The sequence below is a fragment of the Acartia tonsa genome, chromosome 10, assembly GCF_053477335.1.
Source record: "Acartia tonsa isolate MP-2025a chromosome 10, ASM5347733v1, whole genome shotgun sequence".
In the NCBI taxonomy this organism is placed as follows: domain Eukaryota; kingdom Metazoa; phylum Arthropoda; class Copepoda; order Calanoida; family Acartiidae; genus Acartia; species Acartia tonsa.
This window is the reverse complement of record NC_137269.1, coordinates 17,165,130-17,411,405: the sequence shown is the minus strand read 5'-3', so window position 1 is coordinate 17,411,405 and position 246,276 is coordinate 17,165,130. Positions and strand designations below refer to the sequence as shown.

The following is a 246,276-nucleotide window of genomic DNA, read 5'->3' as shown; positions in this document are numbered from 1 at the left end:
AACTAGTGCAGACTATAGTTATACCGACTTTACTCAACCCGCGAAGCTATTCAGTAACCAATATAACCAACACTCCCGTGACATAAACAAACAAATGAAAGCCCCTCCAACATAAACGTCCAAGGGGGGGGGGGTAAAGGGGTGATTACCCCCCCCCAAACTTATGTGGGGGTGCCGTAGGCACCTCCAAAATATTTTTCATTTTACCCCTCCCATTCTGTCTTAACCTCTTTTCGAGGAAGCTTTGTGTTTATCAAGATCGAAATTAATTCCTTATCATTATCCCAAATTAAGCGCAAATGTCGTCTTGTTTGACTTTCCTTTTCTAAAGAGACGCGGCATGGATTGTTTATATTTTGATGCGTCCACGTTCGTTACTTTTGAATGATATGTGAGTGTGTGAAGATTTCGGAGAACAAAGTTGGGCCTATCATTGGTCTCATAGTGCGTGAACGACCCTAGTATACCAGGGGCTTGAAACCATAAGAACTTCAGGTAGAATTTGTTAAATTTATTTAAATAGAGTGGCGTATAGGACGATTTATTTAGTTTAAAAGGCTTTAGCCAGCTAAACATGAAACTTTATTATGATTAATTATTATGTTTTAGTAATTTTTTATGTGCTTTTATTTTTGCATTTAACAATGATTTATTAAACCAAATAATTTTCCTTTAAAGCCAAAGTTTCCAAAGATTCTTAACCGTAGAAAAAAAATGATTTTAAAAAGCAATTAAGATTACGTGGTTATAAAAACTGGAATTTTGTATTAATTGATTTTGTAATTTCAGGACTTTGAAATAGTTGCCTCAATAAATCTATAATCAAACCTGCTGTTGAAACTTGATGGTTCCTGGTATTGGGGGTTTGTGTGTACGTCAACAAGATCTCTAGAACTTCCCGCTAATTCGGAAGTCACACTCAACCAAAGTGTCATGGTTGCAACAATTTCAAAGAAGTGAAGTTTGAAGTTTAGGCATTAGCAAATTTCAAATAACCTGATGTTTGAAGGAGCTGCACAAGCAATTTCAAATGGTTCTGAAGAATAGGCATTAGCATTCTTCAAAGAATCTGAAGAATAGGCGTTAGCATTCTTCAAGAGATCAATAGCATATAGTGATTATTGATGCAAAAAACATTGACAATTTTTCTGTGAAATAGTACCTAGTGAATCAATATGGTGCTCACTAAAAAGCAGAAAATTGAGCGAGCTATCGCTATTGGCAGTGAAAGGCTAGAAGTGTTTGATGAACAGATAAAAGTGTTTTATGAAAATCTAAAAGCCTGCCAAAGTTTTAGTTCATGTGAAAATGTGAATTTAAAATCGATTCGTGACATTTTTAGTGAGGTCAAGGACCAATCTGACCTAATAAAAAGTCTAAAATCTGCCGTGGAGACTAGTGAGATGCGCGAGTTCAAGCGTGATTTGGATGAAGCTAGTGAACAGAAAACTGTTGCAGATAAAGTTTATGCGTCGTTGGAGCAGTGTACGAAAATTCTGCACTGGCTTGACAATGATTCAGACGACGCGAGGTCGAGCACTGTCGCCAGGAACCTCGACGTCATTGAGAAGGTGAGGATGGATATGGGAGTGCTCAAGATTTCCATGGAGTTGCGCCAAGAAGTACGTGATATGTACCGAAGGCTTAGAGAGATGGAACGTCGTTCATCTAACTTGGATGAGAGTGGGACACCTGCCATACTCTCCAGAAGTATGTCTGCCGTGGATATTCGGAGTTCCAACCCGCAGTATGGGCGCTGGGACAACAGTTTGTTGCCGTCCTTTGACGGTACTGACACGGATTACTCCAACTTTAAACAGGTCTTTAAAGATCTATGCGCTGGTTACGGATTTTCTGACCAGAGGTTAAGTCTGATGTTGTGTATGGAGAAGGTGATAACCAACCCGGAGCTACGCAAGCAAGTGTCAGCGATTAGAGATCATAATGAACAATGGTTGTTTTTGGATCAGATGTTTTTATCAAACACCCGCCGGTTCATGAAGATTTTAACTAAGCTGAACAAGATGAAACCTGTGGATAAACCTGTGGACGTGGTTAGTGCAATTGCTACCTTCAAAAGCACTATGCAGGAAGTAGAAGCCATCGTTGGTTCTGAAGCTAAGGATTACCACCACCTAACTCTTATTCATATTTTCAAAGACAAATGTCCAGATGCCCTGAGAGAGAAAATTATGATGGAGCTAGGTAGCATGAACCAACCAGACATCAAGAAGATTGTGGAACTGCTGGAGAGGACAAGGGGAGCAATGTTGGCTGGTGATATGTCCTACGACACTGGTGCCGGCAAGAGGAACCGTGACAGAGCTGCCGCCGCGCAAGTATCTGGCCGCAGTGACAATGAGAATGGATGGGCTGGAAAGGACAAAACTTCCAAGTGGAATAGTGCATGTCCTATTGAAAGTTGCAATGATAAACATCCTATTTTCCGTTGTCTCACATTTAAGAAGATGGATGTTGTTGACCGAAAAAAAGTTGTCCAGCAGAATAAGTTGTGTGAACTCTGCCTGTGTGATGGTCATGCTGCTGACAATTGTAATAAATCGGATAAGCTTGGTGTCTGTGGCACCAATAATTGCGACAGTTATCATAGTCGTATGTTGCATGAGGCTAGTGCTAGTGTGAATACAGTCTACAAATCAAGTTCTGCGCCTAGCACATGTACCTTCCTGCTGCAAATAGTTCCAGTTGTAGCACCTGGCGGCGGCGCCTGCCATGCCGCCGTCATGTTTGATTCTGGTGCAAATCTACCACTTGTGTCTGAGAAGTTGTCCAGCAAGTTGAAGCTGAAATCTACCGGCAGATATACAAACATTTCTGTAGCTGACGGCAGTGAATCATCCTGCCGCAATGTGGTGTTCTATCTGAAGGACAGGGATGGTAATTTGAGAGAATTTGAGGCAGCTGTTATGCCTAACCTCGGAGGTGGCAACGAGATGCGCTCGGTCCATCCGGAAACCGCCGCCGAAATATTTAAGATGCCGCCAGAAAGATTCACATATATTAGTGGAGGCTTGGATATTATCATTGGAAATACCCATCCTGACATGTTTCCGTCAACCTACCAGAAAGTGGGGCAGTCTATGTTGTGGAGAACCATTTTTGGAAGTGGTTTTATCTGTACAAGTGCTGATTGTGGAGCTGGTCAGCAGAAATCTGCGTATAAAGCTGTCAGTGTTAGTGGAGGCGCCTTGCCTGAATTTTTGTCCTCAGAGTCATCCAGGTACAGATTGGGTCCAGAATGGTTGCGCCAGGATGAGAGTGCGTGGCCGGTTGGTTCTGCCGTAGCTGTTGATAATGAACCGGTTGGTACTGCCGTAGCTGTTGATAATGAACCGGTTGGTACTGCCGTAGCTGTTGATAATGAACCGGTTGGTACTGCCGTAGCTGTTGATAATGAACCGGTTGGTACTGCCGTAGCTGTTGATAATGAACCGGTTGGTACTGCCGTAGCTGTTGATAATGAACCGGTTGGTACTGCCGTAGCTGTTGATAATGAACCGGTTGGTACTGCCGTAGCTGTTGATAATGAACCGGTTGGTACTGCCGTAGCTGTTGATAATGAACCGATTGGTTCTGCCGTAGCTGTTAATGATGAACCTGTTGGTTCTGCTTGTGATGCTGTTGTTGAGAAACCTGTTATTTCTGCAGTTGATGCTGTTGTTTGTATTGCCGTCAATTCTGATGTTAAAGATACTGCCGCAGCCGTTGACAACACTGCTAGGGCGAGCACTGCCGTAGCTGTTGATGATGAACCTGTTGGTTCTGCTTGTGATGCTGTTGTTGATAAACCTGTTATTTCTGCAGTTGACGCTGTTGTTTGTGTTGCAGTCAATTCTGATGTTAAAGATACTGCCGCAGCTGTTGATAACATTGCTACGGCGGGTGAGGCTGTAGCCGTTCACAATGATGATGCTGAAATTGGTTGTGTTGCAGCCGGTGCTGATAATGAAGTTGGTGCTGTTGTGAATCAAGAATCGACCTGGCTGCTGCCAAGCTGGCCGCCCGACACAGGGTAAAGGGCCTGCAATATGGCGGGTGTTGCCGCCAGAAAGTTATTGAAAGTCTACCAACCCCACAAATCTAATTTACAACATAAACTATTTATGTGTGAAAATGATCTTTTAAAGAAAAAATAATACAAGTTATATATTAAGCTTGTGAAGGGAACCTATAAAGGTTCTGTAAAGAATAAGTATTCATTATTCAACTAATTTTATTGTTCATATTTAAGCACAAAAATTCTACAAAATTGTTTAGACTTTTAAAGCAGATTTTAAAAGATTTCGTTTCTTTAAGTATGATTTTGAAAAGCAAAAGTCTGTGTGTATTAACTACCAAATGATTTTTGCAGATTTTTTAGATTGAGAAAAATAGATTTTTTTAAAATTATTTTTCGAGGTATTTTTTTCATGGTTCACGGTTGCTTAAAAATGTTATTCTCAGATTCTCATATGAGATAATGCATTAAAGTAAAGAACACAACATGTAAAATTATTATGATAATGTTTAAAATATTTCTTATTATTATTTTAAAAGATTATCGCAAAATCAAGATATTGTTTAAATTTGTAAGCAAATAAAAGTTTTTCTTTCACTCCGGAGGCAAGGATTCCAAATAATCCACGCGTAAAGATTTTTTTTCTTCTTCATTCCGAGAGCAGAGATTCGTAGTAATATACGTACCTAGCGATTTCGGGCAATTTTAAACCTTGAGAAAGTATTTTATAGCAATTATTTCCTAGGTACATATATTTTCGTTCATGTTTAAAATGTAAACTCTATTTTCTATGAGATAAGCATTTATAATAATGAACACGATGTATGATATTATTAAAATATTGATTATTATTTATATGAATATCACAGAATTAATTTAAGATAAACTATGCATATTTTAAATTAACCTTTCCTTCATTTTTATCGCAGATATTAAAATAAAAGCGGTTAAAAAAATTATGATTAATAATTGATTCTTATTTTATGAAAACTAAGAACATTTTTTTTAGTAAAAAGCTACATTTTCATATGCCTATTTTTATGCCTAAAATAAGAATCAAGCGAAATGCGATTAATTTTTATTCTATTTCATATGCTCAAATTTAATTTTATTGAGTTTAATTTCTTTTCAAAAGTACAATTCATTATAAAACTTACCTGAAAAGTTTACCAAAAAGGAATAAATGCGTCGAGGTTGCGTGATTCGATATTTATTCTAAGAAAAAAATCAAGTATTTTTTTAGCAGATTTTTTTAAAATTACATATGAATTTCAATCAAGTAAAACATTTTTATTCAGATCAAGGAATGATTGAAAATTCATATTTAAAGTCTCATATTTCTTTTACAAAGAAAAATTGGTATTTTTTTTTCATAATTTTGATGAAAATTCTAACAAAAATATTATTATTATTTTGCTATTATCTAAGTATTGAAAAGTTTTATTGTTGATTAAGATAGTTACAGTTCTTATTCATTAAGTTTGAAAAACTTTCTGCCCAAGGATTTTGAAATATTTTTTCTTACTACTCTTTTTGATGCTTAACAAATTTAGTTTTAAGTACCTATAAATCTTAATTTTCTTGTCTAAGACTTATTTCGTTTTATATTTTACCATTATTTGTTTACATTTCAACCTGATTTCGTAGGTACTTATTGATTTATTAATAATGATTTATTACCTATTGATTATGAAATGATTATTATTTAGTATAAGTTGTTATATTTACAACATCATGATTAATAGGATTATCCATTTTAGGATTTGTGTATGTGATCTTGTGAGTGTCATGTGCCTGGAATATTGTATGGTACAAACCAATCCCCATCCTTCTATCCTAAAATGTGAGGTATTATGAGTCCTAGTGAGGAGTATAATATTGTGTATGCATTTCACGGGGTTTCATTTAGTTAGGAGCAAAAATTGTCATGTTTTTCGGGATGTGGCCATTCTCATGTGATTATGGTGAGTTGAGTTTAGTGAGAAATGTTGCTAGTGCTCAGCGCAAAAAACCTTGAATCTCGTTAAGGAAGTTAATTTGACTTTCAAACGGGGGGTGTGTCTTAACCTCTTTGTGTTTATCAAGATCGAAATTAATTCCTTATCATTATCCCAAATTAAGCGCAAATGTCGTCTTGTTTGACTTTCCTTTTCTAAAGAGACGCGGCATGGATTGTTTATATTTTGATGCATCCACGTTCGTTACTTTTGAATGATATGTGAGTGTGTGAAGATTTCGGAGAACAAAGTTGGGCCTATCATTGGTCTCATAGTGCGTGAACGACCCTAGTATACCAGGGGCTTGAAACCATAAGAACTTCAGGTAGAATTTGTTAAATTTATTTAAATAGAGTGGCGTATAGGACGATTTATTTAGTTTAAAAGGCTTTAGCCAGCTAAACATGAAACTTTATTATGATTAATTATTATGTTTTAGTAATTTTTTATGTGCTTTTATTTTTGCATTTAACAATGATTTATTAAACCAAATAATTTTCCTTTAAAGCCAAAGTTTCCAAAGATTCTTAACCGTAGAAAAAAAATGATTTTAAAAAGCAATTAAGATTACGTGGTTATAAAAACTGGAATTTTGTATTAATTGATTTTGTAATTTCAGGACTTTGAAATAGTTGCCTCAATAAATCTATAATCAAACCTGCTGTTGAAACTTGATGGTTCCTGGTATTGGGGGTTTGTGTGTACGTCAACAAGATCTCTAGAACTTCCCGCTAATTCGGAAGTCACACTCAACCAAAGTGTCATGGTTGAGACACATTCAAAATTTACCCCTATCTTGGGGGTGCCGTAGGCACCTCCAACCATTTAGGAGGGGGTATTTACCCCCCCCAAACAATTTTACCAAAATAAAAATCCCTAACAAATAAAAATTTTGGCGCGCTTCGCGCGCATTTTTACTACTAAATATTAATACATTATCAAATTACCCCCCCCAAAAATTTTACCCCGGGGGTAAATTTTGGGAGGGTAAACAAAATTTACCCCTGCCAACAGATTTCACGGGGGGTAATTACCCCCCCCCCCAAGCAAATTTTACCCCCGGGGTAAAAATTTTTTTTTGGGGGGGGGTAAAAAAAATTACCCCCCCCCGAAATAAAAAAGCTTGGACGCCCCTGCCCTCCAAGCCCTTTATTTTCAATGTTCTGAACATAACTAGAAACTAGAAACCGTCGAATATCTTTTTACAATTTGTTAATTCTTATTGCTGCGCTTCATAAAAATCTGATTGTTCTTGTTTATTTAGAAATACACAAATGAATGGACCTGATAAGTGAAAGAAAACATCATTATTCTACAAATTATTATTCTGAGGCTGAATTTTTTAGTATTTTAAAAGCTTATATTTATAATAGAATGTAATATAATCCCACTTAATATGCATAATTCTTTTAAATGAATTGTACCTTTAACAAGGATGACAACATCCATAAGTAGCGAAGCTCAAAAATTATGATTGTATATCAGGAAAAAAAAATTATAAAGCAGTGTAATATAATAAATATTAATATTTTATTAATATATTAATAAAATAGGGAAATCATCACACCTTTAAAATCACGCAACCTTATAAACATGAAAACTTAAAAATCTAGAAATCGATCTAGCACCGCAATTAATAGACAAATCTTAATGAAACTTGATGAAAAAATGTGGAACATGAGCATACTCAATCCCTGATAATCTCAACCGTCAATCCTGAATAGGAATTGAGAAAACCACGAAAACCTAAAAAATCTAGGAATCGATCTAGCACCCCAGTTAATAAAAAAATATTAATAATATCATGACCTGGCACACCTGATTTCTATCAGCCATCTCTACCATTCCCTTCAAGGGGAATTCCTAGGTAAGGGACCAGTCGAGAATGATTTGTCATTTGTCCTCTGGCGACCCTTGTACCAAACAGGCCTTGAGTTATCAGTCTCTAAAATTCCAGTACCTGCCCCACCAATATTTATTGAGTCAGCCAATCACATGTTAAAATGCGACTCTTTGTTTTATGGGGGATTTGAAGAGAATTGGACTGATGGTATGCCTCAGAACATTCAAGCTATATTCTTCTGTAACCTCACAGAAACACTTGTCAGCATGGATTTAATCGACAGACATTCTACACCTTCTAAAGATGATATCCATGCAGGCTTACTGGACAGCCCCCACCATGGAAAAAAAATCTTCCTAGCTGGATCTTCCATCCTCAGAGATGCTGCTCCGTCATTAATTAACATAACCAAGAACCAGGGTGTGGAAGTGTTTACTGCATTTAAAAGCAATGACTTCCTTAATTTCCTAAGGAGATGTGATAAGTCATTATTTAAGTCAGCAGACAAGAATGATATTTGCATTCTTAGTTTCTTAGGAAACTTAATGTTATACAAAGCAAGTCACAAAACTGCAGGCGGGGTAGTCCATCTTGAAAGTCCTGCTCTTCCAACAGATGAGGATATGGGCCTACTCATCCTTGACCTCGGACGAGTCCTAAGATCACTTCTGGACTGCTTCCCTGGCCGGATCTTTCTGCTGGGGCCTACCCCAAGACATGTCACCCCATGCTGTGACGCCACTGACCATGCTATCAACAGCCTGGACGGTTCACCGCTGGACATGGTCGCCTACACCAGTACATTCACAAGCTACATACAGGCAAGTCCAGGCGTGGTCCAGAACCGTGTTCACTTTGTGACTTATCAGGAAATTTTTAAAGGCAAATTTCCAGCCAGCTACCTAACTGATGGCGTTCACCTGAACGATGCTGCCAACACAAATTTGGCAGAATTCCTACTGTCTCTTTTAGACTCAAGAAGGATCTCTGCGCCTGCAAAGCTGACCAACCTATTGTTCAGCGACTTCCTTGTTGAGCAGGGCATCTCCAGCCCTGCAACCTCAGCCATGGAGGAGATGGAGGAGGGAGATATTGAATGTCTCAAGATTGCTCTTCAAGAACCATCCTTCTAATCTTCTCGGATCCTCGAATTTTGAATTGATTTTATCTTAATGCTTGTTTTAATAATATAGATTTTATAGTATCTTTCTATTAATAATAATTTAAATATGTGCTACTTTTATTTATAAAACCTGTGATCTTTTACCTCGCTTTTTTTTACATATCATAATAAAGTTTAAATAATAATAATAATTAATAAAACTTGGTGAAAATGTGTAGAATATAAAATTAATTAATCCCTGAAAATTACATCCCTTTATCTTGAAAAGGAGTTGAGAAAATCACGAAAACGTAAAAATCTAGGAATCGATCTAGCACCCCAAATAACAAACAGACGGACAAAACACTGTATATTTTAGATGGGCATATATAGTGAGAATCTTCACAAAAAATTTCAGCTATCTATCTTGAATAGGAGCCGAGAAAATCACGTTTCCCCCAATTCATTAATTACGGACAGACGGACGGACGGACGGACAGACGGACGGACAGACGGACGGACGGACATTGTGAATTATAGAGTAGCTTCGCTACTAAAAAACTCTTAATATTATTTTCAAAATGTAAAGTATTATCCGGTTGTGAAGCTACTCCTCATTTAGGCATAAGCAATAGAATAATTATATTATAAACAATTTCTATGAACAGATATCAAAATAAAATATTATAAAATTAAAACTAGTTTTATTGGCCCCGAAGGGCCTTCGGTGTTGACTGGTAATAATTTTATTATTTTTATTTTAATATTTGTAGAAATTGTCTGTAATATGATGCTATGCATGATTTTTCAGTATGGCTGAAAACCTGTTTTAATCCAGTGGATATTTTTTGGTTTAGAAGCCACACTAGAAAAAACTAGTTAATACAAAGTAGTTTGGAAATTCTTATATGTAAGAGGAGGTCTGATGTCTGTCTCTCTTTAAAACCGCCTGAACGATCCTTTTTTTAAAGTGGGAGCTATACCCAGGAATAAGGTATAACAAACAAGCGAAATAAATCTAAAATATTGTTCGGGGGGCAGATTAAAGATCGTCAATTCTACGATGTGTTGCTCCCCAACTACAACTGAAATCATGTATTGGTTTCGTGATTTTTTTCCAAATTATTTTTGTTGTTGCCATAAGCTGAGCCATACCTCTCGAGAAAATAACACCTCAAATCTTGGAAGAATTTTTAAGGTTGTGAAATTTTGTCACACCCCGTATTAACTCCTCATTTTCAAGCTTTCCTTAGAGACCACTAGAGGCACAGCCGCTAGTGCATTTAAACGAGAAGGAAATTTCCAGTATGGTTTCGAAACCGATTAATATAAGGTGGATTAGAGCCTGAAAAATTATGTATAACATCGTATTACATCCAGTTTTCTACGAATATACAACTGTAAAATCATAATATTAAAACCAGTTTTGTTAGACCGTGCCTTCGGCATCTCAGGGCTAACCTTATCATTAAACATTTTTATATCAGCATGGAAAGCTGTTTATAATACGATGCGATTAATAAATATCAATAAATCTGTTTCTTTGGATATATTTCTACTTTAGGAATTCTTTATGCTTTTTAAAAATAATATACACGCAAAAAGTAGGGTTTTTACTATAATTATTTTTGTATTATATCCGTAAGCAAATAATCTGATATTTTCTATATTAAGTAGGCTGAAAAGAACAATTAAAAAAGGATAATCATTATTAAACATTTATTTATGTTATGTATAATGCAATATTTAAAGTAAAAAATGTAAAATCTTTGAATGTCTAATATATATAATACTAGAGTTGGCTCGATATAACTATCTCCCTCTTGGCTAGTTTTCTATATGCATATCTATTTCTCAATAAATCTATTTTCCTCACCCGGCATTACTATTTAAACGGAAGTAAATATTTAATAATTTAAATGATCTTAAAAAGATTTTTTAAATTATATTTTTTTCTTTACATTACCATCACCAAAGGGTTTATTATATGATTACAATTTTAGTTTAATATTTGAACACACAAAGTGTCGCCACAATCGAATTCTTTTAAAACAGAGTTTTCTTAAATTAGTTATATTATAAATTTAAATTTTCTTTTTTATGATTAGAAATTAAATACTTCATTATAATGTAAATAGCAACATGGAATGAAAAAAATGAATTTATTTTTAATAAAGTAAAATAATGGGTCTTATCGTTCTGGGCAATGAGAGTTTATTATGGATTATTGGAGCACTATGAGTTTTCAACGAATATTCCTTGGAGAACTTGAGCTCATTTATAGACATTTATTTCCTATATAGATCTGACATGGATCTTGAAGCAATTAAGCAGGCCGTTTTGAACATGTTAAAAATTGGAAGATTTCATTAAATAAAAGTTATCGCAAATATACATAGTAAACTAGCGGCTACGCCCCTAGAGGCCTCTAGTGGCACTTTGAATGCTTTTTTTATTTCAAATATCTAATTAGAGAAATAATTAGTTTATGTTTCGTTGAAGTCTCTTTTTTGGAAAGGGTAATTTTTTTTCTGAGGCGATTTCTCTTGGGAGGGTGGTGGTACCCTCCCCCAAAATAGTTATAAACCTTCCCGGGACCTATGAGAAGCTACCCTGTTTAGGAGAACCCGATCGGTTCAGCGGTTAACGAGATTCTTTGGTACAAACACACAGACAAACAGACATCCTGTTACTTTAGTATAAGGATTAAGATATATAAGTTTTCCGGAATTTTAATGTTAGGGGGAGATTTGAAATCTGCATCAAATTTTAAGGATTTTTTATAAAATTCGTTTTTTCTATAATTCTTTATCTAAAAGCGGAAATGCATTTTAAGTTAATTAATTTTGACCAATAGGATAGGTGGATTTTAAACTACCTGCGCTCTAATTGGTCGAATGATGTACGCCATCCAATCAGAGCGCAGATTTTTTAAATCCACCAATCACAGATGCCAAAATTAATTATCTTAAATTGCATCTCCGCTTTTAGATAAAGAATTATAGAAAAAACGAATTTTATAAAAAAAATCCTCAAAATTTGAAGCAGATTTCAAATCTCCCCCTAACTTTAAAATTCCGGAAAACTTATATAAGGATATCTTCAAATAACTGAAGAAAATATTTTCAATAATGAAGCTACTTTACAAAGAAGGTGTATTAACTTTTTTGCTTTTTATTTAAGATAGCTAGCCGGTTCTGTTAGTAAGTAGTAGATGTAAAATTTTTCATAGAATTCAGATATGCAATCGGTTTTTTTTGTAGACCTCTTATTTTTGAAGTAATTTAAGTTTTTTAAAAAAATAATTAAGTCGGTTTTAAGGTACTAAAACGCAACAAAATAAAAGAAGAAAATTGCCAGTATGAACAAAAATAGTAAGATCTTTAATTTGACACCTTACTTTTAAAATTCTGTTGAGTAATTATTGAAAAAATCTATTTTTTTAACTTCGGTTTAATAAAAACTTTAAACCTAAATATTTTCTCAAACAGACATAAAAAATATGGGTTCATATATACCTTTAGAATCAGAAAAATATTACGAATCCATTCTAAGCAAAATTTAAAAAGTTTTATAAAACTATAATAAAAAATATAAGTTTGTTTTAAGAATCATAATTTTCGGCTTTAAAGGGTTGACTTGAACAAAACCTGAACAAAACCTAAACAAATGTACATACACTGTAACAGATATTTTTTAAAGACAAGAAACAATAATGCATTTTTAACTGCATTGTTTTGAAGTTTATAAACAGACTGAAGCAAATTTGTTCATACTTTTTCATTCTTTACATGTTATGTAAGTATCACTATTTTTATTGTAGTATCTATTGTATGAACATTATCCCTTTTTTTTGTCTATTCTATTGGTTAAGTTTTGAGGTGAAGCTTCATGGTTCGTCAATTTGTGAGATTTTTGATTGGCTAGTTTAATAGTTAAAATTAAGTGTTGCCTGTAAAAATATAATATTTTAGGCCATTTTTATTTTTTAAAGTTTTTACTTTTTTCAATTTTGCTTAGAATGGATTCGTAATATTTTTCTGATTCTAAAGGTATATATGAACCCATATTGTTTTTGTCTGTTTGAGAAAATATTTAGGTTTAAAGTTTTTATTAAACCGAGGTTAAAAAGATAGATTTTTTCAATAATTACTTAACAGAATTTTAAGAGTAAAGTGTCAAATTAAAGATCTTACTATTTTTGTTCATACTGGCAATTTTCTTCTTTTATTTTGTTGCGTTTTAGTACCTTAAAACCGACTTAATTATTTTTAAAAAAAACTTAAATTACTTCAAAAATAAGAGGTCTACAAAAAAAACCGATTGCATATCTGAATTCTATGAAAAATTTTACATCTACTACTTACTAAAAGAACCGGCTAGCTATCTTAAATAAAAAGCAAAAAAGTTAATACACCTTCTTTTCAAAATTCTAGATTATAAATAGTTTAAAAGACAAATCATATATTTACTGCCTTTTTATGTGTGCTTTAGATAGTAAATTTTTCTACAACTAGTGTTTGTCGTACAATCTATTTGTACTGGATCAGAGGCATGTATCTTAAAGCATAAGATGATAAATTTATATAAATCTCCAATGATGAAAATAAATACCTACCCTTATCTGTAGATTAAAACAAGGATGACAACATCCATAGAAGTGAAGCTCTGAAACGGTAGGACAAGCGAACATTAACACTTGTAAAGTGTTAGAACTTAAAGGGCGAATATAGGTTGAATATAATATGGGCTCAAAAAAACCGTGCAATTCCATAGATTATAAGTAACTTTAAGATATTGACATATCCAAATGTATAAGTCTGTTATAGCTTAAAACCTGAACATTCTCAGGATAAATTTATGTAATAAGTGTGATTCCCTAAGAACTCCAAACACCCTAGCATCACACAAGGCTTCGGTTTAAGGTTGAATTAAAAAGATTTCGTTAAATGATAGTCGTAATAAAAGTGGAAACCAGTTATCAATCTATTTTTTTGTATTGTAGATTGTTTCTTTCTTGACAATATTCCCCAACAAAGTATATGAATTTTATTTAAAAAAAAAACCTTTACAGGAGAAATTTTATTTCATGTAAGTATGAAAATTATATGGTAATTGTTATAATTAATTTAAAGAGGACAAAAATAATAGGTGAATAGTGTTTTTTTTCTTATATTTTTTTCTGGAGAAAATCTGGCGATCGGTGCGTTTGTGTGTGTGTTGAAAAATGCGTACTAGGGTAATTATATCATCAAGAATTAATAATTGATCTTTATACAGAAAAAAAAACTTTAAAACGTATTATTTACCCTAGTAATTACTCCGGACGCAAATTGACGCAAATTATTTTATGCTTTTTAAAAAATCAATAAAATAGTATATAATATAAAAAAAATAAACACTTTAACTATCAATTAAGATGCATGCCAATGTAATAATCAATTAAACTTAAGAAAACTAGTCAAAAAAAGTCTTGTAAAGGGGTAAAATAAACGATTTTGTTGACTTTCTCATTTATCATATGTTGAAGTAAAAGCAAAAATTGCAAAATCTACTTAAGGATTTTTTTGATTTTTTAAATTTAACATTTTAAAAGTATGTAATGTCACCTTTCATATAAGCTCATATCATATTGAAACTATATTCGCCCTTTAATACCTAATCAGAACATAAATGTATAAAAGTCGAAACAAAATTGTAAGTAAGTTTGTAGAAAAACGGAATTAACAGTATTAGGTTTATTGACATACTTACATACTTAAGACTTGATTATAGAGATGATTCGCTCACAAACATTGTACTTTGTTTTCTAGGAATCAGTAATTCAAAAATCAGATAAATCGGATAATTTTATCATGTAAAATCTTGTTGTTAAAAAAAGTTAAAGATCGACATGTTTAAAATGGACGTACGATCATTCTTGTAATGATTATAGAATTGCGGCGCTTTCTAAATCGTACCTAACTACTACATGAATCACCATGCAAAGTTTGAAATCGATAGGACAATTCTTACATGCCAAAATTAAAGAAAAAATCCATTCTGGACGGACGGACCGACTCTAATTATAGAAAAGCTTTGCTCTTAATTATTGGTAACTTTCCTGGTATTTGAAAATATAATTTTATTCTCCAGGCTGGAGATCGGTAAAGATGTCATTACATAACAGGTATTGGGGGCACTGATACTGTTTTGTTCTACAAGTATATATTCTAGGCCTAACAACAGAATGCTAAAGTTTGGTACGGCAGTTGCGTTAATGGGGTACAATGTGAAACAGACATTCATCTCGTAAAGCGTCGAACATTTGGATCGTAGTTTCCATGTTATCTGTTCTATGGATGATCAAATGGGTACATTTTCTGTGTTTTGATGATAGGTGGGATTCAGTGATTTTTGGATATTAAAATTTTCACACATATCTAAATATTCACACAACTAGCTTTCTGGTGATTATAGAGTTGCTATGCTTCCTAAATCGTTCATGAAATCATCATGCAAAGTTTAAAATCGATAGTACAATTCTTACCTTTTTAAATTATCTATAAAAGCTAACTGTCGATGACAGAAGGACGAATCGACCCTTAATATAGATGCTTCTCTTTTAAAAAGCATTTAACTTTAAACTACAGTGTTTTTTTTATGAGAACTTTTTTGAAATTTTACCCCACTTATAGTTATCAGAATTTAATGATTAATGGCTTATTTTCTTCGTTTTTTAATGCAATTAATAGAACAACAAAGAAATATTTCAGTTTTTATTTATAAAGTACAGTAAAATCTAAAATTCAAAACTTAGGTGTCAACATCTAAAAATGGTTTGAGCGCATTTTTCTTATGCTCAAATATTCAACCTTTTGCAAGAATGGCTGCTAAACACTTCAAAGTTGAGATATAGAGCTAAAAATGTATACAGATACTATTAGGGACATGTACTAGAACATATCAAAGTTTGAAGGTCATATCTCAACCAAGAAGGGAGTACTGTCCCCCAAAAGTCGACTACAGATTTAGGCATAAGAAAAATGCGCTAAAACCATTTTTAGATGTTGACACCCAAGTTTTGAATTTTAGATTTTACTGTACTTTTTAAATAAAAACTGAAATATTTTTTTGGTGTTCTATTAATTGCATTAAAAAACGAAGAAAATAAGCCATTAATCATTAAATTCTGATAACTATAAGTGGGGTAATATTGCTTTCAAAAAAGTTCTCATAAAAAAAAAGACTGTATAATCATTTTTGTTCTTAGATAACAAAACTTTGTTAAAAGTAAAAGGTTTAATTTTCTCATATTTATTTAACATACAAAAACAAATAAAATGCAGAAAAAATAAACTATATAATAATAATAAATAGATAAAACATATTATAGTGTCAAAATTTAAAACAGAAAACTAATTGTATCCTATATTAATTAGTTAAATTCGAGTTTTACCCAGACGTGGATTTAAATTTTATTTTAAATATTTGTAGGAATAACCTAAAATTATTGCTATCATAATTATTGTAAATTTCCGTTTAAGTGAGAAAAACTATTATAAGATCACATTAGTATGAGAAAAGGACTAAAAGACAGTTAAAAGTATTATAACGTTTGACAGTAAAAATCATGGTTAAAGTAGTAAAGACGAAACAACCTATTATACCAAATTACAATTAGCATCTTTAGAAGAGAAGCTTCTATGCACTAGCCTATTAAACAAATTAATAAAAAGCTTAAAATAATCAATTTATAATTTTTTTCATGGTTTAATTGTTTCAAACTAACAATAGATAAATAGTACAAGAATAGCAAGAGCAACGGTGGTTTCCCTACAAGTGCCTAGTCCAGCATAGAACCCCCACCCCCCTCCACCTTATATTCAATTAAGGGGGAGTTAGTTTTTTCTTTCCTTTAGGTTAGGTTAGAATAGGTATCATTTGGTAAAGGGCAGCCCCGCAGGGTAGGAAAAAGAAATATACTACCCCTCCCCACTATCCTTCATTTCAATTTATTTAAAAAATATTAGGAGGGGATTTCTGTGCTCGCTAGGCTTGTTGAGAGAAATCGCCAGAGCAATTAATGAATTAGTTGTTATATAATGGATCAATATATTTCTAAAACTAAAATTTTCGTATTAATTTCTAATTTCTTTTGAATCAATAAAATAAAAACTTCTAAGTTAGCAACTCATGAAAAAAGCTATTAGGTATTAGACCTGACCACATACCCTTGCTAATTGTTTTGATTGAAAAATATTAGAGTCAAACACTCTAATTAAGTCTAAACAACTATAAAAACCTTTTATATCCGTTTAGGTTTCAACTAATTATATATTTAAATTAAACAAATTTACATACAATATCACCTCTTACCAATATCACATAATGTTCAACAAATTTACTCAATAATTTTCAAAGAGATAGTTTCATGAAGATTTAGTTATAATGACTTCTCAAGGGTTAAGAAGATGTATAGGGAATAATGATTCCAAAATTTCAGAAATTTCAGTGATCTCAATTTTTAAAAATCATGACTGCTGTAAATTAGAAAGAATTGGTATTATAATTTAGTTTTAAAATAATAAAATCTAGTCAAAAATCATATATATTCTATTCTTCATTTACGACTTTAAAGCCGGCTGTGAAAGGTGAAATAAGATTATATATATCATTATTTTAAGTCGACTTTCTTGTCAAAAACTTACACGAAACTATAAATTTTTAAAAGCGAAGCTTTTCTATAATTAGGGTCGGTCCGTCCGTACGTCCGTCCGTAACGGATAGCTTTTTTCGTTAATTTAGGCATGTTAGGATTGTCTTATCGATTTCAAATTTTGCATGGTGATTCCTTTAATAGTTAGGTACGATTTAGAATTCGTAGCAACTCTATAATCATTACCAAAATGTCCGTACGTCCGTTTTAAACATGTTGATTTTTTTACTTTTTTAACAACAAATTTTTATGTGATCAAATCATCCGATTGATCTGATTTTTGGTATATTGATTCCTGGGAGAACAAAGTATAATGTTATAAGCGAAGCAACTCTATAATCAAGTCCTAAAAATGTAGGTATGTCCATAAACATTATCCTGTATAAAGCATTTTTTTAAACAAATTTACTTAGAATTTTGCTTCGACTCTTATATATTTATATTCTGATTATTTAGTTCTGACAATATATAAGTGTTAATGTCCGTTTGTCCTACCGTTTCAGTGCTTCGCTTTTATGGATGTTGTCATCCTTGTTGGTGTTACAAACATTAGAAATAATTCTATTTGAAATTTTTAGTATAATCTAAACATAACTAATCTGTAAAGAAATAAAACTATTAAAATATCATATAAAGAAACGATACATTGCTAATAACATGCTTTTAATCAAGCCTTTCAATAAAATATTTAAAATAAAATTAGGTATTTTAAATTTTTAAAAAAATCTAAGTAAATTGATTAATATTTGTAAACATAAAGTACATTTAGTTTCTACACTGTAAAATCTTTATATTAAAATTTTTTAAATTCACAACTTTCAAGTTTTCATTGCTCTACAATGTTCTGTAGTAGAAATTATACAGATACAGACATCAGCTGATCAATCTGAGTTTTATACTTCTCCTAAACATATAAAAAAAATATTATCATCAGTGATTAAATACACCCTCCCCCCCCCCCCCTCCCCCCGTCACTCCAATTTGTTCATTTGTGGTTTAGCCCCCATGTCTTTGCCAAACAGAGATTGTACTTCTTTAGAGCCCACCCCCCTCCACCCAGAGCAAGGAGAAAGAGAACCCCCAAATCATGAACTCACCCTTGCCTTCTATGTATTAAATTAATGAAGTGCACTTGACCCATAATTCTATTTTAGAAAAAAAGTTTTTAAAACTTCAATTTCATTTCTCCATAAATATACAAAGTAGAACGATGTCTGTCTGTCCGTCTGTCCGTCTGACCGTCTGTCCGTCCGTCTGTCTGTCTGTCCCTTAAGATCTCGGTAACCACTGAACCGATCGGATTCTACTCTTCAGGGTATCTACCTATTGGTCCTGTGGTGGTTTTAAGCTATTTTCTCGGGGGGTGGGACACCCCCAACCCCCCCAAAAACCAAAAAATCCCCCCCCATTTTTTTTTTTTTTTTTTTTTTTTTTTTTTTTGAAGGAGTTTCCATGGTCCTTTATGGTCTCTCGCAATAATTTTTTTTTATCACCTCTTGGGCAAAGCCCCTAGAGGCTAGGGGCGAAGCCGCTAGTATAATATAAAGTAGTAAGCGTTTTTTAGTTTGTCCCGAAGGATCTCGCTAACCACTGAACCGATATTATTTTCCTTTACAGTGAAGCTACTTATAGGTCCTGGGAAGGTTTTAAACTATTTTTGGGGAAGGTGTCTTCAACTCCCCACCACCTCCCCTAAAAAATATTTTTTTTACTCTTTTGAAACTCAAATTTAAAATGGGATGAGGTTGACTTTTACGCCTCCTACCTTAAGTGCCCCTAGAGGCTTCTAGGGGGCGTAGCCGCTAGTAAATATATAATTTACAGAAATTTTTCAGGGATAATAAACATTGAGGTTACAAATTAGCAGTAGCAGGTAATAATAAACATGCAATGATACTTATTTGTTTTACTGGTGTTTCCACCTAGCTGTATAGTAAATATGTATGAACGCGTTTCACAGTTATTTGGCAGCAATGACACAGATTCTATCTAAATCTAAACAGTATGTGCCCGCGACCGTGGCTAAACACGTAGCGGATCCACTTATTGTTAGGGAGGCGATAAGTTCAAATCTCGGGGCGACACCGCGTCATAACTAAAGACGTTAAAATGGTTCCTACTGCTGCTATGTCAGGTGCGCGATATAAATAGTTAAGAATCTTGCCCCAATAACCTAGGTAATAAAAAAAACACTTTAAGTTCTATTACAAATTATAATATACTAGCGGCTATGCCCAAAGAATCTAGGGGCTTGAAAAATAGCATAAAACCAACCCAAGACTTAAGTCTGAAAATTTAAGTGTATATTGAGCTGTGTTTTATGTTGATTAGCATATACGGAAAAATAACCCTATTTTTCAAACATATCTATTAGTTTACTTATATATATCTTCACAATATATTTTTTTAATATTGATAAATTTTGTGTTCTAGCTATTTTTCAACTAATAGATAGATATTCTACAGTTGTTCCTTTTGGCCCCATTTACAGTTTTTATAAAACTCATGGAGGTAGGGGACATTGCAATGGTAAAATTTGCAAAATTGCAAAGGTTTTACTAAATCTTAATTGGTTGGTTCAAATTGGCAGCGTTCAAACTTTTTAATTATTGGGAATGTACAGCACAAAGATTAAACATTTATTGTATTATCTTCTTTATCCCTGTGAAAACTTAAACAAACTTTTGTTTTCTTTCCCAGATAGTTATTTATTTTAGTACTTTCAGTTTTGATGACGACTGACTAAAACGTAGGGAGTGGGGGTTAAAATAATCGAGTAGCTTCCAAGCGAATTGCGGGTCAGCTTGTCATGTAACATTGAATACACTTAGCTGGACTAAGCTTGGCCAAAGGATTATAACTTTCAGTCTTCGTGTGGATTTGAATCCTCACTTCAGATAATTAAAGCTACATACAGTGACAATAAAGGATTGATTAATCAACATCCCTTTTTCCAGAGAAAAAATCTACAAATAGGTAAATAATTTCTCAAGAAGTTAAATTTACAATCTTAATGTAAAAGTATTAGGATAACTTTGTTTAAATGTGTAGCAAAGGATCTCGTTAACCACTGAACCAAAATGGTTCTTTTTTACAGTTAAGCTTCTTATAGGTCCAGAGAAGGCTTTATATGAGGGTTCCTTCACCCAACAAAAGAAACATCCCATAGATATTATTAAATAAATTGAAAGTGAATAGTCGACTCCCGCCCCCCCCCCCCTCCTTCCCTCTAGTGACGTATCCGCTTGTAAATTATTAGTCAAAAAAATTCCTATTATAAATTTCCGAACTGTATAATTAATCACAGATTGATTTCCGATTACAAATTATTAAGGTATTGTTTCCAAACCTTTCCAAATGTGACGTTGTAGTAATTAAGTTAAGACAAGGATGACAACATCCATAAAATTAAACATTCTCGCACAGCAAAATAGAATAATAAGAAATTTACTTTATTATTTTAGTCGAAAAAGGGGGAAGTAGGTTGTGCTAAAAATCCGTTAAGGTTGTAAGTTTTTAAGTTAAAAACAGTAGTAGAATGATAAAAATTTATGTTAACTTTAAAAAAAATAAATTTGTCTATAGTTCTTTGGGGTATAGTATATATTTATTAATTTAGTTCTCAAACGTTTGATAATATTCTCTTAGAAATCCCCCCCCCCCCTCCCCCCCGACAGCGAACTATGAACTCTGGCCGCAGCGCTCGGCTCCCTAGCCCATAACATAACCTAACCTAAAATAGTTGTTCGCTCGGGGGGGGGGGATGGGGGGGGGGCATACCCAAATTTTCAAAATTGAAAAAAAAATTCTAAGAGGTAACGCCAAACGTTTTGTTGAGTTCCAACTGGCATAAATACATTGGGTGGAAGGACAGAAATATATTTATTTTTTTCCTGTATTCGCGGACAACTGTCCATGATACGATGCGACTCATAATCGTTCTGCTATATGTTAAAAATTGTGTAGAATAAAAATATTATACAGTTAAATAAAGCTATTATAATAGGTATCTAATAACCATTCTAGAAAACTCTGACGCATGAAAACATATCAAAATAAAAATAATTCGCATTATAAATAACAATTATAATATTTGCTTTTAGTTACTTATAAATAAGAATATGTGTTCTTATAAGGAAACAAAAATTATCTTCTCATCAAAATTTAAATAATGGATTTGTATCAGACTGAGACTTTCGTTTATTATTAGTCTTATATATTACAATATTATAATTCGAGGGCCACAATTTGTAGATAGTATATTTTGTCAAGCAAAGCTTTATCTTATATCTATGAATATAATAATGAATGTAATGATTTTTTTCTTTTTTTTAACCAATAATGTGGTCGGATTGTTTCAACGCTGTGTCCAATTATTGTATTGATTAGGTATCTAGACTTTCTGAATATATTTGATGAACTGACATTAAAGTAAAAGAATAGAGGGAGCATGCCATGAGCTGTTTGTAACTCTCCCCACAGGGCAGAGACCCTATCACGATTTTATACTTGAGTCATTGAAATCAGCAATAAACATTAAACATTAAAAAGCCCAGTCCCTACAAGAAAACAAAAAGATCTTTAATAGCAGACGAAGAATGTCTCTACCATTTGGGGCAGGTAGTTGTCTAGATTTTACAATACTTATTTATTTGTTGAATAGACAATATTTTATATAAATAACTTACCTTTACATATGCAAGGTCTTGTCTCATATCATTCAACTCCTCCTCCTTCTCGCGTAATGACTGAATAGGCAAGACATAAAAACAGCTGTGACAATAGTTCAGTGATTGCAATACGAATTCGCACCCGCTTCGGATTAATCCGCCAATATGTTTGGATCAAAACTCAAAAACAAAAATCTGTGAAAACTTGGATATTTAACGGAATCCGCATATGTTTCGTATAAATCCGCCAATGTTTTGAAATCCCAATTCGATTGGCATCCATGGGAAATATTTGGGGAACCGTGCAATTGATCGGGTTTCTAACAGTATTCGGATTCATATTCTGACTATTTGAAGATAACCTAAAGCTTACGCTAATCACTGAACCCATATGGTTCTCCTTTTCCTTTCTCAATTTCAGGGAAAGTTTACAACTATTTTGGGGAGTGTATCTGTACTCACTACCCATAATTAAAGATGTAAAAGCTAAAAGTGTTACAATTTTCATCTTTTTGCAAACACGTATTTTTCATACAAATATAAAAAAATAATTAATTTGTAAATACCATCTCTCATATTCGTTAGAAACATTTTTATACAGCGCTGTACTCATGTTCAATTTTAATAGTCCAAAGCAATATATATATATATATATTTATATGTATATATTAAGAACTTCAATTGATAAAAATTTTCTTTGTTAAACCCAGTTTGTGTTATATTTAAAATAATAATAAAAAGGTTTCTAATGTACAAATTACAAAATTTAAAATTTGGTTCTGACAAAATCAAATATTTATCATTGCTTGTCATTGAAACTTATTTTAGTGCTAAAATCTTTATTTTGCAGAAAATTGTCAGAATTAATTAATTTAATAATATTAGATTTAATCCTTGTATAAAAGTAACATGATGAAAGTGAGTTTGCCTGTCTGTCTGTGTGTACCCAAGGACCTTACTAACCGCTAAACCTATATGGTTCTTATTTACAGTAAAGCTTATCATAGGTCCTGGCAAGCTTTATAACTATTTTGGGAAATGGTACCTACTTATATTTTCTATGAAATTGTTTATGGTTGCTAGATTCAATTTAACATTTGCATTTAAACAGCATAATATTATGATAATTACTTTAACCTGATGATCTATTATTAAAGTAAAAGAATAGATGGATCCCAACCTATATGTAACTCTATCCACAGTATGAGGACCTTGTGCCGACTTTTAATTGGGTCTTTGAAATCAAATATAAATATTAAAATATAAACACAGCCGGGTCAAATGACAGAAAGCAATACGTCCCTACATAACAAGGGCAAGGCCATTTGATTTTAATTGAAGAGTAATTTTGGATCCTGAGTATTGGCAGATCTCCATATAAACTCATATTATACTTTTTAATTCAAAGGCTCTGACTGACGGGATCACGTACATTACCAAATTATAGAAAAGTCATGCTCCCAAAAATTATGGAACAATTTAATACCTTTTCTAGTGTGGAATATTTTTGTTTGAAATCTTTAAATTCTGATTCCAAAGAGTCCATTTGATTTAACCTAAAACAGAAATATATGTTGTGGTATTTGTTGGAGAAAAGAAACCTTAGACTGAAAATTACACTGATACCGAAATTATAATCAATATGTTCTCTCATTTAAAAGTAGCTACATTATAATTAGGACATGTTTAAATTATATAAAAACTATCTTTTTTTATCATTATTTTTTTAGTCTCCAAAAACGCGGCGGTATAGAGCTAAACTACACAAAAAATAACAGGCTTTTCCAGTAGAATAAATATTTCACTCTATTCAAGCCTTCTTAATTGTATAAAATTATAACCATGTTTGCAAATTATGCATTAATCAACAAGCTTTAATCAAGTTTAAATTGATAATTTCTACAAAAATGAGGTTGAAAATATTAAATACGTTTCAATAGAAAAAATAAAATTCAAAATGAAAACATTTTACCTACTTAGAAATATTGTGTACCTAGTCGTTTAAGAGTAACTACTGCACATTTTAATCATTTGCAGTGTTAAAGGATTATTTAACTACCTACCTTTCTATCTATTATCCTTGTTTTTTAATTCTTCTATGTATCAACAGTTGCTTAACACGTAGCGCATCCGCCATTTTACAGGGAGGTGATGAGTTTGACCGCGTCATAATTCAAGACATCAAAAATTTCTACTGTTGTTATGTAAGATGTGCGACATTAATAGGCAGAGAGGGGGAATGTCTTTGCCCAAGACAGGCGCAACTCATTACCATGCACAGTTAGGACTTCCAGACAATGTTCGTGCAATCAAAGAATTGGTTGTCTGTTGGGTGTAACTTAACCTAATTCCCCAGGTGTTTGGACAGAATAGGAGAGAATTGGCTCCCCTTAGTTATCCTGGGTTGTTGGACCTGACGTTAAATTGTCATGGACAGCAGCCTAGGTAATGACAAGTATTTGATCAAATATATCTATCTATTGTAATAAATCTACCTGTAATGTAATCTATCTATCTATCTACCTGGCATCCTTCTGTTCCAAAATGGCGGACGTGTCTGCTAGTTCAGCCGCCAAACTTTGCTTTAATCTGTCCAGCTGTTGAATTTGATGGTGCAGGCTGGTAACCTCACCTGAATAATTTGCCAACTAATAATATTTTCATGGACCTCTCCATCCTGGGAGGTTACCCTCAAATCAGAAAACTGGACCAATCTATATTTTGAAAAAAAATTGAAATTAAGGCAGGGTTGAGTTTTTCGTAATTTTATCGGGGAAGGTAATAAACTACCTCCTTATTTTTAATTATTCAGGGGGAGGGAATTGTGTGCTTGCTAGGCACTTTGAATAAAAGCACAAAATCATATCTTCATTAGTTATTGTATATTTTGCAAAAAAACATAAAAATTTAGCTTTGAAGTATTAATTTCCAATTAGATATGTTTTAACCTTGTTCTTAATTTTTAAACAAAACTTTCAATTTAAAAAGTTTGTGGGACAAATTCTATATTTATCCAACAGACATTACGATATGACGCAATGATTCCGTAACTCAAAAGTTGTGTTTCTTATTTGTATACTAGCCTTTCCGAATATTCAGCTATTCTAATCATTGCAGAAGCGCACAGTCTCTTGACATAACATACCAGCAACTTTTTTATCTTTACATTTCTCTCGAGAAAATTACACGATTTTCAGTTATAGTCCCTTTCGTGACATCGCCTCTTAAGGTGCGTTTTGTCGTATTTTCACAGTAGGTTTTGATGGGTTTGGTAATCGCCCCACAGGGTTAGGCAATTGGCCCCGCAGGGACTATAAATAGGAGAAAAGCTACTTTGAAGATACGAATAAACACCCCTTAAGAGGGTTGTCACAAAAGGGACTGTACCCCAATTTTCTCTAAAACTAAGAACCTAAAATACAACTGCTGCCACATGTCATGTTAAAAGACATCCCTTCCTCTTCGCCAAAGTAAATCTTATCTTTGAACTTACTTTCAAAAGTTTGTCTCTAGTGATACCAAATTGTCTGATTAGGCGAGAAATTACATAAAAAATTGCCGGGAAACAGCGGTTTCTTCACAGTTCCACATTGTATCCCAACTGCCTTGCAAAATCTCAGTGCTATAACTTTTTTTTTTGGTTGAGTTAATATGTGTTTAAGTTTAACAAAATTGGCACACTCTCCTCCCCCCAATATTTACCTTCTTTCATTTTAAGTTGGCTCTCCATGTTTTCCAGATATGCCGCGCTATTGCCATGTTTCATAGTGTCATACAGGGAGGGGGCCTGACTAGAACCCGACATCCCCAGACCCGGGGACAACAGCTCCTCGGTCCAACAGGATTCCCTGATTATAAAAGATTATTGTAGAAATCTCAAAAGATAAACGGCCACGGGAAGTGCATTTTGGGAGGCAATGCATAGCTGTATCAATAGACATACAATATGTATGTAAAGCGCAGTTCGGGGTTAAGGCAGGTAAAATCGAAATACTCCAGCCAATCGAAACAGAATATTCATTAATTCCTCTGTAGGTTTTTATAGTTACAAATAGAACAAGGATGACACAATCTATAAAAGCAAATAAATCAATGACAGAAAATGGTAGAACAAACAAACAGGAACACTTGTAGAGTGTCAAACCTTGAGAGGCAGAGTTAATATGATAATTACATCCAGTGGCGTGATATAGTGGGATTAAAATTTTGAAAATGTCTGCCTTCCAATTTTTCACCCCCAAATAGTTCCACGAATCCACAAAACCGTTGCGAACGCCGATCTTACTAAACATTTTTGTCAGAAAAGTTAAAAATTAGAATATTTATAATGGACATACGGTCATTTTGGTAACATTCATAGAGTTGCTAAATCGTATCTAAATGTTACAGGAATCATCATCAAAGTTTGAAATCGACAAGACGCTTCTAACATGCCTAACATTCAATTGATTTAAAAATAAAAGAGAGGTTGTTTCTGTGCTCGACTACGCACTTCAAGGGAAAGCGCCGCATTTCTCGTGAATATAATGATTACAGTTAACATTCTCTCCAAGAAGCCACTGGACCATAATAACCCCCTCTCTTTTTTTAAAAATGATTTCTTTTGGGGATTGGTAGTATTTGTGAAAAGCTAGTTTGTTTAGATTAAGTTGAGTAGCATTAAAGCGTTCAAAATGTATTTTGCCACTAGAAGATTTTTAAAACATTAGATTATCCCCCTTAAACCTTTAAAAACCCATTAATTTAACCCCCCCTCAAAATAAAAAGCTTGGACGTCCCTGACCTCCTAGTTTACCATTCTTAACCCTGCGGTCAGTAAGTACACCATCGCCGTATCCTTTACTTATATACTTAAACCATGGGATAGAAAGGGATAGGACAATAGCCGATTAATTAAGTGTACATCCCTAAGGATTATATTATACACAAAATTACCCCTTCTGTAGATTACAATTAGTGGTTGAAACGTTTGAAACTTAATAAACCAATCAATCAATTAAATGTCCCCAAAGTTGTTGAGCCAACAAATAAGAAAACAATAATAAAAGATTTTGGGGACTAATAAACAGCTCATTGTCCCCTCTTTCTCTGACTTACGCCGGTTGGGGTATTAAATGGTCAAATACCGTTTTGATCTAGTGTTTCAACTTTTTTCAACCAAACTGTTTATTTTTATATTTTTTATGAAATCAAATTATTGATTTTAAAACGAAACAATGCTATACGGTACAAGTTTAATTTTGTAAAATCTATAATATTATATTATTTAGATTTAAAGAAATAACACATGAATGTATATCTTATTTTATGTTTTTAAAATAATATCAGATTGGGTTATAAAAACTCCCTAAACATATATAGAAATACAAAAATGCCTAGCTTGGTATAAATATTAGGATTTATAGGAAGGTTAAGTTCAGTCGTAGTTTACCTAGGTAACTGTTACAGAGCTATTTTAACAAATAAAATTTCGTTTTCTTTCCATGATTCAAATTAGGTTATCAGAATGGGTGGAAGTAAACATTTCCCCCCTATAAGCACTTACATAGCCAAGGCAGAATTAACTATTTCGTCCTTTCCCAGCTATATATATTTTAGAATCGTGGAAAGAAAACGAAGTAGGGGGATTCGCTGTAGTATCACAGTAGCATTTCTCCTATTTCCTGCAGATGGCTCTAACCCTGCAATCATTATTATTTACCTACCTAAAATAACCTATCAAAAGCTACTGTGAAATATGCTACATTGATTTCTTTCCTTGATCCTCCAGTTTATATTTACCTATCAGGAGGATTAAGACTGTTGCTGGGACTCGGAGTGGAGTAGCTGCTTGCTGGCCGCATATTTGGACTGGGGCGCAGTCCAGAGGTTGGACGCAGGGATGCCCCCCGCACCTCTACATCTGCCTGCAGGTCTCGCATACGCTCCTCTTGATCCTAGATATTACAAAGTCAAGTAGTATAATCAAAATTTTATTTGCAGGGACCAGCAGCTGCAGTCCAAGTTGACATCAGACGCGCTTCCTAACCTCCTTGAGGAACAAAAACAAGAAAAATATGTGGGAGGAGGAAAATATGAATAAAATAAAGAGTACTGAAAACATTTTTCCTCTTTATTGGGGGAAAAGTAAAAGGGGGGGGGGTAAATAAAATATTTTTCAGCCGGGGGAAAAAAATATATGTTGTGCAGAATATACACTCCTGCCCAACCTGCTTATACTTATACATCAATTAACTTTTTTGTTAAATGCCATCGTTCTTAATTTTAACAGCCGTGTAATGTTTGCCGCCTGTAGTGGGTACTGGGTACGGCAACTAGCTACAGCTGAATACAATAATAAAATCTAAGTAATTTAAAAAATAAAATGACTACCTTTAGTTGAGCAGCTAAATCTTTACAAGTTCTGTTTCTAACTTGAAATTCAGCATTTAAATTTTCTAATTGTAGCTCTAATAGCTCTTTCTCTTTCCTAAAATACATAAATTATCATTTTCATGAAGATTTATAATAACCAAACAAATATATAATTGTAGGGTATTAGTCTGTTTTTCTGGTCAAAGCAAACGATATTGCATTTTATAAATTAAATAGAATTGTAACTTATAAATGCTGTACTTTAATTAATGATTTGCGCTATCAAAATTACCCCCATGAGTAGTAGCACTGATAAATTGAAAATGCCAAACTCAAAACAGGCAAAAGGTGAGGTAATAACGAGGAGCTCTCATGAGACAGCGTGTCAAGTCATACTTGAACGTGGAGCTTAAGCTGGCCCTGGTGGCTATACAAAAGTGTCTCAACATACTCCAGGAGTCTTAGGCCCAAACTCTAAGAAACTATGGCTAATCAAACAAAAAATAAATGAAAATAGGAGTGGGGGTAGTTTTTTTGTTTGCTTATTACTTTAGGTTAGTTTAGATTAGGTTAAATTGGATTTTCGCTAACCTCGCAGGGGTTATGGCACCGCCCATGGGGCCTAGAATCTAGGCCCAAAGGTGCAGGGCAGGGTCTCGGAGCCGTATAATTTTGATGCTGCTCCGGCTTCGCGGAGCAGTATCTGGAAATATGGCCCCGGCTCCGGCTCCTACCTTAAAATTAATATATCAATTTTTGTTCATTATTGAATTTGATAAAATAAAATAAATAATATAAAATATTTTGCTTTTATTTGATTAAAGCTATATAAAAGTAGAAGGATGTGTGTATATTTGTTAAGTAACAATATTTTTTCAGTTTATTATATGGAAATAGACCGTTGCTAAATTATAATACTACTTAAAAAAAATATTTTTAGCTTATCTGGAGCTGGAGCCGTTTTTAACGAAAAATACGGCTCCGGATCCGGCTCCGGCTCCACCAAAAATGTTGCTGCTCCCGGCTCCCGGCTCCGGCTCCGAAACACTGGTGCAGGGGTTAGGTATTGGGGGAAAATAAGTGAGGGGTTAGAGGCGAAGTGATTTTTTTAGTGCTTAGAAGGAAATTTTGTGAGAAAGCGCCCAATGATTTTGACATTTTCAGACAAAAAAGGTTTTTGAATCTTACTTGTAATTATGTAACTGTTGTTCCTGATCCTGTTTAAACCTTCCGCTGGACTCTTTCTCCATTTCCAGCTCTTTCCTGGCGGTCTCCAGGTCTTTGGACAAGGCCGCACATTTTGATTCAAGTTCGGATCTAAAATAAAAAAGATCAACAATTGCTTGTAGGTATATAAATTCAAAACCTTGTTCCAGTCATTTCAGAGATCTTTTGCTGTATATTTAAAAAGCATTTCTACTTCATATTATAGAATATTCCGTAAATAATCGAGGGTTGTTAAATAACTTAGAATGTGTTGGAATACAGGAAGGAAGGGGACATTGGGCTATTTATTACATTAGTCCCCAAAGTGTTATATTAACGTTTTCTCACATGTTTGCTTAAAAACTTTGGGGACTTCTACTGAATTTTGATTGGTTGGTTAATTAAGTTGGTTGTCGATTTATTTCAACCCCTAATTGTGATCTAAAGAAGGGGTAAATTTGTGCATCATCATTGGGGTTGTACATCAATCCATCAGCCATTGTCTTGTCCCTTTAGATCCCTGGTTTTAATAGGTCATCTGCCAAGTAAAACTACTCACCTGTTACCACTAGAAATATTGACACTAGCTTCAAGGGAGGCCAGTTTTCCAGCCACTGCTTCATAGGACTCGCTCACTTTTCTTTCCTTTTCCTATAAAAATACTTAAATGTACATTCTAAGGATAACCAACCAATCCCCCGCTTCAACAAAGTACAGTTTAATTACTCCTAACGCCATCCCTACCATGTCAATAATATCCCAGACGTTATTTTACAACCCACCCCCTCCCTCCCTAATCTACATTAAATCCCCCCCCCCCAAAACCTAAAAAAAATATCTTACTTTAGAAACACTAAGATGTTGTGTAAGTGTTTTAACTCTGTCAGCCAGGTTACTTTCAGTTTCATCACTACTCTTTCTCAGCTTACTTAATTCCGTCTGTAGGCTTTGGATCTAAAAGTTATTAAGAAATATTAGAAAAATGAAAATGAAGTATTTAGGGGGTCGTTTTATTTTGCGTATTTTCCGTAAAGTTGTGTGTAAGCTTCAAATGCGCTTATTAAGAACAGTTTGACTAAATATGCGCATTTGACTACAAGCTAACACACAACTTTACGGAAAATGACCCTCTTATTGAGAATAATCCTTCTTGAATAATGGCAGACAACACGTGTATTGTACATGTGGATTGCAAAGAATTCATTGAATAAGTTGTTATTTCTAAATATTGTACTGTATGATCAAAATTAAGATTATAAAAAAGGAAGAGTTTGTTCAATGATAGTAAAGATTTTAAAGAATGTATATATTTGCCAGGGCGATTTAATTTTTTAATTGGCGGCTAGGTAACTGATAACTCGTAGAGTAGTTTTGCTATTAAAGAAATAAAAGTAACTCGTAGAGAATTAAAATCTAAAACTTTGAGTTTGTTAATTAGGCAAGATTAACCCAAATGTCAAATTGATAAACAACATAAATTTTTTTTTTTTAAATGCTTACTTTTTACTAAAAATGTATAAGTGCGATTAATGTACGAATTTTGAATAATCATTTTAATCTAAGTATGGTTATCAGAAAGCATTTAATCACTAAAAAAAATACAAAATTAAACTTTTACCTGTTTTAATAGAGGTCGTGTAGCAGACTCTAGTTCAAAATTAAGATCCTCATATCTTTTCTCTGTCATTTCTACATTTTTCCTAAATATTAAAAGCAATGACAATTATCACAAATGAAGCTTTTCTATCTAATTTATTCAAAACTAGCGGCTACGCCCCTAGAGGCCTCTAGTGGCGCTTGAAATGATTTTTTTTGTGATTTCTCTTGGGAGGGTGGTGGTACCCTTCCCCAAAATAGTATTAAACCTTCCCAGGACCTATGAAAAGCTACCCTGTAAAGGAGAACTTGATTGGTTCAGTTTTTAGCGAGATCCTTCGGTACAAACATATAAACACACAGACATTCTGTTTCTTTATTATAAGGATGTCCTAATAAAATAGTGAAGATATACCTAATTAAGTTTAATAAATGAAGAGGCTGTAAATAACACAACACTGGCACCCAAACTTTTAAAACCATTATATCTTCTTGATTGGCTCGACTTTTCTTACTCATATTAAATTCTGATTGTTTGATTCCAAACTTTTCAACCAATAATTCTATTTGCAGAAGATGTAATCCTTAGGTGTATACAATATACATTCATTAATCGTCTATTATATTAACTCTTTATTTTCTTAAACAATTTGTGCCGTATGATAACATTTACTTGCTTGTTTTTGTAATTTAAATGTATATTTCTATAGCCACACAAATGTACGGTTTATTGAGTATATTATACAAATAATAAAGTGGGTGTAAACACAGAATAATTTCTACAATTTAATAATAACACATTCATTCAAAAGATAACTTATTATTATTGTAAGAAAGAATTGCATAAAGGAAACCGCCATTTAATGTTTACATTAAATATTTGGTGTAACATTAACTGAATGGATAAATCAAAATGCAGTATTTTTAATTAAAAGATATTTGTTGAAAGATAGTTGATAACTTTGACATATAACCAAGATCTTTGGGGTCTAATGATCTAATGGCTATTTTTAACCTTCTATTCACAGACAACCAACCATTATGTTTAGATAAAATAATCTTACCTAGCTTCTTCTAATTCTCTTCTTAATTGATTTTCAGTTTGGTTGGCACTTTTCTGTCCAGAGACAAGAGCCTCCTGATAAATATAATGTTTAAAATAAAATAACAGTGTATTACAGAAGAACAGACATAATAAAACACAATAATAGGAGATAATAAAGTAGCAGCTACGCACCGAGAGCCCTCTACGGACATTTAAGGTAGGATATGTAGTAAGCCTCCCACTTTTGATATTAGTTACAGTATTCAGAAAAAGGAAAAAATTGGCGGTAAGGGGAGATATTATCCTAGGAGCGATTTCTCTTTGGAGGTTGTTAGTACCCTCCCTCCAATTCCAAATACTTACAAACCTTCCCAGAACCTATGAGAAGCTTGCAAGTTTAGAAGAACCATATCGGATCAGCGGTTAGCGTAATCCTTTGTTGCACACAAACAGACACTCATCCGGTTACTTTCATATGAGGATTTACCTGACAGCTGGCCATTCTAGCTTCATACTCCAACCTATCACTTTCTCGAGCTTCCTCTAGCTCAGCTAGTCTGCAGTACACATATCATTAATTAATAGTAATAAAGGTACTAAGAAAGAGAGGTAATGTCTGATTGAGCCAATATGAGAATCGCATCGGAGCATACATGAAATCTCATTGTTTGAAATTGTGTACACATTTTGAGCTTACCAAAACATTTCGAATCAAGTCCATCACGTGAAGTACTGCCTTCATATTGTAGTTTCACATCTATGTTTTATCTGTGCATTAATAATAAATATGCTTTATCTATTGCAATCGTAATAAAATAATAAAAATCCCTTTGTGAATTTAAGTTAATAAAATCATATTTTTTTCTTGAGTTTCTATTAAAACAAAAAAAAATAATACCTCGGACTTATAAAGGGTCAGCTGTAAATAGTCTCATTTCTTAAGATAAAGCTTTTCTCACCTAAATTATATCGTGTAAAAAGGGGGGGGGGGGGGGGGTTTAATGCAACCATCTCGTAATCAGTGAGCAAATGACACTTAGAATTCGAATTTCGATCTTAACTTTTGCATGAGTAATCCTTGGTAGGTCTATTTTCCCTAAATCGAACAAAAAGTTGGAAAAGTAACGGCTAGCGGCTCAGCCGTTCAGCCGTTTTTTGCCTATTTTCAGGGTAAATCCATCATCAATTACGTAGGAATCGACTTTTTAAAACATATTTTTGGTTTGATTCATGTTAAATGATAGCAATAACCAATTTTAAAACTTCTAGTACCAACAGCTACCGTCTAGAACAGTTTGATAGCGTTTTGGAGTAGAAAAGAGTATTATGTTGAGAGAGGTTTCGTGACTAATATGCAGTATAAATATCAAAAAAATGGCAAAATAGCTGAGCCGCCAGCCGTTAGCCGTTACTTTTCCAACTTTTTGTTCGATTTAGGGAAAATAGACCTACCAAGGATTACTCATGCAAAATTATAGATAGAAATTCGAATTCTAAGTGCCATTTGCTCACTGATTACGAGATGGTTGCATTAAAAACCCCCCCCCTTTATTTTCAAGTATAGCGTAATGCATATTGCAAATCCTTTAATAAGTCAGCTATGAATGGTTGAATTCCTTAATATAAAGTTAGCTTTCTAGAAATTGTATACTCGAAAAATTTTAAGGCGTTTTGTCAGCTGGAGGAGTTCCTTTGTCAGATTTACGAAAAAAGGGTTCAGACTATGCTTCTTCTCTTTATTTTAATAGTACATTACAAACAAGGATGGCAATATCCATAAAAGCGAAGCTCTGAAATAGTTGGACAAACAAACATCAACACTTGTAGACTGTCAGAACTAAATAAGCAGTATATAAATATTACGTTTAAACAAAATTTAAGTAAATTCGTTGCTAAACTGTATAAATACAGGATACTTTTATTGAACAAACTTACGTTTTTAGGACTGAATTATAGAGAAGCTTCGCTTATAACATTGTACTAAGTTGTCCTATGAATCAGACGAATAGGATAATTATATCATATGAAATATTGTTGTAAGAACAGTAAAAAAAAATCAGCATACTTTAAATGGGCGTACAGGCTTTCTGGTAACGATTATAGAGTGGCTACGCTTTCTAAATTATACCTAACTATTATAGAAATTATCATGCAAAGTTTGAAATCGATAGGACATTTCTTACATGTCTGAATTAACAAAAACATTGATTTAGTTTATTTTTGTAATACCATTTACGTGATACCATTTATTTTTGATTATGCTTAAGATATATCCAGAAATCCAACGACAAAGTAATGTCCTTCTTATTTGAAAAGTGAATTTCTTACCATCTACAGACTGGCCAGCCAATTTTGAAAATAAAAAACGTACAAAACGTACACAAAAAAAATACGTTACGTACATAAAAAAAAGTAAAAAAACGTACAAAACGTACATTCCTAATAAAAATGATGTTTATATTTTCCTAGTTACCTATTATCAAAACATTTAAGTCTACTAGCGGAGAAACACCATAACGGACCATAGCGGACTGACAGACACAAGATATCCTATTACTTTATTAAAGAGAACTAGCGCCTACGCTCCTAAAGACCTCTAGGGGCACTTGAGAAGGGGAGGGTTGAATTCAATAACCCAATTTTTTTTATTTTAGATTTAAAAAGAAAAAGTAAAAAACATGGATAACAACATACATAAGTAGCGGAGCTCTAAAGTTTTATATAGACATCTGGAAAAATTTAACTATAAAAAATCAGTGAGCAATTAAAGTTCTTTTTGGGGGGGGAGGAGGTAATTTTTTTCTAAAGTCGATTTCTCTTGGAAGGGTGGATGGTGATACTCTTCCCCAAAATAGTTATAAAACTTCCAAGAACCTATGAGAAGCTATCCTGTTAAGGAGAACCATATCGGTTCAGCGGTTAGCGAGATCCTTTGGTACAAATAAACAGACATCCTGTTATCTTCTATAATACAAAGTAGAACGATGTCTGTCCGTCTGTCCCTTAAGATCTCGGTAACCACTGAACCGATTGGATTCTACTCTTTAGGGTATATACCTATTGGTCCTGTGGTGGTTTTAAGCTATTTTTTGGGGCCACCCCCCCAAAAAACAAAAAAAATCAACCCCCCATTTTTTTTTTTTTTTTTTTTTTTTTTAGGAGATATCCTTGGTCCTTTTTTTGTAGGAGATATCCTTAGTCCTTTGTAGAAGATTTCCTTTGTAGAAGATTTCCTTTGTGGAAGATTTCCTTTGTAAAAGATTTCCTTGGTCCTTATTTTTTTTTTTTTTTACGAATTTCACCTTACACTTTACACCTTACACTTTACACCTTTTGGGGCAAAGCCCCTAGAGGCTAGGGGCGAAGCCGCTAGTTATGTACAAAGTATATCCTATTATAAGGACCAGCGACTACGCCCTTAGAGGCCTCTAGAGAAACTTGATTAAGGGGGAGTTGAATTCAAACACCCAATTTTATATTTTTTTATTTAAAAATAAAAAGTAAAACACAAGGATGACAACATCCTTAAGTAGCTAAGCTCAAAAGTTATGGATGGAAATCTGGGAAAATAAATAAACTAGGCATAGAGTAGTGTCATAAAAAAAAAACATTTAACTTATTCAAATAAATCACAAAACCTTTTTTAAAATATATAATAACGTGAAAATCTAGGAATAAATTCAGCCCCCCAACCAAAAATCAAATCTCAATGAAACAAAGTGGAAGTATTGAGAATAAAAACTTATACAATCCCTGAAAATTACAACCATCCATCAAGAAAATGAGTAGAGAAAATCATAAAAACCTATACATCTAGGAATCGATCTAGCACTGCAACAAATAGACAAACCTTAAAGAAACTTTTTGAAAATATGTAGAATGTGAATTTATCTTTTTCCTGAAAATTTTAGCCATCTATCTTGAATAGGAGTCGAGAAAATCACAAAAACTTGAAAATCTAGGAATAGATCTGGCACCCCAACCAAAAGGTAAATCTCAATGAAAATATGTAGGATGTGAACTTATTTAATCAAAAAACAAGAGCCAAGAAAATCACGTTTCTCCGATGGCATAACGGACTGAGAAAGTATTTATAGAGTAGCTTCGCTAATAATTTTTCTTGTGAGAAGGGGGGGGGGGGTGGATTAGACCACCCCCATTTCTGTTTTCAATTTTAAAAAGAAAGAAAAAATAGGGGAAGGGTGGTTATTTTTTTCTAAGAGTGATTTCTCTTGGGAGGGTGGTTGTACCCTCTCCCAGAACCTATAAGAAGCTACCCTGTAAAGGAGAACCATATCGGTTGAGAGAGAGCCTTCGGTACAAACAAACAATTAGACAGACATACATCCTGTTATTACGTACTAAGTATATCCTATTATATAAAGTAGTAAGTTTTTTGTTTGATGCTTAAGATTTTCATTACTTCTGAACCGATTGATTTCAATTTCAGGGAAACTTCACTCAGTTACCGAGATGGTTTTAGGCTATTTTTCTACCATTTTGAATACAGGTTCTCGAAGGGATATGGAAGGACAGAGAAAATAGCCTACAACCTCTCCCAGATCATGTCGGTTCAGCAGTTAACAAGATTCTTCGCTACAGAAAAAAAAAGGATTTAGAGGATTATACATATCCTAATATATAAAGTGTTTTATGCTTTTTTGTCTGTAACGAAAGATCTAGCTAACCGCTGAACCGATATGGTTCTCCTTTACAGTAAAGCTTCTTACATACCCTGAGATGGTTTTAGGCTATTCGTTTTTAGAAATAAGTCTGGGTATGGTTTTAGGCTATTTTTCTGACATTTCATATTCCTTCGAATATATAGTCCCTAGATGCTAGGGGCGCAGCCGCTAGTAATAGGATATAGGGTTATTTTGTCTAATGCTAAAGATCTCAGAAAATACTAGTCTTTAATACAAAGTAAAACAATGTCTTTCTGTCTGAAGCTTAAGATCTTGGTAATAGCTGAACAGATTCGGTTCTACTCTTCAGGGAATATATCTACTGGTCCTGTGGTGGCTTTAGGCTATTTTCTTGGAGTGTGGAAAACCCAACCCCCCAAGAAAACAACCACCCCTTAATTTATTTTTGTAAACTAATGCAAATAAGCTGGGTGGGGCCTAAATGAAAAAAAATCATCACAATATCTTTTTTTCGTTTTTTTTACTAATTATGAACAAACGATCCTATGAAGGAGGGAACGAATCCTCTAGAGGATAGGGGCGAAGCCGCTAATCCTAGTAGTAAGTAAAAAGCTTTAAGTGTACCACCCCCCAAGAAAATAGCTTTAAAATATTCCCTGAAGAGTAGAACCTAATAGGTTCAGTGGTTACTGAGATCTGAAGCTTCTAAAAGACAGACGGACAAACTTTGTATTATAGATAATATACTATTTTCGTAATACTTTTTATACAAATACAAATACATATACAAATACTTTTATACTTGTACTTGATTCTTATTCTTTAAAAACTGAAGATACCAAAGAATAAGACTTCTTAATCCTAAACTGAACACCATATGATATCTCGGAAAATTTACCTAAGTAGATATATAAAGAATTTGAAAAAAATTATTGTAAAATCTATTACAGGTGAGTTGCACAAAGTGCATTTAGACTTGAAATTAGTCAACTGCATATCATTTTCTGTTCAATTCTTTAAAGTATATCTATAAAACATATATTTCAAATCCATAAATTTAAACTATAAGTTCTAAAAACATACATATATCACATATTTTACCTACATATTTTTGTTCTATGAAAATTTAAGATATTATTGAATTTATTTTTTATAATACACCTATAGTTTTTGTTAAAATTTTCGTACAAAACATACAAATTACTTTTCTGCTAATATTTGATTCTTATTATTTTTAAAAAAACGTAAAACGTACAAAAATACAAATTTCAAAATACGTTACGCACACATATCAAAATAACGTCCAAAACGTACACAGATTCGATGCGTAACGTACAAAACGTACAAAACGTACACTCTGGCCAGTCTGCATCTATTAGCGTTCCTCTTATAAATAAAGAGAAAACTTAAGCAGTAAACATCTAAGGAGAAAATTAAATCTATAAATAATGATATTTTCCTGTTTTCGAGTCTCTCTCTGTGCTGACTTTCAGACTGCAAAGCTTCTGTGCTTGCCTGTGATTTGGCCTACGAATAAAAAGGGCCTTTTCAAAAGTTTTATAATTTCATGATACAATAAGCCTAGATTAGTACAGAGATTATCTTTTAAGGTTGAGAAACAATAAGATTTTCATCACTGTACCAAGGTTGTTTTTTGCCTGTTCTTATAGATCCTTTGAATTACTGAACCAATGAGTTCTCCTTAGCGGGGAAGCTTTACGTAGTTCCTTGACAATTTTTATTTCTAATTAGGCTACCCCTCTCAATCCTTTCACCTTTGATTAAAGAACCTTTTTATGAAAGCGACGAAATTTTCTCAAAAACTACTTGTTGTTGAATTAGTTAAGGGGGGGGGGGGGGGTTCATGCAACCATCTCGTAATTAGTGAGCAAATGGCACTTAGAATTCGAATTTTCATTTGAAATTTTGCATGAGTAATCCTTGGTGGGTTTATATTCCCTAAATCGAACAAAAAGTTGGAAAATTAACGGCTCAGCCGTTTTGCCATTTTTTGGATATCTACAATATTGCAAATTAGTCATGAAACCTATCTCCACATAATACTCTTTTCCACTCCAAAACGCTATCAAACGGTTCTAGACGGTAGCTGTTGGTACTAGAAGTTTTAAAAATGGTTATTGCTATCATTTAACATTAATTAAACCCAAAATATGTTTTAAAAAGTTGATTCCGACGTAATTGATGATGGATTTACCCTGAAAATAGGCAAAAAAACGTCTTTTCCAACTTTTTGTTCAAATTAGGGAAAATAGACCTACCAAGGATTACTCATGCAAAAGTTCAGATCGAAATTCGAATTCTAAGTGCCATTTGCTCACTGATTACGAGATGGTTGCATTGACCCCCCCCCCCCTTAATTAAAATATGTTTCAAATAGGAGGTACTTGTAATTTTTATGATTAAATGCAACCATCTCGTAATCAATGCCGTCAGACGTTACTTTTCCAACTTTTTCTCTAACTTAGGGAAAATATACCTACCAAGGATTACACTTGCAAAGTTTCATAACAAAATTCGGATTCTAAGTACCATCTGCGCATTGACTCCGAGATGGTTGCATTAACCACCCCCCCCCCCCTCCTCCTCCCCCTAAATTTGGATAATTATAATCAACAAAGCGCAGAAATATTGAACAAACCAAGAAAGAAATACAAAATTACTAACGTTTCACAAGAGTGTATAATTATGGTGAAATTATATCAACTCATTAAAAAAAAATTCTCAATTCCTCGAAAAAAAGATTTATGATTGTAATAAGCCTAATATTTATTCCTAAAATCATTATTTACATTATACGTAAGAAGCAATTAATTGATATTTAATCAAAAGATAAATAACAGATCATACTATTTCTTAATTAAACAAGATTTTTTACGACTAAATGCTTTGTCAAAGTCAAAAAGACATTAAATCATACATAACAATTAAACTAAGCATTTGACAGAAAAGAAAATTTAAAACAACCCCAAAAAATAACTTCAACTAACCAATTGTCAGGGAGGTAGGGGACAAAAATGATTAAATCAGTCTGTTGTATTCTGCTTAATTTTTTGAGAAATGTTAGGGTATATTTCCTTACGTGGCAACGCACCTTTAGGGGCGATTCTTCGTATTTTTCACAGTAGCTTTTCTCCTATTTCTAGCCCCTGCGGAGGCGCTAACCCTGCGGGGCCAATTGCCTAACCCTGTGGGGCAATCACTTAACCCAATAAAACCTAACCCAACCTAAAATAACCTATAAAAATCCATTTTAAAAATACGACGAATCACCCCTTAAGGGGCGTTGCCACGAAAGGGACTATTCCCAAATGTTGAATAAAATTTTGAGTCTTCCTAATGACAGATATTAAAAATACTTTGGTTCAGTTACTGAGTATTGTGTCAAAATCTATTCTAGTATCTGTTGATGCAGTATTTTCTGCTTACGCATTTGCCGACTAAATCAAGATTAATCTGTAGGGCTGTCTATATTCTAAAATTTACACTTTAATCATTCTTATTAAGTAAATAAATATCTTCTGAAAAAAAATTGGTCAGCCTAACATATCTCAAACATTAATTTAATACAAAATAATTAGTAAAAATATTTAACCCTGTTAACTTTCTAAGTTTTCCTTAACACTTTCAAAAGGCTTTTAGTGTGAAAAAAATATTCCATAGTTTTAACAACTTAATCCATGAAAAAAGTCTCTCCCATAATATTAATTTTATTTGATAATTTATTTAGTTAAGATGTTGTGAATAGAACGATTTATTCCAATTTATATGTAAAAATGTGACTTTTCATGTTATGACGGCCTTTAGTATTATTGAAATTTGGCAAAAAAATATTTTCTCCATATTTTACCTTAAAACGGGCACCTTTATGCGACACCTTCAATCGTGAACCTATTACCAACAAAAAACTCAAAAAAAAAAGATTTCTTTGGTACCATAGTTCAAACCTAGGAATAAGGTATAACCAACAAACAAAATAAATCTAAAATGATATTCGGGGGGGGGGGGCAGATGTAGAGGACGTAAATTCTACTATGTGTCGACCCCCCAACGTCAGCTGAAATTACGTATAGATTTTGTGATTATTTTTCGAATAAATTTCGTTATTGGCATAAGCTGGTTCAAACCGTTTAACTAGTCAGGTTAATTTGGGATGAAATAATACCGGTTTTTAACCCTAAAAATTCAGGGAGGATATTTACTTGAATTATCAACTGCCATGAGATTATCCCCAACAAGAGTTTGTACTCTGTTAGTTATGAACCAATCAAAATTCAATAAAAATACCTAAAGTTATGAGCCAAGGAATAATATAACGTTTTCTCGGAACTTTTAGTCTAATCCGAAACACACAAAGTTCCTATAAATAATGTTGAAAATTAAATACGTTGATGTTTTACTTTGTTTGACCGTCTTCTGACTTGTTGAACTACGCATTTATGAATATGGCAACCTTTTTTATTATAAAATAAAAATATTTTATCTGTACCTTGATCACTGTCCTAGATAATAAGTTTTTATTTTTTTTTATTTCAGACTTGTATTCAAAATTTTGGTGGTATTAAGAACATAAAGATTAAAAGAGGCCTTATGTACAAAATTAGGCATTTTAAGGTTTCAATAAATGATTTAGAGAAAAAACTCTAAAAAAATTAATTTATTGAAATTAAAATATTATATCAACGCTTTATCATCTTATTCAAGTAGTAATCAGATTAAATTTTTTTTAATTATTCTTCTCATAATTTTTTACATAAGTAAATATTTTTTTCATTATTACAGTATTTTTCTGTAATTTAAAGTAAATATAAAAAACAGATAATCACATGTTTATCCACGTAGAAATTATTCAATTTATCATGAATAAACAAAATCTTGTATTTTCCATTTACCTGGTTTTTGCAGGGTTACAGTAGCAGGACAATGGAGTATCAATAATACAACCCCAAATTAAGTGTTAAGTTCTGACTTTGTTAGTCAGTTATTGTTAGGGACAAGAAGCAGTTAAAGGTTGATTGATATTATTGCAAAAAGCCCATAAGTTATATTTTTCTTTTTTAAGAGATGTCTCTGTAAGACTCTAGACTAGATCTTAATAATAATAATACCTGGGATAGTTCTTGTTTTAGTTGAGAGATGTCTCTGTAGGCCACCTCTAGACTTGACCTAAATATACAATTTTATGAGAAACTTCTTATTGGTCCTGAGAACATTTCAAGCTAATTTCGGGAAAGTGAAAAAGTAGTTTAACCCCGAGGAACTAGCTCAGCAAGGTATGAGTACAACTACAAATATATATATCAACCTCAATCCTGTTTTAAACAAAAATAAAGATTTCTTGAAAATTGCCCAGAGTGGCCTCAGAGGGCTTTCTACACACACATAACAGCCACACACTTTGGATTACAGTATTTCTTTTAACATAAGTATTAGAATAGCTTCACATCCAATTTCTTAATCTCTTAATATTAAAATAGAAATTATAGAATCATACATAAGATATCTAAAATCAGTGATAATAGCCATGATGCCAACAAATAATTCTGAGAATGGTTGACCTCTCAGGGTTATCATCTAGTTATGAATGGACTGATTTTTATTGGAAATTGGTCAGCATAACAAGAATTTAGATTATTTAAGGAGTTTGGTATTCATAAAATACTACAAATAAAATACATATAAATTGGCTTTTTTGTCAACAGTGTAACAGAAATAAGGTTCTGTCTGAAGCAGGTTTTAGGCTATTTGTCTGATTTAAGTAGGGTACTTTGTTCTAAGTCTCCTAAAAAAAATATGATTGTTCTGCCAAAACTCATAAAATTAGCTAAATTTTTTTATTCTTTTTAAGCATGAACGTCAATAGAAGGTCTCAATGTCATCACTAAAAACAAGAATTTCATAAATTGTCCATTCTTAGTAAATAAAAATATAGATAGAAACCTATGATTTTGGTTCATGTACTTATATTTCTTTACTTTTTTATTTTAATAAAAACTCTTCAAAATGTAAGGTTTAAGTATAATTTTTCTCACATGACGTAAAATTGAAATTGATGGACATATACAGACTGTGAGACTGTGCAAAATATTGATGGATTTTAAGATCTTGAAATTATCCTTTCGAAAGTATATTATTTTGATAGTTTTTGCTTTAATATTTTTTCATTTTTTGACATATTTCAGAAAATTGTTAACATAAAACATTGCAATTGAAAACAAAATTATGTTCATGTTTTTTTGCTGGCTTTCTAAGATTTTAGCTCAGAAGGTGTAAAAGCGTCCACTCGTTGTAGGCATAACGGTTATTTCTGCTGTTATGTCAGAAGCGTGGCAATAATAGAAAGAGTATAGAAAATGCATTAGCACCATAAACAGTAAGAATTTTAAGACCAAGCTTAGACCGTGCAGTCAAATTCAAAGTGCAATAAGTTTTAATAAAATTCAATTCAATTGTGCACTGTGAGCTTATACAAACAACGAAATTAATTCGGAAAAATCATGAAATCTATGAGATTTTCAGCTGTAGGGGGGGGGGGGGGAGATAAATAGTACAATTGACGACCTTTTTATTTGCTCCCTAAATATTATTTTAGATTTATTTCGCTTGGTGGCTATATCTTATTCCTGTTGCACTGTGGTCTTTGGACGAACACGTATAGTTAAAGAGTACCTAACTCTTACGAGATGAATAAATAAAGTCGACCCACAAGTAGATTTGATAACAATTTCAGTATTTTCTTAAAGCTTACCTGAGTCCTTTAACTTTATCCTTGTGTTCCTCAAGTTCAACAGTTAGGCTCTTCTTTTCATTTCCAAGGGTCTAAATTATATTATATTTGGTTTTTTTTTAAAATAAAGGATGACAAACATCATAAGCACCAAAGCAAAGAAAATACTGAGAAACCTTATAAGGAAGAGGAATTAAAAAGCTAATAGCATTATATATCAGTACGGTATTGGCATACAGAAAAACAAAAAAAAAACAAAAAAAAACATTATATAAGCATAAGGCATATGCTTGATGATAAGGAGAATCTTCAAAATAAAAATTTAGGAGTCTATCTCAAAACTCATTAAAACAACAAATGAATTTATTTGACAAGAAACAACAGACTACGTTAGTTATAGAATAGATTCTGGAGAATCTTCACATAAAATATTTCAATATTTAAAGACTTACCTTGTTTCCCTCAGCTAAAGATTTCAAGGACTTGCTTATAGCGTTCTCATTCTCATTCTTGTCACCCAATATCTAGTAAAAGTATAATTATATGGTTGCTACTCTTTAAAGATGATACAAAATTGGTACTGTCATCAGGAACGAGAGCTTAAAAATAATACCATGAACATCTTAATTATGTTTTAATAAAAATACCAAGTAACGGGTTTTTGTAGTATTCTTTTCTCAGTAGCTTTTCTCCTAGTCCTAACCCTGCGGGGCAACCATTAACATTTACCTAATCTAACCTAGCCTAAAATAACCTATCAAAAACTACTGTGAAAACACGACTAAACCCGCTACTTCATTTTATTTTCGTGATCCAAATTACTTTTGACTTTTTATAGTTAATATTGACAGTTGACACCCATCTTACATAAAAATGCACTTTAAAGTAGCTGCTAGAAAGTAGTATAATTCTGAAGGTAAAAGAAGGGCATTTTAAAAAATCTAGTTTCTGCACAAGCAGAAAGGAATTCAGTGGGAAATACAACTTTAAGGATAGTTTCAGTGACTCCAACCGTTTTAGGTCTCTTAATTTTCACATATAAATCAGGACTAAGGTATTACCAACAAGAAATAAATCTAAAATAATATTTGGGGATGGGGAAAATAAAAAGGTAGACTTTATTACTATTAAGCATTGTCCCTCCCCCCTTCCAAACAATCAATATAAATTAGCTGAAATTATGTAATATATTTTCGAATTAATTAAGTTGTTGGTTACAGCTGCATATGATATAAATACTACGTTATCATTCATCAAATAACTAATTCTTACCTTTGTCAAGCTTTCATTTTCAGTTTTTAGTCTGGTAGATTCTTCAGATAAAAGGTTTCTCTCAGATTCCAGACTTTTTTCTTTGGCTCTAGTTATTTATCAGGCTTTTAGTTTATGTTGAATATCAATAGCGAAGCTAACTTAAGAATACAGCTTATGTATGTCTGCAATTTGAAGGAAATATGTACAAATACAGGGATCTAAAGGTATAACACAATGATAATACACAAAACTACCCCTTTTGTAGTTTACTACAGTTAGTGGTTAAAACGTTTGGACACTCAACTTCATGAATGGACCAATCAAAATCGATAAAAATTTCCCAAAGTATGAAAAAGTATAATGTATCTTTAATCTTGAAAGAGAATCAGGAATTAATATAACAAAAACATTATTCATGAAAAAAGAGAATAAAAATCGATTTCATCGATAATAATTTTAATAATAAAATAAAATATTAATATTACTCTATACAAAGACAAGGAAGAAATATAAAAATTCTAATATTAGATATAATAAGGTTTTAAAATTGTCAGCAAAAACTGATAAAGTTATATTGATTCATTTTAAATACACAAGGATGACAACACAGAGAAATATAAAAAGTTTTGTTGAAATTTGGCTTTCAAAAGGAACTATGAAATTTAATATCTACTACCTAAGCATTATAAATCAGGGAATTCATGTCAAGAAAATTCGGCTTTCTATCTCATATAGAAGTCGAGTAAAATAACCACATCTCAAAATTAAATTCTCCATAGCATTACCAACGGACCAAAATAGTTTAATAGACTGTTTGCTCATTGGTATTTCAGCCATCAATCTTAAATGGCAGCCAAGAAAGAGGACTATCCACGAACAAGAGCACGTGATTCTAAGTACCTTCCAGCATTGATCCTAAGTATTTTCTTTCAGAATATAATAGGTCACCACTAATAATTAATATATTGACGAGAAAATTTATGTTTCACCACTTCAAGTTGAAGAAAAGTAAAAAAATGTTCAGGTTTTTTAGTCAAAATTCTATCAAACATTTTGTTGAGTTCGGGGTGTCTTTAATTGTCCATGTTGTCAAATGATAAAAATTAAAAAAAAAGTTAAAAGCACATTTACTATATATCATATGTATGTTTAAATTAATGCTAGTATGGATTAATTTAAATCTATATAACACGAGCATTCGCATATGTATCATCAAATATCCATTCCCATATAAACAACCCCTTAAATAGTGGATGTAAATATTCATTTATTTCCCTGGTATCTCATTTATATCCCTGGTATGATTTTAGAAGATTTTAAATTTTTGAATAAATGATGACCTATCGGTCCATCATTTATTCCCTCGGGTAAGAAATATTCATTCCTAAACAAAAAACTGGACAGGAATATCATTCTCATTTAAACAAAAACTCATTTTTATGCTAGTAAAATGTGGTTTAATTTTGGTTTTTAAATTTCATTTATTTCCCTGGTATAATTTTTCTTTCTTTTAGTAATTAATAAAAATTCTAAAATCTTCCAAAAAAAATTTAAAATCTTCTAAAATCATACCAGGGATATAAATGAGATACCAGGGAAATAAATGAATATTTACATCCACTATTTAAGGGGTTGTTTATATGGGAATGGATATTTGATGATACATATGCGAATGCAAAATGATAATGAATAAATGATGACCTATCGGTCCATCATTTATTCCCTCGGGTAAGAAATATTCATTCCTAAACAAAAAACTGGACAGGAATACCCCATTTAATTAAAAGAATTAGCTTCATAAAAGTTTTCAAAATCAATTAAAATACCTAAAAAAAATATGGTGAAACATAAATTTTCTCGTCAATACATTAATGATATATGGTGACCAATTATATTCTGAAAGAAAATACTTAAGATCAATGCTAGAAGGTACTTAGAATCATGTGCTCTCGTTCGTGGATAGTCCTCTTTACTAAAAATGGAGGGGAGCTATAAATAATTTTGACTCGACTCTTTTTTTAAACACTGGGGGCAAGGACATCCAAAATGAATTTGGGGGTGCCGTAGGAACCCCCCAAAATTTTTTTCATTTTACCCCGCTCCCCAAGCAAATTTTACTCCCGGGATACAAATTTTAGAGAAGAGGTAATTTAAAAAACAATAAAAAAAAATTAGGTAAGTATTTCTGGTGCTGCCATTTATTTTTAAATAACTGCCTAAAACAATTTTTTAAGGGGGGGGGGAGAATTTTCATTTTTGGGGGGTTAGGGGTGTCGCACCCCCCCCCCCCAAGAAAATAGCTTAAAACCACCATAGGACCAATAGGTATATACCCTGAAGAGTAGAATCCGATCAGTGGTTACTCATTCATTCATTTAGCCCGTGTCCTTCTCATGTAGATTCATCATCAGCTGTTGCCAGGTCTAGGAATCTGGCCGTAGCAACAGGATTTATCCAGAGGTCTCTGACTGTGAGGTTCGTTGGTTTATTTGGACAGTTAAACAGATGAGTGGTGGTGTGGGAACTGTCACAGTTAGGGCATTTATCTGTCACAGTTCTGTCAATGCGGGCCTTGTAACTGTTCAAATAGACACTATAACCAGATCTCAGCTGTGCTAGTGTTGATCTGGTTGACCTGGGCAGCTTCATCTCAGTCTTGCTGATGTCTGGAGGTTTAGTTTTCAGTACTTTATTGTTATCGAGGTTTTTGATAACTTCTTGTACTGATTTGGTGTGGATTTGTTTCAACCTTGACTTGTATTCCTTCTCTGGCAGATTAGGACGAGAAATTTTCTTAATTTCTTTACCAAACTTAGATGTGAGAGTTTGTTTCATCTGCCGTGGAGGGGGACGTCTGTTCAGGTTGATTCTGTTGGGATGATTTTCCCTTTGTGTGCCGAGTAAAAATTGCTTACTAAGCATTTCACAGTGGGGCCGCACAGGCATGACTTTAGTTTCAGAGTGCAGATGGTCTATGTTCGTCATTCTGTGGCAACCAGTGGCGACTCTGAGTGCTGCATTTTGGGCAGTTTGAAGGTGTTTCCAATTTGTGTCGCTTAGTGTTGGTGTCCAGATGGGGGCGCAGTAATTGAGGGTGGACTGTCCAATAGCTTTGTAAGTATTGACAATTACCTCTTTTTCCTTGCCCCAACTGCTACCTGCCAATGCCTTGAGGATGTTGTTCTTGGACTGTACAGATGTTTTCATATTGGCAGCGTGTTCTTTGAAAGTAAGCAAACCATCAAAAGTAACACCAAGAATCTTGGGTTTCTTAACCGTGGGTACACTTTCTCCTGCTATTTCAACACCAAGTTCAATGTTGATTTCATTGGAACTTGTTGTGAACAGGGTTGCCGAAGATTTAGAGGGAGAGATGTTCAGATTTCGACTTTTGAACCATGTGTCAAGGGTGGATAGGTAGATGTTGATTTCCTTGACTATGGGTTCGATAGTAGGGCCAGAGTTTAGGATATTTCCATCATCTGCATATGATACAAGATTAATGGAGCCAGGTGGTGAGGGCATGGAAGACATATATAAGTTGAAAAGTACAGGGGACAGGACACCTCCTTGTGGGACACCCTGTTTGACTTTCCTGTATTTGCTCTTGGAATTACGGAACATTACATATGTTTGCCTACCTCTGAGATATGAACAAAGAAATTTCTTGATGTAATCGTTCAGGTTGAGTTGGTTTATGTCGTCCAGCAGGATCTGGTGGTCAACCGTGTCGAAGGCACGGGACAGGTTGATTGCCACGGAGACAGTTCTGTGTACTGGCTTTTTCCTATTTAGACCATTGTTGATGTGGTCTAAAATACTCTGGAGTGCAGTTGTGGTTGATCTGCCCTTCCTAAAACCATGTTGGTGATCGGCAAGTTGAACAGCTTCATTTACATAGGGAAGAAGGAGAGCTTCAAGGATCTTTATTGCAGGAGAGAGGAGCGAAACAGGTCTGTAGCTTGGTCCAAGGTCTGAAGATTTGCCGGGCTTTAGGAGGGGGATGATCTTGGCAGTTTTCCACAGGCTGGGGATGTCAGAGTCCTTCATGCATTTGTTGAAGATGTTGGTGAGAAATTTGATTGCATGTGGTCCGAGATGTTTAAGCATGAGAGGTGAAATGTCATCAGGTCCAAGAGCTTTGGAGTTTTTGGCCTTCTTGATAGCTGCGCTGGTCTGTTCTGGTGTGAAAATGATTGGTTGGTTCTTGGCTTTCCTCTTCATGGCTCTCAGAGTTTTCCTAAGTGCTTGGAGAGGTTTTTTGTCAGAAGGTGGAGTGTACTGCTTGTTGAACTGTGTTGCTATATCCTTTGCATTCAGGTAGGTTTTGCCATTGAATGCAATGCCTTGGTTCTCTGGTTGTTGTGGATGGTTATTTAAACTTTTTATCGTTTTCCAGAGTTTCTTGGAACCCGCCTGACAGCTGGCAAGGTGTTCCTGCCACTTGTTTTTGCGATGGTTGTTGATGACATTGTTGATCTCTTTGTTTAGATCAGGTATTCTATTGTCAGCTGGGTCGGTGTTCTTGATGTTGTCTCTGTTCTCTATCAGTCTTACAGCTTCAGTAGGAAGAGCATTTAAGATTTTTGGGATGCGGCCAGCAGGAATAAATCTTTTGGAGGCTTTTTGGAGGGTTTTCCTAAAATGTTTTTCAGCTTGGTGGACATTTGTGACTTCTCTGGCATTAGCAAAAATATTTTCAGTGAAGGATTGGAACTTTGGCCAGTCAGCTTTTGAGAAGTTCATGAAGGTAGATGGACGGGAATTAAACTTTTTAAGTTCAGCTGTAATACTGATAATGATAGGCAGATGGTCTGAGCTTAGCCTGTTTTCTACCTGCCATTTGGAGGTGGCTAAGAGGCTAGCAGAGGCGATGGATATGTCTGGTGATGTTGATGAAGTGCTGGTTACTCTGGTAGGGAGGTCTTCATTCAGAAAACCACAGTCCTGCCCTGTAACGATGTCGGCAAGGGCATTACCTCTGGCATCAGGTGTTGAGCCAGTTAACCATAGTTCATTGTGGGCATTTAGGTCGCCACAGACAAAGTAGTTTTCACCAAGATTGTCGAAGAGATTATCTAGTGATGGAATATATCCCTGGCTGCAACTACTCTGTGGTGGTATATACACATTGCGTATAAACAGGGGTGAGTCTTCTCCTGGAATGCTGATGGTCATTGACTCAATGTGTGGATCCTGTTCCAGGCTCTGAGGAGTTTTCTCGAGTGTGAAACAAACTTCCTTATGAATAAGGAAAGCAAGTCCGCCACCTTTGTTGACACCTCTGTCCTGTCTGATAAATGTGTATTCAGGGGCTTTAGGATGTTTAGATTTAGCTGTAAGTTTAGTTTCTTGAACAGCCGCCACAAGAACCTTGCGTTTCTCCATGTAATCTAATAGTTCATCAATTTTACTACTAATTCCATTGATGTTCCATTGTAGTATTCTGCAGTTATAGCTTGAGTTGTTGATGATAGGGGGGGCAGGGGTAGCACGATGGGGGGGAGGGGGTGCACGACGGGGGGGCGGGGGGTCACGTTGCGAGGGCTGGGGGGCTCGTTGCGGGGGCGGGGGGGCTCGTTGCGGGGGTGTTAGGGGTGAGGGGGCACAGCATGGTCCAGTCCAGTGTGTAAAGTTTCTCCTTTCTTTAGATGTTTTAAAACCGGAGCATTTGACGTGGAGCCAATTTTCACAGGTGGAGCACTGAACCGAGATGGTTGATACTCTTTTGGAGCAGAGTGGACATAACCATATGTCACTGGGACCAGGATTTTGTTCGATTCCAGCAATAAGTAGAAGTAGCCGAATTAGACAGGCTGGAGTTGTCTTATTCTTTGTCAACCAATTTAAAAACACAGTTTAGCTGAGGTGGAGTCCTCATTGTCAGAGATGATGAAATACCTCTGGGAGTTGATGATGAATCTCTCGGAAGGACGGGAGATTGTAGTTGTTGGTTCTTGGCTCTGCTCCTGCTGCTGATGGTGTTGCTGCTGTAGTAGAGGTGGATGCACGGCGTAGACATGACCAACATAGCATCCATCAGTGGTTACCGAGATCTTAAGGGACGGACGGACAGACATCTTTCTACTTTGTATTATAGATTCTTTATTTTTGGACAAAAAAAAAAATCTATCGAAGTCGCTCGTTCTTCAAAAATAGTAAAAGCCTTTCACTTACTACTACCAATGATAATAAACAAAATTTTCCCTTCTGTAGACTAAAATTATTGTATGAAACTTTGGACACTACTAGTTTGGAACCAACGAACTAGATGTTAATAAAAGTACCCAAAGTTTTGAGTCAACGAATAATATAGCGTGGTTACAAAAATTTAAGTACCAGTATAATTTACAGTCCACTGTCTTCTCCCTGCTTAAAAATGACACATTCCTGAAAAGTAAATGATGCAAAGCTAAAAGCCTGCCTGAGTTTTCTGATAATATCTGCTTGTTTACCATTCTGTTTGGCCAAGGCTTCTCCCTCGCTACGAAGATCTAGAATAAGGGGGGGGGAAGTTCTGCCACTTTCGCGTAAACAGTGTGCAGTGGACTAGGTATTGATTTTAGATTATAGGTTATTTAGGATAAAAGTTTACTTTTGGGTATTAGTTCACGTATATTTAATCATTTTTTGAATAGGTCTCCAGGTTCAGGTGCTGCAGGCTGGAAGGTCGTTTCTGGACAGGTAAAAAAATTAAAAATTTTTTGTTTGAAGAGTTAGAGAGCAACTTATAAAACAAAATATGCTTCTTTTTGAATGTTATTAACATATCTGCAGAAAAAATTAAATTCGGCCTCCAGGTTCAGGTGCTGCAGGCCTCCAGGTACACTCTGGACAGGTAAAAATTAAGTTTTCTTATTTGAAGAGTTAGAGGTACACTTATTTAACAAAATATGCTTCTTTTTGAATGTTATTAACATATCTGCAGAAAAAATTAAATTCGGCCTCCAGGTTCAGGTGCTGCAGGCCTCCAGGTACACTCTGGACAGGTAAAAATTAAGTTTTCTTATTTGAAGAGTAAGAGGTACACTTATTTAACAAAATATGCTTCTTTTTGAATGTTATTAACATATCTGCAGAAAAAATTAAATTCGGCCTCCAGGTTCAGGTGCTGCAGGCCTCCAGGTACACTCTGGACAGGTAAAAATTAAGTTTTCTTATTTGAAGAGTTAGAGGTACACTTATTTAACCAAATATGCATCTTTATGGATGTTATCATCATATTTGCAGAAAAATTTAAAATCGGCCTCCAGGTTCAGGTGCTGCAGGCCTCCAGGTACACTCTGGACAGGTAAAAATTAAAATTTCTTATTTGAAGAGTTTGATGTACACTTATTTAACCAAATATGCATCTTATTGGATGTTATTACCATATTTGAAGAAAAAATGACAATCGGCCTCCAGGTTCAGGTGCTGCAGGCCTCCAGGTACACTCTGGACAGGTAAAAATTAAAAACATTTATTTTAAGAGTTAGAGGTACACTTATTTAACCAAATATGCATCTTTTTGGATGTTATTACCATATTTGAAGAAAAAATGACAATCGGCCTCCAGGTTCAGGTGCTGCAGGCCTCCAGGTACACTCTGGACAGGTAGAAATTAAAATTTCGTATTTGAAGAGTTAGAGGTACACTTATAAAACAAAATATGCATCTTTTTGGATGTTATTACCATATTTGAAGGTAAATTGACAATCGGCCTCCAGGTTTAGGTGCTGCAGGCCTCCAGGTACACTCTGGACAGGTAAAAATTTAAATTTCTTATTTAAAGAGTTAGAGATACACTTATTAAACCAAATATGCAACTTATTGGATGTTATTACCATATTTGAAGGTAAATTGACAATCGGCCTCCAGGTTCAGGTGCTGCAGGCCTCCAGGTACACTCTGGACAGGCAGTTATAATATTTTTTGATACTTTTTGATTTGGACACCTTACCTGGATCCTGGTGACCACTGGTGACTGTATGTATTTTATGTAAATAATGATAGTCGTCCAATCTATGAGGTAGATGTTGATTATATTGAAAAACATGTAGTTTTACTTGTTGTTGAAAAAAATGAAGTACTTTTTGAAATAGATGATTTGTTAGAGATAGTGAATCAGGATTGAATTGCTCTTCCCTATATACTAACTTTACATTCTCTTGGTAATGAATAAGTATGATTTGACAATTTTTATTCTTATATCTATAATACAAAGTAGAACGATGTCTGTCTGTCCGTCTGTCCGTCTGTCCGTCTGTCTGTCCGTCTGAAGCTTAAGATCTCGGTAACCACTGAACCGAATGGGCTCTACTCTTCAGGGAATATACCTACTGGTCCTGTGGTGGTTTTAAGATATTTTCTTGAGGGGTGGGACACCCCTAACCCCCCCAAAAATAAAAAAATCCCCTCCTTAGGGGAGACTTCAACGTCAAATAAGGTGATATCGTACATAAAAAATTAAATTTAACAAACAAAAACATTTAAAGTGCCACTAGAGGCCTCTAGGGGCGTAGCCGCTAGTTCTAAATATAAAGTATTAAGATAAATAAATCTAGTCTGTTGATTAAGCAGTATTTTGTTATATAATGTATTTGTATGATTTGACAAGTTTTTTTTATATTCTAAATACAAAGTATTAAGATACAAAAATCTAGTCTTCTAGTTAAGCAGTATTTTATTAAATAATGTATTTCTTTTTGATAATGTAAGTTGTACATATTTTAAAAAAGATAATTTGATCTGTAAAATATTTTTTTCGGAGTTCTAAAATGAAGAAAAATTTATTGTTCACTGGAAATAAGTAAATGACGAAAGTTATGTGAATATTATTTAGGATAACATTGCAAATTTTATGCTCTAATTTTTTATATAAAGTTTCTTTTCTATTTCTACATAGTATACCTTTTAAATAAAAGATTACACATTTGATTTACCTGTCCAGCAGGCTCTTGGAGGCCGCCTACAGCCTGTCTGGAGCCTTAAATGCTATATTATACTGAATTATTATAATTTAGCCATTTTCTTTTTAGAAACCATTCCTATAAATTCAAAAATAACCATTTAGGATTTTTTAACTGGCTACCAACAACCAGCAGTCAACAGGATCCAGGTAAGGTTTCCAAATTAAAAGTATTAAAAAATATTTTATCTGCCTGTCCAGAGTTGACCTGAAGACCTCCAGTACCTGAACCTGGAGGCTGTAATTATCTTTAAATATGATAATAACATCCAAAAACACGCATATTTGGATTAATAAGTGTACCTCTAACTCTTCAAATAAGAAATTTTAATTTTTACCTGTCCAGAGTGTACCTGGAGGCATGCAGCACCTGAAACTAGAGTCCAATTTGAATTTTTTCTGTAAATATGATAATAACATCCAAAAAGATGCATATTTGGTTTTATAAGTGTACCTGTAACCCTTTAAATAATTTTTTTAAATTTTTACCTGTCTAGAATGGATCTGGAGGCCTGCAGCACCTGTACCTGGAGGCCGAATATCAATTTACCTTCAAATATGATAATAACATCCAAAAATACGCATATTTGGTTTAATAAGTTTACCTCTAACTCTTTAAATAATTTTTTTAAAAATTTTTACCTGTCCAGAATGTACCTGGAGGCCTGCAGCACCTGAACCTGGAGGCCGATTGTCAATTTACCTTCAAATATGGTAATAACATCCAAAAAGATGCATATTTTGTTTTATAAGTGTACCTCTAACTCTTCAAATAAGAAATTTTGATTTTTACCTGTCCAGAGTGTACCTGGAGGCCTGCAGCACCTGAACCTGGAGGCCGATTGTCATTTTTTCTTCAAATATGGTAATAACATCCAAAAAGATGCATATTTGGTTAAATAAGTGTACATCAAACTCTTCAAATAAGAAATTTTAATTTTCACCTGTCCAGAGTGTACCTGGAGGCCTGCAGCACCTGAACCTGGAGGCCGATTTTAAATTTTTCTGCAAATATGATGATAACATCCATAAAGATGCATATTTGGTTAAATAAGTGTACCTCTAACTCTTCAAATAAGAAAACTTAATTTTTACCTGTCCAGAGTGTACCTGGAGTCCTGCAGCACCTGAACCCGGAGGCCGATTTTAAATTTTTCTGCAAATATGATGATAACATCCATAAAGATGCATATTTGGTTAAATAAGTGTACCTTAGGTAATTTCACAAAAAAAAATTTTTGGTCGCGGTTCAAATACCTGTTCTATACATAAAAATAAGCAATAATATGAATTTTTTTGGTTCTATCTTGATTCTAAGTGGTAGAAGGTGAAATCAAGATTTTTCGAAAATACGCGAAGTATGAATCTCTAAACCTGAACATTGAGGTTATTGGTTACTGATCTTTAGGCTGTCCAAAGGGCACTCTTATGTCATTTTAGACTATAAATTCAAACGGTAACTGCCTTTCATTTGCCTTGCAATTTCTAAAATGAAAAAGAACGTCTTTCTGGTCCATCTGTGGGCTGAGATCTGAAAAAGTAAAACCAAGGATCCCTTTGTACTCTAAAATCATATATAGAGAACGGAAAAATATCGACCTTTCAACCTAGTTTTTAAGACAATAACTCTAAAATTGGCCACAGATGAGCTAGAAAAATGTTTTTTAGTAGTGATGGGAATCCGGATCCGGAATCCGGAATCCACCCAATTTTCGGCCAATTTTGGAATCCGGATCCGGAATCCGTTTTTTATAGCGGATTCCGGATTCTAAATTGGTAGGCTAAAATTACCGTCTTTTTTCTTACAACTCCCTCTGTTTGAAGGCAAAGATCAAAAAAAAAATTTCTACATAACAAATTTTAATAATTACTAACGTGATGTAAATGTTTTAGTTATGCTGGAAGTCAACACTTTAAACAAATCAAGGCTTCAACCAAGTAACATAGTGATAAATTAACGAAAAAAGCTATCTCTCTGTGACGGACGGCCTTTTAAAATACTGCTAGAATCTGGAATCCGAATCCGGAATCCGCCAAAAGTAAGAATCCGGAATCCGCAAGAATCCGTCACTTTTTTTGACGGATTCCTTCAGAATCCGGAATCCGAATCCGGCCCAAAAATTCGACGGATTCCCATCCCTATTTTTTAGCATTTTAGAAATGGCATTGGATTCTACTAGTAGGTACCATTTGAACATGTATTCTGAAACGACATCAAGGTGACATTAAAGTCGAGAACTGAGAAAATTTTAAGATTCTTGGATTTTGGTAATTATTGGGTTAGTATATTGGCCATAGAATCAGTTCTAGGTGTCCAAATCACTTACAAAGGTGTTTTTGTTGTCAGGGTAATATGCTGGGTCAGATATTTTACCTAAGACCACTAAAACTGAACCTCTAATGACTTGACTTGGCGACATGGTATGACCTCCCTGTAAGAGATGGAATATGACAGTTAGTGTGTGCTAAGACATTTATCCATTAGCATATGTATTCCTTTTTTAAAGATATTTCAATTTTGAAGAGTTTTACAGCAATTCAAAAGACCCGAAAATGGACTATTATGGCAAATTTTCATCAAACAAGGATTACAACAACTATAAAAGCGAAGCTCCAAACTGGTAGGACAAACAAACATTAACACTTGTTGAGTGTCAGAATTGAATAAGCAGAATACAAATGTACAAGTTGAAAAAAAATAGTAAGTAAATTGTTGCAAAACTGCTTAAATACAGGATACTGTTTAAGGACATACTTACATTTTTAGAACTTGGTTATAGACATGTTTTACTTATATAATTTTACCTTGTTGTAATAGGAATCAGTATTCCAAAAATCAGATAAAAAAGAATATTTACATCACATAAAAATGGATATACAGACATTCTGGTAACATTTATAGAGTTGCTATGCTTTCTAAATCATACTTTACTGTTATATGAATAATTATGTCTAAATTAACTGTCTTGGAAAGATGATAATAGCTCTCTATAGACACATTAACATCAAAGATTGGTCTACTTTAGCTCCCCTGGCAGACCTGGCAAAGTCAAAACTTGGATTTTGAAGGCGAAGGTGAAACATTGAATTTTTTTGGTTACCTGTCTTGAGGGTGCGAACTCTAAAGTCTTTTTTATACTAGGCATCCTTTAATGTTATCTCCTACTCACAATAAGAACTTTCTCAGACACCTTGAACACCATTCTAGCCAAACTGTAGCGGGATTAAGAGCTCCTGTGCCAGCAGGCAGGTTGAAAGATGGACTATTCAAGCTCTCTATACATAGTTTCAGATCTCAACTCAGAGAAGGGCTAGATGGAAGCTCTTTAGCTTTTTAGAAATGGCAAGAAAAATGAAAGGCCATTTGAACTTTTAGTCTATAATGACATAAAAGTGCCTTTAGGGCAGTTTAAAGACGGGTAACCAAGAACCTCGATTTTTTAGATAATTCGCGTATTGGCACAAAAATGCAAAATCACCTTCTACCACTAAGAATGCTTCTAGAAAGCTAAAATTGCATATTTAAGCTTATATTTATGCATAGAACAGGTATTTGTACCGCGACCTTTGATTTTCTTCATTTGGTTACATTATGAAATTACCTAGACTGTACCTCTAACTCTTCAAATAAGAAAACTTAATTTTTACCTGTCCAGAGTGTACCTGGAGGCCTGCAGCACCTGAACCTGGAGGCCGAATTTAATTTTTTCTGCAGATATGTTAATAACATTCAAAAAGAAGCATATTTTGTTAAATAAGTGTACCTCTAACTCTTAAAATAAGAAAACTTAATTTTTACCTGTCCAGAGTGTACCTGGAGGCCTGCAGCACCTGAACCTGGAGGCCGAATTTAATTTTTTCTGCAGATATGTTAATAACATTCAAAAAGAAGCATATTTTGTTTTATATGTTGCTCTCTAACTCTTCAAACAAAAAATTTTTAATTTTTTTACCTGTCCAGAAACGACCTTCCAGCCTGCAGCACCTGAACCTGGAGACCTATTCAAAAAATGATTAAATATACGTGAACTAATACCCAAAAGTAAACTTTTATCCTAAATAACCTATAATCTAAAATCAATACCTAGTCCACTGCACACTGTTTACGCGAAAGTGGCAGAACTTCCCCCCCCCCCTTATTTATCGCATCGTGTTATAAACAGCTTTCTGAGGATATCAAAATAAAAAAATATAAGTTAAAAACCAGCTTTGTTAGCCCCGAAGGCACGGACGAACAATTTTAATTTTATAATTTAATATTCGTGGAAAATGGTCTGTGAGACGATGCTATACTGACATGATTTTTCAGTATGGCTGAGAACCGGTCCTAATCCAGCGGATATAGATCGGTTTCTAAGCCGGGAATAGTTTTAATTATTGTCTGAACCAAATAAATTTTTAATCCAAAATCTCTTTTCTTATATATATAACCAATGAAAACTTTATTTTGAAAACTCTTTTATTACAAAATTTCTATTTGTGCAATATTGATAGGATAATGAATGTTGAAGCAATAAAAATTTTCTTAAAAGTATCAAACATTGTGACATATTATATAATGTTATTTTAAAATTTTTAATTCTTTAATGAATAAGATATTTCTGCAAAGGGTATTTGAGAAGCTCAGCAAGTTCAGTATATTAAGTTTAATCTAGATTATATAATATTAGCGACTACGCCCGGAGAGGCCTCTAGGGACCCTTGATGTTTGGAGAAGGGAGTTGGGGAGGGGAAGTCACCTCCTCCAGTTTGAATTAAGAAAAAGATTCAGCGCTCTTGTAGGAAGGGAAAAACAGTAAGTCATACACTGGCGCCGCCAGAAATATTATTTGGTATTTTTGGCGATTTTTCTTGAGAGGGTGATGGCACCCTACCCCAAAATAATTATTAACCTTACCAGGACCTATGAGAAGCTACATAGTAAGGAGGCTTAGCGGTTAGCAAGATCCTTCAGTACAAACTAAGAGGCAGAGATCCTGTTACTTTTATAAAGGGTTGTGCGTAATAGTATTATATTAAGTATTAAGTTTAACCACTAATATATCGGTTACTACTGAAATGAATACATTTTCAATTTTAGTAAATCCTCACAGAGATCCCGAATTTATTTTTAATATAAGTTTTTAATTGGTCTCATGCTATTTTACTGCCCAACCTCCCCGGCCCTAGATCATTGGGGCTGAGCAACAACTCCTTAAAATTGTCAAAAATCACAAACAATCAGGCATCAATAAAAATTTGTTATAGTTTAATGAATTAAATAATATATTTATTATGCCCCTAGCCTCTAGGGGAGGGCGAGAGTTCTGAAAAAACGGATAAGCATGAATAAGTCTTGAAAACTGCATAGAAAAAATTCTTTTAAAAAATGTATGTTTGATAAGTAGTTTTTATCATCGAACAGGATCATCAATTCAAGATATATTTTAAGCACTTCGTAACACTCTCTCTTTCACCTTTGTTGAAATAATAGATAAATTCGTAACACTCTCTCTTTCACCTTTGTTGAGATAATAGATAAATAGTGATATTAATTTACCCTTATATATTAAATTTATACAATTTCACATGTACACTAATAAAGTTTAATTATATAAACAGCGTTGGCGCTTCATTAACAGATTTAAGTTAGACCATCCAAGGGCGTCCAAGCTTTTTCATTTTGAGGGGGTTGGGGGGGGGGGGGGGTAATCTTTATATCATATAGGCAAGGACGTCCAAGCTTTTTAAATTTTTTTGGGGGGTGGGGTAAAAATTCAATCTTTAAAATTGGGAGGGGGGTAATCGTCCCTCTACCCCCCCCCATTGGACTTCCTTGAGACCATCCTTAAAAAATATACTAAAAACATCCCCGAAATATCATTAAAAATATTCTTAGAGTAATGCAACAAAATTAGTTTAAAACCTCCAAGGGGTTGGGGGGGTTAAAGGAGGTAATACCCTTCCATCCCCACCAAAAAAAAAAAAAATTTTACCCACAATTTAAGGGTGCTCTAAGCTCTGAAAGCTCGAACCACTTTAAATATAGTTAAACCCATTCCAAAAGGTGGGTAGACAGTTTAACATAACATTATTTTTTTTAATTTGTTGGAAAAGGACAATCATTGGTAAATTCAGCTGCTGACTTTTCCTTCCTATGTTTTTATCAAGAATATTTCTAAAATGAAAATTGGGATAAAATTTTACTAGACAGTGGACATAATGAAGATGCATTTACATTCCCTAGGTGTCGGGTAGCTGCCCTATAAAAGTTCTTCTTTACAACTATTACCTGAAATTAAAGAATCTTTTTTATCGTCACCAGCTTTTCTTGTATCGCTGTCTGCCTGCACTTTCTTCAGCTCTTTCTCCAATTTCTTTCTACTTGACTTTTCTACTTTTAGATCATTTTCCAGCCTAAAATTGTTAGTTTCAATTAAAAATGATCGAATTACAGGCGTTTTCCATAAAAATGCCTCCTACCCTTAATTTAAAAATTAATTTAAGGGAAGTGGTTTGTCGTTTCGTTCCTTTGCTCATTACTTTAGGTCAGGTTATATTAAAATAGGTACTAAGTATCCCGCTGGGTTAGAGCCCCCATGTGTCAGTCTAAGGAAAAGAATTTTTATTTAGGAAAAAATAAAAGGGGTGGGGATTCAGTGCTCGACTGTCACTTTGAGGGAAAGGAACGAATTTTGAATGAATTATCAAAATTTTGATTAACATAAATTTTGAAAAATTTGTTATATTTATGAGAAGTCAAGTAAGAATTATTTTATTAAAACTATTTACATTAGAATCTATGTAATTTCTCAAATAATCTAAATATTTTTTTTTTAAAATAAGATGCTTTAGTGAATACTAAAACATAAGAAACAGACAAGAGATTTAAAAGGATGAAAATGTCAAAAAAAAGAAAACAAGAATTGTTATTTCTCGCATCGTATTATAAACAGCTTTCCGCGGTTATAAAATTTACAATTATAAGATTAAAACCAGATATAATACGATGCTAGACATAGTTTTTCGTATTGTTGAGAACTGGTTCTAATCCACCTGTTTTGAATGAATACGAGAATAGTTATTTCTCGTATCGTATTATAAACGGCTTTCCGCGGATATAGAATGTACAATTATAAGATTTAAACTAGTTTTTTTAGCCCCGTGGTGCCGAAGGCACCGGCTAAAAAAACTGGTTTTAATCTTATGATTATACATTTCTATATTCGTAGAAAACTGGATATAATACGATGCTAGACATAGTTTTTTCGTATGGATGAGAACCGGTTCCTATCCACCGGATTCGAATGAATACGAGAAAAAAATTTATAAACATATTTTGGAAATCATAATTTTTTGCTTTTACAAAGGGGCTCTAATCTCGGAGATATAAATCAGTTTCTAAGTCATACTGGTAAATTACCTACCTTTCATTTTCAATTGTTTTAGCTTCTAAATCTTCTCTAAGTCTATCAATTTTCTTGAAAGCTGCTTCTAATTTAGCGGTCAGAGCGGCCAGACCGTCACAAGACTCAGTCATCTCTCTAAAATAATAAAAAATAAATAATAAAAGGATGAAGATAAACTCATAATTTATGGAAAGCTACGCTAAACCATATGATATCTATATAACAATCTAAGAAATGAGAAAGGAGTTACATTAATACATATCCTGTTATATAAAGTAGTAAGGTTTTTTTTTGTCTGAAGCTTAAGTTCACAATAACTACCTACTGAATTGGATTCTCTATTCAAGGTTAGCTTACAATACATTGTTTTTATTTGTTAAAGCAACACGTATGATAAAAGAAAAAGATTCTTTTAAAAGTAAAATGCTTATATATGAATCAAAATCTATATTTTTGATTTTTTACTGATCCACTTCATGATGCAAATCAAAAAAAAATCAATGGGAAAACGTTTGTTTTGCACTTTCCTCCACTTTTAAAAATTGATTCTGATAAAATAACAAGGGGGGGGGGGGAAGTTTTGACACATTTGCGTAAACAGTGAGTATAGGCTTTATCTTTGGACTGAGAGGATAGGTTATTAGGGATAAAATCATTCTTATATGATAAATTTTCCAAAGTTTTAAGATTTTTTGGATAGGCCTCCAGATTCAGGAGCTGCAGGCCTCCAGGTCCTCTCTGTACAGGTTAAAATTAAAAATTTTTTTTTTGAAGAGTTAAAAATCAACTTATGAAACAAAATATGCATTTTTTTCTTCAAATATGTGAATAACATTAAAAAATATGCATATTTTGTTTCATAGGTTGACTTCTAACTCTTCAAAAAAAAATAATTTTTTTAATTTTTACCTGTACAGAGAGGACCTGGAGGCCTGCAGCTCCTGAACTTGGAGGCCTATCCAAAAAATCTTAAAAATTCATCATATAAGAATGATTTTATCCCAAATAACCTATCCTCTCAGTCCAAAGATAAAGCCTATACTCACTGTTTACGCAAATGTGTCAAAACTTCCCCTCCCCTTTTATTACAACAACTTGTCTATTAACCTATGTACCATTTTTTGTAGTCATAGCAGCCTCCAATGGAGCCTCTCGACATGAAATATAACCATTATCTAAAAACTACATTATTTACTTTATGAATTTTAGTAATTAAAATTGCAATTCTTTTCTTTTTTAATATTGCTTGGCTGGAGGCTGCTATGACTACAAAATTGGACCATAGTTCAATATATAAGTTTTCATCATGGGCATGCACTTTGATAACATTTAGCTCACCATCACCACCAGTAAGAGCATCTTAAAGGCCATCATCCTCAAAATCAAGATTTTAAAATGTATTTTTTTAACACATCAAAAAACATTTTTGTATACTTTTCAGGGTAATTTTTATCTTTAACATGAATTTAGGTTCATCCATAAGACTGGGGGTCAGCAGCTGTCCTCTAAAGTGATAGAGGTAGAATTTCTTATTTTCAATTATTTCTTGTTTAAAAAAGTCATTAAAATCTAGGTACCTTAAACTGTTTTTCATTATAATTAATGCATAAATCCCTTAAAAAATTGTTATTTTATCAGATCAATTTTGAAAAGTGGAAAACAAACGTTTTCCCATTGATTTTCTTTTGATTTGCATCATGAAGTGGATCAGTACAAAATATAGATTTTACTTGATATATAAGCATTTTAGTTTTAAAAAAATCTTTTTCTTTTATTGTACGTATTGCTTTAACAAATAGAAACAATGTACTGTAAAGCTGTACACTTTTGGACTACCATTGACAAAATATCCAGGAAATTGTAGATTGCATAATGAAGTGGTTCAGGGTATATAAGTATATTGCTTAGTTTCGTCACTAGCCTAAAGGTAAAGATCGTTCGAGTTGATTATGACATCTAACTGGACATATATGCTATTTTTAAAATCGAAGCTTTTCTATAATTAGGGTCGGTCCGTCCGTCCGTAACGGATAGCTTTTTTTTTGTTAATTAAGGCATGTTAGAATTGTCCTATCGATTTCAAATTTTGCATGGTGATTCCTTTAATAGTTAGGTACGATTTAGAAAGCGTAGCAACTCTATAATCAATACCAAAATTTCCGTACGTCCATTTCAAACATGTTGATTTTTTTACTTTTTTAACAACAAATTTTTATGTGATCTAATCATCCGATTGATCTTATTTTTGGTATATTGAATCCTGGGACAACAAAGTATAATGTTATGAGCGAAGCAACTCTATAATCAAGTCCTAAATATGTAAGTATGTCCATAAACATTATCCTGTATAAAGCAGTTTTTCATCAAATTTACTTACAATTTTGCTTCGACTCTTATACATTTATATTCTGATTATTCAGTTTTGACACTATATAAGTGTTCATGTCCGTTTGTCCTCCTGTTTCAGTGCTTCACTTTTATGGATGTTGTCATCCTTGTTTAATAAAGAATCTAAATTTCACCTATTGCTGTTTAAAATTTTAGCCTCTCTCGCCTTCAGTATTTCAGACAATTCTTCGTTTTTTCTCCTAAAATTGACAAAACTTAAATAAGTGCCACAAAATATATTTGTTTTTAAAACAAGAAAGAGAAAAATTTATTGTTGATTTGGGGGAGGGGGGGGGGGAGGGAATCCACAATCATATAATATTATAATATCATTACTAAACGTAAACAATATCAAACCTTAATTGAAAATTTTCTTTTCTACTTTCTTCTAATTTTGCTATTAATTCTTCATTTCTATCGTCTTTGGAGTGGCTTGAACTACTATAGCGCCTGAAAATTAAAAAAGTGTACCTAGCTCAGAAAGTTTCAACCATTTTTACAGTTATATATTTTAAAAATTCAATTATATCATTGCATAGTACTTTAAAATTATGAAATTTTGATGCTGCAATTCAAAATTGTAATAAATATTAATATCCATGAACATTAAAAATTTGCGAAAAATGCTTTGCTACAGTTTAGGTCATTTAATTTTTTTGTTAGTACCAGCATATTCAATAAACTTAACAAATTGTTATTGCCTTACTAAGATACAGGTGGTAAGTGTTACAGCAGTTTTTAATCATGGTAGGCAAATTAAATTAATTCATTTATATACCTGTCAGAATTTGACAATACTTCTACATCACTAGGTGAGGCTGTTCCACTGACACTATCCAGCTTCACTATGTCTGAACTTCTACTAGACATACTACTTCCAGTTACCTGTACACATGGCATGTGCTAATAAAGTTACAATTTGGTTAAAGAGATTTTAATCACTAATCACAAGACTTTCCTGTAATAAAAGAAAGAAAGAAAATAGACAACTCATAGAATTATGTGTAAAAGCCATTATAATAAAATGAAAAAAATAGCCTTTTAAAACAATTTAGAAAAACAGATTTTAAAAAATTCTAAAATAATTCTGACTATCTAACGATTTATAAAAAATATATGGGTATAGTCCCTTTCGTGACATCGCTTCTTATGGGGCGATTTGTCGTATTTTTCACAGTAGATTTTCTCCTACTTCTAGCCCCTGCGGGGGGCTCTAACCCTGCGGGGCCAATTACCTAACCCTGTGGGGCAATCACCTAACCCAATATAACCTAACCTAACCTAAAATAACCTAAAAAAAGCCATTTTAAAAATACGACAAATCGCCCCATAAGAAGCGATGTCACGAAAAGGACTATTCCCAAATATATATATCTTGTTATAGATGTGCTAACATTAATGTCCTTGTTGTAAAAAAAAGGTTGAATAAAATAATCCCTTGAATAGTCCCTTTCGTGGCCACGCCTCTTAAGAAGCGATTCGTCGTATTTTCACAGTAGCTTTTCCCATATTTCTAGCCACTGCGTGGGGGCTCTAACCATGAGGGCAATCACCTAACCCAACTTAACATAACCTAACCTAAAATATCTTTTTTAAAGCTATTGTGAAAATACGACGAATTACCCCTTAAGAGGCGTTGCCACGAAATGGAATGTATATACCCAAATTATCTACTTACAGATTTTTTCTCGTGTTCTATAAGAGCATCAGTGAGCATATTCTCTACTTCATTATCTTCCAAACTAAAAGTTTGTTTTGATTATATTTTCATTCAAGTTAAATTATACTGTTATTACTATCTTGTCCATTAGAAAATAACATAAAACCACCCCAAGAATGAAATATTAAAGTGAATATCTGAAATCACCTCGAAACCTATATAAAGCTCCCATTGAATTAGTTTATTGGATAACCACGTAAGATTTAATAAAAGATAATAAAGCTTGAAAGCCAATGGTTGATAATTTTTTTTTTGTAAATTTTGTGTGCCAGGAGTATTTACTTACAGTCCAAACACTCAACAAATAAAAATAAATTATCTGCCATTACCATCTTCTTACTTAGCTTTTTTCTGAATATTAAAAATATAATTTACTTGCCTAACAACTATTGTGGTGTCACTTCCAACAGAAACATTCAGGGCGGAATTATCGCCACCCAAATTAACCAGCTGTTTACTTGGATTGTTACCGACATCTTGCGGCAAATTCTGAATTAAATTCAATTAGATTTTAATAAGGGTTAAATTAAAAATCAAGATCAAGATTTTTTCTTTAATAGGTTGGCTAAAAGCTTGTATGTTCTTTCTTAACAGTAAATCATTGAATATGATTAAAATTTTTGTCTTCGTGTTAAAACATAAACATTACCAACATTCTTAACTGTTTAGTCAAGTGCGATTATAAAGTGAAACTGTACTTAAATATGACCAAATGTGTAGGTATATAATATATATGTGAAATATCTTAATTAATAAGGCTATACTCAAAAAAAAGCCTATCTCAGAAAACGCATTTGACAAAGCGAAAAAATTATCCCTTTTGGCGTCATTACTACATATTTTTGACATATTTACTTTTGTGCAGAATTTTAAAAAGTCCTACCTTTAAAGGTTTATCACTGTCCGGACTGCTGATAACATCAATACTTGAGCAAGATATAGGCTCAATACTTGAGGGGGATATTATGTCAATACTTGAGGGGGAGATTATATCAACACTAGACCCACTTGAGGTTCCATTTCCAACAACTGTGATGACAATTTTATAATTAAAATAATATGAAACATTGAGTAAAATATATTAAAATTACTACTCCGAATTATACTAAAGCAAACTCAAAGCAAATTTTCTTATGGTGTTTTAGAACTTGAATTTGTCTATATCAACACATTTTAGAGGAGCTAAGAAGATTCAAATAAATTATCATTCCTTGGTGTGTTAGATTGAGAGCACTATTATCTGATGAACAAGGGGTTTCTCTGTTTAGAGAATCTGTAGATCCTAAAAATTTTATGTTGGCATTTTGATAAACAATATTTATTAAGAGTTAAAAGGTGAAGGGGATTAGAAAGTTCTGATTAGTTAGTTTTTTTGGAGTGTGGTATGACCCACATACCCCTAAGAATATGGCTTAAAACCATGTCATGACCATGCCAACATTCCTGGAGGGTTTGTCCCGTCTTTCTGCTGGTAACTGGTGCTTGAGCCGGATACTAAAACTGAAAAAAGGGAATATTGTTGGTCACAAACTACTATCTCATTCAAAAGAATTATCCAAAATTGATTTAATCAAAACAAATACAAATGTCAGGTATCAATAAGTCAACATATTGCATTGGATAGGTGTTTCTTATTCTTTTTCAAAATGACTGTTTCCGATGAAATTTCCGCTGGATTTAGCGGTTCTCATTTATACTGAATATTCTATGTATCGAATTATCCACAATTTTCTACTAAAAAAATATCACAACATTGGCCTGAGAATGAACCTTTGATTAAAAAATAAAGTAATGAAAAGAGAAGATAAAAACAAAGCTACTATTATAGAATATAGCTGCGCTGCTAGTGACTGAAAGAGATTTATTGACAATGTCAATACCTATGGAAGAAGTTTGAGCACCAGAAGAATCCGACTGTTCATCACTGATAAAAAATACATTCTAATTTCTTTTTCGTTCCAAATATTCAGATAGTAACCAGGGAGGGAGGGGACATTGGCAGGAATAAGGAACAAGCAAAATAAATCTAAAATAATATTTGGGGCGCAGATGAAAGTCTTTAATTCTACTATGTGTTGACCCCCAATGTCATATGAGTTTCGTAATTTTTACTCGAATTAATTTCGTTGTTTGTATAAGCTGGGACATTGGGCTGTTTATTACATAGTCCCCTAAATCTTTTAATCGTTTTCTCATTCGTTGGCTTAACAAACCTTGGGGACTTTAATTTAATTTTGATTGATTGGTTCATTCAGTCGAGTGTCCAAACGTTTTACCAACTAATCTACAGAAGGGGTAATTTTATGTATCGTCATTGGGGATGTACATAAATTTATCGGCAATTATGAATTATCTTATCCCTTGAGATCCCTGGATAGTTCCAGCATTACCATGAAAAAAAAAGTTTGAAAGCTTAAATAGCACAGCTATCTTCAAGCCTGTAAAAACTACTTGGTAGAAATTATTAACTTACCAAGAGTTGATTAACATGCATGATTCTAACCTAAGTTTATCCAAGTCTCTATTCATTTTTAAAAGCGAAGATTTTCTATAATTTAAGTCGGTCCGTCCGTTTTTTCGTTCATTTAGACATGTTAAAGTTGTCTTATTGATTTTTGCATGATGATTCCGGTTTTGCAACAAACTTACTTTCAGACTTTTACATTTATATTTTGCTTGAACAGTTCTGACACTCTACAAGTGTTAACGTTCGTTTGTCCTACCGTTCGAGAGCTTAGCTTTTATAGATGTTGTCATCCTTGTTTTTATAACAATTTGAGGAGGAAATTAGAAGTAAATAAACAAAATATTTAGTCCAATTATTTTTTTTCTGTTTACGAATATTATTTGAAAAACAAACAAAAACTGAAATAAAGATAGTTTAAACCTTATTATTCATCATGAAATTAATAAATTTTACTAGGACAATATTTTTAATCCATGAGGTTTAACATCTTAATAAGTTAATCCTTTATTTTTATCTGTATTTTCCTTAATTAGCAAAATCATAAATTTTTTCAATCTTTGATATAACAAGTTTTTTCATGAATCAACTCTTCAACAAGAGGGTGGGGGGGAGTTGTGACACATTTGCGTAAACAGTGAGTACAGGCTTTATCTTTGGACTAAGAGGATAGGTTATAAAAGAAAAAATCATTCTTATATGATAAATTTTCCTAAGTTTAAAGATGTTTTGGATAGGCCTCCAGGTTCAGGAGCTCCAGGCCTCCAGGTTCAGAAGCTGCAGGCCTCTAATAAGTCTTTGGACAGGTAAAAAAAAAATTTTTTTTTGAAGAGATAGAGGTCAACTTATTTAACAAAATATGCATCTTTTTTCTTCAAATATGTAAATAACATTTAAAAATATGCAAATTTTTTTTATATAAATGACCTCTAACTCTTAAAATTTTTTTTATTTTATTTTGATGTTTACCTGTCCAGAAACCACCTGGAGGCTTGCAGCTCCTGAATCTGGAGGCCTATCCAAAAAATCTTAAACTTTGGAAAATTTATCATATAAGAATGATTTTATCCCTAATAACCTATCCTCTCAGTCCAAAGACAAAGCCTATACTCACTGTTTACGCAAATGTGTCAAAACTTCCCCCCCTCTTAACTACAAATTTAATTCTTTTGAAACATCAAGATCTTATGTTTACTTTGTTTTAAAAATCTATAATGACAGCAAGAGGTTAATATTTATTAGAATATTGTATCATATAGTAAGGTTTATATGTTTATTAAGATCTAACTAACCATTAAACCGATTGAGTTCTCCATTAAGGAAAACTTTAAATAGGTCTAATGTTTTTGTACTGCACCATCCACCCCCCTTTACATTGAAGCTAGAGGTGCAGCCGCTATGTTAATATATAAGAGAAAGAAACATGATCAGCTTTAGATGAAATAGAAATAATCACACTCGAAATATTTCATTCATAACACGTTTCAACAAACAAAATGTGTCAAGTGTAAACTTCAAATATAATGGAAATATTTGGTGAATAACAGGTAGTAAGGGAGGGGACAATGGGCGATTAATTCAATTTAAGAGTTTTCGCTGAAAGGCAATGAAAACCAGATTTATTCAGAAAATTTGAAGAAAATAGTGACGTGTTCATGGTAATCTAATTTAGAAAAAATACCTAGTTGTAAGAAGAAAAAAAAACATTTACTTGAAAATTAGGTTACCAGTACGTCATAATGTAGTAAATATTCTGTAATTAATCACTAGAAAAATCGCCCTTAGAAATTCTTAATTCCTTCTCATATATTATTAACTGCCACCTAAATTCAAGATAACACATTAGGGCTATTAGATTGTTTATTACACAAATATCACAGTAGAGTTTCTACACATTAAATAACATTTTCTTGAAAAAAAAAATATTTGTTAGAACCAGCCGTAATAATTTTATCAAAATAATTTTTTTGTCTGCTAGAAATTGTGTTATTTTTATTGATTTTGTCTGCTAGAATCATAACATATTCAGCGGCAAATGCGCGCTAGTACCCAAAGTCCCCAAAATCTTGCTAAATCCTTCACGAACACTTTGAGCAGGTACACAAGGTTTGAGACCCCTAATAATTGAATATTCGATCCATTGTCCCCTCCTTGACTTCCTGGGAGAATTTGTTCTCAAAAGATTAAAATAGTTAAGCTTAAATTGCCAAGAAATACCGCAGTGGTAAGTTATACCGCAATTTCATCTAAATTGCATTATATTTTGTGTAAAAGGGGGGAGGCGGATGTGCCACTTTTTGAAACCAAAACTAAAAGTCAACAAAGGAACTCAACTAAAAAAAGAGTTACAGGTCTGAGATTTTGCATGGCAGTTGCTTTATAGAGGTACAATATGGAACTGTGAAGAAACGGCGGCGCAACCGCCGAAAACAGCCGTTTCCCGCCGATTTTTTTTGCAATTTCTCGGCGGTTTACGGCGGATGCGCCGTCGTTTCTTCACTGTTCCATATTGTAACCCTATAAAGCAACTGCCATGCAAAATCTCAGACCTGTAACTCTTTTTTTAGTTGAGTTCCTTTGACTTATAGTTTTGGTTTCAAAAAGTGGCACATCCGCCTCCCCCCTTTGATCCTGGTGTGCACGATTAAATTAAGAAATAGAATTCCTGTAGTTGGAACCAACATCAGAACTAGACTTTTGGTGGCCGCTGGACTTTCCAGGTTCATTGGCTATCACAGAGCTGTTGTTAGCAGGTGCAGCTAAAATTAATTGGGATGTTAAAAAATTAAACAGACAACGTTGTGCTTTTTAAAGAACATACATAATTGTCCTACGATGGCCGGGTATGACTTCCCCCCCCCCCTAAAAAAAAACTCAAGCAAATTAGGATTTTTGTAATAAAACAAAACTCCCACCACATCTTGAGGAGAAGCCACCCTGAGATTACTCTCCCCTGAATATTTTTTTTACTTAGTAAATCATAATAATGTCTATCTGTCTGTGTGTGGCAAAGGATCTTGGTAACCGCTGCACCGATATGGTTATTCTTTACTGTAAGGTCCCAGGGGAAATTTATAACTATCTTTAGGAACTATCAAACATTCTCATAGAAATCATCCCTGGAAAAAACGCATCCAAAATATTTGTTTACCCTTTTATATGAATTCTTTGTGAGTAGGAGAAACCTAACTTTAATGAGTATGAGAAAAAGACAAAATAACCTGTATAAGAGTTGAAATAAGGATGTTGGCTATCATCACCGCCTAAATCAGCTGTAACAACCAAGCGAGACGAAGAAAATCCATCTTCTATTGATTCTCTAAATAGAAGGACATTTAAATTAAAATACACAATGCACGTTTGAACGAGTCAAAATAACAAAATGCTAAAATAATTACAATCATCAGACTCACCTAAGAAGTTCATTATCTAAATCTTGTCCATCATAAGCACTTTCACTTCCATGCAAAATACTGCTTCCAGTCTCTGATTGACTATCATAATGTACACTACTCTTCTCTGATTGGCTATTTGCATTACTACTATCCTCCGATTGGTAGTTTGTTCTTCCACTACTGTAATCGGATTGGCTGCTTGGTTGAAGGCTGGTTGGCTCTGATTGGCTAGGCTGACTACTATCAATTGATTGTAAGCTACTTGGTTGGCTAAAAACAGGCTGGGAGCCATCTGGGTGGTGAATTTCATCTGGTGTTGTGTCTTCACTCCCTGGTGAGGATATTAAGGAAGCAGCACCGGATAGGCTGTTCCAAATTGAAGATCTTTTTCTATCAAATGCTCATTGTTATCTAAAAGTTGTATTAAATTAATAAGAACTCTTTGATCTATTCTAGCAATTCTAAATGTACAAAATTGTGTAGTTTTATTTTCGTTTATAAAATTTAAGTTTATGAGCAAATTCCTTGGCTTTTTGATTTGTTCTTCTAAAATCTCGTCATCTTGTTGTAAAGTAGATTCTGTTTTCAACATTTTGTTCCAGCCTGATGACCAGCTTGTGTTTGCTTCTGTTGGAGCAGCATCAACCTCCTTAAGTAATTGAACCATTATTGCTGCATATGAACATCATTGTCAGTAACTCAATCTTTATACCTATTGGATCCGTTTGATATTAATGAAATTATTAAATCATTTGGCTTCTCAAATTAAAAAATTACTTGTAAAGAAATGACAACGAATTTAGTTAATTGAATTAGTATCGAAAATAAATTACAAGGGGATAAATATAAGATGAAGCTGTTTTAGTGCCTGTAAAAAATGACGGCATACAATAGAAATGACCAATGATAGGCAAAAACTCAGACTAAATTACCAATGACAGGCCAGTATACATTTGCATTGACCAATGGTAGGCCAGTATGACTTTAATTTTATAGGCACTATAAAAAGCTAAAATTAAGATATTATATGAGGGGAAGCTGATAAAAACTACTACCTAAGCATTTTCCCCCAAAATTGTTCAAATCACGAAAATATTTGAACTATTTAGGTATCACAATTTAATTCAGTTATTGGTTAAAGCTGGATTATTTAGGAATAACAATAAGTAATACCCAACAAGCGAAATAAATCTAAAATAATATTTGGGGGCAGATGGAAGGATCGTCAATTCTACTATGTGTTGCCCCCAAACAACAGCTGAAAAACACGTATAGATTTCGTGATTTTTTACCAAATCAATTTCATTGTTGATGTAAGCAGTGGATTATCATATATACTAGCATTACCTCTTCTTCTATATCCTCTTCTTCAATATCAAGAGCTTTATCCAAAGTTTTCTGGGCCTCCTGCACGTGTTGTATTTAATATATGCAATTTTAACTGTAGGTATAAACTTTTCTCGTATTCATTCGAATCCGGTGGATAGGAACCGGTTCTCATCCATACGAAAAAACTATGTCTAGCATCGTATTATATCCAGTTTTCTACGAATATAGAAATGTACAATCATAAGATTAAAACCAGTTTTTTTAGTCGGTGCCTCCGGCACCTCGGGGCTAAAAAAACTAGTTTTAATCTTATAATTGTACATTCTATATCCGCGGAAAGCCGTTTATAATACGATACGAGAAATAACTATTATATATCATAATTAAAAGTTTTTATCAGCCACTTAATTTGGAAAAGATTGAAGATATAAAAAGGTAGTTTTACACTTAAAAAGGTTAAATGGTATCTTTTTAACATATCAGGGAGGGAGGTTACAATAAAATGTAAATTATACTGGTATCCAATAGTTAATAATCAGTTTCTCTCTCATTCGATGGCTTAAAATCTTTTATCCAACCTTAATTAAGCTAGCAGTGTCTGAAAATTTTTAAAATGTAATCTTAATCCACAATAGGGGTAATTATGTTTATCGCCAAAGGAGTTATACATTTTTTTGTCGTCATTTGACTTTTCTCTTAAGATACTTGGGTTTTATGTGCGCTTAAGCCTATAATATTACTGTGATTTATTTACACGAGATTTTTTACCAATGAATGGCAATATTAAATTTTCCTTCATGGCCTTGGAGGCCAAGGAGGCTATTTGTGTTGTGTCCCACCAACTCATTCTAGACAGGTTACAATATTGTTCATACAAAGTATCGATTTTGTTTGTCTTGACAGTAGTGAAAATATTAACACTTTTACATAAGCTAGAACATTTTTGCAAATTCCATGAACATGGACGTCCAATTCCAGGGCTACTACCCCATTCAAACTTTGAAACCACACATTAAACCCCGCTCAATAATGAACGTTTATGAATAAAATTTTTAAATTTTTTAAACATATTTTATTGTTCTAGAAAACTGATCGAACAAAAAAGATAAATACTCGAATGGTTCAAGATATTTTTTCTGTAAATGATAATCATTCTAGTGCTCAGTGTAAAAATGTATGTTTGTGTGTGTAAAGCTACTCCACACTAGTTTGATGGGTTGGTAGGTCTATATTTAGTTACCTCATATAATCCAGCTTAAATCTTTTCTCTACCTTATTAATTTGTGTCAAAATACATGTCTAAATAAGACGCGGCGGAAAGTGTGCAAATTTAGTAAGCAGATTTCTACAAGAGGGGGAGAAGTATTGAAAAGATTATTTTCGAGGATTTCATAAAGATTAGTAGGTAAAAAAGCCAAATAATAACAAAATTGCAAAATAAAAGATTAAAACTTTATGCATAGCTATTCTTGAATTTTTACTTTCTCGTTTCTAATGAATTTATCTTATATAAATTAATGTCATAAAGCTAGAGTCTGTATTACATTTAGTAAACAACGAAATTGGATGTTCGTCTGTCCAAAAAGTTTTATTTATTGTATCATTGTTTCAAGCTATTTCCCATTGAATGAAACTAGTATGCTGTTTGTATGAAACCTGAATTTATTAAGTCTCTAGGCACCCAAACACATTTTAATTCTGAAATACAACATCAAATTTATTAGATGGAGGGGTTTAATACATACATTCTCATTAATGCTCAATTAATCCAATTAAAACTGAAATCTTTTTCAATATATCTTAAATATCTTAGATAAATATCTGTAAATTTTACAAGTAGGTGGATTTTTGAAGATTTTAGACCAAAATTAAATGAGGGATAGTTCAATGGAAAACATCTAAAGAGTTAATGATCCTTCATATTTTCAATTCAATTGTATATGCATTAATTAATTGTGTATATAAGCAGATATAATAATAAAACAGGAAAAAAATAAAGGACCCACTATCATAATACAAATGCATTTCGTTGAACTATGCCCTATGAATGTATTGTACATGTTTAAAATGTTTAGGTTATGATTAATAAATATTATATGCTTATGTATTTGTATTTTATTATTGTTACTATTATGCATTGAAACAGGTTTGAATTTCAAACATTGAGGGATAAACAAAACAGTAAATTTGATAAATTTCGAACAAATACAAAATTGCTTTGTTTAGTTTTGTGTATTTCTCTTGTAAAAGTCGACCAAATATAGATTCTATGAAATTGAAATTGAGTGAAATTGTCTTGTCATGTTTCGAAAATTGCTGTGTTGGTGTCTTTACTATAAAGAATCGTGTTGAAATGTTTAATCTAGAAATCGCCCCACCCATGAGTAGAACATGGAAAAAAATTCCCTGAAGAAAGTTTGTCTTGGAAATGACTTGTCTATTTATCGGTTAAAAGGGAATATGATTCTGACAAACAATTCTAAGTGAAAATTTCCCCTCAACACCCCCCCCCCCTTCTTACCCACTTCCCTTTCAGTTACACCAGAAAACAAGTTTTACTCCAACAAAATATTTAATTTTCATCAATTTCAAATGGAACTAATAGGCTGAATAGCAGCCCCTGCTATCTTATGCCTGAAATATCTTGTCAAATGTAGAAATTTTTCTAATTTAAGGATCAGTTTGCTCATCCTTAAATTCCTTCATAACCAGATTTCATTTTACAGTTTGTTTTTTATATGAGAACTTTTTTGAAAGCAATTTTACCCCACTTATAGTTATCAGAATTTAATGATTAATGGCTTATTTTCTTCGTTTTTTATAACCATTTATAGAACATCAAAAAACTATTTCAGTTTTTATTAAAAAAGTACAGTAAAATCAAAAATTCAAAACTTAGGTGTCAACATCTAAAAATGGTTTTAGCGCATTTTTCTCATGCTCAAATCTTCTACCTTTTGCAAGAATGGCTGCAAAACGATTCAAAGTTGAGATACATACTTAAAAATTGATACAGATACTTTTGGGGACATGTACAAGAACATATCAAAGTTTGAAGGCCATATCTCAACCAGGGAGGGAGTACTGGCCCCCCCCAAAAAAACTACTGAAAATCCAATTTTTTCTTGCAAAGGGTAGAAGATTTGAGCTTAAGAAAAATGCGCTAAAACCTTTTTTAGATGTTGACACCTAAGTTTTGAATTTTTGATTTTACTGTACTTTTTAAATTAAAACTGAAATATTTTTTTGATGTTCTATAAATGGTTATAAAAAACGAAGAAAATAAGCCGTTAATCATTAAATTCTGATAACTATAAGTGGGGTAAAATTGCTTTCAAAAAAGTTCTCATAAAAAAAACACACACTGTATTTATTGATGATAAAAGATTCAACTAAAATCATAATCAAATATAATTGTTAATGATGATCTTAAATATTGAATATTTCTTTGGTTTACAATGTTATTTAAATAAATTAATGAAATGAATTTGAGTAAAAAAATATATATTCTTTTTTGTCAGAAAGTTCTAAAATAATCTAAGTGTATATTGTAAAATCATTGATACAAATAATTGATTTAATTAAATTTTAGATTGATTCATTCATCAGTTTTATCAAAGTTTTAATTACACTTTATAAATTAATTACAAAAATGAAATTAAATCCAGACATAGGAGAAAAATAATTAACATTTTTTAATTGAATAATTTTTATATAAACGAGGCCCATTCTCATCATCTTAGTCTATTATAACACACATTTAAGAGAGTTTTGGATAAAAAATAATGAGAAATTCCCCAATCTTAATGATTGACTTAATTATGTGCATGAATAAAAGTGCCTGCATAATGAATAATAATTGCATAAATCTACAATGTCACACATGACTAAAATACCTACTAAGCTAAACTTAAAATGTAAAAAAGCTCATAATTTAAATTTATATGATATTACATTATTAAAATTTGAGTTTTATATGGTTTTCTCTTTGTATTTGTAAGATAGATATATTGTACATATATTATATAAATAAGAAGAGAAATAAATGATCACTTAATTGGGCAAGATTTGTATACATTATTAATTTTTTAAATTTTGTTATTATGAAAAAAAAACTTAATATAAAGTTCTTATGATTCAGTAAAATAAACTTAAAATTTAAACTTATTTCTAATCAAATATTATACTTGAATTTATATCAGCCCTGTCTTGAGTGTTGCTGTAAATGATAAAAAGGAAGTTTATGAAATATTAATAAGTTAAAATAAAGTTAAAGAAACACATCTATTGTACTTATCATTTGGCGTGGGAGGGTAATTTTAATTGTAAAATATTAACACTTTTAATTTTAAATATATGCAATTAAAATTATTTCATTATATATTTGACAACAATGGTTACAACATCCACTGAATGCTTATTAGTATTACGAATGATATTTAATTTGCTCAGTAATTAATTAAATACAAATAAATTTTAGGAACAAAGATATGTCACCTGAAAATATATTTTTTAAATTGAATTATTTAAAAGAAGAATATTAGGACAAAAAAGGGACATTTTGTATTAACAAAGATTATATTTCTAATGATCTTTGTTTGAATAATTTGAGAAATAAGACAAAGTAAATTTTACAGTAGTTGCACTACTAACAATCACTAACTAAACTACACAATATAATTAAGGACCATTAGATAATCACAACGCTTATTAAATATTTCAGTGGAGATGGACGGAAAATATAAAATATGATTTTATACACCCAATCAAAAAAATACACCTTTTATAGGGTTCAAAATTAACAAATTTATGCTTTTTTTGCAACAAATATAATATGATTAACATAAAGTTAGTAGTTTATGATTATTACGTTGTTGGTGCTATTACGTAAAAAGTCTCCTATAAAATATACAATTTGAAAAAATCGTAACAGAATTTTGTTGTTTATGTTATACCTAAGTAAATATACATTTTAAGACGGATTATGAAAAAACTATATAATCCAGAGCTGTAGTATTTTATTATATAGTTTAAGTTAAGAAATAATCTTTGAAACTTAACAACAAAAACATAAGGTAAAACTTTTTAAAAATGACTAAATATTGGCAAATTATTTGTACATGGAGTTGTTAAATAATAAAATATGTTTATTGTATTTATGATTAGTGTCTATTAGTTTAGGGAATGTATTTTTAATATATTATATCATACCATTATTTTTAGGCTGTTTTAATTAAAGATACAATTTAGCAACCAGCAAAATGTGTCATTTCTTTTTTTCCAATTATTCTATTTTTCCTTGTAATTAAGTGATTTACTCATCTTTATATTTTAAACAGTATTTCATCAAAATGCTGTCAAAATATCTTGATGGTTGGCAAAAGTACAATAATTTTACATTTTGCTAGTTGTATGACTGCTGGATGTTCTGTTAAGTACATTTTCCTGGAATGAGTTTATTAAAGATTAGCACTGACTTTTAGAAAAATATTGCTAATAGCAACTTTCATTAAATTTAAAAATTTTCTAAGAGCCATAGCAATCTTTAAAAACTCAGCATTAGTAAATAATGATTTTCTCCTTTTTTTCTTAATTCATATGCTGCTACATGATTGATTGCTGTCAGCTAATTCAATTATGGCCGGAGTGGGATCTTTGGAACGACAATGTTACTGTCTTTGGAAGCTGCTAGCCTGTTTCGAACAATAAAATTTGCAATTGCTTCAGCCACCTAAAATACAATATATTGAGGAAAAAGATTTTTCAGCTTTCACTTTAAACCCCAGTTTTAACTACCCTGACCTTAACAAACAAACAAAAAAACGTAAGATTAATCCCTCTTTCTGAACAATATATTTCAAATAAGTGGAAATGGGGGGAGGGGGGGGCGGGGTTCTATATTCGACCGACCAGACGTTTAGAGGGAAACCGCTAATCATGTTTAGGTACAAAGATCCCAATCAAATTGATCTGACAGTCGAGTTATTTCAAATAAATAACATTCAAACATTTCCTTTTATCAAAATAAATATCAGGCATTTTTAGTTTATATTTGTTATAGTTCATAATAAAACCGCAAGATGACATTAAAGTTGTAACTGACCTTATCTGGCGAATCTTCTTGAATGGCGTGGCCAACTTGAGGCAATACAAGCATCTGGAACTTTCCCTAAATTTGTTTATTCAATAATCATGAATCTTAAGGGATAAGACAATGATCAATAAAATAATATACAATGATAATAGACAAAATTATCATTCTATTAAAATTATTGATTTAAAACTAATCAAAACCAATCAAAAAGTACAAAAAGGTTTTGAGCCAACGAATAAGGTAAGGTGGTTAAAAAAAACTTGAATACCTCTTAAATTTAGTTTACTGTTCCTACCCTCCCTGTCTGATTTCAAATTCAATTGTGAAATGAAATACCTATCAATATTTTACAAGTTAAAAATTAAAACTTTAAACTATTTGAGAAAACTTGTTATTTAAAAATATTTTCACCTGCATTTGTCCGACCATCATATCCTTATCCAATCTGTCAACACCAGCCAACATCAACAGCTTGGCAGAGGGAGCCGCCAAGAAGTTGGCGGTCAAGTCGGCAAACCAACCAGACCAATACGGCTCTGTAATGTAGTAACGGGATGTAGTTTTTTTCCACTTGATATTAATCTTAAAAGAACGTCAATACTCATGTTATTTTGTTAAAACTACAGAAAATCTCTATCTTTTTTTATGAAATGACTTATGACATTTCTTCTTCTTTCTCTTTTATTAACTCTTTTTTCATGTCTTTACAATATTTAAAAACTAGCGGCTACGCCCCTAGAGGCCTCTTGAGGAGGGGAGAGTCGAATTTGATAACCCAATTTCTTATTTTAGATTTAAAAGAAAAAGTAAAAAAGTAAATTTTTTGGGGGGCGAAAAAAAAATTTCGAGGGGGGGGGGGGTGCTCCCCCCCTCCCTAATTATTAATTTTAGTTAAAAAATTTTAATTTTTTTTTTTTTTTTTTTGGGGGGGGGGGGGTGGTTGGGGTGTCCCACCCCCCAAGAAAACAAGTTATAAACCTTCCCGGGACCTATGAGAAGCTACCCTGTTAAGGAGAACCCGATCGGTTCAGCGGTTAGCGAGATCCTTCGGTACAAACAAACACACAAACATCCTGTTACTTTAGTATAAGGAAATGACATTGTTAGCTTAATAAGCTTGAACATAAAAATTGTACATCCCTGTAGTTGACAGATCAATGGCCCATGTGAATGGTCCATTACCAGCAGGTGCGCTCTCGCTGATGGTGATACAATATTGACAACTGGCGGCGACTACCTCCCTCCCTAGAGGCACTTGGGGGTGGGGAGAAGGCGTTAAATTCGACTCCCTCCTCCTCATTTTTTTTTAGTTTTAAAAAGAAAAAGAGTATCTATTAAGAGGCGGGGCAGTCGACCACTCCTTTTTATGTGTAAAAGAGAATCAAATCGGTTGAGCGGATGGCGATATTCTTCGGTACAGACAAAATTAAGAAAGGTGCTAATGTACTATTGCTTCTTTATGGGACAATCAAATAAAAACAACTATTACAAATGTCATGAATGAAAAGGCAACGATGGAGGTGCTTTAAGTAGCGCAGCAATATTGTTTATTTTCCTATTATTTTGTTCTTCCGTTTCTCTTGGTTTTTCTGTCCCAGTTTCTTCATCTTCCTCTTTAATACTGACAAACAAGTTTAATTCAGAACAGTTTATTTTTTTACAGAGAAAGGATCAGAGCTCGATCTTTAAATCGTTTATAGGTGATTTAAACCGGGGCGATTCATTTGGCGCACCATCAAATTATTAATATCAATCTTTAAATCGAATTTGCATGGGTGATTTGAATCGGGCAGTGGCGCGGGCCCGGCGCGCCAATGCCACTCACCAAGTGGCATTGGCGGTTTAAATCAGGGTGATTTATTTAATAAATAAATATTTTTTTTTAATTACTTTAATATTTTATTGCAAAACTATCGTGAAAACATTTTTATAGTTATTTTTAAAATAAATTATATATTAATGTTTTATATAAAATACTATACTGACACGGTATTTTATATAAAATACCTTACTGACACTGCTTAAGTAATAAAGTTGTACTGGCGCGGATCGATATTTTAGTGAGTGCGCAAGCGATTTAACAACACCGCACCAAAAATCTTTTAAAAATCAGGTGCGCTGTGGCTTACCACCAGCGCGCCTACGGTTCACCTCTGAATCGCCCCGATTCAGCGCGGCATAACAATTTAAAGATCAAGCTCAGGTAATTGATCTCGTAATACTGATATTACATAAAGAAACATTACATAAAGACAAAATAAATTTGTAATTAGTAGTACTGAAAACTTGGGGGGGGGGGGGTATTTTTTTTTGGGGGGGTGGGGTAAATAACCCCCAGGGTAGGGGTAAATTTTAAATGAGGGGGGGGGGAAATGAAAAATAATTTGGGGGGTAATCTCCACTTTACCCCCCCCCCCCCCCCCTTGGACGTCTATGGTTATCTTATTTATCCTAATTAGAGATGTAAATCAATTTATCGTCCATTGTGTCATCTCTTAAGATCACTGAGAGAATTTTCTCTTTGCATGGGTTACAAAATCGGAATGTAAAAATAACAATGATGACAACATCTGTAAGTAGCAGTAGCGAAGCAAAATTAATCATGGATAGGATTACGGACAAGAAGTTTTAAAGAGCATTTGTTTAAATCTAGAATTATTATAACTTTCTCACGTATTTTAGATTTTTTACTTTTTTTACATGAGTGACAGACCGATGGACAAAGTAAAATACATACTTTATGTTCAATGTTCATTAATATGGGGAATCTTCAGACACACAAAAATAAGTCGTCTGTCCATATTTTCCATAGCGTTAAGTACTGACTGACTGACCAAGTGAATTATAGAGAAGCTTCACTAATACGTTTAAAAAGGTTATTATCTAACATTGTCCTCAATTGAGACAATAAGTAAAGGTAGATATTCCTCTAAAATTACATATACATATTTTAAAAATTATTCGAATTAATTCCTGTCTGGAGGGGGCTCTGGAGTTAGTCTGGTGGCTGACTCAATTATCTAGATAATAAAGTTTTATCCAATTATAATTCATCCAGTACATCGTCCTGCTACTAAAGAACAAAAGGACACAAAATGTTTTTACTCTTTTTAATCATATTAATTTTGTTATGTGTTAATGAAGGTCAGTCAGATTAATGACCAATCCATTCAAGAGATAACAACCAACATGTATGAAAGTAGTTAACCAGGGGTGTATATTCTGCATGGGAACCCGGAGGGGTCTTACCTACTTCAATCATTTTTTCATCCTAGTTTTTTCCCCGCCTTGGGGAAAAAACTAGGGAGGGGGGGAGGAGGGAAGGAACGAAATATTTTTCGAAGCAGAGAAAAAAATGAATCTTATGCTGAATATACATCCCTGTTAAGGTACTAAAAGCACGATTTTACCTGGTCCTTTTGAGGAGAGGAAATGAGATCATCAATACAGCTGGACACCAACCGTCCATGCTTGTCCTTTATTTGACCTTAACAAAGCATTAAATTCAATAAAAATATCAGTTGTACTAAAAATAGTTTAAGTGCATAAAAATATTCAAATTTTTAAAGTATTGATTAATCACTTTTTTAATTTATCTTATCTAATTCATCATCATTATCATCTTCATTAAACTTTGCATCTACATACTTTTAGTAGTGTACGTCTTGATGTACATCAGCGACTATTTTTATTTCAGCGAAATTTAAAACACTTTAATGCTAATTTGCTGAAACTTAATCCGCTCAAACTTGATACCAAGTTTCAGCAGATTATAATTCCGAAGGGATCCGGGCTAAAAATATAAATTTCCACAGATTTATGGTTTGGACTGCTAGTTCAGCGGATTACTCCTGAATGGATTCAGAATTCAGATGACCATTATAGCTGTCCTATAAGATCATCAAACTATTACCTGGCATGCTCACTTTAGCTGACTCAATATTCCTTGCTTGTCCAGACCTGACACACCATTCAATGGCATGAGACACGGATCTGAACTGCTGAGGACGGGAGCGAAGAAATCCCTAAAGAAAAAAAAATATTAAAAACAGGGGCTGTGATTCAGCCAATTAATTCATTTGAAATCGCCGAAAACTAAATATTTAGTTGGCTAGAGTTGGCGTAAAACTTTGATGTAACTGAAGGGAAGTGGATATAAAAAGGGGGGGGGGTAAGGGAAGATGGTTGTGGGAAAATTTTCACCTAGAATTGTTTGTTAGAATCACTTTCCCTTGTCCCTTATTAAAAATAAGAAGAACGGACGGAAGGACTGGCGAAATGACAATTCTTTTAAAGACCATCTTTTTTGATGTCTTTGGGGACATACAAATGACGAAAATTTTTTCTTAATTGGTGTATGAAGTGAAAGCTATACCAATGCCTTTTTCTCCAAAAGGATTAATAAGATATCAGCAGGTTCGTCTTATAATGTTTTTGGCAAAAGTTGGGGGTATGGATAAGATATGATAAGTTATCAATCTAAGGCAGGTAACAAAAGTTATTTTTCTAAATATCAATTATATAAAAAACGTAGGTAGAAAGGGTTTCATTCTTTAAAAAGTACAAATAATATTTTTCAGTAAAAAAAGATAGGAATTTGATTTTTATGAAATAAACTCTGCTGAATAAACATTTTGAATAACTGGATCAATAGATACTAACTAATAAATCAGGGATAAGCAATAAGCATAAGCAATAATTCTTAAATTGAATAGCATAGCCACTCCACAAGTCACGACATAAAAAACACCATAGATTTTGCTCCTATATCAGCATATTTTCAATAAAATATACGAAAACTTAATTTATTGCAATCAAAAAACTTCAATTAATTAAAAAAAAAACTTACTTATCTTTCCTACATTGTACTTTATCTAGCTACATCTTTATAAAGCTTTTTCCCTATCAGGCTGAATTAGTCTTATTCCATTTTTGATGTTTAGCCATTTCCCTATCTCCGAGTATCAAATTTGGTTGAAAAAATACATGTCAATTCAACGTGAGAGTTAAATCAAGTGAATACAATTTTTTTCGTTTTTTTTAACTTACCCTATTCTTTGTTCATTTGATTTAGTACTACAAGCATAAAAAATAATACCTATGCTTTTTATTGTCCTTTTTGACTAATTTTTATAAGCAAAGCTTTTCTATAATTAGGGTCGATACGTACGTCCGTCCGTCCGTACGTCAGAGACAGTTAGCTCTTTTAGTTAATTTAACTGATTCCTAGGACAACAAAGTACAATGTCAAAGGCGAAGCATCTCTATAATCAAGTCCTAAAATGTAAGTATGTCCTTAAACAATATCCTGTATTTTTTCAACAAATTTTCTTATAATTTTGTTTCTACTATTATACGTTTATATTCTGATTATTCAGTTCTGACACTCTACAAGTGTTAATGTTCATTTGTCCTACCGTTTCAGAACTTCGCTTTTATGGATGTTGTCATCCTTGTTTAGGTAAAGGTATAGATAAAATATTTTAGGCTGTAGGCTATAAAAAAACAAGGATAAATAACACACATAAAAGCATAGCTCAACAAACCTGATAGTCAGACATACGGACATAATTGACATACATAGGTATAAAATGTAACATTTATAATTGAATATCAATTGAAAGGCTAAACGAAATATGAAATTTCAGGCAATGATTTCAAAGTTGCTATGCTTTCTTAATTGTACCAAACTTTTACAACAAACTGACATTCCCAATTGACGATATTATCTGTTCGTACAATTACCTGTAGAAAAGCTTTGCTTTTAAAATATTCATATTTTATAGTACAAATCCGTCGAAATAATTCTAAAAGTCCAGGAATACCTAACCAACAAGCAAAATAAACCTAAAATTATTTTTGGGGCGGATGGAAAGGTCGTTAATTTTACTACGTGTTGCCCCCCAACGACAGCTGAAAATACGTATAGGTTTCGTAATTTTTTTCAAATTTATTTCGTTGTTGGTATAAGCAGCTAAAAGTCTTATCCCTCTGTCTGCTTAATTCATGCTTTAATATAAGTCGAGTTACAAGGAGCATGGGATTTATATGGTGTGCTCGAGAGAAAAATTGTCCCATACCAATAATAATCAAATTCCAAAAAACAGCAAATAAGATAAACTTACATCCACTTTTGACCATCATAAGAAATTCAAATAATTTTCAAAACAGATCTTTAAAAAACATTAAAATTTCCTACTACACAAGTCATCTTATGTTAAATGAACCCCTATACTGAATTAAAATCAGATTTCTTAGATTTCAACTTCTTTTCAATATTTCATGTTATATAAAAGATGAGATAAGATATGAAACCCAATAAAAAAAGTATTTAATAAACTTTAGTTTTCCATAAAAAAAAATAATTTCTAATGAACGCATTCAATAAAACGTCTTATATAAATTTTAGACCGGGATGTTATGAAATTATTGCATTTATTTTTCCTACTTCTAGTATTCAAAATATTATAGCGAAGCTACTCTGCAAGTATATTTTGAATAATAATTAAGAATTTACCCTGTGAACCTTTCTTTTCCTATTTTTAACCATTGATTTCCACACGCTAATCTTTCCTACTTCAAATTCGATCACCTTTGTATGTATGGACAAAAAAATCTATTCTAATACATAAAAGGAGGGACAAACGTCAGACGGGACACTTAACCTAACCTTTTTTAGACCATCTTACAGGTTTTATAATGCATGACCCCTACGGGGAGCTTATATATTATATATATTCATAACTTAACCTAACCTAACCTGTACAGAAATACCTAGCTAACTTGATATTTTAGACACTACTGCATTTGTCCACTTTGACGTTTGTCACTCCTGCGTTTGTGCTGGAAGCCTGTAACTCTGTGAACTTGCCTGCATATGATTCAAGGATTCTAAAGCAGTTCCTTCCACAACATCAATTACAACCAAACCTAAAAAAAAGATAAAAATCAGGGAAGCTCTTCTCATTGGGAGTGGTTCTAAGCTATTTTCCAAGAATCTAAAATCTCCATTTTCAAACATTTTTGTCTATACTTTGTGTGGGAGAAATATTGATCAGTAATTGAGAATATAAAAAGAATTGATGCTGGTTTTTGAACCTCCTATGCCTACATGCGCCTATATAAATAATTCAAGTAAAATCCAAAGAATCAAAACGAAAACTTGAAACAATAAATAAGTAAATTTAGTTCATCTAAAAAAGAGGGGGGGGGGGGAAGGTTTCAATGTTGTAATCAGACCAATACTATAGAGGAGCAATTGCCATGTCAAATATTAGCAGGGTGGGGAAAAACCCAGGGTTTTTCAAAAAAGCCCAACCCAACCCATAAAAACCCTTAAAACCCTGGGTTTTTATGGGTTTTTTAGGGTTTTATTGGGTTTTTTCATTTAGGAGTCAAATACATTTGATATATTGATGAAATATTAATGTTTATGTTGTTGTAGGTAAAAGGTAAGCAAGATTTCACAATAAACTAGATAGTTAATGAAGAAAGCTGGCATTCCGATCAATTATAAACCCTTATTTGCAATGGTGCACAAAATATTTTATTAAGGGGGAGGGTAGGTTAAAAGCTTCAAAACATTGAACCTACTACTCGATTCTTAAGCTGTCAAACCCCCCCCCCCCCCTCCCAGAAATTATTAGGTCTTTTCCTTTTTACATCCCCTTAATAAAACCCTCTGCACGCCACTGTAACTATTTCCTTTCATAAATTGTTATGTTTTAGTTTTAAAAAATAAATTATGATTATGTAATTTACACAATTTATATATCATCAATTTAGTAGCAAAGCGTTTTCTGAAATTAAGCTTTGAGAGAAAGTAATTTCAGAAACATTTGAACAATAAGTAGAGCATCATTTATATAATTACTTCATATTTTTTTATGTTTTTTTAGGTAAAATTTGCTTTAAAATGTTATTAGGTCCTAGTCTTTGAGTAAATAGAGGTTTAATTTGTAAATTTTAACGTGAAATTTCAATGTTTTTTCAAAAACCCAAAAAACCTTGGGTTTTTTTTCAATGGGTTTTTTAAAAAACCCTGGGTGGGTTTTTTTGGGTGGGTTTTTTGTATGCCCACCCTGAATATTAGTGATGTAACATTTTATGGTTTATTCCTTTCTGTTTTAAGTCTTTAAGTCGAGTTTTAAAAAAACATATCTGTGAACCCCCCCCTTCCTCTCTCATTATTTAGGAATATTTTTATTAAAAAGCAGGGTTGGCATTAAAAAAACCCCTTGGTTTAAAAAAAGTGGTTTAAACCATAAAAAAAAAACTTTAAAAACCAAGGTGGGGATGGTTTCCAAAAAAATGTATACAGAGGCCTATCTTTCCAGTTATATCTTTTTATTTAATTATTTTTTTTTAAAAACCTGTTTTTTACCAACCCTGTTAAAAAGCGTGAAAAATACGTACCTGCAACGCCTCCCTCTTTGGCTACAGAAACAGCAACAGCACCCCCAAGGGAGTGACCAACTAATACAAGGCTCTGAATAAAATAACGATTATTACTTTTTCTATAATTGAATTAGGATAGGTCTGTACTTAGAGTTAAAGTTGAACTGTCGATTTCAAACTTGGCATCATTATTCCTGTAACAGTTAGGTAAGATTTAGAAAGCGCAGCAACGGTATAATCGTTATCAGAAAGTACGAAAGTACAGAATAATAAGCGAAATAATAGAAGTATGTCCTTAAAGGGAGTGTGAACGTAAAAATTTCTCATCTGATTATCAAATCTTAACATTTACTAAGCACTTTTCACTACACTGATCAACCAAAAATATCCTATTCACAAAAATATCCAGAAATAATGCCTTGATTTTATAGTATTTTGAGAGGGAAAAAGGAAAAAACAGGGAAAATCTGAACGTTTTTGTTTCTTATAATGTTTGTAGGGATATTTAACTTGTCATATATAGTTGAAACAATTTACTTACTGTTAAGGATTTATTTTATGCTATAAAATTGCCAATTCGTTTTTTTATAACGTAGTAATTAGGTAATAAAGACATATTTTAAATTCGTATTATTGACAAAAAAAAATACCTCACTGTCTACAAATGGTTGAATCTCATAGGTTATATAAAATAATAATATCCTTTTTTATTGTGTTGAACAATAAATAACCCACTTTGGAGAATTAGTTTACACTTTTATCAGACTGTTTATAAAGAAATATTGCGTCTTTATTATTTACAAATTTGTAATTAAAGGTGGGCGAGAGATGGGCCATTTAAAGTTAATTGGATACTAATAAAAAAACTGTTTCTGGCTTTGTTGTTGTATTTAGTTTTCAATAAAAAAATATTGCTTATTTTATCAATTTCTAAGTAACTATACATTGGATTAAAGCAAGGATTATGTTAAAAGTCAGCTTAACTGATAGGAAAAATCTAGAACTATGTGAAAAAGTTTAATTTTAGCTATAATGGGAGAAAAAAGCAATTTAATGCACATTTTATATAATACGGAAAATTTCTTCCTTTCCCCGTACCTTATAAAAATCGTCGGAAAAAGCCGTTTTTTAAGCAAACAAAAGCGCGTTTTGCTCTATCTGTGAGATATTATGAATGAGATAATGTTAAGATTTGATATTAAGATGAGAAAAATTTACGTTCACAGTCCCTTTAAACACTAAAAAACAGTATTCTGTATCTAAGCAATTTTGCAACAAGTTTACATACATTTTTGTTTTGAAATTCCACTTATAAGCTCTGACACTATACACGTGATAATGTTTGTTTGTCTTACCGTATAATTTTAGAGCTTTGCTTTTATGGATGTTGTGATCCTTGTTTTTTTAAAGTCATACATATGTATTTATAAAAGTTTACCTTATGATTACCAGAATCTACCAACTGATCAGCCACACACCTTGAAAAATCATCCAAAACCTTCTAATAGGTTAATGTAATTTTATCACTATAGAAATAGGATTTGATTTTATAGTTTGACAAAATTTATTAAGAATTTGCTTATACTTTTAAAATTGCACTTTCATGATCACATTCGAATTCCAAAGTCTTAAATGAAAATTATGACCAACGTCCAACAAATATCACAATGGACTGAAAAATATGGTTGTAAGTTTATTTGATAATAAATGGAAAAGGGTGATAATAAAAGTTTAAAATTTGGAAGATATTATATTTTGATTTGATGTTTATTTTCCTGACATCTTTGCTGAGTGTTTGAAGGCTCATATCATCCACTGATGCACTTGTTTCACCATGCCCTCTGACCACCAAAATTGCATTTATTTAATATTTAAATCTAGATCATTGTATCATAGCACTGTAGCTGATATCCTAGCCTCTATGGGCTCTGTCCCAGGATGACAAAGTGTGACAACCAACTTTATTTTTTTTAATGTGAAATGTGGTTTTATGTTTTTTCTTAACATTAAAGGTTCCTTAGGCTTCTCCCCCCACAAACTCACAACTAAACCAAAAGAGAAAAAAAAATCCTTTAAAGCTTTAAACCTTTAACACCTACAGTCCCCCCTCCCCCCCCCCCCACTATGACATTCAATAAGGACGTTTTAAGTGTTCCAAAAATATTCTAAAATATGCCAAAAATAAATAAAATATAAATTTCCTGAGATCAATGGCAGCTATCCTACATTCTGCCATACGGAAAAGCTCATCACCAACTTGAAAAAAAAACATTAATGAACGAAAATCCATACTTCTCCATAGCTTTATACATGGGCGCAAGGACGCTGTGAGTTTTAAAATATACTTATAATCAGCTCGTTGTCGAAGAATTTTCACAAAAAAAAACGGAATCTAATTGAAGTCTATACAGACGCCTAGTATTTTTCCATGATGCGTCACGGACTGCCTGACAGACAGACTAAGAATTATAGTGTAGCGTCGCTGGTTAGAAAATTTTTAAGATTTTTGTATTACATTTTGAGAAACATTTAACCGTAAAAGTGAAATTATAAACTAAACTAAAATTTCACACTTTCTAGATAACACCTGTTCATTATTTAAAGTTGTTCAATCTATCATTAGCAGTAATATTGTAAATATATGTAACACTAACAAGTAAACCAGATAAGTCTGACTCACTATTTATTATCTATTGGTCTTATTAATCTCTATGTATAATTAATTTTAAAGATTATTCACTGAAATAAAAAGTTTTCCATGGAGTATAAATATAAGAGTCTTAATCTATCTCTTATATAAGCCCAAAGTAAGCCCGCTATATCCTTCTCCAAGGAGTAATGAAATAAGCTTTTCTATCTATCTCTTACCTAAGCTCCAAGTAAGCCCGCTATATCCTCCTCCATGGAGTAACAATACAAGAGTATCACCAGAACCACGCGAGTAAACTGTAAAAACTCCATCTTCTAAAAAAATGTCATGAAAGTAATGTATTTTATAAAAAAACACCTGCTTTTTGGCGGAAAGGTAATGGGTTTAATTACCACTTTTGAAATTTCAAACACGTTATAAATTTAGTACGAGAACTTAGAAGGGAGAACAACAGCTACATCCCATTACCATAAACAGTTAGGACTACCAGATAAAGGTTGTGATACAAAGAGAGTTGTCTGACATTTGGACATGCAACAATACACTTAAAGTACACTAAAATATGATTTGGGGGCGGCTAGTCTTTTATAAGTTGCCTGTTGTCCAGTTTACTAATTTTAATTGGTTTGCAGTAAATGTGCCCTATAACATTTTTATTGACGTAAATTATTATTTTGACAACGCTAATAAGGACCTACGTAAATATCTTTAAGAAAGGAGACTTCTTCAATTGTATAAATGAAAATTTACACCGAAGCCATAAAATATATAATGATACCTATCCTCTAAAAGGAAAAATTCAGTTTGATCTTGATATTTAAGTATGTGTTGTAACCTAAAAGTTTCAATATAAAAAAAGAAAATTAATTTTCTTTTTAACCTAGGTACCTAAACAAATTAACTCTTTTTGTGCAACAAATATTTTATTTTAATTAATTTCGCATCATACGTCAAATATGCAATGTTTGCCACAAAGTTAAATAGTTTGACGTACATCTTAAAGCTTTTAAATGTCGTTCAAAATCTTTTTCAATTATCACTTGTGTTGACGATAACCTTATCTTTGTCAGAAACTTAGATTGCCTGTAACTGATTACATTTTTACAATAAAAACACCACATTTCATAGTCAAAATCTATGAAATGTGGTGTTCGATTTAAATTGCATTTTTCAACGAAAATCATAGCGGAAACAAAGGGGTAAACTAATACAAGCTTAGCTGTGATTGGTTGTTAAGCTGATTCAGCCTTCTGATTGGATACAGTACATTCGGTACTACGCAAGTAAAACTTAATTTTTTTTAATGATTTTGACTTTAAAAATGGGTATTTTTATTGTAAAAATATAATTAGTTACTGGAAACCTAAATTTATGACAAAAATAAGCTTATAATTTTTTTTCTAGGCCACGTAGATTAATTTTAAAGTTTTCAACATGAGCATTGCAATTCTTTCAAAATTTTCATTGTACATAAAATGTCATTTTAAAATGCCTAGAACTTTTTTGTTATAGAAGCTGAAGGATTCAAATTTGGGGTATTTGGTCTACTTGTGGCAGTCTTTCTCAAAGCGTGGTATTTCTTGCAGGCTTCCTTTAAAGAGGGCCAGTAAAAGGGGACTATCCACAAACGAGAGCTAGTGATTCTAAGCACCTTCCAGCATTGATATATAGTATTTTTTTAGTGAATATACTAGGTTTAAAATTAGGTGTACAAACCAGCCCTGGGGTAAATTCAAAAAATTTGACGAGATTTATTTTTTTATAGGTTTTTTGGAAGTGTAATACCCCCTACAAAAAATGCTGGGCTGCCTATGGCAATAGTTATACTAACATAAAGTCCAACCAATAGGAATGTCAATATTTATCCAGGTTAGGTAAGCATACTATTTCTTCACCCATAGATTTTTATCAACCATGAACAATTAAGTTTTGTTTTGTATAGGTATTAATAAAACAAAGGAATAAATGTATAAAGACAATAAAGAAACTTCTGCAAGGGTAATTTTCCATCAGTATTTTGAACAATAAGTTGACGTAGGTATACAGCATAATATGTTTTTATTAATTTCTATACATATACATCAGAGACACAAAAGGATTAAAACAATAACATTATTTCAATAGGGACAATAAACATTTAAAAGGCATTGTTTAAAATTACAAAATTGATTTGTTTTAAACGCTTTAAAACACAAGGCATTTTTTCTTAAAGCGTCTTGTTGATTACTGAAAACTCCCCCTTCACTCCCCCCCAAGGAGGTAATTTTTAATTGTTTGTTATACTTTAAATCTGATTAGGCCAGGTTATATTGGGTACTAGATAACACCTCAGGATAAGAGTCCCAACTTTATGCATAGAAAAATTAACCCCTTAGTTTTTTAATTATTTTAAAAAATTGGGGGGGGGGGGGGGGGGTTCAGTGCTTGACAAGCACCATGTGGAAAAACACCAAAAATACAAAAAAATTGTTTTACGTTTTAATTTTTTACCTGAACCTGACCATACGAATTATCCCACTAAAGAACATAAATACGGAGGACAAAATTATAAAATAATGATATCAAAAATTCACTGCAGATTCTTATTACTTATATTATCCTAATTACTTTATATGAATCTATGGACATGGAATAAATACATAAAATAGTCAAGTAACAGTCAAGACTACTAAAGTTTAACAGTAGCTTGATTTATAAAAAAATGATAATTTCGCGTTAAAAAAATCACATATTAATATATATGTACATTAGGTCAGAGGAAAGTCTTCCTTTTCACCAGGAAATCTACGCAAAAAAAATGATAATTGTTTGATATTTTTATGCATGAAGTGGTTGTACTAAGCTAATATTAGTAAATCTGACCCTTGGAATAGATTTGGTCCCCTAAGGTGAAAGGGTTTATTAATAATATCTTTACCTCCTTTGAGTTGTTCTTTGGTTTCCCAGTATTTTTTCCACGACACAGGACTGTATGACCGCCGCCTGAAGCTGCCGGGCCGCCGTCTACCGGTCGGGGGAGCTGTTGGCGGCAAAACACCCGGCGCCGAAAGGCGGGGAGCCGCCATTGGCAAGGCAGCGCCGGCGGCTCCGCCACCCAGCACTTTGCGCTGAAGGTTAGACATTGCCTGTCTGAAATAGTAAACAATCTTTATTAAATATTATAGATATTACATAATACCTGTTCATTTTTTTATAATTACATCCAACTAATTTTTGGCAAATAAGAATATTATGAGCATCATTTTAATAAACAAATGATATTAACAAAAGTCAATTAAATGTATACTTTTGTTTTAGATAAAGTTTCAGAATTTTAAATCTAAAAATTTTAGAGGAGTATCTTTTTTTTATCTATAATTTGCATTCCATAATATAAACATAAACAAAATAAAGGTACATAAGAACTTCTCTATATTCTATCTTTAGAATCAATTATTGAATAATTTTAGGATTCTTCTAACAAATTAAATATTTATAAAAAATAATTTACGTATATTACTCACGCCAGGCTTCAATTGAATCAAGACAAAAGTAAGTGCCGAGCTCTTGGACCTATGTATGGTGAAATTAGACACAAAACTATGATGATTCCAGGTAAAACCAAAATATTTCAGCGGGGTCTTTTTGAGAAAATTAAATTTAAAAATTTCAAGTTCAATTTTCATTCCCGCATAATCAGAACTTTATAAAAGCAAACTTGTTCAAAATTTTAAATAAATAATCTTTGTTTTTCTTGTCATGATTATGTGGTAATTCCTAGGGGATGAAAATTGAACTTGAAATTTTCAAATCTAATTTTCTCAAAAAGAACCCGCTGAAATATTTTGGTTTTACCTGTAATCATGGTTTTATGTCTAATTTCACCATACACAGAGCTCGGCACTTACTTTTGTATTGATTAAATTTCAGCCTGGCGTGTACTAGCTCGCTTTCTAATAGTTTATCTACATTTTTAATTTTTATAAATGTATCTTGCTTGTTGGTTGAAAAGAAATGGAAATAACTTTAATTATTTGATTTTTTGCTTTGTTATTATTTTTCATTTAACATTTTCTACTCTATGATGGTGGAAATTTGCTATTTTCTTCTGATCTTTTTGTTTACTCCATGACAACTTTATCAATGGTGGCTGGTTTAAGCATCTTTCCTTCTACCACATAGCATCGACCTCCACTGAACCTAAAAACAAAACAAAACGAATTAATTTTCAGCCATAATTTGTATAGGTAACAAGGATAATTTTTTCCAACATTCATGGTGCTACAAAAGCTTTTAATTTTCAGGGATCTAAGGGGATAAGACAATGGCCGTTAAATTGATGTACATCCCCAATGAAAATAAACAAAATTATCGATTCTGTAGATTAAAATTAGTGGTTGAACGTTTGAATGAGCCAACCAATCAAAATTCACTAAAGTCCCCAAAGTTATTGAGCCAACAAATAAGAAAAAGTTATTGTAAAACTTTGGGGACTAGTGTAATAAACAGCCAATTGTCCCCACTCTTTGGTTAATTTTAAGAAAAAAAACATGTATTCATTTTTATGAACCAACCCTGGTGAATCAATACCATTGGCCAATTTGAATATTCCTTGAAAAGCAGAAACTGATAGGTTTAGTGATTAATCTAAAAGGTCTTAAGTATAAAACGCGATGGTGTAAATCTAAAACAGCTATAATGAAATTTCTTTATTTATAAAAGTGATAAAAATAGATATAAAAGAACATACCTACTAGAAAGAAAATTAAATATAGCTTTTATATTATCAGGTTTTTAAGAAGTATAAGGTAGAGTTAGACGATATTTAGTATGTGAAAAGTCAGCAAAATATCTTCTTTGGTGTCATATTTCTAGAGGGAAAGAGGCAAATATTCAGTCAATCTAATACATTGAAATAAAGTAACATTTCAAAGCTTTTTTTTGTGGATTTTGATGAATCGCGCCTGTTTTTTAACCAAGGCATTAACTTTACTCCTACTAATATGATTAAGCATGTTAAGATGTTAGTTACACTTTTCAACGAGTCTAATGAAGACCTATGCAATCAAGATTCGAACCCATACCCTCCAACACCAAGACGAGCATATGCGCTATGTTTAATGATCAAGTATCTAAACAATACTTTATCTAATTGAATAAAATCACTGAATATGTGTTCCCATATATGATTAATGATTATACTTGTATTTTTAAAAGCGAAGCTTTTCTATATTTAGGGTCTGTACGTTCTGACATCACGGTTAGCTCTTTTCGTTAGTTTATGCATATTAAAATTGTCCTATCGATTTCAACCTTTGAATGATGATTCCTGTAGCAACTTTATAATAGTTTTCAGCAAGTCCGTACATCCCTTAAATACATGCTGATTTTTTAAACAATGAATCCTAGAACAACTAAATAAAATAGTTCAGGCGAAGTATGTCATTCAATTAATGTCCTTGAATTAATATTTGACACAAGTTTTCATGTTTGTTTGTTTTTAGAGCTTCGCTTTTATGGATGTCGTCATCTTTGTTTCCTTTTGATACCGGAACTGTTTTATAACATTATAATTTGGAAAAATCTAAGTTTCAATAATTTAATTTCTCGTATTCATTCGAATCCGGTGGATAGGAACCGGTTCTCATCCATACGAAAAAACTATGTCTAGCATCGTATTATATCCAGCTTTCTACGAATATAGAAATGTACAATCATAAGATTAAAACTAGTTTTTTTAGCCGGTGACTTCGTCACCTCGGGGCTAAAAAAACTAGTTTTAATCTCATAATTGTACATTCTATATCCGCGGAAAGCCGTTTATAATACGATGCGAGAAATAACTATTACAAAAGGAGCTAAGACTTTCAAGCTTTTATTTTGGGGATTAGAGATCAGGGAGTAAGGGAGGGGACAATGGGCAATTAATTCAATATAAGAGTTATCAAAGAAAGGGCATGAAATCCAGTTTAATCCAATAAATTTGTAGGAAATTATAAAGAGATTGTTAATTGAATAATAGATTTCCATAGCGTCATGTAAAGTGAAATCACAACTTGTTTTTGATGAAATATATTGATGTTTTTTGGTGTGATTTTTATATTAAAAGATTATTGGACCCGGCCAGCTGCTAGCAAGAATATGACTGCCCCTTTTTATTCTGTTTATTTTCCTTGCCCCCACCTCCCTTCTCTCTTCTCCCCGTCTGCTACATTCCAAACTAACACAACGAGTGTTTATTTCCCTTCCCCCACTTCCCTTATCCCTTCTCCCCGTCTGCAATATTCAAAACATACATAACGAGTAGCGGCATTTTATGCGCAAGTCCCCAAACTCAGTCAGAAACTGCTAAATTCATGCACATTCCCTTTAAGCCAGTGCCCAAAGACTGAGACTCCTAAAAATTGAATATTCGATCCATTGTCCCCTCCCTTACTCCCTGGTTAGAGATAATGTGTAAAGGCAACGGATTCACCAAAAATCCCCCCCACCACCATCAAAAAAAATTCTACATGCACGCCCCCAAGAGTAAAAAAAAACATTTAATTATATTTTATGTAGATTTCAATTTTAAAGGAAACCTTTTCTTAATCCAAAGAATCTTGAATAACTTTTTAACAACTATTTTCAGGTTCGAAAAATACATCACGTTTTCTTATATAGCAATAATTCATTTCGTATATCAAAATTACAAAAGGATGTGAATTATTAGATTTGAAAGGTTTTAACATCATATAAACTGAATCTTATCACAGGGATAGCAACATCCTTATCAAAAAAATGTAAAAAGAAGACAATACTTTCTATAATCAAATGTACCAAAAACAAAACCGTTTTAGCACTGGAGTTTAAAATGGCAGTTGCTTTGATAGGTAAAATGTGGAACTGATAAACGATAAAGACATGACTAAAATATTTCAATGTGAAATTTAAAAATAAAAGATTTTTGTTTGGGTCTCAAATGAAAAATAATTTGGTTGTGCTATTGTCGATTTTTCACAATTTTTTGTCAAGTCACTTTATTTTTTTAATTTTGTTACGGGTGTAGTGCGTTACTTACAGTTTATATGTACACTAAGTTTTCTATTTTGGAAAACAGCCTAGATAACACCATAGATTTACGAAATAACAACCAAATATCTCAAATAGAAACCAATTTAAACACAAATTTTCCAGAGCATGTATGACCGATAATTTAATTTGACATTTTCCCCAAAGTGATTTGTAGGGTATCTTTGCTACCAATTGACGTGCAGTGGTGGTTAGTAATCATTAGGCTATTTTTATGTAAGTTAATTCCCATATCAATACTTTACTAAGGTCAAAAAAACATTTTATTTTCTGTTCTTACATTCATTTTCAACGCCATATAAATATAAAATGCATGAAAATAATTTTTAACCAAATTTTGTTTTGGCCTTATAAAAATTAATAGGATCTGTGTCTGTCTGTCTGTCCCGAAGAATCTCGCTAACAGCTAAACCGAAGTGGTTCTCCTTTACAGTGCAACTTCTCCTATGTCATGGTGAGTTTTAAAACTATTTTTGTGGAGGGTGCGACCACCCTACGAATAAAGATTACCCCTAGAAAAAAAACCTCCCACAAAAATTTTATCTTTTTACAACTAAAATTGAAAGTGGTTGTCGACTAGCCCCTAGGGGCCTCTAGGGGCGTAGCAATATTCTATATTTCAGCAAGACACTGCTGCTATAGTTTAGTACATTTTCACATAAAAATGTAAAATAATTACCTTATATTACCCATATTATTGTCTGTGTTGGTATCAGGGCTCCGTGGAACATGGATATATTCATCACCATCTTCAATGCCGCCTTCCCCCTCACTCCCTGCCTCATCATCAAGGTCCAACATCTCAGGGCTTGGTAACATTGACTAAATACCAAATATAGGAGTCATTCGCATAAAAATACTTAATTCTTACATAAAGTAAGGTGTCTGTAAATCTTTTTGTACCGAACGATTTTAACAAAAAAGCTCCTCATGGATCACAGGAAGATTTTTGTTTTATTTTTAGTTTCAATTCAGAAATTCAGGGTATCCATAGAGGCCTCACCTCTTAGTGCAAATCTTAGTTTTTAAGAAAAAGCAGAATTAATCAAAGATAAAACTTGAAAGAATATGTTCGTCTTCCATCATGTCAAGTTTAAAAAATATTACTAACTCTGTAATATTATAACTTTTATTTGTTGAAAGATCACAATATTTTGCCAAGAATGCGTTTTACCTGTGGCGGAGGTATGCCAGGAATGAGCATTTGAAATTCTTCCATTAAATGTTGATTATTTCTGGATATATATTATATTTTACATTTATTGCATTATCTTAATTGAAGAAAAAATGAAACAGCGGGGGGAAAGGGGAGAAGGCGGTGGTCTCGTCGCCGTTTAAAAAAAGAAAAGAAAATAGCAAATGCTGGGGTAATTATTTACTCAACAAAGATTTTACTCAAGTATCTCTAAAGCTAAGGGAGTAGCAGCCAGAATACATTTGAAGTAGGGTTGGCAATTCGAATCCGGAATCCGCCCAATTTTCAGCCAAATTTTGGAATCCGAATCCGGAATCCGTCTTTTAATAGCGGATTCGGATTCTTAATTGGTAGGCTAAAATTAGCGCCATGAGTTTTTTCTTTCAACTCTGCCTTTTTGAAAGCAAAGATTTTATTAAATTATATATTAAAATCTGGTTCGATTCTCGGAAGTGAATTAGGTATAGAGAACACCAAGAACATTAATTTTTAGGACATATGTAGCACTTCAATTTTTTAATTAAAAAAAGCCTTTTAAAATATTGCTAGAATCCAGAATCCAAATCCGCGGGAATACGCCTTTTTTGGACGGATTCTTTTAAGAATCCGAATCCGGTCCAAAAATTTGACGAATTGCCATCTCTAGTTTGAAGGCATGTCATTCTCTCCTCCCCAACCCCCCACTTTAACTTTTGTTAGTAGAATGCACAAAAATATATAAAGTTTTCTATACACTTTACTGAACTAAATGTAATTTTAATAAATCATTTTTGACATACAAATTTAAAGGTTAAGATTTTATAGATATACTACCTAATTCAATATGGACTATTGTTACCTACTGCGTTTTAAAATTAAGCTATTAATAGGGAATCTTGTTTTTTTAAATATTCTAATTTTAGTTTTTAATTCTGTAGAAATATATGTTAATTCCGCTTTGATAAAGAAATAAGGAACTTCTAGGGCTTAGGGTGAGTATATACACCTAGACTTAAAGAAAGTGTTTGACAATATTTTTCATACCTATGGAACAAGCTTAATTTTTTTCAATAAAATAGAGCCATTTTCCTTCAAAACAAACGTACTTTTACAAAAATTTGCCGGCACCTGTATTTGTCAAAAGAAGTGTATTTATTGAGGGAGAAAATGTAAAAATAGACTAAAACCTGCTAAAAGCAGTCCAACCGCCATGGATGTTTTATAGTTAATTATGCTCCATAACGATGGGAATGTTGACAAGAAGTTTCAGCCTTCTATCTTAAATAGCAGCCGAGAAAATCACATTTTCCCCATAGCGTTAGGGATTGGCTGACAGACACGGTCAGACATAGTGAATTAAAGAATAGTTTCATTTCTAAAAAGGAACAATTGATACACAAACAAGTTATAGGGTAATGTATAATATTCCTGAATAGCTGACAAGAAACATCCTTCAGTCTTTCACTTGTTAAAGTTGGATCCTTGGACAATGTTTCCAGTTCTTTTAATACCTGAACAAAGATAACGAGACTGATGTAATATTAGAAACTTGATCAAGTTAGTATATTTCAAATGTCCCATAATATTGTAAAGTAGAATCATATTATCTCTCAAATATGGCATGTCTAATTTGGTTGTTGTTTTCCAGAAAGATAAAAAAAAATATATTATTAACATTATTGTGATGGCTTCAAACTATAACACTTTTATTTCAAAGTGTATCTGTGAAATTCTGCTCTTAATATCTTGTAAATATTTGGGGGGAGGGGGGGGGGGGGAGGTGAGGAAAATAGTTAACTAAGCGTGATTTTAAAGAGAAGTATTTGAGGGGATGGGCCTTTCAGGAATTTTTAGGAGTCTGACAACATGCTAAAGGAAGGTGATCTAAGTTTTTCAGCTCCCCTGAAGATTCAGAAGGAAAACGCAGAAAATTGTGCCTAAAATCGCGATTATAATTAATGATTTCTTATGATTAAATGAATAAAATGTACAGTTAATGATGTAATTAATCAGTGAATCTCTCGTTTTCATGTTTTTCTTTAATCTGAAACCTAACATGTTGTTAATACACAGTAACCCTTCATTAAATTTACATAAGGAGTTAAAAAATATATACCAGTTTATTTATCATTTTCTTTTCAAACGAATTAAATAAGCTTTAAATGAAAACATGAATAAATAAATAAAATGAAGATATATAAAATAGAGTTGGCAATCCGGATCCGGTTCCGTAATCCGAGATCCGCCCAATTTTTTGACCAATTTCGAAATCCGAATCCGGAATCCGTTTTTAATAGCGGATTCCGGATTCTTAATTGGTAGGCTAAAATTACAAATACAAATACCAGCTTTTTTTTAGACAAAACTTATTTAAAATGTGGCAGACATATACCTAAAAAGTATTTTATTGTTTTTTCTTAACTACAGGTATAGTGGTAGCTACATCTAAAGTTGCGTTTTTTTGTAAGTATTTATTTTCATTTCACAGCTTATCATGCTTCATTTATTTTTTAAAAAAAGCCTTTTAAAATACTGCTAGATTCCGAAATCCGCAAAATTAAGAATCCGGAATCCGCCACCTTTTTTTGACGGATTCTTTTAAGAATCCGGAATCCGGCCCAAAAATTTGACGGATTGCCATCACTAGTATAAAAGGTATTTAAGGAGTAAATTGACCAAAAAATAGAATTATGAAACTGAACTTGTATTTTAAGAATGAGATTTCAATATTTTGCATTTACTCCACTGTTTCTTCACTTACTGTTCTCTATACAGTTTTTTTGAGGGAAAAAATCCAAAATCTTACAAAATGGAATTAGAAAACTTACTTTCACATGGTAGGCTGGTTGATGCTTGTAGACAATACCAAGTTTTCGTAGGAATCTCTTTAAGCGATTTCTGTCACAGTACGCGTTGTACGTATCCATTCCCAAGCATAAGGCATCTTCCTCTGAACAGTTTTGTTCTTGTTATTGCTTTTGTAATGTCACGTGTTTAGAGAAAGGGAGTTTTTTCAATGACAGGTAAATAAAAAATGAAAATTTAAATAATTTTTCGAATTCCCAATTTAATTGTTAAAATAAGTCTAAAACGAGTCGGGTTTGTGGATTAGGTAATTATAACCATAAAGTGAATTCAAAATAGAATGATGTCTGTCTGAAGCTTAAGATGTAGGTAACAGCTTAACCGATAAGGTTGTGCTCTTCAGGCTCTGATATGATTTAAGCTATTTTCTTGGAGGATGGGATAACCCAAGTCCCCACCCCTATAAAAGGACCCCCCAAATTTTTTTTGTAAAAAAATAAGGGGGTGTGAGATCCCCCAAAGCACACCGTGAACCACTCCCCCCTAAAATAATTTTTACAAATTACGAACGAATGATTCTTTATTATAGGGGGACTTCCAAATACCTCTAGAGAAGAAGCCCCAAAAGGTTATGGGAGAAGCCGCTAGTCTTTAAATAAAAAGTGTATGTAGCTTAAAATCTCGCTACTTTTGCTATATAAAACTTAAATCGAAAAGCCTATCTAGTTTCTTGAAAATTCAATAAAAATTAGTTTTATACCTGTCAACAAATCTAGAAGCATCTCTTGAACATCTGGATAATCTTGCATTAGTTGATTTAATTGTGAATATGTTTGTCTGACACCCTGCTCCCCTGCACTGTTCATTATCTCTTCATATCTAAATATAATGGAAACGTAAGCGTGAGAACTTTAAGTAGAAAGAGGATTTGGGAGGGTTACAGATATTTTGCGATTAGAAAGATTTCTAATAAAAAATATTTAAATTTTATTTTTATCTAATTTTTTTATTCTTCATTTTAGTATCAAACAATTGAATTTAGGTAAAATAGAGCAGTAAACTTTTTTTTGTAGAAGAACAGGGTATATTATACAATTTCTGTGAGATATTTTGGTCCCAGCAAAAGATCCAATTGAGTTACACTTTAGGAGGTCTTTAAGATATCTAAAGAGTTGTTTTTGCCCCCCCCCCCCCCACCCCCCTCTCTATAAAATTTACTTTAGGCTCACAACTACTCTATAAAAAGATCAACACTATGAACAACCAACCTGGGGGTTAATTCTGAATTTTCCGAAAGGATGGTTTGAATGGAGGAGAATAGTTCTTGTGATTCTCTTAGTTCCCTTGCCTCCTTTTCTTCGGGGGTCTCCAAGCTCTCACTACAACAAACAACCATTTGTTTAAACAGGATATAAAAAGATTATATCCGTAGGTAGGGCATGCAAATAATTAATAGTTATTTAACACATCGTATTATGAACAGCTTTCCGCGGATAAAAATATGTACAATTATAAGATTAAAACCAGTTTTGTTAGCCCCGAGATGACGAAGGCAAAGGTTAACAAAACTAGTATTAATATTATGAATGTACATTTTTGAATTCGTAGAAAACTGGATGTAATATGATACGATACAAGAATTTTAAATATGGCTCAGAACCGGATCTAATCAAGATAATATCAATTGGTTTCGAAGCCATAATGGAAAAAAAATTAAAAGTTTATATAATAAACAGCCTCATATCACCTTCCTCCCTGGGAATACGTTGCAAGACCAGAAGAAAAAAAATTACCTATTATATTTCAATACTAATTATATTTAGTAAATAAAAAATATAGGAAATGATGAATGCGTGGACAGAGAACAATTCAAAATTAGTGAATGCTGATGATAATTTTAAAATATAGTTTAGACGAGCAATATAAAATGCTAGAAATGCGATATGATTAAAGGGGACTATGCACGAACAAGAGCGTGTGATGTTTAGCACCTTCCAGCAGTTGTTGTTGGATATCCTAGTTTTCTTTAAAAAGAACGTAAAAAATTAAGTTCCACTACGGTTTTGTAAAATATATTTTTATCATAAAAGTATGTATTTTTCAACAATAAGGTAGACCTTCATTTTTCCGGTCATACAGCCATTTTTATTCAGAAATTAAATATATCAACTAAAATGCCAAACATCACCTCTGGAAGGTGCATACCGTCTCTGCTCTTGTTCGTACATAGTCCTCTTTTCTCCTTTTCTTTGTTATACAAAAACTATTTTGTCAATATTTTTCCGCAAGTAGAATGTATAGCTAAATAATAAGTTAACCATCAGCAAATTGCAATTATGAGCTTACGGGATCCGGGGTAATTTTTGGTATTAAACAATCTAGTTCCTGAGTAATAAAACAGTAGCTTCTGTCTCTCTCTGAACCCTTGTTTTTCTCCTAGCTAGTCCAGTAGGCGTGTCCAACTCACTTTCTCCGCCCCCTCGTGGAGATATCTAAAAAAAAATAAAAAATGTAACCTACCAGCTATTACAGTAAGGTTTTGTTTGTTTTTATATTTCTGGATCGATTGAGTTGTTCCTTTTAAAAGAAGCTTCGCATCAACCCAGGATGGTTTAAAATATTTATTTTTAATTAAGTCCAAAATATATAGAACCTCTTTATGTTAGGGGTGCAACCGCTAGTTAATAATAATTTAAGAAAATAACCCTAATATTATTTTAGCAAATACATTTTTTAAAGGAAGGTAACGAAGTACAAATATAAAATTAGCTGTTGATTATGTTATAAATTTCTTTTTTGTTTGGTTTATCAAAGTTTAAAACATCTCTCCGCAGCTCAGGGCTAGAGCTTCTTTCAAAGGTTAAAAAAAAAGATTTTTAAAAAAGGGAGAGGTTGATCTACTGGAAAAATACGGCTCCCATATATACCTGAGAACCAACAGTAGAACCGCCAACATCTGATGTCTTGGGGGTCCTTCAAAATAATTTTGTGTAATCACTGATCTAAATTGAATTGTATAATGTTATTAACTTGAACTAATTTAATAACATTTTACTGTCTCTGAAAATCTTATAGAAGTTTTTTTGAGCTTATTGTCTTAAGTCCTTGGTTTTAAAAAATCGAGTAATTCTTTGAATTTCTTGAATTATCCCCTCGCTTGAGATTATGTAACTTCCAAGTTAAAAATCTTGGACATCCTTGATAAAGGGGGTCAATTTTTTCGTAAATTTTCCATAAAGATAAGAGTAACCATTTTAGTCCAAAGCTCTTATTAAGTCAAACTGTTAAACGGAAAATACGCAGAAAAAAATGACCTTATAATCTATTAAATTGTAAAATGTAAATAAAGTTTATTGAACACAAAATTCCTTGGTGACTGAATTTTCTCCTCGACAGAAACATTATTTGTTGTTGACGTCATCAACATAAGTCTTTTGGGTGTCACGGACGGCCCTGCACGGCTGGTTCGTTTTCTCTTCAGTGGTGAAGTGTATTTCCTATATATGAAGTAATAGAGGTGGAGGGGTTATATAACTGTATGTCCCCACCCAGTGGACTCTGCAGACTGGCCAGCCAATTTTGAAAATAAAAAACGTACATAACGTACACAAAAAAAATACGTTACGTACATAAAAAAAGTAAAAAAACGTACAAAAACGTACATTCCTAATAAAAATAAGTTAAATAATTTCCTAGTTACCTATTATCAATATATTTAAGTCTACTAGCAGCTACAGAATGTAATGAATGTACTTAAAATATATTGATTTGCCTGGATTTATTAAAAACCTTACATTATTAATTAAAGAAATGGTTTTAAAATTTAAGAAAAACTAGCCTTAAAATTTGTTGTAACCCTTCTTTCCTTCTCTTTTTCCCCTGTCCATTTAATTTTACCTACATTTATTTTGACATTATTATTTCTTATTTTTCTTATTAACTTAATGCCAACCTAAAAAAGGCAATGCAAACATCTCGGATACGCATATTCCTACTTTTAGGGAAGCCTAATCAGTGCCACACATAACATCTAGTGTTAGTCATGCAATTTAAATTTATAAATATTATGAAAAATTGTAAAGTACACCTGGTACTAAGCAGTTGCTTGGTGTACTATTGTATGTACTGCTTCGTAAGACGGGGCGTAATCTGTCACTGAATAAATGTTTTTATGTTTTTTTTTATGTTTACCTGTAAAGGAGAACCATAGCGAACTGACAGACACAAGATATCCTATTACTCTATTCAAAAGAACTAGCGTCTACGCTCCTAAAGGCCTCTAGGGGCACTTGAGGAGGGGAGAGTTGAATTCAATAAAAAAAACATGGATGACAACATACATAAGTAGAGAAGCTCAAAAGTTATTTATAGACATCTGGAAAAAAATTAACTTAAAATCGCAATTAAAATTCATTTTTGGGGGGAGGAGGTAGTTTTTTTTCTTAAGTCAATTTCTCTTGGGAGGGTGGATGGTGATACTCTTCCCCAAAATAGTTATAAAACTTCCAAAAACCTATGTACAAAGTATATCCTATTATAAGGACCAGCGACTCCGCCCTTAGAGGCCTCTAGAGGAACTTGATTAGGGGGGGGGGGGGGGAGTTGAATTCAAAAACCCATTTTTTTATTTAAAAATAAAAAGTAAAAAACAAGGATGACAACATCCTTAAGTAGCGAAGCTCAAAAGTTATGGATGGAAATCTGGGAACTATATAAACTATAGAGTAGTGTCGTAAAAAATAAGCATTTAACTTATTTAAATAAATCACAAAACCTTTTTAAAATATATAATAACGTGAAAATCTAGGAATAAATTCAGCCCCCAACCAATAAGCAAATCTCAATGAAATTTAGTGGAAGTATTAAGAATGAAAATTACAACCGTCTATCAGGAATATGAGTTGTGAAAATCACAAAAACCTATACATCTAGGAATCGATCTAGCACTGCAACAAATAGACAAACCTTAAAGAAACTTTTTGAAAATATGTAGAATGTGAATTTATTTATTTCCTGAAAATTTCAGCCGTCTATCTTGAATAGAAGTCGAGAAAACCATGAAAAAAAGAAAATCTAGGAATAGATCTAGCACCCAACCAAAAGGCAAATCTCAATGAAAATATGTAGAATGTGAACTTATTCAATAGCATAACGGACTGACAAAGTGATTATAGAGTAGCTTCGCTAAATATTTTTTTTGGTGAGGGAAGGGGGAGTAGACCACCCCCATTTCTGATTTCAATTTTAAAAAGAAAGAAAAAATAGGGGAAGGGTTGTGATTTTTTTCTAAGAGTAGTTTCTCTTGGGAGGATGGTTGTACCCTCTCCCAGGACCTATGAGAAGCTACCCTGTAAAAGAGAACCATATCGGTTTAGCGGTTAGCGAGAACCTTCGGTACAAATAAACTGACAGAGAGACATACATCCTGTTATTACGTACTAAGTATATTCTATTAAATAAAGTAGTAAGTTTTTTGTCTGATGCTTAAGATTTTCATAACTACTTCACACAGTTACCGAGATGGTTTTAGGCTATTTTTCTACCATTTTGAATACAGGTGCTTGAAGGGATATGGAAGGACAGAGAAAATAGCCTACAACCTCACAAAGATCATGTCGGTTCAGCAGTTAGCGAGATTCTTTGTTACAGAAAAAAAGGATTTATAGGATAAACATATAATAGGATATAGGGTTATTTTGTCTATTGCTAAAGATCTCAGAAAATACTAGTCTTTAATACAAAGTAAATCAATGCCTGTCTGTCTAAAGCTTAAGATCTTGGTAACCGCTGAACAGATTGGGTTCTAAATTCTAATCTTCAGGGAATATATCTACTAGTCCTGTGGTAGTTTTAGGCTATTTTCTTAGAGTGTGTAAACTAATGCAAATCAGCGGGGTGGGGGAACCCCCACCGCGCCCTGGGGCGAAGCCTAAATGAAAAAATAATCACAATCTTTTTTTATATTTTTTTTTGACAAATTTCCAACAAACGATTCTATAAAAGAGGGATACGAAGCCTCTAATCCTAGTAGAAAGTAAAAAGCTTTAAGTGTCCCTCCCCCAAAGAAAATAGCAAAAACCATCACAGGACTATTAGGTATATTCAATGAAGAGTAGAGCACAATAGGTTCAGTGGTTACTGAGATATTAAGCTTCTGATATACAGACGGACAGACATCATTCTACTTTGCATTATAGATAATATATTATTTTTGTAATACTTTTTGTACAAATACAAATAAATATACAAATACTTTTATACTTATATTTGATTCTTATTCTTTAAAAACTGAAGATACCAAAAAATAAGACTTCTTAATCCTACACTGTGCACCATATGATATCTCGGAAAATTTACCCAAGTATATAAAGAATTTGAAAAAAATTATCGTAAAATCTATTAAAGGGGTAGTAGCATGAAATGCATTTAAACTTGAATTTAGTCAACTGCATATCTCTTTCTGTTCAATAGTTTAAACTATATCTATAGGACATATATTTCAAATCCATAAATTTAAACTGTAAGTTCTAATAACATATATGCATAATTTACATACATATTTTTGTTCTATGAAAATTGAAGATATTATTGAATTTATTTAAATAATACACCTATTGTTTTTGCAAAAATTTTCGTCCAAAACATACAAATTACTTTTCTGCTAATATTTGATTCTTATTATTTTTTAAAAAAACGTAAAACGTACAAAAATACAAATTTCAAAATACGTTACGTACACATATCAAAATAACGTCCAGAACGTACACAGATTCGATGCGTAACGTACAAAACGTACAAAACGTACACTCTGGCCAGTCTGACTCTGTTCTGACTTTCAATTAGGTCAGTGAATATAATCCAGTAGCATCGGAAATATTGAATAATCAAGTCACCAAACAAAGAGCAGAAATAATTTGCTAGCAGACGAAAAAGACCACCAACACTGGATAACAATAAGAAAGCAACACAATTTAATGTACTCATTAAGAGGGGGGGGGGGGGGGTAATGCAACCATCTCGTAATCAATGATTAAATGCCACTTAGAATTCGAATTTCGATCTGAAATTTTTCATGAGTAATCCTTGGTAGGTCTATTTTCCCTAAATCGAACAAAAAATTGGAAAAGTAAAGGCTGGCGGCTCAGCCGCTTAGCCGTTTTTTGCCTAATTTCAGGGCAAATTAATTATTAATTACGTAGGAATCAACTATTAAAACGTAGTTTTGGTTTAATTCATGTTAAATGATAGTAATAACCATTTTTAAATTTCTAGTACTAACAGCTACCGGCTAGAACCGTTTGATAAGGTTTTTAAGCGACAAAAAGTATTAAGTGGAGATAGGTTTCGTGACTAATTTACTCTTAATATATCTTAATATTTTTGATATTATAATTATTATAATTATAATTATAATTATACAGCATTTGATCGAAACACTAAAGAATTCGAAGAAAAGCTTACCTGATAATTCTATCACTAGCAGCTTTCAATGGAGATCGATGATAAGTATTTGTCAGGCTTTTTAATGGAGATTTCAGGGGGGACTTTAAGGGAGACCCTCTGAAAAATAATCCTTTTAATCAATGGAAAAAAATAATCATACCTCAATATTGAACTAAAATGTAGAAATATTATCCTAATATATAAAGTACTAGTTACTTCGCCCCTCGCCTCTTTGGGATGGCGTGTGAGGTCAAAAAAATAACTTAAAACAACCACAAGACCTTTTAAAAGCTTCCCTAAAGAGTACAACATTTTTTAACCAGCAATTATCGAGATCTTAATATTCAGACAAAAAAGCGCCTAGATGCTGAAGCGCAGTCGAATGTTTTGAAAAATCAAAAAGTCCTTCAACCCTTCGTTAACAAAAGACCAAACTAAGCTTCTATACAAAAGCTAGATAATTTGATAAGGATTATTTCCTTGGTGAAAAATAGCTGAGTGTTCCCGTCTTCTCTGGAGACCTGAAAACCGGTTTTGAAATGGCGGGAAGATTGTTCATGGCCGTGGCATCTCTGTTGTCAGCTGACTGTGGCGATTTCTTTGTCTGGGGGGTTAAATATATAGGTATTTTTAAACAAGTTTAGTTTTCATAAAAAAAAACTATCAATTAAGCCAAAAATTTTGTAAACTCGACGAAAAGTCAATACAACTACTGTTCGAACCAAACAAATGACAAAGTATTCAAAGTTTCATTATTGAAAGGTGAAATTCTTTAATTAAAAGGAGTAAAAACATTACAAAAATTTTATTCATCACCATGATGAGTTAAGCTAAATGACTAAAGCGCAACAAACTTGATCCCTAAACATTTTAAATAAAATAGATGAAATATATCATTCCTGGGTGTCAATGGTATGTTTTACAGGTTGATTAGTTTTAGTTGGAAAGAACGGGGCTGCTCTTTGAGTGGTGGGTGTATCACTCTCACTCATACTTACAGGCGTGTCATTTCCATCAACACACAGAGCAGATCTGATCATAATTTATAGATTTTAACAAAAATATTGGAACAAAAAAAACAAATTTATACGTAGCTCAAAAACACCTAGATACAAAACAGCTGCTTTAGGTTTCATTTCAATTTTTGTATTCAATCTATAAACATTCCTAAGACCGGGTAAATATCCTAGTGGTGTTGTCGTACACGAAGAATTAAAAATGGCGGCGGCTTTGTGACAGCTGATAATTTGATTGTCAGCTGACGATGTTGATGGTTGAGGTAACAGTAGCTGGTAACGGCTTTTATTTCTAAATAAGGATAAAGCATAGGTTTCTCTTTTACAATGAATCCTCTTATAGGTCTAACGAAGGTTTATAGATATTTTTTTTTTTTTGGGGGGGGGGGGGTACCTCCACTGTCCCAAGCAAAATCGGCTCTGTAGAAAACAACTCTGCCAAAATCTCCCTCAAGTGCCCCCGAGTAGTCTCTAGGGGCGTATTCAACAGTAAGAAAAAAAGAGGATAGAAAGAAATTGGACGGGACCAATAAAACGCCCGAGCATAGAAGAGAAAACAGGAATATGTACCTTTGACTTTTCAAACAATATTTTACCTGGCAGGAGAAGCCCTGGGTAGTATCTGTACAGGTTTTGTGCCAATGTCTGACTGTTTGTCTTTTCTAGCTGCTACAGATTGAACTGACAGCTTTTCTCTCTTCATCACTGGCGGCTTACAGTCACTGTCACTGTCGCTACTAAATAATTAATGGGCTATGTTAATTCAAAAAAAAAAAGGAAACAAAAAAGGATTAATACAAAGTTAATGGCCGATATAAATGCACATCCCCAATGAGGATACACAAAATTACCCCTTATGAAAATTACCATAAAGGATGAAATGTTTGGACAACAGACATAATTAACCAACAAATAAAAATTCAATAGTAGTCCCCAAAATTGTTATTATAAAAATTAGGGGACTAATGCATAATGTCCCCTGCCTCCCTTGATATATACAGGGTGCGCCACATAAAACCGGACTTTTTCTAAATTCTAAACAAATGAACATAATATCGTCAATTTTAAAGATTTTATTAAATTTTAAAAACTGGGAAGCAAACTAGGTATATGACTATTAGATCATTCAATAAAATCGCCGCCAGGATCAATCATCGCCTCCACCCGCCTTCTCAACCGCCGGCAGGCCCAGGTCAAAATTTGCCTGTCCAAGCTGGCGAAGTTCTCCTTGATAGTGGCAATAAGGGAGGTCTTTGTGGTATGGGCACGTCTATTGGTGCATACTTCAAAGTAGCTCCAGGCCAAAAGTCCATTAAATTAAGATTGGGCTGCTGGGAGGCCACATTTCCTTAGGAAAGTGACTAACCGCAGGATCCAAATTCACCCAACTTTCAACCTGTCATTCGACACGGCGGCTCTCATTTGGGCCACAGTTGAGCTAGAACGACGTTCTATACCTTTTTGGAAATGGCATGGAAATTTAGCTAGGGTTGTCAGCGCAACCCATAGTCTAAAATGAGTTTTTAAGTTCCATATGGGTCTCTAACGTCGAGAATCGAGAAATTTTCACGATTTTACGCGATTTTTTACGTTTTTGACATCTCTAAATCTGCCACGTTTCACTTTGCCGGAGTACTACAGCCAAGCCGTTTTAGATAGAGAGCTCTAGTCTTTTCTAGTGGCTTACTTATGTATCTAACAGTATTCCCAGCAAGTTGCATAACTCTACCTCATCTACAAATGGGCTGAGGTCCGATTTAGTGGGCTCTAGTCGAGAATCAATATCATACCACCAGCGCATTTCGAATCTGCCTTGTTGAATAAAAGCGCGACCAGCTTGGAGTACGAGCCCATCTTATTTCAAAGATTTTTTTGTGCTAAAAGGTCATTACCTAAGCTTTTTATAGTGGGGTCAAACGTTCTGATTGGTCAAGTAGTTTTGACGCTATGGCCGTTTAAAAAAAGTCCGGTTTTATGTGGCGCACCCTGTATATGAAATCAAACATTCCTCATAGGCCTTAACTAAGAATTTATATAATATACACAAATAAGCATTTCCTGTATATCACACTTTTCAAACTATAATGCTTCAGAGAAGATTTAATTCCAGTAGTTGGAATTGAACGTTGACTTTTAACATACATTCTATAAAATACTTCGTTGAGTCATTTAGTTAGATTTTCTTGGTACTTTTCGTCATACTTCTATGCTTTCCTACTTGTGCATGTTGTCATCCTTGATGTGCTACTGCCCTTGCAGAGCCTCTCAATTCTAATTACCTGAAATCCGAGTCTGAAGGAATATCAGGAACAACTTCTATCATTTCTTTGGGCTCTATTTTTCTTGGCCTAGAATATATTACATTTTAATTATAATATCCTATAAATATAAGTTACTAAGCTTTTTGTTTGTAGCGAAGAATCTCGCTAACCACTGAACCGATATGATTCTCCTTTAGAGGGAAGCTTCGTATAGGCCTAAGAGGTGGTTATAGGCTATCTTATAAGTATGAGTATGGTTTTACTTTTAAGCTATTTTTCTGCTCTTCCATATCCTTTCGAATAAAGAGCCCCTAAATGCTAGGGGCGCTGCCGCTAGTCTAATTATAAAGTAGTAAGTTTTTTGTCTAAAGCTTAAGATTGTTATATCTATTGAACCGATTGAGTTCTACATTTTGGGAAGCCTCAAATAGGTTCCGAGATTGTTTTAAGCCATTTTAGTTTTAAATCTAAATTAGGAGCTACTACGTTAACAATACAGGAATGATTAGGAAAGCAAGAAGTATTTTTTTCATTCGTCAAAACGGAATTAAAATAAAAACTAAATGCCTTTTTTCAAGAGGTATAATATAATATTCGTTGGTTATAGTCTCAGAGACTTATTCTGATTTTCCAATCATTACTTTAAATACATGTTTCTGCTTCAATCTGAACCTTTTTATTTAAAATATGTTCAGTGATGTAATAGAAAAGACTGAAAGATATGGAAAACTACAAAAAAACTATTACGTGAAGAAAAATATTATAAAAATGTACTAGCTGGTTCATACAGACTCAAGGTCTCAAATACCTGGAAAACTAAAATTTTAAAATGAATTTATTTTCATCTACCTTCTTTCTCAGTTACATAAAAAAAACAATAATTGGAATATCCAAAACCTGAAAGGAAATTGAAACACGTTTAAAAAGTCAACCAAAAATGGTTTTTGTCTAAAATGGTGTATTTTAGTCAAATTTAGCATAAAAAATGGGGGGAAATCTACAATACTCGCTAAAATGCAGATTTCCTTATCATATTGTAGCAAATACACAGTTAGTTAGAGTAGGGGGAATGCCTTGGCCCGTAAACAGGCGCAACTCATTAACATGCAAAGTTAGGACTATTCGGACAAAGGTCGCGCAACCAAGGGGTTGGTTGTCAGTTGGAAGTTACTTAACCTTATATCCTTTGGTATCGCATCCCATTAAAAGAGGGTTATGCTCTGGTTCTCTAGATGATCACTTAAAAATCGAAGGAGAATCCCACCCGTATGAGGTAAGGTAAACAAGACTTGGTTTTTTTTCTCAATTCTATGAACAATTTTAGCATATGAATAATTTAAAAAGACATTAATATTGTGAAAAAGACTATAATTATAAAATTACTGCGCTGCCAAGAAAGATTTAATAATAATCCATATTCATGAAATCTTTTAATAGAATAAGACTGGAAGTGTTTATTCAATGAAAGCAAAGGAATAAGAGTGTTTCTTTAAACAACTTTGACAATAAATATATTGATTTGGGTAGGTAGATAAAATAATAAAAAAGGACACATTTAACTTTAAAAGTTTGGTGTGTTTTAGTGATTTTTAAGATATTATAAAAAGCTGGAAAAACATTTCCATGATCTTACCAATTAAAAGAAAACTTTATAACTGTTAAAACCACTTAAGGGGAAGCAATAAGAGTGTTAAAAAAAAACAAATAAACTCACAAATATTAATTTACCACTATTCAACACTGGCTGTTTTATATCTTCATATCACAATTGAAGACATTTATAAAAAGAGAAAAAAAAAATGATTTGTCAACATAAAAAAGTTCTCATTGATCCTTTTTATTTTTTGTAATCCATTCATTTATGTGTATCATGACATTTTTATTTATAAATACTTTTTTGTTGAAGTCATCGCTTTCCTAGTGTATGCAGCTTGTGAGTTTGTACCTCAAAATAAAACGATTTTTTTCTACTTCTTAAAATATACCTATACTAAGTGACATTTTAGTTTTTGAAAATAAATCGAATATAGGATCAATAACACTAATTTGGGGCTGATTTATGACTAAAATCTCAAACCTTATCTTCGTATAGATATTAAAGGTTCAGAGATTTTTAGTAGCGAAGCTACTCTATAATTCACTTTGTCCGTCCGTCAGTCCGTCCGTCAGTCCGTCAGTCCGTCAGTCCGTCCGTCAGTCCGTAACGCTATGGGGGAAATGGGATTTACTCAGCTCCTATAAAAGATAGAATGCTGAAATTTTTTGACAACATTCCCACCATTAAGGAGCACAATTAACTATAAAACATCATTGGCGGTCGGACCGAATTTTAGCAGGTTTTAGGCTATTTTTATGTTTTTTACATTTTTCTCCATATCTCCAGTGTTTATGGTCCGATTTTAAAAAATTTTTCAGTTACAGATATCAAAATTAAATTTCCCGTCGTTTAAAGACACAACCATGAAGGCCAGACTGCCTTTTTAGCAGGTTTTAGGCTATTTTTTATATTTTTCACATTTTTCTCCATATCTTCAGTGTTTATGGTCCGATTTTCAAAATTTTTTCAGTCATAGATATCAAAATTAAATTTCCTGTCTTTTAAAGAAAACAACCATGATGGCCGGACTGCCTTTTTAGCAGGTTTTAGGCTGTTTTTTTTTATATTTTTAACATTTTTCTCCATATCTTCAGTGTTTATAGTCCGATTTTCAAAAATTTTTCAGTTATAGATATCAAAATTAAATTTCCTGTCTTTTAAAGAAAATAACCATGACGACCAGACTGCCTTTTTGGCAGGTTTTAGGCTATTTTTTATATATTTTACACTTTTTTCCATATCTTCAGTATATATGGTCCGATTTTCCCAATTTTTTAAGTTAAGGATTTAAAAATTTAATTTTTTGTCGTTTTAAGTAAACAACCATGGCGGCCAGACTGCCTTTTATCAGGTTTTTGGCTATTTTTTTATGTTTTACATATTTCCCCATATCTTTGTCTATTTTGATCCAATTTTCAAACTTTTATGGGATATCAGTATCAAAATAATTTTTCCCATTGTTATGAGCATCTTTAATTTAATTTACTTTGACCATCGTCATCATACAAAATAAAACAAGGTTTCATGTTTATTTTATCCAATAAATCTATTCTTGATTTTAGTAAAAACCTTTTAAATCTACCTTTACGTATTCCCATCTACGATTTTTTGTGCTTTGCTACTTATGGATGTTGTCATCCTTGTTTATTTACATACCTCCAAATAAAAATAATAGATAAAGATAAACTTCTCAGGTCAGCTTTAATTAAGTCACAGACAGTTTGAACCCATAAAGTTAGTTGAATGAAGGTGTGTGTGTGTGTGGGGGGGGGGGGGGGGCTGAGAGAGTTAAAATATGTTTTTTTTTCAGGGAAATTTTAATAGACTTTGACAGTTGGTTTACATATAAACCAGCTTTGGATAAATTCAAAAACCTTCCTTGGAAAGCAACCCTTAAATCAATAATAAGTCTGATATCTTTTCTTTTAGAAAATACAATAACTAAGTATACCTCCTCAAAAGCCACGGGATAACAAACATCAACTGACCTTCTCACTTAATTTAACCTAACTAATATAATGGCAAATGTAATAATTAAGAAATCTATTACTCAAATGTACAAAATGCACAGATATATACATATACAGCTGCATCCGAAAAAGGTATATTGTGATATCAGCCGTTTTTGGGCATGGCGAAATTTTTTCTATCCCGCATTTATTTTTGATTTTTTGCTTGTTGGTTATACTATACTCGTGATCTATCCATCAATCTATCATACTATCTGTCCCCGTAATCAATTACATAACCTTTTAAAATCTGGCTGGTGTGAAAGAGTCTGTGTGTAGGTTGAATTTTTTAGTATAGTTTAACAATTTGTCGACGTTGTAATACCATCCCACTCAAACATTTCAGTTCAGGAATTTGGGATAATCCACGAAAAACTTATAATATTGAACCATAAACATCTGAGGTATATATAAAAAAGAATGCTGAAACCCCTTTTAGAATTTCCAAACACCATCTTTATATCTGAAAAGGGGTAACTTAAGAAGAACCAACTAATGTTTACAAGTCTGCTCTTGCTATAAGGGGGGGGGGGGGGGGGGTTAATGCTACCATCTCGTAATCAATGTATAAATGGCACTTAGAATTCGAATTTCGATCTGAAATTTTGTATGAGTAATCCTTGGTAGGGCTATTTTCCCTAAATCGAACAAAAAGTTGGAAAAGTAACGGCTGGCGGCTCAGCCGTTTTTTATGGCTATTTTTAGGGCAAATCTGTCATAAATTACGTAGGAATCAACTTTTTGGAACATATTTTTGCTTAAAATCATGTGAAATGCCTCGTTAGCCGTTATTTGCAACTTTTTGTTCGATTTAGGGAAAATAGACCTACCAAGGATTACTCATGTTAAATTTTAGATCGAAATTCGAATTCTAAGTGCCATTTATTATACATTGATTACGAGTTTGCTGCATTAACCCCCCCCCCCCGCCCCCCTCTAAAAGGAGTAGCCAATCTTTTTTTAAATAAAACTATAATATATGGGCTAATGAGCACAATGTGGACGAAGTGAAAGTGTACTCCCCCCTACCCTTGTTTTCTTTTTATTTTAATTTTTTCTACTGTACTATATTCTTGTCCATGAACAGTATAGGCAATTTCTATGACAACCAAAACTACAATGTAACTATCGAATTCAAGTCTAATACTCCTACTAACATTGTGTTATATTAGTTATAAAATGACTTTAGTAACAAAGCCTAGGTGTTTAAGCAGAATACGGGGGATACGTTTCTGAATTTATACTTTGTCAAGGCTAAGAATATTCTCAGCAATTTTATGTAACCATATAACTATAGAATAAACTGATGGCTGCGCCCAAGCATTTAGAGATTAGAGGGAAGTGAAATAGCATAAAACTATTCAAAGTTTTTAATTTACAATAAAACAGCCAAAACCAAAAACATATTGAAGATTCCTTATAATGCAGACCTTTATAAGTTGAATTATTATAGAAATCTTAAAAGGACAAACAAAATTATAATATATGCAGGGTTGCAACGAGTTGCGCCTGTTACTAAGCCAACACAACCATTACATTTTCCGTAACTTCACCCAGATTAGAAGTACTAGCAAGATTTTGTATAATACAAGGATACAATATGTAGGTATTTGAAATTGGAAAAATAAATTACTAAAAGAAGGCGGGCAAAAATCATCATTCAGGTAAAAATTTGCTTGGTGATTAAATGTTTCATTTTCTTATGCAACATAGTTTCGTCGTATTAGGAATTTTGACTTAATTATCGCGTTAAAGGGGGGGGGGGGGGGGGATGTGGTGACTCGTCTCAAAACATACCAGCCATTTTATTTTGGGTGCTACTCCCTTAGTTTTAGAGATAATTGGGTGAAATCTTTTTGGTTGTGTCACTAATTACCCCAACATTTGGTATCTTTCAAAAAAAAAACGGCGGCGGGACCGCCGCTCCCGCCATCCGCCGCCACCAGAAATTTTTTTTATTGCATTTCTCACCGAATTGGGCGATTTGGAATCATTTAAGACCATGTTATTTTTTTCAACAATTTTTGCCCTTACATGCAACCCTGCGGGGGCATATTTTTTTTCAAATTCTCGTTTATCAAGGTATATCTTAAATACAGCACTTCTCCTGTGATTTTGAAGATATTGAAACAAAATCTTTTTAGGTTGGTAAGTAAAAAAACATTTGAATTAAGAAAACTGCGGCGGGACCGCCGCTCCCGCCGTTTTCCACCGCAACCAGAAAATTTTTTTTATTGCATTTCTCACCAAATTGGGCGATTTGGAATCATTTAAGACCATGTTATTTTTTTCAACAATTTTTGCCCTTACAAGCAACCCTGCGGGGGGACTTTTTTCAAGTTTATCAAGGTATATCTTAAATACAGTACTTCTCCTGTGATTTTGAAGATATTGAAACAAAATCTTTTTAGGTAGGTCAGTAAAAAAATATTTGAATTAAAAAAACGGCGGTGGTACCACCACTCCCGCTGTATACCACCGCCGCCTAAAAAAAGTTTTTCATAGCATTTTCGCCGAATTAGGCAATTTGGAATCATATGAGACCATGTTATTTTTTTCAAAAATTTTCCTTTACAAGCAACCCTGCTCCCGCTATCCGCCGCTGCCGTTATCCGCCACCGCCACAAAAAATAATTTGAAAAAAATAACATGGTCTCATATGATTCTAAATTGCCTAATTCGGCGAGAAATGCAATATACCTCTGCCATTTTTTATTTAAATATTTTTTACTGACCTACCAAAAAGATTTTGTTTCAATATCTTTAAAAGCACAGGAGTAGCACTGAATTTAAGTTATACTATGATAAACGAGAATTTGAAGAAAAAAAAGAGTTGCAGGGTTGCTTGTAAGGGGAAAAATTTTTGAAAAAATAACATGGTCTCAAATGATTCCAAATTGCCCAATTCGGTGAGAATGCAAAAAAAAAAAAAATTTGATGGCGGCGGAAAACGGCGGCGGACGGCGGGAGCGGCGGTACTGCCGCCATTTTTGAATCAAATATTTTTAACTTACCTACCAAAAAAAGATTTTGTTTCAATATCTTTAAAAGCACAGGAGTAGCACTGTATTTAAGATATACCTTGATAAACGAGAATTTGAAAAAAATTACTAAGTCCCCCCACAGGGTTGCTTGTAAGGGGAAAATTTTTTTAAAAAAATAACATGGTCTCAAATGATTCCAAATTAATTAGGCGAGAAATGCAATAAAATTTTTTTTTGGTGGGTGCGGAAAACGGCGGCGGACGGCGGGAGCGGCGGTCCCGCTGCCGTTTTTTTGAAAGAAATCTTGGGGTAATAAGTGACACAACCAAAAAGATTTCACCCAATTATCTCTAAAACTAAGGGAGTAGCACCAAAAATAAAATTGCTGGTATGTCGTGTGACGAGTCACCACATTTCCCCCCCCCCCTTTGTTGTTCTTGTCAAAAAAAAAGTAATCTTTAAATTAGTCTTTAAATATAAGAAAATCTTAAGTAGGTATCAAAAGCAACCAAAGCGAATTTTGCTTTAAATGCAGTTTTTTGCCCACCTCTTTTTTGAACTATTACTATCTCCACTTAACAAAGGGGGGGAGGGGGGGGGGGGTTCGCAATGACATCTGAACTTAAACAGTGAGCAAAATGGTCTAAATATTGAGCTAGATTCTTGAAAATTGGTACATAAGCCTAATTCTATATGTACTACATCTAAATGAAAAAAAATCTAAATTTTTTATTTTTAGGTTAGGTTAAATACGAAAATCCCTGCGGAAATGGGGTTTTCAGGCCTTTTTTTGTCTATTTGATGTAGAAAATTAACTTCAATTGTTTTTTTTTTAGGTTTTTTTGCTTGAAAACGCCGTATCTATTCATAAGGACGACAGTATTTAAGATAATTCAGCAAGTCTGACACCGATCCCAGCGGGCTAGGTGGGTGGATCATCTAAAATAGTGACCTCATGAATAGATACTATATAGTATTCAAGGAAAAAACTTAAGAAAAAACAATAGAAGAATGTTTCTACACCAAAATAGTCCAAAATAGACCAAAAAAGGCCTACAAACCCCATATCCGCAGGGTTTTCTTATCTAACCTAAAAATAAAATTTTTTTAATTTTTTTTTCATTTAGATGTAGTACCTATAGGATTAGACTTATGTACCAATTTTCAAGAATCTAGCTCAATATTTAGACCATTTTGCTCACTGTTTAAGTTCAGATGTCATTACGCACCCCCCTCCCCCCTTATTTAAATGATATTAAGTTGCATTAGATTTTAAGTCTTCAATATTTTAATTCTGTAAAAACTATTTGTACATTTGTATGTTTAAATCCCATTACAAAAGTAATTAAAACAAAGTTTACTACGTCCATTATTAGTTAAGAAATAAGAAACTTTTTAGAAACTTACAACAGGCGATTTTTATAGGTACAGTTTTTATATACATTGAATGATAAATAATGAATCTAAAATAAAATATCATATGAAGATTGTTTTTTTTTTATAGAATAAAAACTACACTTAGATTAGGACATGTATTGAAGCATTAAATACAGTATTACTGCTAGATGTCTGATTTTATTTTGAGCTAACATGGCTAACCTAACTACTATCTTTAACACAATAAGGGACGATGTACCCAGCTCATACCAATAACGAAATTAATTCGGAAGAAAATCACGAAACCTATACGTGTTTTTCAGCTGTCGTTGGGGGGCAACACATCGTAAAATTGACGACCTCTCCATTTGCCCCCCAAATATTATTTTAGATTTGTTTTGCTTGTTGGTTATACCTTATTCCTGCGATGTACCTACAGACAATGGCAAACCTTAATTAAAGAGTAGATGTGAGCTACTAAACTATTTACAATATATATCAAATTACAAATTATAAAATGTCTGAAGAAATAATTACAAAAAAAAATCATTCATTTCTCAATAAAAACTTTTAAACAAATAATTTTAGGTAAATATTAATTACAATTTCGGAAAAGAAAATTGAATTAAAATTCTATAATGAATTATCGGTGTTCAAATAGTTATATAAAAGTAACAGGATGTCTGCAGTCTCTACGTGGGTGTAGCGAATGATATTTTTTTTCTCTCCAAAAAAGCACATTCTTTGAATTAGACAAATGAACAGTCAACAAGCTAATTTCAGGAAGTTTAAATGTGAACACAATCACATTTGAACTAAAATTGCTTAACTTTAAATAACCCTATAAAAGTGGATTTTTTTGGTCCCCTTACAGTCAAATTCAGTAACAATTGCCTTCCGCTGCGACACCAATTAAAAAAACATAAATGTCACTAACCTTTTTGTTTTGAAAAGTTTAGATGTGTTATTAGTACTGTTCAAAACACTTTCAACATATACATCAGGTAACTCCCTACAACAACAAAAAAGGTTTTCAGATATAATTAAATTTTAGTACCTGCATATCATGTAAACATGTTGTTTTGCATAATATATCTATATTAATTATAAAATAGTTTTATAGGGTTTATGTTAAGATAAATGAACCCTTAAATTTCTAACTAAGAAAAAAAGATTCCCCCCTCCCATACAACAAGTGCGCTTAAAAGCCCCTAAGGGGTGTATCCGTTGGTAAGATATAAAGGTATTTTACCTATTGCCAGCTTCCACTAAATCTCTAATAGTCAGTGGTGTATAATTTCTTGGATAGTGGGCGCCTATTATTTCTACGGCAGGTAACACTCCATGACTGTTTCAAACACAAATATTATACTTTGTAGTTGTACTGATTTATTTTTTGATAAAGGTTACAGGAATTAGATCTTTAGTATAACAACTAAAGCCAGCTTCAACTCGACGTTCATATACATTATAAAAATTTATAAAAAATGGAGATATCTATAAAGTTCTAGTTATATTATGTTGAGAATTCTTTCACTCTAGAGGAGGAAGGGATGGGCAGAAAAAATAGCCTAAAACCTAAAAAGACATTTACTAGGCCTTCCCTAAAAGCACAACCCAATCAGACAAGCTATTACCAAGATCTTAAGCTTCAGAAAAAAATATTACTCACTATCAAATAACTGTTAACTGAACAGAAAAACCAATTGTCATGTAGTTTAGACTTTATAATAGCATTTTTGGTTATTTTTGCATGGGTTTTAATTCATTTTTTGTTTTCTATTCTATTCTAATTTATGAAGAGTCAACCTTTAATTTACTATAATATTGTTTCCTAAAGAATTGTACAACAGGATTCATATCTTCTCTGTTATAAACTGTTTCATCTGATAAACTTTCTCGTCGTAGATTCTTTAACCTAAAATTAATTTAAATGGAATGAATAGGATGTAGGTAAGTATATGAGTTTGTTTGTCACTTTAGATCTCATTGCCCACTGGATGAATTGAGTCCTCACTATCAAGGGAAACTTTTTATCTGGAAGCCCACAAATATTAGAAGGTAATTATGTTTTGGTATCTATAGGCTTGAATAAAATTCCTTTTAACTTACTGAATTACTCCCAAGAAAGACGTTTATTCTTTTGATTTTTGACCAAGTATTTTCCAAAAGTTGTTATATTTAAAGAAAATGTAATACCTGAAATAAATCTGCTCCGCTGATTTTGCTGGTATTCGTTTAATTCTCAACGTTTTAGCCAAGTCTGACAGAGAAATCTGCCAAATTGAAATATTTTATATTTAGTTATCCACTAATAATACTTGAGAAAGCTTTTAAAAATACACTTAGAAGTCAAATATAACCCTTATAATAATAATATTAAACATGACAGCAACGAGACACTGTGGTTAAGCAAATAAGGTCAGCTAAAGCTCGACATTGAAGCATATCATGACCCTTGAGAGTTCTGAGTTGTACCATCGCCAAGTATGGCCGACATGTGTACCAAATTATGTCACTGACGTTAACCACAAGGGGGACTTGATTAAGGATTTTCTCTATGGAATAACTGACTTCCTTTTTTCACAGTCATGGGAAAGTTGAGTAACTATTGCGACTAAGAAATTCGATTCAAGTTGTGGGAACTTGAACTATAACAACCATAGTAATTCGATGTGTAAACACTTTGCAACGATGCCCCTTTTTTACACGTCTTCATCCATAACAATTTTCAATTGGAAACTCGAGTTCACTGCCTAATTGACACCTAGCCATTATCTACTTTAGAGCTCTTATAAATCTTTAAAATATATTTATTTCACCGACCAAAAGTTTGTTTATAACTGAACTATAAAATAATTCCTTAGACAGAAATCTTTTCTTATTTTGACTGCATTTGTTGGAGTTATTCTGAAAATTAATCCACTCTAATCCCTGAAATTATAATTAAATTCAGATATTAATATAAAAGACAAGGATTCAAAAAGGAAGAAATTAGAAGCGAATCTGCCCTATAATTTCAAATGTCCGTATTTAAAATGAATGCCTATTTTTCCCCCATCTGACTATTCTAGAATTATTTTGCCCGACGGAATGTATATCTGTAACGCCTATAAAATATTTTTACAGGTTTAAATTTTTTATCTTAGACGGCTGACTTTTTGTGTTTTGTGATTTTACTTACACAATGCAATAGGTATTTTCTTTATAACTAATTTGGTTCGTAAGTCTGTCTGTAATTGATGGATTGTAAAGTTTCAAAAATGAATGAACTAAAGTGGGGAATTTAAATGCTTTTCACAAAATGTATTTCACTTGAATCTTTTTCTTTATCATTCAATCTATTTGTCTATCTATCAATCTTTATATCTACCTGGGCCAGAAGCATATCTTCAGATTTTGTCCACATAACTTTTCCAGGTGAAGTAACCATGGATGCCAAAGTTAACAATTCAGGATAAACAAATATTCTCAGATTGCTTATAAAATTGGTAAACTGAAAAAAAAACTTAATTGTGTTGAAGTAAGGGGAAAAACAATTAAAACTTAAATTTATGTTTTACAGGTTTATTTTTATTAAGATTGCTTTTATCTACCTAGGTATTAAATATTAGTATGTGAAAATTATTTTTACTCATACAGATTGATGAAAAAACACTGTTTCTAAAATAAAGCCTCATACCTCTTTTGTGGGATTATGTTTCATTATTCTTTTCTTCAGAATTTCTTGCCTGACAAAATATTAGCAATTAAAAGAGGGTCATTTTTTGGCGTATTTTTGATAAGTTGGGTGTTGGATTGTAATCAAATGCTCTTATTATGTCAAAGTGTTCTTTATTATAATTATTTATATGAAATGGTACATAATAAAGAACAATTTGACTTAATAAGAGCATTTGACTACAACCCACCAATACCCAACTTACCGAATAACATGAAAAAATAACCCTCTTTTATTAGATGACACAGATATATTTTCAAAATTTTGCAATAACACCTATTAATAAGATACTATCATGTAAAATATCCAAATTTTAAACTTAGTGATTTACCTTTACATCTGTAAGCAACATAGACATTAAAATTAAAAAAGTGATGCATTTAAAAAAAAATTTTTTAAATATGTAACAACAATAAATAGTTAAAACTATATATCAATTCATACTAGTATGCGCTCCTAACATATAAGCTAGAGCAATTCCTGGACTTTTTTTTAAGTTTCCCTAAAACGGCGACCTCTATTATTCTAGTAGTTATAAAAATCTTAAGTTTAAAAAAAAACATTACTACTTAACACAATAAGACATAATCATGTTTCTTGCATAACGGATGAAAGCCAAGATGAAATGACTTTATTTTACTACAATTCTTCATGAAAAATTCAGTTTTATTTAAATTACCTGTTTTTAATTTTTTGTACAGTGGAAGATTGTCCTGAAATTGACCATTCTTGTATAGCTGCTAGTGAAGGTCCAAGATTGAATTGATTCATCACTAAAAACAGAATGGGTAGGTAACAATTGATGGATGAAATATATGTATCAGTTATAGTTTGAACATAAAAAATAATAGGTATTACCTGAATATGGATTTTGTAAAGCTTTTTCATTTATGCTCGCCAGCATTTGATCACATTCAACGCTGACATTCTCAAATATTTTTGTATTTGATGTAATAAGGCGCATTTGGGTTACCAGCTGGATATGTTGTTGCACCTTAATAGATAATTATTTTTTTTTATTAATACTAGCTGCCACGCACCTAGAGTCCGATAAAATATCTATAAGGCCGCTGAGCGGTGCTAGTTTCGTAGAACATGAATTCATGACGTTTTTTCCCAAAATAGTCATAAACCAACCAGTGCCCAGGAACTATGAGAAGCTACACTGTAAAGGAGAACCGTATCGTTTCAGCGACTAGCGAGATCCTTTGATACAAACAGACATAAAGACGACAGAGATCCTGGTACTCTTATATCAGAATAACCATAAAATATTTTTAAAATTTATAAATTATAAAAATGTAAATATCTGGAAACAAATGAAGATAATAATGTTGATATACCTGCGCGGCTAACTGATGTATTTCTTCCTCACTCATACAGAAGGAATTTCCACCCCTTTTATTTCTACTTTCCTCTTCGCTCTTTGTCAATGATTTATTCTTGCTGTTTTCCAGTTTTATCTATTGGGAGATTTTTATTATTGATTTTATAATGTTAAATTATTTGCAAGCTCTTATAATATTTTTCAAACTTCACGATCAAAATGATTCTCTAAAATAAATACAAGTTATGTACCTAGCTATTTTGCTCAAATAAGTGCTTGTTTTTTTTAAATTTAATTCCTCATAGAACATTCAAAATATCATGAAAATGTATTTACTTGTATATTAACTGAGACATTGCTGTTATTTTGTTCCTCTCCAATAGAAGTATTATCTATGTCGCTCAAACATGCTGCAGTCTATCAGGATTTATACATCATGCATTATCAAAATAGCCCTTCAAAACTAAAAGCTATGGGTAAAGTCACTTTAAACAATAAAAAGACAAGATAACCTGTAATGAAACCTATAAAAATAATAATAAGACAAACAGGTTTCAATTCAATAATCTACAAAAATCAAAATTCTGACTATCTTGATCCATTACGCCACCCCCCCGGCCCCCCCCCCCACAGGTAATTTTCCAGACTTTATTTGTTTAGCTCAACTATTAAGTCAGCCTAGTTAATTATGAGTCGAATGTAAATGAAAGAAAATGCATATCATATGTATACATCCCTCGGGTGGAACTGGGGTGTTAATAAAGACTTCAGAATTGTCGGGTGTTTCTCCATCTAAAAATAAACCTTTATCTATCAAAAATGAAGGAGGGGTGCGGATTTGCCATTTATGAAAGCCTGACTATACCAAGAAAGGCTTATCAAGTAGTAGTTTAAAAAGGTAATTTTACACCCATTCAATTCAAAAGAAATCAAAAATACACCTTACAAGTAAATACAGTTTTAAAAATTTCCTTTTTGATTTAGACACTTCTTTCACTTTTCAAGTATTAACGTGTTAAGATTTATTTTCCTTGATTTTGAGGGGGTGTGGCCGGTAGAGCGGCTCCGCCTCTTTTCTTCTTAAATTTGCCCTTCTTCTTCACTGTTTCACGTTCAGATTTCTAAATATGATTAGGTATTAAAGAATTACTATCAACTAAAATGTTTTTTTTTTATCCGCCAAATCCCCTAAATAATCTTTTTCAACATAATTGGAAAAAATCTTAAAATAATATTATTCAAGTTGTAATTGTGTTTATGGGAAACATCACTAGGTATCAAAAAATTTTATAAACTTGTAAAACATGTAAAAGTTTCTTGTATAATTGTTTTCTTTATGTTTATTTAACTAACTAAGTATATGATCAAAATATCTTAAAACTGAGCTTACCCTATTAGCCTCATTTCCACAGTCTAATAACTCCGCCATTAAGTCAGCCAACTCTTTTCTAGAGATCTTTGTGGCCCGATCATGCCTCAACTCTTCGGGGTCTTTTAATCTAAAAGTAAAATTAATTTTAAGTTGCAAAAAAAAGCCTAAGATGGCTTTTTATCTCTGTCTACTTGTCTCTGTATCCTTTTGACTATCTATCTATCTAACTATTAAATCTGCTTGTCTATATGTCTTATATATCTATCTATCCAAGGATGTCAAGTGGGGGGAGTAAAGGGATGATTACCCCCCCCCCCCCCACAAATAAAAAACCTTGTACGTAGTTGTGTATCTGTCTGTACTTATGTCTATCTATATGTCTACCGAAATTACTTTTCTAGTATCTATATACCTACTTCACTTTCTATCTACCAGCCAATAATATGTCTTATCTATCTATCTACCTGCCTATATATCTTATATACTTATGTATCTGACAGAAATGTATATTCTGCACAAGATTCATTTTTTCCCCTACTACAAATATTTTTATTTTTTAATTTCCTAGTTAAGTTTTTTTCCAGCAAGGGAGGGGGAAAATGGAAAAATGTTTTCAAAACTTTTTTTCGTTCATATTAGGTACCTATCCACCCTCCTACACATTTTTTAAATTTTTTTCACCAAGGAGGGTAAACATGGTAAAAATTTAGTTCAATTATCTTAATTTTTAAATTTTTTTCCCCAGCAACATATTTTTATTTACCCTCCCTTTATTAGGGTCAACTGTGCAGAATATACACCCCCGCTATCTGCCTAATTATATGTCCTTTCTATCCATATATCTACCTGATATCCTCTTCATCTGGAGGAAAGCTGTACTCTGGGTCCATATCATCGTCTACGTGGGTGCTGTCCACCACACTAAAAATTGTTAAAATTCATGCAATGGGATTTATTTCTATGTATTTATTTTCTAGTTCGTTTCATCTTGAATATATAAAGTATCTACTTAGCTACCTACTAAATTAAAATATATTTATTTAAGCATTTATAATATTGTTTTTTCCTGTTAAAACATCGGAGTAATGAATATAGAATAAACGTGGATATTATGACAGGGGATAAATTGTTTTCAATTTTGGTCGCTAACATGGACATTATTTAATATTTATTGGTCAGTCCGTTCATCCAATAGGATGAGAGGGGATAAGGTAAAGGGGGAATGGATCTATATTTTAGCCAGCTACAAGTTTCACTTTATTAGAGTACATGAGAATCTGATGTAAGATCTAAGTAATAATAAATTCATTATTGGAGTTTATAAAGTTTAATCTATCTATTTTTAGAGAAATTTTTTATTTTTACATTCATTTGGTTAGAACCTATCAACAAAAAAAAATAAAAAAAAAATTTAAAAATAAACTGAAACCTTGTTTGAGTAGGTCCAGAGTAGAGCGCCTTCAAGAATTCAGAATACTCATCATTCTCAACGGGACAATCATACATGTCTACATGTTTGGATATCAGTATACTTGTTTTTGTTTTGTTTTCAAGTGTGTTCGTAAACATAGTTTTTAGTGTTTGGATCTAAAGTAGTCATTGAGTAGGACAAGACAATTTTGAAGTTACACGTTTAGGTTTATTATGATTGCAGATTGACCCACTTCCTCATGGAAGCAACTCTTTATTACCTCGAGTTGTCACATGTAAGAAAATGAATATATCTATAATACAAAGTAGCTTGATGTCTGTCCGTCTGACCGTCTGTCCGTCTGTCTGTCTGAAGCTTATGTTCTCAGTAACCACTGAACCGATCGGATTCTACTCTTCAGGGTATATACCTATTGGTCCTGCGGTTGTTTTAAGCTATTTTCTTAGGGGGTGGGACATCCCCAACCCCCCCAAAAACAAAAAAATCCCCCCCCCAATTTTTTTTTTTTTTTTTTTTTTTTTTATTTGCTGAAGATTTCCTAGGTCCTTTGTTAAAAAATATTTTTTATTCCAGCATTTATTTTGAATGAAAGAATAGCAACATTCTCTCACTAAAAACAATAAATATTAATTTTTTTTATCACCTCTTGGGGCAAAGCCCCTAGAGGCTAGGGGCGAAGCCACTAGTGAATATATAAGTTTCTATCTATTATACTAAGTAGCTTGATGTCTGTCCGTCTGTCTGAAGCTTAAGATCTCAGTAACCGCTGAACCGACTGGGCTCTACTCTTCAGGGATTATACCTACTGGTCCTGTGATGGTTTTAAGCTATTTTCCTGGGGGGTGGGACACCCTCAACCCCCCCAAAAACTAAAAAAAAACACCCCCACAAATTTTTTTTTTTTACATTTTTTGTAAAATCTCAGTAACTGCTGAACAAATTGGGCTATACTCTTCTGGGAATATACCTACTGGTCCTCCGGTGGTTATAGGCTTTTTTCTTGGGGGGTAGGACACCCCCAACCCCCCCAAAAACAAAAAATCCCCCCCCCCCATTTTTTTTTGCAGAAGATTTCCTTTGTCCTTTTTTTTTATTTTTTTTTTGCAGGAGATTTCCTTGGTCATTTTACGAATTTCACCTTAATTTTTTTTTATCACCTCTTGGGGCGAAGCCGCTAGTTTTATTAAAAAATACTAGGTAAAAGATTTTTATTAACAAACGAAATAGGTATTGGGGAAAATATTTATATAACATTGTTATTTTTCTTCTCAAAAGTATAAAGGCATTATCCGTCTACCGTACCTTTCAATAAATATAGAGAGAAAGGTATTTTTATCTATAATTTTGCTTTGTCACATGTTTTATACAAATTTTTATTTTATTTTTGTAAAACAAGAAGGTACATTCCTGGTGTAATGTCAAATGGTATAAACTGTTGTTCTAATTCTTCAATGTTTAGCTCAGTCATGGGGCGTCGTGATCGAGTTCCATATCCTAGAAAGAATAAAAAGAAGTATATTATAAAATAAGATCAGCCCGGTGACATTTTAAAAAATAATCCAGAAGACGTCTAATGAGGACTAGATTGTTGAGTTAAAGAGGTGATTACCCGCGGATTATCTTAAAACGATTCTGATAAAAAAATCTCACCTTCCCATGTTTGAGGAGTTGATGTATTATCCCCAAAATGAAGATTTCTGGAAACAATTCGGCTTCGTGGTGAGTTATCAATACTTGTCCTTAAAAATTGATGACGATAAATTAATAAAGCACATGATGGAAGATTTATTCAAAAATATGTCTAAGTACGTAATACACTTTTTGTAGATAGGTATGTTTTTGAAAGATGAATATTTTTTTACAAAGTACCTATCTTAATAAAAATATTAGGTAATAAAGAAATCATTTAATAACAATTTTACATTACTTGCGTATCAAGTTAACAATAGTACTTGGGTTTATTTTATTTTATGTCCTATAGGTATAATATTGAAAATTGATAGGATAATGAAATTACGGGGAAAATCCAAAGTTTTATAACAACGTTGTCTTAACAACTTAGATACTTTTATTCATTTTAGATTTGTTGGTTCATTAAGTTGAGTGTCCAAACGTTTCAACCACTATTTGTAATCCACAGCAGTTTAATTTTATGTATCATCATTAGGGATGTACATAAAGAGAGGGGTAGGTTTCTGGTAAAATCCGTAAAGGTTATGTGTTATAAGTTAAAAACAGTAGTAGAACGATAAAAACTTATGTTAACTTTTTTTTTAAATTTTGTCTATTGTTATGTTCAATAAGAAATACACATATTTAGTGAATATTATCGTTCTACTACTATTTCTAAGCCTTAAAACACACACCTTTACGGATTCTACCAGAAACCTACCCCTCTCTTTCTCGGCCATTGTCCTATCCCTTTAGATCCCTGAGAAAATCTTAATGTACCTGGGTGTTGAAACTGTATTTATCAGGGGCAGGCCAGGGGTACGGAATCCAAGTGCAGGACTTTCAATTTCAGATATTGGTGTGTGTACGGTACTCCTGAATTTTTTAAAGAATTAAAAACTATAAGACTGAACGACATCTGAAGTGTATTGAAATTATACATTAGAAGCAAATATCATAGGTATAAATTTAAACAGATAGGAATCTTTCAACTGAAGAAAACTCTTTATTTCAAGTTAATTACCTATTATTGAGGCAAAATGTAAAGGTAATATATCTGCATTTCATTGATACTTTTTATGCAATATTACTATATAATATGGTAAAATATCTTAAAGTAAAGTTTATTTTGACTCGGTTTAAAAAGTTTGTTGTCATACTAGTTTTTCATATATTCATGTTAAATTTTTATAAAAAAAATATTCCAGTTTTAAATAAAAGTATTGTCAATAAAAAAGTCTGAATCTGTCTGTCGGTACGAACCTGGATCTTTGTGTGTTAGGAGTGCCCGCCTCGGAAGTTTCCATATAGCTATCTTCATCATCACTAGCTCTACTACAAAATTACAAACGTTAAAAAAAACATTGACAGCAGATATTGATTAAGATCTGCTATTTTTTTAGAGTTACTACCTTTTTTCTAAACAACAAGGGTTGGTGTAATAACAAAACCAAATTCATACATAGTCTTATATGTATATAATTAAAAACAAAACAAGTTTGTTTGTTTTTGAATGAGAGTTGGGAGGGGTATTTTTTAGGGAGATTTCTCATAGGAGGGTGGTGGTACCATCCCCTAAGTAGTTTAAAAATCTTCCTTGGATCTGTGAGAGGATCCACTGTAAAGGAAACATATCAGTTTAGCAGATAATGAGATGCTTTGCTTCACTCACACACACTAACACAGAGAGACAGACATACTGTAACTTTTATCTAATGACTACCTTGGCTCAAGGTCAGGTGTATACTCTGGATCCCCGTCCTCATCATCAGGAAATTCTTCTGTCACCAGTGAAACTATTTCTGGCGGTGGCTCCTGATAATAACATTAGTTTATTCCAGAGATTGGGGAATATTACACTTCCACCTTAAGTTTTCTACCTAATTTAGATAATAATCATGTTTAGGTATATCAAATTAAAAATTTTAAACCAAAAAAAATAAATATAAATATAATTTTGTAGAAATAGAATAGGTAAAATGTTTTTTTTTATATTTAATGTATAAAAAGACTAAATATAATAAAGATTAAAGACTACTATAACCTTACTTGACCAAAAGTAAAAAAAAAAAATCTACCGCTTCCTCCTAGGCTCATATATCCAATTTTATTTATTTCAAAATAAGGCCACTGCTCAACTAGACACTTTAATACAATACACAAAATATTCCTTTAAAAACATAAGTACCTTTGCTGGAGTTTTAGGGTGAATAATCCATGGACAAATATCCCCCGACTCTGTCAGGGTTCTTGCAACAGATCTTGTCATCTTAGGTTCTGCTGCCTCGATATCTTCCTCCTGAAAAGGTTTTAATTCAAAGGGGATAAACAAATTAAATATGATTGATCACCTTAATTTTACTTAAATGGTTGATCAAAAGAAAACAAAGTAGATACTTAGATAAAAAAGTCTTATTTTATTGTTTACCTAGTTTAATTTAAATGATTTAAAGCATTTTACTAGGTATTACATTGTCATTGAGAAGTTTTAAACAATATTAATATCAATGATAATAAATAACATTGAAGTTTGCTTTTCAAAGATGCTTCTTTTAGCCTGGAAAATAATTTTATACATAAAAAAGGTAAAAATAAAAATTGTTATTTTTGTCATAAAAAGTCCTGAACTTACCTGTTTGGAAGTGCTTGTAAGAAGACCTTTATCCCTGAGCATAGCAATAATTTGTTCACTTGAAAATATATGCTTTAACACAAGTTTGACCTGAAATAAATTATGATATTATAATTTCAGCGTACAAAACAGTTAAAGTGAAACAGAAAACTCTAACAAGGGAATCCGTCTATCAATTTATAAAAAACTGAAAGATCCTAAAAACTGCACCACTCAGTTTACACCTAAAGTAACAATACAGAACGGTTCCTACACCGTTTCTCCTTATATACAGACCCAACCTACTTATAGTTTAACACAAAACATTGTTAAAGCAATGATAATTTTGTCAATAAGTACTCATAGTCTTATTGTAATAAAATCAAAAGTGCCTCCAAGAAACCAAACTCTCCAGCAAATCCAATCCTAAACCCCTCCCTGGCTATAACTTTCTCAGGAAGGATCGTCAAGACCGACCTGGTGGAGGAATAGCCTTCCTTATTGCCGATGACATCCCCTTCACCCACCTTGACCTCAATCACCTTTCCAATGGCCCCCTAGAGATTGATGGTATCCAAATTTCCCGCAATGGCTCTCCTACACAAATCATCAACCTTTACCTTCCTCCACATTCTTCCTGTCCCCCCCAATACACCCCTGACTTTAACCTCCTCTTTGACAACCCAAATGACCTTATCCTAGTCGGTGATTTCAATGCCCACAACCCTGCCTGGAACTCCATCACCCTTGACCAATCTGCCATGAATCGTGGGGAGGCTCTGCTGGAAGCTCTCAATGAGAGCAGCCTCTGCCTCCTCAACGAGGACTCCCCCACCCGCCTCCCCCCCAACGGCCAACCCACCTCCCCCGACCTTTCCCTTTGCTCTGCCCACCTTGCCCTTGACTTTTCCTGGCACACCCTCACCACCCTCCGTTCTGATCACCTCCCCATCCTCCTCTCCCTTCCTGAAATCAACAGAAACCCCCGCCCTGTCAAAACTTTCCACAACTTCCGTAAAGCAGATTGGGACACCTTCACCCTTGAAACTGAAACCCTCTTTGAAGATCTTCCTGAACCCTCCTCCTGCTCCCAAGGTGAAGCCACTTTTCGCCAAATCCTCCAAACTGCCTCCAAACACACAGTCCCCGCTGGCTTCATCAAAAACTCCAATCCCTCCCTCCCCCAGTCTGCTAAGCCCCTTATCCAGCAAAGAGACTCCTTAAGAGAAATTAACCCCCATGATCCTCAAATCCAAATCCTCAATGAACAAATTTCCTCAATAGTAAACCAACACTCCAACAAAAAATGGCAAGAAACCCTTTCCAAATCCGACCATAGAACCAACCCTTCCAAATTCTGGTCCCTCCTCAAATCCCTTTCTGGCAAAAACAATTCCCCTCCTTCCAACCAACCCATTTCCTTCAACAACAAAGTTCACACCTCCCACGCCCACATTGCTGAATCCTTCACCAAACAATTCACCTCTGTCTCCCGCCACACCTCCAACCCTTTCTCCAGAAAAATTATCCGCAAAATTAGACACCGCCACCGCCTCAATAGAGATTTCCAACCTTTCACACCTGCCCTTGTCCTTGAAGCTATTAAAAATTCCTCAAATTCATCTGCACTTGGCCCTGATCACCTCAACATCCTCCACCTCAAACACCTTGGTCCAAATGGCATCTCCTACCTTACCAAACTCTTCAACCTCTCCATTTCCGCTGCTAATATCCCTGCCATTTGGAAGCTCTCCAAAATTATTGCCCTCCTCAAACCTGGTAAACCCCCTGACCTTTCCACCTCCTACCGCCCAATCTCCCTCCTCTGTCCTGCAGCTAAAGTCCTTGAACGCCTCCTTCTCCCATACCTTAAACAATCCCTCTCCACCCACCCCTCTCAACATGGCTTCAAACCCCTCCACTCCACCACATCCTCACTCCTTAATCTTTCCACCTCCATTGCTAACGGTTTCAACCAAAACCTCCCCCCCAGCCGCACAACCGTAGCCTCCATTGACCTTTCCAAAGCCTTCGACTGCATCCCAATCCATCTCCTTCTCCAAAAAATCTCCTCTTCAAACCTCCATCCAAACATCATCAGATGGCTGTCCTGCTACCTGCGTGGCAGAATGGCCTTCTGCTCCTACCAAAATACCAACTCCTCCCCCAGAATTGTCCACACTGGTGTCCCCCAAGGCTCTGTTATTTCCCCCGTCCTTTTCAACTTCTACATAGCAGATGCCCCCCACATCCCCCCTGCCACCACCTCCTCCTATGCCGACGACCTCAACTCCTTCCACTCCTCTCCTGACATCCCCCAGTCAGTTGAATCCATCAACTCCCACCTCTCCTCAATCGCTGACTGGGCCTCCACCAATGGCCTCTCCATCGCCCCCAACAAATCCACTGTCACCCTTTTCACTCCTGACCGTAAGCACCAATCCAACCTCCATCCTCAAGTCCAAATTAACGGCTCCATCCTCCCCCTTGAGAAAACCCCTAAGATCCTTGGAGTTACCTTTGACACCTTTTTCAATTTCAGTTCCCATGTCTCCACCATTTCCTCTAAAATTTCCTCCCGCCTCAGAATCCTTAAATGTCTGGCTGGCACCAAATGGGGCCACCAGAAGGAGACCCTCCTCACCACTTACAACACCCTCCTCCGCCCCATTACCACCTATGCCTGTCCTGTCTGGTTTCCTAACACCTCCAAAAACAACATTGACAAACTCCAAGTCCTCCAAAACCAAGCCCTCCGCATCTGTACTGGTTCCACCAAAAAATCCCCCATTAGCCACCTCCACCAAGAAACTAAAATCCTACCAGTACGGAACCACCTCTCCCTTTTATGCTCCCAGTACCTGGCCTCCTCCCTCCGTCCTTCCCACCCATCCTTCCCCAATGTCACAACCCCTCCTGGTCCTAGATCCAAGAAATCCACCCTCCAATCCATGTTCCTCCCGAATCTCCAACCTTTTCTCACCCCTGATAACACTCTCCTCCCTGCAAATTACAAATCCACCATCTCCCGACTCCACACCTCTGCAGTTACCCAAGCCATCAACTCCTACCCCCCTAATCCTGTCCTTAATCATGCCCCTCCCAACATCAACCCCTCTGAGATCCAACTTCCTAGGCACTACAGAACCATCCTCTCCCAATTAAGATCCAATTATTGTCCTAAGCTCCAAAGTTACCTGCATTCCATCAACGCTTCTCTTTCACCCAACTGCCCATCCTGCCCCAACAATCCTACCCCTGAAACAGTCCAACACCTCTTTTCCTGCCCTAATAACCCAACCAACCTAAATCCCATTGACCTCTGGCAAAATCCCACCCTCGTAGCTGCCTTCCTATCATCACACCCCAGTTTCACCAGCCTCCCTCCTCTTCAACGCCCCCCTCCAGAGCCCCCTCCATAAGCCTTCCCTCCCCCACTTCTGATGACAACCTGGACACGAATATGGACTATGAGCAGCCAATACAACAACAACAATAAAATCAAAATAATTGACCATAAGTAGACTTTTCTGCACTACTATAAAAAAGCTTCACCTGTTTAGAAGTCATATTATTCTTTCTTGCCTTCTTATCAAGCCTCTTGTCTGATGATATAAGCTTGCGACATTCACGCAAAATATTTTCGGGGATTTTTCCGCGATCATCTTCGGTCCCCTGATAAATTAAAGGATTGAAAAAGTTTTTTAATTTAAATTAATATTATATTTTTTTCAATATTCTTTAATCGAATAATTTCTACATTTAAGGTCTATTCTTCCATCTAAGTGTCCGGTCGTATTGTTAGTAATAAGAACAATGTCAGTAGATTTTTTAAAGTTCAGGCTTTCAAAATTATGTTTTATTCTCCATAACAATGTTTATAATTTTTTGTTTGTTGTGTTCCGCTTTTAAAGATGTTGTCATTTCTGTGGATGGTTCAATTTCAAATGACTAAATAAACAAGAACTTTCAATAGGTGCACATTAGTAATACTGTTTTTTTTCTTAGTATTTTGAGAAAAATAGGATGTTCTTGTGTTTACCAGAATATCGGTGCTTGTAGAAGGATAGGCTTCATCGATGGTTAGTTTGCTTTGGGAGCCCTCTTCTTCATCATTAGATGTATCCTGTTCACAATTATGCATTATGGCAGGGATTTAAGTAAGTAAACTTCCCCCCCCCCACATGGCGATATGATCCGAAGACCTTGTTTGACTTTTTTTTGTCTATGGCCATAAAATAACTATTTTTGACCTATTGAACTTTTTTTAATAGGTACTTAAATATAGTCCAATTAGTACATATAATGAAAGTTTAAAATAATCTCTTTACATTTTGAAATTGAAGCTATACTTATGTTGTTTTGATTTATGTAATGCATTATTGCCTGATCTTCCCACTCTGATTCTGAATCTGAATTATTCATTGCTCCTGAGGAATTTACTGATATGTCCTAAACAAAAATTTTGGTATGTTTATCAAGTGAGCAAGGGGATAACTGATAGAATGTATATTATACTGGAACCCAACGTTTTATCACACATTCTCCCATTCCTTCACTACAAATATTTGAGTTCTTTATTTAAAGGCTTAAACAAAAATTAATGTCCTAACTTTATCATAATTAATTTTAAAATCAACAGGATAATTGTACTAATTGGAATGATCAAATGTACATTAAATTTATTGTCCACTGTCTTATCCCTTAATACCCCTGGTGTTGTCATAAAATATGTGGGGAAAACATCAATTATTACCTTGTTTTTATTTACAGACGAGGTGGAGGGAGTTGCGTCAGTTTCATTATTTTCATCTGAATGTTTCCCAAGTTCCCCTTTGTCTGTTTCTTGACTCATTTTCTTTATTAATTCTGATTATCGATCATGTACTTTTAAAATAGAAAGACATGTTATTTAATTTTATCTCTGAAAACAGATTTCAATCATTTGAAACCAATAATTTCTTTAAATTATGCTAATTTATTTAAATCTTTAGAAATAAACATTATTTCAATTACGTCATAAAATTTCTCTTCAAAAATATAATATGATTCTGCGATTTGACAGAAAATTTAGAGGTTGTTAGATTTATTTTTACCTAAATCTTCTCATTTCACGTTTTATCACTAGATTTTTTTTATTTTTCTAGGACAAAAGTGAAATAAAAACAAATACAAGGAAAAATCAACTGAAAATTCGAAATTTGTTGGCAGTTGCGCAAATTGACAGGAATGCCGAGAAATTATTGGAAAAAAGGTTATGTCGTCTTTGATTCATTAGAAATTCAAATAAGGTTTTTATAATTTTTTTCTAAAGAAACACATTGTTTCTAGAACTATCCTGTTATAAAAGAAATAATGTTTTTTTTATTAATTTACAGTCAAGATCTCGCTAACCACTGAACTGAATTATTCTCTTTTTGAGAAAGTTCAGTAGGATACCTATATTTTTTGTCCAATTTATTTTTCATAATATAGGTCTTAGTCTGATTTTAGCATAGAATCGAACCCAAACACACAGAGCCCCTAGATTCTCGAGACGCGGCCGCTATAGCAACATCTGAAAATAAAAATAGAATATGCAGAAGAAAAAATTATTTGAACATTTCTTCTTTAAAATTATTTTTTCTATACCAACTTATGATTTATATCCATGAAATTATTAAAAACAGCTTTATTAGCTGCGCCTCTAGCATCTAGGAGCTCAGTATTTATAGAAGCGATGGAAAGAAAAAACCTAAAACCATCCCAAGTCTTAATTAAATCTAGCTGAGTAATACAATTTAGCCTAAAACCCATGGACACTAAAACCGTTCATGGACCAAAAGCTTAAAAAATTGAAATCTCAAGCTTTAGACAAAAACTTACTAATTATATTTATATCATATAGATATAAAACAATAAAAAATAAGACAAAAAAACAGCATCAAAGCTTGATTTCATAAATTGTTCAGTCTTATTATTTAAAGGTTTATTTTTGTTTATTACATCAATAACAAAAGATTCTATAATATAGTAATAGATACGCATTAAAAAGAACTTAACTTTTTCATAAAAACTTTAATTTGTAGAAAATTAAATGCATATAAAAAATTAATTTCAGGTATTTAAAAATTATTTTTGTTAAAAAAGGGCGCGAAATGTTCCTCTATAATTCTCTTAACTCTAATGGCTAGCCGGGCGCTCTTGTGTACACTCTCACTGATATGTGTGTGTGTCAGTGTGCAGTGTGTGTGTGTGACTCAGGCCTTAGGTGGGTTCTAAAGTCGAAACTGTGATCACGGTTCTATCACATTGCTGTTCTATCACGGTATCTCACATTGCAGTACCCCGGGCGGCCATTTTTGTGTGTCGGTGCGTTCTATAAACATTACTGTGAGATGTAATACGGTAATATGGAACCGTGATAGAACGGCAATACTGCAGCTGTCAACAACAACAAAATCAACAACAAGAACTCATAAAAATGGAATATTAACCAAATGTCGTATTCATATTAGGCCATTTTAGCTTATTTTTAAAGTACAGAAAATGAAAAGGGAGAGGGGGAAAGGAAAGCCCCCCTAACACCCCCCTCCCCTTAAATTTTTTTTTACTCAATTATAGATATTTTTTTCCAATATGAAATATTTTATCTCCAAAAAAATTTTTAAAAATATTTAATTATCAAAATTTTAAAAATAAATCTAGTTTTAATAAATTAGACATATAAATTATTTATTTTTTTTAAATTAAATTTTTTTATCCCCTGCAAAGAGATCTTTTATAAATGCCCCGTTTTTTCCTAATAAATCATGCTTTCAATGCATGATTTTTTGTTTTGTTTACATAATTTTCGTCTGTAAAAGTAGGAATTTTGACAGCTTTTGATAGCTTATACTGTGAGATGCTGTTCATCTCCCTGATCCATCTGTGAAATCTACAGCAATGTGAAATGACGTCATAACGGCGATATGTTACAGCGATTGCGTATACCGTGAGATGACTTCTGAACGTCTAGCGTCAGATTTTTGTTGTTGATACCGTATTTGCAGCTGTTGATACCGTAACAGTTTTGTTTATAGAACCCACCTCTTATCTTTAGACAAACAGCTAAAGGACACCTCCCTCAAAGATTTTTATTTTTCAATAAAAAAAACTTATATATCAATTATAACGTTAATATTTAGAATAAAAAATGGCTAAAAATACGAACAGCACAGCTTTTAGAAGAATAGACGTTGACAAATATTCTGAAGATAATTACAAGGTAAGTTTTGGGCCCAAATGCAGCTTCAAATACTTAAAACAGCCACAATTTTCATTCATAGGTGTTTTAGTTGATTATTATTAATTTTTTTACATGAATTGGCGTTTATTTGTCTTTAGCGATAACACTACTCTTGAATTAGGGATTTCGGTTAATCAATTTAAGCCACATCTAAAAAATACTTAATTACCTATTTATAAAATGTTATGGACTTCATTTCGGAAAAATAGTTTTATTTCGGTTCAATTTATCATATTGGTAAGAAAATGTAAGTGTTACATTTTGCAACCTTTTTATTATTATTATATCTATAAAAAAAATGGTTAGAATAATATATGTCACTTAGCGCTGCGCGCATTATGTAGTAAAAAACTTGAATTGTGAATAAAACGGCGGGTTAACTACCATTTTTGCGTCAATTGGCTGTTCCGACTAAGTTATGTAAGTTGTTGCTTATCTACTTTGGATACAATTGTTGTTGTTATATTAGGAAGATGCAGAAAATGAGACAATCACTGAGGGCCCTAGTGAAAGTGAAGTCATGTCCCTCATCTCTCAAAATAAGTAAGTTTTTTTTACAATGTTTTCTGCAATTTTAGCACGTCGACAGCTGCACCTTTTTTTTATCAAGGGCTGGGGGAAAAAACATGTTTTTAAGTTTTAAAAATAACATATTAGTAAAAGATGTTTAAAAAACTTATTGTGATTGTAAAACGGTCATATTTGTTGCCTTCTTTCAAGCACTAAACCCTTACTTTTTAAATAAACTGAAAAAAAGGAACGGTAGGGGTTCTCTGCTTGACAAGGCACTGCGAGGGAAACCATCCGTTAATTATTTATTAAAATATGGTGATAGATTGCTCCAATGAAAGATTATTTTACTTATTGCAATTTTTTTAGACAAATAGAAGCATTGAAATATGTATTGGCCAACGCACCTCTTGGTAACAAAAATCAAGCAGTTAGGGTAAGTTGTTTAAATGATTTTTATGCCCAGATTGAATTAAAGAGGAATTGGCCTCATGGATGTTTACCACATTCCCCCCACCCCTTTTTTGTGTTTATTAAGATACCCATAAAAATTGAGCTACGAAATCTCTAGGTACTATTATATATAGGTAATATAGCCATTCTTGTATCAGATATCTATTACATTTTAAATATTGTATACCTATCATCCACATTTTGATGTGTTGTATTTAGGATGCTGCTTTGACCTTAGCTCTACGAGTAATGCTTTCCTTCAAAACTTCACAAATAGAAGAGGCTGTTAAACAACTTGATAATGAACAACGAGATATTCTTATGAAGTATATTTATAGGTAGGTATTCAAAAATACTTCACAATACTCAAATTCCATATATAAAAACAAACCTTTGGTCGTTAATAAGTATCATACATAGCATTTTTCAATTTTATTATGTGATAAGGCCCGAAATTATATTATGGGATAAAAAATTTTCTTAAGTCATGAGGATTGGGATTATCAGATAATAAATTATACTGATCTGCAAAGTTTACAAACATTTTTTCTTTTTGTTAGCATAGAGGCTGTAAGGAATTTAGTAAATCTTAAATTGGTTATGCAAACCAGCATTGCGTAAAGTTTTCCACCAATAGTTTTATCTTCTGAAGGGGTATTATGTTTATCATATTTTGTGGTGCACTACAGTGTACTGCACACTCTACATCTATTTACCATTTATTTAAATTTAAGGGGTTTTGAGGTACCTAATGAAAAGTCCTCGGCTCAATTGTTAGTTTGGCATGATAGGGTAAGTAAACTTAAAAATAACCTATTAGTGTCTTAAAAGTACCTTTATTGTAAGAGAGAGAGAGAGAGAGAGCTATACGGTTCAGCGGTTAGCGACAGACGAGCATAATGACATTGTGTTGTTTTCATGTAAGAATTTTATCTAATATGCATAAGATGTTTTATTTTTAAAAAGCTTAAACTCTTTTTTTATTTCTCTGATCGTACATTTTGTCAAACTTAGTTTCAACTAGGTAAGTCTTGAACTGTAATTTTTATTAATAAATTTTTTACCCAATTTTTTTTAGCTTTTTATCATGTTTTTATTGAGGTCATTTTTTGTTCAAGTTACTTACACACATAACTTACTAGACAAAGAATCTTAGTTTGATATTTCTCATTTGGTAAATCATTCCTTAGTTGTATTTCATGTGTGACATATATTTTATATTGAACGCTTCGCTTGCAAGTTAAAAGTGAAATATTTTTTTTTTCACGATGATTTTGCAAAGTAAATAATATTTTCACTTGATACTTTTGAATTTTTAGTAGAACTTTGACTCTTTAAAATGTTAAGAACAAAATAATCAAGTGTCAAGTGCAAATATAAGGTGAACTTTTATAGAAAAAAATGTTTTTTTTATAAATGATTCAGAATTGTTTTATTCGGCGAGAAATTATCACAAAAAATCGGCGGGAGATGATGGTTTTCATCGACAGCAGTGGTTTCTCCGACATTTTCAATATTACATTTAATTAAATCAATATTAAAAATATACTTATTATCTACACTTCCTCTCTTTTGTTGGCTTAGGAGACCTTCATCAAATCTTGACTGAATGGTACAAACTAGCAGTGTTCAAACTTTTCCACCAGTAGTTTTAATCTACAGATTATTGTATTGTTATTAGTAGGGTTGGCAATCCGGATCTGGAATCCGCCAAATTTTTGGGCCAATTTTGAAATCCGGATCCGGAATCCGTTTTTTAATAGCGGATTCCGAATTCTTAAAGGGAGTGTGAACGTAAAAATTTCTCATCTGATTATCAAATCTTAACATTTTCTAAGCACCTTTCACTACACTCATCAACCAAAAACGTCCTATTTACAAAAATATCCAGGAAAAATGCCTTGATTTTATGGTATTTTGGGAGGGAAAAAGGAAAAAACAGGGAAAATCTGAACGGTTTTGTTTCTTATAATGTTTGTAGGGATATTTAACTTGTCATACATAGTTGAAACAATTTACTTACTGTTAAGGATTTATTTTATGATATAAAATTGCCAATTAGTTTTTTTATAACGTAGTAATTAGGTAATAAAGACATATTTTAAATTCGTATTATTGACAAAAAAATACCTCACTGTCTACAAAGGGTTGAATCTCATAGGTTATTTAAAATAATAATATCCTTTTTTATTGTGTTGGACAATAAATAACCCACTTTCAAGAATTAGTTTACACTTTTATCAGACTGTTTATAAAGAAATATTGCGTCTTTATTATTTACAAATTTGTAATTAAAGGTGGGCGAGAGATGGGCCATCTAAAGTTAATTGGATACTAATAAAAAAACCTGTTTATAGCTTTGTTATTGTATTTGGTTTTCAATAAAAAATATTGCTTATTTTATCAATTTCTAAGTAACTAAACATTGATTTAAAGCAAGGATTATGTTAAAAGTCAGCTTAACCGTTAGGAAAAATCAAGAACTATGTGAAAAAGTTTAATTTTAGCTATAATAGGAGGAAAAAGCAATTTAATGCACATTTTATATAATACGGAAAATTTCTTCCTTTCCCATTACCTTATAAAAATCGTCGGAAAAAGCCGTTTTTTAAGCAAACAAAAGCGCGTTTTGCTCTATCTGTGAGATATTATGAATGAGATAATGTTAAGGTTTGATATTAAGATGAGAAAAATTTACATTCACAGTCCCTTTAATTGGTAGGCTAAAATTAGCGTCTTGAGTTTTTTCTTTCAACTGCCTCATTTTGAAGGCAAAGATTATCATCATTACATATAAAATCTGGTTCGATTATCGAAAGAGAATTATAGAGAACATCAAGAACATTATTTTTTAGGACATATGTAGCACTTAATTTTTTTTATTTTTTTTAATCCTTTTAAAATACTGCTAGAATCCGGAATCCGCAAGGGATCCGCCATTTTTTTGACGGATTCTTTTAAGAATCCGGCCCAAAAATTTGACGGATTGCCATCACTAGTTATTAGTGATATACATTATGCATCAATTTTCATCCATAAGATCTCTTAATTACATATTACACCAATGTTTTGTTTGTAATGATAAGTTATGTTTTTTTTCAGGTTTTCAATCATTCCGGTGTTGGAAGCATCGTCAGAGTTCTTACTGACAAGAAGAAAGTCTAGACAACAGAATATGCAAAAAATACACCAAAAAATACATAACATATAATTATCATAATTAGCGAAGCTACTGTATAATTAGGGTATTCCAATTTGCAGTTAAACCATTGTTTGTAATTCCATCTTTAAGATATTTTCTTTATTCTCACAAGATAGCGTTTTTCTTTTCTAAACTCCTTAAATGATAATATTTTGTTTCTGCTACGCTACCTTTGAAAATTGTCCTTATCACTTTGACTTATGATTTATATTGATTCAATAATTTTATTGAAAATTTTTGATTTTTGTGAATTACATTTTTTGGGGTATTTAAGTTGCTTTGCAATAGGTAAGAATAATTGAAAATTAGATTTATTCATGAAAATCATTTGTTATTATTTCCCTGAATTTTTTATTGTGAATTCATGCATGACAAGACAGCATATTATTGTGGTTCCTTCAGTTTCTGAAAGTGTAATATCACAGTAACGATTTTGCATCATCTTTGTTTTACTGTACTGTGACATTACATAAAAAAACTTTATGATTCCTTTATTGTCTGATTCATTCTTTTTTACTCCCTTCAATGTAATTATGATTTTTTATAGAGTGGAAAAAAGGGGAGGGATTTATTTCAAGTTTCTTGCAATGAAAGTAAAATTACAGGGTTGATCCTTTTAAAAAAATTATTAGAAAGGAGAGGTTACTGGTGCACATAATAATCTACATCATGTTCTCTTATATTTGAGGAATAATTCAGCATATAAAAGAAGAGTAAAGATTGATTTATCGGCCAGTGACCTATTTCTGCATCTTTGAGAATTATGAATATTTTTTTCTGTATTAGAAAAATACACTTTCAAATCATACATATAACAAAAGGTTCTAAATTTCTGAAATACTTAAATAAAGTTTTCAAGTATGGCTTCGAATCCGATTAAGTTCCGATGGATTATAACCGGGACAGAGCCATATTATAAAATTATGTATCCTATCGTATTATACACAATTTTCCGCGAAATATAAAATAAAAATCAAAGAAGTTCTCTTTGTTTTATTGGCTCGTATATTTGACCCCTCGTGGCCAATAAAACAGACATCGGTCCTATGTTTCTTTTACTATCTGCGTAAGCTGTCTATAATACGATGAGAAAAAAAATATTCTAATTTTAGGCTTAATCAACTGATTGTATTATTTTATGTATTGATAATTAAAATATTAACACATTTGCATTATTTAAATATTGATCCTGCATTTTTTATCATTTATATTTTATAAAATGAATGTCATATTAGTAACTATAAAACCATTAAATGTAAAGAGACTTTTCATGTAACGTATTATGTCCTTTTTGAACCTTTTTGTTTGAATCAATGGGAAGTATGTATCTTTTTATAATTAAAATTTATTTTTAATTTTCATAAGGGAAGGACGATTATTGTAGATATATCGTAATCAAAGGAAAAGGGGCACTTCGAAACATAATAGAAAGCTTAAATTCAAATCTAGTTACTTACAATGAACCATAACTCTTGTGTTAAAAGTGCTTTTCATATACCTATAATTTTTCAAGATTATTAAAATTTTCGTTTTTGTATGTGATAAAATGATACAATATTGTTCATGAGAGGTCCTTTTTTCAGAAAATCAAGTGGTGTGAATAAAAATGTCGATACAAGAGCCTCCAGATCCAGTGGAGCTGCCAGATTTCAAGTTTAAAATTCTCAGACCAGTAAGTTTTCAAGATCAAGCTTATTTTTAACTATCGACTCTCCCACACATTAATTAAATAGAATAAAAATAAAATTAGGGAGCATGATTTTCTTTTGGGGCCTAAGAGAAAAATCAAGTAGAGAAGAACAGTATCGGTTCAGCGGTTAGCGAGATCCTTCGTTACAGACAAACATACTAATAGACATCCGGTTTCTTAATATGAGAATGTTATTTTGTGAACACAATTTCCTCTTTCAGGTTAAACTTGGAGACAGTACAGATGATTTGCCAGATTCTGTTGGGTTGTTGGCATTTTCAAGTCAAGGTGAATACAGCATGACCCTCAAAAAAGTATTTTTAAGCATCTGCAGCCCTTATTTCTCAATGAATTATAAAAAATGCATATGTCCTTGTTCTCCATAGTATTCCACATAAGTAGATATAAAAATATTTTTTTTACCTCCATTAACACCGGAGATTTTTAGAGCTAAAGTTTTGAAAAAGTGACTGAGGAAAAAGTAACTTTTAACATGAAACGACTTTTTTAGCAAAATTAAGGTAGAAATCCTTTTATTTTTGTTACTAGCAGAAACTTTATACAAAAATGAAATAAAAAATTTAGTTTTTGAGTAAAAAGCATTTTTTTACACATATTTTTTGAGTCTTTTTAGTTTAATGATATTTTGAAAAACTTACTTATTAGGCAAAATTTTTTAAGATTAAAAAACCAAATAAATCTTTATGAATATAGCAGGAAAATTGTTTTTGTTTCATAATCCTAAATTTAATAACAAAAAAGTTATAAAGAAAATAAAATTAAAACATAATGATTTTTTCTTCTAAAAAGCTTAATTAACCCCCTATTAAATTATTGAGATGTCAGAAAAGTAGGCGGAGCAACTGTCATAATTAATCCTTTTCTCAAATAAGGGTTAATAAATAACCTAAAATTTGCAAACAATCAATTCATTCAGTAGTATTTTTTGCCATTAAAAATTTATATTTTTTGGTGGAATAAAAAAGAAATAATTAGTTAACTTGTTTTTCTTTGTGTCTCATTATTCAGTTACCAGAAAAACATAATATAACCATCCAAAAAATAAGAGAAACAAAAAAATTATTTTTCTCAGTCACTTTTTCAAAACTTTAGCTCTAAAAATCTCCGGTGTTAATGGAGGTAAAAAAAATATTTTTATATCTACTTATGTGGAATACTATGGAGAACAAGGACATATGCATTTTTTTATAATTCATTGAGAAATAAGGGCTGCAGATGCTTAAAAATACTTTTTTGAGGGTCATGCTGTAGATTTAAAACCATAGATGGCCAAGCAGACAATAATCCATCCATCAGCTTAATTTCTAGTATTCAAAGATCTTGATACGTTTAGTCACTTCTTTATTGAACCCATAATTCGAGTGACGAAATTTTTCTAAACTTTATCGAAGTAATTCAATTGTTCATAGTTGACATATTATACCTATGGATGAAAGAAAACTAAAAGCTGTTCCAAAGGGGGGGGGGGGGGTTTAATGCAACCATCTCGTAATCAATGTATAAATGGCACTTAGAATTCGAATTTTGATCTGAAACTTTGCATGAGTAAAACTTGGTAGGTCTATTTTCCCTAAATCGAACAAAAAGTTGGAAAAGTAACGGCTGGCAGCTGGCGGCTCAGCCGTTTAGCCGTTTTTTGCCTATTTTCAGGGCAAATTCATCATTAATTACGTAGGAATCGACTTTTTAAAACATTTTTTGGTTTCAAATCAAGTTAAATCATAGCAATAACCATTTTTTAAGTTTCTAGTTCCAGCTGCTAAACGGCTGGAAGCAGTCAAGAGTATGAAGAGTAGATAGGGCTTGTGACATGTCTAGGGTTAGGTTTTTATGGGTGCTGAGCCCAAAAATGCTACCAAAAATAGTGGCGGCCCATCCATATGGCAGCTGGGTAACAGCTGCAGCTCAGCTGAGAGCGGCCAAGAGTAGAATGAATAGATAAAGCTTGTGACGTGTCTAGGGGTAGGTTTTTAGGGGCGGTGAGCTCAAAAACACTACCAAAATTAGTGGCCACCCATCCATATGGCAGCTGGGTAACAGCCGCAGCTCACCTTGGAGCGGCAAAGAGTAGAATGAGTAGATAGGGCTTGTGAGGTGTCTAGGAGTAGGTTTTTATGGGTTCTGAGCTTAAATATACCACCAAAAAATGGTGACAGCCCATCATTATGGAAGCTGGGTAACAGCTGCAGCTCAGCTGGGAGCGGCCAGGAGTAGAATGAGTAGATAGGGCTTGTGACGTGTCTAGGGGTAGGTTTTTAGGGGTGCTGAACTCAAAAACACTACCAAAAATAGTGGCCACCCATCCATATGGCAGCTGGGTAACGACCGCAGCTCACCTTGGAGCGGCCAAGAGTAGAATGAGTAGATAGGGCTTGTGACATGTCAAGGGTTAGGTTTTAATGGGTGCTGAGCTCAAAAATGCTACCAAAAATATTGGCTGCCCATCCATATGGCAGCTGGGTAACGGCCGCAGCCCAGCTAGGAGGGGCCAAGAGTAGAATGAGTAGAAGGGGCTTGTGACGTGTCTAGGGGTAGACTTTTAGGGTTGCTTAGCTCAAAATACTACCAAAAAGGGTTGCCGTCCATCCATATGGCTTCTGGGTAACAGCTGCAGCTCAGCTGGTAGTGGCCAAAAGTAGATGAGTAGATAGGGCTTCTGATGTGTTTAGGGGTAGGTTTTAATGGGTGCTGAGCACAAAAATACTACTAAAATTAGTGCCGGCCCATCCATATGGCAGCTGGGTAATGGCCACAGCTAAGCTGTTAGCCGTTTTTTTTATGAGGATATCAAAAAATTGATTATTTCAGTGGAATTAAACTTCTCCCAATTAACATTAAAACTTTTTCATGGACATAATACTAATAACTCTTTTTCAATTACTTGATTTCACTGTTATAAGAGCTGAAAACTACCAAAAACGGCTGAGAACAGCTAGGGGTAGGTTTTTACGGGTGTTGAGCTAAAAAATACTACCAATAAAAGTGGGGGCCCATTCATATGAAAGCTGGGTAACAGTTACAGCTGAGCAGCAGCCGTTACCCTGCTGCCATATGGATGGGCCTTTCTATTTTTGGGAGTATTAATGAGCTTGGCACCTACAAAAACTTACACCTCCTTGACACATCACAAGCTATGCCTTAAACCTGTACTTTTATTTGTTGGTAACTGTACTCAGCCAATTTAAGCTGTTTAACAGCTATATTAATAAATTGATAAGGTGTTGTTATTAATAATATAAAATGACAATTGAAGAAGTGTATTCATACTGAAATGTACAACATTTGGTTATACTTCAATATTTTTGGTAGTGTTTTTGAGCTAGCACCCATAAAAACCTAATAAAAAAAAACGAGCCATGATATCTACTCATTCTACTCTTGGCTGCTCCCAGCTAAGCTGCAGCTGTGTTACCCAGCTGCCATATGGATGGGCTGCCACTATTTTTGGTAGTGTTTTTGAGCTCAGCACCCATAAAAACCTACCCCTAGACACGTCACAAGCCCTATCTACTCATTCTACTCTTAACCGCTCCCAGCTGAGCTTCAGCTGTTACCCAGCTGCAATATAGATGGGCTGCCACTATTTTTGGTAGTATTTTTGAGCTCAGCACCCATAAAAACCTACCCCTAGACACCTCAAAAGCTCTATGTACTCATTCCACTCGTGGCCGCTCGCAGCTGAGCTGCAGCTGTTACCCAGCTGCCATATGGATGGGCCGCCACTATTTTTGGTAGTATTTTTGAGCTTAGCACTCATAAAAACCTACCCCTAGACACCTCACAAGCTCTATGTACTCATTCTACTCTTGGCCGCTCCCAGCTGAGCTGCAGCTGTTACCCAGCTGCCATATGGATGGGCCGCCACTATTTTTGGTAGCATTTTTGAGCTCATTACCCATAAAAACCTACCCCTAGACATGTCACAAGCCCTATCTACTCTTCGTACTCTTGGCGGCTCACAGCCGTTTTCAGCCGGTTCTAGCCGTTTAGCAGCTGGTACTAGAAACTTAAAAAATGATTATTGCTATGATTTAACATGAATTAAACCAAAAATATGTTTTAAAAAGTTTATTTCTACGTAATTAATGATGAATTTGCCCTGAAAATAGGCAAAAAACGGCTAAACGGCTGAGCCGCCAGCTGCCAGCCGTTACTTTTCCAACTTTTTGTTCAATTTAGGGAAAATAGACCTACCAAGGATTACTCATGCAAAATTTCAGATCGAAATTCATATTCTAAGTGCCATTTATACATTGATTACGAGATGGTTGCATTAACCCCCCCCCCCCCCCTTTGTGGACTTCTTTCTAAAACCAATAATGAGGTCGGCTTGTTTCCTTTCTGTGTTATTTTTTTAGAACAAAAATGTAGGCGGATTTTTATCTATAGTCTTTGTTTCTTTCGCCAATTGAATTAAAATATGTATTTCTATTGTCCAATTAAGGTATTAGTCATCTAGACTTGTATATTTATTTTTAGGTGGATATATATTTGCTGGAGTAAAAGATACCTTGCACATCATAAAATCTACAGATGTGGAAGCACAGGTTAGTCGATATCATTTTTATAATTTGGAACCATTTATGTGGGAAAAAAGTGTGTTAAAATTGTTATGAAATATTTGATTTGGCCGTTTTTAAGCGATACCTAAACAAAATAGTTTTAGTGTTGTATATCTTATTCGCGCTTCCATCTTGCAAAAAGGGCCTTCGTATTCTTTTTCTTATTGAGTTTTTCTTTTATACTATCATCTATTGTACATTTCCTTTCTTCACTTATAATTCTCCTTACATTTATTTTAAACAACCGACACAGTACAGTTTTTACACATTACTTCACTTTGTCTGTCCGTCCATCAGTCAGTCCGTAACGTCCGTAATTTTCTCGTTTGCTCTTAAACATAGACAGCTTATTTTTTTAGTTCAGATTCCTATAGCATATTCGAATCTACTCTATAGATTGATTTGTCTGGCTGCTGTCGTTGATGCTTAAAAAGACGCCTTGTTTTTTAATGTTTCCTGATTTTCTATGAGAGTTTGCTTATTCTCTTTCTTTGTTGTCTTTGTTATGACAAAAGGAACATCTTCTCTATAACTCACTTTGTCTGTTTTTCCAGTGTATGATTTTTTTCTTAGCTTCTAATGGATGTTGTCATCATTGCTTAACATTTAAAGGATTTGGAGCCTCCTATCTATGTGCATACATTCATATATTAATAATATTAAACTTGTGAATGCATTTTCTCATTTTCTTTATAACTAGGATGAGTGTTCGAAGAGCGAGCGTAATACAGAAAATACGGCAGTGCCTAGTATCAAAGTTCAGCTACCGGCAGACATTATTCATGTTGGTATAAGGTAGGAACAATCTAAATGGCGCCTTTAAAACACGCGATACACATGCTCGTGTTGTCGGGGAGGTGATGGGTTCGAATCTATGACCAAACATCATTAGCTTATTGTTGCTTAAATGTATCTTAGGTTCAAAATAAAAAAAGTACTTTTTGAGAATGTATTTTTAATAGTTACACATTGTTATGTTGAATTTGACAAGTTTATGATAAGAGTTATTTTATTTTGTTTAAATTTTTGATAGGCTCGCTTCCTTTTTTATCTATAATATGTACAAAAGGCTGCACCTTAACTTCTTGGGGAAATGGATCCGAAAGCGTAGGGAAGGACAGAAAATAGCATACAACCATCCCAAGGTTGAAATCTAAAAATAAAATTGCACCCCTCACACAAAAAAATAAACATGTGGGGGAGTTTTTCCACCCCCTCTTTGAATGAAGCCACAATTGGATTTAATAGTCCCCTTCATTTTGTACCTAAAATCTAGGCAACCAAACTTACATATATTATTAGTTGTGATTGCCTGATGGTGAGTGTAGTGGTGCAGCTGCCTATATTCCCTATGCTATACCTGTTTGATACCAGGGGAATTCTGGAACAAGATAAACCTTTTGCTGAAGGTAAGTTGAAAAGTAGATAGGGTATTTCAATTTTCTTGCAATTTTATGTAAGATTTTCTGTCTTTATTATCTGATAGATACTTAATAGCTTAAAGGGGTTTAGGTTGATATTTTTTTTTTTTTTTATATTTATGCACATATTTTCATTTTAATTGTAGATATTCAAATATAATTCTAACGTCATGATAAAAATATTTAATCTAGGGTTTCTCAATGATTTAGACAAAAAAAATGCATTTGTCAACAATATAAAAATCAGTGTAGAAAATGACTTTTTGGCTTAATGTATAACAATGGATGTAGAATATGCGTGGATATTCTGACAGGGGAAAAATTGTCATCAATTTAGCTTGCTCCCTTTCATTTATTGTTCAGTAGGAAGGGAGGGGATGGAGTAAAAGGTGGTGGGTGGGGAAAATAGTTATTTTACCCTGCTGGAAGTTTCACTTCATTAGAGAACATGAAAAATCTAGTGTAAGATGTAAGTAATAATAATTTCATTTATACAACCTTATCTAAAAGAAACTATGATTTTTGTTATTTTATTAATAAGGATTGCTTAATCTTGTTTAGTATGTTTGAATACAACATTATCTGGAGTAACTGTGAGCCAAGTCCAGTGGAATCCAGCTATCAATAATATTCTTACTGTTACTTTTGGTGATGGGAGTCTTGCTTTGTATACAATAAAGGTATGAAAGAGTTATTTTTATCACAGTTTTAAAAAACAGTAAACAGTCACGTAGCTGACAAAGCAGTCTTTAGAATCTTACAATTTTGATACCTATCTTATTCTCTATTGGGAGTAAAGCCTTAGGGAGATTTTCAACCTTTATTAAATAATCTTAAAGAATCTTATTTTAGCTTTCATAACTTAAGACTGTGGAAGGGGGGAATTAATGTATTTTTTCTTAAGGTACATAAAGGATCATCTATTACCATTAATCTAAATATTTCAAGGATGATGGAACAGTTGACTGCCTGACCCTGCCGCCAGCTATTGGCATAGTGTCAGTGTCCTGGTCCCCTAAGGGCAAACAGCTGGCCACTGTGAAACGGGATGGAACCATCACCCAATATAAACCTGATCTCAAGGCAAGTTTTATCCATTTAAAACTAAAAATTATTTTTTGATAATATTGAAGCTGCAATAAAAGTTTAAATAGTGTCCCTTAAATACCATCACACAAAAACACTTGTGGGAGAAATAATCTGGTTTGTTATTTATAACGAAACCAAATAGTTTTATTATTATAATCTTAGACTATTCTTTATGCTATTGATATATTACTATCAGTTTGGAAGCACATCTACTGACAGATTCGAATCTTTTGTAATTGTATGATACTGCTGCGTTACTACAAATTATCCTAAAATGTCCTAGTTTTAAAAAAGGGAGCCGGATGTGCCACTTTTTGAAACCAAAAGTAAAACGTGCATGATCTCAGCCCATTAAAGAGTTACAACTCTAAAATTCTGCACTGCAGTTGCTTTTGTGGTAAACAATATGGAACTGTGAAGAAACGGCGGCGGAACCGCCAAAAACCGCCGTTTCCCGCCGAATTTTTTTTTTGCCTTTTCTCGCCATAATAGACAATTTTCAATCATCTAAGATAAGCTTTTTATCATAAAAATTTCGCATATATTTTCACTTGCCACTTGTAAGATTTAAATTTTTTAAATTTTTTTAATATTGACATGTTTGAAATATTTTAAGTGTCACGTGAAAATATAAGGGAAATTTTTATGAGAAAAAAAGTTTATCTCAGATGATTGAGAACTGTCTAATTTGGCAAAAAAAATCGGCGGTTTTCGGCGGGAGCGGCGGTTCCGCCGCCGTTTTTTCACAGTTCCATATTGTTCTCCACAAAAGCAACTGCTGTGCAGAATTTTAGAGCTGTAACTCTTTTATGGGCTGAGATCATGCACGTTTTTCTTTTGGTTTCAAAAAGTTGCACATCCGTCTCACCCCTTTGTATCTTTGATTCTAATTTACAAATGTTTAGGAAGCTAAAACGTACCAAATTGGAATGGAGCCCGTGTCAATTTTTTGGATCTCAACGTATGAATTTCTAGTCGGGTGTCTGGTAAGTAATATTTAATACTAAATGACCGCGCCCGTTAATAACACTGAGGGGATTTGCCTTAACCTTTGATTTTGTTCCAGTTTTAAATAAATATTTTGTCTAAGGTTGATAATTTTTGCCTAGGTAAATTACTTGTAAAAAATTATTAACTGCAATAGGTAGGGACGGGGTTGGGGTATAACAATATTTCACAGTGACAATAATAAAGGTTTTTTTTTAAAAGAATTGAAAAAATATTGTAGAGGTAAAGTGGGTTGAATAATATTTTTATAAGGAGGGTTAAACATGAACTTCCCTTCATTAAAAATGAAAAAAGCTTTATCTAGAATCAATCTAACACTGAAATGCAGATACAGAGCTGAAAAATTTTCATTTTACAGGATAAAGAAAATGAAGACAGACCCGGCCTTTGGTTGGTTAAAGGAAGTAAGGAAGGGGCAGTACAACTTTCTTTCTATGATGATATCTGCTACTCTATGGGTGAGTAAAATAAAAGCTTTGTTCTTTATAAACTAAGGTCATTCTAAAGAAAAATTATGGACGACTTCTCTTGGGAGGACGGGATGGATAAGGGTACCCTCCTTTAAAGAAAATAAAAATCTTCCCGGGCACTTTAAAAAGCTTTCCAAATTGGTCCAGCGGTAAACAAGATGTTTATCTAGACTTAGTTTCTGATGATACATCTATTAATAGTAATACTAAATTCTGTTTGCTATCGCACAAGAGGAGAATCTTCCATGAAACTAACAATTGAATATTACTTTATAGATGTATTAATTATTACCTTTTTTAGGTGAAAGTCGTGCAAAACGTTTTGACAGTCTTATGCTACCAGAGTGGAATTACGTTGTAGGTAATTACTTTCATTTTTTAGGCAATTTAGTAACAGTTTCAAATGTAGTAAACAAATCTGATTTCTTATGATAAGCAGTACAAGCAGGAACAATGGACTAGGATTCAATTCTTACTAAACAATTGTAAGTGAAAGTCCCCCCCCCCCCCTTTCTTACCCACTTCCCTTTAGTTACACTATATTTAATTTTCAGCAATTTCAAATGGAAATAATTGGCTGTACACTGGGTACAAGAAACACTTTTGCTTTTGTGTTTAAGTCTTAATATTTATATGACTTCAACATATTTCTGCTATATAATAATAAACTTGTCTTCGTAGTGTAGTACAATATCTATCTGAAATTATTCTATTCTTTTCCATCTAATATAATATTAGTAAGCAATTTCAGCGCTATAAATGGACACAATTTTACTTGTTTAAGTATGTTCTGCCAACAGTATGGAACTTGCTATGTTAGCTAAGAATAACGATGATTGGACTGTTGGAATCTTGGATGATGCGGGCCGGGCGGAATTACCATTACCTAAGGTAGATAAATAATAAGTTAAACAGATATCCTTTAGTTCAGTCAAATAAACAGATTGGACTACCTTAATAAAAAAATTTGATGCAACCATCTCGTAATCAATGTATGAATCGAAAAAAAAGTTGAAAAAGTAACGGCTCGGGCTCAGCCGTTTAGTCGTTTTTTGGCTATTTTTAGGGCAAATCTGTCATAAATTACGTAGGAATCAAATTTTTAAATCATATTTTTGCTTTAAATCATATGAAATGATACAAAAAAACTTATTTAGATTTCTAGTACCAGCAACTACCGGCTAGAAACGTTTGAAAACGTTTTGGAGCAGCAAAGAGTATTATGTTGAGATAGGTTTCGTGATGATTTGCCTTGAAAATAGCCTAAAAATGGCTAAACGGCTGAGCCGCCAGCCGTTAGCCTTTACTTTTCCAACTTTTTGTTCGATTCAGGGAAAATATACCTACCAAGGATTACTTCCAGATCGAAATTCGAATTCCAAGTGCCATTTATACATTGATTACGAGATTTAATAACCCCCTCCCCCCCATAATATGTCAATGTTTACTGAGTTGTTGTTTAGTTGTTGTTACAACAGTTTTGAAACTTGCATTTTTTATCGGAGCTTACTCAATAATACCTAACCCTGCTCCGAATGTGGCTGGTTTATTTCATTAATCCACTATAAGAACTAAAACCCAACTCTTAAGTGATTTAAGTATATTTGAAGTATCTATGGCCTAGTAATTGCTGTAACAAAGCTTCGTAACCACTAAACTACTCCACAAATTAACAACATCAATTCATTGTAGGAATAATAGATAGTAATATATTGATTTACGTGAAAGATTATTTGAATTAGGGATGGCAATCCGTCAAATTTTTGGACCGGATTCGGATTCTTACAAGAATCCGTCCAAAAAATGCCGCGAATTCCTGATTCTTATTTTTGGCGGATTCCGGATTCTAGCAATATTTTAAAAGGCTTTTTAAAAAAAAATTAATTCACTTCCGAGAATCGAACCAGATTTTAGAAGAAATTATATATAATAATGATAATCTTTGCCTTCAAAAGAGGGGAGTTGAAAGAAAAAAACTCAAGACGCTAATTTTAGCCTACCAATTAAGAATCCGAATCAGCTATTAAAAAACGGATTCCGGATTCGGATTCTAAAATTGACCAAAAATTGGGCGGATTCGGATACTGATTGCCAACCCAAATTTGAATAGGTATTAGTATTCAATATGGAAATTAACTGCGGGTTAAAATAGATATATATATAGTCAAAGAAAGAGAGATATCCCGCTGGTATGGCACTAAATTTCACCGCCCAACGCCCCACAAAAATTGGCGAGGAAAATGAGGAAGTTTTCCCCTTGCTGCATGTCCTAACTTCAGATGGTAAGAAAGAAAAATAAATTTAATCACTTATAAAAGTACATACAATCTATAATACAAAGTAGAATGATGTCTGTCTGTCTGTTTGTCCGTCCGTCTGTCTGTCTGTGTCGTCTGTCAGTCCGTCCTTTAAGATCTCGGTAATCACTGAACCAATCGGATTCTACTCTTCAGGGAATACACCTACTGGTCCTGTGTTGGTTTTAGGCTATTTTCTTGGGGATTGGACACCCCCCCCCCCCAAAAAAAAAAAAAAAAAAAAAATCCCCCCCATTTTTTTTGTAGAGGATTTCCTTGGTCCTTTTACGAATTTTGCTAAACATTTTTTTTTATAACCTTTTTGGGCAAAGCCCCTAGAGGCTAGGGGCGAAGCCGCTAGTAGGAAAAAAAATGGAACGTTTCTGCGAACGGATTTTTAGTCCAATTTTTTAATTTCTTCAAATACTTTATCGTTTATACATTATACAAGTTACTTCCGAAATAGACGCCTGATTCTAAGAAATGTATAAAGTGGTATACTAAGAAAAGTACCTAATAAAGTTTCTCAGAGGCTTTGACAGTTAGAGGTGGGATTTTTTAGTGTAGATTCCCCTAATTATGGAGCATATTCGACCTTTAAATATCATTGTTGGCTTTATTACGCGACACTTAACCAAAACTTTATTAAAAATCTTTTATAATGCTGTGCCTGCTCTACTTAATAACATAATTGGCCTTGTTAGAAAATAATTAATAATGATTTGATATTACTAGGCACATTAGTATCATATTCTTGTGTGAATACAAAACCTGGAGCCCAGGATCTGTGTCCAGATACTGCTCAGAAACCTCTCACTCAGGCAAGATACTTTCTTCCTTAGTTTACATACCTAATATTTATTTTATTTTATAAAGGTTATTAGGTCTGTAGCATTAAGATTTCAATAATCATTCATGCGATTGAGTTCTCCATTCCAGAGATATTTTACAAAGGGTTTGGTTTTAGGGTATTTATTTTTCTTTTATAATGAATTCTTAGGATGGTTTTATGCTATTTTATGCTCTTCCCTGCTTCCTTATTATATAAAGCTCCTAGATATTAAGGACGAACCGCTTAAAAAAAAAATAGAATTCGTTACTTTGAATGATGTTTAAAAATATAATAGAGACACATTTGCATGTGCATAATGTAGCAGTTAACAAAATTGTTTTTTTTTCAGGAAGGGCGTAGAAAGGGAGTGATTAACTACCCAGTTATTGAAAAACCTGCAGCTATCAGCAGCAACCAGCCTGGCCAAAGTAAACCCGACGGGGGCCAACCTAAACTAGGCACGGATTATTAATTCTGTATGGAAATAAGCTAAAGAATACTAAAAAATTAAGTAGGTACCTACACTGATAAGTAACAGACTCAAAACAACTTAGGAAAGTCTATTTTCTTTGTGCAGGATAAAAAGGGCATAAAAATTAAGATGCTAAAATTACAATTTAATAGTAATGATAAAGTTTCAAATAGAAAGTATTTGTATAAATCCAGTGTTACCATGTAATGCGTATTTTTGCGCTAAATAATTTGCTTTTTTTTGCTCCTCTTTAATATGTATATAATATACAAACAAACGAACAAAGTACAGAACATTACACAAAAGAATTTCACTAGTGGTTAACTATAGCATCGTATTATAGAGAGCTTTTCGCGGTTAGTAAATAAAAATTTATAACATTAACTCCAGTTTTATCATTTTTACCATGCATGATTTTTTATTATGGCTCAGAACCGGTTCTAATCCAGCCGAAATGTACACATCCTTTTTTATAGAACTAAAGCATATAATAAACGTTTAAAACTGTAGGAGGTGGATCTCAGCCGGTTCAGTTCGCCTCAGGTATATTTAATCCTGGAGCTGCCTTCAGCCAGTCTACTCCCATGAAACCTCCTGAACCGATCGCAGGTACAAGTTTTTTACCTAATCATAATTTGAATCAAGTTTAACTTCAAAACTTCCTATTTTTATGTTATTATGTAAATGTTCTAATGTTTTGTTTCAACGTATCCTTATATAAAAGTAGCAGGATTGCTGTCTGTCTGTGTGTGTGTAGCGAAGGATCTCTCTAAATACTCAACTGAGATGGTTCTTTACAATAGAGCTTCTCATAAGTCCAGGATGAGGTGCCTCCACTTTCTTGAAGAGTAATCGCCCCTAGAAATAAGTCACATAAGTGACCATTTTTAAAAAATAATGTAAGTACCTATTGGATTGATTTCTTGTATATTTATGGAAAGAGATAAACTTAAACCAAAGTTGAAAGGTTTTTTCGGTCAATAATAAAACTGAACCTTTTTTTTAGGTAAACCAGGAGGCATTTTATCAGCCCTCGGTGGGTCTAACACTACGGGTGGTATTTTTGGTGGGGCCAGCACAACAGATAAGACAGCAGGAGGTGACGGTTCATCAACGCTGGCCTCTGGTGGTTTTCTCTCAGGTGTGTTAATAACAGGGGTGTATATTCTACATGGGATCCCCTGCTCAGGGGGGGGGGGAATAAAAAATAAGTGGTTGAGGGGAAAAAAATGTGAAAATTAAGAAAACTGAAAACATTTTTTCCATTCCCCCCCCCCCCCCCCCCCCCTCCTTGGTGAAAAAAACAAAAAAAATGTGTGGTAGGAGGGATAAAATAAATAAAATATAGAGTTCTTTAAATATTTTTCCATTTCCCCCCCTTCTTGGTGAGAAAAAACTAGGGGGAAAAAAATAAAAAAAATTGTAGCAGGGGAAAAAAAATAAATCTTGTGCAGAATATACACCCCTGGTTTATAACTCTCGAAAAAAAGTACTTAATAGTTTTGATCAATGAAATCGGACAAGGTGTTATATTTTTTTATTTCTTTAAGGTCTTGGGGGTGCAAAAACTGGGGGCTTTGGTGGGTTTGGTACCCAAACTGGCAGTACCCCTGCATCCGGAGGACTCTCATCTCTTGCAGGAGGATTTGGAGGCCAAACTGGAGGCACTCTGCCCAACTTTGGAGGTACTGCAGCCACAGGGGCTACTTCTGGTTTTAGTTTTTCCAGTAAAACTACAGGTAACTTGTTTTCTCCTTATAAAACTACCAGGGGTGTATAATATATATTCTGCTCAAGATTTTTTTTTCTCCCTGCTACAAATTTTTTTATTTCCCCCCCCCCCTAGTTTTTTCTCACCAAGAAGGGGGGAATATTGAAAAATATTTAAAGAACTCTATATTTTTTTTTTTATCCCTCCTACCACACATTTTTTTTTTTTCACCAAGGAGGGGGGGGGAAATGGAAAAAATGTTTTCAGTTTTCTTAATTTTTACATTTTTTCCCCTCCAACCACTTATTCCCCCCCCCCCCCTGAGCAGGGGATCCCATGTAGAATATACACCCCTGAAAACTATTATAACTAAATGTTTAATGTTTATTTAATCTTGTTGAATATCGATACATGTAATACCTATTGATTTTGGAAAACAGTGACATCCTTTTTTATACCATATGATATACCTGTATGTTTGAGCATTTAAAGAAAAAATATAATCGGAACACGTTTTTCTTATATTCTATATTAAGATATTTTGATCACACAATACTTTGATAAAACTACGTATATTTAAATTTCTATGGTTACTAGGTATTTTTTATCTCATATTATCCTTGTTTTACTAAATACCTATTAACATTGATGTTATTCTGTTCTTCTAGATGCTCCATCCAAGACAGAGGATACCAAGGCTCCAGCTTTATTTAGTGGAAGTACAAGTACAGAACCCGTTGAGTCCAAACTACCAGCCTACCCAAAGGATCCAAGTCCCCCAGCTGTTGCTATCACAAAGGTAATGTCATTTATGTGGTCTAAATTGCATTAAAAAGTTGAGATTGGGTGGATTGTAAAGTAGAAGAACTACATCATATTTCTTAGATCAATATTGCTTGAAGATTAATTGTAAAAATCTATAAGTTCAAAATAAAAGTTACCTAATACTTGAATTCAACAACATATGATATTTTTGTCAGTTTATTTATTTCTCTATATTTGACAGACACCTGTTATAAAGGCCAAAAACAGTTAACAATGCAGCTTTCACTTTCTCTCATTCGTATGTAAAAAAAAAGTATTTTGGAGTTACTAATTCGTTTTTGAATGGAGCACAAATACAGAATATTTCCTATAAAGTCTGTCTGCAGCTAAATTACTAAAAAGCAAGTTGGAAAATATATTTTGATCTCAGGAACCAACAACGGAGAGAAGTACAAAGCAAGATGAAGCAACTAATAGAAAGTTGAAATACCAGATTGACCAAGAATACACAGAATTTGAAAACAAAATGGCCGACCTAAGAAAATCGATTCAAGCCTTTAACATACACATTGGCACGAAGGTAAGAAATCTTACAGTTAGAATAATCTTGGCTTATTTAGGAAGGGAGGGAACAAAGGCAATATTTTTACGAATAAATATAATCTCCTTTGCCCTATCCCTGGATCAAATGTCCTAAGATTAAAGTATATTTTCTTTACAGGTTACTAGTTTTTCAATAAAATTGATGTTTTGCTTCATGATTGTTTTGTCATGATCCTTATTCAAAATAATGAATATTGAATAACAGTAATCTGATTAAATCCCAAGTAAATCGCACAATTTAGATTCATTCTAAGCGTAGGCTGAACTGAAATATGGAATAAATAGGTAATTTTGCTAAGTTTACCTTTTTTAATTTCACTAAAATTTTTTGGTTTTCAAAATGGTTACGCCAAACTTTATATGATAAAAGATTAACCATTGAACACAAATATATAAGGTAAATTTTTCTAATGCAATTATATTAGGACGGTTTTTAACACTGCCCCCTCCCCTCTCAAAAAAAACATATTAAGACCAAAATTGGTCGGTATTTGTAGTTGGACTTTTTCCAAGATCTTAATGAACACTCATATCAATTTACAAATGACTTCTAGAGGGCCTGAAATTAAATATTTTGTATAATTTACCTATACTTTATCCAATACAGAAGCCATATTTATGTTATCACTTGTAGTTTATACTAAAACCACAAAGTGAAAGATTAAAGTGATGCAAAATAAAAACATGATTTTATAAGAATTATTTGGTTTTAATTACATTACAATAATTTATAACCTATGTATGTGTGTGTGTGTGTGTGTAGTCATAGTTTCTTAGTGTTAGGACCTAAGTAGTCATGGAGTAGGATGAGACACTTGTATGCTAGCACCAGGGCCAGCTCAAGGTCCACGCTCAAGTACGAGTACTTGTCACGCTGTCTCAAGGGTCCTACTCATTATGACCTCACCCTCGCCGAATATGGCAGGTGTCCCAATTTAAATCACCGTAATGAATGACGCTCTCCACAGAGGAGCTTAGGTAAGGGTTGCACTGATATTATGTACGAGACTATTGGGTATCTAAACTACCTAATTGTCACCCTTCTTACACAACCAAGGTGAAGTTGCGTGAATGAATTACGACTGAGAAATTTGAGTTACCACATGGGGACTCGAACTCTTACCACCGTAACTCAGTGCGTTACCACTGAACTACGACGCCCCTATGTATGATAGTTATTTATTGATATAAAAATTGTTTAGTCTCTGACATCTATGAGGATTGGAAATATTATATAATAAAAACTTTTAAGCATTTGGAAAATAGGCGTTTTTGGTGTACCATTTCCACCAATTAAGAAAAATTAATCAACGGGCCTTCATTTAAATGGTTTTTGAAACCTCTTTAGTTTTGGCTTCAAAAGTTTGTATTTTCGTGACTGTCTGTCAAACGAAAGTTTGAGGTTTGGTGGTATTTTCTTTTAAAACAGGTCGTAATAATAGAACATTATTTGTAGGAAGAAAAAGTTGATCTTGTAACCCGAACAGATGCTCTGAAAAGATTTGCTAAAGAAGTTATGGATACAACTGCTTGTCAGGCAAATGAGGTCAAGGAAATTAAGTTAGAAGGTATTTTCATTTTTATAATGTAAAGAAACAATAATATGTTTAAAGGCTAAGCTAAAAATATTTAATGTGCAGTGTACAAGTCCCGCTTGGTACTAAATTTCTAACGTTGATTTAGTGAACAGGCTCATCATCTAATTTTAGAAAATGATATGGGGAAATCCGATAAAAGGCAGTGTTTTCGATAAAGAATACCTAGATATAAGATAGTCAGATTTTTTATTTGGACCTCTTGACACTTCAAGATAGTTGAACAGTATCAGTTTATTATGTCTGGCGTGATAAGTTGGATTTATAATAAGGTTTTATCCAGGATCTTCAGGAATAAGACAATGGAGGATAAATTGACGTATACATCTCTACTTATGATAAGTAAAATTACACCCATTTGTAGATTACAATTGTTGGTTGAAAAACATAGACTTTGTTAGCAGGGTTTCGGATCCGGATCCGCAAGGATCCGCATATTTTCGAGTCCAAGGATCCGGATCCGCAAAAAAATGCGGATCCGGATCCTTGGACTCAAAAAAATGCGGGAAAAAATGGAAAAATCTACCTAAATTTATATAAAATCTCAGACATTCTCTTGATGAGAGCCAATCTTTAAGGTTTAGGGTCAGACTTGAAAATTAAAAGTATTTTTGACTTCGAATTAAAGAAAAAATATTTTGAAAAGTTTGGTGATTTTATTTTTATTGTCAAGGATCCGGAACCGGATCCGGATCCGCAAAAAATCAATGCGGATCCGAAACCCTGTTTGTTAGTTTGGTCAACCCAATCAAGATTTCATTAGAGTTCAAAGAGTTTATAAAACTCTAGAACAAATATAATTTTCTTTTTAATGTCCAATCCCTCCCCGGGTTTTATATACAAGTGTGATATCCCTCTATCTTTCTAGTTGCTGAAACGGCTACCTGGCAGGAAGAGGCGAAGGCCAGAAGCAAAGAATCTGGAGGCTCCAGCTACGCCAGGATCATGAGATCAAGACCTTTGGATCCAAGGTTCGTCATATTTTATATAAAAGTTGATTATAACCTCTTTGCACGATTAACAATGTTGTCCTAATTAATAAGGTAAAACTTGAATAAATGTTTAATATACTTTGATAACTATTGTTCGTGTTACTTAAAGATATTTTAGCGGTCAAGTGATGGACGAGCATACCCTTGTTGTAGTGTTGTTATTTTTTAGTTCTCTATCAGCCCTGTTAAATATTTAGGATCATAGAAACTAGAAAGAAAACGAAGTAGCGGGTTTCGTCGTATTTTAATAGTAGTGTTTCTTCTATTTCTAGCCCATGCGTGGGGCTCTAACCTTCCGGGGCCTATTTCATAACCACCTGGGGGCAATCATTGACATTTAAGATAACCTAACAAAAGCTACTGTGAAAATACGACGAAACCCGTTACTTCGGTTTCTTTCCATGATCCAACATTTCTATTATGTGAAGGTGCCAACGCAAGATGAAAGAAATCAACTCAATCTACAACTACATAGAACTCCAGTTAGACGAGGCAAACAATAAACTTGATATTGAATGGGAGGAGGGCAAAGCCCAGGAAATTAATTTTGACTTGATCATAAAGTGTAATTTTCCAGTATCGCTTCGAAACCGAGTAATATCCGGTGTATTTAAACTGGTTCTCAGACATACTGAAAAATTATGTATAGCATCGTATTATATTAAGTTTTCTACGAATTTAAAAATGTACATTCGTAAGATTAAAACCAGTTTTTAAGTCTGTGCTTTCGGCATCTCGGGGCCAAATAACTTGGTTTGAATCTTATAATTTTTTTACGTTCGCGGAAAGTATAATGATCCATTATAAAGAATATATTCTTTCTGAAGTTGTAAAATAAGGTGCTAATGATGTCAAAAAAGAAAATAATACAACTTTTGAAAATTTCTGTATACTGGTGAAAAGTAAGAGGCAAAATATTTCTCCTATCTTTTACGTACTAAGGGAGGAGTAGGTTGCGCTAAAAATCCGTAAAGGTGTGAGTTTTAAGGCTTAAAAATAGTAGAACGATAATATAAAACTCACAACCTTTACGGATTTTTAGCGCAAACTCCTCCCTTATTAAAAATCTTTTTTCCTTTAAATTAAAAAAATGGCAAATTGTATGTAATGATTTGATTATGGTACTGTTTATAAATAGATCAAAATTGGTGATATAACAGGCTCGACAAGAGTTGGCGGGTTTGTCAGCTGAACAACTCTTCACTGCCCTCCTTAATAATCATAAGATTGTAGAGGCGCAAAGAAAACGCGTTGATAGACTTTTACAGGTACTTATATCCAGCTTATACCAACAACAAAATTAATTCGAAAGAAAATCACGAAACATTTTGAGGGCAACATTTATTGGGATTGGCGACCTTTTTATCTGCCCCCTAAATATTATCTTAGATTTATTTCGCTTGTTGGCTATGCATTATTCCTGACTTTTATCTTTTGAGTAGCGCAGCTATGTTGGTTTTAAATATCTCCGACTTTATATTCTTAAAGAATGCATTTATTTTTATATCTATTGTATTTTTATGACTACATGTTATACGATAGTGATAATACTATATACATACCTATTACAGTTTATTGTTCTATAAATCAAAAATAAAATGTCGTGCGTTATTTATGGACAAAATTGTTTTAGAGTCTTTTATTTTTTTCTGTGTTTCTTTTATTTCTTGTTTTCTATAGCTAATATACTTGAATTATTTCATATAGGACATTGAGGTTTTAAAGCGCAAGAAAAGCACCCTAAAAACCCGCGATGAAGAGCAAGAAAAAAGCAGAAATCAGTCAACAGCAGAGGCGGAAATCAATGCGCTGGCCAATGCTCTCAAGGTGTTCATACAATCCTGACTTAGATATGTAATTTTAAAAAATTAGTCATTTGCATCTAACAAACAATACAATAAACATGTTTCATCCTTATATTTTATATTTGAGGTGGGTTCTTAAAAAACAAGTTTCGCTGAATCGGCTATGCAAGAAGTTATGTTTTGAAAAAAAAAATCGTCCAAAATCTTAAGAACCAACCTCAGCTCTGGAGATTTTAAAGTTTAATATCGAGAGAGAGAGATAAAGAGACATGGCTGTCAGAACAGGTGGTTTGGTGCAGGTTTGCCCGGGGGTGTACATCTTCTTCTCCTCCTCCCCGGATAGGTCCACTGCGGAAAAGCTTGCACCTTCGGACCTTGCACCTTCGGCGGGAAAAACCTTTAAAAAGAAAAGAAAACAAATTTCTAAAATATTGTCAGTATTGTACAAATACCTATCTTTTATAAAGACAAAATCCAATATATCCAACAAAACTGTAATTTCAACATTATCGCCAGTAAAAGTGAAAACACCCATACAGGTAAAAAAATCTTGATTTCTAATCAAACAAAGCATTTTAGAATATGACCATATATAAGGGAGTCATTTTTTTCTCGTATTTTACGAAAACTTGGGTGCTATGGTTTAGTCAAATGTTCTTATTGAGTCAAGCTGTTCTGGCGTTATCCTCTTAAAAAAATTTTTTACAATTTTTTTCAATTTTGTACCCCCCCCCCCCCCCCCCCACCCCCGACTACCGACGAACAACTATGTTAGGTTAGGTTTTAGGCTAGGGAGCCGAGCACTGCGGCTAGGCAGGCAAGGGGGCCGAGCGCTGCGGCTAGGCAGGCAAGGGGGCCGAGTGCTGCGGCTAGGGGGCCGAGTGCTGCGGCCAGAGTTCATAGTTCGCTGTCGGGGTGGGGGGGGGGGGGGGGGTGGTACTCAAATTTTCAATATTGAAAAAAAAATTTCTAATAGGATAATACCGCTGTTCTTTATTTAACCATTTCATATATATACCTAAATTAGTCATAGTTAGGAACAGTTTGACTTAATGACTAAACCCCAACACCCAAGTTTACGGAATATACGCTAAAAAATACCCTCTTTTAATGCCATTAAAAACTTCGAAAATTTTGTGAGAAATAATTTTGTGTATTATTTCCATCACTCAGTTTTAATTTTACCTAGTAATGAAACAAATCTAAACTTACTATATTATTTTCATAATAGAACACATTCAAACTAAAAAAAGGGTCAGTTTTTCACGTAATTCTGGTAAGTGTTGGGTTGTAGTCAAATGCTCTTATTTTAAATGAAACTGTTCTTAATTATGGACCATTTTATGTATATATATTTGGATATAATTAAGAACACTTTGACCTAATCAACGCATTTGTAAAAACCCAACACCTAACTTATTACGCGAAAAAAATACCTTTTTAATTGTAAACTAAAAAATATTTTTTACTTTAACTCTAAAATATCCTATTCGCTTTTAAAAATAACAACACAAAATTATTCAGTCTCCCCAGAAGTTGGTAAAATCTCCGGTGAAGTTATTAAGTGCTGAGAAGGATTCAAGTCTGCGGAAAAGATTGGAGTCGAGAAAGATTATGGTTGTTAAACCAATCAAACATCAGGAATAAATCCTTAATGATCATTATCAAAGCTATGTACAAAAAGGAGAAAGAAAAAGAGGCAATTCTTACGAAACTTGAAAGTTAGCACAAAAATCTTAACCTGTAATCGGATGATTTGCAACATTCAGTTCACGTATTAAATGCGAATTTCTTGCAGATTTTAAAACTTGTTATCAATAAATTATCCATGTATACTATTGGAAGATTTTAGAATTAAAATGTTGTTTTTGAAGCGCTTTTTTGGTTTAATTGTTCATTTTTACACAGAATTAAGGATAAATGTTGATCAAGAGTCCTGCCCGTGTATTGACGTCTCCCCCACCTCCCATAGCCTCGTCAGCTAACACTACTTTGTCATCCAAGGTTATGCTTAATCAGGTATACTTAATTTGATCAATTCTAATTTAATTATATGTTTTAAGAAAAGAAATATTGGTTCATAAAATATCGTATGTTATACCTAACATATACATTGACATATACAAACATTAGAATGATAGGTGAATTTTAAATAAATAATGTAGCAAACGGCAAAAAATTCTTTTTATTTGATACTAAGGGTATCCGCATGTTACAAGGGATAACAAAATGGAAACTAAAGGAATATACTAAGAAACCAAAAAAACTTACTTTATTATTCAGGTACGACAGGCAGAACATAGCTCTAAAGCTGCCGAAGAAAAAGCCCAACAGTTGAAAAAGAGCATTGAAACAGCGGCCCAACAAGCGAAAACGGCTTCTCACCAGAAAACCCTGCAGTTTGATGCTATTACGCCAGTTAAGGTATAAAAAATCAATATAGTATGCAAATGCATACAAAGGGGGGAGGCGGCGGATGTTCCACTTTTTGAAACCAAAAGTAAAACGTGCATGATCTCAGCCCATAAAAGAATTACAGCTCTAAAATTCGGCACAACAGTGAGTTGCTTTTGTGGAGAAAAATTTGGAACTGTGAAAAAACGGCGGCTTAACCGCCGCTCCTGCCGAAAACCGCCTGTTAATTACCATAAAATGGGCTATTTGGAAATGCTCGTACCTAATTGATCATAGAGCAGCTGCACTGCATAAACTCTGACATATTCTAGGCATTGTTATTATACTGAAACAATTGTAGAAACATATTTAAAACCTCATAGGATTCTTTATATATGAAAATATAAAATACACAGATTAAAATGCGAACTTATTTTATTGGAAACATATTAATAGATTCATATTATTACTATTAAATCAGCAACATAACTATGACAATAAAATAAGATTCTTGGTTCACAGTAGGATGGAAGAGTGGGACTTGGGCCAACACAACAGTAGACCTGTAATAGTATATATTCTAATACTACTCTTACTTCCTCTTCTTGTCCTTCTTCTTTTGTCTCCTTTCTTTCTTAGAAAGCTTGAGATTTTCTAACTCTTCCTCCAGGCTGAGCTTGTCGTGATATAACGCATCCTTCACCTTGAACAGCCGGTCATACAAAGCATCCTGCCATCTCTCGTTCTCACGCAGCCTCTTTACTTCCAATTTTAATTTGTTAACTTCTAATTCACCTTCTCCTTCTTGCTTTTCACGGAGTAGATCAAGCTGAAGTTTCAGGGTTTCTACCTCCACCCTTAAACCAGTGACCTCCGCGCATTTGTCCTTATACAGAGACGAAATGCGGCCGGTTACCCTGCTCACTTCACGCTCGCGCTGGTAGTTGTCACATGTCCTCCCTGACTTCATCACCTGGTGGAGCAAACGTTCCAAACAACCATTTGACATCGGGCTTCTCCCTCCTCGCGGCATTGCGCCTGAAACTACCTAATCCGCGTGGTTGCGACTCAATGTCCTGTGGGATGTCCTCCTGGGGTTACCTTTCCTGCTCGAGCTCCGTGCGCGGCGTCCTCTAAACAAGCGGCGAGACTTGAGTAGACGGACCATGTACTCATCCTCCGCCCATTCCCGGGTCATGGACAGCGGCAATGGCATGGGCAACGGGATCAGGTTGCGCTGCTTCGGCCTGCGTTTGTGTATGTACGCATGCTTATGGTGCATCTCCAGCCATCCTAGCACCTGTTGAACAGCCAGCTCCGACGGTGTTTTCCCAAGTGAGCTCTTGCTGAAGAACTCAGCATAGCATGCTGCAAAGCATGCTAACACGCCCTCTTGGGGTGACATAAAAGCTTTATGTAAGCTTAATGCCTGTTCCCCTATGGACTGCGTGTAGCTACGAATGTCATTATTTAGTTTACCAATGGTGAACCAGTGACGTTCGTAATCGGGGACAAATCGCATCATTGAAAACGTTATGCGATGCAGTCCACCCGATATTGCCGCCTCAGTGAGCGTTTTAACACACGCCATGAGGGCCTCGTTCGTCTCCTCCATGAACCACCTCATGAACACGTCCACCGAGATGCACATTGGCCTGGTCTCCTTCTCCATCCAATCCAGGGTGGCCTCGATAAACTCGTCTAATGTCTCTTCCTCGGGTACCTTGAAGAGAATGCGCGTTGAAGCATGTGGGGACTGCTCAATCTCGAAATCGCTGAGATGAACTCTCAGCGGCTCGTCCTTTCGTGCTCCCTGGCTGCTGCTCGCATCTCCCTGGTCCATGGCCTCGACCTCGCTGCGGGCTGCTTCCACTGCCTCATCGGCCCATGCGTCAGCTGACTTCAACATACTGAAATTTGAAAATTAGTCAGTATGTTTGAAAATAATGTTATTAACATTTTTACATATTTGTAAAAGTTTATTTTGTTATTGACTAAAAACAAGTATAAATATATTATCGCGGCGATATGCCAGCTTGCTACAATCATACATTCCTGGGACATATGCTTGAAAATTAAATCCCAAAAAAAACTTTGTAAAATATTTCAGTACTATGCAATCATAATTTTAATCAATTTTAAGATATCGATGCTATAAGCATTTATCGATGTGGTTCTTATTTTTTTGGTAACTATTGGTTGTGTATATCACAATTTTATTAATATGCTTGATAAAAGAATTGTTTTTCTTAATGATTGATACATGTTTTTGAGAAAAAAGATGAACGTATATGTGTCAAATGTTTAGAATTTAGATATATGCGTAAAGTTTGCGTTGATATGGAAAATGTTTTGACACAAAAAATAAAACTTTGTTCATTAATGAACCGGCTACAGTAAAAAATATCTGTTTAGAAAAAAATTTTGATAAAAATAGATTTTTTGAAAATAGCTACCTTGGAAGAATAAACTCCGGTGGTCTTACACAGTTAGAAAGCTCAGAAACTGATGTTTTTATCGAAATTAAACACATAACTTATTAACTTTCTGTAGATCAATCCGCCAATGATAATAAAACACGACTGGCTGAAACTTTTTCTGTTTTTCGTATATATTTTCTTGAAAAAGCGCAATGCCGCGTTATTTGTTGTTGCGGTGTTGCGTTGTAGATATGAATTTACCAATTTTTATATGTGTATTTCCGGTAATTTCAAGATACAGCTCTACTCGATATGATTTTGTTTGTTTGATAATGTCGTGTTTTAATTACGATGAATAATTTTTGTATAAGGATTTAAAGTGACTTGGAGATTAACAAAAAAAATTACTTATTTTTGAATAAAAATGGTTATTTTCTTTAATGTGTGGTTTGTAAAACATGAAAAATAGTTTCAATGAACGATTTTTGTTAAAGGGAGTGTGAACGTAAAAATTTCTCATCTGATTATCAAATCTTAACATTTCACATTTCACATTTCACTACACTGATCAACCAAAAACGTCCTATTAACAAAAATATCCAGGAATAATGCCTTAATTTTATGGTATTTAGAGAGGGAAAAGGGAAAAAACAGGGAAAATCTGAATGTTTTTGTTTCTTATAATGTTTGTAGGGATATTTAACTTGTCATATATAGTTGAAACAATTTACTTACTGTTAAGGATTTATTTTATGCTATAAAATTGCCAATTAGTTTTTTTATAACGTAGTAATTAGGTAATAAAGACATATTTTAAATTCGTATTATTGACAAAAAAATACCTCACTGTCTAGAAAGGGTTGAATCTCATAGGTTATTTAAAAGAATAATATCCTTTTTTATTGTGTTGGACAATAAATAACCCACTTTGGAGAATTAGTTTTCACTTTTATCAGACTGTTTATAAAGAAATATTGCGTCTTTATTATTTACAAATTTGTAATTAAAGGTGGGCGAGAGATGGGCCATCTGAAGTTATTTGGATAATAATAAAAAACCTGTTTCTGGCTTTGTTATTGTATTTGGGTTTCATTAAAAAATATTGCTTTTTTTATCAATTTCTAAGTAACTATACATTGGTTTAAAGCAAGGATTATGTAAAAAGTCAGCTTAACTGTTAGGAAAAGTCAAGAACTATGTGAAAAAGTTTAATTTTAGCTATAATGGGAGAAAAAAGCAATTTAATGCACATTTTATATAATACGGAAAATTTCTTCCTTTCCCTGTACCTTATAAAAATCGTCGGAAAAAGCCGTTTTTTAAGCAAACAAAAGCGCGTTTTGCTCTATCTGTGAGATATTATGAATGAGATAATGTTAAGATTTGATATTAAGATGAGAAAAATTTACGTTCACAGTCCCTTTAAGTAACAGTTGTTTAATTTTTGAAAAGAAAGTTTTTGTAAAGAAAGAAAAAAAATTGGTGATCTTGGGGATCTCTGAAACCATGGTTTCAGGAAATTTTGAAAATAATGTTTTTCTCTTTAGTTTTGGATAGCTCTGATGTATTCAGGGTTGATCTTTCCTGCTTGCAAAATAACCATGAATTTTCTGGGGTTTACTCCCCTCTTTGTCAAGATGTCTGCGGCTTGCAGATCTCCTGGCACCCAAACCAGTTTCCTGATCTCCTTGTTCTCCAGCCACTGTTTGACCATGCCTATCTCTCTGCGCAGTCTGCGCTTGCCTACGTCTGTGGCACTGTGGATGCTGGTATATGCATCTTTGTTGTCAATGATGGCTGTTATGGGGAAATCCATTTTCTCTCCAAGCACCTCTTTCAGAGCCCATCTGGTGGCTATGGCAGCGTCAATGCCTGTGGTGAGACTTATTGTTTCAGCTGCCAGTGTAGAGTTTGTGACTCTTTGAATTTTGTTGGCTTTCCATTCCAATGGAGCACAGTCTCCAGTTTCGGGATTTACCAGAAACATGATGTATCCCTGTGCACTATCTACTCCATCATTGAGATTGCCAAAGCTGGCATCTGTGAAAACCCAGATCTCAGCTTTCTCAAGATCTTTGAGACCTGAAACTCTTACTCTGGAGATATCTTTCATCTTGCCAAGAGTCTTTCTTGCAGCTTTGAGATCAGCTACAGGTTCACCCTGCATTTTTGTTGATGCTTCAATCAACTCGAATGCTAGGTCTGGTCTTGTGGCTCTTACTGTCCAGTTTATTGCACCTGTCATTTGTCTGATCAGAGTCAGTTCCTCTGGTGTCATCTTGTCTGTGGTTTGACTGAGCCTTTTTGCTTCAATCTTGGGCACAGTGATGCCTTCAACATATTTGTCTTGATCCAGGTTGATTCCATTCTCATCTTGTTTCAACATGAATCCAGTGTACATGAAGTTGTTTGTTTCAGATTTGCCTATCTTGAAAGCACTCAGTACTTTGTTCAGTACCACTTCATTGAAGAATTTGGTGCCACAATGAATGAAATCATCCACATGAATACCAATCAGTCCTTCCAATTCTCCTTTGTCATTTGTCAAGAAGAATAGTCCAGAGTCATAGATTGATTTCTTGAATCCTAACTTCTCCAGATTGTGTTTCACCTTCTCATACCACTTCTTACTTGCATCTCTCAGTCCATACAAACACTTTCTCAATCTCCACAGCTTCTTTTTTAGCTTCGCCTCCTTTGGAGGTTTCACCAGGACTATCCTGTCTAGCTTATTTCCTTGAATAAAAGCTGATTTGACATCACTTGCACTGATGTTCCATTTGTTTGTTGCAGCAATCGCTAAAATGATTCTGAGTGTGTGCTTGTGCATTGTTGGAGATTCTTTTGGTACTTCCTGTAGTTCTTGGAATCCTTTTGCTGTGAGTCTTGCTCTTAGCTCATCTCCTTTCTTGGTAACAACCCATAGAGTTGTGATATACTCTTGTCCTTCATCTTCTATCACTTCATATGTGTCAAATTCTTCTAGTTTGTCCAACTCCTTTTGTTTTGCTTCCAGAGCTTTTGGAGTGTTGGTGTCATCTTTGTCTACTAGTACTGCTAGTATCTCTTCATGTAGATTTATATCAGAGTTATCTTCTCTTTCAGTCCTCTCCACTCTTTGTTCTTCTACTTTTCTCAGCTCCAGATTCTCTACATCATCACTAATTATTTGTCCATCTTCTAGTGAAAAGTTATACCAATTTGGGTATTTCCCTGATCTTTTACCACTGCTGATCACTTGGGCATTTTTCCATTCTCCGTCCACTTTGATTTGAACTTTTTCTGCTCTCAGTATTGCAATCTGTGGTTTGTTGTTGCTTTTCTTTGCTGGCCTTCCCTTTTTCTTTGTTTGAGTTTGCTCAGAATTTTCCTGTTCCATGTTGTTTTGTTCTTCAACGTTTTCAGGTTCAACTTCTGCTGCGTCTTCCTCAGTTTCTTTTTCAGGGATGTTTTCACTTGTTTGTGTTTGTGATCTAGGTAGAGTGTTCTGTATAGTGACCTGTGATTGCTGTCTCTCATTGTTCTCCTCTTGTGGGATGGTTTTGGTATTTTCAGTCTTGGCACTTTCAGCTGTGGCACTTTCAGCCTTGACACTTTCAGTCTTAGGTTCTTCAGCCTTTATCTTTTCCGCCAGTTCAGCTTTGAGCAGGATAATCTGTTGGCATGTACTTGACCAAAGTACTTTCCATGTCTGACACATATGACTTTCCCGTCTTGGTATATTACTTTACCAGGACCTAGCCATTTGTCATCCTTCTCCCTTCTGTAGTATACATAGTCACCATGATTGTATACATGTTGTGCAGTGCAGATCTTTGACCTTAACGCTTGTTTCAGCTTTTCACAGTTTTGTGATTTGATGAAAGCTGCTCTGCATTCATGCATTGCCTTGAGTTGATCCTCCAGTGCTTTGCTGTGTGTCTTGATCTCCATGGCAGTGGGAGGTTCATCAATAATGTTTAGCAAGTTGGGTTGTCTGCCATAAACAAGTTGGAAAGGTGAAAATCCATGTACTGTGGACAAAGAATTTTTGGCTATGCAGGACCACGAGACAGCAGTCTCAAGATCCATGTTTGGAAAGTCCACCAGTACTCTTGCCAGAATACTGTCTACTAAGGCATGATTCCTTTCACATAGTCCGTTACTCCAAGGACTATATGCTGCAGTAGTATGTATAATTATGTCAAGTTTACTCATTGCCTCCATCATGACAGATCCTGTGAACTCTATTCCTTGATCTGTAATGATTTCTTTTGGTTTTTGAAAATATCTTACCCAATGAGTCATGAAAGCTTTTACTACTTCCTCAGGTGTTTTAGACTTTAATACAGTGCCTACTGTAAATCTTGTGAAACAGTCAATCATATAAAGTATGGGTACTCCTTTCCATATTTTCAAATCCATGGCTATGCACTTGTTAAAATCATTTGCCATTGGTAAGGCTACTGATGGTTTGTCTGGCAGTCGTTTTTTGAAAATACAACCTTCACAACCATCAATGATTTTATCTATCATTTCATCAAAATGATCCCTCCATTTTTCTGCTCCTTTGAGAAGGTCAACAAATTTGGATTTGCTGCCATGGCCAAATTGCCAATGGAGCTTCTCCAACATTTTGTATTGTTGTCTTATGGAGTCTTGCTCCAGATCTATGAGCATGACATGTTCCATGACCATGGAGTCTTCGTGGTCATCTTGTCCTAACAGGTTAATTATGTAGTGACCTGCGCTAGTTGTGTGTAGTTTTATTGATTTACCCTTTGCTGTGGCTGTGTCATCAATTAGATTGATTGCTATGCCCAGCTTTTTCATATGCTCTTTGGACATGAGCAATGGAATGTCACTATCAATGACATCCACATCTAATTCATGGATCTCATTGTTTATTATGACTGGTATTTTGTATATACCTAGTGACGTCAGAGATTGTTGGTTACCAAATGTAAATGAAGTTCTGCTGTGGTGTGGACCTGACAGCAAATGTTTTAAGTGTTTGGGAATTGCTTGCATAAAAATTTGTAACCATTTCATGCCTGTGACATTGCTTGAGCAGCAAGTGTCAAGAGCGGCAGCATTTAGAGTTTCTGCTGTAAATTTTGATAATTCATCTTTATCTGAAGTGAAAAAGATGTGTTTTTGGGTATTTTCCGTATTCTCCTTGTCCTTACTCTCTGCTTCCTCAATTTCTTTGAGAACATGCTCCGGAATGTCGTCTTCCGTGTTGGACGTTTGTCCTTCTATTATGAACGCTTGTCTGTATCTGTCCTGTCTCTGTCCGTTGTTTTTGATATTATAGGGACATTCTCTTTGTAAATGTTTGATTGATAGACACCCCCTGCATTGTATAATACGCCCCCTAGCGTCTTTAGGGTTTGTTTTGTCCCCTTGGTCATGAGAGTTTTGTGCTTGGTTATTTTGGTAATTACCACTATTGCTTGTCCCGTTTGTGCGATTATTATTATTAGGGCGATAGTTCCTTTTTCTATTATTTTGGAAAGTTTTTCTCTTTGACCATGCCACAAAGGCTTCTTCATGTTGCGCCATGAAAGCATCTGAAAGTTTTTCCATGTTGCTTTCGGTTTTAAGACCAAAAACATTTGTCAGCATATCAAACATTTTATTTTTGACATTTTCATAGAGTTTTTTGTCATCAGACAAATCCACTACTGAGTTTAGCAATTCTATTTGTTGTGCGGAAAGATTAGCATTATTCATAAGGAATCCTGCTTTTATAACGCTTGATAGTGTTGTCAACCCTGCATTTTCAGCTTTGGAAACTAAGTATTCAAAGTGTTTTGCATATTCTGAAAATTCTTTACCAGCCTCTCTCTTATATTCTACTATTTCCCTTAGACATTGGAATTTTAATTGCTTGGAAGGTTTGCCAATGTGTCTAGAAATTCTAATATTTTATCCACAGCGTCCTCTGCAGATCCTATTTCTTCAGGCCTATATTTTTGGAAAAGTTGTCTTTGAATATTTACACCAAAACTGGGGTGATCATTTTTAATCCCTGCTAAAAGAATTGCTCCCCTTTTTGCTTTGGGTATGTCTGTAATCATGTTCCATAATACCACATTGTCTTTGTAATCCGAATAAAGCGAATAATCCAAAAGCTTTGGGGCTTCCGTTGTGACCCTCACTTCTGCCATTTTAGTGGAATCTGATGAGGTTTTGTGATTTTTGGAAATACTATTTTTATGAAAGGGGGGGGGCGAAAGTGACACTTTTTGAAACCAAAACTAAGAGTCAACAAAGGAACTCAACTAAAAAAAGGGTTACAGGTCTGAGATTTTGCATGGCAGTTGCTTTATAGGGGTACAATATGGAACTGTGAAGAAACGGCGGCGCAACCGCCGAAAATCGCCGTTTCCCGCCGTAATTTTTGTTGCCTTTTCTCGGCGGTTTTCGGCGGTTGCGCCGCCGTTTCTTCACAGTTCCATATTGTACCCCTATAAAGCAACTGCCATGCAAAATGTCAGACCTGTAACTCTTTTTTTAGTTAAGTTCCTTTGACTTTCAGTTTTGGTTTCAAAAAGTGTCACTTTCGCCCCCCCCCTTTGTAAACTTCGCTTGCTTTCGTGATTTTTTGATATTTAAATTTAAGTCGAAAGGTGGCGTTTTGGGAAGTATTCTTTTCTTTAATGTGTTTAGGAGTTGTCCTACCCATTAACTTAAGCTTTGTTGTTTGGAAAGAATTAAAGCTTTTGTTGCGCTACTTTTGGAAATATTTCTCCTTGTTTTTCGCTACTTTGGATAATATTTAACCTTGTTTGGTTAGAGAACGGAATAAATAACACACAATAAATTATTTTCTTTATTATTATGTACTAGTTTATTTGGTAAACATAAAATATTTTTGACTATGTTTATTAGATTGTAAATAAAGTTATTATAACTATTTTTGAAAATACACCGGCTACTACGAGCCTAATCTAAGTATCAACACCAGCTGCTACGAGCTTACAATATTATTCTCACATCGAATAATTATATCACCAGCCAACTACGGGCCTAACATTTTCCTTGTTTCAGTAATTCTTTTTGAAAAAAATACACCAACCTCTACGGGTTTATACATTTGAAAATAAATAGCCTAATGTTCAGAGTTTATGCATTGTGGAAGTCTATGATATCCGTAGATCTTTCTTGAAAATTCTTACTTTTTCAATTTGTAGCTCTGCTACTATTGTTAATTACCATAAAATGGGCTATTTGGAAATGCTCGTACCTAATTGATCATAGAGCAGCTGCACTGCATAAACTCTGACATATTCTAGGCATTGTTATTATACTGAAACAATTGTAGAAACATATTTAAAACCTCATAGGATTCTTTATATATGAAAATATAAAATACACAGATTAAAATGCGAACTTATTTTATTGGAAACATATTAATAGATTCATATTATTACTATTAAATCAGCAACATAACTATGACAATAAAATAAGATTCTTGGTTCACAGTAGGATGGAAGAGTGGGACTTGGGCCAACACAACAGTAGACCTGTAATAGTATATATTCTAATACCGCCGTTTCCACCCGAGATTTTTTTGCCTTTTCTCGCCAAAATAGACAATTTTCAATCATCTGAGATAAACTTTTTTTCATAAAGATTTTACTTATATTTTCATTTGACACTTGTAAGATTTTACACTTGCAATTTTATTTTAATATTGACATGTTTGAAATATGTTTGAAAGTGTCACGTGAAAATATAAGGGAAATTTTTATGAGAAAAAAAGTTTATCTCAGATGATTAAGAACTGTATAATTTAGCGAAAAAAGGCAAAAAATTCGGCGGGAAACGGTTCTATATTGTTCTCCACAAAAGCAACTGCTGTGCCGAATTTTAGAGCTGTAACTCTTATGAGATCATGTACGTTTTACTTTTGGTTTCAAAAAGTCGCACTTCCGCCTTCCCCCTTTAGTGAAAGTTCTGAATATGATTTAAAATATATGATTATCCTCTTTTGCAAAGTAGAAAGTTTTTTTTTATTGTCTGTCCGTTAAAATCTGATGAACTGATTAAGTTCTCGATTTCAGGACAGCTTTATTTAGGTTTAGGGTAGGTTTTTGTCTGTTTCATTTATAAAATAAAAGATACTCAAGATGATAGGAGCACTGCCGCTAGATTTTTACTCCAATAAGATAAACAAAGTAAATTAGATATCTTTAAATTTACATTTTAAAATGAAAATCTTATAATTTAGGAAGAAGCAGACACAAAATCAGGTTTGCCAGCATTTGGCTCCAAAACGGCAACATCATCTTCTCAACAGCAGCTGTCCAATTTTGGCAGCACTATCCAAGCCATTGGCAACAGCACGACAGCAACTACTACTAAGAGTGAAATAACAAGTAATGTGTTGAAGAATATGCTTGTGTCAGGCTCTGCGTTTGGAGGAATAGGTTAGGTTTTTTTAACGCAGCTACGATGTAATCAAAAAATGCCACTTTCCTTTTATTACCCTTGTCTTTTATAATTAAGATTAATAACCAAAAGTTGCTTTGTATAGCTTTAACGTCCTTTTTATTAACTAGCGGCTACTCCCCTAGAAGCCTCTAGGGGTATTTAAAGTAGGGGTAAAAATCGGCTTCCTCCATTTTTAATTTGAATTTTTAAAAAGAATTATATTTTTTTTGGGGGGGGGGGGCGGTTTATCTTTGGGGAGGGTGAAGATACCCTACTCCAAAATAATTGAAAACCTTACCTTGACCTATGGTAAGATTCACTGTAAAGAAGAACCGTATCGGTTCAGCGGTTAGGGAGATCCATCGTTACAGACAAAAAAAGCTTAATTATACTTTATATAAAAGGAAGAGACAGACAGACATTGTACTACTTTGTATTAGTTATTCTGTATACTAACCTTTTTGGTTCTTTTCTATTTTGTTGGTTTATTTTTTCCCATATTGAAATTTTGTTCACCAATGAATTCATTGTTTGTGAACTTGACAAGTGAAATATTGTTAGGTGGAAGTTCTGCGGGGTCACTCAGTGGATCATCATCTTTTTCAACAAGTACACCACTAACTACATCCAGTTCATTCTCATTTGCTACCACAGGTTTGGACCATATTTTAATCAATGTTAAGTAATGCCCTGATTCTTTTTTATAGAAGCTTTATTTTTAAAAGAGAAGCCTCTCTATAATTAGGGTCATACAAACGATTGTACGCAAACGGATAGCTTTCATTGTTAAATAGGCATGTTCGAATTGTTCTATCGATTTCAACTTGATTCCTGTATTAGCTAGGTATGATTTAGAAAGCATTTGAACATTCGTTGATGTCATCCTAGTCTTTTACTAAGATTAAGTAGTTCTTATTCAATAATATCATAAATGAGTAGAAATATGAAACCACATGCTGGAACCTATGCCAATGTTTTTCATAAGGTGTGTAACTTGGAAATTAGTTTTAGATAATATAATAGATCAGTAGCAACAAATGGAGGATTTCTAAAGTAAATACTCTTGATTATTGATAAATACTACCTACACATATTTTTTATTCATTAAACATTTAGGTTTTGGAAAACCTTCAACAACAACCACAACTACAACATCTTCTCTAGCATTCTCAACAACTTCGACAGGGACAAATATTTAGATAACAAATTAATATTTAGAGTTGTGGCATTGGGCTCTTCAATAATTACACAAAACCCCAAGTTTTTAATATAATGTTTTCTTATTAGTTGACTTTACCACTTAGTGGACTTAAAAGTGTCTAAACGTTTCTGTCACAAATTTTTATGTAACCAAGTGGTAATTTTTTAAAATCATTTGTGATTATTACATCAATTCACCGGCCATTGTCTAATCACTTTATATGCCTGATTTAATCTTGCTCAGAACTCCTCACGAAATATTTTCAATTTCTTATTTTTTAAAAGTGATATTAAGAGGTTTGGTGGGATGGGGGAAGGGTAGGATTATATTATTGAAACGAATTAAAACATTATAGTAACAATAAAATTTGGAAGGATAGTTTGATCTTTATTATATCCTAGTGTTCACTGTTCTAAAACTTGTTTCTAATATTTGTGGTTTGAATAGGATTAGGATCCGGATTCTCATTTACAACAGCTAAACAACCTCTATCCAAAGAGGGAAGTCCAACATCTGTAGGTAACAAAATTAAAAGTTTTAACTCTTAAAACGTTTTACATTACCTTTCAATTACACCTATGTATAGTTATTTGTGTGTTGTTGTTTTTATTTGAATTTTATGATTTAAACATAGTAGCTAAATCTTGTTATAATACTGAGTTGAAAATTATCTTTAAAGTTTGAAACTAACCTAAAATAAAAAATCTTGAAAGGATCTTATTTCTTCCTTAAAAAATATTTTCTGTGCTAATTACTACATTTTTCTTTCTCCTATATTTTGACATATTTAAAAAATCATTGGGCCATGTTCTTAAAAGTTTACCTTGTAACCAATATCTTTTTTAGCCCTAAGCATGAAGAAGGAGCCTACGCCACCTCTGTCTGTATCAAAAGAATCCTCAGTAGCTGTTACCAAGCCAGTCACAACTTTAGCAAGTGGCACAACAGAGCCAGAGAAACCAAAGTCCTCTATTAAAGGTTCGTGTATTTCACAGAGGTTTATCGAAGTTAGATATTTCTATAGTTAACTCCTGAATTGCTGGTTCCTTTGCAAGTTGTTTTTTAAGCAACTTCTTTTTAGTAGGAAGCTGCTTTAATATTTTATTTGGTTGGTTTCGTGGTTTTCTATCACATATTATCTCTTTTTATTCTTCTTCTAATAACTACAGATGCTGCTCTATAGCTTATTTTGTCCGTTTGTCCATCCATGATTTTGTTGTGCTCTGCTACTTTTTATGGATATTGCCATCCTTGTTAGTTTTAATAAAATGGAAATAATTTTCTTGTGTAAAACAGTTCTGTGACTAAATAAAAGACATTTTACTTATTATTGTTCATTTAATAAAGTTAAAGTAAGGCAACTTTTACAATCTTTCAGGATTAAGTTCTGGTAGCGCAGCAAAGTCTTTGTTTGGATCTCCATCAGCTACAGGCAGTTTATTTGGATCAACTTCTTCTAGTTTAGGTAAGGATTAAAAAGAAAAGTAAATGAACTAATAGCCTTGTGTGTTCTTTCTAAAAATACTTGAATAGCATAAAACCTGCATTTGACCATGACTATGTTTATCTGAAATTTTTTACCATTTGGCCCAGTAAATTAGATGTTCTAAATTAAAGTTTTAAAAATTCATATAACTAGCTAGTTGTATAAATATTGGACTTAGTAGGTATGTATTAAAAATCTTTTGGTTTATCTTGCTTATCCTTGTCTCTGAGTTTAGGTAAACCAGTGGCATCAGTACCTTCCTTAGCAGTAACAACAACAACAACATCTTTGTCAGCTGCTGTCTCTAGCTCTAGTGCTGCTACAGATTCAGCAAAAGCAAGTTTAGGTATTCTATTAAGTTTATCCATATTTTTTTTTAAAAATAGGGTAATTTTTGCCGCGTATTTTCCGTAAAGTTGGGTTTTAGTTGTTAGTCAAATGCGCTTATTAAGTCAAACAGTTCTTAATTTTGACCTTATGTAACACACAACTTTATGGAAAATACGCGAGAAAAAAAGTCCCTCTTTTTTTTAGATCATTACAGAAAAATTATGATCAAAGTATCTTGTTTTGATAAGGTACATTTGTTAAAAAAAGAACTTGTTATAGACTTTATACCTTAAAATGCATATTTCAATCCTGCTAAGCAAATCAAACCATGGTTACATTTTTAGACAAATCTTAGGTATATATGCCTCACGTACCTTGTCAAATATTCTCTTCATCTGCAAAAACACAGTGAGAATTACAAATAAAAATATTTTATTGAAATGTTGCAATGTTCTTTATTAAATTTGGAATGTAATGTAATATTTTCAGGCAAATTAAGCAGTCCAGCTGCTACAAGTACAAGCACCTCAACAACCTCCTCTACTCCGTCCACACAAAGTACATCAATATTTGGGGGAGCAAGCACTGGGGCAATTTTTGGAGGTGGGCAACATAACAGTACGTCTTATGGGTTAAAATTGTTAGTTGTTCGCGAAAACGTTATTAAAATAACATTCTTCATTTATTACAGCTTTTGACTGACAAAACGAATACAAAATATTTTATTTGGATTTTTTACGGTTAAAATGATTTCGTTGCCAGTGTTTAAATAGCTAATGGTTGAAACTTATGTAGAATAACAGTCAAACGTTTTTTTACGTCTAAGGACAATAAATTCAGACCCTCTGTAATTAATGAACTCTTGACTTAAACAAAATATTTGATAACCAAGCAATGTTTAATTTTTGTTTGTAATTATAAATACTTTCTTATTTTTATTCAAGGATTGAACCTTTATATGCCTAGGTGTAGGTAAGGCTGTGAGTTCCAGTGGAGGAATATTTGGAGGTGGATCATCTCTTACCACTACTCCAAGTTCAGGAGCTGGAATATTTGGTGGAGTAGCTTTATCAACTAGCACAACGAGTGCTTCTTCAGGAATGTTATCATAAGTTAAAACATCATTTAAAATCTTAGGCTATTTTATTAAACTAAAACTAGTATTTGTACAGGCCATGTGTATATTTCAAAAATAAAGATTCACATTTTTCGTAAGTTCAACCAAAGCAACCGAATTAATTCGAGAGAAAAAAATATTTGGCTATTTTTAGCTGTATTTGTGAATACTACGATATCACCCAAAAATGGGATGGAATTTCGAAATATTTTTTTTCAATTAAATCAGTTTTTCATTATAGCTACACCTTAACTAAAATAAAAGATTAATAACGTTTGTAATTCAACTTATGATATTCAAATGGCAGGTTTATTTGGTGGTACCAGCACAACATCTACTGCCAGTGTGTTTGGAGGATCAGCTGCTAAAACTACTCCAGCAACAAGTGTTTTTGGTGGTGCTACAACTACCACAACTTCTGCTAGTGTGTTTGGTGGTGCTGCAACTACCACAACCGCTGCAGGTGTGTTTGGTGGTGCTATAACTACCACAACTTCAGCAAGTGTTTTTGGTGGTGCTACAACTACCACAACCTCGGCAGGCGTGTTTGGAGGCTCTACTTCTAAAACAACTGCAGGCAAAAATAAAGTCATAAAGATAATTCTACCTATTGTAAAGCTTGGGTAGATATTATGTAATATTTTTAAAGGAATAGGAAATGTGATTTAAAACACAGCTTACATTTTGTAATGGTTAATTATTGTTTTGTTTCTATGGTGACCAAGAGCAAGTTAGGCATATAAGATTTTAGGCCCTCAGCATTGATTTGGTGCAGCTGTTGGGGGAATCATGCATGATTGCAATTAGAATAATTAAGGTGATTTTTTTTAAACAATTAAAAATCACAGTCAGGTATGCCTTATTTTCTAACAATTAATGAAATAAGTTTTTATTTTCCCTTGACGTATCTTTATTTCTGGGTCCAGGAGTATTTGGTGGTTCAACACCAGCAACTACGTCAGTGAGCGTATTTGGAGGGGCGGCTGCTGCTAAATCAACACCCTCAGGCGTGTTTGGTGGTTCATCTACTACTACAACGTCAGCAAGTGTTTTTGGAGGAAATACTACATCCACAACATCAACTTCAAGTGCGTTTGGTGGAGGATCGAGCATATTTGGTGGGTCAGCAAGTAGTGGTTCAGTTTTCGGCAAGACACCAACTAGTTCGGCAGTTGTTTCAAATGCTGCCGCTGCCACCAGTGCAGCTTCACCTTTTGGATCAAGTGCTGCATCACCATTTGGAACTACAACCACTTCTTCTGGTTCTATTTTTGGAGGCGGTGCAACTACAGGTATACATTTATATATTCCTATAATAAGAATATAAATTATTGAAGTATATATAAAGTATTGAAATGCAAAATTAGGGAAATTAGTGTAAAAAATATTTTTAAATGTTTATTTTACTTTTAGGATCTGTATTTGGTGGAAGCAGTTCAACCACTACAACAACAGCAGCTAGCTCACCATTTGGCGGCTCTACCTCAGCCGCTGGGGGTTCAATCTTTAGCAGCTCTGCAACCGCTGCTAAATCAGTTTCTATTTTTGGCGGTGGTTCAACCAGCACTGCTTCGCCTTTCGGTGGTGGGGGAGGAGCAGCCTCTCCGTTTGGCGGCGGTTCTTCTGGCACAGCAGCTGCCTCTCCTTTTGGTGGTTCCGCTTCTACGACTGCGACTTCTCCGTTCGGTGGTGCTGCGACAGCTACGTCGCCTACTTCTGGTGGTTCAATTTTCGGAGGTAATGCTTTAGTTTAATTGACGTAAAAAAGAAGAGGGCGGTTGTGATTCTTTTTGAAACCAAACCTAAACGTCGAAGGAACTCAACTTGAAAAAAAGGGTAATATTACTTAAATTTGGCTGTAAAGAGGTAAAATGTGAAACTGTGTAGAAACGGCAGCGAAACTTCGATTTTTTTTATAACTAGCGGCTTCGCCCCTAGCCTCTAGGGGCTTTGCCCCAAAGGGTTTGATGAAACAAATCTTTCGTATTTAAGATTTAAAAGAAAAATAAAAAAATTAAAAAAATTGGGGGGGGGGGGTATTAGACCCAACTGTTTTAATTTTAGTTTTAATAAGAAGAAAACAATTTTTTTGGGGGGGTATTTTTCACTTTTGGGGGTTGGGGGTGTCCCACCCCCCCAAGAAAATAGTTATAAACCTTCCCGGGACCTATGAGAAGCTACCCTGTAAAGGAGAACCCGATCGGTTCAGCGGTTAGCGAGATCCTTCGCTACAAACAAACACACAAACAGACAGACATTGTTCTACTTTGTGTTATAGATATTTCAAACATGTCATTATTCAACAAAAGTGTGAAGTGAAAATATAAGGAAAATTTTTATAAGAGAAAAAAATTGTCATATGACAAAACTAATTTTTGCGGGAAACGGTGATTTTTGGCGAAAGCGGCGGTTCCACCGCCGCTTCTTCACAGTTCTACGTTGTACCTTTTAAGCAACTGACATGCTAAATTTCAGTGCTGTAACTCTTTTTCAATTGAGTTTCTTTGACTTTTAATTTTAGATTCAAAAAGTGTCACACCCGCCCTCCTCCTCTTAACGTCGTAAAATAACAAGGTTGAGTGCACTCCTATATATTAAGTATATTCCATGTTATTTATGTTTATAAAATGAAAATATAAAATCCTAATTTATATTTATATTGTTAAACATTGGAAATGAAAAAAAACAATAAATGTCTCCATGGCGATTTTTGAAGTAATATGTTTTTATTCAAAATTGTTTACGTATTTTTATTTTAAACGATTTGATTTATTTGGAATCAGTAGGTATTGATTATATTTACTAAGTATATTTGCGATAACTTTTATTTAATATATTCTTTTAATTTTTAACATTTACAAAACAGCCTGCTTTATTACTTCAAAATCCATGTCAGATCTATATAGGAAATAAATGTCTATAAATGAGCTCAAGTTTTTTTTAAAAATAAATGTTTAAAGCTCATAGTGCTCCAATAATCCATAATAAACTCTCATTGGCCAGAACGATGAGACCCATTATTTTACTTTATTAAAAATAAATTCATTTCTTCATTTCATGTTGCTTCATTTTACATTATATTGAAGTATTTAATTTCTAATCATAAAACAAGAAAATTTAATTTTTAATGTAGTAAATTTAAGAAAACTCTGTTTCAAAGAATTCGATTGTGGCGACACTTCCTTTTGTGTGTTCAAATATTAAAACTAAAATTTTGATCATATTAACCCTTTTGTGATGGTAATGTGGAAAAAAATCTTTTTAAAATCATTTCTCGTATTCATTCCAATCCGGTGGATAGGAACCGGTTCTCATCCATACGAAAAAAACTATGTCTAGCATCGTATTATATCCAGCTTTCTACGAATATAGAAAAATGTACAATTATGAGATTAAAACTAGTTTTTTTAGCCGGTGACTTCGTCACCTCGGGGCTAAAAAAACTAGTTTTAATCTCATAATTGTACATTCTATATCCGCGGAAAGCCGTTTATAATACGATGCGAGAAATAACTATTAAATTATTAAATATTTACTTCTTTCTTTTAGATAGTAATGGCGGGGAGGAAAATTGATTTATTGATAAATAGATATGTACTCATAGAAAACTAGCCAATAGTGAGATAGTTAGGTAAATCGAGCCAACTCTAGTAATATTATATTAGCAGCCTCTACCCTAGAGGCTTCAAAGGACAAATAGGTACAACCATTACTGGACCTATAAGAAACTTTATTGTAATAGAGAACCATATCAGTTCAGCGGTTAGCAAATTTTTTAGTAACTTACACACACACATACTCTCACTTTTTAGTAGCGAAGCTACTCTATAATTCACTATGTCCGTCCGTCCGTCAGTCCGTAACGCTATGGGGGAAATTGGATTTACTCAGCTCCTATAAAAGATAGAATGCTGAAATTTTATAACAACATTCCCATCATTAAGGAGCACAATTGACTATAAAACATTATTGGCGGTCGGACCGCTTTTTAGCAGGTTTTAGGCTATTTTTATATTTTTCACATTTTTCTCCATATCTTCAGTGTTTATGGTCCGATTTTCAAAATGTTTTTAGTTATAGATATCAAAATTAAATTTCCCGTTGTTTAAAGAAAACAATGATGAAGGCCAGACAGCCTTTTAGCAGGTTTTAGGCTATTTTTCACATTTTTCTCCATATTTTCAGTGTTTATGGTCCGATTTTCAAAATTTTTTCAATTATTTATATCAAAATTAAATTTCCCGTCTTTTAAAGAAAACAACCATGACGGCCAGACTGCCTTTTTAGCAGGTTTTAGGCTATTTTTATATTTTTCACATTTTTCTCCATATCTTCAGTGTATATGGTCCGATTTTCCAAATTTTTTAAGTTAAGGATATAAAAATTTAATTTTCTGTCGTTTTAAGAAAACAACCATAGCGGCCAGATTGCCTTTTATCAGGTTTTTGGCTATTTTTATATGTTTTACATATTTTCTCATATCTTTGTTTTTTTTTATCCAACTTTTTTGGGATATCAGGATCAAAGTAATTTTCCCCATTGTTATGTGCATCTTTAATGTAATTTACTTTGACCATCATCATCATACAAAATAAAACAAGGTTTCGTGTTTATTTTATCCAATAAATCTATTCTTGATTATAATAAATACCCTTTAAATCTACTTGTACGTATTCCCATCTATGATTTTTGTTCTCCGCTACTTATGGATGTTGTCATCCTTGTATATATGTATAAGGATTATGATTTAGGTGCATCTAAACCGGCAGAATCCAGTGGGGGTGGCTCAATCTTTGGAGGGGGTGGTGGGGGAGGATTTCTTAGTGGTCTCGGGGGAGGGTCAAGATCTGCGGCCAACGCAAATAAAAATCCATTTGGAGGCTCAACATTTGGTGGAACTTCTACCAGCTCTGCAGGTAAAAATTTAGTTTTTTTTTCCAGCAAAGATGGTGAAAAATGGAAAAATACTTTCTCGTATTCATTCGAATCCGGTGGATATGAACCGGTTCTCATCCATACGAAAAAAAAACTATGTCTAGCATCGTATTATATCCAGCTTTCTACGAATATAATTGTACATTCTATATCCGCGGAAAGCTGTTTATAATACGATGCGAGAAATAACTATTATAACCCTTTATTTTATTCATATTACACCCTCCCCCCCCCCCCCACATATACATTAATACATCAATTTCTATCAGTTCGATTTTAAATTCTTGAGTATTACTCTTGAGTCTAATTTTGTTAGGAATTTTTGGTGGTAGTAGCTCTACCGGCTCTGGTCTATTTGGCGGCTCCTCTTCGACTGCTTCTACATTTGGCGGCTCCTCAACTGCTTCTACTTTTGGTAGCTCTGCCACGAGTGCCTTTTCGGGTAAGCTAAACTTTAAATTCATATCTTTTTAATTTTTCTAACTATTGATATTTTATAACTATCTGAAAAGACAGGTTAATCTCCTTTTTTTTCTCTCTGAACCTATTACGGCAGGTGTTTCTAATGACACATTATTTCTACATGAAAAATCTTAATTTAGGCGTGGGGGATAGTTCCTCTACAAATTCATTGGGTATGTTACTTACATCATAATTAATCAAAGGCTTTATTTTTTTGTAAGGTTTTCCTGTTTTTGTACACCTTTTTCAAATGTTTACATATCCTAAAATTTTTTTATGTTTATTATTATTTATATGTTCTAGCGGCTTCGCCCCTAGCCTCTATGGGCTTTGCCCCAAGAGGTTTGATCAACCTATTTTTGTGTTATTTAAATTAAAAAAGAAAAAGAAAAAAAAAATTGGGGGGGGGGATTTTTTTATTTTTTTGTGGGGGGGGTTTGGGGAGTCCCTCCCCCCAAGAAAATAGCTTAAAACCATCACAGGACCAGTAGGTATATTCCCTGAAAAGTAGAGCCCAATTGGTTCAGATGCTAGGGAGATCTTAAGCTTCAGACAGACGGACAGACAGACAGACTTCGTACTTCTTTGTATTATAGACTAGTGGCTTCGCCCCTAGCCTCTAGGGGCTTTGCCCCAAGAGGTATAATTACATCTTCTATTACTTACCCAGCAGAACGGATCACAAATTTTCGCACCTACCCAGCAGGAAAACATTTTGCGATTAAATTCGCAAAATTCGTAAATTTCGTAAAATTCGTAAATTTCGTAAAATTCGTAAAATTTATAAAATTTGTAAAAAAAAAAAAAAAAAAAAAAAAATGGGGGGGGATTTTTTTGTTTTTGGGGGGGTTGGAGGAAAATAGCTAAAAACCACCGCAGGACCAATAGGTATATACCCTGAAGAGTAGAATCCGATCGGTTCAGTGGTTACCGAGATCTTAAGCTTCAGACGGACAGACAGACGGACAGACATCAAGCTACTTTGTATTATAGATAGAAATAAAAATTTTTTTAATGAGAATCATATTTCATAGAACAAAAGTTTAGAGATTTAAAATGAAATGTTATTTTATTTGATTAACATATTAAAGGTGGTGGCGGCAGTACCATTGGAAGTTCTGGCTTTGGAGTAAGTTCTGCTACCTCCCCACCAAGAACTGGCGGTTTTGGTGCTGCGCCCGCTTTCGGTGGAGCTCCAGCTTTCGGCTCGCCGCCTGCCTTCGGCGGTGCACCAGCATTTGGCTCAGCGCCGGTTGGTGCCAATACTGGTTTTGGCGCAGCGGCCGCCAGTAATGATGCCCCAACTTTTGGCTCATTGTCGAGTGCCACGCCCACTTTTGGAAATCTTGGCGGCGGTGGACAGTCTTCTTTTGGTGCACCGTCGTCGGGCGGATTTGGTGGGTTTGGATCAAGCGGCGGTTCAACTAGTCCGCCCCCGGCTGGTGCGCAGTTTACATCCTGGAGATAAATAATCTTTGCTTGTAACAAATGGGAATCAGAAATATAAACCTAAAAAATATATTTATAGGACAAAGATATATTTCATGTTTCTTTAGATGTCATGTTAATATGAACCTAACAAAAACAAATTCTTTTATTTATGTTCTAAACTTGAAACATCATTCATTCTGTCCTTATTTCTTTGTCCCAATTTTTAAACGCTTAACCATATACAATTAGAGAAATATTTTAATCATGTAATACCCATTCTACTTCAAATATCTAGAATTAATATCTGATAATGTGATATCAGGATATGAAAATCAATGTTGTAAAGTAATACCTACCTAATAGTTTAAATAATTAAAGTCTGCTTAAAAGATAATTTTTACACACTTTATTATTAAAAGTTGAAAAAAAACCTGACTAGCCAATTATTTTTTTCAGAGGTTAGAATGAGTGGGACTGGATATTCTAACAGGTTTACCTTTGCCTGTCTGCCCAGAACAGAGAGGGGACAACCTATTGTTTTGGGAGAAGATCCCCAGGTTTGGATAAAATTGTTCTTGTTACTTTTTTTTATTTTTAGTGAGCAATATTGCTTTCTAAAAATAAAGTTGTATAATTACCATTACTTGTGAATCATGAAAAACAGCGTCTCGGAGCCGTTTAATTTTGATGCGGCTCCGGGTCCAGCTCAGGCCTTAAAATTAATATATAAATTTTTGTTCCTTATTGAATTTGATAAAATAAAATAAATAATATAAAATATTTTGCTTTTATTTGATTAAAGCTATATAAAAGTAGAAGGATGTGTGTCTATTTGTTAAGAAACAATAGTTTTTCAGTTTATTATATGGAAATAGACCGTTGCCAAATTATAATATTACTTTAAAAAATCATTTATAGCTAATCTGGAGCCGGAGCCGTTTTTAACGAAAAATACGGCTCCGGCTCCACCAAAAATGCTGCTGCTCCCGGCTCCGAAACGCTGATGAAAAACTCAACATATTTTTTGTGCCAAGTCTTTTTTTGACTTTTGAATTACTCAATTGTAAGGGGGGGGGGGAGTTTTGACACATTTGCGTAAACCTGGCACCTAGGCTTTATCTTTGGACTGAGAGGATAGATTATTAATGATAAAATCATTCTTATATGATGAATTTCACGAAGTTTTAAGATTTTTTAGATAGGCCTCCAGGTGGTCTCTGTCAGTGTACAGGTAAAAATGAAAAAAAAAAAAAAAAATTTTTAAGTTACAAATCAACTTATAAAACAAAATAGGCATCTTTTTTTCTTCAAATATGTGAATAATATTAAAAAAGATGCATATTTTGTTTTATAAGTTGACCTGTAACTTAAAAAAAAAAATTTTTTTTTTCATCTTTACCTGTACAGAGACCACCTGGAGTCCTGGAGCTCCGGAACCTGGAGGCCTATCCAAAAAATCTAAAAACTTCGTGAAATTCATCATATAAGAATGATTTTATCACTAATAACCTATCCTCTCAGTCCAAAGATAAAGCCTAGGTGCCAGGTTTACGCAAATGTGTCAAAACTTCCCCCCCCCCCCCTAATAAAAAATCTCTTTTGAGCTAACCCAGTGCCGTTTTTTAACGAAAATAACGGCTCCGGCTCCAGCAAAATATGGCGGCTTATCGGCTCCGCAACGCTGATTAATATTTTAATCAAGCTATTCTTTTTTTAGGGTGAAAATTTTCTTTACTGTCATGGAAACAGTGTTATCATTAGAAACCTGGATAGTCCGCAATATTCAGATATTTATACTCAGGTATGATTAGGTGTTCATAGAATTAGAAACCTGGATAGTCCGCAATATTCAGATATTTATACTCAGGTATGATTAGGTGTTCATAGAATTAGAAACCTGGATAGTCCGACTCCACAATATTCAGATATTTATACTCTGGTATTATTAAGTGTCCATAGAATTAGAAACCTGGATAGTCCGCAATATTCAGATATTTATACTCAGGTATGATTAGGGGTTCATAGAATTAGAAACCTGGATGTCCGACTCCGCAATATTCAGATATTTATACTCGGGTATTATTAAGTGTCCATAGAATTAGAAACCTGGATAGTCCGCAATATTCAATGAAATATTTATAGGTACTCAGGTATGATTAGGTGTTCATAGAATTAGAAACCTGGATAGTCCGCAATATTCAGATATTTATACTCAGGTATGATTAGGCTCCATAGAATCTACCCATCTACTTGAACTTTTACGTGAATATTTTTTTTCTGCTCTAGTTGGTAAAGTATTACTGAGATTTTATTACCTAGTCATTTTTAAAAGCGAAGCTTTTCTATAAATAGGGTTGGGCCGTCCATCAGTCCATGGCGGTTAGCTCTTTTCGATAACTTAATTATGTTAGAATTGTCCCATCGATTTCAAGCTTTGCATGCTGATTACTATAGGTACACCGGAGCAGAAATCGTTTCCAGGAACTCCGTACGTCCATTTGAAACATGCTGACTTTTAAACAATTTTTAAGTGATATTATTATCCAAATATCTGATTTTTGGAATACTGATTCCAAGGACAACAAAATACAATTTTTTAAGTTAGACGTCTTTATAATCAAGTCCTAAAATGTAAGTATGTCTTTTAAACAGTATCCTGTTTTTAACAGTGCAACCAATTTAAGTAAATAAATTTTGTTAAAACATATTCTGCTTAGTCAGTTCTGACACTACCGTTTCAGAGCTTCGTTTTTATGGATGTTGTCATCCTTGTTATAATTAAAAATATCCTGTATTAAAACATAAAAATGTTTTTTGTTTCCAAGGATGCCAATATTGTTTTACTTTACTTTTAACAATTTTATTATTCTTTTTAGCATTCATGCCAAGTAAACGTGGCCAAATATTCGCCGAGCCGTTTCTATATTGCATCTGCGGACAAGAGCGGCAAGGTTCGAATCTGGGACACCGTGAACAAGGAGCACATCCTGAAGAATGAGTTTCAACCCATTTCTGGACCTATTAAAGATTTGGCCTGGTCTGCAGATAGCCAGAGGTATCTAGTTATCCCCAGGGGTTGTATATTCTGCATAAAATTCATTTTTTATACCCGGGCTGCAAAATATTTAAATCCCCCCCCCCCCCCCCTCCCCTCTAAAGTTTTTTCCAAGGCGGGAGTAAAAAGAAAATGTTGCCAGTTCTCTTTATTTTTTCCCCACAGATTTTTTATCCCACCCCCCCCCCCCCTCTTTTAGCAGGGGATCCCATGCAGGTTATACACCCTGAGTCATCTTTTGTAGCAAAGAAATACTTTTAATTATAAATGAATCTTCAGAAACTAAAAACTCACTTTGTCAGCTTGTTTGTCCCTAATGATAAACTACTGTGTAGGATTATCAGATGGGTATCCGAATTTCTCGTGAAGATTCCCATGATCCAAGATTTAATATTTCTGAGCTCGATGCTCACTTTGATTTCTGTGGATAATTTTTAAGATCGCTGCATAAATTCTGCCTCTTTATTTTTAAGTTCATATACCTATTTTGTTCCCTTAATGTTTTTAAAATTCGGTAGGTAATAGAATATCTGCCTGTCTTTGTATATGTGTGCAGTGCAGCGAAAGATCTCGGTAACCACTGAACCTATATATTATGGTTCCTCTTTACAGTGGAGCTTTTTATAGGTCAAGGGTAGGTTTATAACAATATTAGAGGAAGTGCTCCCAAGAGAATCAAGAAAAAAATAACACCCCCACCCAAAATATTGTATACTTTTTTTTTGTTTAACTTTATTTGAAAGTGGAACTAGCGGCCTCTGGTGGGGTAGCCGCAATTAATAATTTATGTAGGTATTCATGGTTTCTTTGCTATTAAGGATTGTGGTAGTTGGCGAAGGAAGAGAAAAGTTCGGACATGTGTTTCTGGCAGATACAGGAACCAGCAATGGAGATATTACCGGTCAGACTAGGCCTATCAATACTGTTGGTACGTATTTCATCAGGTTTACTATTGTAAGGTTATTTTAGGTTAGATTAGTTAAATGTTAAGTCTTGCCCCGCAGGTTTAATAGTAGAAAAGGTACCGTGTAAATACAACTTTAACCGCTACCACCTTGTTTAAGCTTATTCAGTTCCATGAATTTAAAAGTTAAAGTTGTTAGTCAAAGGTCATGCAATCTAAATGTTAAGTCTTTATTTAGATTTCAAGCCATCCCGCCCCTTCCGTATTGTAACTGGCAGCGAAGATAATACGGCCGCCGTCTATGAGGGTCCCCCATTCAAGTTCAAGTGCACCAAAACTGATCATACCCGCTATTGCCAGGTAAAAATAAATAGGGGGAGCTGGTTGGACTTAAGTCAATGTAAAGTATTAACTTTTAAAGAACTTTATTTTATTGTTCAAATGCTCTAAAGCTGCTCATAGCCACTTTTAAAATATTATTTTATTTTTTATGACATATTCAAATAAAAGTTCTAGTTAAGTTAACAGGCGCTTTCACACAAAGTTCCTTATTGAGCACTAAAACCAACCAACCCTTATTTTAAAAATAAGTTGGTGGTAGTTTGCTTTACTTTGGTCCAGTTTAGGTTATGTTATATTTAGTACTGGGTAGCCTTGCAGGTCAGGGTTTGGTTGCCAAATGTCATGGCTAATTGCAGCAGTAAGGCATAAGGTAATGAATTATCCCTCCCCCCATTTTTAAAGTTTTTCCTTTATCCTTCATCTTTAAAATGACAATATATACAACTATCTTACTATCCAGTAGAATTTTTTTTAAAGTATAACATATATTATTTACAATAATAATTTTAACATTTTACATGACAAAAACTTTATTTTTAATTCGGAATGGTAAATAAATTTTTGCCTTCCGCTTAGTATAAACCAAACAATCTTCAGAGTTTATCAATCTTGTAACTGGTAGAATATGAATTCCAAAAGCTATTAAAACATGCAATAGGTTTGGAACTATTTGAGAAACATCATAGAAAGCAGTTATTATAGATAGTCCTGTGATGGGGAAAACAGCCATTACAGTAAAAGTCAGTTTGAAGTCATTACCGTTTCCAACTATTCAATTAACGTGTTATTTTAAGTTTTAAGGAAATAAACCAAAATAAGACTTGTGAAATTGTCTATTGTTGTACATAGATGCAGTATATATCTATAATACAAAGTAGAACGATGTCTGTCTGTTTGTCTGTTTGTTTGTTTGTAGCGTAGGATCTCGCTAACCGCTGTTCTCCTTTACAGGGTAGCTTCTCATAGGTCCTGGGAAGATTTATAACTATTTTTTTGGTGGGTGGGACACCCCCAAACCCCCCATAAAATGAAAAATACGCCCCCCCCCAAAAAAAAATTTTTTTATTTTTTTTTAACTAAAATTAAAATAGTGGGGTCGACTACCTCCCCCCTCCCCCCCCCAAAAAATTTTTTTATTATTTTTCTTTTAAATCTAAAATACGAAAAATTGGTTTGATCAAACCTCTTGGGGCAAAGCCGCTAGTTTCAAATATTGAAAGGGATTGTAATGGTATGGTTTAAGATAGAAAGGTCAAGATAGCAGTTTCTTATATGAAAGAAAAAGAATTGAAAATTAAAACAAAAATATTATATTATACCTATAAAAGAAGTGGATAAAAAATTAATAGTATTAAACTCATGAAATAGTGGAAGGTTAATGGAGAAGAAAGAAAAATGTGTCAAAACACTGGTGAAATTAGAAATATGTGAACACTATAGTTTATCATTCATGACTTGTTAACTGGCTTGGCTAAAACAATATTAAAAATAACTAAGTTTCCTAATTTAGAACTTTTTTCTTCTGTTGTAGTCCAGGCCTGCTTCATAGCTGTCTGAGTAGGATCTTTGTTGGTGATCATTGCACCATCTGATAGTTGATTAAGTCCTTTTATATCAAGTTGATTTGGTGAAGCGTTTATCGCCTCAATCTGGTTGTTCTGTGTTGGCATATCTTCTAAATACACCTCTGTTGATGGACAACTTGGCAGCCTGGCTTGTGTCTGGCTGATAGTGAACACAGAATTAGGCTTTCCAAGGCGGAGTGATTGGCTTTGGTTTGTTGGGATGTGAGTAAACTTTATGCTTTTTAAGCTGTTCAGGGACAGAGTAACTTTGGGCGGTTCTTTGTATCTTATCTTCTTCAATATCGCAAATGCCATAGATGCAATTAACATGACCAAAGCAAATGATAGCCATATGGGGGGTGATTGTTTGAGTCCTTCTAAATTATCTACTTTGTGCACACTTAACATTCTTTTTACCTTGACATTAGTGCACAATGTTCCGTAATGTGTTATACAAAAAATGTTTTCACTCACAAATATTCCCCAAAAGATCACTAAAATGATTCTAAACGCCTTTTCATGATTTAGAGCTACAAAAGTATAAGAATCATATGCTAAAAAAACTCTCAAAGCCTGTATTACAGCAAAATTTAGAATTATCATTTCTGACATGATTTCTCCTCTCATTAAGCTACAAGTAAGGTTTGGGTACTCTTGGAACACAGGTTTTAACAGGGTAGGAAATTCCATCAAAATTGCAGAGACACTACTCCAAACAATAGTAATACCACTGACAACAGATAACATTCGGACACTGTAATTCATTACTGTTTTTCTTGATTTAGGCAAAGAACCTAATTCAATTATTTTTATCAGAATATTTTATACTGGAAATGTACAATATGATGACACTAAATAGATATTTTTTCCTAAAACTGAGTTTTTGTATTTGCCACAAGTAGAAGATTTGATTAAATCTTTATTTTGACGCCATATGCGGCTTTTAGCGTAATTTTATTTTTATAGTAAATATATTTAACTAGACCTATTGCATTGAACACAAAAATGGAAAAAACTCAAGACGCTAATTTTAACCTACCAATTAAGAATCCGAATCCGCTATTAAAAACCGGATTCCAAATTAGCATTTGGATTCCAAAATTGGCAAAAAATTGAGCCGATTTGGATTCCGGATTCGGATTGCCAACCCTACTTTTAACAGTTTCAAAACAAAGAAGCACCCTCTGCTGCAGTGTGTAGATTACAATTGTAACATAGACGAATATGACGACAGTACTTTTATGTTAAATAAACTTTTATTTCAAGTATCAAATCCTTTCTTCATTAAATAGTTGCCCAGTTCAATTTCAAAAGATTAATTATTCTGATTTTTTCCTTGATAAAAGAACATAGCAATATCTGAACATAGAGCAGTAACACAGGACACAATATGAAGTATAATATTGATACTAGATGGCAGGAAATTAAAATCTTTGATCAGACAAAATGTCAAAATTACTAGCACTATTTTTACTCTCATGGTTTACTTGATACTGAATATTGATCTTCTCAAAACATTTACTTATATTAAAACATAAAAAGAGAAATTTATAAGAAAGAATATATTAAGTAGAATCAATTTAAATAGATTTCTTTTTTTATTAATGTTATTGGAATTGGATCATGATCATAATATCATTGTTTAATAATCCAATTTGTAATACAAAATTTTCACATTATGGTTTTCGTTGGATCCTGCCTCTAGGCAACACATATAATATTTCTTGTGGATTGAAATAGATAAAATAAAAAATATGTATACTGAAATAAATATTTTACAGTCGAATTTATGATTCATGAATCATAAAGTTAGCCCTTTAGATAATAGCTGTCTGTTTTTCAACAACTTAAAGGCTGCGAGTTATATCACATCTTACGGTTGTACATCGTTAAAAACGGCACCCAAAATACCAAATGTTAGAGAGGAAAAAAATTGTATAATATTCCTACGGTTTTGTTAAAATATGAATGATCTAAATTCTTCCCATTTTAGAAAACTATATATTTCTAAGGAGACCTTTTACTATTGATTATTTGTATATTTAATATTGTTTATTTTTAGGTGATTAGATATTCCCGTGATGGAAATTTCTGGGCTAGTGGTGGATTTGATGGAAAGATTTTCTTATATGATGGTGAGCTCTTTGTATATTTATCTGATATTGACTCTTTGCGATAAAAGATTTTATTTGTGATTAGCTCTTTGTATTTTTATTAAATACATAGAGACTCTGCATATTTTTTTTAGTTTTTCGCTGTATAACAGCTCTTGCACAGACTGCCAGTGCTCCTCTTATACACGCAGAATTCAATTATTTTTTAAACTCTTGCAATTTTTTTTAATATCGCCTTTATTTTTTTTTGTTAAATGCTGCATCCAAACTGTTTCGTTCATCTTATGCTAATTTTAAACCCCCATTCAATGTAAACATTTATTTGTTATTATTTTAAAAATATCACTATTTCTATTCAGGAAAAGATAGCGAGTTGAAGGGAGAATTATCTGGCCACACTGGTGGTATCTATGGACTGGCCTGGGATCCTTCTAGCAGGAAGCTCCTCTCTGCCAGCGGAGACAAAACTTGCAGGTATCATAATTGCCAGACAGAAGGACAATGGGCTGTTTATTACACAAGTCTCCAAAGTTTTATATTAACGTTTTCTTATTAGTTGGCTTATCAACATTGGGGACTTTTGAAAATTTTGACTTGTTTTTTTTTAGATGAGTTTTCAAACGTTTCAACCACCAATTTTACGCTACAGAAGGGGTAATTTTGTGTATCATCATTGGGATGTACATCAATTTATCAGCCATTGTCTTATCTCTTTAGATCCCTAGATAAATATATTAGAATAAAAAATGGCCATGAGGTTGGAAAAAATTATTAAATACATAGAATTTTTTATCTGCAGGCTCTGGGATATTGAAACTCAGAAGTGCATCACAACCTTCAAGATGGGAGATCAGGTAAAGACGTTTTAAAAGACTTCTTTTTCAATTTTTTATTCAAGGTCTTCTAATGCAATGTTACTTATCCAAAAAGCTGTCTGTCACACATTTTGAAATTTGTCACCTATATATTTAAGTTAAGAAATACCTGGGTTTTAAAAAAAAAATCTTTTCATGTAGGTTGAAGACCAACAAGTAGGATGCCTCTGGTCAGGCCAGCACATGATATCTGTTTCCTTGTCTGGATTTATTAACTACCTGGACCCAAATAATCCTGACAAACCTAAAATGATTATTAAGGTATTTTCTATATTAAAGGGATAAATAACACACAATTAGACAGCACGTAAAAATAAGACACATTTCATATTTTTTTTATTATATCACCAGATATGATTTTCAACTGTAAATAATTGTAGATGTAGATTGACATTTGATTTTAACATGGATTATTACAGCCAAAGACGTCCAAGGGGGGGGGGGGCTTTTAAACCATGTTATCATAATTGTTGGGAACTCTTATTCAATTTTGATCGGTCAAATCCAAACTAACTTTTCAACCGAGCGCTGTGGCCATGATCATTATTATCAGTTGATGCATTTTCCTTAAGAGGCTATTTTGTCCCGAGGCTATTTTTTTCCTCGGGCTATTTTTTTCCTCGGGCTATTTTGTCCAAGATCTGTAAAAAGGGCGGTATTTTTTCCATATTTTCCGAAAAATTGTGTGCAACTTCTAGTCAAATTGTCAAATTGTTCTAAATTATGATTAAACGCTTAGTTAAGAACATTTTGACCTTATAAGCGCATTTGACTGGAAGATTGCACCCAACTTTACTGAAAATACGCGAAAAAAACACCCCCTTTATCGTCCATATATCCTTAATGTTGGCTGATAAGATAATGTATCCTAGCCATAAGTCATCTACACGTCTCAGTCCATACATCTGTTTCTTACATCTAGAGATCTGATATATTAAGCATAACCCTGTTATTTATCTCAGCTGAACAGGGGTTTATATTCTGCATGGATTACGTAGCCAAGGGGGGGGGGGGGGGGCGTGTACTGACTAATATCCATAAAAAAAAACTAAAAACGCCAAAGATATGGGGAATACCTAAATTTGGCAAAAGCTACTTGTCCTCTCATCTACAGATATAAAAATGCCTGTATCTAGGGACATAACAAGCCTATTCCTGCCATGGACCTCTCAGCTGACCGCAAGTCCATCTATACCGGGGGTAGTGATGGCACTGTCACTGTCTGGAACGCTGAAAGTGGAAGATCTGAAAGGATCAAGGGAGCTGGACACGGAAATCAAGTAGTTCAGATTAAAAGTAAGCATTTTGTTTGTGTTTTTATTTAACACACCTACATAAAAACATTTCCTGTAACATTTGTACTAGGTATTACAGGGTGTTTTTTTTTAATGGAACAAAAGTATTGCTTAATATAACCCATTTGCCATAGACAGAAATTAATAATCTATATCTTAATTTCTTTATTGGGTTGGGGCAATTTGTATAAGATAAAAATACTTGGCGATTTTCAACAAATCATGCCTTCAAAACCGTTTTTTTAAGTACCTATTTTTGGAAGATTTTTGAATCATGACCATTTTAAAGAGTGTGCAAAAATGCGTGTATTTTTAAAATTCAAATTGCGCGGCTTGTATTAATAGTATGCATAGTTATGCATATCGTTAGAATCGTCATAAACTTTAGTTTTTTGATATTTAAGAAATATTCCTGTGTCACGTATAGTTTAGGAGCTACGTGGTAAAATGTCCAACTTACTTAAAACTTTTCAACCTTTCTCACATTTTCCAACGTAGCTTCTATACTACAAATAGCATGAATATGATAAATAAATTTCCAAAAACTAGAGTTTATGACAATTCTAATTTGTTGAAAATCGCTAAATATTGTTTTTTCTTATACAAATAGCCCCAACCCAAAAAAGAAATCAAGATATAGATTATTAATTTCTGTCAATGGCTAGTGGGTTATATTAAGCAATACTTTTGTTCCATTAAAAAAAACACCCTGTTTTTATGAGTATTGAGTAATAATATGTTTGAAATGTTTTATTGTCAAGTGCAGTAAAATTTATGTGAAATCAGTTTGTCCCAAATGATTCCAAATTTTCTATTTAGGCGAGAAAAGACAAAAAACGGCGGAAAACCGCTGTTTTTGTGCGTAGCTATCTTATATGATGTTGAAATTTTTTATTTTTAGCTCATACAACCGGAGTTGCTACGATTGGCTTTGACGACACTCTGAGAAGTGTAGATGGGTCTGCACAAGAATATACAGGGAAGACAAACATATTGCAGACTAGGGTTGGCAATCCAAATCCGCCCAATTTTTGGTCAATTTTGGAATCCGAATCCGGAATCCGTTTTTTAATACCTACTGGATTCGGATTCTTAATTGGTAGGCTAAAATTAGCGTCTTAAGTTTTTTCTTTCAACTCTCCCTTTTTGAAGGCAAAGATTTACATCATTATATATAAAATCTTTTAAAATCTGGTTCCGGAAGTGAATTATAGAGAACACCAAGAACATTAATTTTTAGGACATATGTAGCACTTAAATTTTTTAATTAAAAAAAGCCTTTTAAAATATTGCTAGAATCCGAATCTTGAATCCGCCAAAAATAAGAATCCGGAATCCGCCATTTTTTGGACGGATTCTTGTAAGAATCCGAATCCGGTCCAAAAATTTGACGGATTCGTTAGCATTTTGGCGGATTTGTCATAAAGGTAGCGGCGACTTATATATTTATTTTGAGCTTGTCATACGTCAATTATGAGAATTTTATATTAGAACGTATTTTTTTCAAAAACAAATAAAAAAATATTCCATAAATATTGACATAATATATATTCAAAAATAAATGCCTGACAACGGTTATTTTTATTTGATTGTTGTTATGGAATAATAATATATATAAATAGTATTGATTTTTTTATAAAACTGTTATTGTTTCTTTAAAAAAACATTTGTCATGGCTGAATGGTCAAGCTGAAAGAGAGAGTGATTAACTGTTGGTGCATTTTATACGGGGAATTCAAATTGTTATAGAGGTTGTTGGGTACACAAAATAAAAAAAACTGCTTAGATATCTATTCTTATGGATAAAGTATAGTTTTTTTTTATCGGAAGCTTAAGTAGGAAGAATTGATTACAACACACAATTGGTTTATAATTGGTAAGAAGCGTAAATTATTGGATATCTAAGTGACGATTTTTAATGACGGTGAAAATACCCTCTCATAAAATAGTTTTCAAAATACCCCACCTGGACAAATGAGAAGCTCCACTTTAACGGATAACCATATTGGTTCATGGGTTAGCAAGATTCTTCGGCACTCACAGACATCCTGTTACTTTTATATGAAGATAGTATAAAAAATCAACATATCAATATAAAATTTGATTGTCTAAAAATGCTCCCAGGACCTGCCCAACCATTGACTGCGCAGCCAAGATCTATTGACATCAAAGCTGATACTACTGCTGTAGCTACACTTAAGGTTATTTTTTATTGTTTTTACAGTTGTTTAATGTATACTAGTGGATGCGGCCCTATCATCTAGGATTCTGTATTCCAGGATTTAGAAAATATCCTATAACAATATTAAAAGTATAACCTTCTTGGGACCCATATGCAATGCATCTTCCCTAAAGTGGAGAACCCAATTGGTTCTGTAGTTATTTGGATCATAGGCTTCAGACAAAAATCCTTACTACTTTATATAATAGAATTCAGCAAGATAATTCAATTTAAAATTACTGAAAATTTGGATATTTTGTGATACGCCACCTTGCGTAATTTTGTTGTTGCTGTAAGCTGAAGGTAATTGGAAAGAAAGGGGGTGGGGGGAAAGGAAGTAGGTTTGGTGAAAATTGTTTGTCAGAATCACTGTTCCCTGTCCGGGGGTTGGCATATCGGGCACTTTTTTCGATAACGGGCCGCCCAATTGCCTAAAGGGGTTTTGGGCGCCCAAAAGGGGCTTTACAACCTTTTGAGCAAATGTCGAAATAAGCATATAAAAAGATTATAAAATAGGGTAATATCCTCTTAGAATTTTTTTTTCTATTTTGAAAATTTGAGTACCTAGGTCCGCTTCTGCTAGGTATAGTTCCAGATTTTGATAAAATATTACGTTTTAGAGTATTTTGTTGATGCGTGGTGGGTCAATTCTTTGTGAGGAGAGTGTCGAGTTCGAGCCCTCTTGTCTGGCCTATAGCACAAATCATAACCACCTTGCTGTGGTAAGTACTCTATTGTTCATCATGACGTCATTGTATTGCGCTTTTTAATCTTTGTTGTCCTTACAACTTTTTAAAACTTTTATATTCAAAATAGCATAGGGTAAGGCGGGGGAAGTTTCGGTAAGGGGCTATTTTCGGTAATTTCGACCTACCTTTATTAAATGACCTTTTTCTCCATGTTCCTTTCAAATGACAGAAAAAAACATAAAAGCAAATTTGTTCCTTATTAAATTGCCTTCAAAAAAGTATAAAATGAATTTTTTGTGAGATGAATATTAAGGGTACTTAATGAGTCTCAAAGTCGGACGAAAAAATTTTTTTTTTTCAAAATTTTTTTAGTAGGTGTGTAAAGATCAATGTACACAAAAATTGGTAAGACCTACCCAGGTTCTACGAAATACCATAAAAAAAGAGTCGTTTTACCAGAAAAGTGGTAAAGCTGGTCAACCTGGTATAATATACCAGTTTCGTGGTAAATTTTACCAGCAAAAATTTTAGCCAAAAAATTAGTCAAATTTTACCATTTTTTTTGTAAAATTTGACGAAACAAAAAAACCCGTTTTTTGTGTTTTAAATAAAAAACAGCTCTTCATAATCAGTTGTAGTACTTTAAAATAATGACTTTTATACAATGAAGCCTAAATTTAAATTTTTTTTTTTTTTTTCAATTTTACCACTTTTGGAAGTTTTACCAAAAATGTGGTCAATTTTACAACTCTATTTTTCAGGTTAAGTCCGAATTTTCGGACTTAGACAAAAAAACACAATTTGGTCAATTTTTACCAAAAAGTTGGTAAAATTTGACAAGGTATTTTTTTAGGCTAAGTCCATTTTGGACTTTGCCAAAAAAAATGAACTTGGTAAAATTTGACCAACTTTTTGGTAAAAATTGACAAGGTAAATTTTTAGGCTAAGTCCAAATTTTTGGACTTTGCCAAAAAAAAAAACTTGGTAAAATTTGACCAACTTTTTGGTAAAAATTGACAAGGTAAATTTTTAGGCTAAGTCCAGATTTTTGGACTCTGCCAAAAAAAAAAACTTGGTAAAATTTGACCAACTTTTTGGTAAAAATTGACAAGGTAAATTTTTAGGCTAAGTCCAGATTTTTCCAAACAAACATCCTTCTACTTAATGATAAAAATCGCAAATAAAATATAATGAGGAAATATTCAGACCTAATACTTTCCAAACAAACATCCTTTTACTCAGCACTATTTGCTTTCGTTATATGGAATATGAAATTAATAAAATATGATGATAATGATTTTATTTAGAATTTATTTCATATTATAACATAACAGGTCATATAGATATTATCCAGGTCAATACTGAAACTACAAAAGATTGGCATCCAAGATAACAACAGTCTAGTACTGATGCCTAAATGTCGATTGATAACAGTGCCACCTGGAGAGGGAAATTGTAATGCTGCTTTTATGGAGATTAATGTACTGAAGAACAATCAGGCAAGTCTCCTACCTGGAGGTACTCTGACTATTTGGCTGGAAGTTATAAAACCTGGACCTGAAAGTGCAGTATCCTGTCTCTCTGGTGACCTGGAGAATTGTTTTGAGGATCCAGAGTTTACTGATTGTTTGATAGAAACTAGTACCTCCAAATTAAAAGTGCACAAGTTTATACTTGCCTCAAGATCTCCAGTATTTAAGGTAGGTTTTTCCATTCTTACTTGTTAATTAAATTCTTGTCAATATTTTTAGGTAAATTTTTAGGCTAAGTCCAGATTTTTCCAAACAAACATCCTTCTACTTAATGATAAAAATCGCAAATAAAATATAATGATGATAATGATTTTATTTAGAATTTATTTCATATTATAACATAACAGGTCATATAGATATTATCCAGGTCAATACTGAAACTACAAAACTTACTAGTATCGTTTCTGTAAATAACATTTTTTAGAATTTTAGCTTGTGGAATGTTTGGAGCTCTCGAGTAGAACTTAATTAATAAACACCGATTGGGCGGATTGTAATCAATACGCTTTATATGTTAAAGTCAATATTTTTTAGAATTTTAGCTTGTGGAATGTTAGGTGTCAACATTGTCGTCATAATAAACACTGATTGTAATCAATACGCTTTATTTAAGTTAATTTTAACTGACTAACAGAATATTCTCTGTTCAACATTGATCGTCATAATAAAACTTATTAGTATCGTTCTGTAAATTATTTGTTAATTTTAACTGACTAACATATTTTCTCGGTTCAACATTGTCGTCATAATAAATAATGAAATTTTTTGTATAATCTGTGACTGTTACATCTTGAGATGGAACTCTAGTTGTTCTCCATGGAACTGCAAAGCTCCACACTTCAAAACTGGTTCAACTCCAAAATCCTGAAAAAGAATATTCATTTTTAAATTAAGCAATTAAAGGATTAACAAATCAAAAAGGCCTTACAAAAAGGAAAGTTAACGGTTTTGGGAAAATTTCATGGAGAAAGTAGATACAGCTTGTGTACGTGCCTGCTTATTAGAGAAAGTTTAATTCAGTTATCAATACATAACCAGACTGAGAGAAACTAAGAATGTCTTATAACGGGAATTTGGAGTTATGGTATGAATTAAATAGTCGTATGTTAGTTTTAAGAGAGAGTCTAGAGATTAGAGCCAGAACTGACAATGTCGAGATCCAGAGGGAGGTTTGTAAGAGGTTATATCAACATGGATGGATTACTACACATCTTAATCGCTGCCGTCCTTCCCCTCTGCTGCCCGCCGCTGCCCAGGCTGCCGAACTGGCAGCTGTTCTTCACGAAGTAAACATGCACGAGGATGAATGTAATGCTGTTTAGATTTTAATAATATCCTGAATGTACTGTTTCAATAATATAAAGTAGTAAAATCTAATTTTAAATAGCTACCTATCTAGTACATTATTTTTATGTATTAACTTTTGTCTAACCAGTTTAATATCTATCTAATAAATTTAATAATAGCTTAATTGTTAATATAATTTAGTATACAGTTTCATAAAGGTAGTTCGATGTGTGTCTGTGTATATTAACTTCATATTTGTTATGCTTGTATACATGGAAACTACCTTTTGGGGCCGAGGTGTTGCCGTAGTTGCGTGTAGGATTATTCCAACTATCTTTTATTACAAATAATTAAACACTTACTTTTAACGGATGAATTTCTGACGGCAACAGCTTCATGTTGGTGCAAGAAATGTTCCACGGTCGAATTGCGGTCAGCTTATAATCGGAGAATAAACCCAGCTGTGTGCGAAGCTAAACCTGAAAAAGAATATTAATTGAAATATAATTTATATATATTTTTAATATTATTTTACATAAAACACATCTTATAATATCTTTCTATTAAGGGTATAAAAATTCGTTACGCTTAAAACAATCATAAACCTTAAAGGGCGAATATAGGTTGGATATAATATGAGCTTATTTCAAAGGTGCTATTATATAGATTATAATAAATAATTTAAAGATAATGACATATCTAATTGTATTAGTCTGTTTACAGCTTATAAAACCTGTCTAACTCAAGATAATATTATGTAATTAGTGTGGTTCCCTAAGAACTCAAACACTCTACCATCACACAAGGCTTCGTAGCAAGGTTGAATTAAAAAGGCTTCGGTAAAGGATAGTCTTAATAACATGGCCTAAAATATCCATGTTCTTATTAAAATTATTTTAACACTTACTTCTATGTAAACCATTCACTAATTGCAGCGCCCATATATTTTCTCACGAATCTGATTCCTGGTTAAGTCTGAAAAACAATATTAATTGAAATATAATTTGTTAATATTTCTATTATTATTTATATATATTAATAGTAGAATACTTTAAATATTAAGAATAGGATAAAAAGTCGTTCTTATATCATATATCAAAAAGGTTTAAAAAATTATAAAACAAACAGTTTATCGAAGCAGCTTAAAACCATGCGTAAGGTCCTAAATTATATTGATTTTTTATTACATTATTTAAACACTTACTTCTATCTCGCCAATCTTTAATTGCAGCGCCCAAATAGTTATTTCTGATGAATCAGTGTTGCTGAACCTGAAAAACAATATTCAATTTAAATATAATTTATTAATATTTCTTTTACATTCATATATATTAAACCCGGATTATTTAATATTAAGAATAGGATAAAAAGTGTTTCTTAGATCAAATCAAAAAGGCTTAAAAAAGGCTTAAAACAATTATCCTATTATAATTAATATTGTTCTCTTTTACAACGAAGCTTTTTATTTATTTTAATCTATAGCTGAAACTCAAATTAAAAATAGGATGAGGCCTCGACTTTTCTCTTCCTACTTTAAGTGCCCCTAGAGGCTTCTAAGGGGCATAGCCGCTAGTAAAACTTAAACCGTTAATCGAAGGCAGCCTAAAACCGTACGCTCAAGGTCCTATATTATTAATGTTTTTATATTAAAATTATTTAAACACTTACTTTTACGCAAACCACTCTTTGATTGCAGGGTCCATATACTAACAGCCAAGACTGAAGGTGGACACGTACTTTTTTAAACTTCTGACTATCATCTCTTTGATTGCAGGGTCCATATATCAACACTAACAGCCAAGACTGGTAGACAAGTACTTTTTTAAACTTCTGAATATATAGCTCTCTAGGCGTTCTTAACTGACATTCATATAAATCTTGTGACATGGACCATCTCCTGTCAATCATACTTGGATATAACACGTATTTTCTCTAAGAGACTTGAACTATAACACTCATTGTTTACAATAGTTTTCAATCGGTATAGCGGCATTCATGCACATGCTCTGTACAGGTATACAACTTTATATTGAAAAATATTTCTTTTATATCCATTGCAATATATTTTTTTATATTTTATCGATGATATTTCATTTAAGTCATTGCAAAAATATATTACATTCACATTAAAAAAAATTTACATTAATTTAACTTTCGTAACCCTGTTTTCAGATGATAAAATCAACGTGCTGGACAAAGTTGCCAAACTTTAAAAAACACCTTATGTATATAATATCATTTTAATATTTTACCGGTTAATTAATTAAAACTGCATAACTTATATAATTCATGAAATGTTATTATTCGTTGCAATTTTACGATTAAAAATATAACTGTCTTGCAAAGTGTTTTGCCACCTATTCAATCTGTATGTTGGCAACCGTAACTTTCCATCGGCGCAATAATTCAACTGGACTATATGACTACGGTGCATTTTTGTATTTTAGTAATCATTTTTAGTGAAATTACAGTGAATTTTGAAGTTAATATGTATCATTCTGTTTTATAATTCAAATTTTATCATTAATTATTGAAAATTCTTTCTAAAATATTCTTCGTATTCGTTTTTTCTCCCATTTTTGGGACTCTTTTTAGCTTACGTAATATACAGGACTTTTTTAAATGTAAAATTAATAAATATATGTCTTGCACCGTAGTATAAACGGATTGTCGCAAATATAGGAGTACAATTATAAGAATGAAACTACTTTTTTGGCCCAGAGGTGCCGGAGGCACTGGCTAAAAATAACTGTTTTTAATCTTATGCTTTTAGATTTTTATATTCGTAGAAAACCATGCATATAATACGATATGCTAGTTACCTAGTTTTTTTGCGTATGAATGAGAACACCTGTTCCTATCCACCGGATTCGAATGAATACGAGCTATTTTTATTTTGTAATTTTTTATTTCTTAAATATTCTACCTTTTCAGATAGTTCTGAATAACAGGCTATTCAAGTCAATCACCTGGGTACGCGTACATCATAATAACAGGTATGGGTGTATATTAGCTGTATAAGATTTATTTTTTTTCTCCTGCTACAAAATTTGTTTTAAATAAATAGGGGGGGGGGGGGGGGGAAGTTTTGACACATTTGCGTAAACAGGGAGTATAGGCTTTATCTTTGGACTGAGAGTATAGGTTATTAGGGATAAAATCATTCTTATATGATGAATTTTCCCAAGTTTTAATATTTTTTGGATAGGCCTCCAGGTTCCGGAGCTCCAGGCCTTCCCCCCCCCCCCCCCCCTTGTTTAAGGACAAATAAAATACCGGAAAGTTAAAAAACATTAATCACACCCCTCCCAAAAATAAACAAGACAAACAAAATAATCATTCCTCAAATTAGGATGGATCCATACCAATACCACGAGCTGCATGACAGATGGGACGCCCTCATGGTTAGGATGTTGAGACTCTTCTCCAAGTTAAATATTCGAGTTCAAGAAGAATCATGTGGCATTGATGACGCTGCTGAAATAGTAAAACTGTTATACCATCACGGTTGGGTAGAGACACAATTAAAGAAGAATGAACCTATGCCCGAGAATCTCTACGAGAACGAGAGACCCCGCCTGGATGATACCGAGAGATATGTCATTGACCATGAAGCCGACTGTGCACCTTTCCTCACCAACGTCAGCCCTTTTTTCTAAATAAAACCCAGAGTAACAAGGTAAAAACTACGAAATTATTGCAGGGGTGTATATTCTGCTCCGGGGGGGGGGGGGAGGGGAGGGGGAAAAAAGAAATAAGTGGATCAATGATGGAAGTTGCTTCAAATCACCTGCTCTTGTTCATGGCTAGTTGTCTTTTGTAGCAGGGGAAAAAATTGTTTTTAACCAAAAAATGTTTCAGAATTCTTTGAGTTTCTTCATTAAAAAACGCTTTAGTTTTCTCATTTTTAATTCAATGTTCTTTCCTTTCAGGGAAGAGAAAGGAGAAGCTAGGAGAAGCCGAGCTCGCCGCCGGCGATTTCATCCAGCCTCCGGATATCCATGCTGAAAGCGAATTTTAATTGTAATTTGTGGCGTTATCCTCTTAGAAAATTTTGTTTGTATTATTTAACTCCCCATCCCCCCCCCCCCAAACTAAATTGCTGGGTTAGGTTAGGCTAGGTTAAGTTATACGGCTAGGTAGAGGCCAGGCGCCGTTTTTCTAGGGGGGGGGGGGTATTTCCTAAGAGGATAACATCAATTTGTTCTTTCAGAACATTTACGTTAACCTCTCTTTGATTGCAGCGCCCATATATTTTAGAATTAAGTACCCATGGTGACAGTGATCGAGCCCCACTGGTCGTGCAGATATATAATTTCCTGCATATAAACATTAATAAACATTATTTACCCCTAAAGCCGACGATTACGTATGCACGTGTACAGTTTTTTAAGCTTCTGGCTATAGCTCTCTAGGAGATCTTAATTGATATGTTTTATTTTTTGTTTTTGTTTTTTGATATTTTTTTTATGTTGTTTTATATTATTTATTATTATTTATTTTATAGCAAATTAACAAATTTTCTGGGTTCAACATTGTTGTTATAATAAAACTCCATGCAACTGCAGAATTCTGCAAAAGTCACGACCAGTGGGGCTCGATTATATATGCGTTCGTCGGCTTTTCAGGGAAGGCAGGAAATTTATATAGGTATTATCCAGGTCAGGACTGGAACAAACAAAATTTTATGTATATATTGTATATAGTTATTTTTTTCAAAGTAAAAAAATGTCAGACCAACGCTGGATGACGTATGTATAATTGGATCACAATTTTGATAGGTAAGTTTAATTAATTTTATAGACAATCAAAGAATAAATAAGGGTATTTTCTTATGTTTGTAACTCTAACTCTTTATTTTGTGAGTTCCTTTGACATTTAATTTTGGTTTCAAAAAGTGTCACTCCCCCCCCCCCCCCCCCTTTTTTGCTTTCTCCTTCTTTCGTTATATGTAAACAAGTAATAACCTTATTATTATAACCAGGGGTGTATATTCTGCACAAGATTTATTTTTTTTCCCCTGCTACAAAATTTTTTATTTTTTTTCCCCCCTAGATTTTTCTGAAAAAGTAGGGGGGGAAATAGAAAAATATTTAAAGAACTCTATATTTCATTTATTTTATCCCTCCTACCACACATTTTTTTAGTTTTTTTAACCAAGGAGGGGGGCAAAATGGAAAAAATGTTTTCAGTTTTCTTAATTTTTACATTTTTTTTTCCTCCAACCACTTATTTTTTATTCCCCCCCCCCCCCTGAGCAGGGGATCCCATGCAGAATATACATCCATGATTATAACATATACTTCTTATTTCAGGAGTTACCTATACACCCCTGTTAGACGTTATTGAAATGGGAGACAATTTGATTGGTACACTCTCTAAAGCTCTACTGAAGCGTATAAGAAGTGGAGATAAGACGAAAAATGTACAGGTGACTTTTTACAACTAATTATTTCTACATATTTAAGATGAGACCTTACTTTTCATTACTGTACTTAAAGTATAATCTATGCTCGACTTTAATTTCTATTTTTCACTTGCAGTCAGCGCACTATAAACATGCTTGCTCTTACACCAGTATAGTCATATGTACTGTAATCAATTGACACGTGTAGCTTGCCCAAATAACGATCCATAACAACTCCCCTATATTATTTTAAATAAGTAATTCACTAATTATGTAATCTTTTTCCAGTTGCAGCATAAACTGAGGTCCATAAGAAAACTCTTCTGTAAGGTAACGAGAACCAGAAAATGGCGCATGCAGAAACATCAACAAAGTGAAGACAGTCAGCCATTACTAGAAGAAGAACAGCAGGAGGATTTGATGGATGTGGAATATGAGAACGAAACTGCATCGTCAAAAGGTAACCTACAATATCTGTAATATAAAGTAGAACGATGTCGGTCTGTCTGTTTGTTGTTTGTTTGTCCAAATTCCCACAAACATTGTCTCCCAATTTTTGTTTTTTATTTTCCTTTCAATCTAAATTTCAAACAATTGGTTTGATCAAACGTTAGTTAAGTTTGTCTCAAGATATCCTTGTTCCAGGGGTGTATATTCTACATGGGATCCCTTAACCTAACCCACCTTCACCCACTCTCTACATTTATCTACTTTTTCTGGAATTTTTAATTTTTTAACTTTCTAATTTGACTAGTTTTTCTTTACGGCATTATCCTTATACTAAAGTAACAGGATGTCTGTGTGTCTGTTCAAAAGGATCTTGCTAACCGCTGAACCGATTGGGTTCTCCTTTACAGGGTACCTTCACATAGGTCCCGGGAAGGTTTATAACTATAAAACACCATGTTTAACATCGTATTTTTTTAGGTAAAGTTTGTACAGGCTGCAATACCAACTTCACAAAGGAAACCGAAAGTATATGTTATCAATGCTACGCAAACCAAGTTTTGGAGCGATTAAATAACAATCCTGAAGAAACAAACTACATTAATATTGTTGTAGACAATATTAACAACAATAATACCAACGATAATAATGATGCAGACAATGACAGCATTCAAGATGCCGAGGACTGGGACCACGTCGAATTGTTTGATATACCTGAAGATTATTTTGACCCAGATGATGACGATGACCCTGATGACGAACCTGATGGCGAACCTGATGGCGATCATGACGGGGATCGCTTCAAACATCTTACAGAACTTGAGAAAGAAATTGTTAATGATTTCAGAAGCGTTTGTGTTCTAGACAACCCCATCTCTCACAACAAAGTTAGAATCATCCTGGCGATTCTGAAACGCTCGTGTATTTTCAAATTTCCGTCATATAATACATTATTCAAACCCAAATACAAAGTTGAAATCAAAGAAAACAAATATAATCCTACAAATGCTCCTGGTTCACTGATTGAGTGCAGGTATGTTTATATACGATTTAGAAAGCGTAGCATTTCTATAATCATTACCAGAATTTCCGTACGTCCATTCTAAACATGTCGATTTTTCTCCTTTTTTAACAACAAACTTTCAAGTGTTCTAATTATCAGTTTGATCATTCTTTGGTATATTGCTTCCTGCGACAACTTGAGAACAATATTATAAGCGAAGCCACTCTATAATTAATTCCTTAAAATTTAAGTATGTGCATAAACCTTATCCTTCTTGAAGTATTTTTTTTTAACAAATTTACTTACATTCAATTTTGGTTCGACTTTAATATTTTTAAATTCAGTTCAGATACTTCACAATTGTTAATGTCCGTTTGTCGTACCGTTACAGTGCTTTGGTTTTTATGGATGTTGTCATCCTTGTTCCATTACTTTTCATCGTAATATTATTTGGAGCCCGATGGTGCAAAATTTCTTTGAATTGTGCAAGTTTTAGTTAAAAATATATTTCTTTTTCCAGATTCCCTACCTATGAGATCCTCCAAGACGCCATCACAGACTTTAAACGGTTGAATGGACAACAGGCCGTTGATGATCATATAACTTTTGACATCTCGGGCGACGGAGTGAAAGCAGCTCAGGGATCTCATATCTCCTATTATACTGTCTGGATTAGGTAAGTAATTAATATATTGTGGATTTGAAAGGGTTGGGTTGGGATAAAGTTCTTTTCATATACAGCATGACCCTCGAAAAAATATTTTTTAGGATTGGCAGCCTATATTTCAAAGGATATCAAAATATTTGTTTTACATCAATTGACAGCCCCGATTTTTAAAGCCAAAGTTTAGGAAACCATTCAATAAACAAATAAGAAAGAAAACTAAGTTTACAATTGATACTTTTTTCTATTGCATACATATATAAAAATCTGTCTTACTGTATACCAGGACTTAATTAATACCATAAGTAAACCTAGTTTTTACCACTTTTACGGTAAAATTTTACCAGCCTTTACGTTTTATAAATCAGTGACTACAATTTTAAGTCTAAGGTATTAAATGCTATTATTATTAATTCTTCTTTATTATTTCAGGTTATTCTTCAACAAGGATTTCAGTGTTATATTGCCAGTCAGCATATTTGAGAAGACGAGGAGGCGTCCCTACAGTTACAACTTTCTGGATAATGTTACCCGATTCATCAACAAACTAATTCAAGAAGGATTACCTGGACATACCTTTCAATGTAGAACCATCATCCACGATGCCGTTGCCAGAGCCGATGTATTCGGCATTCTTGGCCATGGATCAAAAAATGGATGCCCACACTGTGACCTTCCAGGGATGGCTTTTTCACAGACTTATCTCCGTCAAAAGAACTTGGTATTGTTCGAATCAATGAATGTATTTTACCCCAGTGACAGTCAAAATATGGGTACGCCGAGGTCTGACGAGAAATTCCGCAAGTTAGAGGAAAATAATCAGAACATGAAAACCAGTTTTTCTGACCTTGACCCGAGCTTGGATTTAATACAAGATACCCCCAGTGATCCGATGCACGCGTTGCACCTGGGCTATGTAAAGAAAGTGATGACGTACCTGAAGAAAGGACGTAATAGTTATCCAGAATTGGAAGAAGAAGACTTAGTTCAAATGGAGAGAATTACAGGGATGTACTGCATTTGACTAAAGAAATGACGCGTAAAATAGGTGTTTTCTTCGCGCATTTCTCGGCACTGCGATAAAATTCTGCATTTTTAGATTTATGTCTATTACACATTATTTGTACGCCTTGTTATGCCGCTTAAAAGAGTGTTAGTTTGAAAAGTTTAAAGAACTTAAATTTTGAAAATTTTCTCCTTATCACCCATATTTTACCATGAACTGCAGTAACTCCAATTATAGATGAAATCAACGATCAATTGAAGCTTGTTGGCGATTTTGATCGCGTTCCCCGTACGTCCATCATGCGCCTGACAGAGAAGAAGCTAGCCCTCAATTTGAAAAGTTCTGAATTCAAAGTACTGGGCTTCTACCATATGATATTTTATGCAGAGGTAGGTTTTTACCATATTATAATCTTTTTAGAATTTAAAGCTTATTTCAGTTTCATTATATTGTATAGCAATAACATTCTTTTTAAATTTGCGCACGTGTGCTATATTATATATATATTTCTATTGAGGAGGGTGGACTTCCAATAAGTATATAGGGCGAAGCCCCTAGAGGCTAGGGGCGAAAGAGCTAGTTTTACCTTAAATTATTACAATGTTTTTTTTTTCCAGTTGGCAAATCTTAAAGATGAACAACGTCTGATATGCAAGTTTTTATTCCACATATTGCGCAGTCTCGAAGAGCATATAACAACTGAACGTGTGGCTGAGCTCAAGACCATGATAATGGTCCTGAACTCAAAATTGGCGGAGATGTACGGCGAATCGTGCTTGAGTTACAATACTCACATGCTTTACCATATGCCGGAACATGTCCGCCGATTTGGACCATCCATGGCGTTCAGTTGTTATGCTTTCGAAAGTGCCAATCATGTGATATCAACTTACATCCGAGGATATAATTTTGGCCTTAAAGAGGTTTCAAACAGGTAATACTATTTTTTTTTAGTTGAGTTCCTTTGACTTTTAGTTTTGGTTTCAAGAAGTGTCACTTCTCCCCCCCCCCCCCCCCCACTCTTTACAAATTTTAATGTAATTTTTAAAAATGTAACATAACTTTCTTTCCGTGTATTGCTGATCAAACACTTAAGCTATAACGATTTCACCAGCAACATACCTTTCCGTTTAACAGCCATTAATGACATAAATGACATATTTAGATTGTTGATATTTCACACAGTGAAACCGTACATAAATGAAAAGCTGGCTGTCAGGGGAAAAAGGAATGCCAACAAACGAAAGTTCGAAAGTAATCAATTCTATACAGACTGCCAAGACCTCTACTTTGTCCCAGACTGCCGTCGTGATAAAACAGTATGGTTGGTCCACAAAGTGAGGACATTTTTTCCGGCATACACCTTTCCTGAAGATTCCAGAATAATAGGTAGGGGTGTATATTTTGCACATGATTAATTGTTGTATAGAAATATTTCATGAACTATACATTTCATCTAATTCCTTTTTAACCTACCACAATTTATTTGTAATTCTCTTATCATGCCAGGAGGAGAGTGTGGTAAAGGGGGGAGGGGGGTCTAGGAAATATGAATTAAGTTTTATGGTTTTAAACACTGAAAATATACACCCCTGGTATTAGGAGTAGGCAAGACTGACGATCCCGAAGACTATAGCCATCCTCCAACACAACTAGCCTCCAACCTACTGAAGTACAGAGTAGCACATATCTCCGTACACCTGTTGCATCAAGATGTCTCCATCGTAATTCCTATCGGAATTTAATTTTGTACATTGAAAGCAGAGAAAGGGGGGGGGGGGGGGAAATGACACTTTTTGAAACCAAAACTAAAAGTTCCATATTGTACCCTTATAAAACAACTGCCATGCAAAATGACAGATCTGTAACTGTTTCTTTAGTTCAGTTCCTTTGACTTTTAGTTTTGGTTTCAAAAAGTGTCACTTCCCCCCCCCCCCCTTTTGTTATAATATGTATGTAAAATGTTGTAAAATTCAACTGAAGGTCCTTCCCTCTTTATTTGGAATTTATGTGAAATGTACTTTAAAATATTTTTTTCATTAAAATTATTTTTTATAGCTAATTTTAAAAAAGGCATGTCAACTTTATTTAGCAAAACCCTACCTTTTTGGCCATCGATGGGTATGAAGTTAAAGTGTTATAAGTCTAGTCTGTAATTTGAAAGAGTACATGTTTGCAATTTAATTTAATTTTACATAAAATTTTAATTTCTGTCTACACATTTCAGATTTAAAACTATGCAAATTGCCCATGCCAACGACCTGGATACAACAGCGTAATTTCGACTGGCAATTGACCAAGCTAGATCCCAAAATGACGAGGACTGGAAAGAGTGCTAGTTCTGTAAAGGTAAAAATTATATTTAAGGCCTAATTTACTATTGTACAAATTGCTGCTACCCTTCGCTCTTAAAACTTATAAATTCGCATGTTACCGGATCGAAAGGAAAACCTTATCGGTTCATGCTTAACAGACCACAAAAGATTATTGACCAAGTATAATTATTTATTAATTTTCCACAGTGTGTTTAACATTTGATATTAGTAATTAAAATTCTAGGGGCGTAGCCACTGCTATCTAATATCTTATTATGCATTGTAAATACAACAATTTTTTCTTGCTTTAGAACAACAAGCCTACTGGAGGTGGCAAACCTAATGGAAGTGCCAGAGGTGGAAGTGCCAAAGCTGCAAGTGCCAAACCTGGAAGCAACAAATCTACTGGAGGTGGCAAAGGTACAACAGCAAAGGTAGGATTTTAAGTTTTATTGTTATCGGTTTTTGGTTTGTTGGTGTTTTGTTGTTAAACTAAACTTACTAACATGATGTCTGTTTGTGGGTTTGTACCAACAAATCTCGTTAACCGTTGAACAAATTGGGTCCCTCTAACCATATAACTTAACCTAGCCTAACCTAACACAGTCATTTTGTCGGGAGAGGGGGGGGGGTAGGGTAAAGTTTTAAAAAATAGAAGAAAAAAATTAGGATAATGCCGGTGTTGTTTAAAACTATAATCCTCGGTAAGTAATGCTTTACAATAATTATCTATATTATTTTTAGAACACAACTAGAACCACAACATCTCCAATAAGGCCAATAAATATTACCCCACCTCCATCTCCACAGGCACGGCACCCCTCCGCGAATCAACGGACCGCGAGAGTTGTAGTTCCTCCTGCAACATCATCACGACCCCAGCCCCAGTCATCACGACCCCAGGGATCATCTGGCCCTTCTGGTGAGATGGAAGAAAGCGAGGTATTATTTTTATTTCATTTTGTCATCCAGAGGATACAAATTACAATTATTTAGGATATATATCAACTTAGCCTGGAAAAAATAACTTGTAAGATTTGACTAAATTTTTGGTAAACATTGACCAATAAAAATTTACCTTGTAAATTTTTACAAACAAGTTGGTCAAATTTTACCAAGTTGATTTTTTGGTCAAAGTCCAAAAATCTGGACTTAGCCTAAAAATTTACCTTGTCAATTTTTACCAAAAAGTTGGTCAAATTTTACCAAGTTTTTTTGTTTGTCAAAGTCCAAAAATGATGGAAGATGCTTAGGATCACTTGCTCTTGTTTGTGGATAGTCTTCTTTTCTACCACGTAGTTTTTAAAATACCAAGACTTGAAAATATGTGGTTTAATATGTTTAATTTTAAGGATTTGTTCACCGGGGCCGTTATGAACCAAATTCAGAACCAATTTCAGCAGCTACGTACTTTCTTGACCTCACAAATGAAAAATCAAATAGAGCCCATTAATGCGTCCATCAGAAACTTGGTAAACAAAACGTCCACAAACCATGAATTAGTGAAGAATGAAATCAAAGACCTGCAAGACAGTGTATCAAGAGATATGGCTGAAAATACTGTAACCCTGACAACAGAAATGAAGAAAACCGGAAAAATAGTGGAAACCTTGGTGACTGATCTAAGAAGACTGACCAATGTGGATGAGCTTGATGAGGAGGAGGCGAATAAAGGGCCTAGTGAGAATCAGGATGTTGTCGTGGACCGTATTTTCTCACCAGAATTTTACAAAGAAAGAATAAAGAATCATGACCCCTTGGAAAAAGATGGTTATATGCGAAGAGAAGAAATTGTCTTTTTCATCCAAAATTTCGAAGACTCACTGAAAGTGGATAAAGGCTGGCAAACCTTACTGAAAGTATGCCGAGACATCATAACCTTCCTATATGTCGTGTTCGAGCAGTTCACCTTTGACGCCCGCATCACCGCTGCCTTTTGGACTGCTCCGGAACTTATTGATGACGAAACTGGTAAGTAAATATTATTTTGTAAATTTGACATGATGAGAAAACGTTTAAAACAGGGAGAAGGGAGGTGGGGGCAAGGGAAATAAACCGAATAAAAGGGGCATTCCTATTCTTGCTAGCAGGTGACCATGTACAATAATCTTTTTATATATATATTTTATTTGTGAAAATAAATCTTGTGCAGAATATACACCCCTGGTACAATAATAAACATGTACCTATGCATAGTTAATTGAAAATTTCATTATTATTTCAGTGGAACGTTTCTTGGATCATTGTAAGTTAGTGCTTAACGAGACGTACCTACATGAAGCTATCCCACCAAATTTGTGGAGAACAGGAACCTATGTGTCTTCAAGCGACCTTTTTCTAGTGAGGAACCACATACAAGCTTGTAGGTAATTCAATTATTTATCGCATCTATTCCGCGTCTATTAAATGTGAAAGTGGTAGTTTCACAAAATGCATTTCAATGTTCTTTAGTTAAAAAAGTAGTTTCACGAAATGTTAACTGCATATTGTATTCTTGTTAAATTGTTAAACTACATTTCTATGGCATATGTTTCAAAGAATTTCAATTTTGTACCATGTATTTTTTTATGTGGCAAGACTTTTAGTTCATCTTTTCTTGATATATGTTATATGTTATATATTGAGACTGTTTTGATATAAACCCTTTTTTTATCTAGGTTCAAGCGCAATTTCGAACACACTTTTAAAAAGGACGCGACTGGTTTTTGTGAAAATATGAAGAGGGCCGAAGATTATATGATTGCTAATGAGGATCCTGTCTGCTGGAGGTTATTTCGAGGGCTGGTAACGTGAAAACAAGAACGCGCATTGTCAACCCCCCTCTACAAGTATGAACAGGTTTTTGAAATCAAGCCAAGCAAGGAGACAAGCAATAAGAAAGGCAAGAAAGACAAGAAAGACAAGAAAGACAAGAAAGACAAGAAGGAAAAGCCACAGAAACGATCAGCCTTACAGATGTGTGAATTGTATCTGGCCCCTGCAGAGATACAAAGAATTAAGCGGCGTATTAAACCGAAGACAATCACAACTTCAACACCAGGTGTTACAGCCGAAGACAAGAAATTTTACTACATGTTAGGTGCCCACTCAATGGGTTGCTTACCCCACGAAGTTCAAGGAAAGAACCAGATTTACTTGAAAAGAAACAATGACAGGTCGAGTACTACATTTCAGATCAAAAATTATGCAGACATTGGGAATGCAAAGAAATCCAAGCAATTTTTCAAGACAGTCCATAGTGATAAGAAGGTTATACAAAGAGCTGTAATGTATTATTCGTACGCCACAAACAATTTGAAACCAGAAATGAGTGAAGAACAGACAAAGATTCACAATGCCAGTGAGAAAGCAACAAAAATTTCCAGAAATAGAAAGATCGGAAGAATGAACACCACTGCTGATGAATCCACTGCTGATGATTCCACTGCTGATGATTCCACTGCTGATGATTCCACTGCTGATGAATCCACTGATGGTGAAGACAATGATGGTGAAGGCAATCATGGTGGAGGCAATGCTGTTGAAGACAATGATGCTGAAGGCAATGCTGTTGAAGAAAATGGTATGGAAAACATTGCTGATGAAGAAAGCAACAATGGTGAGGAGCTTGTAATTGATGACGGAGGCGACGACGTTGAAATGATTTCAAATGATGATCAGATTGGGAATGAGTTACGCATACCACCCGCGGAGAATCCAGCAGTAACTCCAGAACCAGTAAAGCAACCAGTAAAGCCACGTAGGTTATATGAAGATCCAATTGTCAACAGCCAGTCCAATAATAAACCCAAAGTAAATGTATTTGAAAACATCACAAGCTCCAAAAGGAAGAAGCATGGAAAGGGCTCGAAAAAGTCGAAGAAGATAATTATTTGTGAAACAGACGATGAGGGCCAAAATGTGGAAAATCTTGATGATACAGTGCCAATGCAAGATGATGAACCACCACCAAACTTTCCACCACTGCAAAGACAGAAAGAATTTTATGGACGAAATAATTCAATCACAGGTACATATTTGTTGAACATTAATTATTATTTATAAGTTTTATCTTTCCTCGTATTGTGTATATACTGCACAAGATTTTTTTTCCTCTGCTACTAATTTTTTTAAAATTTTTCTTCCCCCCCCCCCTAGTTTTTTTTCACCAAGTAGGGGGAAAATTGAAAAATATTTAAAGAACTCTATGATTTATTTATTCTATCCCTCCTACAACACATTTCCTTTTAAAATTTTTTTTTCAACCAAGTAGGGGGGGTGGGGGGGTGGAAAAAATGTTTTCAGTACTTGCTTTTTGTTTGGAAACGTATAAAATTAATGTATAAATTAATTATTTACAGGCAACAGTAACGAGAGACAGGTGACTGGAAAGGCAACAAGTGTCGTGGAGGAAAGCAGCAGTGATGAGAATGATGAGGATGCCGAAGGTATTGTTATTTATAGTTTGAAAAACGTAGGAACTGTATCACCTAAATTTAAGTTTATTAATATTTTAGTTGAGAAGTAGTCTTAGATAAAAACCCTGTGGATTAATTTTGTTTTAAGGGAAACTTCGTACAGGCCCTGACAGGGTTTTAGGCTAAAATTTGTATGGGCGCAGCCGCTATCTATAATACTAAGTAGCTTAATGTCTGTCCGGCCGTCAGAAGCTTAAGATCTCAGTAACCACTGAATCGATCGAGGTTACGGTAAAATTTTACCACCTTTTAAATCGTATAGGCTGGTAAAATTCTACCATAAAAGTGGTAAAAACTAGGTTTTTTATGGTATTAATTGTATCCTGGAGATCGGATTCTACTCTTCTGTGTATTGGTCCTGCGGTGATTTTAAGCTATTTCCTTGGAGGGGGGGGGGGGGTAACATTTATACTATTTGAAATAATGACTATAATAATTATTTAGATGATGTGCCGATCATTCCAAAGAAGAACCGGGAGCGAAGGCAAACCGCATTGGAAGCCGAAGCAAAAACCAAGAGAAGTTTACAGCTGGACTCAAATGAACCATCATTCGAGGTGGATAACGAAGATGACGGAAACGAGAGTGACGAAATTTTGGAGGTTGAGGACATTGAGGGCAAGAATGACGGCAATGCAAGTAAGGAAATTCGGATACATCCATGTGGAATAATATTACCCAAACTTGCCATTATAATTGAAAACCACACGGGTCATTATGAGGTTGTTGCAGTAGGCTCAAATGTTTCTATACACAACCAAAGGGAAATTTTAGAACTCATCAACATTGACGGTAAGTTACAGGTCTTAATGTAATAAATGGGGGGGGGGGGGGTGGGCGAAAGTGACACTTTTTGAAACCAAAACTAAAACCAGCCTAATTTTTTTGGGGCTTTTATTGGCGGTTCTCGGCGGTGGCGACGCCGTTTCTTCACAGTTCCATATGTACCCCTATAAAGCAACTGCCAATGCAAAATTCCCCCTTTTATCTTTGATTGGCATATAAATATAGGGTAAAAAATATTGCTTGTTTTCATTTGAATCTGATTAATAGTAACTAATGTTCATATAGGTATGGAAATAATATTGAAGCTACAATTATGTACATTTGCTTTAACATTTTTTATTTCTTTGTAGGAGAAAAAGCAAAGTGGAAAAAAGATGAAGAAGAAGGTGATTTAATTTCTGACATCAAAGAAGAAGCACCAGAAAGTGATGATACAGATCAAGGTCATCAATCAGACCCAGACACTGGAACTGGCAGTAGTAGTAGTAGTGAAGAAGAAGAAGATGAACGCAGGCCAAAAGCAAAAGTGGCCCAAAAGCCAAAGCCTACCAAAGAAGTTCCTAAACGTCCCAGAAAACAAACAAAATTTCCATCAACGAATCAAATTGAAGCGGTGTTGTACAGAAACCAGAGCAGAGCAAGCACGAGCAGAGCACAAAATGAAAGCCGGGAATATGCTGAAAGTTGCGGAGGCACATCAAATCCTGATGAAGACGTAAACCCAGAACCAGGTTGTAGTTATAGTCAACTCAGTGCAGAGCCAGGTTGTAGTAATAGTCAACTCAGTGAGCAACCTAACCAAATTAGGATGCAGCAAATGTTGAACAGAACAAATACACATTTGCCCGATTTCGGCCAGCGTGGTGAGACTCGGACAAGAAGAGATGCCAACAAACGAGTAAAGGCCAACATGAAGAAGCAAAGATTGTGGGAACAGGGAATCAGGCCTGAAGATGAAGAGTTAGAGAAGAAGAAAAGATCAAGCTCCAGACCACCACAGAGAGCAAGTTCTCATCAATGTTCTCAGAACATAAACAATTACAGTATCTTTGGCAGCTACATTACAGCTGATTCGGGAAAGGGGTGTATATTCTGCACAAGAAATATTGTTTGTCCACGGCTAAAAATTTTTAAAATTTACAAATGTTTTCAGTTTTCTTAATTATTACCTTTTTTTCTTACCTCCATCTATTTATATTTAATGAAATATAATATACATCCCTGTGCAGACTTGGAAAAAATATTACACATCCGAACCATGTAGAATATACATCCCTGGCAGAATGGAGACAAGTATTATTCGTCGGAACTTTCGTCTGAAAACGAAGTACAAGACGAAGAACAAGACGAAGAACAAGACGAAGAACAAGACGAAGACCTGATAGCTCCCAGTCAATCCCAATAATTCCAGGACTTTACGTATATATATATTTATATGTAATTTTTTTTTATGTCATAAGTTTCATCTTCAACTTTTTTTTATAATATCTAGAAAGGAGTAGTTTCCCAAAATGCATTTGAAGTTAATTTAGTGAACCGTATATTTGAACCTGTTTAAATGTGTTTAAACTTTATTTATATGGCATAAATTTGAAGAAAGTTAAATTTTCTACCACGTACTTTTACCATCTTAACAAAGAAAAATATGCAATTCACAAAATTAAGTTCAAATGCATTTTGTGAAACTACCCCTTTCCACCAATTAAGTTTAATGAGCTTAAAGTTAAGAGCTTAAACTGAAAATTTTTTGTTGTATAATCTGTTGCATTTTTTGTAATTCAGTATATAGCAGTTGTAGTTTACCCCCTAAACTAAGGAAAAAAAGTATTCACAACTAGCTTTTGTTAATTTTATATATTTGTTTAATTTTGTATATAAATATTATATATATGACAGTTATCGTAGGGAATGTTTTAATTAATACGGTGGTAGATTTCCATGGTAAAATCCGTAATGTTTCTGTGCTGTAATTAAAAAAGAGAACGTTTCAAATTTGTATTAACTTTTTGTAAATGAAATTTGTCTATATACTTGTTTACAATATAAGATATACCAATATGTGATCTTGCTGGACCCTATTATATTAAAATTCCCTACGTCAGTTTTTTGGACATTTATTCATGAAAATTTATAATTACCAGTGATAATTTGTTTCTTTTCAAATTTAATATAGAATGTCCGACATGTCCATGTCAGCCACAGCAGCAGCCGACTTAGAGAGAGACGAACAGCACGAAGAACAGAAGCCGGAAACCACAAGTGGGTGAGTAATATTTTAATATGTATAAAACGAAGTAGAATGATGTCTGTCTGTCTGTCTGTCCGTCCGTCCGTCCCTAGCTATATTTTGGTAACCATTCATCGAATCGGATTCGACAATCCATCACAACATAATTACATAAATACATATTACATATTTTTTGGTAATTACTTCTTTGGGCAAAGGTCCGATTACCTGGGATATATAATATATATTTATATATTTCAGTGATAGCGAAAAAGAGAAGAACGAAATGAGTGTGTCTGAGCCTGAGCTGCCTGCTAAGCTGGCTGACCTGCCTGATACCCCTCCTAAATCGTCTGATACAGAAGATTTGAACCTAACTTTGGATTGCACTACGTAAGTTTATTTATTTTTGTTACCATTCTATTTCTGTTCGGAAGGTGGTAGTAGCCGGATTGAAAAGAGTAGGATAAACATTATTGTTATGGCGAATAATTATAGTTTCATTCAGGGGTGTACATTACGCACAAGATTTATTTTGTTCCCGTGGTACAAAATTTTGTATTTTTTTCCCACCTATTTTTATCTCACCAAGTAGGGACGGAAATGGAGAAATATTGAAAGAACTAAAATTTTTGGTCCTACCACACATATTTTAGTTATTTTCCCCCCACCACCTGAACAGGGGATCCCATATAGGATATACACCCCTGATATTTCAAATTAGCAGCTACGCTAAACCCTCTAATATGAAGTATATCTCTTAAAGTTTCTTTTGCCACTCCCTTCCCTTGCCGGTACCTATGAGAAGAACCCGATCTGTTCAGTGGTTATCGAGATCCTTCGGTACATAAACACGGACATCCTGTTACTTTAGTATTATTTTTTTTTATTTTTCAGGGACGACGATGGATGGGAGACAATGCAGAAAATAAAACAAGACCTTAGGGCAGCAAAGCAAAAAATTGCTTCTTTGGAAGAGGAGATCGCTTGTTTGGAAACACAAACAAAGTAAGAAATTTTTTTCACTTCTTTTTTTGGTATTTAATCCGGGCGACTGTGTTGTAAATGATTTTTCGGTACAGACAAATTCACCTTTATATATTACAAAACTAGCAAGTATGCCTCTAGGGGTAAGGTGGGAGGGGTAAATGTGGACCAAAAAAAAAGTTTACTATTTAATTATAATATGATTGCTTAATTCAGGGAGCAATCCAAGAGATGTCCGGCGGCACAAAAGGATGACCAGAAGGTCGGACAAGCCTCTGTTATGGAAGGAGAAGCAAAGTAAGATATCCTATTATATAAAGTAGTAAGCGTTTTTTGTTTGTCCCGAAGGATAACCGCTAAACCGATATTGTTCTCCTTTAAAGTGAAGCTTCTTATAGGTCCTGGAAAGGTTTTAAACTATTTTTGTGCAGGGTGTCTTCACCCCCTCCCCCAAAAAATATTTTTACTCTTCTGAAACTGAAATTGAAAATGGGAAGATGTTGATTTTTCCCCTTCCAACCTTAAGTGCCCCTAGAGGTTTCTAGGGGCGTAGCCACTAGTTTCTTTTAATAATCTTTTTTCATACTTTATCCGGGCGACTGTGTTGTAAATGATTTTTCGGTACAGACAAATTCACCTTTATATATTAAAAAACTAGCAAGTATGCCTCTAGGGGTAAGGTGGGAGTGGTAAATGTGGACCATAAAAAGTTTACTATTTAATAATAATATGATTGCTTAATTCAGGGAGCAATCCGAGAAATGTCCGGCGGCACAAAATGATGATCAGAAGGTCGGACAAGCCTCTGTTATGGAAGGAGAAGCAAAGTAAGATATCCTGTTATATAAAGTAGTAAGCGTTTTTTGTCTGTCCCGAAGGATAACCGCTAAACCGATATTGTTCTCCTTTAAAGTGAAGCTTCTTATAGGTCCTAGAAAGGTTTTAAACTATTTTTGTGCAGGGTGTCTTCACCCCCTCCCCCAAAAAATATTTTTACTCTTCTGAAACTGAAATTGAAAATGGGAAGATGTTGATTTTTCCCCTTCCAACCTTAAGTGCCCCTAGAGGTTTCTAGGGGCGTAGCCACTAGTTTCTTTTAATAATCTTTTTTCATACTTTATCCGGGCGACTGTGTTGTAAATGATTTTTCGGTACAGACAAATTCACCTTTATATATTACAAAACTAGCAAGTATGCCTCTAGGGGTAAGGTGGGAGAGGTAAATGTGGACCATAAAAAGTTTACTATTTAATAATAATATGATTGCTTAATTCAGGGAGCAATCCGAGAAATGTCCGGCGGCACAAAATGATGATCAGAAGGTCGGACAAGCCTCTGTTATGGAAGGAGAAGCAAAGTAAGATATCCTATTATATAAAGTAGTAAGCGTTTTTTGTCTGTCCCGAAGGATAACCGCTAAACCGATATTGTTCTCCTTTAAAGTGAAGCTTCTTATAGGTCCTGGAAAGGTTTTAAACTATTTTTGTGCAGGGTGTCTTCACCCCCTCCCCCAAAAAATATTTTTACTCTTCTGAAACTGAAATTGAAAATGGGAAGATGTTGATTTTTCCCCTTCCAACCTTAAGTGCCCCTAGAGGTTTCTAGGGGCGTAGCCACTAGTTTCTTTTAATAATCTTTTTTCATACTTTATCCGGGCGACTGTGTTGTAAATGATTTTTCGGTACAGACAAATTCACCTTTATATATTAAAAAACTAGCAAGTATGCCTCTAGGGGTAAGGTGGGAGTGGTAAATGTGGACCATAAAAAGTTTACTATTTAATAATAATATGATTGCTTAATTCAGGGAGCAATCCGAGAAATGTCCAGCGGCACAAAATGATGATCAGAAGGTCGGACAAGCCTCTGTTATGGAAGGAGAAGCAAAGTAAGATATCCTATTATATAAAGTAGTAAGCGTTTTTTGTCTGTCCCGAAGGATAACCGCTAAACCGATATTGTTCTCCTTTAAAGTGAAGCTTCTTATAGGTCCTGGAAAGGTTTTAAACTATTTTTGTGCAGGGTGTCTTCACCCTCTCCCCCAAAAAATATTTTTACTCTTCTGAAACTGAAATTGAAAATGGGAAGATGTTGATTTTTCCCCTTCCAACCTTAAGTGCCCCTAGAGGTTTCTAGGGGCGTAGCCACTAGTTTCTGTTAATAATCTTTTTTCATACTTTATCCGGGCGACTGTGTTGTAAATGATTTTTCGGTACAGACAAATTCACCTTTATATATTACAAAACTATAGCAAGTATGCCTCTAGGGGTAAGGTGGGAGTGGTAAATGTGGACCATAAAAAGTTTACTATTTAATAATAATATGATTGCTTAATTCAGGGAGCAATCCGAGAAATGTCCGGCGGCACAAAAGGATGACCAGAAGGTCGGACAAGCCTCTGTTATGGAAGGAGAAGCAAAGTAAGATATTTCTTTTAATATTATTTTTTCATACTTTATCCGGGCGACAGTGTTGTAAATGATTTTTCTGTAAAGACAAATTCAACGTGTTCCTTTATTTATTAAAAGCGAGTACTAGCAAGTACGCCTCTAGCTGGGTAAGGTGGAAGGGGTAAATGTGGAACCAAAAAGTTAACTACTTAATTTAAATAGATTATTATATATATATTGTTTAATTCAGGAACAAAACAGCTGCAGCTGGCTCTCCAGAAAATTCGGATGAGAACGAGGTTAAGGAAGTCACTGTTATGGAAACACCAGCAAAGTAAGATTTTTTAAAAATTGTTTTTACTACTTTATCCTGGCGACTGTGTTGTAAATGATTTTTCTGTACGCTAAACCCTCTAATATGAAGTATATCCTTAAAGTTTCTTTTGCCACTCCCTTCCCTTGCCGGTACCTATGAGAAGAACCCGATCGGTTCAGCGGTTAACAAGATCCTTCGCTACATACAAACAAAAATCGTTTTACTTTGTAGTATAGATTGTTTAATTTCAGGATGGAAGACAAACCGGATTTTGATATAATTTATGAGAACATAAAGAATCCAGGACCAAAAAGCCCAGGTATAGTACAATATTTATACTAGCGACTGTGCCCAAAGCATATAGTGAAACATTTCTGTACTAGGCACTAAGAAAATGCCGTAATACATTGTATTATTACACTAGGTTAGGTTAGGTTAGGTTAGGTTAGGTTAGGTTAGGTTAGGTTAGGTTAGGTTAGGTTAGGTTAGGTTAGAATAGGCTAGGCTAGGCTAGGCTAGGCTAGGCTAGGCTAGGCTAGGCTAGGCTAGGCTAGGCTAGGCTAGGCTAGGCTAAAACTAGAAATATTACTCTTTCTATTAATACACTAGGTTAGGTTAGGCTAGAAAAAAAAACTATTGTAAAATTGAAGTATTTTTTTGTAAAAAAAAGTAATTTTAAAAAATATTTTAATTTCAGTGTATCGGGTGTCAGATGATGAGCAGGAGATGTTTGAACCACCCCCTCCTACAATCCCGCCAGCATCAAAACTGAGTAGGCGCAAAAGAAGTGCAACACCGGGGAAAATCAAGACCTGCGCCCATGGACGCAGTCCCCGAAGCGAGCTGCCATTGAACACAAGACTCATCGAATGCACCTATATGTGTCCAGACTGCCGCGTCTTCTTTCACAAGAGGCAAAAACAAAGAAAAGAAGGACAAAAGTAAGCTGATGTATAATAGTCCTTCCAGTCAGATCATATATAAACTATTTGTGATAATAAAGTGATATATATCAAGATATCTTGAGTCAAAAATATGTTTAACCACCTTTAATTTGTACGTACATTAATCTATATGACAGTTTTGACAGTTTTGTTCTGACGATGAGAATATTCATATAATATTATATTTGAAACCGCTATTCCTATATAGCAAATTTTTGAAAATTTAATAATGGAAAGTAACTTCGTAATATATTTTTCTTGTGTATAAAAATGTTCTAGTATAAAGTACAATTAGAATCCAGATCTCAGCAATTAAAACCTATGTATATTTGTGTTAATTTCTCAGCTTAAACCGATTAAACATGCAGTTATATTATCTGTAAAACTATGTAATATTTGGTCATTTAAACCACGTCTAGAATTATAGACTAATTAAGAAAATTTCTGTGAATATATACCTATATAGTATCGCGCTATAGTACCTATGTAAATCATTATGTAAAAAAATATGTTTAAGTGTTTCAATCAATAAAGATAATAATGAAAACAATTTTTTTTTTATTTTTGCGATTTGTGTACAAGCGAGGTTTTTCTATAATTAAGGTCGTTTTTTACCACTTTCTCGTGATTTTTACCACCCGTTTTTACCACAATTATTGGTAAATTTTTACCATATTTACCCTATTTCTGGTAAAATTTTACCAGTTTAGGGCAAAAATATTACCAGGTGTTGAACAGTTTTACCACTTTTTCGGTAAAATCTACCAGAAATTTGCGGTAAATTTTACCAAAAAAGTGGTAAAAATTGGTCAAAATCTGGTATAAATTTGCGTCCTAAAATGGTAATATTTTACCGGAAATCTGGTAAAATTTTACCGATAATTGTGGTAAAAATCGCTGGTAAAAAGCGTCACAGAGTACCACCAAAAGTGTTTTTACCACGATTACGGTAAAATTTTACCACCTTTTAAATCGTATAGGCTGGTAAAATTTTACCATAAAAGTGGTAAAAACTAGGTTTTTTTATGGTATTAATTCCGTCCTGGGTAGAGCTGATCCGTAAAAACCTTTTGAACTAAGAATTGCCCGCTCTTTCCAAATCTGTTGAGAGCTTTAAAATCGGGGTAATATTTTTTTCAAAAATGACCAAAGTTGGCGCCGGGGGAAATTTCGGTAATTTCAAAAGAAATTAAAATTCAACTTTTAAGGTCATGTTTTCATGTTATCTTTTGTCAAATCTATTATTCCATATGGACTTTTTAAGAATTAGGCCTAAAAATGAATAGAACAGATAAAAAACAAACAAAAAATTAATTTTATTTTTTGAAGCAAATTTTTGCGAGGAAAAAATCAAATTTCTGGTCCTTTGAAAAAAAATATTTTTGACATAGGAGGAATAGTCCGATCTTTATGAATTTATTTGTGGTTAATCCCAATAACCTATACTAATTATGAGTTATTACGCTTGTTTGGTCGTTTGGCCTTTTTTCATCGATTTTTTTAAGGTTAAAATGTAGTCAAGATTTTTTGCAAAGATGACACTTTTGCTTCAAATTCGATTATTGAGGTCAATTTTTAATCAATTTTCATGTTTTTTGGTCTAAATCTATAGTTCAATGTGAGCTTTTTTAGGATCAGGCCTAAAGAGTAATAAAATAAGTTTTTTCTTATATTGATTTTAAGTTTAAAAAAAACAAAATTTCGAGAGAAAAAAAATCGGAAATTCGCGTCTTTCAAAAAAATTCATTTTTAACATAGAAGAAATAGTCCGATCATTATGAATTTTTTTGTGGATAATCCCTATAACCTATACTAATTATGATTATTTATGTTCGACTGGCCGTTTGGCCGTTTTTCATCGATTTTTTTTAGGTTGAAAAAAAATTACCGAAAATTCCCCCACTGTTGGGGAATTTTCGGTAACTTTTTTTCGGTCAATTTCGGCAAACTTCTAAAAGTCCTAGGATAACGTCCTTTTAGGACCTGATAGTCCTTTCCATAAGCTTTCTACCGGCCTTGGTTTCATTTGAATATATTAATATTTACCCCATTTTTTTCAAAAAAAACGAAAAAATACCGAAATTTCCCCCCCCTTACCCTATAGTTTTCACTTTTTCTACCAATCAAAAAAATCATAATCTTGATGTATCTGATGATTTTAGCTATTCTAGAACTAAAGTTTTAAAAGCTATTGATCCATTTCAACCCAAGATTACTTTATCAAACTAACATCTTTGTACAGGCCAAATATATATTTCAAAAACAGAAGTTTTCATTCTCAATCGTCCTATAAACTTTTTGGACATTTCAAACATATTTAGACTCCCGCTACATATCTAGAACTAAAGTTTTCCCGTAAGTACTTGTCGTTAGTTAGTTTTGCTCTAACACTCAATTTACCTCGTTGTAGTGTATTTTTTTACTTTAAAATGTTTATAAGTAAACGCTTTGATAAAGTCAAAGAAACACAAATAAAAAGTGGGTATTTTTTCTTGTATTTTTTATTAAGGTGGGTGTTTTAAGACTTTATAACCTTTAAATTTGGCTTTGCATTTCTCTCTAATATGATACAATACAGAACTGTGAAGAAACTTTTAGCTTTCCCCCTTGGATTTTTGGATTTTACGCCTAAAATTACCAAATAAAAGTAAAGGGTAAACAATATACCGTAACCTAGGTAATATATAATATTTTTATGAAAACGTTTATTAAGGTTTGATTAGGCAAGCACTCCCAAATTAAGATATCTTGTATTTTATTTCATTTATTTTCAATTGTCTTTTTACATTTTAGGGTGAAGCCAATGGACATTTGTTGCGTATTTACTCTACACACAACAACAGTCTAGATCTGGTGAAGGAGATTACATTGTCAGGATCTGTTATGGACGTTGTCTACTCTCCAGACCAGAAATATCTTTGCACAGCTGATAGCAACCGTAAGGTAAGAGGATTCATTTAGACTTTCTTTATTGTAATATAATGTCTAACTGACAGTCCGTCTGTTTATCTGAAGCTTCAGATCTAGCTAACCTCTGAACCGACGAGATTATGCTTCTCATGGAATACACATACTGACATGGTCCTATTTAGTGGCTTTAAGCTATTTTTCGGGGATGGATTCGTAGAAGCTCAGGACGAAGTCAGTACCTAGATAAGTAGTTGTACTCATGTTTATTATTTAGATGTGTTTTGGTCCAGTAAGATCTGAAAACAGTTCCTGTTAGTTTTTCTATTTTCAAGAAAGTTTAGGAATAGTTATTTCTCGCATCGTATTATAAACAGCTTTCCGCGGATATAGAATGTACAATTATAAGATTAAAACTAGTTTTTTTAGCCCCGAGATGCCGAAGGCACGGGCTAAAAAAACTGGTTTTAATCTTATGATTGTACATTTCTATATTCGTAGAAAGCTGGATATAATATGATGCTAGACATAGTTTTTTCGTATGGATGAGAACCGGTTCCTATCCACCGGATTCGAATGAATACGAGAAATGTCTTTCTGATTTATTGAAAATGAAAGCCGAAAAAATAATAACCACTCCCCCATCCTACTTCCCATCTAACTTCTTACAATTTTCTCTTTTCTTCTTGCAGCAATATTATTAATACTTTTTAAAATTTTCCTTATTACCAGGTGACCGTTTATACAGCTGGAAGCTATGATAAGACCCACTCCAATGAGTGGGGATTCCATACAGCAAAAGTTAACAGCGTGGCGTGGTCACCAAACAGCATGTATGTTGCTAGCGGTGGTTTGGATACCTCCATTATCATCTGGTCCATGGAGCTCCCTGATAAACATTGTATTATGAGGTATGATACACTTTGTTTAACCACACTAGTTTTATGTCATTTCAATTCTCAACAGCATATTTTGTCATTTTGAGAAAAAAATATTTTGGCTTCCTTAATTATTGTTTTAATATTCACTTTTTATTCTGCACTGCTACTGCTACCTACTTGAAATAAAGCTAGTAAAATATTTTTTGTGTGTGAGTTTTATACATAACATGAGTGCAATAAAACGTCCATTAATATTTATATTGAGTTCCTCAAGGCAAATACCTTTTTTTCGATCAAGTAGGTATAAAAATTCTTTTAATTACATTTTTATGAACTAACATTTGTGTTGCAGAAACTCGCATGAGCAGAGCCAGGTGACCAGAGTTGCCTGGCTGGACAACAGTAGTCTCGTATCCACTGGACAGGATGGCAACACTAAGATCTGGAATATCACTTGGCCTAACTAATCAGAACAGGTAAATTAAATTAAGTTTTTCTCTTATGAATATTTTAGAAGCCAAATAATCAGGAATAAATCCTTACTCTTGCGCATGTGAAATGCTCTGTTACAATTAGGGTTGGCAATCTGGATCCGGAATCCGCCCAATTTTTGGTCAATTTTAAAATCCAAATCCGGAATTCGTTTTTTAATAGCGGATTCGGATTCTTAATTGGTAGGCCAAAATTAACTATCGCTTTTGAAGGCAAAGATTATCATCATTATATATAAAATCTTTTAAAATCTGGTTCGATTCTCGGAAGTGAATTAATTTTTAGGACATATGTAGGACTTAATTTTTTAAAAAAGCCTTTTAAAATATTGCTAGAATCCGGAATCCGAATCCGGAATCTGCCAAAAATAAGAATCCGGAATCCGCCTTTTTTGTTGACGGATTCATGTAAGAATCCGAATCCGGTTAAAAAATTTGACGGATTGCCATCCCTAGTTACAATCAAATCAAAAGTTAACTAAATTAGTTCAAATATTAAACAGTTTTTAAGTGAGAAAACTTTTTTCTTATTCATTTTTAGTACGCATATCAGTTTTAATTTCTTCAATTAACTTATATGAATTATTCTCTTGTTTTTTTTAGAAGAAAATGAAGATTTGAAGCATATCAAAAAAATCCAATCTTTAGTTTCATCACATGGAAATATCAACTCCTGAATCAACACTGGTGCCTTGCCCCCCAAGCGGCAGAATTGTGTACTAACTTCTTCCCGCCAAAGCTTTCCCGCCAAATTTTTAGAATTATTATACCTGTGAAATTGTGAAGTTTTTGCCATATTGTGATATAATTTTCTGATTTTTATACCAATCCAAATTTTAATTCCATGAAGCGATCTTTAGTTTTAGTTTTATTGCTAAAGTATTTACCTAGTATTTTTTAGCAATAACTATGATTTTTTATTTATTTTTAGTATAATTGCTTTATTTATTATTCTATAAGTTGTTATAAAAAGACCTAAGCTTAATTTTATTTAAATATACTGTTGCTTCGCACTTTTAGTGACATTTTATTGTATTTTATTTTATGTATTGTAAATAATATTAATTTTTCCTGTACTTAAATTTTGATAGTGAGGCATTCATTTCCACACATAGGCCATATTTAATTTATTTTTTATTCAATAAAAAATAACTACTAACAAATGCACTGAATTACTAAATACCTGGAAATTGACTGCCTAAAAAAATAGCCAAATCAAAAGAGCAAAATAAAACAAATTACACGTTTTGAAATGTTTTTAAGTAGTTGAATTTTTAAATTTGCTTGCTTCTTTTTTGATTTGGCTCTTAATAATTTTTATTTATTTATTTATGTATATTTTATAAATGATGGTATAAAGAGTCTGGTCTGGTCTTCCTTAGCAGGAATAGGTAATAATATACTGGGTGTCAGAAAATTAGTTGGTAGATTTACAATTAAAGTGATAACATGAATTGTAGTCAAGGAATGAAGGACCCTTAAAGCAACCCAGAAAATTTTATATTTGGTTTTCTATAGTGACAGAACAAGGTCATTTTTACAAGTTTCAGATTTTTGTTATCTTTGTATCCTTCATACCTTGATTGACGAGGTCAAGACAATTAATTAAATCTTCCTTGCCAAAAATAACTTCCACCCTGTAATGTACTCCATAAATATAGCTTTTATAGTACTTCAAACATTTAATATAGTACAATGTTTAAAGCTTTAAAATAAACCTAATCAACAAATTTATGGTCACCCTGTATCTTGTAATTTTATAGGTTTAATTTTCATACATTTTTCAACTCTTTTTCTACTAACATTAGATTAATTTTGTAATCTTACATTAATTTTGTATTAAAATGAGTATGAAATAAATATTCTGATTATATTTTGTTGTTGATATCCCAATTTTAATAGTTTGCATAGTTTCATGGTGTGATTTTTTATATAGATGTAATCGACTTTGAGTAATTGCAGTACTCGTATTTGCGATTTTATTTATTGTTATTTATTGTTTATGCTAGAAATCCACGCAATTAATGGTTTAACTTTACAATTTAGTCATCAAATTTAAAGAGTGACCCAATTTACCAAAAAAAACTCGTGATAATTAGACATTATTAATGTTGACTACCTAAATGATAACATTTAATAAATAAATTGAGTTGTCTGTTCTAAGATTTCAAGGAATTTGCATCCATTCATTACACTCAAGCCCCCTTACGATTGTCTGAATCCTAACCGCTGTGCGGGGCTAATCTATTCCATCTTTAATTTAACCTAAATGAAACATCTATTAGATGTTGTGATATTTAAGTTGGACGAACTTCTGGTCCTTGTTCTACGAATTTGTTATTGAGAGCATCCCTTCTTACTTCATTTTTTATACACGTTTTTATCCATTTTAGCAGCTTATTCCTACAACTAAATTAATTCGGAAAAACATGAAACCTAAACGTGTTTTATAGCTGTCGTTAGGGGGCAACACTTAGTAGAATTGACGACCTTTATATCTGCCCCCCAATATTATTTTAGATTTATTTTTGCATTTATTCTTGCATTTTCAGGCAAATTTTGTATTAACCCTATATTTAGAAGAAACTATTATTATGTACTCTGATGAAAGTATGTTGTTACGGGCTGCAGCTGCTGACTCAACTAGGCGTAATGCCAGCAACTCGTACACCAGGCATTTTAGTCCTCTTTTACGTGAGAAAAAAAAATTGTTGGTTTATATTTTTAAACCTACAAGATGTACCGCGCAAACTTTTTTTAAACGCTTATTACTCAGAATATTTGATCAAAATATTAAGGGTTTTGACAGCCTGCCACTTACCGTTTTAGGGGATGATGATAAAAATCCGTAAAAACTACACATAAAAAAAATATTATGCTTAGTTTTATATATTGCTCCCTTAAGTAAACCTCAATTCTTTAATGCTAAGGATTTTTTGTTTGCCCTATAAAGCCCCGTGCGTTGAAAGTTTGGCCCCTAGCTGCCCAATATTTTCTAGAGGTTAACTCTTATTTTGCGGATTTTATATCATTTTTTAATAAAACGGTCAGTACTAGGCTACCAAATCCTTTATAATTTACTAAGGCCAGGTAGCTTAAATATTAAATGACAATTAAGCGTTTTATGAAAAAAAAAACAATTTGCACGGGACACACTCATATTATGTGTATCCCCTGCTGGGGGGACTAATCCATCGAACCTAATATACATCTGACCTAAATTTTTAATCAGAGGCGAATACTTAAAAATCTTTTGCCCCACTAAAATTTTAGTGAGGCAAAATTATCCAATCTATATTTTATTTTGCCTTACTGATTTTAGTGGGGCAAAAGTTTTTAAGAATTCACCTTATATATAAAGGGTGTGCAAAAAAATGCGGATATTTTAAAATTGAAATTGCGCGGCTTGTGTTAATAGTAGAAAATTCTTATGCATATCGTTAGAACCGTTATAAACTCTAGATTTTGGAAATATAAGAACGGATCCTGTGCTACGTATAGTTAGGGAGCTACATGGTGAAATGTTCCTATTGCCTTAAAACTTGAATTGCGAGTAAACCAGAAAATTAAAAAAAATATTGAAAAAAGATTAACCTATTTCTAAAGCTTTTTAAATATTTGTATTTATTTGTCATACAAATCTTCTAATTGAATATGAAAAAATCTACGAATATTTGTACTGAAATCATTCTTTTACAATGGATCCTTCAACAAGGTATCAAATAAAAGTTGAGATTTAAACTTTTATGAATAAGTACCCTGGAGCAGGCATAAGAGAGGTTAGACAATTTTTGAAAAGTGGATCTACATCCCAGGTATGGAATAATCTTACAAGACAAACAAGATCTTCATTCCTGGTGAGAAATTACACTAAATGCCAAGAAACAGGTTTGTCGTTAAAGCATAGAGGATTTAATGGGCGGAAGAAAACACAAGAGAGTGTACAGAAAAGAGTGAAAAAAATGTTATTGTTAAGAAAAGTTGCAGCCACTACAGGTGTTTGTGTTTCTACTGCTAGAAATATTCTAAAATCATCAAAGGCTAAACCGTACCACAAAAATAGAACACAAAAAAAAAATGATGCCCAAAAAGAACAGAGGGTTAAGTTTTCTAAATATTTACTTCAACGTTTTAGTTCTTGTTTTGCAATTTTTTTATTCAATCTTTTTATACTTTGATATTTGATAATTTACTCGCAAGTTAAGTTTTAAGGCAATAGGAACATTTCACCACGTAGCTCCCTAACTATACGTAGCACAGGATACGTTCTTATATTTCCAAAACTAGAGTTTATAACGGTTCTAACGATATGCATAAGAATTTTCTACTATTAACACAAGCCGCGCAATTTCAATTTTACAAATGTCCGCATTTTTTTTGCACACCCTTTGAGTAAGGAGGAGAGGTTACTCTTGAGGGACCATAATCTTTGTGTGGGGCTTGCCTAACTTCTGTAATTAACTTAAACCTCCCCGTAAAGGGGTAAATTTAAAAAAATCTGTTTCAATTTCCAAGAGGTAAAAATCGACGTACGCAAAAGGTCACGTGTACATTCAACTATGTTCTATGATAATTTGAACCTGCAGGCTATGGCTGCAAGATCTAACAGTGCTCCAGGTACATTTTTTGTAACAATAAAAGTTTAATATTGTTAAATAATGGACTCGAAGCGACTAACCCTTTCCCCAACAAGGACGGGAAAAAACATAACATCAATGGGCTTCTTCTACGAATATTAATTTTATTAAAATCATGGTCAATATCAAAGACAATTATGTCCACAAGTAGCACAGTTACAACAGGAATATGTAAATTTAAAATAACAATTTTCTATGAATATAAATCTTACCTGGTTGTTTTGTCCAGTTTATAGCATAAATTTCTGTGTCTTCATGCATTGTAAATGAATTATTTGTTACCTATGAAGAAAAAAAATACAAAAATTCAAGAAATATTTAAGGTTGCAACTGGCAAACAATACTTTTTGTTTAATCCAAAGATTACAGTACTTTTTCAGAAATATTTTTCAATAATAGTCTAAGAAATACTTCGGCAATAGATCCTTAAGTATCAATTTGTTAGACAAATTCAGGGGGAAGGAGACCCAAAATATTTTTAAAAGATTTTCTATGATTAGGGTAGGTCCGCCCGTCACGGAAACCTCTTATCGTTAATTCAGGCATTTTATAATAGTCCCACCGATTTCAAACTTGGCATGGTGATTGGTGATAGCATTTAGTAGTTAGGTACGATTTAGAAAGCGTAGCAACAAAATTTGATGTGATAAAATTATCCGATTGATCTGATTTTTGGAATACTGATTCCTAGGACAACAAGTAAAATGTTAGAAGCGAAGTATCTCTATAATCAAGACCTAAAAAAGAAAGTATGTCTTTAAACTTTATCCTATATTAAAGCAGTTTTCAACAAATTTACTTACAATTTTGTTTCGACTTTTATACATTTGTCATTTATATTCTGATTATTCAGTTCTGACTCTACCGTTTTAATGCTTCGCTTTAATAGATGTTGGCATCCTTGTTTCTTTTAAATTTTCCAGGTAAACGGTGCCATCACTGTGCTAGATCTATCAGTAGGTCTACTGACTTTAATTGTCCGTTTGGAGAAGAGTCTACCTGTAATCTGTGCCAGATTTCCAGTTCTGGAGACAGTCATAAGGTAATACATCCAATACCCTAGATGGACAATCAGACACAATAATCCGTTTATTTTAAAAAGGATCTTCAGCAGACGAAGATTTTGGTTTATATTTGGTCATTTATAATTCAATCCCATTTTACAAGCGACGAAAGTTTTGGACAAAACAATTTAAATAAGGATAAAATTAAAAAACAACTGCCCTTTTGTACTACAATATTTTCATTTTTTTAACAATAATGGGGTTAAGATACCAAGATAAAGAATCAAGTTTACACTGGGATGGGAACGGTTAATCGGTAGTACATTTGATTTCTATTTTACCTTAAATTTTAGACAGCAGAATTTGAAGATCCGACTTTGATGTTACTGAAAGGACTAAACATAAACCCCAATAAAGACTGTGAAAGAAACAGGAAGGATAGCTATACTAAGGAGAACAAAAGTCCAAAGGTAAAAACTTGAAATTAGATTTTAAGACTGGTTTAAATTAGATTTTATGGCTGGTTTAAAGCTTTATTAAAGTAATAGAAATAGAAGAGTAGAAGAATATTCTGAACCCTTTTTTCGTCAAATCTAAGAGAGAACATTCCTAGCAGACAAAAGTATTGTTTACTTTCGACTCAAGCTGATGTGGATTCTTAAAAAATGATAGACTCGCTATTCGATAGTGAGGCAAAATTATTTTTGTGAAAAATCATCCAAAAGCACATTAAAAATCTACAAAAATTAAACAAAATCATATGTTAATAACCCTCTTAAGATTTTATTTCATTTTTGTAAATTTTTTTATTCGATTTTGGAGGATTTTTCACAAAAATAATTTTGCCTCACCAGCGAGTTGCCAGCCTAACTTTTTTTTTAAGAATCCAACTTTGTTTCAAGCTTTCAAATTGTAAACGAAATTTTTGGGCAATTAATTCTGATTCCGCAAAGCTTTCTACTAAGAAAATATACTGTTAACAGCTGACTTTTATGTATGTATGAAATGAAAAAAAACATGCCTTCGTAGGAAAATGTGTACATAATTTCAACCAATGAGATCCAATGTAAATTCCGATGCGATTCTCCTATTGGCTCAATCAGACATTCCCTCTCTTTCTTAGTACCTTTATTTTAAAGTTAATCATTTCGCTTTGAGCATGATAAATATAGATTTAGTTCTTAGCTTCTAACTCGAGTGATTTTTTTTTGTTTCAAATGCTACGCTTAAGTCTGAGTGTATAAAATATTCTATCTTATTTTAACATTTATTACTAGTAACTTTTACCAGTTCTAATTAACCCCCTCGGGACGATATTTTAGTGGAGTAACGATGTGATCAGAATAATAAAAGTTTAAGCTAGGATTTATAGACGGTAATCTTACTCAGATAAACATTGCATTTAAGGCGTGGAAAGAGGCCGGTTTTAAAGACAAAATTTTTAGCGTGATCATCTAGAGAATCCAAGGGGATCATCAAGTTGCGCATGTTTTGGTAAAGGCATTCTTACTCTAAGTATTAATGTCGCGCACCTGACATTATATCAGTAGGAAACATTTTTAACGTCTTTACTTTAGCCGAGATTAGACCCTGACGACGAGCGTATGCGCTGCGTGTTGAGCCATGGTTGCGGGTATATCTTCTCCATCACTCTAACTTAATCTAATCTATAATAAGTATTAAAATGTAGTCCAAATACCAGATTTTTTGTTTAGATGCCAGTACCCTTGTGTGAGCGGAGGGATGGAAAGAGAACCCAACTGAACAAAGACGAGGAGAATCTTGTTGCTGAATTGATTGCCATCGACTCACTTGATTGTAAGCAAACATATCGGAATAAAACTATGATTTTCTGAAACTTTACTGCCGGCTAAAAAATGAGTTGCTTTTATTTATTTACTAGAGTTGGCTCGATATAACTATCTCACTATTGGCTAGTTTTCTATAAGTACATAACTATTTATCTATTTCAATTTTCCTCCCTCGCCATTACTTTCTAAAAGAAAAAAGTAAAATTTTTAATATTTTAAATGAGTTTGAAAAGATTTCTTCAATTATATTTTTTATTTACATTACCATCACCAAAGGGTTAATATGATTAAAATTTTAGTTTTAAATTTGAACACTTGGAAGTGTCGCCACAATCGAATTCTTTTAAAACAGAGTTTTCTTAGATTTTCTATATTATGAACTGAACATATATTTTTTGTTTATTAAATCAAGATTAAATACTTCAATGTAATTTAAATATCAACATGGAATGAAAATCTTTATTCATTCCATAAACAAATAGAATAAAGGTCTTATCGCTTTGGTCAATGAGAGTTTAATGATGATTATTGAAGCACTATGAGTTTGAAACATTTATTCCTTGGAAAACTTGAGCTCATTTATAGACATTTATTTCCTATATAGATCTGACATGGATCTTGAAGCAATAAAGCAGGCTGTTTTGTAAATGTTAAAAATTGGAAGAATCTATTAAATAAAAGTTATCGCAAATATACTTAGTAAATAAGAACTGCAGAGTGATATTAGAAATAAAACTGCAATTTTATAACACATTGTTTTCTATTGGGCGTATTCTCATATCTTTTGAATGGAGGACAGGCAAAATTGAATGTAGAATATACGTGAATGTTATGACAACAGAAATTTAGGTTGCAATATCCCCTCGCATTTTTTCGTCGGGTTTATCCAGCAGGAGTGGAGGGGATGGGTTAGATATTTACTTTAGCCTGCTACAGAACATAGAACATTTTTTATAGATCATGAAACTCTGGTAAAAGATCCAATCAATAATAAATCCATTCAGGCGAAATCATTGTTTTGTAATATGAATGTAAATAACACAATAACTTTTAGGGGAAGATTCTATGGAGAATATGGTTAATCACATGAGCGGCAGGCACAAAATATAGAAATGCTTCGTAATTTTTTTTGTTCGATATATCCTCGCCAAAAACGAAAATGTTTGTTTCTTTGCCAACTAGGTATTTATTCCTTTAAAAATCAGATCATATCATTATTTTTTTTTATTTTTGGTTTAATGCATCTTATTAAACCAAAAATCTAAATTTGGTTTGACGATATTGGAACCCACAAAAGCTTGAAAATGATTGAATCTTGTACTTTGACAGCTTTTTGCCCAAAAATCAATTTTGAATATCCGGGGTTTTTTTTTTTTAAAAAGGAAAATAAGAATACAGGCTTGTTAACCCAAAACTAATTGTTCGATTATGAGATGTTTTGGTGCTTTTCCTCATATAAAGCACTGAAAACCAGACTCTTATTTCTTATGAATTGGGGGTTGATTCTTTTCCCTATAAATTAATAATCCTTGATGTTATAACCCTGCGGGGCCTATATTTTACCTGCGGTCCCTTACACATTCGGGGCTTCCCAATATAACCTTACCGAACCTGTCCGTATTAGAAAAAAAAACTTATTTTCTATTTTTTTTTCAAATTAGGAGTGGTGGATTTCTGTACTTGACGAAATTCTTACCTCAAAAATGAACATAAACAATAATAAGGGGGTGTGGGGGGGGGGGGCTTGATATGTTAAATCGACTCTCTATTGTACCACATCTTTCATTTAATGTGATGAAAGCATATATTTTGTTGTATCAGATCCTTTATCAATGGTCTCCCCTTGCCTCTGTACAACAGAAAGTGGTCACAGAACCAGTTTGGACCATTCAACCAACCTGAACAACAACCGGTAAGTACGCGGAGTTGAAAATACACTGCATTAGAACATACAGATTTTAGATATAAGACAATCGACGATAAATTGGTGCTCCCTCACATTTTTTATTAAGAAAATAACTCTTTATGAAGATTAAAATGAAAATGTTAGTCACTGAATATTTGCACAAAGGTCCCTAAAGCTAAAAAGCAAACGAATAAGAAAACTTGTTTACAAAACTTTGTGTACCAGTGTAGTTTACAATCCAATGTCCCCTTCTTTTATTCAAATTTCATTTATTTTCTTAATTTTATCTTATTTTAAAATCTTCTATTCGTTTTATTATTAGGTACAGCATGAATTTATAATGTATTCATTAAATCTTTGAATGCAATGTCCGTTTGCGGTCTTGTCTTCAACTTATAAGAAGTTGGGTTTTTTACAGGCAGAGAATAAGAACCCCCTGACAGATCATTCGAACATGCTGTTCTCCTATGCACAAGGAATATTCTTGTTGATAAGTTTCTCAAGTTTCTAATTTTTAATTGTATTTGGTGGGAGGGGTGTGGGCTGGGGGTAAATTGCGCGCAAAATTGTTTTTGGGGAGATAAATACCCCCTCCTAAATGGTTGGGGTTTTTACGTCACCCCCAAGGAGTAAAGGTAAATTTTATTTGGGAGAGGGATAATCACCCCTTTACCCCTCCTTTGACGTCTTGCTCTGACCCCCTTCAAATACCTCTCTAAAACATAAAAATTGATATATCTAAAAAGAGTATTAATGCCCAGTGGTTGAAAGTGGTAAAACATCACCAGCTATTTCAGGATTGCAAAATAAAAAAAAAATTCAAAATTCGGATTATTACATAAGTACTTACCTAGATTTTTTTGTGATTTAGCTATTTAACTTTTGGATATTATTATATCAATCATTATGAATACTTTAATTTGTACGTGTTTTCTTAATCAAATTTGCTATCTGATTATTAGTTGAAGACAATCATCCTCCAAGATTCAAGAAAGGGTAATATTTTTTTAAAGATTTAATTAAAAAAAGAACAATAAATCAATTATAGCAAAGTAATTCTGACACTCGAACAAAACTTAATATTATTATAACAGAAAAAGAATAATACCAAGAAGACTGAGCAACAGTTCATTAAAAATAGTCAAAATTTCATAGTTACATTTTAAAAATTTATTAAAAGATGCACAAATGTTCTGGGTGCGATAACAGGCCAAATCATTATAATCTTTTTAGGCAAGCCTAGGATATTTGTAAAGATTTTGCCTAACAGAGTTTTTATGCATGTAAAATGGACTTATAAATGGAAAAATGTACATAATATATTTTACGTAACAACTTTTTTCATTAAAACGTACTTCTGAAACAAAAACTCCCAAACCACCACTGCAGTTGGTTTAATCATGCAAGACTCTTCTAACTTTGCCTACCTAAAAAATCATTTCGTTTGTAAAAATTATTTGAGGAATATCGCTAAAAAAGCTTAAGTACAAATCTTTGAGTTTGAATAACATCTACGTCCGAATATTCTCCAGTGTCGCTTCAAAACCGATGAATATGTGGTGAATAGAACCGGTTCTCAGCCATACTGAAAAATTATGTATTAGCATCGTATTATATCCAGTTTTCTACGAATATAAAAATGTACAACCACAAGATTCAAACCAGTCTTCTTTGCCAGGGCCTTCGGCATTTTGGGGCCATAAAAACTCATTTGATCATATGATTGTATATTAATTTTTTATATCCGCGGAAAGCTGTTAACAATACGATGCACTAAATAACTATTATAGGTTAAAGCAAGGAAGAATGTCTCTACCCACCATGAATACAGCAAGAACCATGAAAGAGGTTGCTGCATTTTTTGTGTTTGTTATTTGGATATAGTCTGCTCTTTCGTGGCAACGCCTCTTAAGGGGCGATTCGTCATATTTTCAAAATGGCTTTTGATAGGTTTTTTTGGGTTAGGTAATTGCCCCGCAGGGTTAGAGCCCTTAAACTTAGTTGTACACCTCACCACTATAAGTCTCTGTATTTAATAGGAGAAGAGAAAGTCAATGGAAACGTTGGGATCTACCTCAAGATTCAGCCATAGAATGGATTCAGAATGCGCAAAGGTTCTACTATATATTTAACTAGCGGCTTCGCCCCTAGCCTCTAGAGGCTGTGCCCCACGAGGTAGTTTAAAATAAAATTAATGGGGATTGTTTTTTTTGTGAGGGTTTGGGGTGTCCCATCCCCTCAAGAAAATAGCCTAAAACCACCACAGGACCAGTAGGTATATTCCCTGAAGAGTAGAATCTAATCGGTTCAGTGGTTACCGAGATCTTAACTTAAGGGACAGATGGACGGACAGACGGACATCATTCTACTTTGTATTATAGATGTAAATATTTCATATAGAAGCATTTATGCTAATAATAATTCGAATAAACATAGAGTTAAATAAATACAAAACAGAATTGAGAATAGACGGATTGTGCCAAACGTTTTTGTCAAACTTTAATGATTATAAAAGGAAAATCGATGAAGCTTTTAATTAAGATTTTTCAGGAGAATTCACGAGAAATGCGTCAGTCTGGAGGGAGTAGCAAGGCTGGCAGATCTGCAGGCAAGCAAGATACACGCTCTGCAAACTTCAGGTTCATAAAAAGACAGGCGGATACAGAGAACGATAGACAGACAGATTTATAAGAAATTCCTTAATTAAGTCTATTTAAATAGACTCTTTGTCTGAACAGTCTTAACTGTTCATTGTTATGAGTTGCTCCAGTTTATGAGCCAAATAATTCCCCCCAACTTTTACTATTGATTTTACGCCTCTGGCATAGCAACATGTAGGTATAATTTTTAACATCTCTAATAGATAGTAAGATAGAAAGAAGACATTCTACATAAACGGGGGAGGGTTAATGCAACCATCTATCTATAGGGCAAATTAGTCACGAAACCTATCTCCACATAATACTCTTTGCTGCTCCAAAACGTTATAAAACGGTTCTAGCCGGTAGCTATTGGTACTAGAAATTTTAAAAATGGTTATTGTTATCATTTATCAATAATTAAACCAAAAATATGTTTTAAAAAGTTGATTCCTACATAATTAATGATGAATTTGCCCTGAAAATAGGCAAAAAACTGCTGAACGGCTGAGCGGCCAGCCGTTACTTTTAGGGAAAATAGATCTACCAAGAATTACTCATGCAAAATTTCAGATCGAAATTCGAATTCTAAGTGCCATTTACTCATTGATTACGAGATGGTCGCATTAAACCCCCACCCCCTTTAACCCTACGTCATGGCTAATATCCAAATATAGGACCTAATTAATTAATTTTTTTTTAAAATACTTCGCTCCTGATTGAATTAATCGTGATTGTTTACTAGGAACAGATATTTAACGGACAGTGGACTCTTGAAGAAATCTCCTCTGAAGCCAAAAACCGCTGGAACATCATCAAATTTCAAAGGAATATTCAAACATCTTCTTTTTGATTAGTCTTAAGTTATAGGTTATGTTGAGCTAGGAGATGCCCGAGTGGTTTAGGATAGTATCATACCTCATACATACTAAATATAATAGAATAGATAGATAAAAATGGTTTATTTTTTTCCCCCGTATCTCTTCGAAACTGATCAGTATCCAGTGGAATAGAACCGGTACTCAACCTTAATGAAAAAATATGTCTAGCATCGTATTAAATTCAGTTTTCTACGAATATAAAAATGTACAATTATAAGATGAAAATCATTTTTTTTAGCCCCGAAATGACGGATTATAATTGTATATCCGCGGAAAGCGGTTTATAATAAATGCGAGAAATAACTATTCTGACATTTAATAAATATGTTTTTTAAAAGTGTTATTTTCAACAATTTTTTTTTCAGTGAAGGGCCTCTTAATATGAAAAACGTAGCCTAGAATCTAAGATATCTAAAAATTATCTTAAAAACAGTGGATGCATAGTATTTTGCCAAAGGGTGCGAGTTTTATGGGGGTTTAGTATAGACAATTGGGTGTAATTTTAATGTCAGGTCCAGGATGTGGATATACCACGTGTCAAGGGTGTGAAGCAAGGCTCTGCTTCAAAGTTAGTAAAAAATCAATTGAAATATAGGTACTTGATTAATGTTTGGAATATATATATTTTTTAAGGTTTTGGTGGCTTTTGAAGTATTTTTAAAAAGTTGAAGAAACGTGGAAAATAACATCAACAATTATTATAATGATTCTTTTCTGTATTTTATAGTATTTTCGTTCGTTAGTATGCCAGCAATCCAAGTAAGTTAACAAAAATTGTATTTTCTCATATGCTGTAAAATATAGAGGTTTGATTTTTTAGTGTGGACCATTTGTAAACATCGGTAGTTAGACCACTCCTGTGCTGCCTTTTTGGTCGCTTTCTCATTTTGTCTCAGTTTACTATTTCTCAGCTTGTATCAATAATATCCGCCTAAACTTTTTCTTTGAGATTCTTCAAATCAACGGACTTTTTTGCTTTTAAGTGAAGTTAGCTGTCAGATCAATTCTTATATTTTTTTTTTGCAAAATCGTGATTTTATTTTACAAAGATAATGAATGTAAATAAAATTTTACCCATTTTTATTTTAACGTTCTGACACATGAAGAAATATTAAAATAAAAATCTTTTGTTTGTGCTACTTATGTACTTATTTGTTCTTGTTGTATTATATGTGTTCATTTAAGACTCAGTAAAGGGGGGGTTTTTTAATGCAACCATCTCGTAATCAGTGATTAAATGGCACTTAGAATTCGAATTTCGATCTGAAATTTTTCATGAGTCATCCTTGGTAGGTCTATTTTCCCTAAATCAAACAAAAAGTTGGAAAAGTAACGGCTAACGGCTGGCGGCTCAGCTGTTTTGCCATTCTTTGTATATCTATATTGCAAATTAGTCACGAAACCTATCTCCACATAGTACTCTTATCTACTCCAAAAAGCTATCAAACGGTTTTAGACGATAGCTGTTGGTACTAGAGCCGCCAGCCGTTACTTTTCCAACTTTTTGTTCAATTTAGGGAAAATAGACCTACCA

At 33.5% G+C, this 246,276-nt stretch overlaps 14 protein-coding genes and 1 long non-coding RNA gene across 20 annotated transcripts; 10 read left to right on the top strand and 5 right to left on the bottom strand.

Moving 5' to 3' along the window:
- Nucleotides 1-16,240: 16,240 nt before the first annotated feature.
- On the bottom strand, nucleotides 16,241-73,652 carry LOC145330456 (uncharacterized). The gene is made up of 36 exons (XM_080175090.1): nucleotides 73,560-73,652; nucleotides 72,824-72,883; nucleotides 72,067-72,125; nucleotides 71,495-71,866; nucleotides 71,303-71,400; nucleotides 70,750-70,840; nucleotides 67,498-67,544; nucleotides 67,063-67,117; nucleotides 66,830-66,901; nucleotides 66,501-66,648; nucleotides 65,997-66,106; nucleotides 65,576-65,639; nucleotides 64,676-64,782; nucleotides 64,255-64,347; nucleotides 64,032-64,097; nucleotides 61,528-61,644; nucleotides 60,393-60,517; nucleotides 51,599-51,668; nucleotides 45,193-45,280; nucleotides 44,373-44,444; nucleotides 43,942-44,012; nucleotides 42,302-42,359; nucleotides 38,638-38,702; nucleotides 33,017-33,089; nucleotides 32,549-32,622; nucleotides 31,507-31,588; nucleotides 30,732-30,842; nucleotides 30,448-30,539; nucleotides 29,871-29,999; nucleotides 28,701-28,797; nucleotides 28,110-28,264; nucleotides 26,031-26,176; nucleotides 24,852-24,960; nucleotides 23,815-23,884; nucleotides 22,347-22,406; nucleotides 16,241-18,562 (listed from the first exon to the last, which is right to left on the bottom strand). Exons 1-36 carry the CDS (start codon nucleotides 73,650-73,652, stop codon nucleotides 18,515-18,517), a joined length of 3,447 nt encoding a protein of 1,148 aa, XP_080031216.1. The 3' UTR covers nucleotides 16,241-18,514.
- Nucleotides 73,653-74,501: 849 nt separating this feature from the next.
- Nucleotides 74,502-93,073, bottom strand: LOC145329570 (protein phosphatase methylesterase 1). Of its 3 annotated transcripts, none has more exons than XR_013882963.1 (16): nucleotides 92,864-93,073; nucleotides 90,165-90,260; nucleotides 89,502-89,552; nucleotides 89,074-89,141; nucleotides 88,735-88,776; nucleotides 87,315-87,387; nucleotides 85,771-85,829; nucleotides 82,813-82,924; nucleotides 82,310-82,386; nucleotides 81,876-81,919; nucleotides 80,457-80,523; nucleotides 80,045-80,100; nucleotides 79,311-79,440; nucleotides 78,909-78,974; nucleotides 78,359-78,536; nucleotides 74,502-78,250 (listed from the first exon to the last, which is right to left on the bottom strand). XR_013882963.1 is itself a non-coding variant. In XM_080173845.1 (15 exons), the coding sequence occupies exons 1-15, from the start codon at nucleotides 93,066-93,068 to the stop codon at nucleotides 78,441-78,443; spliced, it is 1,242 nt and encodes a 413-aa protein (XP_080029971.1). In that variant the 5' UTR covers nucleotides 93,069-93,073; the 3' UTR covers nucleotides 74,502-78,440. The 3 variants fall into 3 exon arrangements, 1 of the variants encoding a protein (XP_080029971.1); XR_013882964.1 differs by having other exon boundaries at nucleotides 78,364-78,536; XM_080173845.1 differs by having other exon boundaries at nucleotides 74,502-78,536.
- Nucleotide 93,074: 1 nt separating this feature from the next.
- LOC145329569 (uncharacterized) lies at nucleotides 93,075-109,473 on the bottom strand. 2 transcript variants are annotated; one of them, XR_013882962.1, is made up of 14 exons: nucleotides 109,323-109,473; nucleotides 108,900-109,027; nucleotides 108,437-108,537; nucleotides 104,347-104,472; nucleotides 103,903-103,951; nucleotides 103,363-103,467; nucleotides 102,244-102,356; nucleotides 101,736-101,854; nucleotides 100,999-101,120; nucleotides 99,602-99,681; nucleotides 98,171-98,234; nucleotides 97,676-97,818; nucleotides 93,834-94,125; nucleotides 93,075-93,455 (listed from the first exon to the last, which is right to left on the bottom strand). XR_013882962.1 is itself a non-coding variant. In XM_080173844.1 (13 exons), the coding sequence occupies exons 1-13, from the start codon at nucleotides 109,456-109,458 to the stop codon at nucleotides 94,047-94,049; spliced, it is 1,365 nt and encodes a 454-aa protein (XP_080029970.1). In that variant the 5' UTR covers nucleotides 109,459-109,473; the 3' UTR covers nucleotides 93,075-94,046. The 2 variants fall into 2 exon arrangements, 1 of the variants encoding a protein (XP_080029970.1); XM_080173844.1 differs by having other exon boundaries at nucleotides 93,075-94,125.
- Nucleotides 109,321-136,722, bottom strand: mute (gon-4 like protein muscle wasted). Its single transcript, XM_080173843.1, has 30 exons — nucleotides 136,553-136,722; nucleotides 136,183-136,248; nucleotides 135,839-135,922; nucleotides 135,352-135,471; nucleotides 131,818-131,907; nucleotides 131,374-131,484; nucleotides 130,909-131,000; nucleotides 130,449-130,520; nucleotides 129,966-130,061; nucleotides 129,165-129,253; nucleotides 128,924-129,008; nucleotides 127,512-127,592; nucleotides 126,929-127,003; nucleotides 126,101-126,209; nucleotides 125,743-125,831; nucleotides 125,449-125,504; nucleotides 125,047-125,129; nucleotides 124,727-124,846; nucleotides 124,242-124,377; nucleotides 124,063-124,156; nucleotides 123,345-123,393; nucleotides 123,036-123,158; nucleotides 122,527-122,596; nucleotides 121,862-121,940; nucleotides 121,500-121,580; nucleotides 120,915-121,013; nucleotides 120,600-120,674; nucleotides 111,714-111,782; nucleotides 110,031-110,171; nucleotides 109,321-109,726 (listed from the first exon to the last, which is right to left on the bottom strand). Exons 1-30 carry the CDS (start codon nucleotides 136,649-136,651, stop codon nucleotides 109,471-109,473), a joined length of 2,889 nt encoding a protein of 962 aa, XP_080029969.1. The 5' UTR covers nucleotides 136,652-136,722; the 3' UTR covers nucleotides 109,321-109,470.
- Nucleotides 136,723-138,862: 2,140 nt separating this feature from the next.
- Arpc5 (Actin-related protein 2/3 complex, subunit 5) lies at nucleotides 138,863-144,815 on the top strand. 2 transcript variants are annotated; one of them, XM_080173838.1, is made up of 7 exons: nucleotides 138,863-139,042; nucleotides 139,533-139,606; nucleotides 139,943-140,009; nucleotides 140,246-140,364; nucleotides 140,761-140,818; nucleotides 143,129-143,516; nucleotides 144,341-144,815. In XM_080173838.1, the coding sequence occupies exons 1-6, from the start codon at nucleotides 138,971-138,973 to the stop codon at nucleotides 143,189-143,191; spliced, it is 453 nt and encodes a 150-aa protein (XP_080029964.1). In that variant the 5' UTR covers nucleotides 138,863-138,970; the 3' UTR covers nucleotides 143,192-143,516; nucleotides 144,341-144,815. The 2 variants fall into 2 exon arrangements, with proteins under 2 accessions (XP_080029964.1, XP_080029965.1); XM_080173839.1 differs by having other exon boundaries at nucleotides 138,867-139,042; nucleotides 143,129-143,271.
- Nup214 (nuclear pore complex protein Nup214) lies at nucleotides 144,795-189,215 on the top strand. Its single transcript, XM_080173831.1, has 44 exons — nucleotides 144,795-144,900; nucleotides 145,140-145,206; nucleotides 149,419-149,486; nucleotides 150,202-150,296; nucleotides 150,804-150,910; nucleotides 151,484-151,602; nucleotides 151,871-152,005; nucleotides 152,917-152,997; nucleotides 153,378-153,477; nucleotides 153,791-153,850; nucleotides 154,274-154,380; nucleotides 155,654-155,771; nucleotides 156,522-156,607; nucleotides 156,968-157,076; nucleotides 157,601-157,699; nucleotides 158,097-158,231; nucleotides 158,641-158,829; nucleotides 159,470-159,600; nucleotides 159,997-160,146; nucleotides 161,626-161,737; nucleotides 162,633-162,735; nucleotides 163,185-163,294; nucleotides 163,918-164,024; nucleotides 164,464-164,583; nucleotides 165,029-165,100; nucleotides 166,086-166,202; nucleotides 166,494-166,580; nucleotides 166,845-166,985; nucleotides 177,594-177,792; nucleotides 178,358-178,450; nucleotides 178,913-178,982; nucleotides 179,446-179,516; nucleotides 179,844-179,975; nucleotides 180,376-180,462; nucleotides 180,719-180,829; nucleotides 181,303-181,431; nucleotides 181,780-181,912; nucleotides 182,239-182,507; nucleotides 182,857-183,222; nucleotides 183,344-183,667; nucleotides 186,682-186,846; nucleotides 187,182-187,307; nucleotides 187,468-187,500; nucleotides 188,419-189,215. Exons 1-44 carry the CDS (start codon nucleotides 144,835-144,837, stop codon nucleotides 188,793-188,795), a joined length of 5,676 nt encoding a protein of 1,891 aa, XP_080029957.1. The 5' UTR covers nucleotides 144,795-144,834; the 3' UTR covers nucleotides 188,796-189,215.
- flr (actin-interacting protein 1 flr) lies at nucleotides 189,188-231,849 on the top strand. Its single transcript, XM_080173832.1, has 16 exons — nucleotides 189,188-189,315; nucleotides 190,476-190,559; nucleotides 191,635-191,813; nucleotides 192,632-192,741; nucleotides 192,956-193,077; nucleotides 196,687-196,759; nucleotides 197,098-197,212; nucleotides 197,538-197,592; nucleotides 197,755-197,874; nucleotides 198,750-198,909; nucleotides 199,810-199,888; nucleotides 201,034-201,109; nucleotides 201,750-201,851; nucleotides 230,379-230,528; nucleotides 231,225-231,403; nucleotides 231,726-231,849. The coding sequence occupies exons 1-16, from the start codon at nucleotides 189,223-189,225 to the stop codon at nucleotides 231,838-231,840; spliced, it is 1,812 nt and encodes a 603-aa protein (XP_080029958.1). The 5' UTR covers nucleotides 189,188-189,222; the 3' UTR covers nucleotides 231,841-231,849.
- LOC145329567 (uncharacterized) lies at nucleotides 203,524-207,876 on the bottom strand. Of its 2 annotated transcripts, XR_013882961.1 has the most exons (5): nucleotides 206,306-207,876; nucleotides 205,842-205,908; nucleotides 205,545-205,612; nucleotides 205,000-205,116; nucleotides 203,524-204,214 (listed from the first exon to the last, which is right to left on the bottom strand). It is a non-coding gene; the product is annotated as an uncharacterized LOC145329567 (long non-coding RNA). The 2 variants fall into 2 exon arrangements; XR_013882960.1 differs by having other exon boundaries at nucleotides 205,842-207,876.
- LOC145329561 (uncharacterized) lies at nucleotides 208,857-212,195 on the top strand. The gene is made up of 5 exons (XM_080173835.1): nucleotides 208,857-209,418; nucleotides 209,953-210,068; nucleotides 210,333-210,504; nucleotides 210,972-211,524; nucleotides 212,015-212,195. The coding sequence occupies exons 1-5, from the start codon at nucleotides 209,391-209,393 to the stop codon at nucleotides 212,172-212,174; spliced, it is 1,029 nt and encodes a 342-aa protein (XP_080029961.1). The 5' UTR covers nucleotides 208,857-209,390; the 3' UTR covers nucleotides 212,175-212,195.
- LOC145329563 (uncharacterized) lies at nucleotides 213,424-214,924 on the top strand. The gene is made up of 4 exons (XM_080173837.1): nucleotides 213,424-213,553; nucleotides 213,782-214,098; nucleotides 214,330-214,553; nucleotides 214,767-214,924. The coding sequence occupies exons 1-4, from the start codon at nucleotides 213,464-213,466 to the stop codon at nucleotides 214,907-214,909; spliced, it is 774 nt and encodes a 257-aa protein (XP_080029963.1). The 5' UTR covers nucleotides 213,424-213,463; the 3' UTR covers nucleotides 214,910-214,924.
- LOC145329562 (uncharacterized) lies at nucleotides 216,531-218,266 on the top strand. The gene is made up of 2 exons (XM_080173836.1): nucleotides 216,531-217,450; nucleotides 217,704-218,266. Exons 1-2 carry the CDS (start codon nucleotides 216,805-216,807, stop codon nucleotides 217,847-217,849), a joined length of 792 nt encoding a protein of 263 aa, XP_080029962.1. The 5' UTR covers nucleotides 216,531-216,804; the 3' UTR covers nucleotides 217,850-218,266.
- LOC145329560 (uncharacterized) lies at nucleotides 219,397-221,884 on the top strand. The gene is made up of 4 exons (XM_080173833.1): nucleotides 219,397-219,488; nucleotides 219,820-219,906; nucleotides 220,381-220,575; nucleotides 221,073-221,884. The coding sequence occupies exons 1-4, from the start codon at nucleotides 219,407-219,409 to the stop codon at nucleotides 221,882-221,884; spliced, it is 1,176 nt and encodes a 391-aa protein (XP_080029959.1). The 5' UTR covers nucleotides 219,397-219,406.
- On the top strand, nucleotides 222,880-224,252 carry LOC145329565 (uncharacterized). The gene is made up of 4 exons (XM_080173840.1): nucleotides 222,880-222,985; nucleotides 223,211-223,342; nucleotides 223,847-223,957; nucleotides 224,153-224,252. Exons 1-4 carry the CDS (start codon nucleotides 222,897-222,899, stop codon nucleotides 224,235-224,237), a joined length of 417 nt encoding a protein of 138 aa, XP_080029966.1. The 5' UTR covers nucleotides 222,880-222,896; the 3' UTR covers nucleotides 224,238-224,252.
- LOC145329566 (uncharacterized) lies at nucleotides 226,055-228,135 on the top strand. The gene is made up of 3 exons (XM_080173841.1): nucleotides 226,055-226,659; nucleotides 226,893-226,960; nucleotides 227,339-228,135. Exons 1-3 carry the CDS (start codon nucleotides 226,643-226,645, stop codon nucleotides 227,584-227,586), a joined length of 333 nt encoding a protein of 110 aa, XP_080029967.1. The 5' UTR covers nucleotides 226,055-226,642; the 3' UTR covers nucleotides 227,587-228,135.
- Nucleotides 231,850-236,405: 4,556 nt separating the features above from the next.
- On the top strand, nucleotides 236,406-243,068 carry LOC145330556 (uncharacterized). The gene is made up of 9 exons (XM_080175176.1): nucleotides 236,406-236,481; nucleotides 237,425-237,543; nucleotides 237,859-237,975; nucleotides 239,221-239,323; nucleotides 240,371-240,413; nucleotides 241,138-241,228; nucleotides 241,641-241,698; nucleotides 241,984-242,218; nucleotides 243,013-243,068. Exons 1-8 carry the CDS (start codon nucleotides 236,424-236,426, stop codon nucleotides 242,091-242,093), a joined length of 699 nt encoding a protein of 232 aa, XP_080031302.1. The 5' UTR covers nucleotides 236,406-236,423; the 3' UTR covers nucleotides 242,094-242,218; nucleotides 243,013-243,068.
- Nucleotides 243,069-246,276: the final 3,208 nt, after the last annotated feature.

What these genes read in the sequence shown, in the direction of transcription:
- LOC145329566 (XM_080173841.1), top strand. An exon ending in TCCAGGACCAAAAAGCCCAG is followed by an intron (nt 226,961 to 227,338) that starts GTATAGTACAAT and finishes TTTTAATTTCAG; the next exon opens with TGTATCGGGTGTCAGATGAT.
- LOC145330556 (XM_080175176.1), top strand. Translation starts at nt 236,424, where the DNA reads ATGTTCTATGATAATTTGAACCTGCAGGCTATGGCTGCAAGATCTAAC. An exon ending in TGCCATCGACTCACTTGATT is followed by an intron (nt 239,324 to 240,370) that starts GTAAGCAAACAT and finishes AATAACTTTTAG; the next exon opens with GGGAAGATTCTATGGAGAAT. An exon ending in GTTAATCACATGAGCGGCAG is followed by an intron (nt 240,414 to 241,137) that starts GCACAAAATATA and finishes TTGTTGTATCAG; the next exon opens with ATCCTTTATCAATGGTCTCC.
- flr (XM_080173832.1), top strand. Translation starts at nt 189,223, where the DNA reads ATGAGTGGGACTGGATATTCTAACAGGTTTACCTTTGCCTGTCTGCCC. An exon ending in TGGTCTGCAGATAGCCAGAG is followed by an intron (nt 191,814 to 192,631) that starts GTATCTAGTTAT and finishes TTTGCTATTAAG; the next exon opens with GATTGTGGTAGTTGGCGAAG. An exon ending in AGCGGAGACAAAACTTGCAG is followed by an intron (nt 197,213 to 197,537) that starts GTATCATAATTG and finishes TTTTATCTGCAG; the next exon opens with GCTCTGGGATATTGAAACTC.
- LOC145329565 (XM_080173840.1), top strand. Translation starts at nt 222,897, where the DNA reads ATGTCCGACATGTCCATGTCAGCCACAGCAGCAGCCGACTTAGAGAGA. An exon ending in CTAACTTTGGATTGCACTAC is followed by an intron (nt 223,343 to 223,846) that starts GTAAGTTTATTT and finishes TTTATTTTTCAG; the next exon opens with GGACGACGATGGATGGGAGA. An exon ending in TGTTTGGAAACACAAACAAA is followed by an intron (nt 223,958 to 224,152) that starts GTAAGAAATTTT and finishes TGCTTAATTCAG; the next exon opens with GGAGCAATCCAAGAGATGTC.
- LOC145329561 (XM_080173835.1), top strand. Translation starts at nt 209,391, where the DNA reads ATGTATAATTGGATCACAATTTTGATAG. An exon ending in CGAAACTGCATCGTCAAAAG is followed by an intron (nt 210,505 to 210,971) that starts GTAACCTACAAT and finishes GTATTTTTTTAG; the next exon opens with GTAAAGTTTGTACAGGCTGC. An exon ending in GGTTCACTGATTGAGTGCAG is followed by an intron (nt 211,525 to 212,014) that starts GTATGTTTATAT and finishes TTCTTTTTCCAG; the next exon opens with ATTCCCTACCTATGAGATCC.
- Arpc5 (XM_080173838.1), top strand. Translation starts at nt 138,971, where the DNA reads ATGGCTAAAAATACGAACAGCACAGCTTTTAGAAGAATAGACGTTGAC. An exon ending in ATTCTGAAGATAATTACAAG is followed by an intron (nt 139,043 to 139,532) that starts GTAAGTTTTGGG and finishes TTGTTATATTAG; the next exon opens with GAAGATGCAGAAAATGAGAC. An exon ending in CTTATGAAGTATATTTATAG is followed by an intron (nt 140,365 to 140,760) that starts GTAGGTATTCAA and finishes TTTAAATTTAAG; the next exon opens with GGGTTTTGAGGTACCTAATG.
- LOC145329560 (XM_080173833.1), top strand. Translation starts at nt 219,407, where the DNA reads ATGCAAGATGATGAACCACCACCAAACTTTCCACCACTGCAAAGACAG. An exon ending in GAATGATGAGGATGCCGAAG is followed by an intron (nt 219,907 to 220,380) that starts GTATTGTTATTT and finishes ATAATTATTTAG; the next exon opens with ATGATGTGCCGATCATTCCA. An exon ending in CAAGAATGACGGCAATGCAA is followed by an intron (nt 220,576 to 221,072) that starts GTAAGGAAATTC and finishes ATTTCTTTGTAG; the next exon opens with GAGAAAAAGCAAAGTGGAAA.
- mute (XM_080173843.1), bottom strand. Translation starts at nt 136,651, where the DNA reads ATGAGTCAAGAAACAGACAAAGGGGAACTTGGGAAACATTCAGATGAA. An exon ending in TCTGGACCTACTCAAACAAG is followed by an intron (nt 127,004 to 127,511) that starts GTTTCAGTTTAT and finishes AACAATTTTTAG; the next exon opens with TGTGGTGGACAGCACCCACG. An exon ending in TTTACAAAATCCATATTCAG is followed by an intron (nt 124,157 to 124,241) that starts GTAATACCTATT and finishes TTCTGTTTTTAG; the next exon opens with TGATGAATCAATTCAATCTT.
- Nup214 (XM_080173831.1), top strand. Translation starts at nt 144,835, where the DNA reads ATGTCGATACAAGAGCCTCCAGATCCAGTGGAGCTGCCAGATTTCAAG. An exon ending in AGAGTGGAATTACGTTGTAG is followed by an intron (nt 153,851 to 154,273) that starts GTAATTACTTTC and finishes TACTTGTTTAAG; the next exon opens with TATGTTCTGCCAACAGTATG. An exon ending in TGCCACGAGTGCCTTTTCGG is followed by an intron (nt 187,308 to 187,467) that starts GTAAGCTAAACT and finishes ATCTTAATTTAG; the next exon opens with GCGTGGGGGATAGTTCCTCT.
- LOC145329569 (XM_080173844.1), bottom strand. Translation starts at nt 109,458, where the DNA reads ATGATCAGATCTGCTCTGTGTGTTGATGGAAATGACACGCCTGTAAGT. An exon ending in CACTCAGCTATTTTTCACCA is followed by an intron (nt 108,538 to 108,899) that starts AGGAAATAATCC and finishes GGATTATTTTTC; the next exon opens with AGAGGGTCTCCCTTAAAGTC. An exon ending in GAGGAGAAAATTCAGTCACC is followed by an intron (nt 103,952 to 104,346) that starts AAGGAATTTTGT and finishes AAAATTATTTTG; the next exon opens with AAGGACCCCCAAGACATCAG.
- LOC145329562 (XM_080173836.1), top strand. Translation starts at nt 216,805, where the DNA reads ATGTGGTTTAATATGTTTAATTTTAAGGATTTGTTCACCGGGGCCGTT. An exon ending in ACTTATTGATGACGAAACTG is followed by an intron (nt 217,451 to 217,703) that starts GTAAGTAAATAT and finishes TTATTATTTCAG; the next exon opens with TGGAACGTTTCTTGGATCAT.
- LOC145330456 (XM_080175090.1), bottom strand. Translation starts at nt 73,652, where the DNA reads ATGAGTTGGTGGGACACAACACAAATAGCCTCCTTGGCCTCCAAGGCC. An exon ending in GATATTATCAGAAAACTCAG is followed by an intron (nt 45,281 to 51,598) that starts GCAGGCTTTTAG and finishes ATAAATAACTAG; the next exon opens with AGCCAAAGAAAAAAGTCTGG. An exon ending in AATATTTCTAGTGGTAACAG is followed by an intron (nt 30,000 to 30,447) that starts GTGAGTAGTTTT and finishes TTTTTATTTTAG; the next exon opens with ATCCGAACTTGAATCAAAAT.
- LOC145329563 (XM_080173837.1), top strand. Translation starts at nt 213,464, where the DNA reads ATGCGCCTGACAGAGAAGAAGCTAGCCCTCAATTTGAAAAGTTCTGAA. An exon ending in ATATGATATTTTATGCAGAG is followed by an intron (nt 213,554 to 213,781) that starts GTAGGTTTTTAC and finishes TTTTTTTTCCAG; the next exon opens with TTGGCAAATCTTAAAGATGA. An exon ending in CTTAAAGAGGTTTCAAACAG is followed by an intron (nt 214,099 to 214,329) that starts GTAATACTATTT and finishes TGACATATTTAG; the next exon opens with ATTGTTGATATTTCACACAG.
- LOC145329570 (XM_080173845.1), bottom strand. Translation starts at nt 93,068, where the DNA reads ATGTCTAACCTTCAGCGCAAAGTGCTGGGTGGCGGAGCCGCCGGCGCT. An exon ending in TGATGGTCGGACAAATGCAG is followed by an intron (nt 78,975 to 79,310) that starts GTGAAAATATTT and finishes AAACAAATTTAG; the next exon opens with GGAAAGTTCCAGATGCTTGT. An exon ending in AAGAAGATTCGCCAGATAAG is followed by an intron (nt 78,537 to 78,908) that starts GTCAGTTACAAC and finishes ATTGTATTTTAG; the next exon opens with GTGGCTGAAGCAATTGCAAA.